We start from the raw sequence: 275,541 nt of genomic DNA on the forward strand, positions 1-275,541 counted from the left end.
ATTTGCTCCGCCCTTTTGCATCAGAGCCAATCAGAGTTCTCCTTCCACACTCGTCAGAGGTTAGCAACCAATAGGAACCTGCCTGCATGGACATTATATAAGCTCACTCCCAGCACCATTTCATTGCAGATTCAGAAGCTGGCTATAGAGTGTGGAGGCTGTTTCTGTGTTCCTGGTTTCCTGTGTCTTTGTTCCTGATTGATTTAGATCATCACCAGCATTGCTATTTAGTGATTCCAGTGGATCTTTTCCAGTATATCAACTGCTTTTTTCAAAGCAATAGACCCAAGAGCTTTTTTCAAAGCTACGTTTTGTGCTGTTTTGTGCTGTTTTTTTCATTTGTGTTACTGTTTGATCCTGCAATCCTCGCTGTTCAGTGATATTTGCTAGAGATTTCAGAACACATTTTGCTGAGCTTTCTAAAAGAGCTTTTCTAAAAGCTAAGTTTTGTTCATCTTGTGTTACTGTTAGATCTTGCAGGTTCGCTGTTCAGTGATATTTGCTAGGCATTCTCAGTTCACATTTTGTTTAGTTTTTCCTAAAGAGCTTTTCTAAAAGCTAAGTTTTGTGTTCAGTTTAGTTAAATTTTGTGTAGTAAGTGTACACACTGTTAGTGTACATTTATTTCATCTAGCTTAGCTTAGTGTGTGTTTAGTGTCTGTGTTTTGTGTTTAAAAAAAAAAAAAAAAAAAAAGTTAGTGTTTGTTTAGTGCCTTTTTTTTTTTTCTTTAATTTTGTAGTCCTTGTCTGGTGTACTACTTTTCTTATAGTTTAGTAGCTGTCTGTGTACGTCTTTGTCTGCGTGCCTGTCTTGTAAAAAATACACAAAAACACATTTTGTTCACATTTTCCCCCCCCAATAAAGTTTACCCCCCCCACACACATATCAGCAATAATGAGCGGCATCCGTGGCCGTGGCAGCAGGGGTAGGGGAGTTACTCCCAGTGCTGGATCGCTGCCAGCACGGGGTACCTCTCGTGCCCCTACTAGTGGTAGAGGATCGGGTGCAAGGGGAGTACGCCTGATCCGGGAGTTCTTCCCATCGGGCAGCCGCCCGATATTGCCATCTCAGGCTCAAGTAGTGGTGGACTACATGGGGCACAGCAGTGCCACTGAGTCGTCGGTCCCGACTCACAGTAGTACCACCATTACACCGGTGCCTGTAGTACCCCCCCCCAGCCCCCAAGAGTCCAGCATCTTACTGTTCGACAGCGACAGTGAGAGGGATATCTTGGGGGAGGCCATGCATCAGGCAGACCTCCAGCTCTGTCCTGATGGTCAGGACCTTTTTGAAGGGATGGATGAGGAGGATGGGATACCTGCTGGCAGTATCCCAGAGACATCCCTTCAAACTGGTGCTGCTGTTTTGGTGCAGGAAACAGCAGCACCTAGTCAGACCCAGGCGTGGGTGAGGGGACAGCGGAGCCAGGCTAGAGGCTCCATGTCAGGTGGTTCCCTCAGACCAACACATTTCAGCCCTTGGTCTGACATCTCTGGGGGCGAAGAGGGTGACCCATCATGGTTGCCATCTGACGCGTCGGCTCACTACGTCAGTGACGACGGGGAAGGTAGGCACCCTGGTGAAACGGTGCGCCAGGTCACCACCAGGGAGACCATCGTCAGGGTCTCCACTGGTGATGGCAGCAGGAGGTGTCAGGAGGAGGAGCAGCAGCAGCAGCAGCAGGCAGCTCCACCTGTGCGCACCGAGTCCCAGCAGGTGCAAGTAAGCGTCACCCCATCTGACAGGAGGGCGGTGCTGAAGTCACCTGTCTGGAATTACTTTACCCTGGTGGCAGACAACCCTACCGTGGCCATCTGCCGGATTTGTAAAGTGAGGGTGAAGAGAGGGAAGTGTTTGGCTCGGGTGGGTACCACAGCCCTGAACCAGCACCTGAGGATAAACCACTGGGCGGTGTATGACGAGATGAAGCGTGGTGGTGGTAGCAGCGCCACCACCACAAGTGAGCAGGGTACAGCAGCCCCTGCCACATCTTCATCTCTTTCCAGCAGGTCATGCCCCCCCGCTCCCTCTAGTAGAGGTACTGGTACCGGCAGCCAGACCTCTACTTCCACAGCACCCTCCACGTCTGTGTCCCGCACTGCCGTCCGGCGCCAGGCGTCGATTTCAGACGCCTTTGACCGCACCACTCCCTTCCCCCCTGGAGACCGACGTGTGCGTTCCCTCAATGGGCTCCTGGCAAGGGTTATTGCCCAACATCTGCTGCCCTTCAACATAGTTGACAGCAACCCCTTCAGGCAGATGTTGGAGCAGGCCCAACCCCAATGGCGTGTCCCCAGCCGCCATTTCTTTGCCAGGACTGGTGTCCCTGCCCTACACCAGCACATTGTGCAGAATGTAACCCTGTCGCTGGATCACGCTGTCAGCGACAGGGTTCATCTGACAATGGATGGCTGGACCAGCAGGCATGGGCAGGGGCGCTACATCAGCTTCACGGCCCATTGGGTTTCCCTCCGAGGCGTCGGTGAGGGATCGGCGGCAACCGATCTTGTGGTGCCGCCCCGGGGTGTCCAGGGGAGAACTGCTGGTCTCCCTCAAGCCACTGTCTCCGCAGCTGCTGAGCCTCCCAGCAAGCGCCCCCGTAGCTACTCAAGTGTGGGGCACGTGCGCTGTCAGGCCGTGCTCCAGCTTGTTAGTTTAGGGGACCGGAGACACACTGGAGAAGAAGTGCTGAAAGCACTTCAGGCTCAGGTCCAGAAGTGGCTGACACCCCGAAGGCTCCAGGCAGGTATGGTTGTCTGCGATAACGGCAGCAACCTACTCGCCGCCCTTAGTGCTGGCAGTCTGACCCACGTGCCCTGTCTGGCACATGTCCTCAACCTGGTGGTGCAGAAGTTCCTGCGCACTTATCCAGGGTTGAGTGACATTGTGGCAAAGGCGCGTAGGATTGCCAGCCACTTCAGGCGCTCCCCAACCGCTACCGCGTCCCTGTCCAAGTTGCAGCGGAAGTACAATCTGCCCCTTCACAGGCTGATTGTGGACAGTGTGACGCGGTGGAACTCCACCCTCCACATGCTGAAGAGGTTGTGGGAGCAGCAAAGGGCGGTGAGGGAGTACCTGATGGAACTAGGCACTGAGAGGGCTTCACCACAACTCCCTTTCATCGCCTGTGCGCAGTGGGGGCAGATAAACCAGGTCTGCCAAGTGTTGTCCTCCTTCGAGCAGGCGACCAAGATGGTCAGCAGTGAGCAAATCGGCCTCAATAGCGTGCTGCCAATAGTGTTCATGCTGGAGAGGACACTAGATCGCCTGCTCGAGGCTGGGGAGAGTGCCTTGGTGGAGCAGGAGGAGTCAGCAATGCTCCACCGAGACCAGGGCCAGGACGAGGAGGAGGAGGAGGAGGATGATGATGAAGAGGAGGAGGAGGTGGTTGCTGGTGTCGTCCCGGAGTCAGGGCCTGGTCAGGAGGGAGAGCCGGTGTTGGGGGCACCGATAGTCCGGGGGTTGGGCATGTCTGAGTTTGACCAGCAGCGCCTCAGGGATGAAGAGTCGCACCTCATTCACCTGGCCAGCATTGAGGAGTCACAGCGGGCTGTGCTCTTCCCCATGGCTGCCCACATGCTGAGATGCCTCAGGAGGGACCCCCGGGTTAAGACCATCAAGACGAGGGATGATTTCTGGATGGCCACCCTTTTGGATCCCAGGTGCAAGGGGAAACTGGAGCAGTTCATCCCAGCCAGCCGGAGGCAGCACCGGATGGAGGAACTGCAGGCAGCCATTGTCAGACGGTTGGAGCAGGCAACTCCCCGGCCTCCAGTTGTCCCCCCTCATCTCACCCAGCAGGTGGCTGCACCCAGCTGCAGCCGAGCAGGGGACCTAATGGAAGAGATGAGGATGTTCTTCCAAACCGAGCGACCCAGTACCAGCACCAGCAGCAGCAGCAGTCACCACCAGCGGCTGGCCCACATGGTGGCAGACTACATGGCGTCCGTCGGTGCTTCTGACAGTATGAGCACCGACGACCCCATGGAGTACTGGGTTGCCAGATTGGACACCTGCCGCGAGCTCGCTCAGTATGCGCTGGAGTTATTGTCTTGCCCCCCCTCCAGCGTACTATCTGAGCGGACATTCAGCGCGGCAGGTGGGGTGGTCACGGACAAGAGGACCCGTCTGTCCACAGACTCCGTGGACAGACTCACATTCATAAAGATGAATGAGTCCTGGATCGGCGGTGACTTTCTGGCACCCGTCGTCGGTTCAGGGCGCTGAAGGGTCCCTTGTCATGCATTCCCTGATAAAGCCCCGGACCTGATGTATTTACAGTGCTGAATATAACTATTTTAACATCAGAGAAAATCAATGTTAATATTTGGTACAGTAGGCTTTCTTTGCAATTACAGCGGTCAAACCTTTCTTGTAGTTTTACACCAGCTTTGCACACACTGGAGGAGGGATTTTGGCCCACTCCTCCACACAGATCTTCTCTACATCAGTCATGTTTCTGGGCTCTCGCTGAGAAACACGGAGTTTGAGCTCCCTCCAAAGATTCTCTATTGGGTTTAGGTCTGGAGACTGGCTAGGCCACGCCAGAACCTTGATATGCTCCTTACAGAGCCAATCCTTGGTTATCCTGGCTGTGTGCTTTGGGTCATTGTCATGTTGGAAGACCCAGCCTCGACCCATCTTCAAAGCTCTAACTCAGGGAAGGAGGTTGTTGCCCAAAATCTCGCAATACATGGCCACGGTCATCCTCTCCTTAATACAGTGCAGTCACCCTGTCCCATGTGCAGAAAAACACCACCAAAGCATGATGCTACCACCCCCATGCTTCACATTAGGGATGGCGTTCTTGGCATGGTACTCATCATTATTCTTCCTCCGAACACGGTTAGTGAAATTATGATCAAAAAGTTATATTATAGTCTCATCTGACCACATGATTTTCTCCCATGACTCCTCTGGATCAGTCAAGACACCTATGTCAGCAGTTATTTCACACCCTATATACTCCTATTCCTACTGCTGTTCATCATGGCACCTCCTGCCCATGTGATATGACTCTGTATCAACTACTACTGTTAATACTACTACTGCTGCTTCTGCTGCTGCTGCTGCCGCCCAGTCAATACACCTATGTCAGCAGTTATTTCACACTCTATATACTCTTATTAAGACTGCTGTACATCATGGCAACTCCTGCCCATGTGATATGACTCTGTATCAACTACTACTGTTAATACTACTACTGCTGCTTCTGCTGCCCAGTCAAGACACCTATGTCAGCAGTTATTTGACACTCTATATACTCCTATTCCTACTGCTGTTCATCATGGCACCTCCTGCCCATGTGATATGACTCTGTATCAACTACTACTGTTAATACTACTACTGCTGCTTCTGCTGCTGCTGCTGCCGCCCAGTCAATACACCTATGTCAGCAGTTATTTCACACTCTATATACTCTTATTAAGACTGCTGTACATCATGGCAACTCCTGCCCATGTGATATGACTCTGTATCAACTACTACTGTTAATACTACTACTGCTGCTTCTGCTGCTGCTGCCCAGTCAAGACACCTATGTCAGCAGTTATTTGACACTCTATATACTCCTATTCCTACTGCTGTTCATCATGGCACCTCCTGCCCATGTGATATGACTCTGTATCAACTACTACTGTTAATACTACTACTGCTGCTTCTGCTGCTGCTGCTGCCCAGTCAAGACACCTATGTCAGCAGTTATTTGACACTCTATATACTCCTATTCCTACTGCTGTTCATCATGGCACCTCCTGCCCATGTGATATGACTCTGTATCAACTACTACTGTTAATACTACTACTGCTGCTTCTGCTGCCCAGTCAAGACACCTATGTCAGCAGTTATTTGACACTCTATATACTCCTATTCCTACTGCTGTTCATCATGGCACCTCCTGCCCATGTGATATGACTCTGTATCAACTACTACTGTTAATACTACTACTGCTGCTTCTGCTGCTGCTGCCGCCCAGTCAATACACCGATGTCAGCAGTTATTTCACACTCTATATACTCCTATTCCTACTGCTGTTCATCATGGCAACTCCTGCCCAAGTGATATGACTCTGTATCAACTACTACTGCTAATACTACTACTGCTGCTGCTGCTGCTCAGTCAAGACAACTATGTCAAAAGTAATTTCCCACTCTATATACTCCTATTACCACTGCTGTTCATCATGGCACCTCCTGCCCAAGTGATATGACTCTGTATCTACTACTACTACTACTGCTGCTGCTGCTCAGTCAAGACACCTATGTAAAAAGTTAATTCCCACTCTATATACTCCTATTACCACTGCTGTTCACTGATACCACTGATAGTTAATTTATCCCTTAACTACCCCCATTTGTGAGGGTCGGGGTTTTCCTTTAAAGTCCCATGCAAATCAATGGAAAATGTATGTTCCCACATAACTTCTGTACGCCTGGAGATATTTCAATAATACCCGCTATACATATTACTTATATGCCAAATAAAAATATATAACAGTTAAATTAACCCTTACCAACACCCTTATATAAAAGATGGGTATATTTATATTACTATGATTTTCCTCCCCAAAAGGTTAAGATAGGAAGACCGGGCAACGCCGGGTATTCAGCTAGTAATAGTATAAAATGTTTTCGGTTATTATTAAGCTAGATGTGTTGATGTTAATGTTGATGTTGATGTGTTAGATGTGAAGTTAGATGTGTTTAAAAAACTAACAATTTCAATAAGAAATGAAACCTTTGCAAAATATAACATTTTTTATTAAAAAAAAAAAAAAAAAAAATTAGGACATTAACTTCTGAAGCTCTGTCACCTCATCCATGTTTTTCGCCAGTTGTTGCGCCAGTTGTTGATTTTGGCGCATCAAAAACAGTATCTGCTGCTCATTTGCCATTACTCTCTGCGTCAGGTTTTTCATGGCAGCTTGTTTCACCTCTAGCTTTTTTAGAACTGTTAGGATATAAGAAAAAAACATTTGGATTTCAAAGACCGTTACGAAAGATTATTTTCAGCCATAAAAATAATAAAGTCTGACTTAAGAGACTCTATGAAAGAGGATCTGGCAGAGGCAATTCTCTTCCTTAGAACTCTACATTGCATTTATTTGCATTTGCTAAGCCTAGAACTACATTTCAAGATTAATATAAACCATTTCTAGGTTTTTCATATTTTTTTTTTGGTTCATTATAGATAAGCTTTGTTTTTGTTCTAAAACAGCCAAATAATGTGGTCTGTATTTTTGAACTGTTAAAGATCATGTTCCTGATGTTTAAGCCTGCTGCTACTATCCAGTCACTTGATTGTTTTCATTGTGTTTGTCTTTTGCTTAAACTGTGCAATACAGTAGACTGTTGGCTTCCCAGCCAGTAGTCCTGTGGTAGTTTGCGTTTCTTTCCCTCAAGGAATCTATAAAATACATTCGCATATTAATACAGAGGAGTCGGAGTCGGGGAGTCGGGGAGTCGGAGTCTGAAGTACATAAAACTGAGGAGTCGGAGTCGAAAAATGTATCTACCGACTCCACAGCCCTGCTTTAAATGCTGTCCATTTTTAGAGCTACATTTTATTGTTGAAATTTTATTAATCTCTGTGCACATATTTACCCTCCTGATTGACGGTATAATTAACCGTCTCATCCTGCTCCTCTTCCTCGTCACCCACTACTCCACCAGAAGTTTCGGGGGGGGGGGGGGGCAGCTCCTCCTCTTGCTCCTCCACAGGAACTGGGGGTGGTGATGTGGATGGCCCTGGCTGCTCCTCCTCATCCCTCTCCTCCTCTTCCACATCCTCCTCCTGCTCCTCCTCTGCGGCCTGTCGCCTTGTGCGCTTGGGGCGCACAGTTGGTAGCGGAGCTCCTATAATAACACAATGTTCATATATTATAAAAATGTTTTCTAATGACGTATGCAAATTCTGTGTACTCTACTGTATTGTATATGAATACAAATTAATTTATATAGACAGTTAACCAATGGGACAATGTTATATTAAAGGGTCTTGTGGGCACTACAGGGGACTGAGCGTGAGCTGGGCTGCCACCATGGTAAAATGAGCTGTTTTTGTCTCCTTTGTTTTGTTCAGACGATCTCATGTTAAAAAAAAGGACTTGATGGAGTACACAGGATTACTATAACAACCCCACGCCTAACACAGGAATTTAGTGGGAATCTATATATATAAAACTCAACGTGTGTGTGCATGTATGTATGTATGTTCCACCATCACGTCCAAACGGCTAAAGATATTTACATGAAACTTGGCACACAGGTTACTTATATGTCAGCCACAAATATAGGATTGGTGGTTTAACCCATACCCACCCCCATTTGCCTTGGTCAGGGTTTTTCTTTAAAGTCCCATTCAACTCTATGGGAAATACATGTTATTTCATAACAGCTGTAGATATTTCGATAACACTTGGTCACATGTTATCTATACGTCCACTTAAAGTATAGGATCGTTAATTTATCCCTTAACTAACCCCATTGGTGAGGGTCGGGCTTTTTGTTTAAAGTCCCATGCAAAGCAATGGGAAAAGTATGTTCCCACATAACTTCTGTGTTCCTGTCTGCTGTCCCATGTTTTTTTCCAACAGTACTATGAATACCTTGGCTGGTGGTGATATATGTTACAACAACATGGCGTCTTGGTTAACAACATCTGACCTTACATTAATTACATATGACCTTACATAACTGTCCCCAAGGGACCCGGGCTGGCTCAACGCGATTGCCACTGCGCTGACAAGCCATTCACCTCTGCAGCTAGGGGTTCGGATCCCGCTCTCGGCTACATGTGAATTGAGTTTGGTGGTCTCAGCTCGGCCCCCGGTGGGTGTGCTATGCGAGGTAAGCCTGCGCTTAGTATGCCCACCTCCCTCCCACAAAAACCACCACACTTACACACGCACTCGCAATTGGGTTAACATGCACGCACTCTGACCATGCGGTCTCTAAAAAGAGAGGCGAAGGACTAACGGGGCTGGTTGAGCGGGCAAATCCTCTCACTCCCTTATAGGGAGTCCCTCTGCCCCGTTGGGCTTCGAAGCGGAGCAGGTAGGACGGTCTGTGTGGGAGGACCCCCTCACACCCGCCATTGCCACCCGGGGCATGGAGAAAGGTGGCAGATTACCTCTGGGGGAGGCCTGCCTACTCCCAACTCCTGCAGTCCGGCTCCTCTCTCGAGTACACGCACAAAATACACTTTAGGGGAAAAAAAACATAACTGTGACCAATAACTTACCAGGATGATATTTATTCCGGATACGCCTGACCCGGTTCATCTGGCGCCTCTTCAGGTCGGACCACTTTTTGAGGATCGCCATGCGAGTGTGTTCTTCGCCTAGTTCCTCAATCAGGGAGCTTATAACTCCCTGTTTTTCTTGCTGCCTCCGCAGCTCATCGTATCCTGTTTCCAGGAACTTCTGCAAGATGAAGAACACAGTATATTGTAATACTTTTGTTGACAGTCTTATGGATATATGACGTAAATGTATGCTATTCAACAATTGGAAGCATTCTCGCCTTATTAATCAATGACAGGGGTAACATGACAGATTTTATATCCTGCCATTTCGGTCGCCACCTTTTTTACATAAATATAGCAGCCATTATCATTTGCATAATTATGAATATATTATTAACAACACAGGATACACGTATAGGGGAGATATGCGTTGCTAACTCTTTTCCCTGTCAGGAGCCTAACGCCCCGGGGGGTCAGAGACGGGACCTTTTCGGAGGACCACTGACGTATGCAACCGTCGCAGTTTTTTGTGATGTCACTCTTTAGGTGTGTGCACATTTTTCCCTGCACCGGGTGGAGTTTTTGGGTTGTGTTTTGCACGCCACAGGCTTTTCAACAGAAAATAACCAGCTGGAGGCAGAATGGTTGCAAAACACTATGGGTTTGTTACCTAACTCTGGGTTTCAAGACCAGTCCACCTCCAGCTGTTGCAAAACTACTACTCCCATCAGCCACGGTCTGTCAGTGCATGCTAAGAATTTTACTTTTGCTGCATCTAGGGTGCCACAGTTTAGAGACCCGTGCATAAAGGCCTGAAAAATGTGGGCCTGCAGAACTTACAATACTAGAAGTGCCAGCATTCCCAGGCATGCTGGAAGTTGTAGTTCTGCAACATCTAAAGGGCAATATGTATTCGAACGTCCTTGGGCCTTGAGGACACTGAAGTCAGGACGTTCGCATACGTCCTATGTCCAAAAAAATGTTAAATTCATTATGCTAAATAACAAGGAAAAGTGCCTAAATACACATTTGCCAACCAGGGTGTCTGCAGCTGTCCAGGCATGCTGGGACTTGTAGTTTTGTAAAAGCAGGAGACACATTTTTTGTGAAATACTAATATCTGAACATATATACTAACTTTTAAACTAGAATAAAATGCAGTTGAAGATGATGAAATAACAGTGGTCAAAATACTTACACAAATCAGCAACTTTTCCTCAGACTTAGTGAAATTGCTTCCAACCATGTTGCTGTGTGATTGCGCTGCGATCATAAGTTGGAAACTGGCAAGGCTCCAGGAAATGGTCGCGTGTTGTTCGCGCGATTGCGCATGCGCGATCGAAAAATCGCAATCGCAATATGTTTTTTGGTTAAAATATCATACATATTCGATTACAGAGTGCTGCTACACCAGTTTTCGAAATATCTGCAATCAATTTCGCATTCGCATTTTGTGAAATTGCGTTAAAATATCTCGAATATTCGATTTCAGAGTGAGCCAATCAGAGCGCTCCTCCAGCATATCTCGAAATTGCGCAAAAAATATCGCATTCGCATGTTGCGATATTTCGATAAAATATCAGGAATATTCTGAGCCAATCAGAGCGCTCCTCCAGCATATCTCGAAATTGCGCAATAAATATCGCATTCGCATGTTGCGATATTTCGATAAAATATCACGAATATTCTGAGCCAATCAGAGCGCTCCTCCAGCATATCTCGAAATTCCGCAATAAATATCGCATTCGCATGTTGCGATATTTCGATAAAATATCACGAATATTCTGAGCCAATCAGAGCGCTCCTCCAGCATATCTCGAAATTCCGCAATAAATATCGCATTCGCATGTTGCGATATTTCTATAAAATATCACGAATATTCTAAGCCAATCAGAGCGCTCCTACCGCAGTTATTAAAAAAATCGCAATTATTTTCGCATTCGCAATAGCGAAAAATCGCAATCAATTAATTTCGATAAAATATCACGAATATTCGAATTTAGCGAATATATCTCGAATATTCGAATATATATTCGAGATATATCGCGAAATCGAATATGGCATATTCTGCTCAACACTACTCCTTAGCATAAGTTGAATTATAATGATTCTGTTGTTAGGTAAATACTGCTGGGAAAGTATCATCCACCTAACATAGTCCTTATATCACATCACATAAAACCTCAGCAAGCACATTTTATGTTTTAATAGTGTTTTTTCTTATTTCTTCCAGGTAGCCCACATTTAAATCACATGACATATCGAGCAGCACAAATTACCTATGCTGTTCTACTCCTGAAGAGCGTTCTGTATTGTCCACTTCTGATTTTCCTTAAGTCCAAAGTCAAACCATAACTTTTCAAAAAGCAGGCGTCAACTACTCAGCTACAGAATAATTGTATTATTTTGTTTTTCAAATTACTAACATGCCTTTACAATGTACTTGTACAATGTACTATGAAATGACATAGTTGACAAACCTGTTACCATTTAAATAAGATAAAGACAATAAAAAAGCTTTTAAACATATTTCTACTATATATGCAATATGAACTGCATATATTATTATAAAAAAACCTAGATCCTACTTAAAGTGACACTAAAGATTCCCGTTTTATTTTTTTTTAAATAACAAACATGTCATACTTACCTCCACTATGCAGTTAGTTTTGCACAGAGTGGCCCCGATCCACCTATTCTGGGGTCCCACCGCGACTCTCGTAGCTCCTTCTTACATTAGATAAACCCCTCTGGGAAGCTCTCTCCCAAGGGGGTTACCTTGCGGGCACACTCCTGTGTCATGCACTCTCCCCCGCTCCCAGCGCCCTCGTCATTGGATCTGATTGACAGCAGTGGGAGCCAATGGCTGCGCTGCTATCAATCTATCCAATCAAAGCCGGGATTTCAAGGAGAGAAGGATGGTGGGGACACGCCCACGGAAATTCGGGGCTCAGGTAAGTAAAACGGGGGGCTGGGGTGCTGGACACTGCAAGGTGTTTTTTCACCTTAATGCATAGGATCCATTATGGTGAAAAAAACACGAAGGTTTACAACCCCTTTAAGATTAAGGCTGGGTTCACACTATTGTGAATTCAATGTGGATTTCCCCGCATCCAATTTGCATGCCAAGAGATTGTGACTGGCTCTCTATGGAGCCGGTTTAGACATCTCTGGAGCGGCTCCAATGCGAATTGTACAGGGGTCCTGTGCGTCTTCTGGTCTGTTTCAGGTCCGAATTCAGCCAAAAATTTGGTCTGAAATCGGGCCTGGAACGGTGAATAGGAACACACTGGATCCCTGCTATGAGCCGCTCCATGCTGCAGTGTAAACTAAGTCTGAGTCATTAAAATATCATATAATACAATTACTTTTAGAAAAAAATAATAAGACTTAATGTAAAACCAGTGTCTGAAAAAATCAACAGCCAGATAAAGAAAAAAGAAAAATGCTCGCAAAATCGTGACGTCATCTACAGAGCTGTAAGAATGGCGACTCTTAATAACATTCTGCCCTTTAAAATACCATTGGCCCTTTTACATTAAATTAATGTAGTTTGAAAAAATAATACATTGAAAAGGACTTACGGTAGTACTAGTGTTAACAATTTGTTTAGCAGCAGTACTCGTCAAGCATTGAATGCAGAAGCAAAACTAAAAAAAAATTATATAAAAAAAAAAGAAAAGAAAACGGAATGTAAATGTTACTTTGGGCAGCTGATTATAAAAAGGATTTCTTTTTTAAGAGGGGTCATGATAAACAACTACATTGGTAACCTCTAGCTCCTTTAGGTAACAACTACTGTGCCCTGGTTCAGCTGAACTCGCACGATTTCACTCCCGCCGGCAGTCCCGATTTCGGCCGCGATTTAAGAGACATCTGTGCAGGTTTCTGCACAGATGTCTATGTAAATCGCGGCCCGAAATCGCAAAAAGTAGTACAAGAACTACTTTTTGAAATCGGTGCAGCGCCGCAGATGCGGTGTTGCACCGATTAGGACGGCGCCATTGCCGACAATTGGCGGCATTTGAGATGCGATTTCACATGTGAAATCGCATCTCAAATCGAATGAAATCGCACCCAGTGTGAACCTGGGCTGTAAATGAGAGAAGGTCATAAATAACTGGTTTGCTTAGTTAGGTTAAAAGGAAACCTTGAGTTGAGTATGTATAAAATTACTCGAGATCCAGATAAAGCTTTATACGGCAAAGGATAATGTAACATCAGTTTTGCATGGAAGCAAAAATAGTTTACCATCAAACTAGGAAGGGGCTCTTTATTATTATTTTTATTATTATTATACAGAATTTATATAGAGCCAACAGTTTGCGTAGTGCTTTACAACATGGGGAAAGACAGTACACTTACAATACAAATCAATACAGGAGTTAGGTGTGGGTAGGGTAGGCTTTTCTGAAGAGAAGGGTTTTCAGGGATCGTCTAAAAATGAATAGAGTAGTTGATAATCGGACAGATTTGGGTAAGGCGTTCCATAGGATTGGAGAGGCTCTGGAAAAGTCCTGGAGGCGAGCATGGGAGGAGATGATGAGGGAGCTAGAGAGCAGGAGATCTTGAGGGGAATGAAGAGAACGAGTAGGTTGGTATTTAGAGACTAGGCTAGTGATGTAGCTGGGGGCTAAGTTGTGGATGGTTTTGTAAGTTGTTGTTAGTATTTTGAATTTAATTTGTTGGGTGAGCGGAAGCCAGTGGAGGGATTGACAGGGAGGAGTAGCAGACACAGAGCGATTGTTAAGGTGAATGAGTCTGGCAGCAGCATTCAAGATGGATTAAAGGGGTGATAGACATATGTAGAGGTAAGCCAATGAGAAGGGAGTTGCAGTAGTCGAGGGGAAAGATGACCAAGGAGTGAATTAAGAGCTTTGTTGTGTCATTGGTTAGAAAGAGGCGTATTTTGGAGATGTTGCGGAGATTGAGGCGGCAAGATTTGGACAGTAGTTGGACGTGGGGCTTAAAGGAGAGTTCAGAGTCCAGGATTACACCTTGGCATGTGGTGATGGGCTTATAGTTGTGCCATTGATTTTAACAGAGAGATCCGGGGAAGGGGCACATGGGGGACGAAGTATTATAAGTTTGGTTTTGGATAGATTGGGCCAGATCCACAGAAGAATTACGCCAGCATAATTTCAAATTTTGCACGTCGTATCTTTGTTTTGTATCTACAAAACAAGATACGACGGCATCTCGGATGGATCCGACCGGCGTACGTCTTAGTATGCCGTCGGATCTTAGATGCAATTTTTCGGCGGCTCCTAGATGGCGTTTCCGTCGGTTTCCGCATTGAGTATGCAAATTAGCTAGTTACGGCGATCCACAAACGTATGTCCGGCTGGCGCAATTTTTTATGTTGTTTGCGTTCAGCTTTTTCCGGCGTACAGTTAAAGCTGCTATATGGTGGCGTACTCAATGTTAAGTATGGCCGTCGTTCCCGCCTCGCATTATGAATTTTTTACGTCATTTGCGTAAGTCGTTTGCGAATAGGGATTTGCGTAGAATGACGTCACCGTCTTAACCATTGGCTTGTTCCGGTTTCATTTCGAGCATGCGCACTGGGATACCCCCACGGACGGCGCATGCCTGGTTAAAAAAAAATGGTGTTTATGTCGGGTCACGACGTATTTACATAAAACACGCCCCCATTACATCCATTTGAATTCCGCGCCATTTTGCCGCCAAAGATACACTACGCCGCAGTAACTTACGGCGCGCATTCTTTGTGGATTTGAAAAAATATATATAAGTTACGGCGGCGTAGTGTATCTTAGATACGCTGCGCCCGGCGGAGAGAAGCGCCGGGGTATGTGGATCTGGCCCATTGAGTTTAAGGAGGTAATGTGACATCCAGACTGATATGTCTGATAGTCTGATAATGCAACATCAGTTTTTCATGGAAGCAAACATTTTTACCTTTAAACTAGGAAGGGGTTCTTTACAGCAAGAGCAGTTAAACTGCAGAATGTAGTGCCTCATTTAGTAATAGCAAAACAGTAAACTGGAAAATGTCTATACCACGGGGAAAAATACACTTACAACAAGGACTACTTTCAGAAAAAGTTGGGCAGATGAATATAGATAATATACCTATCTGAGTAATAAAACGTCATGGTTTGTAATATGCTTTTATTACAAAATTAAAAGAGGGCAAACATAAAACTAGTTTGATATTTGACGCTGTTTTTAATAAACTAACGCATCAATATCTGGTTTGAAGGATGTAGTAGCAATTCTCAATGAATTCTCAAGGTGCTCATCAGGTATTTTGGTTCTAATTTTGCCCTTTGCTTGCTTCATTCTTGAAAATATTTGCACACAAATCTACAGTAGGTGCTGTCAAAAACTGATGCCATGAATAAGGCGTGACTGTGAAGAGTGGGAGATTTTTTGGGAAGATAAAACTTATAAAAGTGACACTGTCAAATTTTTCTTTGGCTGTATGTGTTCACTAAATGTAAATACATTTTTACAAAAGAAAAAAACCCCCATAAAAAATCAACATTTTTAACCACTTGCCGCCTGCCTTATGCAAAATGACGGCGGCAAAGTGGTTTCAATATCCTGATATGACGTCTTCAGGATATTGAGCCTCTGTGCGCCCCACGGCGATCGTTGATGCGGGGTGTCAGTCTGACACCCCGCAACACCGTTCTAGGTAAAGAGTCTCTGACGGAGACTCTTTACCACGTGATCAGCCGTGTCCAATCATGGCTGATCATGATGTAAACAGGAAGAGCCGGTAATCGGCTTTTCCTCACTTGCGTCTGTCAGTCGCGAGTAGAGGAGAGCCGATCGGCTGCTCCTCTGACAGAAGGGGTTTGTGCTGATCCATTATCAGCGCAGCCCCCGAGGATGCCCACACTGGACCACCAGGGATGCCCACCACCAGGTATGCCACCCTAGACCACCAGGGATGCCAATCAGTGCCTCTAATGGATGCCACTGATTGGCAGGCATTATAGTTGGGCACTGATTGGCATCCATCAGTACAATACATTACAGTACATCAGTGCCACCTATCAGTGCCCATCTATGCCCATCCGTGCCACCTATCAGTGCCCACCAATGCCGTCTATCAGTGCCCATCTGCGTCGCCTATCAGTGCCCATCCGTGCCGCCTATCTGTGCCCATCGATGCCGCCTATCGGTGCCCATCCGTGCCATCTATCAGTGTCCATCCGTGCCACCTATCAGTGCCTATCCGTGCTGCATATCAGTGCCACCTATCTGTGCCCATCAGTGCCACATATTAGTGCCCATCATCAGTGCCACCTCATCAGTGGCACCTTATTGGTGCCACCTCATTGGTGCCCATCAGTGCCACCTTATCAGTGCTCGTCTGTGCAGCCCCATAAGTGCCCATCCGTGAAGGAGAAAACTTACTTATTTACAAGGTTTTGTAACTAAAACAAAAACATTTTTTTTCTACATTTTTTTTGCAGAAAAAAAAATCCAAGAGGTGAACAAATACCACCAAAAGAAAGCTCTATTTGTGGGAACAAAATGATAAAAATTTCGTTTGGGTACAGTGTTGCATGACCGCGCAATTATCATTCAAAGTGCAACAGTGCTGAAAGCTGAAAATTGGTCTGGACAGGGAGGTGTATAAGTGCCCGGTATTGAAATGGTTAAAGGGGGGTTCCACCCGCGATTTTTTTTTTAAGTCAGCAGCTACAAACACTGTAGCTGCTGACTTTTAATAAGGACACTTACCTGTCCTACTCGCCCGCGATGTTAGCCCCCAGAGGCTGATCCCTGGATCCTAGCAGCTCTGCTATCCTCAGTAAGGGAAACAGGCAGTGATGCCATGCGGCTTCACTGCCCATTTCCTACTGCGCATGCGCGAGTTCCCAGAAGGCAGCAAGCCCCATTCACCAGAAGACACTGCGACTAGGACGAAGATCCACAGTGGACAATGAAGAGGCAGATTACGGACTTCCGCATAGCAACCGCTATCTCTGGTAAGTATAAAAAAATATAAATTCTACTTTTTGGGGGGGGGGGGGGATTTCTGGAAAAAAATAATTTTCAGGGTGGAACTGCACTTTAAGTAAGTTTATGATTTTGTTTTGGGCCGCATTCATAGCCATCTTGGGACAGATGTTGCTCAGTGGCAACAAGTTGGACACCCCTGGTTTAGATAAAATCTAACAATTAATAGTATGCAGCGTTATATTTAATAAAGAATTGTCTGAAAATATTTTGATTTATGGAAATGGTCTAGCTATCTTTTGGAGCAGTTAATGTGCTTTATTTCTCTTGTCACTGGCCACAACTATCTAGGTTTGCTTTAATTATATATCTTGAAAACTTAAATATAAGAAAATGTAATCTTACATGTATTTTTCGATTTACTGTATTAATTCTGCTTTCTCATGTTTACTTGTTGACTTTGCTAGAAATTCTTACTGCTTTTACTAAAAACATTAAACTGTTCTTTATTTAAATATGTGTATTGTGTTTTTCTTTTGTGTGTGTGTGTGTGTGTGTGTGTGTGTGTGTGTGTGTGTGTGCGTGCATGTGTTATTGTTTTTATTGTTATTAACAGATATGCATTTGGAAGATTATGAACAAGTCCTTGCTAAATTATTCTGATCTCAGATTTATTTTATTGATGTATGCAGTGGTAGTTTTTTTCATCATTTTACAGGGAGCATAGAACTATTTATATATGTTCCTTCTCCCAAAGAAAACTTGATTTTTGCTTGCACATAATTGGATAACTGAAGTCAGCACAACTTCATTCACTAAGGTAAGTGAATTTTCACTCTGCAAAGTGAATTAGGTAAAGCTATTCTTACTACAATCATCAAAGTGGGAAATCAGGTTGCAAATGTTTTCATTTGTGTTCCCTTGCATCTGTTTTGGGTATTTAAAGTTAACACAGCTTTGCCTCATTTAGGAATCTGTTATTTCCCTTTGTAATTCAAACCCACCGTCCGAACTACGTCAAAATTATGTTTAAATATATATATATTAACCCTGCCCTATGCAAACTCCAATATCCTACACACAGCAGCTGGTAAAGTTAACCCCCAAAAAAGTACTTCAATATAGTGAAACAATATTATAAGGTTGTGTTAGGGATATAAGTCCACATATAAACAAAATATGGTCCCCGTATTCCTAGGTGACTCATGAAATTCTTTATGCAGGTAAGTATGGCCACATCCAGGTTTCTATCAAGGCTCTCAATGCGCACAATATACTCTCACAGGTAAGTGAACAAAGTACCTTCAGCATTTCTCATCTCTCCTTGGGTATACAGCAATAATCAGCCCCTTGTTCCTCAGCTCACCACCATAGGGAAGACACTCAAAACAAAAACGCTTCCATAGTGTAATACTGTAACCGTAAGCGGTTTTATTTAAAGGTATTAGACACTGCCTTGATGGGCCAGTATTTGGTGCATTATAAATCCATTAAATCAATCAATCAATCAATCAATATTATACTCATGTTTAAGTGATAAAACAATAGCTCCAGTCCCCCAAAGTAAAATCCTGGGTACTTCCATGTTCCCTGCATCTGTCATAACTTCCGCTAAATGCATTTTGCCATCAAAGACTTCCTCAGGATGTGATCCTGGATAGCATTTTTTTGAATACCCATATTGCCCTTACTTAATGCCCACACTCCACCCTTTCATAATAAACACTAAGCAGCCTCAAAGTTACAAAACAGGCTTTGCACCCCTTTTCCTCACTTCTGGAACCACAAACAAAAAAAGGGGGGGGGGACTTTTTTTAATTGATTGATATATATATATATATATATATATATATATATATATATATATATATATAAAGATAATTACACATATATTACATAGTAGTATCACTAAAAATGATTGTCACAACACCTTGCTTTATTACTCCTCTCAGGCCTCGTACACACGACCGAGTTTCTTGGCAAAAACCAGCAAGAAACTTGCTGGGAGATATTTTTTTGCCGAGGAAACCAGTCGTGTGTACATTTTCGTCTAGGAAACTGTCGAGAAACTCGACGAGCCAAAAAGAGAGCAAGTTCTCTATTTCCTTGACGGGAATGGAGAAACTTGCCCTGTCGAGTTCCTCGACAGCCTAACAAGGAACTTGACAAGGAAAACGATGTGTTTCGCCCGTCGAGTTCCTCGGTCGTGTGTACGAGGCTTCAAGAGCTCTCACAGACCTGGTGCAAGCAGTAGTCTGGCTCTTGCGAGTTGTGCAAATATCACATTGCTTTGTTGGATAGATGTCAAATCAGAGAAGTTGACATTGCTAGCCAGGGTGCCATTGTATGCAGATCACCCCAGGAAACTCCCACATAAAATGCTGAGCCTCCATGATTGGAAAAAATTGAACAAATGAAATAAAAGGGGCAGGCAAGAGACATCAAAACTGGGGAGGAAGAGGCTAGATTTTATTGGGCAGCCTCCAGCATGTTCTATTTGACCTGCATCTTCTACTGCACACTAAGAAACTCAAGGTGTGCAGTAAAAGCTGGAGTTCAGCTTAAAAAAAAAAGTGTTACCTATATCTGTTACTTAGCAATAGAATAATTTTTTGAAGATAGTACTTTAAAATAAGCATTTTCCTTGGTTATATTTTGTTGAGCTTTTATATTGAAATAAAAAGTAGTTCAAATATGAAATCTATACAAAACGAGGCTGTATTAATTCTACAAATAATCATTGGTAAAACAATGAATACATAACATTTAAAACAACGAATATTACAGTAAATTTTTATGTGGCATTGTTTATACGTTATCTCAAAATGTTTTAACAGAAGTGTGTATCAAATAGACCGTTAGACCACAAAATGCTGGTTATGCTTTTTTCTATTCTTTAACCATCTTAATAAAATTCTAATTAATTTATATGAGAAACAGGAAGCAGCAGCATGTTGATAAGATGTGTTCATCAATCTACTGTTACCACAAACACCAGTTTTCCATAAAATGTAAAACACTACAGCGCAAAAAACACAGAATACCTTTGTATGTATAAGCTATAGGCCCTCAACTGTTTACCCAGAGAAATCTGCATTTTCAAAACGTAGACTGTTAAAAAAAAAAAAGATGTTGCTTCTACATAACTCACATAGAAAAGGATCCCTCCTGACTAAGGCTGCTTTCACATTGAGGCGTGCAGCCGCGGTGACGGTATAGCCGCGCTATTTGTAGCGCGGCTATACCGTCGTATTTACTGCGATATTCGGGCGACAGCGGTGAGGTTTTAACCCCGGCTAGTGGCCGAAAAAGGGTTAATACCGCGCTTTCCCATTGATTTCAATGGGAAGGCGCGGTATAGGAGCGGTGAACACACCGCTCCTATACCGCGGTAAAGATGCGGCTAGCAGGACTTTTGGAGCGCTCCTGCTAGCGCACTGCTTCAGTGTGAAAGCCTTAGGGCTTTCACATTGAACACTACAGGGCATGATTTTTCATGCGGTATAGCATGATGTGTTCAGAATAATCACTGTAAAGCAGTCGTAATGACTGACACGGAAAGTCATGTTCATCATAGACATCTGGTTCATATAATTATAGGTGAGTAGGCACATGGCCTACTGGTCTTATTTTGTATTGTATAAATGGGACTTGCAATGCTTTTTGATGTGCTCAACCCTTTATCAGAGAGGTTTCTCCTTGTGCTGGACCTCTGGTCCTTCATTATTTCAGCACATGACTGCTTTCCATTTTTACAGAGCAGGATGAGATGAAAAGACAGTAAAATAGGGGTGAAGCCCTGTACACGCGGCCCAGATTCTCGTCAGTAAAAAAACGTTGTTTTTCCTGACGATATTCCTGGCAAGAATCTCTTGCCGGCCTAGTGTACAGACACACCATTCAAAAGAACCGCCGTTCTTTTGAATGGCATGAGCGCGGTGACGTCATCGACTATGACGAGCATGCGCTCCTCACATTCGATGCTGTCGCCGCCATCTTGCTTCACCCTACCTGTGCCTTGGAAGCTACCGCGCATGCATCAAAGTCATTTCGAACATGCGCGGGTTTCCATGGAGAGGTTAGTATACACACGCTCGGGTTTCTCGGCAGGAAAACACTGCTGAGAATCTCACAACGAGAAAATAGAGAGCAGGTTCTCTATTTTTCTCATCTAGATTCTGAGCATTTTTTTTGCCAAAAAAACTCAAAACCTCGTACACACGCACAGTTTTCTTGCTGGTTCTTGCCGAGAAAACCGTGCGTGTGTACGAGGCTTGAGTGTTGGGGCTTAGTTTACAGGTAAGGTCTCATTAAGTCTTATCTTTAGGTAGGGCTAAGTGATATGTGATCAGGGTTCATTTTAGGAGTTAGGAGCTATGGGGGAGGGTTTAAGTGTTAAAGTGTATGTATAAACTTGCAATGAACTTGGTCTCATTTGGTCTGTTAAAGTGGTTGTAAACCCTGTTACACCACTTTTACCTACAGGTAGGTACTGTGAATATCTCTTAAACTTGCATAGTTTAGGAGATTTTTACTGTATTTGCATGCAAAACATATATAATGATATACTGCGCCAACCTTAAAGACTGTCAGCAGCCAACACAACAATCAGACTAATTGTAAGGGAATGTGTAAAGATAAAGTTTAGAGCTAAGAATGTTTAGGTGGGTAATCCAACCCAAACCTTGAAAAAACAGGTTAGTGAAATCGTGAGGTAATTGAATTTATGTCTCCTGTTAGGGGAAGGTATCATATATAACACACTAAAGTGCATATGAAGATCTCTTGCAATATAATGTCGCAAGAAAATCACTGACAATGAATATCGAAAAAAAAAAAAAATGAATATTATAAGCAAAGTGATCATTTACACCACTGTGTGATCAAATACACAACTAAATGATCATTAATTGTGTATCAAAACTATAAAGTGCCAATATAAATAAAATACAGTCCAGGTATCATTGTAGTGAAAACCAAAAACTATAAAAAATATAGTGATGGTAAACTCAAAGTCCATAAGCAGAAGTCAGTAGTGATGTAAGAAGGATGACACACTGTTGTTACAAATGTCTGTGTTTCCAATGGATGCAATACACAGCAATCATTAACACCCGGAGTGCATTCACCTTTAAGGGATGGGGGAAGAGAAATGGCTACTCTTACCCAAGATTGTGGATCCAACTCACCATACGGTGGTGGATTGACCAGGCTTATAGCCACAGACCATGGAATTGGCACATGGCGCAAATATTTCAATCACCTCCTCTCTGGACAGGCAATGGATCCAAAAAGCCAACAGATCAGGAAAATGGGTGATATTCAGGGTCAATAATAATCCTCAAACTCAAACTGTAACTCCTCCGGATGGTATGATGTTCAAAGCATAAAAAGGAAAAAAAAGTGCCTCCAGCATAAATCCAAAATATTGGGGTTTTATTGAAAAAGTAAAAATATCCAAACAAATTAATTTTTGTTAAAAATAGTTCAATTGAACATTTAAAAAGCGCAGTAAAGGGCAGCTTAGGCCAACGTGTAGACCCTAAAAACAATGCAGCCACCACATCTGAGGATTGGTAAGCTGCAATAAAGTACATGTTTGTTTTCAGGTTAGATGAGCTTTAACCACTTAAGACCCAGACCATTATGCAGTTAAAGGACCTGGCCAGTATTTGCGATTCGGCACTGCGTCGCTTTAACTGACAATTGCGTGGTCGTGCAAAGGTCCCGCGGGCCACGGTCACGGAGCTTCGGACCGGGTCGTGCGCGCGACCCACGGCTGGGCTCTTAAAGGTGATGTACAGGGACGTGCCTGTGTATAGCCGTGCCATTCTGCCGACATATATGTGCAGGAGGCGGTCCTTAAGTGGTTAAGGGCTCATTTTAGGAGATAGTTACGTTTTAGGTGCTTATGAATGAATGACTTGTATAGCGCTACTCATGCGAACTGAATCGCCTCTGGGCGCTTTTTCCAGCCAGTGTCAGCTTGGCTGGTGCGGTCATTTTACCCCGTAGGATCGTGACACGCTTGGGACACACAGTCATACACACAGATATACATATATATACTGGGTCAATTTGGACAAGATCCAATTTACCTACCAGCATGTCTTTGGAGTGTGGGAGGAAACCGGAGTACCCGGAGGAAACCCACACAGGCACAGGGAGAACATGCAAACTCCAGGCAGATGGTGTCGTGGTCGGGATTCGAACCAGCGACCCTTTTGCTGCTAGGCGAAAGTGCTACTCACTACACCACTGTGCTGCCCATTAGGAAGGAGAATATTAAGGGGTCTTTTTATAAATGTTTTCACAAAACATTCTCCCTGAATTCAAACATTTTTCAGATCGACTATGAGTTTGACCTGAATCCAACTTGTTCACATGTCCAGATTTGGCCAGTTTGGGCATACCTCCAACAGCTACTAGGAGTCATTAATTGATTGGAGGTATCGTTTCCAGCTGGAGTGTTTCACATTGTTGGTGGGGATCATAGGTGACATCGTTGAGTACATATGTTCATGACTATATGTATTCAGTGACATCACTCAGGTTCTCAGGCACTGTGCTTACTTTCCTGCACTGGCAGAAAACTGCCATTTGTGATGGGAGTAGTGTAAAGAGGATCATCATGGCACAGATTGTCCTGTTGGCAAGTCATTGAGATTGGTGTTGCATTTATATCATTAAACAATATGACTGACATTGGATTTACATCATAGGTCACTTTTTTTATATTTATTTTTAATAAAGGAATTTTTCTACATTGTCTGTGTTTTTTTTTTTACTATTTAACTTTTTTCATGAATGAATAACAAGGAATTCTAGGTAACTTTTTTTCATTTTCATACGGGGAGAGCTGGATTTCTAGGACCCCATTATATAAAAGGGGGCTTCCAGGTTCTAATAAGTCCCCCCACAGACCCCCACAACCACTGGGCCAGGGATGTGGGGATGAGGTCCTTGTACCAACAACATGGAGATAAGATGCTTTGCAAGGGGGCAGGGCTTGCATCCCCCTCTCACAAGGTACCCTCCCAATGTTGAAATCATGTGATCTGGTTCAGGAAGTGTAATCCACACCCTCCTTCCCTGCCAGCCAGGTAGCATGTCTGCAAGGGGGGGGGGGGCATTTTTAGAAACAGAATAAAGCCAGCTAGGAATTTTCATTTAGGAGCAATAGCTTTTTTTTCTCTAGATACTGAATTACTTTTGCAAGTTTCACAGTTTAAGGAATCCCCCAAGCATGTAATTTAAATTTAAATTGTATTTGTATTGTTGCCTTTTAAATCACTATAAAATACCCACTCCCCGCTGAACAGCAATTTTTTATTTTATTTTTGCATTGGTACATGTCCCCCATGGCAGTGCCCAGCTACCCATGCCTTTTTTTTACCAAAAGCTTGCATATTGGCAAGAAAAAAATGACAAGAAACTTCATAGCTGCCGGCTGCATCTATACTACTGGTTACTTGATAGCTGTCATCTGGAAAGGAAGGGATGTCTAATCCAAACATCTCCCCTTGCTGCTCCCCTTGGGGCCTGATCTCCTCAACATCAGAAACGCTACGCTGCTAAATGAATCTTTGCTGCAGCTCCAGCACTTATGATGTGGAGAAGATTGGGCGCCAGGGGAGCGGGAGGAGGAGAAAATTAGATTAGAATGGTGGTGCCCATCTCAATCCTGAAATAATGGACTCTGTAGAGGACATTTCTGTGATTGGAGCTATCTGACCATGTTTTAGGTCACACACGATATACACAATCAATTTCCAGAGCCAAGGATGGTGGCTTGTCCAGGTAGGTATTAAAGTAAAACTATAGGCAAAACATTTTTTTTTTTTCATTTTAAAGTAAGGGAGGGTTATAACCCCTGTCAGATTTTTTTCATCACCTCCGTCCCTTTCAGAGATTTCCCTTTACTTCCTGTCCCATAGCCAAACAGGACATCTGTGCAAATTAGGGGAATCCCTTGGGGACACCCAGGTCACAAGAACTAGTGTCCCCACTGGAATATATCCCATCTATTACTTTTCTGGGTACAACCCACAATTTGGGATTTTATTTTACTTTCACTTTCAATGATAATCTTAAACAGGACAAACAGAGAGGGTGAATCTCCCTAACAGGGGCACCGACTTCAATAAATTCTGACAGGTTTTCTAATCCCTCTCCACTCTATCCAAAACAAAACAAAAAAGTTTTGCCTTTAGTAATGTTTTAAGGATTGGTCATTACAGATGGAGTAGATTGGTGCCCATTGTAGCCTCTGGAATCCCAAATAGGTTGATGTTGTCCCACCTACTGCAATTTTCTAGGTCATCCAGATGAAGTTGCAAGTTTTTGTTTATGGGATTTGGTCTGCTGCTGTTCAAGGGAGACCACTCTCTGTTCTAACAGAGCACAATTAGTTTGATTTCAGTAAATCTGCTTTCAGAGTAGATTGTATTTGGACTGCAAATGGTTGGTGGGGGTTGGCAGGGAGTGTCAAATGTTGGCTCTCTCTGGAGCCAAAAGTGTTATCTGCAGGGCAGCGTTAGGAGGTTGCTTACCAGACTGAGCAGGAGCTGTACTGCTGGCAGCAACAGATGCTGGAGCTGGCTGCTGCTGAAGAGGGATGAGAAGTATCAACTTGCTCTGGGTTTATTGCGGGGGGAAGGGTCTGTCTGTGCTCCTGGATGTGCTAGAGCACGTGTCCATCATGGTGGTCACTGCAGGAGGCACCAGAGAAGCCGGTCTGTGTATAGCAAAGAAAGTAGCCCAGCTTGCAGTCCATGTGCTCTACTCCTCCATAGCCAAACCACGCTGCTGGCGTCCCTCTCAATGGGGTGCCCCTGAAGCAAGTGCCCACCTTGTAGAGTAGAGTAGAAATCAAAGAAAGGGAATAGGGCGCTTCTGCCAGGTGGGCCAGTATAGTATGGAAGTAAACACACACATTCACACAGCTGGAGATAGCTCTACGGCAGTTCTTTAGAAGAGACCGCTCTAGCAGAAAAAGAGAAAAACAAGGAAGGCGCTTCTAAGTGCAAGTCTATTAGAAAGCACAGGTCAAAAACACTTACAAGAAGTGGATGTGTAATAGGCTCTATATCAAGACATTCCTGGTGGGGCTTCTGGCAATGCATCCCCATCTCCCTATGCCATCCAGCAGCTGTGAGGGAGGATAGGATCGCCTAGTCAAGATGGCCACCACCCTTTCTGGACCTTGGTGGAACACACACCCTGTGTGTGGAATGCATGCGCTGGAAGTAATGTCAGGATAGGGGTGGTGACGCGTTTCAGAGCATGCGCACAAGGTTCCAGGTTTTGAAGAAGAAGCCTTGAGAAAATGCGCTTTTTTTTTATTGAATTTAGGAGCCAATTCGTTTATTTTTCAGCAGCGTGGTCTCAAAGTGTTGTAGTATTTACATTTTTAGTACTTTAGTTCTAGAAGCCAAATATTTATATTTCAGCAGCCTACATTTTCTGTACTTGTTACACATTTTCTTTTTGATATAATTTAATAGATGCTTACTTGATATATCCACTTTATTTCCTGGATGTTTTAGTAGGTATATCATTTGTATCTTTTAACATTTTCTAAGCCATTCAAGATTATTGAAGTTGTGACAAGTTTGTTCTAATTATGATGTTATGTGATGTTCTAGATTTTGTGTTATGTATTCATATTGCATTATCTAGACCTCATTTTTCATTGTTATGACTTTGTTTGTTTTCCTTTTTAATCCCGTTCTTGTAGCCCTGATGAAACTACAATTACAATTATCTTGGTCCCTTTTATAGTGTTTTCGGTGGGTACTGCTTTCTGTATTTCTATGGTTTAAGCTAGGGATGACTGGATCAATTCACTTTGTTTTAGTGGACTGATAAATGCTACTTTGGAATATTTTAAACCAATATTTACCCGGAGGAGGGAGGTACAGTGCATTTTCCATGAATTGTCCATATCTAGTAAGACCTCTGTGTTTAACACATACATAAATCTTTAATTGGGATTTTCTGAACTAGAAGACCACACATAGGAAGTGGTTTACTAATGCTTTTCAAAACACAAACTGTTGACTTTTAGTTGTAGAACAAAAAGAAACCTTTCCAAACACCATGCTGCACCTTTACTTTTTGATCCTGATTCTTTATAAAGCATGTATGTATTTTTAGAACACAGACATATATCTATTTTTATATATGCCATATTTCCTAAATTTTAAACCTATTTATTGTGATCTTTCCTTGCTAGATGGAAACAATGATATTGAGCAAATCCATCCATCTCAAACTAAGGCTGGAGGACAGTTCTTAAAGGTTCGAATTGAATGCAGTGCAAAGGAAGGTTCCAATCTTTTTTGGTATTCCCAGAAACCGAATGAAGCCCTGAAGAGGATTATCTCTGTGGTTGGGGAGAAGACTGTCTTTGATGAGGGGCTTTTACTGGAAAAGTTTTCTGCTCACGTAGTGCAAATCAAAGGCAAAAACAATGTAAAGTATCAACTTGATATAAATAATATCACACATGAAGATGCTGCCAATTACTTTTGCGCAAAAGGAGCTTCGTTAGGAATTTCTCATCAGGTGTTTAGTTCTGGCACCAAACTCATTGTAGCAAGTAAGTACACCTTATCCTTCCTTTCCATGGTGTAAACAGACTAACATTTTGTAAGTACCTGTAGGGTTCATTTACTAAAACTGGAGAGTGCAAAATCTGGTGCAGTTGTGCATGGTAGCCAATCAGCTTCTAACTTCAGCTTGTTCAATTAAGCTTTGACAAAATAAAAACCTGGAATCTGATTGGTTTCTATGCAGAGCTGCACCACATTTTGCCCTCTACAGTTTTAGTAAATTAACCCCTGTATCCTATAGCAATATGGGGCCAGATTCACAGACATTTGCCCTGGCGCAACGTATCAGAGATACGCTACGCCGCCGTATCTTACCTGTCGGAATTTCGAATCCAGGAAGATTTTGCGCCGTAAGTTACGGCGGCGTAGTGTATTTCTCGGCACGTATTTCAAATTGGGCGGGTAGGGGGCGTGATTCATTCAAATGAAGCGCGTCCCCGTACCAATTGAAATGCGCATGCTCCGTTTCTAAATTTCCCGCCGTGCTTTGCGCGAAATGACATCGCACCAACATCATTTTTTGAACATGGACGTGAGTTACGTCCTTTCCTATTCACGGACGACTTGCGCAAAAAAAAAAAGTAAAAAATTTGACGCGGGAACGACGGCCATACTTTAACATGGCAAGTCTATCCATACGCCACGAAATAGCAGCTTTAACTATACGCCGGGAAAAGCCGACTAGCGACGACGTAAGAGAATGCGACGGCCGCGCGTACCTTCGTGGATCGCTGGAAAAAGCTAATTAGCATACCCGACGCGGAAAACGACGTAAACTCCACCCAGCGGGCGCCAAAGTATTGCACCTACAATCCCAAGGCGTACGAAGCCGTACGCCTGTCGTATCGAAGCCAGAAGCCGTCGTATCTTGGTTTGAGGATTCAAACTAAAGATGCGATGCGGCAAATTTGAAAGTACGCCGGAGTATCAGTAGATACGCCGGCGTACTTCTTCTGTGAATCTGGCCCATGGTTTCTATGCCATTAGAATGTCTTACAGCATGGATGCTCAACCTGTGGCCCTCCAGCTTTTGCGGAACTACAAGTCCCATAAGGCATTGCAAGGCTTACAGTTACATGCATGACTTTCAAAGGCTAAGGCATGATGGGACTTGTAGTTCATCAACAGCTGGAGGTTGAGCACCCATGTCTAACAGTCTGGTTACATAGTAGGCGAGGTTAAAAAAAGACACAAGTGCAACCTATGTGTGTGATTATATGTCAGTATTACATTGTATATCTCTGTATGTTGCGGTCGTTCAGGTGCTTATCTAATAGTTTTTCTAAACTATCGATGCTCCCCGCTGAAACCACCGCCTGATAGTTACATAGTAGGTGAGTTGGTTCCACTGTGCAATTATGAAATACTCAGGGTCCAGGTACAACACAGCAGCTGGTATGAAGTGCGGTCCAGCGGGATCAGTGCAGTGCCGATGTACCGGTAATCTTGGCACATCACATCATTCATTTGTTTTGAAACAAACTTTATTGAAACGTCACACAGACATTTCATAGATTGGCTGCCATACTTTTTTGCAGCCTGTACACCAGGCACACTGGAGACAAGGCATTTTGCTTTGCCATGTGGTGGAACTCCACTGGAATAGCCACCCAATGAAGTCCCACTGCATGTGGTGTGAATACACCCTTTGAGTAATTATTGAATCCCAATTCTAACAGACTTGTGTTTTCCATATATAAAAGTATGTTGTTAAGGATTTTAAACTCACATTCACAAAATCTGATTATTTTTTTTATTTTTTTTGCTGTGTTACATTACATATTGTTATTCATAAAATTAGAGTCAGTTCACCTAAAACTGGAAATTTCGAGTTCCTTTAGCAGAAGGATTATTCATTTAAATTAAAAAAATATATATTTTATTTATCATTTGTGAGGTTGTGGGAACTGAAATCGTATGATGGTGAAAGGCCAGTCATTTGATCAGCATTTAAAAGAAAGAATCAAAATACATTCTAGCAATATTACTGCAGGCTTTATTTCTATGGAACCACTATTAAAGCACATTGACCACAGTGGAAGCCTTGGGCGTTCCAATTGTGCCAAAGAGTTATGGATGCTTAATGCTTAAGGTCTTCGCTTGATTAACCCCCTTCTTAACCTTAGTTTATCATAATCAGCCCTAATTTATTCCTTTTTCCTTTTTTTTTTTATTTTCTTACATTTTTTGCACTTAGATTTAAACTTTTTTTATTTTTATTTTGTTTAGTCTTTTTTCATTTTTGTAAATAACTTTGTCATGCCTTGTACCAGAAACTTAAAGTGGTATTAAACCCAAAGAGTTTAATAGATTAAAAGAGTAATATATTGCAGCTTATCAATTATTAGATATGGTGGCTATTTTAGTTTTCTTTTTAGGGTTTTCCCCTCTGCTTTCACCTGCTGATCTGACCAGTAACAACCTTCCTGTATTAGAATGCCCCCGCTCTTAATGAAAGAGCACAGGGGGCACCTCTGAACAGAAACATTTTCAGTTTAGAGCAGTGGTCATCAACCCTGTCCTCAGGGCCCACTAACAGGCCAGGTTTGCAAGATAACTGAAATACATCACAGGTGATATCATATGCTGCTCAGTGATTGCAGTATTCTAGTCTGCATCTCCCCAAGGTTATACATAAAACCTGGCTTGTTAGTGGCCCTGAGGACAGGGTTGATTACCACTGGTTTAGGGAAAGGGTAGCGTTAGATGTACTAGCATGTACTATCAAATTGAAGCCAAACTCCAGCTAATCCCTCAGGCCTCGTACAGACGAGCGGACCTGTCCGATGGAAACGGTCTGCGGACTGTTTTCATCGGACATGTCTGCTAGCAGATTTTGGTCTGATGGTTGTACACACCATCAAACCAAATTCCCCGCAGACAGAATACGCGGTGATGACGCGGCGACATGCGCGAACCCGGAAGTTTAATGCTTTCACGCATGTGTCGAATCACTTTGACGCGATGCGCGGGTTCTCGGGCCAGCGGACATGTCCGATGAGTCGTACTGACCATCGGACATGTCCGGTGGACAGGCTTCCAGCGGACATGTTTCTTAGCATGCTAAGAAACATTTGTCGGCTGGAAACCTGTCCGGTCGGCCGGAAAATTGTCCGGTCGGCCCTACACACTACCGAACATGTCTGCTGAAACTGGTCCGACGGACCAGTTTCAGCGGACATGTTCGGTCGTGTGTACGAGGCCTTATAAGCAGTTACAGCAAACAGTTTTTCCTTTTGGGATAAAGGTTTTGCATAAATAAAAAGCTGACAAATAGAAGCACCCCTGTCAGCGGTAAATGGTTTGTCTCGTCACATTTGCAGAACAGCTTTTTTTTTTTTAAATGATTTACTGTCTGGATCACCAGGGAAAAAATATAGGAAAGAAAGCCTAAAAGAAAACGAATGCAGCCATCACATCTAAGGCCCCATACACACGAGAGAATATATCCGCGGATACGGTCCAGCGGACCGTTTCCACGGATAAATCCTCTCAAAGATTTCCGCAGATTTCTATGCGATGGAGTGTACACACCATCGCATTGAAATCCGCGCGGAAATCCTCTGGCGATGACGTGTCGCGCCGTCGCCGCGATTATGACGCGGCGACGGGCGCGACGCTGTCATATAAGGAATTCCACGCATGCGTCAAATCATTACGACGCGTGCGGGGAATCCCTTTGGACGGATGGATCCGGTGAGTCTGTACAGACGAGCGGATCCATCTGTTGGAATGGATTCCAGCAGATGGATTTGTTGTGCATGTCAGCAAATATCCGATCTGCTGGAATCCATCCCAGAGGAGATTTCTCCGCGGAAACAGATCCGCTGGCGTGTACACACCATAGGATCTATCCGCAGAAACCCATTTGCTGGGATTTATCTGCGGATGGATTCTATCGTGTGTATGGGGCCTAAGAATTGGTAATCTGCACTTTGGTTTTAATACCACCTTAAAGCAGAACTAAAAACTTAGCTCTACTCCAGCGATGGGACCTCTGCAAACTCCCTTGCTGGCAGTGACATCTCTATCCAGTCTTCTAGGTTTTGCATCTTCAGCCAACTTAATTGGCTAGCCCAGGATGACTTAAAGTGTTACTAAACTCACAACAGTAAAAGGAGTCTGTATATGTAGTAAAGCATGCTTGTTATACTCACTGTGGAACCTATGGGTATAATCCTCTGCATTTTGTAAAAATACTGTTTGATCCTGTCTTCTCTGATCCTGCCCTTCTTACACAGTCCCAATGTATCTGCTGATAGAACAGATACTTGGGGGCAAGCTGCACATGCTCAGTTTGGTGTGTATTGCTGGAGTGTGTTTTTTTTTTTCTTGGGAGGATGCATGTTATCAGCACAGGGCCATTAAGCACTGTCCAGACAGAGGGTCAGGGGACCTGCAGGCTCATAGGACAACCAGGGGAGAATGAAATCTCCTTCTACAAGCTTTAACCAGACACTGATAGAAGTCATAAGACTGCTATATACTGCTGATGAGAAAAGGTATTTAGCAGGATATATTTACTACAATGATTGTATTTTCATGTTCTGTGTATTGTGGGAGACCAGATATAATGAATGCAGGGTCCTGGGTTTAGTAACACTAACTCCCATGCATGCACACAGCAATAATTCATCCTGGCACAAGAGCATAATAACAGAAGAGAAATAGTTGGGCAACATTTTTAAAGCAGTTAAATATTTTTACTCAATAAATTGTGTGATAATTTACTAAAAATACCCAATTCTATACAATGAAAATTCCTGTTTACTCATTTCATCCGCACATGATTGGGCATTTGAAGTAATAGTATTTGCTTTTCACATGACTGGATATTTAAAGTAAATATTCACACTGCTCCCAACACTTTTAGTAAATCAGCCTCCCCATGCGTCCTCTATAATAAAAAGCCTTTCTATTAGGAAAGACTTTTTCTAATGTAAAGTTCTACTAATGCCTTGTTTCCACTGAGCGGATTGGTTCGGTACGATACGCTATTTTGGGTGGTTCCATTATGAAAACGGCCCATACAACCGAACCTTCTGGGTCCTGCTTCAGATGTTAGGCCATAGAAAATGGTACAGTTCGGTTAGGGCGGAGCTACAATACATTCCACTGATTGGCGGACACGCTAGGCATTTTTTCTAAACCCTGTATGGCCCCTGACGGCCCGACTTGCAGTGGAAACGTTCACCAGAAGAGGCCGGACCATTCTAATACTTCCAAACGGTAGGGACCTGAACCGTTCCGCTCAGTGGAAACGAGGCATAAGTCTACAGTTTTTTTACTTCTCCCTTGATTCACATTTTCCCAATTAAATCCAATTGAAAAAATGGATGAAAACAGTGGGAATCTTGTGTGAAAATATTTAGAAATAGACCATGTAGTGCCATTACAAACACGATAAATCACACAAAAAAGCACCTTTTTTTTCTCTAGTAACACCGACGTTACATTTAATTTAATTTGTGTATTTAAAAAACAGATAACATCAAATAATATTTGCAAAATAATACTGCTAAAATAAAACTTTGTGTCCTAAAATAATACGGTATAAAGAATTGAAATATTTTTGTGAAAACAATAGTCCCAATAGCTGAAGTGTAAAAAATGTACTGGACCAGAAGGAGAGCACGGGTGCAGGAGCCGAAATGGATGAAGCATCAGTATCTAGCATAATTCACAAATCGGAATAAACATTTAAAAGACTAAAAATGAAAATAAAATTCAGCTTTTTGATCAAAGTACATGGGGCCAGATTCAGGTAGAAGTGCGGCGGCGTAACGTATCGTAGATACGTTACACCGCCGCAAGTTTTCATCGCAAGTGCCTCATTCACAAAGCACTTGCGATGAAAACTACTCCGGAGGCGTGTGCCATTTAAATTAGGCGCGCTCCCGCGTCGGACCGTCTGCGCATGCTCCGTTTCGAAATTCCCACGGAATTTTTTCGAACGGCGACGCGCGTAGCGTAATTCCGTATTCCCGGACGGCTTACGCAAACGACGTGAATTTTTAAATTTCGACGCGGGAACGACGGCCATACTTTATACAGCAATACGATTGCTGTGTAAAGTTAAGGCACCAAAAACGACGACTAACTTTGCGACGGGAAACTAGACTAACGGCGACATAGCGAACGCGAAAATCCGTCGTGGATCGCCGTAACTCCTAATTTGCATACCCGACGCTGGTTTACGACACAAACTCCCCCCAGCAGCGGCCGTGGTACTGCATCCTAAGATCCAACAGTGTAAAACAATTACACCTGTCAGATCTTAGGGATATCTATGCGTAACTGATTCTATGAATCGGTCGCATAGATACTCTGAGAGATACGACGGCGTATCTGAGATACTTAGTCGTATCTCCGCTGTGAATCTGGCCCATAGATACATTGAAATGATAAACATTAGGTTAATTGACTTTCTTTGTATGTTTAAATGAAACCTGTGCTCAGAGAAATACATTGGCTGCCCTGACTGATCTCCCTTTTAAAATGCTAGTTGCCTAAATGTGATACTGATCTACTTGTTCTTATTCTTTCTGAATCCCAGACCCAGGAAAAGTATGCAGATGAAGGGTATGAGGCGGTACAAAAAAGCTTTGATTAAACTAGCTCTGTTTACAAGAAAACTACAAGAAAAGATTGGGCTAGATTCAGGTAGGGGCGCGCATTTTAACGGCGGCGCAGCGTATCGTATTTACGCTACGCCGCCGCAACTTACAGGAGCAAGTGCAGTATTCACAAAGCACTTGCTCCGTAAGTTGCGGCGGCGTAGCATAAATGGGGCCGGCATAAGCTTGCCTAATTCAAATGTGGAAGGGGGGGGCGTGTTTTATGTCAATGTGTGATGACCTGACGTGAGTGACGTTTTTTACGAACGGCGCATGCGCCGTCCATGTACATATCCCAATGTGCATTGCTCCCAAGTACGCCGCAACAACGTATTGGTTTCGACGTGAATGTAAATTACGTCCAGCCCTATTCGCGAACGACTTACGCAAACGACATAAAAAATTCAAAAATCTAAGCGGGAACGACGTCCATACTTAACATTGCGTGCGCCTCATAGAAGCAGGAGCAACGTTACGCCAAAAAAGCCTTACGCAAACAACGTAAAAAACTACCGCCGGACGCACGTACGTTTGTGAATCGGCGTAACTAGGTAATTTGCATACTCTACGCCGAAAACAACGGAAGCGCCCCTAGCGGCCAGCGTAAAAATGCAAACAATTATACGCCGCCGCATTCAAGTTAGGTCAGCGGAGGAAGCCTATTTTTTCGATGTATCTGCCTTGGAGAATCGGCGTAAAGATACGCCGGCGCAGATTTGAAATTACGGCGGCATATCTGGAGATAAGCCACTGTAACTGCTACCTGAATCTAGCCCTTTATCTACATTTACACACCATCACACCACAAAATAGTCCCCCTGCACAGCGATACAGCGCTCCCAATGTTCCGTTCTCTTCTGGAATGTGCCCTGGAAGTCTTCTTTTCAAAGCGTGTCAAGCACCTTCTGCTATTCGCGCTGGATCTCCGCAATGGTTTCAAATCAGTCACCTTTAGGCCCCTTTCACACTGGGGCGGTTTGCAGGCGCTATTGCACTAAAAATAGCGCCTGCAAACTGACCTGAAACAGTGGCTGCTGTCTCTCCAGTGTGAAAGCCTCAGGCTTTCACACTGGAGCGGTGCGCTAGCAGGACCGCTCCAAAAGTCCTGCTAGCGGCATCTTTGGAGTGGTGAATGAGCGGTGTGTTTACCGCTTCTTCCCTTTGAAAGCAATTGGAAACCGCGGCAGAGGTGCATTGCTGGCGGTATTAACCCTTTTTCGACCGCTAGCGGGGGTAAAACCGCACGGCTAGCGTCCGATTACCGTCGCAATTCCGTCGGTAAAGCGCTGCTAAAATACTGCCACTGCACCTCCCGCTCCAGTGTGAAAGGGGCCTTAAGCTGTATCTTCAACTCATTGCAGCATCTTTGTAAACTTGCCGAATCATGTCAAACGTTTCACGCAGAATTTCATGTTTGCTCTTTGTTCCAACTTGCTGTCCATGATGAAATGGCAGACGTGGCAATGCACGTGGTCAGACTAGCACCAGTTGCACAGCTCCCGATGTTCACAGGACGATGTCATCGTCAACACCACTGTGAATCAGAGGGGACAATGTACTGCGGGATATGGGTTTCCTTCCCTCCTTATCAATACTGAGATAAGGTACATGGGCACAGTGAGGCTGAAAATTGGCACCGTGAGGCTGCATATGGGCATTGTTTACCCTCTTTTTCACTTACAGTAGCTGCTGCATTCTCACCCTAGGCTTATACTTGAGTCAATACGGTTTCCCAGTTTTTTGTGGTAAAATTAGGTGCCTTGGCTTATATTCGGGTCGGCGTATATACGGTATGTTAACTGGTGTGTGTAAATGGTAGAATGGGTACTCTTTTTGGTTAAATAGGCCATTCTAGACTTTTATGAACTAATAATCAGTTTAACTGCACCCCCAGGCCCTCAATAGGCTCTTAATGCCGCGTACACACGTTATTTTTTCAGGATTTAAAAAAAATGTCATTTAAAATGATCGTATGTGGGCTTCGAATCATTTTTCGGGTTTTCCCCGAACATGCTGCATTTTTTTAACGACGTTTTAAACAATGTCGTTTTTCGGGTTGTAAAAAATTATCGTGTGTGGGCTAAAACGACGTTAAGAACGCGCGCATGCTCAGAAGCAAGTTATGAGACGGGAGCGCTCGTTCTGGTAAAACTACAGGTAAAACTATCGTTCATAATGGAGTAAGCACATTTATCACACTGTAACAGACAAAAAGGGTAAATCGTCTTTTACTAACACGGAATCAGCTAAAGCAGCCCCAAGGGTGGCGTCATCCGCATGGAACTTCCCCTTTATAGTGCCGTCGTACGTGTTGTACGTCACAGCGCTTTGCTAGAGAATTTTTTTAAACCGATGGTGTGTGGGCAGCGTTGTTTTATTGATGAAGTTGGAAAAACTTCGTTTTTTCTACATGCCGAAAAACCTCGTTTTTTTTCATGCCGAAAAATGATCGTGTGCACGCGGCATTAGGCTAATTAAAAATATTCCTAATCATGAATTTTGGATCTGTTTAAAACACCTTTTTTTTTTTTTTTTGGATGTTGCTGAATGTGTCTATTAAAGTGGAAATTTAGTCAGAAAATTAGGTCCTGCTAGATCACTTCAGGCTGGCTCCTTTTGCACGAATGTAAAACATTAAAAATAAGTGAGAATACGTTTTGTGGACAAGTATCAGTAGTCACAGGCACCTCACCCCAATGATAAGAAAAAATGAGAAGGGGGGGGGGAAAGGGGGTAACCAAAAGGACCCCGGGGCTTTTGAACGGTGCAAATAGATAATCAGACAAAATTTGATTATAAAATTAGAAAATATAATTTATTACACAAATAATTAATATGCCATAAATACGATAAATTTGAAATACATCTCGATTAAATACGTGATATCAAGACGAAGCATTGTTTAAGTCAGCTCTACATGTTTCACTCCGACGAGTTTCTTCAGGAGCTTTCAGACATACAATGCTAAATATCAAAAGAAAAAACAAGACATATAATTAAATGACTGTTGAAAACAATCATTTATATATCAATACATTTTGGTAAATAATGTCAAAAAAGGGAAAAGAAAAATATTGATCATGAATACATCAGTTATTGTAGATAATGCATGCTCAAGGATCTCAACTACATATAAACAGGGGCCAAAAGTAAAAACAATAATATTTACTTACCAAAAAGGTAAAACAGCAAAAGACAGCAGACCATACAGGAAGGAACCAGAGTCCTCAGGGAAAACAGAATAGTTCAGGAGAACCACAGCAGGATTTTAAGCCATTAATAGAATTAATCTGAAAAATCAGGAAAGCACATGTGGAAACACATATGCAAACTACTCTCAGTTGTATTATGCAACAGTGGGTAAAGAGAATATACACTCCAAAAACTTGTTATAATGAACAATATATGTAATATATATACCTGTCAATAGTAAGCAAAAATGCCTGTTGTCAGTAGAAACAGTCTAATGTTTGCCATAGATATGGATTGAAAGAGGATAAAGGGGAAGGAAGACACTCTCACAGCCCCTCAAATAACCTGATCAAAAAGCGGCATCCGCTCTGTTAAGAAAAAAGGGGGAGAAATAAAAAAGTATATTATAAGTAAATAGGGATAGTTCAGTGCCAAAAAATGCACAGAACAAACAAATCCCTAATGCTCACAGTGTGTAAGCACAAAGCCAAAAAGCTTGTAAGGTAAATACCTGATTAGGACAAAGTCCAAAGATGAAAAGGCAGAGCCACCTAGATAGCTGTGCATACAGCAGCCTTTCCTTGCATTAATTAGGTCTGGTCTCAGCTGGAGCGCCTAACACAGCGCTTGGGCTTTAAATCTGCCACCACGGCGATGATTGACCAATCAAAGCGCCGCAGTGCAGACACATGACCTGGGCGTCAGCAGAAGGAAAATAATCCACCCAGCTGACAAGCTCAGCTGATCCCAATGTAGCCAAAAGTAATGACAGCACACATGAGACCAAGGAAAAGGTCTCTGTGGGCGGTCCAAAAGCGATCGGCGCCATTTTGGAGGCTGGAAAGGTTTCCAGTACAAGATAGCTGGAAGGCAAATGGAATAGACAGCGCAGCAGCGCTGAAAAAACACACAAAACTCAAGCTGGGAATGGATGTGCTGGCGTAAATGGTCAAAAAGAAAGGGACATGAGGGGAAACAATAATGAAAGGGGAGTGATAAACCCTCTTAACCCCTGCAGCTCCCTACGTGTCCGTGTGGCTCTCCTGAATCCATCCTGCGCCCAGAGGCATAAGGGAAAAACATTCCTTGGTGTGCCGTCATTATGAATAGAAGTAATACAATGAAAATAAAAATAAATATAAATAATAAAACAGTATGATATATTGTTACTACTTGAAAGTAGAAAAAGCAAGGTGTTTTGACATATAGTGTTCTTAATTAATATTTGTAAATAGCACTCTGTTTTATGAGATCCATGAGCAAGCAGATCCAACAATCATTAAACACAAAGTTTTATTTGGAGAGACAATCCATACATAATTGCATAAGAAGTTACAGTATGATAAACATACAGTGATTATTGCATCTGGGAAAATCCTAAGTGATTTTTGGATTTCAATAAAAAGAAAAAGAAAAAGAAAAACAAAAAACAAAAAACAAAATAAATAAAATGAAAATAAAATAAAATAAAATAAAAATAAAAATAAAATGAAGAAAAAGGAATTAATTGTAATTAATAAGTAGATGAAAAATAAAAATAAAAAGAAAATGAAATTTTATAGAAGATACATATGAGTATCAATATACAATGATGTTAATAAATATTGCTATGAAATCAGAAACATATATATATATGTGATATATGAATTATGAATTTTAACAATAATGATATAATAGAAGTGAAAATGAAAGACAGCCCTATAAGAAAGGCTTGAAGCTCAAAGCTTCATTTAACCCTGGAGCAATCAAAGCGGACAAGGAGTAAATCCACTTTACCTCCCTTTGGAGCAGTATTTTATCATAGTCGCCCCCTCTCTCACCGGGGGTGATTTATTCCAAGGCAGAGAATTTCATTTTATGACTGTTAAATTGGTGGTGAATGCCTGAGTGGCGGCTTATCGGGGTTTCCATCTTTTTCTTAGCAATCAAGGTAACATGGTCCCTGATCCTATGAAAAAATGGACGCTTGGTTTTTCCCACGTAAAAAGCCCCACATTCGCATTGCATCAAATATACTATGCCAATAGATTGGCATGTTACGGAGAAAGTTGGTTTCAATATTTGTCCATTTGGAAGATTCACGGTGGTGGAAGCGTGAATGTAGCAACAAAATGGGCATTTGTGGCATGGTCTAGAGCCCCTGGGTCCACACAGGCGTGTGTTACCTAAGGAAAAATGGCTGCGGACCAGCCGGTCCCGCAGCGATCTAGATTTCCTAAAGGTAATCTGTGGATAGTCCTTTAAATGTCTAGACACAGCTTCATCGCTGAGTAAAAGACACCAATATTTCTGAAGGATGGAACGCACCTTCTGGTGGTGGCCAGAAAAGCGTGTGATCAATCGTATGCCCGGATCGGGTTTGGAAGTTTTTTGGTCATGGAGCAAGGAACTTCTTTTGTTTTGCTTTGCCCTGAGGTATGCCTTTTTAAGGCCCTTTTTGCTATATCCTCTCTCTTGGAATCTGGTTTGCAATAACTTTGCCTCATGCTCAAAGTTAGATTCAGTACTACAATTGCGACGTAGTCGCAAATATTGTCCATAAGGAATATTAGAGATAAGAGATCTCGGATGTGAGCTAGAGGCATGCAAAAGTGCATTGCCTGCCGATGGTTTGCCTGCCTGCCAATGCACTTTTGCATGCCTCTAGCTCACATCCGAGATCTCTTATCTCTAATATTCCTTATGGACAATATTTGCGACTACGTCGCAATTGTAGTACTGAATCTAACTTTGAGCATGAGGCAAAGTTATTGCAAACCAGATTCCAAGAGAGAGGATATAGCAAAAAGGGCCTTAAAAAGGCATACCTCAGGGCAAAGCAAAACAAAAGAAGTTCCTTGCTCCATGACCAAAAAACTTCCAAACCCGATCCGGGCATACGATTGATCACACGCTTTTCTGGCCACCACCAGAAGGTGCGTTCCATCCTTCAGAAATATTGGTGTCTTTTACTCAGCGATGAAGCTGTGTCTAGACATTTAAAGGACTATCCACAGATTACCTTTAGGAAATCTAGATCGCTGCGGGACCGGCTGGTCCGCAGCCATTTTTCCTTAGGTAACACACGCCTGTGTGGACCCAGGGGCTCTAGACCATGCCACAAATGCCCATTTTGTTGCTACATTCACGCTTCCACCACCGTGAATCTTCCAAATGGACAAATATTGAAACCAACTTTCTCCGTAACATGCCAATCTATTGGCATAGTATATTTGATGCAATGCGAATGTGGGGCTTTTTACGTGGGAAAAACCAAGCGTCCATTTTTTCATAGGATCAGGGACCATGTTACCTTGATTGCTAAGAAAAAGATGGAAACCCCGATAAGCCGCCACTCAGGCATTCACCACCAATTTAACAGTCATAAAATGAAATTCTCTGCCTTGGAATACATCACCCCCGGTGAGAGAGGGGGCGACTATGATAAAATACTGCTCCAAAGGGAGGTAAAGTGGATTTACTCCTTGTCCGCTTTGATTGCTCCAGGGTTAAATGAAGCTTTGAGCTTCAAGCCTTTCTTATAGGGCTGTCTTTCATTTTCACTTCTATTATATCATTATTGTTAAAATTCATAATTCATATATCACATATATATATATGTTTCTGATTTCATAGCAATATTTATTAACATCATTGTATATTGATACTCATATGTATCTTCTATAAAATTTCATTTTCTTTTTATTTTTATTTTTCATCTACTTATTAATTACAATTAATTCCTTTTTCTTCATTTTATTTTTATTTTTATTTTATTTTATTTTATTTTCATTTTATTTATTTTGTTTTTTGTTTTTCTTTTTCTTTTTCTTTTTATTGAAATCCAAAAATCACTTAGGATTTTCCCAGATGCAATAATCACTGTATGTTTATCATACTGTAACTTCTTATGCAATTATGTATGGATTGTCTCTCCAAATAAAACTTTGTGTTTAATGATTGTTGGATCTGCTTGCTCATGGATCTCATAAAACAGAGTGCTATTTACAAATATTAATTAAGAACACTATATGTCAAAACACCTTGCTTTTTCTACTTTCAAGTAGTAACAATATATCATACTGTTTTATTATTTATATTTATTTTTATTTTCATTGTATTACTTCTATTCATAATGACGGCACACCAAGGAATGTTTTTCCCTTATGCCTCTGGGCGCAGGATGGATTCAGGAGAGCCACACGGACACGTAGGGAGCTGCAGGGGTTAAGAGGGTTTATCACTCCCCTTTCATTATTGTTTCCCCTCATGTCCCTTTCTTTTTGACCATTTACGCCAGCACATCCATTCCCAGCTTGAGTTTTGTGTGTTTTTTCAGCGCTGCTGCGCTGTCTATTCCATTTGCCTTCCAGCTATCTTGTACTGGAAACCTTTCCAGCCTCCAAAATGGCGCCGATCGTTTTTTGGACCGCCCACAGAGACCTTTTCCTTGGTCTCATGTGTGCTGTCATTACTTTTGGCTACATTGGGATCAGCTGAGCTTGTCAGCTGGGTGGATTATTTTCCTTCTGCTGACGCCCAGGTCATGTGTCTGCACTGCGGCGCTTTGATTGGTCAATCATCGCCGTGGTGGCAGATTTAAAGCCCAAGCGCTGTGTTAGGCGCTCCAGCTGAGACCAGACCTAATTAATGCAAGGAAAGGCTGCTGTATGCACAGCTATCTAGGTGGCTCTGCCTTTTCATCTTTGGACTTTGTCCTAATCAGGTATTTACCTTACAAGCTTTTTGGCTTTGTGCTTACACACTGTGAGCATTAGGGATTTGTTTGTTCTGTGCATTTTTTGGCACTGAACTATCCCTATTTACTTATAATATACTTTTTTATTTCTCCCCCTTTTTTCTTAACAGAGCGGATGCCGCTTTTTGATCAGGTTATTTGAGGGGCTGTGAGAGTGTCTTCCTTCCCCTTTATCCTCTTTCAATCCATATCTATGGCAAACATTAGACTGTTTCTACTGACAACAGGCATTTTTGCTTACTATTGACAGGTATATATATTACATATATTGTTCATTATAACAAGTTTTTGGAGTGTATATTCTCTTTACCCACTGTTGCATAATACAACTGAGAGTAGTTTGCATATGTGTTTCCACATGTGCTTTCCTGATTTTTCAGATTAATTCTATTAATGGCTTAAAATCCTGCTGTGGTTCTCCTGAACTATTCTGTTTTCCCTGAGGACTCTGGTTCCTTCCTGTATGGTCTGCTGTCTTTTGCTGTTTTACCTTTTTGGTAAGTAAATATTATTGTTTTTACTTTTGGCCCCTGTTTATATGTAGTTGAGATCCTTGAGCATGCATTATCTACAATAACTGATGTATTCATGATCAATATTTTTCTTTTCCCTTTTTTGACATTATTTACCAAAATGTATTGATATATAAATGATTGTTTTCAACAGTCATTTAATTATATGTCTTGTTTTTTCTTTTGATATTTAGCATTGTATGTCTGAAAGCTCCTGAAGAAACTCGTCGGAGTGAAACATGTAGAGCTGACTTAAACAATGCTTCGTCTTGATATCACGTATTTAATCGAGATGTATTTCAAATTTATCGTATTTATGGCATATTAATTATTTGTGTAATAAATTATATTTTCTAATTTTATAATCAAATTTTGTCTGATTATCTATTTGCACCGTTCAAAAGCCCCGGGGTCCTTTTGGTTACCCCCTCCCCCCCCCCCCTTCTCATTAAAAATAAGTGCCTATACTATTAAAATTTCAGTCATACACTGTCTCCCCGTACTCTGCACATGCTCAGTTGCTCTTCATTTGTAGGTTCTCTCTCTTTGTACAATTATGAGAGTGCTTGAACTTTGGAAACTTAAAGCCGCGCAGCTGAATCTTGGAACTGGTTTAGTGACCAACTGCTTTATTTGACCTTTTCTAACCAATTAGGTCAACACCTTGTGGTAAGAGGCCATCCATTAGCGCACTTTTGGGGGATCTTCTTGGTGGAGGTGGACATCTTTCACATTGAATTTCCAGCATTGTTTTATTCAGTTCAAACTGACAAGAACACTTATGAATGGAATATATACATTTATTTATTTATATTTCTTTTTTATTCACTTTAAATTGTGCTTATATTCACTTGTATGTCATTGTTGGTTCAGACGGACCATCTTACATTATTAATATTAATACTGTTTAGGTATCACTTACCGTATAGGTATTCACTTATTATTTAGTCCTAGCGCCCCCTCTACATATTTTCATTTGTAGGTACTGCTGACTTTGTAGAGGCCAATGTGCCGACAGCCTTAAAGCGGAATTAAACCCTCCTATCTTTTATAGCCAAGGAAGCTGCTTCTGTTTGATCTGTAACGACCATGGTGCTGCACATGTGATTAGTTATGACATCAGGCATTTGATGGTTTGACACAGTTTGGTTGAGGACACAAGAAAATGTGACAGCAATCCTGGCACCATTTTTTTAAACCGTTTCAGCGATGGGTTTAGTCCCCCTTTACGATTTACTGTTGAAGCTCTGGACTTCTCCTCCCACAAGAAGAAACAGGAGCAATGCTGGAAGCAATTTACAGCACATACTAATTTTGGTAGCATAATTATTAATGTGGAATGTATGTTTCTTGCTAAAGAACGTAATTTTTTACCAAGTTGTTATGGGTAAAGATCCACTTTAAGCACAAAAAGTTGTTTTCTCGTAGCTGAAATTTTCTAAAAATAAATTATTTTCAGATGAGTCACAGTCAGTGAAGCCTCCCACTGCATTCATCTTGAAGCCTTCCAAAGAAGATGTGGACAGAACCGGAGAAGTGATATATGTGTGTTCCCTGCAGAACTTCTTCCCTGATGTGATCACAGTGATCTGGAATGAAGAAGGAAGTGAACAAGAACTGGAGGCGGAGCAGGGGGATGTTATATTTGATGCTACCACTCAGACATATTCTGTCAACAGCTGGATTGTAGTAAAGAAATCAAACCGAAAGAAGAATTTTATATGCCAATACAAGCATGAAGGCATAAACTCTTCTCAATCGTGGGCCAAAGCATCCACAAATAATTTAGGTGAGCATAGCTCATCACCATGGTATAAAGCTGCACCTTTAGGGCTGGACATAAAACATTTCCACAATTACTTTAAATACTTAGCTACCCAGTATATATCACAATTTATATTTAAAAAAAGAAACGTTGCTATAAATTCATATTCATTTTTTGAGGTTTACCCTCCTAGATTACTCTCAAGGGGCCATTTCATTTGTAGCATAGTAAAGTCTTCTATTAACCACTTAAGCCTCGGACCATTTAGTTGCAAAATGACCGGGCCACTTTTTGCGATTCGGCACTGCGTCACAACTGACAATTGTGCGGTCGTGAGACGTGGCTCCCAAACAAAATTTACGTCCTTTTTTCCCACAAATAGAGCTTTCTTTTGGTGGTATTTGATCACCTCTGCGGTTTTTATTTTTTGCGCTATAAACAAAAATAGAGCGATAATAAATATCCCCCAAAAAGATCTAAAAAAAATACGTTACGATACGTTTTCTTCTACATATTTTTGGCAAAAAAAAAAAAATCGCAATAAGTGTTTATTGATTGGTTTGCGCAAAAGTTATATCCTCTACAAAATGGGGGATAGTTTTATAGAAATTGTATTAATATTTTTTTTATTAGTAATGGCGGAGATCTGCGATTTTTATCGTGACTGCGACATTATGGCAGACAACTCAGACACTTTTATGACCATTGTCATTTTTACAGCGAACAGTGCTATAAAAATGCACTGGTTACTGTAAAAAAGCACTGACAGTGAAGGGGTTAACCACTAGGTGGCGCTGTAGGGGTTAAGTGTTCCCTAAGGAGTGATTCTTACTGTAGGGGGGCGTCGCTTGCTGTGACACATCACTGATCGTGTTCCCGGTGACAGGGAACACGTTCAGTGACAGTGTCACTAGGCAGAACGGGGACACTAACATCTCCCCGTTCTATCTATCTGTGAGACGATCGCGGGTATGCCCACGGCAATCAATACCCCGAAACCCGCGGCGCGCTCATGGAGATTGCGGCGGGCACGCCAGCAACAACCGCTTCTTAAAGGGGACTTACAGGTACGTACTTTTGCCTGCCCGTGCCATGCTGCAGATCTATATCTGTGTGCAGCGGGCGGCAAGCGGTTAAAGTAGAACTGCAGAGAAAGAACTGTCCTAATTTCCCAAAATACTGTAATTATTGTCAGCCAGTCATTCTTTTTTTGTTTACAGCGCAAAAAATACACAGGTGGACAAATACAATCAAAAGAAAACTTTATTTATGTGGAAAAAAAGGACATCAATTTTGTTTGGGTACAACGTCGCACAACCACGCAATTGTCAGTTAAAGCGATGCAGTGCCGAATTGAAAAATAAAGGCCTGGTTGGGAAGTGGGTAAACTCAATTGGTACTAAGGGACCCAGAGGCGTGTGTGTGTGTATATACATACTGTATATAAATTTACACACACACAGTATCTCACAAATAATATTTTATTATATCTTTTCATGTGACAACACTGTAGATATAACACTTTGCTACAATGTAAAGTAGCGAGTGTACAGCTTGTATAACGATGTATAACGGTGTACATTTGGTGTCCCCTCAAAATTGCCTCTGGAGTCCTATTCCACTCCTTCATCACGACATCACGGAGCTGGTGGATGTTAGAAATCTTGCGCTCCTCCACCTTCCATTTCAGGATGCCCCATAGTGTTTAGATCTGGAAACATGCTTGGCCAATCCATCACCTTTACCCTCAGTTTCTTTAGCAAAGACAGTGGTCGTCTTGGAGGTGTGTTTGGGGTAGTTATGTTTGAATACTGCCCTGTGGTCCAGTCTCCAAAGGGAGACGATTATGCTTGGCTTCAGTATGTCACAGTACATGTTGGCATTCATGGTTCCCTCAATGAACTGTAGCTCCCCTGTGCCAGCAGCACTCATGCAGCCCCAGACCATGACACTCCCACCACCATGCTTGGCTGTAGGCAAGACACACTTGTCTTTGTACTCACCCTGGTTGACACCCACATACGCTTTACACCATCTTAACCAAATAATGTTATCTTGGTCTCATCAGACCACAGGACATGGTTTCAGTATTTCATGTTCTTAGTCTGCTTGTCTTCAGCAAACTGTTTGCAGGCTTTCTTGTGCATCATCTTTAGAAGAGGCTTCCTTCTGGGATGACAGCCATGCAGACCAATATGATGCAGTGTGCGGCGTATGGTCTGAGCACTGACAGGCTGACCCCCCCACCCCTTCAACCTCTGCAGCAATGCTGGCAGCACTTATACGTCAATTTCCCAGAAAAAACCTGGATATGATCCTGAGTACGTGCACTCAACTTCTTTGGTCGACCATGGCGAGGCCTGTTCTGAATGGAACCTGTCCTATTAAACCCCTGTATGGTCTTGGTCACCACGCTGCAGATCAGTTTCAGTGTCTTGGCAATCTTCTTATAACCTAGGCCATCTTTATGTAGAGCAACAATTATTTTTCTCAGATCCTCAGAGTTCTTCGCCATGAGGTGCCATGTTAAACTTCCAGTGACCAGTATGAGAGAGTGAGAGTGATAACACAAAATTTTTACATACCTGCTCCCCATTCACACCTGAGACCTAGTTACACTAACGAGTCACATGACACCGGGGAGGGAAAATAGCGAATTGGGCCTAATTTGGAAATTTTCACTTCACAGGGGTGTACTCACTTTTGTTGCCAGCAGTTTAGACATTAATGGCTGTGTGTTGAGTTATTTTGAGGGGACAGCAAATTTACACTGTTATACAAGCTGTACACTCACGACTACATTGTAGCAAAGTGTCATATTATATATATATATATATATATATATATATATATATATATATATATATATATATATATATATTTATTTATTAAGAATGGTCCCGATGTTTGAATCTAACGAACCAAACATATGGGGCGTCCGCAGCAAATTGGAGTGCCACGGAGCGCCCAATATTGCACTGTGAGATCACAGTGCAATGACGGCTGCTGATTGGCCAAAGCATCCACACCCCACACTATATAAGGCTGTTTACACAGCAGCTGTATGTAGTGTGATACGTGGAGATGATTGAGAGCACTTGAGGCCAGATATGGCAGGTTGATTAGTGGCATGCAGGCAGTTTAGTGTGTATTTGTGTATATATATATATATATATATTGTACAGGACGCCAGGGTTGGGTCCTGGACGGGTGCTATACAGCACCACTATTTGGGCTATGGTCCCTTTAATAGCGGGAAGAGTGTTCAGGGGGTCACCCAAAGTGGGTGAAGGATTTCAGGTAAGAGTTAATCCAGAGAGGACTGGCTCGCAGTTCTCTCTGTCTTGAAAGAGTAATTTGGGGCCTGGAATTCTGGAGGCAAGTGCTATTTGGGTGGGAAAGAGCCTCCACTCCTAAACACTGAGAGCCAGCACAAGGTGTTAACACTCCCAGAGATTTAAACAGGAAGTGGTGCTGGAGGTGGTGAAGGTGTGTGGAGATTGCACGTGTGAAGACAAGCTGGGAGTCTGATAGCTGCTGTTCAGAATACAGTGAGGACTTTTTGGAAAACAGGGGGCGAAGACCCGTCTACCAACGGACTGTATGTGTTTTGTTTTGACTTATTTTTGGTGCTGAAGATAAGCAGACTTTATTTGATGCTGAAGCTAAGCGGACTTTTCGTTTATAGTTTTCCTTGTGTGCCGAGAAAAGCCTTATTTTTTGTTGACCTATGAATAAAAGCCTTATGTTCAGCTCGAACGGTTTGTGCACTTAATCCCACCGAGCTATAGCCCCCGAATGTTACGATATATATACACATATATATATATATATATATACACACACACAATATATATATATATATATATATATACATACAGTGCAGAGTATATCATACAGTGCATTGAAGTGGTTAAGGGGAACCCTATGACAGAATAAAAAAAACAGCGTGCCCCCCCAAATCCATATCAGACCCTTATATAAGCAATCAGCCTGGCAGGCCAGAAAAGGGAGGGAGACGAGTAAGGCCCCCTCCCAGATCAGCCAGTGGCCGAAGAAAGTGTTGATGGCACCCATGTTGAGGCACTGCCAAAGTGCTTTGCAGGCGCTTTGCCCATTCATTTCCATGGGCAGTGTATACACCGCTCTCGCACCGCCCCAAAGATGCTGCTTGCAGGACTTTTTTTCCCTGTCTTGCAAGCGCACCACCCCAGTGTGAAAGCACTCCAGCTTTCACACTGGGTGGGCTTGAGAGGCGCTTTAAGGCGCTATTTTTAGCGCTAAAAACTTATAAAAAGTGCCCCATTGTGAAAGTAGTCCAATTGTTATTTTTTCCAGATGCATTTAGGCTGATCATGTGGCGATGAGGTCCCTCTTCCTCCTGTGGTGGCCTGCAGAGAGTGGTAAAGGTATAATGACATTCAAAATCCTCAGAGGCCAAAACATTCAAAGAGAAGATCCAATAAATTTCTCTGTGACAAAGCTTCTGGGGGGGGGGGGTGAAATTATGTTGATTTAAACATTTAAAAGAGGATAAGCACAGGAGAGCGGAGTTGGAGCAGAGCTGGAGCATGGAACAGGTAAATATGGTCAGAGAAGAAAGCCATTTAAAAACAAAAAAATTAAAGTTTACAGTTGGACGTCTAATATAACAGTTTTTTATGGCCTGCGAACATTAAATTGTATTCACAATTGCACAAATTGGTTTTGAATGGGTAGTGTTTTGTCTGTAATTATTTCACAAATTAACATTTTCTTTTTCAATTATTTTTCCAGGTGTTGTACTTATCAGACCTTTGAGTTACCGAGCAGCATATCTCAGCTATTGTATATTACTTGTGAAGATCATCCTATATTGGCCTGCCATGTTGTTTTTCAAGTACAAGATGAGACAGTAAATATACAATGCATTAGAGTACAGTCAGCATAAAGTATATGTTACTTGTTGGATCAGTTCCATATATTTGTGGTTATGTATGTACAATGTACTGTAACTTCTACAGTGGTGATAATGTATTCAACTATTGAAAGTATCTCTAAAAGCCAAATCTTTATTTTTCATTTTGGATACCGTACAGAATTATTAAAACCTCAGTTTTATTTTAGCCCATGCGAGTCCTACTGGGGAGATTTATTTTTACTTTATGTTCTGTAACTACAACAGGAAGTGAGAAGAAATTTACCCAAAGTGAAGTTAGTTAACAGTTAGCACTGAAACAACTGTACTGGTTGGAACATTTTCAATTCTATTTCTGTTTTAGCAGCAACCCCACATTTTGGATTTTCCCTAACTTTCAGTCCCAGTGACAGCGATCACCAAAACAAATAGGTTTCTAAACTTATTAAAACAACCCTGCCAGTTGAAAAAGCTGGGAAAAAGGGATATACCTAAATGCTAAAAATTTATTATACGCATACTAACCTTTATGTTGCGTTCATTATAGACTTCCTTTCCCAATTTTATATAGGTGCATTATATTTCCCAGATGTTATTTACCAGACTAAAATCAGTGCAATCACTTGAACAGTATACAGTGAGGGAAAAGCTATTCGATCCCTTGCTGATTTTGTAAGTTTTCCCACTGACAAAAATGATCAGTCTAATATTTTAATGATAGGTTTATTTTAACAGTGAGAGACAGAACAACAACACAAATATCCAGAAAAAGGCATTTCAAAAAAAGATATAAAATTGATTTGCATTTTAATGAATGAAATAAGTATTTGATCCCCTATCAATCAGCTAGATTTCTGGCTTCCAGGTGTCTTCTATACAGGTAACAAGAAGAGATTAGGATCACTCCTTAAAGCAGCGTTTCTCAATTCCTGTCTTGAAGGCGCACCAACAGGTCATGTTCTCAGGACTTCCCTCAGATGAAACGGCTGTGGTAATTACTAAGGCAGTGAAACTGATCAAATCACCTGTGCAAAATAATGGTAAGTCTGAAAACGTGACATGTTGGTGCACCTTGAGGACTGGAATTCAGAAACAATGACTTAAAGGGAGTGCTCCTAATCTCAGCTTGTTATCGGTATAAAAGACACCTGTCCACAGAAGCAATCAATCAGATTCCAATCACTCCACCATTACCAAGACCAAAGAGCTGTCCAAGGATGTTGGGGACAGGATTGTAGCCCTACACAAGGCTGGAATGGGCTAAAAAAACATCACCAAGCAGCATGGTGAGAGGGTGACAACAGTTGGTGCAATTATTCGCAAATGTAAGAAACACAAAATAACTGTCAATCTCCCTCAGTCTGGGGCTCCATGCAAGATCTCGAATCATGGAGTTTCAATGATCATGAGAAAGGTGAGGAATCACCCCATAACTACACAGAAGAATCATGCAAATGATCTCAAGGCAGCTGGGACCATAGTCACCAAGAAAACAATTGGTAACAACACACTACACTGCAAAAGACTGAAATCCTTGCAGTGCCCGCAAGGTCCCCCTGCTTAAGAAAGCACATGTACAGGCCCGTCTAAAGTTTGCTAATGAACATCTGAATGATTCAGAGGAGAACTAGGTGAATGTGTTGTGGTTAGAGAAGACCAAAATCAAGCTCTTTCTCATCAACTCAACGTGCCGTGTTTGGAGGAGCAGGAATCCCCATCCCCACCGTCAAACATGGAGGTGGAAACGTAATGCTTTGGGGCTGTTTTTCTGCTAAGGGGGATAGGGGATGATGGACGGGGCCATGAACCGTCAAATCTTGGGTGAAAACCTCCTTCCCTCAGCCAGGGCATTGAAAAGTGGATGGGTATTTCAGCATGACAATGACCCAAACACACAGCCAAGGCAACAAAGGAGTGGCTCAAGAAGAAGTACATTAAAGGTCCTGGAGTGGCCTAGCCAGTCTCCAGACCTTAATCCTACAGAAAATATGTGGAGGGAGCTGAAAATTTGCGTTACCAAATGTCGGCCTCAAAACCTTAATGACTTGGAGAGGATCTGCCAAGAGGAGTGGGACAAAATCAAAAATCAAAATCAGATGTGTGCAAAACCTGATGGCCAACTACAAGAAACGTCTGACCTCTGATTGCCAACAATGGTTTAGCCACCAAGTACTAAGTCATGTTTTGTGAATGGGTCAAATACTTATTTCACTCAATAAAATGCAAACCAATTTATAACTTTTTTGAAATGTATGGTTCTGGATTTTGTTGTTGTTATTCTGTCTCTCACTGCTAAAATAAACCTAACATTAAAATTATAGACTGATAATTTCAGTGGGCAAATTTACAAAATCAGCAGGGGATCTTATCTTCACTGTATGAACCTTTTTTTCTGGAAGTACGATACATTACAATTGAAAAATAAGGGCTTTTGAAGACTTGTCTGTAAATTAAAAGCATTTTTTTATTAAGCAATAATTAGTGCTCTATGATTTGTGTATATACAAATATTTACAAAGTACCAATAATTACAGATTACCAGTTATCTCACGTAGCATGAACATATACAGTATATTCAAAAGAGACTACAAACAGGGCTTATTCACACCAGTGTGTGGACCATTAGTTCCGAGCATAAAAGATGTACTACTTTCAAAACTCCACAGGGAACAAGGCACTGAAAAAATATAGACTTGTTTACACTGCTGACGTAAATAGTGTCATTAGCCCTAATCTGTTAGGAATCTAGTGCCTATTGGTACACTACACTGGTGTCAAAGAACCCCTAAAGCAAAGCAGTGCCTTTGCAGGGTAAAGCAAAAGGTTCACTTTAATACCCCTCTTCCCAGTACCACTTACATTTCCTTTGGTTTGTTCAGCTGCCAGAAGAGAAGAAAACACCCAGTTATTCTACATATACAAGAGCATTTGATTCACTCCCCTTCCTTTGTTGTGACAACCCAGACACTTGCTTATTGGCCTAGGGCTGTCACATGGGGGAAGGGGAAAGTCCCCAGCTTTGTGTAAGCTCCACATAGAAATGCCAGTCTTATGCCGCGTACACACGATTGTTTTTCATGACGAGAAAAATGCAATTTTTTTAATTGGTCGTGAAAAACGGTCATGTGTAGGCTGCAGAGCATTTGTCCTCGACGAGAAAAATGGGCGTTAAAAATGTAAAAACCTGCTCTATTTTTTCACGTCGCCGTTTTTCACGTTGTAATAAAAACGGGTTGTGTGTACGCTTTAACGAGGGGGAAAAAACGCGCATGCTCAGAAGCAAGTTATGAGACGGGGAAATTAGCATAAGCTGCCCAAAGGGTGGTGCCATTAGAATGGAACTTCCCCTTTATAGTGCCGTCGTACGTGTTTTACGTCACCGCGCTTTGCTCAAGCATTTTTTTTCACAATCGTGTGTATGAAAGGCAGGCTTGAGAAGAATCACGTCGAGAAAAATATAATTTTTTTTTCAATGACATGAATAATGTTCGTGTGCACTGGCATTACACTGGGCTTCCTTCTTTTACTTCTGGTGAAACATACTGACAGGGGAGTACAGGAAAGAGAAGTACCGGTATATGCTGTTGCTGTGGAGGAAGCATTAAGATGACATTGAAATGAATTGAAGCTCAAACCAATAATAATCAAAAACATCACTTGTATGGTAAATGCAGGCTGTGATGCACATGCAGCAAAAGTTAGAAATGCAGTGCATGTACAGTACAGAAACAAAAGGAAAATTTAAAAACATCCCTGTATAGTAATTACATTAAATGGCGTTTGTTAACAAATTTCACAGTTAAAACAAAATTCATCCCTATAGGAGGTAAATAAAAATAATCTGATCCAACAATAAATGTCAGTTAATACACAATACAAAACATATTTTCGTTCTTGCAGAGATCTACTGTAAAAGATCTCCAATTGCAATCTTAGTGGCTGTTCTGCAGACTGCATTTTGGTTTAAACAATGTTGGGATTCCTCCCAAATTTATACATTTCTGACTAATACACAGTAAAAAAAAAAAGAAGAAGAAGTAACTGCCAGAGACTGTGCTGAACTGAAAGCAAATTGATATCTATTCTGCAACTATTAGGAAAGGTTAGTATCATCATTATTTAAAGCGGAAGTAAACCCATCTATTTGATAGTTTAAAAAAACAGTTAACATTCCCGGCATGCCAGAAATGCTAGATGTTGTGCTCTCAACCAAACTGTCAAACCATCCAATGGCTGGTTTCATAACTGATCACATGAGCAGCATCGTGGCAGTTGCAGATTAAACAGAGGCCAAGATGGCAGCTTCCTTGGCTGAAAACAATAGGAGGGTTTACTTCCACTTTAAATGTGAAAACTAAACCTTGAGGGTTGATTTTGCAAAAATGATCCCCCACCTTCGGGAGAAACTGTATATGGCATACACAACATAAGCTTGCATGAAGCATTTGAACCCTTGGGAATACTTTCAACATGGTGAGATGAAATTCCATCTATGGATAATCTCAACACATCATTATCATGCTAGTATCACCATGTCTAAATATACTAGCTCTGAAACTGCAAATATACAATCGGGAGTGGGCAGCCCCAGACCAAAAAAGTCAAGCCTCCAAGGTAAAACATCTGCAGGGGGGATAATTATATATTACATTTATACATTCTTCATAGACCTTTATATTAAAACTATAAACAGATCTATCTCTGAATGCTAAAATATATAACTGTATATACAGAATTAAGACATTGAAGAATAAAATATACATCTTAAATAGGAACCATTTTATGTGCTGTCTTTAAGATTTACATTTTCATAGTAGTAAGAGGAACTTCCTAAATTAAAAAAGATGCTATATACTGTAGGGCAGGGGTCTTCAAACGATGGCCCTCCAGTTGTTCAGGAACTACAATTCCCATCAAATATCCAAGCGGTCTTCAGGGGTCCCAAGAAACAGTGAGAGTGGCATAAACACCCATACCAATTTTATATTTTGCCTGACTATTTTACTTATCTGGTACGCATGTTTTTAAAGGGGATACGCATGTATGTTTTTGGGTAACATTAAATATTATCAAAAACTATATTGCGCTATGTGGATGTTTTCTTCCCTTACATAAACTGCTATTACCTGGAGAGTGAAAAATCTATACGGTGTTCGAGGAAAGGGGTATGCTGTTCCAATCCACCATCTGCCAGTGACATATTATATTGTAACACGGTTTTAAAGTAACCATCTGGTGAGTGCTTTCCCCGAAGGGGACCCCATATCCCCCCACGTGGTGAATCCTGATTGGTGATTGGAGCACATATTATTGATTCTTTTGATCGAGTCATCACACACAGCATACACATCAAACCAGGGGTTTGCAGCGCTACTGCAGGATTTTATACAAGCTCTGTACGGGCGGTTTTTATTTTTCTGCTTTTATACAATTCCCATCATGCCTAGTCATGTCTGTGAATGTCAGAGTTTTACAATGCCTCATGGGATGTTTAGTTCCGCAACAGCTGGAGGGCCGTAGTTTGAGGATCCCTGCTGTAGGGGGTATTTATGAATCCTGGAATACACACATAAATGTACAAAGAGAGGTGCAGCAAACCATACCAAAACACATTCTTTACATTTTGATTGCATTGAGCTTTACAAACGATTAAAAACTGCGCACACATTCAAACAGTTGTAGTATATGGTATAGATGCAATTGGTACATTTAAATAGCTAGTCTACCTAACGCTTGTTTTACCAGGTTGAATTATCAGTTGCATTTCTATCCCCAGTTCAAGGTATATGCTGCAGCTATTACATAAAATGTAACAAGGATAATATAACTACCTCCAGACAAAAGACACAGATTCCAGACTTGTTTTATAAAAGAGTTTTGTACCACAGATTGTACCAAAGACACTAATGATTTTTTTGCTACTAAGGAGTCCTAAGCTAGCAAAAAAACAAAAAACAAAAAAAAAAATCACATGGAACAATGCCATAAATGTTGTTTGCAGGTACATTAAACGCCTTGTGGGTGGGTATTGTGTGCAATCGTTTATATTAAAAAGACATTTAAAAGATAGAAAGTAGGTGTAAAATTCGAGGTCCATTGATGACTTTTTATAACACCAGTCTCTTGTCAGGATTGTTTAATTACAGGGGACTGGTCTTGGAAAAAATATGTAGGCTACCAATTCTGATCTTCATCAGAAAATGTAGGTAGCCTGGTGGTTGTCTGTGGACTGGCTCTTGAGAACTTATGCTATGCACATTTGTTCTGAGTCAGTGATACAAAAAATATTTCATCCACAGGGTCAATTAGCATTTTTAGAAGGCTGGGAAAATACTGCTAGCTTATATTTCTCTTTTGAAACTACAGATGAGGTGAAGAGATAGTGACACTCGAGCCATTAAGGTCTACCCATTACCAAAATATCAGCCTTGGGTAAACCGACTCCTGAAAGGCTAATGCCCTGTACACACGATCGTAATTTCCGATAGGATAAAATATGTTCTATTTCTAAACTCAGACTAAAAAAGTCCGATGGGGCCGATACACGGTCGGAATATCCGATGAAAAAATTCTGTCTGACTTTTTTCATCGGAAATTCCAATCGTGTGTACAAGGCATTACTGTACTTTTGGTCACAAATGCAGGGCTGCGATGGACATCTCTTATGCCGTCGGACCATAAATATAAATGGGCGCGTTTTAAAACTAAAGCGTTTTTCCATCTGCTTTCCCGTGTGTGCCACAGCAGTGCTTACCTCTTCAAATGTTCCGTATGCTAACAGAGGTAATGGGTAACAAACTTTAAAAGAAAGAGGATGGGGATTGTTTTTTTGTTCAGCTATATTGTCCTTGTCTACAGTACTGTCTATAGATACTTGACACTTAGAAGAAGACTTTTTTTGTAAAAAAAACTGCCCACTTAGGCCACGTACACACGGGCGTTCCAAACCGATGAGAATGGTCCGACGGGCTATTTCCATCGGTTCACCGCTGAAGTGGCCTGATGGTCTGATGTGCGTACACACCATCATTCCAAAAACCGATCGGGTCAGAACGCGGTGACGTCAAACACACGACGTGCTGAATAAAACGAAGTTCAATGCTTCCAAGCATGCGTCGACTTGATTCTGAGCATGCGCGGGTTTTGAACCGATGCTTTCTGTACTAACCATCGGTTTGGACCGATCGGGACAGCGGGCCATCGGTTCGATTTTAAAGCATGTTTTAAAATTTTGGACCGAAGGACAACAGATCGATGGGCTATACACACGGTCGGTTTGGACCGATGAAACTGAACTTTGGTCCATTCTCATCGGTTTTGTCCGACCAAGTGTACGCGGCCTAATAGTTCTAGTTGGCAGCATGCAGGCTTTATTTAGCAGCCCTCTTTTTGTGACCCAAAGTTGAATTTTATTTCCTAGGTCAAAAATTTAAAAAGAAACTGAAAACAAACAGAATGCAAAAACATGCATTAGAATACAAATTTCTGCAAATTTTTTAAAAATAAGCAGATTTTGATCCGTTTTTTCGAATGCGATCATTTACACTGATTGTAAGCATTTTGTGAACATTCACTGATGTTTTTAAACCATTCTTAAACATTTCCTGGTCTTCAGAGCACTGATAATTTTTGGTATGGGCTAACCACTTTTGCAGCAGGAATTTCTATTTGGTTTTATTCATAAAATTACACTTGCAGACAATGAACCATAACACACATAGATTAGAAAAATAGACAATTGACAGTGACTTTGAGAGGAGGGCAGGGGAAATCTGAGCTGCAGTAATCGGGGTAAACATAGGCACCTGATGATGTCTAGTACTTTGAGTTGCAGACAATTCATGTTCTTGAAGTTGGCAAATTTCGACTTGGATGGGTGCAGGTGCCCTTGGTCAAGTTTTTTCTCCAAATTGATCAAATAGATAATGCTAGTGGAAAGCAATGGCTAAAATGCCGGGGCTATCAGCTGGCGAAGCTAGCCCTGTGTGAGAATGTAGCAGCTAATGTGACTGTATTGACAGCTAGCGCTCCATAAGACAAACTGAGCCTGTGTCACACTTCGTCTTTCTCACACATTGGCATGGCATCTGCCTCATGCCAACACCTGTTGTCAATACAGTCACATTAACTGCTACGTTCTCATGTAGTGCTGGTTTACCAATAGTTCTGGCAATTTAGCACCCACCACTCTACCAGCATTGCTCTCAAAAACCCAGTCAGGACTGTCTTAGAAAATCATGGGACCCCATAAAGTTTACCCAACAGGATCTCCACTACTGCCCACAGGCCTTGCTGACATGATGGGACCCGATATCAGTACAGTATTACAGGACATGGCTGGGGTGCCTTCACAAGACCCAGCAGACTACAGACTAGGATCATGCCAATCCTTGTGCTTTTCTAGACCTTGCAGATAACAGGCTGGGGTCAGGTCTCCCCAAAACCCAGCAGACTTTAGACTAGAGGCATGCCCATTTCTTAGGCTCCCCTAAACAATGCAGACAAAAATCTAGGGTCACCATTGAGTCCCATTGACTTGCGGATCAGCAGATACCCTAGTGCAGCCCTGGAGCTCCTCCAACAAAATGTCATCCTCCTGGAATCTATTGAACACAGTTCTGCTGACAAGTCTCCACGGGCAATTGCAAACCATTAGCTGGGACATTTCCTGTCTAGTTTGGGTTCTCAGGAGTTAATCTTGCATCTGTTTGGTATGCAGACAGAGGTCCCTGGCCATATATGGCCAGCAGCAGGTCATTTTCTAGCCAAGTGGGTACTGTGTGCTGTGGGTTGGGGCTGTGCAGAGCCAGAGGCTGTGGGGAGCTCCAGGAATTGAGCAACCTACATTAGATGGAGACTTGCTGGAAGAGGCCTTTTGGGGCAATGGGCTTTGCATCGGTTTAGTAAGGGGCCCTCCCAACAGACTATCATTGAAAATTGACAGACATTGTTTATGCAAAGGAACAAGAAGTTGTCTTAAGAGTGAGCAGTCATGCAATTTTGATCCCAAAGCAGTATCCAGTACATGTGTCCCTGGGCCCTGTATCAGTCCTGTCTAGAGGAGATGTGGCACTTGTGGAATCCTATCTTCATACAGCTTATGTGACATAATCCCAACCCACAGGCAGCCCCTGCTGGGTCCAAGCCTCCCTGCGGACTTTATGAGACCCAGGCCCACTTCAGGAGTACTCCCTGTACCCCCCAATCTATGGCCCTGGACTCAGTCACCAGAGGTTTTTTCTTATTTCATAGGGACTGTAAATTGTCCAGTTTTGCTTTAAAAGTACCTAATGCAAAAGAAATTAAATGAGGCCCATGTTTGGACATGTCCAGGTAGGTAATAAAAATACCTTAAGACCCCTTTCACACTGGGGTGGTGAGGGCGTTAGCGGTAAAGCGACATTTAACCCAGAAGTGGTTAAAAAGGGTTAAAAGAGCCCGCGTAGTGCCGTTTTCAAAAGTGCTGCTTTCAAACCGCTTTTAGGGCGCTTTGAAAAGGGGCGCCCATTCTTTTTAAAGGGCAGGGGCAGTGGAGGAGCAGTGTAAACACCGCTCCCACACTGCCCCAAAGATGCTGCTTGCAGGACTTTTTTTCTGTCCTGCAAGTGCACCGCCCCAGTGTGAAAGCACGCAGGCTTTCACACTGGGGCTGCAAAAGAGGTAGTTTACAGGCGCTATTTGTAGCGCAGAAATGCCTGTAAAGCACCTCAATGTGAAAGGGGTCTTAATCACTGACCTGATCAGATCAGTTAGGATCTTGTGCCAAACTGTTACAATCTTGATGAGTATGCTTTAACCCTATTTAGTGTTGGCATCTCAACTCAACTGCTGACCACATGCCCCCGATGACTTCAGTTGTGATGAAACATGTAAGGTGGAGCCTACATACGTGCTGTTGCCACGCTCGTCTTGCTGTGTACACATACTTATCTTCCTCCATGAATGGTCTATTTGTCCTGGATTGATTTTAATTTTGCCGTTTCATATGTGATACACACTTGGATTATTTGGAATTGTAAAGTTTCTGGAGGATATGTGATACCTGATTTATGAGAATGTACCATACTAAGCGCATTTAACTCCATAATGGAGTCCTGCAACTCTGATAACAGTCCATCATACATTGGTGGTGGATCACGTGATGGAATTCGGTCATGCATACTTTTATAACTTTCATTTTTGTATGCTTTCATGAACAATATCCATTTACGATTTATTTTTCTACATTTTTTGGCACTATTTGCTCACTATATTTATGGAATGATTTGATTTATTTTTAATAGCACTGCATAATTTATGTTCTAATTGTATTGCACAGTGCATCCAACTGTTTTTGCTAGCATTTTTTTTTTTTTTCATTTTCTTCTTCCCTTTTTTGTCAGCACGTTTTCCTTCTCACTTGCATTATGAAATACGAGTTATTCAAAAAGGTATTTAAAGCGTTAGTAAAGGATTTTTTTTTTTTTTTTTCATTTAAAATAACAAACATGTTATACTTACCTCCACTGTGCAGTTCGTTTTGCACAGAGTGGCCCCGATCCACATCTTCTGGGGTCCCTCGGCAGCGGTCTCTGGTCCTGCATGGTGGTCCGTAATTGCGGACGCGCTCCCGTGATAAATCGAGCGGCCATAGCTGCTCACTGTATCACTCGGCCCCGCCTCTCCGGATGCCGCGTCACTGGATGTGATTGACAGCAGTGCCAGCTAATGGCTGCGCGGCTCTCAATCCATCCGCTCTAGCCAATCAGCGGCCAGGCTGAGAGGCGAAGAGCTTCTCGGGACCGCGTGGGACTTTCGACGGGTCAGGTAAGTATAACGGGGGCTCGGGAGGGGGGCGGCAGCATCTGATGTTTTTTTACCTTAATGCATAATTTGCATTAAGGTGAAAACATTTTTTTCTTTACAACTTCTTTAAAGGATAAGGTACTACCACCTTCACTCCCAACCGAATGCAGTCAAGACTGGAGAGTACAAAATCTGGAGCAGTTCTGTATAGAAACCAATTAGCTTCCAGTTATTTTTTTGTCAAAGCTTTATTGAGCAAGCTGAAGTTAGAAGCGGATTAACTACCATGCACAGCTGCACCAGATATTGCACTCTCCAGTTTTAGTAAATCAACCCCAGCGAGTCATTTTTCTTTCTCACAGAAAAAGCAATAAAAAAAATCTGTGTATGGCCAGGAATAGTGAGAGAATCATGCTTGAACATTCCTTGGTAGCAGGGGTCAAGTCCTGGGGAAAAAAGTGTGGGAACTCCCACCCAAGATCCACTCCCCCACCCCAAAAAAAAAAAATTATACGCCGATATGCATTATTACTAAACCGCATGTTTTTGTTTTTTTTTCGATCCACTGTACCTTAGTAATCCTTTATGTAACTGGCCGCTTCCTGTATATGGATTCATCGGATATTGTGCGGGTATTCCGTCACTTCCTCGATGCCGCAATGTCTCCTGGGAGCATTTGTCATTGTTCCCAGGAGACATTGCGGAGGTCTTGCCGCAAGTTATCGCGAGATTTAGAAAGAACTTTTTCGCTCGCCCCTGACAGTGACTCGAGCTGGGCATCGCCGTTTAGTGAAGGATTGGCTCGGGTGGCTCGGCTGTTCTAGTCCTGCAAAGGGAACTGCGTTCCTGCTGTGAAAAAAGTGCAGGGACTCCGTTCCCGCGCGTTCCCGCAGGACTTGAGCCCTGCTTGGTAGTGTGTCTAAGCATTAAATCAATAAATAAAAAATTACAAAAATCAAAAGAACTTAGAAAATGTAAATAGGTTTGAGGAACACATGAATAAGTATGTCATAAATACAGCAGCTAGGTAAAGGGAGGTTTACTGAAGGAAGTACTAATGCAAGCTATTCTTTAGCTAGTGGGAAGGCCCTTGTGGACACTGCACTTTTAAAAACTCTGCGAATCACATTTGATAATGTCCAAGCGCAGCAGACACTATACCTACCAAATATTCACATTATGCCAATCTTAACTGAGCTTCACAAGCAGTAAACATATAGACAAAGTAGTATAAAAATCACCATTCCATAGCTGCATGTCACAAAACAATCTGTTTTTAGGTTGGCATGGGAGCCAGCATTATAATAAACACAAAGGCACAGGAATATCAGACAGTAGATACCAGCATAGAGATCGATCTTCGGTTCCAGTGAACTATCTCCTCCAGGACAACAGTGACAGCACAAAGCAGCAAGAGTCATTACAGTGCCAATAATCAAAGTATGCAGCAAAGTTGTCATTGATGAAGATGGCTACCTGCAGCCCATGTTGACTTCAGTGTTCAAGGCGTCAAGCTTAGCAGCCATTTTGCCTTTCAGAACAGCAGCATCTGTGAAGTGTAATCAGCTGCATGACTACATCTCATTTTTATTCATCTGCATATCGCGCTCTGCTAGATGAGCTGATGAAGATTCATCGCTGTTGCCTCTTACCAATTTCATTCGTGCAATAAGAACATATTCCTGAGAGAAAAAAAAGACAACTTATTCATACATGTTTTACATAACAAACAAATATAGCTGTTCACATCACTAAACAATATAATAAAAGTCATATTTTTATATTTTTGAGACAACTTAAAGTGGTTTTTAAACCACTATAATATGATCATGGCATCCTCTCCATTATACAACGCTATGTGCCCCTGTGCTGTGAAAAAAATAAATGCCCATTATACAGTATATCAGAGCGCTCACTTGACTCCTCGGCTCTCTCCTCTTTCCGGCTGACAGCTATAGTAGGCATGGTCGAGCACTGCCGCTGACATCAGCCGGGGAGGTGAGAGATCCGAAGAGTCACGTGAGCGCCGGGAGAAGCTCTGATATACGGTATAATCTGCAACTTTTTTAATACAGCACAGGCACAGGGGCACATAGCGTTATATACCAGAGGGGATGGTATGATCATAGTATAGATTTGATTGCACCAGGAGGGGAGGAGTGTGGCGTGGACAGAGCTGACAGGCAGAGAGGGAGGGGAAGAGAGGACAGCGCAGAGCAGCGGCTGACAGGTATGAAAATTGACCACAGTGTTAGGGCTCAGCAGCCATGATAAATTGTAGTCAGTTTACAGAGGGGAGGGCATAGTCAGTCAGGATCAGCCAAGTTTTTTAGGTGATACAGGGGGCCAAGTTACACATGCTTTGAGGGAGCAGGATCCTCTTATGTTTAAGTCAAACACTTAAGTTTATTCAATAAAAGTGCATCTTGAACTGGTTTGGCTTCAGTACACTGTGTAGGGTTTGCTATAAGTTACATCACGGTAGGCCTTACACACAGAACCTTCTTGTAACAGCAGCATGTACAGCAAGTTATTATTTAGCCTTCGCAACATTTTCTGCAAGCTTCAGGCAGTTTTTTTAAGACTTTAACAATATCTAAAGTCAAAACTTTAGTTATTTCATGTTGGATAGAGTAGGGAATGGTTGAAACACCATTCCATAAGGGTAATTGGCCATTTATGAAATTTCGCTTCATGTCCTGGCATGTGATAGAAAAACTCCTGGCAAGTGTACACATTGGAAGATTTGTCCTCTACTCCTGCTCCGATGACAAGGTTTTTGGATCTTCCCCTACTTTCAGTCCTGGTGACATAGACAGCAATTAAAAACTGCCAGGGCTTCCAACCTATTACCTATTATTCAGCTCCAGTTTTTAGATGTTTAACGCAAATCTGAATGGAAATGTAGGCTGTCACTTTAACCACTTATAAATACATTTGTTTGGTCTCATCACTGAAAATGGTCCAAGCTCTAAAAATTGTGTCGGGGGTATGTAAACTTATGAGCACAACTGTACACCAGGACGATTATACATTAGCTGGAAAAAAAAAAGGAAAAAAAATATTGCATTTGATTTGCTTACTATAAGTTAATAATGCATTTCCACCAACTTTATTAAAAAAGCAACTCAAACACAGCAGAATTTTTTCATTTTGGATAGAACAAGGGAGGGTTATAACACCGGTCAATTTATTTTTGCCATCTGTGTCGCATTGCGGAAATTTACATTCACTTCCTGTCCCAAAACAGGAAGTGAGGAGAAATCCCTGCAAATTAAAGTAATTCCTTGGGGACCCCCAGGTCACCAGAACCAGTGTCCTCGTTGGAAGATTTCCCCTCTACAACCCAGAATTCAGGGTTTTCTTTTACTTTCAATGATAATGGCAAACAGGACAAATAGACAGAGTGAATCTCCTGAATGGGGACACAAACAGCACTTTTCTCGTATCAGTAACACCGATGACTCTCACACTGTACATGGCTCTCTTAGGAGTAGGCATCCAGGCCTTGTTATATACAATCATTCACAACTCATACCCTCACTGCTGCCAAGCTAGCAGTTGGGAGATGATGGAAAACCACACAGCTACCTAATCTACAGTATTCATATTCTCAATGACCATCTCCTGCTGGATTTCTAATATGCTAAAGGCAATCTCACAGATTCTAAATGTAATGACCAATGGGCCTTATTGTTGGAAGACAACAGGAGCTTTCCAGTCTTCTAATTTCACCTTACCCGTCATTCCTGTTTCCACCTCCTCCTTCAGGATCTAAAGCCCCATTATGACTACAATAGTGTGTATATATATATATATATATATATATATATATATCATTTTTTAAGTTCTTAGGGATCTTCACCTTTATTGTTTTGCTACTCTAGATCCAATCTATGATGTATTATGCCAGAAGACGCCACTCATCACGAGGAGGAGCGGGACGTGAGTAGGCCCTGGGCCACACATTTGACTTCCCCCCCCTCTTCCCCACTTATTTCTGCCTACGCGATGCCCATACCGTGGAGGTCCCTGGAAAACCGCCACGTTGTCCCTGGGTGTCCCCCGTTTTCCCCCCCTGATGAACTATGTGATGGCAGTGCGCCCTGGGGGTTCCTGGGTGGATGGTTTCCCCTGTGCCCCCCCCCTCCCTTAGCCTCCCTTTTCCCCACATGCCACGCATCCAGCTGGCGTATGGCGCCAGCTGACTGAACCTGGTAGTGCCCCCTTGACCAGACACGAACTGGGGTTACCACACCCTCTGTAGCCCTCGCAGCGGGAGAGAATCAACAGACTCAGGTGAGGGGACTCCCGGCCGGGACGTTGCCATTGAGACTTTGGGGGTATCCTCCACCCGTTGGCCCGGGCTGTACATGGCAGAAGCTCCGTTAATGGTGTGACTGCTCCCTCGGAGGAGAGCCAACAAGGTCGGGGGCAGGCTGACCGCATGGACTGTGGTGCCTGGTGGGCCGTAGCTTCTGGAGACGCCGGGCTCTGCAATCCGGAGGTATGCAGCTGACATCCCCCGTGGTTTCGGGGTCTTTGATTTTTGCTGTGGGACTTACTTGCTGGCCTGGGACCTGGAGGGCGGGGGGGAGGAAATCCCGAGGGGCCTGAGATGATGAGCTGGGGGGCACCCTCCGTGGGGACCCCCTCACGCTACAGGAATACTTCACTTTGCAGCGGTCCCTCCCAGGGGCACAGGGCATGTTACTGTTAGGGGGCAATTATGATGTACTGTAGAGGAACATGCATACCTACCTTTGGATTTGTAGATTGGTCCCCGGGGGTGGGGATGGCTTGCCGTCTGGATGTTGGGGGGGGGAGGGTACGAGATCTGGGGTGGAGGGACGGGTAGTGTTTGGCACAGAGGGTTGGGGATCTTGAACTCATCACCTTATGGGTAACGGAATGTCCCATTAGCACTTTCTGCACCGTTTGCCTTAACTTGTTTACTGCACTTAAATGTTTTAGTGAATGTCAGTCCTACTGTTATTGATAACTGTAATGTATGATGTCGGTTACAGCTTTGATCGTTTTCACATTATATATTTTGGCCGGGGTTGGGTGGAGAGGGTCGGGGGCTCGCTCTCGGTCTCTGTTTAGCCCACCTTCCCCACTTAGGATTGCACTCGATGCTCGGGGTACCCACGAAGAGTGCCTATAGCTGATTTTGGCTACCTTAGTAATATCTGATTGGTGGCCCCATCTGGAGCCTACCACTTGAATTTCCTTTCCTCTTCCATCTGCTCTTCTTCTTCCTTTTTGCCTGCTACCCAACCTTCCACTTCACACTCCACCTCCCCACTCCAACACCCTCAGGGGTCGCGGAAACGACCCTAAACCCCACCCCGTCCAGCTACTCTGGACCCCCCCTCCCCACCCCCTGCTGCATGAGCATGGACGTCCTTACCGTGATATCGCTTAATGTTAAAGGCCTTAATACGCCCGAAAAACGGCGCATGCTGCTACAGGACATGCGACGCATGGGGGCTGATGTTGTCCTCTTACAAGAAACATACTTTAAAAGAAAGTAGGCTACCGTTTTTGCAAAACAGATTTTACCCTATAGCGCACCATTCTCAGTACTCAGAGGCCAAATCTAGGGGAGTGTCTATCCTAATCTCGGCGAGAGTGCCGTGGACGCCCTTGGATGTCCTGACGGTAAGGGAGGGACGCTTTCTCTTCCTGAAAGGCAGGATAGGAGACAAGACAGTGACATTCGCTAATCTTTACGCCCCCAAATGCCAAACAGGACGTCTTTATTAAGAAGCGTCTGGGACAGCTCGGTCGCTTCACGGAGGGCCAGCTGATAGTGGGGGGTGACCTGAACGTCGCCTTAATCCCGACCGAAGACACGTCCACTGGGACATCAGCCCTGACGCGTGACACTCTCAAACGTATCGACGCCTCCCTGCACAATATGCAACTGGTGGATGCCTGGCGGCTCCTACACCCTGGAGACAGGGATTACACCTTTTTTTCTAAGCCTCACCAGACGTACTTGAGACTCGATTATTTTTTACTACCGCACGGACAACTAGACGCGATCCGGGGGGTCACTATCGGGTCGATTACGTGGTCGGACCACGCCCCGGTCACCCTGAAATATTCAATCTTTGACAAGGCAGGGGATCAGAGGCCAGTATGGAGGCTGAATGAGAGCCTCCTGCAGAATACCGATGTCATGACAGAAGTGGTGAGGGAGTTGGGACACTACTTCTCCACCAATACCACACCTGACAGCGACGTAGGGGTAGTGTGGGAAGCCCATAAGGCGGTGGTCCGTGGACTATTGATTAAACACGGCGCACGCCTTAAAAAGGAACGCACGGCACAACTGAACCTGCTTCTTGATAAACTACAGATATTAGAAACGATGCACAAGGTGACACCGAATAGGCGGACAGGTGCAGAACTCGATGTTGTCCGTGCCCAGATATCGGATCTATTGCACTTTAAGGCCAAAGCGGGACTGCAAACATGCCGGCGCTTCACCTACGAGTCGGGCAATAAATGCGGTAGACTACTGGCCAACACAATACGCGTGCGTCGACTGGCCTCATACGTACCCCCACGTACTATCCCCAAAGGGACAGAAACAATCCAAACCCCAACAAATCGCACGAGAATTTCGCCGGTATTACAGCTCACTTTATAATCTGGCCAAACCCCCCCCTACACGGGAAATGATAAGAGCATATATCTCCGAGTCCTTAATGCCCTCCCTGTCGTCTGAAGCTAGGGAAAGTCTGGAGGACCCCATTACCCTTCCTGAGCTACAGGGTGCACTGAAGAATGCCAAGCCAGGTAAAGCTCCAGGACCCAATGGCCTTACAGTGGCATACTACAGAACACTGTTCCCATCAGTGGGCCAACACTTAGTGAGACTGTTCAATGAGCTAGGCTCGGGGAAGTCCTTTCATATTACCACGCTACAGGCTCAAATCTCTGTGATCCCAAAAGAAGGTAAAAACCCCACTAACTGCGGCAGTTACCGCCCCATATCCCTTCTCAATACAGATCTAAAGCTGTACACCAAAATCTTGGCCTCCAGGCTACAGAGCCACCTCCCCCACTTGATACACAAGGACCAGGTGGGATTTGTACCCACCAGGGAGGCCCGTGACAACACGGTTAAGGTACTCAACCTCCTGCACATTGCCTCCTCCAGTAAGACACCTAGCCTGTTTCTAGGGACCGATGCCAAAAAGGCATTTGACCGGGTTGACTGGCAGTTCATGATGTCCATTATAGAACACGTAGGCATTGGGGGAGAAGATGAGGAACTGGGTAGCGGCGATATACAGGGGACCGACAGCAAGAGTGAGAGTTAACGGGGTGCTGTCGGAAGCTTTCCCCATCACCAACGGGACGAGACAGGGGTGCCCCCTATCGCCCCTGCTCTTTGCACTTTCTCTAGAGCCCTTTTTGTGCCGTATACGCCAGAATCCCGTAATCGCAGGAATACACACCACAGACGCGCAATACAAGGTCTCCGCTTACGCGGATGATCTACTATTCACCCTCACAAACCCAGACACGTCTCTCCCGGCTCTCCTCCGAGAGTTTGAGGCCTATGGTAAGCTATCAAACTTGAAGATCAACATGACAAAGTCGGAGGCAATGGGGGTGGGGATCCCACAACACCAACTTACACGGCTTAGGGAGAGTTTTAGATTCAAATGGACGGAGGTCGCACTAAAATACCTAGGTACGTACATCCCCCCCCTCGCTGTCGCAACTGTATAAGCTGAACTTCCCCCCCTTCTGACAGAGGTCCGGAGGTTGCTGTCACACTGGACAGGGGGCCTCCACTCCTGGCTAGGTAGGTGCAATATACTAAAAATTACTATACTACCGAAATTCTTATACCTCCTCCAGGCTATCCCGATTCATATACCGGAAGAATACTTTCGGCAATTACACTCTGTATTTTCCCACTTCCTATGGGCTGGGAAAAAATCAAGACTCCGTAGGGAGATACTCTCTCTCCCCAAGCTAAATGGCGGCCTTGCGCTACCAGATGTACGAACCTACTACCATGCTGCACACCTTGTCAGGCTAATTGATTGGTGTAGACATAGGCACATTAAGCTCTGGACGCAGGTAGAGCAAAGTCAGTGCAGGACCCCTCTCCGTCGTGCCCCCTGGTGCCACACATCACTCCCCACACATATTACACAACATCCTTTGATAGGGCCGACGGTTAAAATATGTGCGGACCTTTTTGAAAAATCTTCCCTCTCATCACGGACCTCCCTCCTTAGACCTATTATTGGTCACCCCCTTTTTGAACCAGGACTACACGACGGGAAATTTCTCGACCTGGCGAAGGTGGATTTATTCCAGGCATCTCACTTTAGTGCGGGGGGAGGTGGAAATCGGCGGCAGAGCTGATGGACCCTGAAGGCGCATATCGCCTTGATTTCCTGAGAACACAACAACTCGCCACTTCTTGAACAGCCTACCGGCACCTCAGACCGATCAGGTACCGCTGACGACCTTTGAGGACTTATGTATTGACTCTGGGGTACTCCCCCATACTCTGTCCCAGATGTATACATTACTGAACACTCCGCCAGGAGAATATCAGATCCCAGCCCTGGCCCAGTGGGAGGGGGAATTGGGTACGCAATTTTCGGCCAACAAAAAGCAAAATATAGTTTGCTTCACACATAAATCGTCGGTGTGTGCCAGAACGCAAGAAACTAACTATAAAATACTCACACGCTGGATAGGACCCCAGACCTGCTGAGTAAGCTATTTCCTGACACCACGGCCACCTGTTGGAGATGCCAACAGGATAGAGGCACCATGCTGCATATATTTTGGTCATGTCCACGGCTCAGGGGCTTCTGGGGTGAGGTCCGACGGGTCACCCAGCAATTTACGGGAAGTGTTATCCCGGATGACCCGGCTTACTTTCTCCTACACGCTAACGACTTGTCGCCTGGGGTATATAAAAAAAATCGGTGGTGCGTCACCTTTTGGACGCAGCCAAGGCCTGCGTGCCCCTCCTCTGGAAGTCCCCTCACCCGCCGACCGTAGCTATGTGGCTAAACAGGGTGGATGAGATCAGCCGTATGGAGGATCTGGTCCTTTCCAGCCAACAGCGAAGGGAGACATACTCAGACACGTGGCAATTGTATAACATTTTTAGATTTTCGGAAGAGGGACAGAGACTCAGGGAAACGGATGACCACCTACTGACTCAACCGAATGTAGAGGGGTCCCCAGTATCTGGGGCGACTTGATTATCCAGGAATAAAACGGAAACCGGAAACTTTGATACGCCCTTGAGGGCGCTTTCAGGGCTAGCCCTGCTCGTGCAGCTCCCCCCCCCAAAAGCCCCCCCCCCCAGCTATTACCTAACCTCATTCTGCTCTTTTTTCTATCTTTTTTCTTTACTACTCTAATCTCTACTAGAAAACGGAAAATGGGTCGGGAAGCCGGCTCGTGAGGGCCTAGTTAACGGGTTACAAAGACACAGCGGGAAAATACGGTATAGGACTAGTAAGCTGTAGATTGTCTTTGCCTGTATATGTGACTGTACAATTGTATTGTTACTTACCCGATACAGGGTATTGTTGTTTCTAAATGTTGTGATTGTATGATGACGGTCCACACGGACCGGCTTTTTTGGTGATAAAAAATAAATAAAAAAAATCCAATTTAAAAATATGAATAATAATACCCTTCAAATACAGTCTGCCTAAGTGCCATATAAGACCATAAATGTCAGCAACTCTATGCTCCATTTCAAAGTTCTGCTCCACTGCAATATCTGAGCCTCTTAATAGGGCAATGAGGCACACTCTATTTAGAAATGAGTAGGAGGAATTACTGTATATGTGTGTTCATTTTCTAATGTAGCTTTAATAGTTAAAGTGTGTGAGAAATTTACTTATAAGTTGCAGGTTAAGCTAATTTTATCAAATGCAACTTAATTTCATGCGAACATCAGATCATAGCGGGAGCTTTCAGTTTTATCAGACAGTGTTATTTAATAAACATAACAGCAGTTTACCTTGATAATCTTACACCAAAAGCTTTTCACTGTCTTGTTTCTCATCAGCTTCCTCATCAGATTCTGTTAATATAAACAAGGTTAAGTGCAATGACTGCTTTTTAACGTAAAACAATTATGTAACTATCTATACAGAAATATATCCCCCCAGGCAAATATTAAAAATCAAAACCTAAAGCTGGGAATACAGCTCAATGCACAATGAAAGTAAACAAATATATATTAGTCAATATGTATTACTTCAAGCTAGCCACAAGAGGGAGCCATGTCACTAAAATACAGAACCTTCAATACTCCCAACATGTTAAATATGTAAAATCTAAAACAACATTGTTACAGAACCTCTAAAATGCGATTAGCTTGCTGTTTGACAACACTGACAATCACTGCAATTAGTAAGGGATTAAAAAATTAACAAAGTTCCTAAACATAAGTTTTATTTTGCACATAATAGAAGAGCTTACAAAATAAGGGATAAATACTTTGTTGGCATTATTAAAAATATATATATATATATATATATATATATATATATATATATATATATATATATATATATATATATATATTTACAATCAACTATGAACCACCACCCAGGTACAAAAATAACTCATAAGTGCTAATCGCTTATGAAGAAAAAATAAAAACAAACCATCGTTAAGTGGTTTAAAATGAACAACTATATTAAAATCAACTACCGTATACTATATATAATATAATCACTTGACTACTAGTCTGTAATACCCTTCATTGTTTTAGTTTTCTGTGCTGTTGTAAATTCACAGACAATTGCTTGGTCATGCCACTCTGCACCCAAATGTCTTTCATATGCATTTCTTAGACAGAGACAGCTTTATTTGCTGGTATATATTCTAACCACTGGAAGTTTTACTTTTTACTGTACAGTATAATAATAAAAAAAATAAATACAAATCATCTTGGAAAAAAAATAAAAAAATAACTGATGCAATGCATGCTCCCAAACGTGTTTAGTTTAGGACATATATGTATACAGTGCAGTGGTCAAGACTATGTAATCCACAGAACAGCTTGTATACTTCAATAGTCAGGGGGTTATGGTGGTGGCAAATGCCCCTTTTAAAATTGATGGTCAATAGTGTGTGTCCCCTTAAATACTGGTGTTTTAAATGACTGCTGGTTTTCATTGATCTTTTCCCCCATAACAATGGTGTTCAGTGTGCCCCCTGCATGGTCCATATGCTTCTTCTGTACTTCCCTTTTGCTCAGTATGACCCCCCTTCCCCTTGCAGAGCAGAGAGCCGGTGACTGACAGTCACCGGCTCTCTGCAGGCTGGACACCAAGAACTGAGCGATCAGCTGTCTTTGATCGCTCAGTTTTCAGTCTTAGCGGTGGCTGGGGACAGCTGCAGCCATTTTTTTTTTTTTTTTTTAAGCCATACTTCCCTTTTAATTCTGTGCTAGGGAGTTATGAGACTTGTTCAGATTTCAAAGCAGCGATGTGCTATCCACTAATAAACTCAAAACCCTATATAGATTCTGACAGTTGAACAAGTACTTTGCACAGAACAGATTTTTTCTATCAGTACAAATATGACTGAATTTCGGTAACAGCCGATAGGCCTCTACATTACATTTTTCTATCAGGATTGATAAAACAACAGTAATCAGAAAATGTGTAAATACAGTACCTGCAGGAGATTCAGGGGGTGAATAGAATTGTCCATCTGATATTGGTCCAGGTTGCAAAAGAGGAGCTTGTTCACGAACACTTTGTATCATTAAACGTCCTAAAAAAAAAAAATTGAATGTTAAATTGTCATTATAGTGAATACTGGTCATGTCATATATTTTTCTTAGCTTGTGGCTTGCATTGCTGTAATTATTGTGCAATAAAAGTATCATATGTTCACCCAACCATCACCATTGTTTCAGTAAAAAACAGCCATTCCATTCATCTCCCAAAAAAAACTAGATAGAGGCTGTGTATGGCAGGAGCGACTGACAATTAGTACACCCAGCAGATAGTTGACTGGCAGACAAAACCATCTGCATCTACATCCTCACAGACGTAGAGTAGCCAGTTGTCTGCCAGCATTACGAATGAGCCCACCTCGACCTTCTCTTCCCTGAGTCTGCCTGTGAAGATTAGGGGTGTTGAATATAAATCGGATCGATGTATGGCGATCCGGACGTTCGCAATGCTGCAAGTCGGCTGAAACGATTTTTGATGATGTCATCCTTCGCTCTGTGCAGTGCTCTGTCTCTCCGGGAGAAACACAGGGGCAGAGCCTGCATGGTGGATAAAGCCCCCTTCCTTCCCTTAAGCAGAAAGTCAGCTGATGAGCTAACAGCCAGTACAGTGCAGGGGGAGGAGCTCAAGGAGACTCAACATAAAGAAAGGCTTCACTGGAGGCACCAGAAGGGGGAAAACACACAGAGCAGCATGGAGGAGGGGGAATCCACTAATAGCAGGTAAGTGCCAGTGTCACTGATTTTATCCCTCCACTACCATCACCCCACTGCCTCATGTCACCATGCCTCCGATCCCACCATCCCAGTTTGATCCCACCATCCCCACCACGCCTCTGACCCCCACCATGCCTCTGCCACTGGAGAAAAATTTAGTTTTTCTGACTGCTTGAATTTCTTTAACCATGTGAACTTGGCAAGTAATCGTGATGCATCATGATATCGAATCAAATCGAATCGTGGACAAGATAATCGTAATCAAATCGTGAGACCAGTGAAGATGTGCACCCCTAGTGAAGATCGTGCTTCAACACATCCCCTAAGATATGTGGGACGGCAATAGGAACTAGAAGTGCCGCCAGCAGACGAGCACGCTGCTCGTGGATATACGTTTTTTAACATACAGCATTTGTGAGAACCTTTCTTATCATGGTTCTAAGGACTAATAAATATTGTTGTTTAAACATACTACACTATCTGGTATCTTCCATCTCCATTCATACTTCCCCATGTACATGTGACACTCCACTCATGAGAGACCATATAGCACCCTGGTACCGACCACTTGGAGAATAATACCTTGGGGGGCATACAGTGTGTGGAACCCGTCTACCAGCGAAACTCCAGAGAAACAGAGCATTTAATTACTACATGCTGTTGCCTCATTGCCCTCAGGTAAGAGGCCATCTACACTAGTGTGTTCTCTCACGGAAGTGTGCCTGCACAGTAAGGAGAGAAGGCAGCCCCATCACACACCTCCCTTTTCTGGTCCCAGATGCACTCTGCACAAGAAAAGGAACAGACTATTCACGGACTGCTAATTTGCATTTTGCACATTTGAAGTCGCATGTTGTATATATTCTTGGAATTCTGAATCTTTTGCACAATTTAGTAGCATTTTTGCACATGTGAAGTTGCATGTTTTGTTTCTGCATTTGTTTGCACACTGAAGTCGCATGTTCTGCAATTTTTTGGATTGTATTTGCACTTTAGCATTATTGCACATTGCTTTCATATTTGAAGGTTTATACACCTATTTGCTACGTTTAGTATTTGCACTGTTGGCATGCAGTTCGCTGCACGTTTATTTTGCAGTTGCACAAGTCATTCTGTGTTTACATTATTTTGCTATTTGCACAGCTATATTAAGGAAGTACACATACTTCCATCACCGTTATTGTCTAAACAGCGCAGCATCACCCCTCTAATTAACACATCCCCCAAACCTGTAATTTAGAGGATTTGTGCGTCTTCAATTTAGCCCATAAAGCAGCTTGAAAAGGTCCTCTCCCTGTTGTACTTTTTTATTTTGCCATTGGTACATGTCCCCCATAGCTCAGCCAAGTCTCGCAAGAAATATGAATGTATACCAAGATTTACCCCACATAGAATTTAGTGGGGTTTGGGGACACATTTTAAATTATTCAAAATTTTCCAATTCAAAAATGGCTGCGAGTCTAACCCAAGCAGATTTACTAATGCCTGGGCTGTAAAATAGCTATGAATAATATAAACATAAAAATTACAAATACATAAACATACAATATTTTAAGTCAAATATGTTGTTTGTATATGTGGATATCAATTATTAGTGATCAGCCAACTAAGGGCTATTCATACATATTTCGAAGCAGTAACGCAATGGTTTGCTGAAGTGTCACCGATTTTGAATGGCACCCCAATGCATCACCACCGTGTGCTGCAACCCAATGTAGTGCACTATAATACATGGTATCCTGTGTTGTATTTAACAAAAAATAAAGACTGCACTATCTTGACTTGCATCTAGGGGCATTGCTGCACTTTCATTTTAAATGAGCTGTCAAATGCAATGTGCTTCAATGCATAAAAATGTCAGTGGTAGTGCACGATGGTGTCAGTGGGCATTTATCCTCATTGAAGTCTAACACACTGGCGTTACAATGGCAGTACTGTATAATGCATTAGAGTCCTGGCTGATTCACTAGTCTTCAAACTTGGCCCTCCAGTTGTTCAGGAACTGCAATTCCCATCATGCCTAGTCATGTCTGTGAATGTCAGAGTTTTGCAATGCCTCATGGGATGTGTAGTTCCGCAAAAGCTGAAGGGCCATAGTTTGAGGAACCCTTCACTAGATGAAGGGAAGGGAGGGGGGGGGGGGGGTCTGTTTCTGTACCAGTCTGAGTGCTGCTGCAAGGGGGGGGGGGGGGGAACAAGAAAGATACTGATGCTAGTTCTGTGAAAAAATACATGTTCTTAAATAAAATGCATATCTAGATTAAATGGTGCTTTTAGCTCTGCATGGAGATTAATTACCGGCATGCCATCTGCTGCAAATATATTCTAGCTGTCTGGAGAGATATCTCCATCACGTGTCCTACTTTGAAGATTTAAATACAAAATCAGGTCAGTTCTGTATTAAGCAATTCTTTAATTTATTCTACTTTTGCTGTGCTTATTTATTGTACACATAGGGAAAGAACTAAGAATAGTTATTCATTGAAACTGCATAAAAAGAAGTACTGTTCTCACAAGATTTAGATGCCTTTAATTAAAGTATTAACCTCTTCCATACCGGGCAGTTATACACACTTCCATACCAGGCCTATTCTGGCACTTCTCTCCTACATGTACAAATCATAATTTTTTTGCTATAAAATTACGCAGAACCCCCAAACATTATATATGTTTTTTTAGCAGACACCCTAGGGAATAAAACGACGGTCATTGAAACCTTTTATCTTGCACGGTATTTGCGCAATAATTTTTCAAACGCCTTTTTTTGGGAAAAAAATTGTTTCATGAATTAAAAAAATTTAAAAACAGTAAAGTTAGCCCAATTTTTCTGTAAAATATGAAATATGATGTTACACCGAGTAAATAGATACCTAACATGTCACGCTTTAAAATTGCGCACACTCATGGAATGGCGCCAAACTTCGGTACTTAAAAATCTCCATAGGCAACGATTTGAAATTTTTTACAGGTTACCAGTTTAGATTTACAGAGGAGATCTAGTGCTAGAATTGTTGCTGGCACTCTAACGCACGCGGCGATACCTCACATATGTGGTTTAAACGGCGTTTAGATATGTCGGCGGGACTTGCGTGTGCGTTCGCTTCTGCGCGCAAGCTACCGGGGACAGGGGCGTTAAAAAAATAAATTTTTATTTCTTTTTTTTTTTTATATATTTATTTCTTTTTTTACACTTTTTTTTTTAATTTTTTTTTTTTTTTGATCACTTTTATTCCTATTACAAGGAATGTAAACATCCCTTGTAATAGGAATGTGTGTGACAGGTACTCTTTATGGAGAGATGCGGGGTCAATAAGACCCCACATCTCTCCTCCAGGCTGGAAAGCATGAAATCGGTGAAAAAAAATTCACCGATCTCATGCTTGTGGTTGCTTAGCAGCCGCAATCGCGGCTTTGTTTACTTACGGGGACCCGGGCGTGACGTCATCACATCGCGCCCGGGTCCTCCGACGGTCATAGAGATGACTGGTGACCATCTGGTCACCAGTCATCTCTATGCTTCCTGCGAGCGCCGGACGATTCGTTCTCCGGGCCCCCGATGGCACGGGAGAGCCCGGAGAAGCACCGGATGGCGGCGGGAGGGGGGGGGATGTCCCCTCCCGCCGCCTGTAAGAACGATCTAGCGGCGGAACCGCCGCTATGATCGTTCTTACGTTGTGCAGAATCGCCGGCAGTTTAGAAGGATATCTGAATGATGCCTCTTAGCTGCAGGCATCATTCAGATATCCACCCGGAAAGCCCAGGACGTCATATGACGTCCACTCTGAACGGCAGAAGTTCTTTGTGGACGTCATTTTACTATGGGCCGGTAGGGAAGTGGTTAAAACATTTTTTTTTTATTAAAATAAAAAAATATGTTTTACTTACCTGCTCTGTGAGATGGTATTGCACAGAGCTCCCTCTTACCTCCTCTTCTGGTGTCCCCCACATTGTCCACTTCTCCTTCCTTTGGGTGTCCCCTGAGCAAGCCATGTGCTAAAGTGGCATCGGAGAGGGTGCATTCCCGAGTTGGGCTGTGTGCATCCCCCAGACACCACAGTGCTGGCAAGCCATGCCCCTGTTCCCGCCTCACAGGAGTTTGACAGCAACAAGATCCTATGGCTCCTGCTGCTGCCGCCAGTGTCTCCTGTGGGATGAGGAAGAAAAAAAAGAGGAGAGCAGTGCTGTAGCCTGGACAGCGCTGGATTGCCGACGGGGGGGCTTAGAGTTTAGAACCACTTAAAGCGGAGGTTCACCCAAAAATCAACTTTCTGCCATTAGATCCAGCAGACTGCTGACATCTGCAGTATGCTGTTTTTTTTTTGTACTTAACGTTTTATCAGCCATTGTTATCCGGCTCCGAGCGGGGATTCCTTCCGGGTATAGGCATTCCTAAGCCAAGCAGAGTTGATTGACGGGCTGCTAAAGCGTGTCACGCCTTCCGAAAATACCCGAAGTGACACTCGGGTGTTTACGGCGCCTGCGCAGTCAGCTCTACACGGCAGGCGCAGGCGCCGTATAGCGCCGTAAACACCCGAGTGTCACTTTGGGTATTTTCGGAAGGCGTGACGCGCTTTAGCAGCCCGTCAATCAAATCCGCTTGGCTTAGGAACGCCTATTCCCCACAGAAATCCCCGCTAGGAGCCAGATAACAACGGCTGATAAAACGATAAGTACAAAAAAAAAAAAGTACAAAAAAAAAACCAAAAAAAACCAGCATACTGCAGATGTCAGCAGTATGCTGGATCTAATGGCAGAAAGTTGATTTTCGGGTGAACCTCCGCTTTGATTGCAATATTGGAAAAAAAGAAAACAAAGGCAGGGTACATTTAGAAAATACTGCTGGTTATAGTACAGGGAGTGCAGAATTATTAGGCAAATGAGTATTTTGACCACATCATCCTCTTTATGCATGTTGTCTTACTCCAAGCTGTATAGGCTCGAAAGCCTACTACCAATTAAGCATATTAGGTGATGTGCATCTCTGTAATGAGAAGGTGTGTGGTCTAATGACATCAACACCCTATATCAGGTGTGCATAATTATTAGTCAACTTCCTTTCCTTTGGCAAAATGGGTCAAAAGAAGGACTTGACAGGCTCAGAAAAGTCAAAAAAAGTGAGATATCTTGCAGAGGGATGCAGCACTCTTAAAATTGCAAAGCTTCTGAAGCGTGATCATCGAACAATCAAGCGTTTCATTCAAAATAGTCAACAGGGTCGCAAGAAGCGTGTGGAAAAACCAAGGCGCAAAATAACTGCCCATGAACTGAGAAAAGTCAAGGGTGCAGCTGCCAAGATGCCACTTGCCACCAGTTTGGCCATATTTCAGAGCTGCAACATCACTGGAGTGCCCAAAAGCACAAGGTGTGCAATACTCAGACATGGCCAAGGTAAGAAAGGCTGAAAGACGACCACCACTGAACAAGACACACAAGCTGAAACGTCAAGACTGGGCCAAGAAATATCTCAAGACTGATTTTTCTAAGGTTTTATGGACTGATGAAATGAGAGTGAGTCTTGATGGGCCAGATGGATGGGCCCGTGGCTGGATTGGTAAAGGGCAGAGAGCTCCAGTCCGACTCAGACGCCAGCAAGGTGGAGGTGGAGTACTGGTTTGGGCTGGTATTATCAAAGATGAGCTTGTGGGGCCTTTTCGGGTTGAGGATGGAGTCAAGCTCAACTCCCAGTCCTACTGCCAGTTTCTGGAAGACACCTTCTTCAAGCAGTGGTACAGGAAGAAGTCTGCATCCTTCAAGAAAAACATGATTTTCATGCAGGACAATGCTCCAGCACACGCGTCCAAGTACTTCACAGCGTGGCTGGCAAGAAAGGGTATAAAATAAGAAAAACTAATGACATGGCCTCCTTGTTCACCTGATCTGAACCCCATTGAGAACCTGTGGTCCATCATCAAATGTGAGATTTACAAGGAGGGAAAACAGTACACCTCTCTGAACAGTGTCTGGGAGGCTGTGGTTGCTGCTGCACGCAATGTTGATGGTGAACAGATCAAAACACTGACAGAATCCATGGATGGCAGGCTTTTGAGTGTCCTTGCAAAGAAAGGTGGCTATATTGGTCACTGATTTGTTTTTGTTTTGTTTTTGAATGTCAGAAATGTATATTTGTGAATGTTGAGATGTTATATTGGTTTCACTGGTAAAAATAAATAATTGAAATGGGTATATATATTTTTTTTGTTAAGTTGCCTAATAATTATGCACAGTAATAGTCACCTGCACACACAGATATCCCCCTAAAATAGCTAAAACTAAAAACAAACTAAAAACTACTTCCAAAAATATTCAGCTTTGATATTAATGAGTTTTTTGGGTTCATTGAGAACATGGTTGTTGTTCAATAATAAAATTAATCCTCAAAAATACAACTTGCCTAATAATTCTGCACTCCCTGTATATGTAAAGCCAACACTTTTATTTTCTCGATTTAATAAGAGTGGAAAACAGTTAAAACCCCTGTCATTTAATTATATATTTATTTATTTTGGTGCCATCTGTCTGAGAGATTTTTCCTCAACTTGGAGACACAATAGGAAGTGGAATAGGAAGGTAAATATAGTGATATGGCAAAGTTTTGGATTTCCCATCACTTCCAGTTCTGGAGACAATGGTAACCATTACAAATACAGAGGGTGATTTTTCCTAATGGGGACAAATACAACAATAAAAACCTGACATTCACTACTCTATGCAACTCTAGGAAAAGGGTTTTCGATACACATTAATCTTTCCTTTATTAATGTTATTCACGTATGTTATATACCTTCCAGGCTGAACAACAACATTCTTTTATCAACTCACCCAGAGTAAAATGTCCCCCAGCCATGCTGACACTTCGCCAAATGCTTGCAAGATATTACCATTTATATCCAGATTAGGATTATGACATTTTGGATAAAAGAAGCCCATGCATTGCACAGATTCAGCTCATGTTGTAGATGAGGGCAGGGAATCAATCTATGTTATTTGCAAAGCATAGCTGAAAAAAATCCTAAGGGCAAACCGGCAAAACCCAAGAGAATAATATATTTCTATGTTACACACTCACAGTCTGCATTAGCAACAACAAACACAAGGACAAATCTAAAAATGAAGGAAGGTAACCCCCACAATTTAGAGTGGTCTGTTACAAAGGTTGTGAAGGTGAGAATATCTTATGACTTTCTAGATATGGGGGTTGATTTATTAAAACTAGAGAGTGCAAAATCTTTTGCAACGCTGCATAGAAAATAATCAGCTTCCATTTTCTTTCAAAATCTTAATTGAACAAGCTGAAGTTAGAAGCCGATCGGCTACCATGCATGGCTGCACCAGATTTTGCACTCTCAAGTTTTAGTAAAACAACCCCATGGCATTTAAAGCAGAACTGTGGTCTAATCGAACATACATACTGTATGTAATGAAGCATGATCAATTCAATAAGAGTGCAGCTCATTTTAACAAGTAGTGATGGTGCCGCGGCTCAATCAGACAAATATTCCCATTGTTAACCTTTGCGTCATCTCTAATCGCTAGGATTACAACGCAAAGCAGTCATGCAGCCTTGGGATGGGCTTTTATGCTGCCGATTGCTTTTCAATAAACAGTAGATCATGCTTAGCCCTGCCTAATAAACCATGCCTAGCCAACGCAGATTATCGATGGCATTGTGTGATACTTAATACAGGCAGCAGTAAGGAAATAATGTTATAAGGCTGCTTAGTCCCATGATGTCCCGCATGAGCCTCAGGGATGGGCAACAGGAGCCTGCAAGGCCGATAACAAAGTTCATTTTTACATTTTTAATGGGGCAGGGAACGTGAACTTTTAGCAAATAATGACTTATGGTGTCTCCAGCCACTTACATAATTTGACTCCTTCTGACTTTAGTTGCACATTAAAGCAGTTTCTATGCTCTGCTGTGCATCCCTTCAATTCCTGATTTCTCGCCTAGGGGTAGAGATTCCCCTGCTGCCTCCTGGGATGTCCACTACACACAATAAAGGAGGCAACTTTAGTAGGGGCACATGTGCACTGTGAGTTCCTGCCAGGTATTTGAGAAATAACAGAAACATGCAGCATGTCTGCCCATGGGCAAGATCCCCTGTGCACGTGCAGACATGCTGCAGGTCTCTACCAGATCCTATATACCAGAAAGCAGTATGTTGGCACACTTGTGGGGATCCATGCCTCTGAAAAGCCATGCCACAGGTTTTTTCTAGAACCCAAATAGCTCCTAGAGACTTACAGTATGTCTATGTGCTTGTAAAATTTCAAGATGGTGGTGCGTGGGCCTAGTGGTGCAGAGAGGACTCAGCTGCAAGGTAGACAACTCTAGACTCCATGGATTAGGGTTTTTTTTACATACAGGGCCAATTATTACATATCAATTCTGGTTTACTGAATTTATTCAAGCCAGAGGATCAGCATGACCACAAGACAACTAAAAATTTTAGGAATGTGTTCGGCAAAGGTAGCACCTGTATTTCTCTTAGCATGGATTCCCTTCAGGCCTTGTTTAGAGAAAAGAAATGGGCATGATATGCCTCTTTTAGCTACCCATTGCGCAGCCTCTGGTAGACTGAAAATGTACAACACGTTGGCAGCAGTGTTAGGTACGCAATGTTTCCCATTCTTGACTTATCTCCAGTTTCATAACTATTTTTACACCTCTGCGTAGAAATAGAGTTTGTTTAGGTCACCTTTTGCCTTAAAGGGAAACCAGTAGAAAAACACAACTTCCTTGGCATATCCTTGGCTGCAACAATCAAACAGAGAAGGAATGAATAGCTCTCTGATGATCGGTGGAAAAATCGTACTCCACAGTGGTGAGTATATTTAAAGGAGCAGGATGAAAATTCTCAAACAAATTAATTTCTAACGGTTAATGTAGTTTTTGTTTGTGAAAGTCCATTCGCGCCAAAATCAAATGTTAAAACCAAAATAAAATATGAAAGTACATTTGAACAGAATTCGTCAAGTCATTAAATGTACTGAGAAACGGTATGAATTTTCGTACTGTTTGTTAGAAAATCTACTAGTGTTTGCCCGGCCTAACACATAGCAACAGCCAAGCTGTCCAGTAGACTGACATGACCACCCCCAAACACTACTATATTTAACAGCTCTGTTCAGGGAGCAGTCTTTGAGGGAGCATGTCAGACTGAATTACAACCAGGAACACCGGAGAAATCTGCTTTATTATGTCAATGAGTGACAACACTGTGCAAAACAGATTATAGTTGGATTGTAACTGGTTTTCTTAATATAAGGACCGCTTTAAAGCAGGGGAGCTATGTAAAAACAGCACTTGTGTTATGTTTCAGGTGTAGAATGTGGAGCCATTCCTACTGCATGTTTAGATCCACCTTTGGAACTATCAAAAATGTATTCCTACAATTTTCCTTGTGCCCAGGCCAGATGTCAGCAAACCCTCTCTTCCCCAGCCCTAGCTGCACACAAAGTGTGTCACAGGAGAGGAGGAGTGAGAAATCAAATCCTCTGTGAAGGCTACTCAAACATGACAAACCCCCACAACACTGAGCATAGAGAACTGTACTTGAACAGTGTGCCGCAAGCATCTTTGTAAAGTACTCATAAAAAGCTGAACTGGCATATTACAATGTTTTCTAAATTGTGGCCATAATACAAAATCGTCTTTAAAGTGACATTGTTGCAATACACCTTGTTTTATCTCAAGCTACCCTGCAAAAGCAGATTAAGACTACGTAGAGTGTAAGCAACTTCCCTTTTTAACTCAAAAACTTTTTTTTTGCATTCAACATTTTTCCAGGTGTGAAGGATACGTGCTGCTTGCTATGGATATGTCTCTGCACAGGCGTGAAGGACATCTGTGCGTAGCAGCAGTGCAGAGCGGGGAATGTAGACATTTGACGCTTCATTTAACAATATTTCAGCTGCAACAACTCTTCAAAATGGGAAAAACAAGAGTAAAGGCTCGTACACACTACTAGTGTGGATCCCTCATTTCCGGGTCCATATTTGATACCCCACATCAGACTTTGCCCTTTGGAGCGAGACGTGGAATGCACGCCACCCCCCAGGGATCAGCTGACTCACACACACCGTTTACACCTAGTGCCAGGCCAGGCACTATTACATGCGAGTGTAATTGCTATCATTGCTGCTGTTTTTACTTTATTAAAAAAATGACTACACTATGAAATTTGTGTATCCTGTGGAATAATGTTTTACATTCTAGCCCCTTCCTGAGTGGCCATTGGAGTGGATTTATGCCATTAGTGGAACCAATCTGGTGTTCCCAAAGCGTTTTTTGACCGTCCTGTAAAAAGGGGTCAAACAGCTCTGGTGAGAGGCCATCTTCATACTGAGCACTCGTGGTGGAAGATCTAGAAGTTTTATCTCAGAGCATTCCATTTTGTTGTTGGGATTTATTTACTTATGGACTTTATGCTTGCTTATTTTTTCATTAACGTGCACATTTAAGTTTGATGCAGTGTTTTTCTTTGTGCCAGTTTTTCACATGAACATGTATAGCGCCTTATTCTTTACTTTATAATTCTACACAGTTTAGTGGTTTGTTCACTCTAAAGGGGGCAGCTGTTGATTTATATGTTCTTATCCCCAAAAGGCGCCGTTTTTTTGGTATACATTTTCACACTGTCATGAAGAGCCACTGTACTAAATTATCAGATGTTAGTATAGTAATCTCCGCTGCCGTGCTATTATGTTCTGACATCCCCCAGCCAGAACACTCCAGTCATCGCTCTCAGACATTGGCTGAGAACGCTGATCGGGAGCCGGTCGGCAGACCTCCTTTGGTCATGCCCCTTCGACAGACAGGACCAGCTGCAGTGCACATGGGCCGAATGTCGACCAGTTTCTAATGAACCGGCCAAATGCCACCCAACATTTGGCCCATGTGTGGTTTAACGGTCTGCCGGATTGGCAAGTATTGTTGATTGTTGATCTTTTGCAGGCTGGCTTTAGAAAAAGAGTCACTTTAATAAGATTAATTTGGAATATATTTTACACATACAACCTAAGAAAATACTGTTAAGCATCGTACACACGACCGCTGCTGGGAGAGCTTTTTGCCGTGAAAACAGTGCGTGTGTATGCTTTCTCGTCGAAAACTGACGGGAATCCCGACGAGAAAAATAGAGAACATGCTCTCTATTTTCTCGTCAGGATTCTCGGCAGAGTGTTTCCTGCCGAGAAAACCGTTTCGTCAGTATGCTTACCTGTCCCCAGGTAAACCCGCGCATGCTCGATGAGACTTTGACGCATGCGCGGTAGCATACAAGGGTAGGGTGTAGCAAGATGGCGGTGACGGCATTGAATGTGACGAGCGCTGGATCGTCGTAGTCGATGGCGTCACCGTGTTCTTGCCATTCAAAAGAACGGTGGTTCTTTTGAATGGTTGTCTGTATGCACGGCAAGCTTGCCAGGAATCCCGTCAAGAAAACCAATGTTTTTTTCCTGACGGGATTCCCGGCCGTGTGTACAGGGCTTAAGATATATCTTTCAGTAATAAAAAATAACAGTAATGAACAGCCATTCACCTTATAAAACCACAAATCTATCTCATAGCCATCTCATATGCCAAAACAAAATCACTCTATGCTGCAATAAAAAAACAAAACGAAACAAAAAAATTTAAATAATACCACGGAGCTCACCAGGGAAAAATTAAATGCAGGAAGAATACCAGATGCCAACTAAAACCACTTTACTTTAAATAAACCAAGCCCAAAAAAGTAATGTTTAGCCTAGGTTCACACTGCTGCGAATTCAAAATCGCGGTAAAATGCACGATTTTACCGCGATTTCGGCCACAATTTAATGTAAATCGTGGCCCGAAATCGCAAAAAGTAGTACAGGAACTACTTTTTGAAATCGCAGATGCGGCGTCGCACTGATTAGGACAGTGCCATTGCCGACAATTGCCGCCGATTTGAGATGCGATTTGACATGTCAAATCGCATCTCAAATCGTTCCAAATCGTACCCAGTGTGAACCAGGGCTCAAACTTCATGAATATCTGCCGCCTGTCTGTCTTATATCCCATCCATAGTAAGATGAAATTGGCTTTTCACATCATAAATCACCAATTTAATAGTGAGCAGATTCAAAGTATTAGAACTAAAGTCCCAGACCAATTTGTTGCTTTAAATATGATAAAGTGTGATTTCAATAAAAACAATAGTGAGCTGAGTTTACATACTATAGATCACTATTGAAAAAGAAGCTGAATTGCTCAAAGTTCTATTCATAAATCAAAAAACAGTTTTCCAATAGCCATCTATAATTATACTGTGCACAGTGGATTTAATGGAGTCAAGCATTATCACATTTATAAGATGCACACTGGACTAGGACAGTGATGGCAAACCTTGGCACCCAAGATGTTTTGGAACTACATTTCCCATGATGCTCATGCACTCTGCAGTGGAGTTAAATGTAGTTTCAAAACATCTGGGGTGCCAAGGTTCGCCATCACTGGACTAGGACATTAATTCTAAAACTTCAGGTACTCGTATAGTGATTTTAGGTATTCATGACATGCCAATTGTGTACCATGGGATATAAGACTTGGACAGACAAGCAGTTAAGGCTTTAACTTAAACATTATTTGTTTTGATTTATGTGCAACAAAGTGGTTTTAGTATGCATATAGTATTTTCGCTGCATTTCATTTCTTTGGGGGAGTCCGGTGCTGGAATTATTTGTTATAGAGTGATTTTGGCCTCCTAAGCTGCGGAGAGTGTTTAGGTCCTTGAAGGCACATGTGGGTATGTGAACTATATTCTAAACTCAACAAATAATGGCTTACGGTTTTCCATTTCTGCTTCTTGGGGTAAAACTTTAAAATCCAGAAACCATGCTTCTATCCAGGCCAAGATAAAGGACACGATAGGAAGTACATATCCAAAAGCACCTTGATAAAATAACTGGGGAAACAAATAGGCATTCACAACCATTTATTATACAGTATGGTGAAATCAAAGATTTAATTGATTAAGCTGTTAAAATTACCTTAGATAAAATTACTTTTGCTATCAAGAAGGCACAAGTTGTTGCGGTTGTGAACTATAAATAAAAAAAAAAAAAAAAAAAAAAAAAAAATTAAAGCATTGTAACTAAGCAACCAATTCAGTTGTCATTTTTCTAGCACAGGATTTTAAAAGAGAATACATGTTATTCTTTACATTTGACAACACCTTAACCTGCACTTTTAATAATGCAACCATCATATATATATATATATATATATATATATATATACTTTCTTACATAATCTCCCCACTAAACTCCAAGGCCTCTTTTACACAAGCAGCTAAGGACAGTAAAAATAGGCAGCTGAGCCACAGTTTTACTGCGCAGTTGCAAATTAGCACTAGCTATATTATTACACACTACAGCAGCCACAGCACAAATGAACAGGCTGAGCTGCAACTACCATGTGTGCAATGCATTCGGTTTCAGCGCAGTGTTGTGGACTTTTAAGGGTTAAAACCAGGCATTCAAGAGGCTACCACCTCTGGGCTACCTTCTGAATTGCTTTTCAGAGGGGCAGCTGTATAACGGCACCATGTGTATATGAGCCCTAAAAGGGAAACCCGGGGTGGAAATAAACAAGTAGAGTAGAATAGAAAATGGGCACAAGTTTAACCAGTTGGTAAACGTCAGATTAGCATTCTCAGGCACATTTTCCAATGCTATGAGAACATTAGCCTAGGTTATGAATGTAAACTAGAAGCACACACCTATGTGCACTTATAGAGACCATGCCATAGATAAGCATGACTCAAGGTAGTGCCAACACTATGACATCCAACCATAGTAATCACTGGAAGTTGGTTTTACAAACGTTTCTTGCCTGCAGATGGCACTGTGCCTTTCTCTAGAAACCTGCTGTTTACAGAGAAAAATATGCAGTGTTAGAAAGCATCACAGTGGAAAAACCAAACAAAAAAACAAAATACTGCATATACTCGAGTATATTGCCAAGTTTTTCAGCACATTTTTTTTGTGCTGAAAATGCCCCCCTCGAGTCACCTTTTTGCGCCTGATCTCCCGGATTTGGGGACCCGGTACCGGCCGGCTGTAGGTCCCCTGGGCCCCATATAGCCCCACTCTTCCTCTACAAGTGTGCAAAGTTTGTTGTCCGGGGGACCTACGGCCGGGGAGCACCGATTTTTCAAAGTCAGGCACCCCCTCCATAGACTCCCATGTTAAGCGGTAATTTCTCCGGTAACTTTGGGGACCCGGTACCGGCCGGCCGTAGGTCTTGGCACACATATAGTCCCAGTTCTCCTCTACAAGTGTGCAAAGTTTGCTGTCAGGGGGACCTACGGCTGAGCAGCACCGATTTATCAAAGCCGAGCACCCCTTCTATACACTCCCATGTTAAACGCAAGTCTAGTCATGGACACAGTAAGGCGTGGGCACAGTGAGGCATGGGCTTATACTCGAGTCAATACGTTTTCCCAGTTTTTTGTGGTAAAATTAGGTGCCTCGGCTTATATTTGGGTCGGTTTATACGGTAGTAGAAAAAGCTTAATTGTATAGGTTATTGTAAATGTTTTTTTTGCACATTTTTTTCTATTTGTCTAAAACAATTAAATTAATGTGTGTTAGGGACCTTGGGTTGCAAGCTCCTTGAGGGTAGGGACTGATGTGAATGTACAATGTATATGTTGAATCGCTGCATACAAATTTACTGCGCTATACAAGTACCTAAAATAATAATACAAATAAATGGTCTTGACTAAAACAATGGACACCTTTAAAAAATAAAAAAAAACACATCACGCAGGTGTTAGTAAGAAGTTAGAAAATACTTTGAACAACTCAATATATGCAAGTCCAGTATGTGTATTATGTTTTACATTTAGCATAAGACAAATACAAATTTAGTTAATTTACAACATTAAAATAATTGAGAAGAATTAAAAGATACACTTACTGCTACTGCCCACCAGTGGCGTAGTTTGAAAATTGCATATGCCGCAATAAGCACAATGAACCGATAGAATGATAGCAACTATAAAAAAAGAAAACAAACAATTAGCTCAAGGTTAAAAAGTTAAATTTCATCTAATAATAAAGTTTATGTAAATCTAACTCCAAAAATCTCATATAAACCTTAACATATGTAAAGGAATTTCAGAAGTAATTTTTAATGGTTCTAACCATCAGCAATTCTGCCCTGATAAATGAGGTGTACCAGTTGCTGAAGTACATGTGTATACACTTAATGTGGCTGCAAAAAATGGCTGAAAAAGATCAGCAGTGCCAATTTGCAGAAAAGGACGAAAAAGGTAGAGTTTTTTCTTTAAAGTAGTTGTAAAGGCTCAAGGTTTTTTTTTTTTTTTACCTTCATGCATTAAGGTAAAAAATCTTCAGTGTGTAGAAGCTACTCAGCCCCCCCCCCCCTAATACCTACCTGAGCCCCATCTAGATCCAGTGAAGAGAAGCAGCTCTCCCAGGTCTCTGCCTCCTCACTGGCTGAGCCTGCAGCAGGAGCTATTGGCTGTCGCTACTGTTAATCACAAACATTAAGCCAATAAGGAGAGAGTGGGGGCGGGGCCAAGCCACACTCCATGTGTAAATACACACACACAGAGCAGTTGCTATAGGGGCACTCTGAAGGAGGGAGGGGCCAGGAGACCCAAGAAGGGGAGGATCAGGACTGCTTAGTGCAAAACCACTGCACAGAGCAGGTAAGTATAAAATGGTTATTATAAAAAAAATTCATGTATTTGATATTACTTTAAAAATGCCCATTGTTGATACCACAGAAAGCTTTATTAAACGTAATGCCATTTAGTTAGACTTTTCATGTACATTAAGTGGGAACTGTGATTCTCAGCAAGTGCTCATTTTTAAAGGCACCAATACACAATTTACCAAAAAAGGGATTGTATTCATTCTCTGTATTACACACACTTGATGAAACTTATTTTCAGGCAATACTGTATATTCATAAACTGTAATTAGAAATCTGTAAGTGTGCTTTAAACCTGAAATCCAGCCAGATAGCAAACACCACTAACCTAATCTAGTTATGTGTTCGTTATTCTTATCACAAAGCAAGGAAGTTTCACAAGCATCTAGCATAAGAAATTGAAACCGTCAATAACAACAGGTCAGGCATCTCCATGACTAGAACTATATTGATTAAAGCAGAACATTTTTCTGTCCCATTTTCTTTTGCCTCTGATGTTTGGTAGAAAACTGTCCTGCTCTTTATTGAATACCACCCCCCTCATCCTCACCCTCCCTGCCCCTCCGCACGTTCCTTGGAGGACATTACAGGCTGACCAAGTCTCCCAGAAGACCCAGTGACTGTTATAAGGTGGCCACATGCAATCTAAATTTGTCCAGCTGAATCGGCAGAAATTTGATCTGTGGGTGGTCACTTCGACGCCATCTGTTTTTTCAATAGAATATTGTCAAAAAAAGCTAGGCAAAAATGTTCAGCCAAACAGTGTCTGCTTCCAATCAGATGCAAGCAATGTTAAGTTATTCTGAAAGTCAAAAGTCCTGGCTGTCAGAACACAATAGCCAGCAAGCTGTTCAGCGTCAATGGGGGAATTAAATGATTTCTGCAGTTCGGTCCACATGGTTTAACATGTATGGCCAGTTTTAAACAAGCCCCCTGGGCTTTGGGGGTGTCACTCACTGCCGATGTGTCCTAAGTGGTGAATAGACTTTCACAGATCCGTTTCATCTGCATGAGAAAGAGTTACTACAGAGCCCCTATCATGTACACACTGAATCCTAGGACTCAGGAACTGGAGCTAATGCCCGGTACACACGATAATCTGATCATTAGTACAGAGCTTTCGAGAGCCGAGCAGGACAGTTCATCCGATATTATTTGATCGGACACGCTAAAAAATATTTTTGTTTAATCAGTACAACTGTTGTTCGAAAATGCAACAAAAATGCATTACAACACATGACATAATTTCCCGAATTTTTATTCTGTCGTATGCAAATTATTGTGACTTTAGAAAACTAAGATTCGATCCGAGATTAGCATGCAAAAAAAAAAAAAAAAAACTGATCATTCGTCCGATAATATCATTGTGTGTACCGGCATAAGGTTGGCCATACATAACTCACACGCTGAACAAAATAAAAAATAAATACAAATCTGAACCAATTACTCCAGCCACACACTGAGGTGGATGCGGGTATTCCATCCCACTGTGTCAGTGCATTCTGGCAACAGAGGAGTCAGCTGGACTCCTCCGCTGTCAGAATACACTGATCAGCACTGCAACACTGATTGAGCTCAAGTTTTCCAGCATGCCTGCTTGTGAGCAGTCAATTTGTAGATCGCTTACTCTCAAACAAAAGACTCCATAGACAGATCGAACTTTGGCTGGTCCCTGCTTAACCGGCCGAATTTCGATCCATCCATGGCCAGCTTTACAGTGTATTTGAAGTTGTTGCATTGCTCTCTAGCTCATTATGAAATACTTACCTTAGATCGAAGCTGGTGCAGTGGTCCCCGTACACCACTGTGACCGGCGACATGTCTCTCCTGAGTTATTTCTGGGTTCGCAGGCTCCGGTGCTGTGATTGGCCAGAGCCGCAATGACGCTGGTCATGGCACAGCAGCTGAAAAAATGGCACAGGTGACCTGTTTAAGTGCACATGTGCCGATGATGTCGGCACATGCAGATACAGTGAATATCTCCTAAACGGTGCAAGTTTAGGAGATTTTTACGGTACCTACAGGAAAGCCTCATTATAGGCTTACCTGTAGTGAAAAGTGGTGTGTAAAGCCCCATACACACTATCAGTTTCCCTGCAGGTTTTTCTCTTCAGGTTTACCAAAACCATCTAATATGGGGTCAAACCTTAAGAGTTTCAATTCGTATGAAATCAGGCAGACCCTTGCACTACATGGTTTTGGTAAACCTGAAGAGAAAAATCTGCAGGAAAACTGATAGTGTGTATGGGGCTTAAGGGTTTACAACCACTTTAAAGGGCTACTACTAGAGTCTTATACTGTGCAGGTGATCTGGACTGCAAATCCATGTAATAAAGTATCTGGTTTAAGGTCTTCTACTATTCACATTTTGACAAAGCTGTGTGTATTATTTTAAAAAGTACATGGCAATCATGTTTGAGTGAGCTTTAATGCTAGCTACACCTGACTCCTCTCACAAGCCAGTGTAGAGCAGAATGGGGGGAAAAAAACATGAAAACCTATGATACATGTTAAAATAAGAAAGGAAAGCTGTAAAACGGACAAGGAGAATATAAAAAATATAGATTTCTACAGATCATCAGAGTACATGGGGGTCTCAGACCATACTGTGCTGTCTAGCACTGTGCCCAGACTGCAAAACATCATGGACAGATGTAGAATTCCATTAGAACATACAACTGACATATATTTACTTCAACTGTATATTTTAAAGTCTGCCTTGAGTTCAGTTTTAATGGCATATCAGACAGGGCAATAGATTTGTTAAGAAATGGTGTCATTCAAAATGGCCTGGGTGTCAATAATTATGCTAGGTGGTCATTTCACCTAGTATTGTGTAGGATCCATTTTCTGATCATAACAGTACATTTGTTGCAGCATGGATGCAGCAAAGGGCTTGAAACATTCCTTAGGTTCTTTAATATATATATCTTAACCAGTAGCATCACACAGTAGCTCCATTTTTTGTCAGACTTAATTAGGAAAACTTCACCTTCCACCTCATCCCAAAGATGCTCTAATGGCTTGAGACCTGTTGACTGTGGAGAAGATTGGAGTATTCTGAAGTCACTGCCACGTTTGTAGTTTGCACACTAGGCAGATGTTTCCAGAGTGTAAAAGAAAGCACTATGCAGTTGCGGCTTGTGGCTAAAATATTTTGGCCACAGGCTGTAGAAAGTGTAGAAGGCCCCACCTGTCAGACTAAGTTAATAGGTATGTTGGGCTAGACAGACAAGATAAATATACTTCATATCCCTAAAACGTAACAGTCCTTCCTTGTCCCATACATTTAGAATACTGTATAATGCTCATTCAGTCTAGAAGGGCTCTAATAGGGAGGAATACTTGCCTTACTCCATAGCCCAATGGCAGCTCTGATCAGAGTCTTTATTCCTGCTGTGGCATGTGGGTAGGAGACAGCAGCTTTGTAGGACAGCTCATCGAAGCCATGGAGGCAGCACGTTGGACGACGAAGTAAGGGAAGTAATCCTCTCTATAAAGGCCCCTTTCACACTAGGGCGGGAGGTGCGGTGGCGGTAAAGCGCCGCTATTTTTAGTCCCGATTTACCGTCGGAATTGCAGCGGTATTCGGCCGCTAGTGGTGCAGGTTTTACCCCCGCTTTCACACTGGAGAAACAGTAGCCGCTGTTTCAGGTCGGTTTGCAAGCGCTATTTTTAGCGCAATAGCGCCTGAAAACCGCCCCAGTGTGAAAAGGGCCTGATGCCCCGTACACACCATCACTTTATGTGATGAAAAAAAATGACGTTTTTAAAAACGTCACTTTAAATGACCGTGTGTGTGGGGGAAAACGTCGTTTTATGTCTTGTAAAAAACGATCAAAAAAAATTAAAGCATGCTTCAATTTTATGTGTCGTTTTTCAAAACGTCGTTTTTTACTTCACAGAAATTGACCGTGTGTAGCAAAAAACGTCGTTTAAAAAGACGTTTTTACACCCGCGCATGCCCAGAAGCTACTTATGAAGCGAGCTTCAATGGAAAAAGTGGTGAGAACGTAACCTCGCTTTGCTAGAACATTGTGAGAAAAACGATGGTGTGTAGGCAACTTCGTCTTTGAAAATTGAAGTTTCAAAAAGGTCATTTTTTACTTCACAGAAAATGTCGGTTTTTTTCATCACATAAAGTGATGGTGTGTATGCGGCATTAGAGTATTCTATTATTGGCAAATTTTTCTTTTTTTTTTCAGCTGTCTTGAGTTGAGTTTTGAAAAGGGCTTAGTAGATTTGTGTTTGAATGTTGCCACCCTGACACAAAGTAGATTTCCCAACAATTTACAACTATCGTTGGCAGCTGGTTTCACTATGCAATAGTGAAACCCACACACTTTTTTATCACAGTTAAAACACAGTATACAGTACCATGACGGTTTTCATAACGGAGAGAAGCAGCACACGTTTAACACTGCATCATATACGTTTTTATACTACCATTCTAAAGCCTATAAATATACTTACAAATATGTCAAAAAATGAAAAGTAGTAGTCATATTGTAAAACTTCTTTCTTCAAGGCCTCAATAAGATTAGGATTTGCCTAGAAGGGAGAAAATATGGTTTACTCGGCATCCACCCTCAGATAAACTCCACTACCACATACTTTAATATGCATGTTATACATGATAACAATGACATAACAATACACTATTACGAACATGCTTCAGGAATGGATTTTTAGAGCAACAAAACTTTTTTGGTCCAGGTTTTGCAGGTTTTATTTTATGTAAAACGTTACTACAAAGGCCTGTACAAGATCCTTAAAAACCAAATTCCAGCTGGAGCAAAAAATAATAAAGTACTGTATATCTCTATGCTCCAAACTGTTATTTTTAGGTTTGGATAGAATAAGGAAAGTTAAAGCAGAACTATAGTCAAAACTATTTTTTTTGCCATCTGTGTCCCTTAGCAGAGATTTACCTTAAATTTTCTGTCCCATAGCCAAACAGGAAGTAAGAGGAAATCCCTGAAAATTACGGGAATTACTTGGGGACCGCCTTTTTTTTAACTTCAATACTTTTTTTTTTATTGTTTCCATACAAATACAAAGAAAAATTTACAAATCCGTTTTTTTTTCCATACTTGGTGCATTTTATGTGCATACAGGAGATTAATTGCAATCATTAAAAGTGTCCATTCATCCCATTCCCCCCCGTCCCCTCCCTCCCTCCCTCCTATCTTACTTTAAAGTGCATACACGTTTTTAATTCTATTCTTTTCCTTAGATTATTACCCATCCTTCCTTAATTTAAAGTGAGCGACCTATTTTACATAGCCACTGTTCCCATATTGCTTTAAATTTTTTGAGGTTACCCCTTCTAATCCATGTTCCCCTTTCCTTCCCAATTGTGCTATTTATTACATTAAACCATTCCTCTACTGTGGGTGGATTTTGTGCTTGCCATTTTAGTACTATTAGTTTCCTCGCCTGAAACAGGCATCTTATAACTGCTTCTAATGTATCCCTCTGCCCCATTCTCTCCTCAATACATCCTAATAGGCAGATCCTAGCTTCAAGTTCCAAAGTAATACCGAAAGTTGCATTTATAGTGTCCAGAATTCCAACCCAATATCTATGCAACTTTGGGCATTTCCACATCATGTGGATGAGGTCCCCTGTATCTTGGCATCTGGGGACATTTGTCATCCAGCTTCCATCCAAATCCATATAATTTCTTTGGGGTATAATAGACCCTGTGTAGGAGAAATAAATGGGAGACCCGTTGTGACGGGGCTAATGAGACCCTTATCCCTAGTTCCAGTATCCTATCCCATTGGTCATTCGTTAAAGGTCCAATATCCTCCTCCCATCTCTGTTTGTTCCTGCTCAACTTCTCTTTTCCTATTAACTGATCACTGATCTGTCCATATAATTCTGAGATAAGACCTTTCAGAACCCCCGTCTTGATTAGTCTTTGGAGATGCGTGAGCTTTTGCCAGCTTACCGGCTGTAATTTAAATTGGGCTTGTAGTGTGTGTCTCACCTGTAAATAAGTAAAAAACATGGAGTTTGGGATGCTAAATTCACTGCTTAGCTCTGAAAAGAGTTTTAATGTGCAACCTGTATACAATTGTGCCACTCTGGTTATCCCCCGTTTCTCCAATTCTTTTAGTTTCCCCATAGCCAAAATTTCTTTTAAATTATTGTTATCCCATAATGGGGAATATTCTGTTAATCCTTTATAGCCCAAAGCTAATTTTACTGCTTGCCATATTCTCACCACCATCTTTACTGTTGGATTTTTCACCGAGAAGGAGTTGGCCTCTAAGGTCTCTATTACAGATCTATGGGGAGACCATCTTAGTATCATTTTCCCGCTTGCGTTTCCTCCCCCCTCTATACTACACCCCCCCAAATGCTGTAACTGTGCCGCCAAAAAATAACTATAAGGATGTGGAACCGCCAACCCTCCTCTATTTGTTGGCAATTGCAACGTTCGGAGACTGATCCTTGCTTTACCCTTTTTCCAAATTAGGGTCCTAAAGAGGGTCTCTATCTTTTTAAACCATCGGTTGTCAATCCATACTGGGGAGTTGTGGAGTATATAGAGCAATTGTGGCATCCATATCATTTTGATTAAATTACTGCGGCCGGCCACCAATAGTGGCAAATGTCCCCATATATCCGCTTTACGTTTAAAGTTACCCAGAAGTGGCACTAGGTTATTATTTATAAATTGTTCTGGGTTACGTGTTACCACAATGCCTAGATACTCCATATTCTCCCCAATTTTTAATTGAGGGATTCCTATTCCATCCCTATTACTTGCCGGGTCCACTAACAAGAGTGTTGACTTTTCCCAGTTTATCACTAGGCCCGAGAATCGTCCGAACGCTTCTACTATTTGAACTGCAGTTTTAAGGGAGGTTGTGGAGTTACCTAGAAAAAGAGGGATATCGTCCGCATAAAGTGCGACTTTTTCCTCCTCTGCTCCTCTCTGAAACCCCTGTATTTCCTGTCTTGCTCTAATAGCAATCGCCAAAGGCTCAATTGCCAGGGCGAAGAGGAGGGGGGACAATGGACATCCCTGCCTCGTTCCCCTTTCCAGTTCAAACGACTGTGAAACTTCATTATTTATTTTTATTTTGGCCCTTGGGGAATTATACAATAGCTTTATCCATTTAATAAAAGATGGACCAAACCCGAACTTCTCCAAAGCTTGCCAGAGATAGTCCCACTCCAGACTATGGGGACCGCCTTTATTACTTTTCTGGGGACAACCCAAAATTTGGTATTTTCTTTTACTTTTAATCATAATGGTAAACATGACATATAGATAGGGGTAATCGCCTCAATGGGGGTACAGACAGCAATAAGAACTGACAAGCGTTCTAATCCCTCTCCACTCTGTTCAAAACAAAAAAATATATATGCATTTGTTATGCTTTTAGTCTTTAGTTGCAATTCGGCACTGCGTAGTTTTAACTGACAATTGCGCGGTCGTGCACGTGACTTACAAACAAAATTGACGTCCTTTTTTCCCCACAAATAGAGCTTTCTTTTGGTGGTATTTGATCACCTCTGCGGTTTTAATTGTTTGCGCTATAAACAAAAATAGAGCGACAAAATAAAAAAATAAGCAATATTTTTTACTTTTTGCTATAATAAATATCCCCCAAAAATATATAAAAAACTATTTTTTTCCTCAGTTTAGGCCGTTAAGTATTTTTCTACATATTTTTGGTAAAAAAAAAGAAAAAGATTGCAATAAGCGTTTATTGATTGGTTTGCGCAAAAGTTATAGCGTCTACAAAATAGGGGATAGTTTAATGGCATTTTTATAAATATATATTTTTATTTACTAGTAATGGCGGTGATCAGCGATTTTTATTGTGACTGCGACATTATGGCGGACACTTTTGACACTATTTTGGGACCATTGTCATTTATACAGCGATCAGTGCTATAAACATGCACCGATTACTGTGTAAATGACACTGGCAGGGAAGGGGTTAACCACTATGGGGTGAGGAAGGGGTTAAGTGTGTCCTAGGGAGCGATTCTGTGTGGGGACGTGGCTACATGTGACACGACACTGATCGCTGCTCCCGATGACAGGGAGCAGAAGATCACTGTCCTGTCACAAGGCAGAACAGGGAGATCCCCCAGTTCTGTCGCTCCATGACTCGATCACGGGACACCGGCAGTCATTTTGCCGACGTTAACGTGCTTTAGCCGGTTGGCAAGTGGTTAAGAGCCGTAGTCAGGTTTTACGGCTTTCCCGAGCTGTATTTGAAAGATTTCCCATCGGACAGGGAGTGAGGGAATATCTGCAACAGGGAAACAGACAACAGCATACAGAGGTTCTAGCATTCTCTAAGGCTCCTTTCACACTTGTGCGACTTGTGACTGCAAAGTCACATGACTAGTCGTAGCCCATGATTTCCAATGAGTACCATTCATATCTCTGTGACTTGTGACTTCAAGTTGCATCGACTTCAAAGTAGTCCCTGTACTACTTTGGTCCGACTTTGATGTGAGTAGACCTCAAGTTTACACAGGCAGTATCTGAAATCACGGTAAAATCACCTGACTTTGAAGTTGCGATAGTGTGAAAGGGACCTTACTTAAAACATTTTTTTTATTTTTGTCTGTGTTGTTACTAGAGAGTGTCCTCCAATTCCTGTCCTGGGCGCAGCCTTTTTATCAGACAGGAGTTCTAATCTTTCTCCACTGAATTTTTTTAATCTATTGGCGATAGATACACTTTGAAGTCCAGTTTTGAAGTTTTGTTTTGTATACAGTATTCGTTATGCAGTCAGGATACATATGTAATAAGTATGGCATTTTGTATGCGTTTGTGATACAAAACACTATGCTGTCAGTTTTAACACGGAGCACAGCAATCTGTATCTCTACCAGTCTGACACGCCCACTGAACAGTACTCTAATCAACAACGTTCATGCTTCGTATGAGTGTGTGGCTATTTTTCTATCTCAACTATACTGAATAGAAATGGTTAATTACTGCACCAAAAGCCGCATTTTTAAAATTTTGCACTGCTGGGCTACAGTGCCTTGCAAAATAATTCACCCCTCTTGGCATTTTTTTCGTGTTTTGTTGCCTCAAAACCTGGATTGTTTGAGGATTTGCATCATTTAATTAAAAGAACATGCCCACAACTTTGAAGATTTTTTTTTCTTTTATTGTGAAGCAAACAAATGGGACAAAATAACAGAAAAATCAACGTCCCCCCTAAAGTCAATACTTTGTGGAGCCACCTTTTGCGACTATCACAGCTCCAAGTCGCTTTGGCTTTAAGTCTATGAGCTTGCCATATTTTACCACTGGGACGTTTGCCCATTCCTCCTTGCAAAACTGTTCCAGCTTCTTCAAGTTGGATGGTTTGTGCTTATGAACAGCAATTTAAATCTGACCACAGATTTTCTATTGGATTGAGGTCTGGGCTTTGACTAGACCATTCCAACACATTTACATATTTCTCCTTAAACCACTCAAGCCTTGCTTTAGCAGTGTGTTTGGGGTCATTGTCCTGCTGGAAGGTGAACCTCCGTCCTAGCCTCAAATCACACACAGAGTGGTAAAGGTTTTGCTTAAAGAGGAGTTCCACCCAAAAATGGAACTTCCTCTTAACCCACTCCTCTCCCCCTTACATGCCACATTTGGCATGTAATTTTTTTTTGGGGGGGGGGGGGGGGGGGGGAGTCCCTTTTGGCAGCCCCTTCCTGTAGGCGATCGCCTGGGACACGTGACAGGTCCCAGGCGATCGCCTGTCCAATCAAACAGCGCAGCGCCGGGCCGCGCGAGCATGCTCAGTGCCGCTCGCGCATGCGCAGTGGGTGCCCGGCCGTGACGGCGAAAGCCGTCACGGCCGGGTGCCCACAGTGACAATGAAGACTCCAGCCAGGGAGGGGGGGAGAGGAGCAGACCCCCGGCCGGCGCGTCGCTGGAACGCTGGAGCAGGTAAGTGTCAGTTTATTAAAAGCCAGCAGCTACACTTTTTGTAGCTGCTGACTTTTAATAAACTTAAAAAATGGGTGGAAAACCCCTTTAAGAATATCCCTGTATTTAGCACCATTCATCTTTCCATCAACTCTGACCAGTTTCCCAGTCCTGACTGCTGAAAAACATCCCCACAGCATGATGCGGCCACCACCATGTTTCACCATGTGGGATGGTGTTCTTTGGGTGATGTGATGTGTTAGGTTTGCGCTAGACATGGGGTTTTCTTTGATTGCCAAAAAGTTCAATTTTAGTCTGCAGTTTTTTTTCTGCAGTTTCCAGAGCGGCCCGATCCGATCCTGTATTCGCCCAGCCCCGAGGGCGGACTTGACAGAGGCTTGGCTGGCGGAGCGCCACTACTGGTGTCAATGCGAGTGATGTCTTGGGGCATCCCGCCAGAATTTAAAAAAACAGTCACCAGGAGCAGGAGGTGAGCTGTGCAATGAAACAGAGGAGCCCTCGTAGTGGTCTGAGTGTCCTGATAATCCAAAGAGTCAGGGACAGAGTGGCTGCGTGAGTGCGACAGCCCAGCCCAGGCATCCACCACACGAATGGACCAGCACAGTGCAGGCAGGCACACCTTAAGGTAATTAATAGAGGAGGTGATGGAGGCAGAAGGGATGGATCATGGTGGCAGGAGGGATGGATCATGGAGGCAGAAGGGATGGATCATGGAGGATCAAAGAAAAGCAAAGCACTCGTGATGGTCTTGGTGGCTCGGAGGCAATGGCATTACTGTGGGGGGTGAATTGGACAGAGGAGGATATACTACTACAACTACTGTGGGGGGAAGATTGGGCAGAGGATGCTATACTACTACTACTCTACTGTGGGGGGTCAATTGGGCAGAGGAGGATATAATACTACACTACTGTGGGTAGTGAATAATATAATTTAATTGAAAGATTAAAGAGCTTGACTTGTAGTTTTGTTGGCTGTTTTTTTTTTTTTTGAGGTTATCTGAAAGATGGGTTTCAAATGTTTTGACAGGGGCGCAAATTTCAGTGCTTGCCATAGGCACCATTTTCACTAGATACGCCTCTGATGCTACATCTTAGCTGCTTCTACATCAGAGTTTCCTAACTGGTGTTCTGCCGCAATCTACCCAATTGCAGGCAGCTCATGGGTAGATCACATCCTCACGTTTCCTCCGCATGCAGCACGGCATAGGGAATAAAGAGACTCTGCTGTTCCTCAATGTAAACATCCCTTGTAATAGAAAAAAGAGCAGGGCAGGGCCTTAATGTGAGATCTGGGGTCAAAAAGACCTCAGATCTCACATTTACACCTAAAAGCAATAAAAATAAAGTTCTGGGAGGGAGGGGGGCGGAAGTCATATTTGACATCACTCTGGTCCTCCAAGAGTCGAGTGGGGGCCATCTTGCCCTCACTTGACTTCCTACCCATTCATCCCGGGGATCGGATCATTTCCATCAGTACCCACGGCTACGGAATGCAGCGGAGACTACCGTGAAGCTTATCAGAGTTCAAAAACAAGGGGGACGGAGAGCCAAATTACACTCTGCAGAGCTCAGTGATGAGATCTCTGAAAGCCGATTGGCGGGAAGCGAAACCCTCCCCCCCTTCATAAAGCACACATGAACAGAGCTTAAGCTGTCAATCTGCTGGCGGTCCCTCCCCTGTCACCATTTTTCCCTTGGTGTCAGGAAAACTTGTCAGAAGTGACTCATGCTTATAACAAGAGGAATGAAGCAGAAATGACACTTGAGACAAGTATACATCATAGAGGGATGTGCTTTATTCATAGTGAGGTTTACAACCACTTTAACCGATTTAAACTGAAAATTCAGATGGACTTTAAAAGGACACATCAATAAAACAGGAAAGTAACTCACATTTAGTTCTATGATCCACAGCAAAGTGACAAACAAGACATCAAACGTGGCAAAGAGGCAGAAGGTTCTTCTGACATCAGATATACTTTTCTTCCCTGAGCTCTCATAAGATTCAAGCCTGGCCACAAACTCAGCACTGGTAATGGAATGGGCGTCATGCAACGAGCCGCGAGAACCAAAGTGGTCGGTGTCACCTGTCTGCAGGTTCATCTTGAGTGTGATAAGAATGACAACTTCCCTCTCTTCTCATCACTTAAATGGATCTACATCTCTGAAAATAAAATACAAAATCAACTATATTATATGCACTAGAATTTTGTGCAGTAAAACTTTCAAGCACATTCTTAAATCCCACGATTTTAAAACTTGAGACATTTTCTTTTAGTTGTTAGAAGGCTTTTGTCAGTTTTTTTTTTTTGATTGCTGCGACTCCATTTGGAAGGTTCCCTTCACCCCCCTGACCACAGGACAAGAAATAAGGTAAACAAGGGCACAAGTACAGGATGGTACAGACACCAAAACACTTTGCTTATACCTTTCCCCCCATCTACTAAAGATTCCCCTTCTACAAATACCTTTCCCCTATCTACTAAAGATTCCCCATCTGCAATAACCTTCCCACTGTCTACTAGAGATTCCCCATCTGCAATAACCTTCCCCCTGTCTACTAGAGATTCCCCATCTGCAATAAAATATAGCAATAAAAACTGGGAAGGTAGAGAGCAGGCATGGGAAAAAATATGAATGCTCCTTGTCATGTTACAAATCAAAAATGTAAATGTATTTTATTGGGCTTTTGTGTGATAGACCAACACTAAGTGGCACATAATTGTGAAGTGGAAAAAAAAAAATGATAAATGGTTTTAATTTTTTTACAAATAAAACATACTATGCCGTGAAGTACTGAAATCCTGCAGCAGCCACAAGGTCCCCTTGCTCAAGAAAGCACATGTACAGGCCCGTCTAAAGTTTGCCAATGAACATTTGAATGTTTCAGAGGAGAACTGGGTGAAAGTGTTGTGGTTCAAATGAGACCAAAATCGAGCTCTTTGGCATTAACTTAACTGAAAACGTTTATTCAACTACACATGTGTAGGGAGCCTCTCTCTAGGAGACGCCAATCTTCACAACCTACACCCCATCTCCCTGTTCCCATTTTTATACAAACACCTTAAATGTCTGGTCTACAACCAACTGAGGGATAACTTTGATCTCGTTTAGTGGATTTTGCCCTCAACATTCCACAGAAATGGCTCTCCTAAAAACTCACAAACAAAATCTACCAACGGACAAAACCAATGGACACTATTCTATACTCCTAAACCTTTCTGCTGCCTTAGATATGGTTGACTACCCCCTCCTTACTTAAGGGACTCCACACCTTTGGTCTCCGTGACTGTACGCTTTGCTGGTTCTCATACTTCTCAAACCGCACCTTTAGGTTACTTACAATTCTACGTCTCTCTCTCTCCTCTTCCTTTATCTGTCTGGGTTCAACACGGTTCTGTTCTGGGACCTCTACTATTCTCGATCTACAGCTCCTCCCTGGGTCTTCTGATAACCCTTCCATGACTTATAATACCATCTCTACACCCAAATTAATCTCTCTGCCCCTCAGCTCACTCCTTCAGTCTCCACACGAATCACTAATTTACTAACAGGCGTATCAGCTGGATGTCACACCACTTCCTCAAACTTAATCTATCCAAAACTGAGCTCATAATTTTTCCTCCCCGTGTGCCCATTCCCCTGATCTCTCTGTCAAGATTGAAGTCACAACTATCGGCCCGTCTCCACATGCCAAGGTTCTATGTGTAATTCTGGACTCTAAACTATACTTTTGGCCCTACGTCCAATCATTGCCCAAATCTTCCTTCCTCAACCTCTGCAATAGCTCCAAAATACACCCCTATTCTAACCAATGACACCAGAAAGCTCCTAGTTCACTCTCTGGTCAACTCTTGCCTTGACTACTGCAACTTCTTCCTCATTGGCTTACCTTTACATAGACTATTCCCCCTTCAGTCCACTGAATGCTGCTGCCTGTCTCCTCCATCTTACAAACCAATCAGTGTCTGCTACTTTTCTGTCAATCTCTCCACTGGCTTACGCTCACCCAACAAATTAACTATACTTGCCTTGTCTCTCCCATCCTTTAGAACTCCTTACTCTAAGTTGCAGATTATCTCCTACTTGGTTTGCTTTTAGGCAACCCCTAAAAACCCTGCTCTTCAGAGAAGCCTATTCTGCCCACACATAACTGTACTTTATTTTCTCCATCAGCTCATTCCCCACAGCTTTTTGTGTCACATGACCCTCCCTCCTAGATTGTAAGCTCCAACGAGCAGGGCCCTCCGATTCCTCCTGTATTAAATTGTATGGCAATCTTTCTAAAGTTCCAGCTGCCAGCACTTCAATCAGTACCTAACGCCTAGTGATATGCCCTTCGCCTCTCTTAATGCCCAGTTCCCATATGTTACAGTGATCTTCCAGTTTACCACACTAGAAGAACACAGGTCGCCACTAGGACACAGAAAAAGATTGTGTGTCCAATTTACACAGCAACACATTTTATCACGGCACACAGGACGGGATTGTATATCCTGTCCCAATAAATCCAAAGTTGTTATAACATGCTACAGCTTATCCACACGTCAGAACTGCTATCCTTTATGCCATTACAGTGGATAGAAAAAGTCTACACACCCCTGTTAAAATGTCAGGTTTTTGGGATGTAAAATGAAATATGGAGACAAAAGATAAATCATTTGAGAACTTGCTCCACCTTTAATGTGACCTATAAACTGTACAAACAAATATTTTAGGTGGAGGAAAGTGAATAAAAAAAAATAAAATAGTATGGTTGCATAAGTGTGCACACCCGTAAACTAATACTTTGTTGAAGCACCTTTTGATTTTATTACTGCACTCAGTCTTTTTGGGTATGAGTCTATCAGCATGGCACATCTTGACTTGCCAATATTTGCCCTCTCTTCTTTGCAAAAACACACCAAATCTGTCAGAATGCGAGGGAATTTCCTGTGCACAGCCCTCTTCAGATCACCCCACAGATTTTAAATCAGATTCAGGTCTGGGCTCTGGTTGGGCCATGCCAAAACATCTTTGTTGATTTGGATGTATGCTCTGGGTTGTTGTCATGCTGAAAGATGAAGTTCCTCTTCATGTTCCGCTTTCTAGCAGAAGCCTGAAGGTTTTGTGCCAATATTGACTGGTATATGGAACTGTTCATAATTCCTTCTACCTTACATAGTTACATAGTAGGCGAGGCCAAAAATAAGACAAGTCCATTCTATGCATGCGACTATATGTCAGTATTACCTTGTATATCCCTGTATGTTGTGGTCGTTCAGGTGCTAATATAATAGTTTCTTGGAACCATCGATGTCCCCCTCTGAGACCACCACCTGTGGAAGGGAATTCCACATTAATGCCGCTCTTACAGTAAAGAAGCCTCTATGTAGTTTAAAGTTAAACCTCTTTTATTCTAATTTTGAGTGGCCACGTGTCTTATAAAACTCCAATCCGCGAACTAATATCCTTCAGACCCTTTATCAGCTTTGTTGCCCTTCTTTGTACCAACTCCATTTGCAGTACATCCTTTCTGAGGACTGGTGCCCAGAACTGGTCAGCATACTATAGGTGCGGCCTGACCAGAGTCTTGTAGAGCAGGAGAATTATCATTTTGTCTCTGGAGTTATTCCCAATATTTTGCTTGCTTTGTTAGCAGGAGCTTGGCATTGCATGCCATTGCTGAGCCCATCATCTACTAGGACCCCCAGGTCCCTTTGCATCCTAGATTCCCCCAGACTAAGGTCCCTATTCCAGCTGAAGAAAAACAGTCCAAAAACATGATGCTGCCACCACCATGCTTCACTGTGGGTATGGTGTTATTTTGGTGGTATGCAGTGATTTTGCGGCAAACATATCTTTTGGAATTATGAACAAGTTGAACCTTGGTTTCATCAGACCATAACACATTTTCCCACATGCTTTTGGGAGACTTCAGATGAGTTTTTGCAAAATATAGCCAGGCTTGGATGTTTTTCTTATAAGAAAAGGCTTTTCAATCTTGCCACTCTACCCCATAGCCCGGACATATGAAGAATACGGGCGTGTACCGTCACATGTACCACACAGCCAGTACTAGCCAGATATTCCTGTAGCTCCTTTAATGTTGCTGTAAGCCTTTTGGCAGCCTCCCTAACCAGTTTTCTTCTCGTCTTTTCATAAATTTTGGAGGAACGACCAGTTTTTGGTAATGTCACTGTTGTGCCATATTTTTAGCCACTTGATGACCGTCTTCACTGTGTTCCATTGCATATATAATGCCTTGGAAATTCTTTTGTACCCTTGGAAGCTCTTTGTGGACCATGACTTTTGCTGTAGGATGCTACTAAGAAAATGTCAAGAAAGACCTACTAAAACAGCTGAACCTTATTTGGGGTTAATCAGAGGCACTTTAAAATGATGGCAGGTGTGCAAGGACTCCTATTTAACATGAGTTTGAATGTGATTGCTCAATTCTGAACACAGCTACACCCGTTATAAGAGGGTGTGCACACTTATGCAACCACATTATTTTGTTTTTTTTTGTTTTAATCCCTCCCCCTAAAAGATTTCAGTTTGTTTTTCATTTAAACTGTACATGTTATCGGTCACAGGCTTCATGCACACTGGGCTTAAAAAAACGTCTGTTCTCTCGGTAGTAAAAAAAACACTCATATAAAGTATTTTAAAGTATTTAGAAGTCGCACATGCTCAGCATCATATCCAGAGGTTGTCTTTGGCAAATAGACGTATGAGTGCTGCGAGCATTGCTGCAGAGGTTAAAGGGGTGGACAAACAGACTAAGAACATGGAATACTGGAACCATGCCCTGTGGTCTGATGAGACCACGATAAACTTATTTGGTTCAGATGGTGTCAAGCGTGTGGCGGCAACCATACGAGAAGTACAAAGACAAGTGTGTCTTGCCTACAGTCAAGCATGGTGGTGGGAGTGTCATGGTCTGGGGCTGCATGAGAGCTACAGTTCATTGAGGGAACCATGAATACTGAAGCAGAGCATGATCCCCTCCCTTGGGAGACTGGGCCACAGGGCAGTATTCCAACATGATAATGAGACCAAACATACCTCCGAGATGACCACTGCCTTGCTAAAGAAGCAGAGACTAAAGGTGATGGACTGGCCAAGCATGTCTCCAAACCTAAATCCTATTGAGTGTCTGTGGGGCATCCTCAAATGAAAGGTGGAGGAGTGCAAGGTCTCGACCATCCACTAGCTCCATGATGTCGTCATGGAGGAGAGGAAAAGGACTCCAGTGGCAACCTGTGAAGCTCTGGTGAACTTCATGCCCAAGGGGGGCTAAGACAGTGCTGGAAAATAATGGTGGTCACACAAAATATTGACACCTTGGGCCCAATTTGGACATTTTCACTTAGGGGGTGTACTCACTTTTGTTGCCAGCGGTTTAGACATTATTGGCTGTTTGTTGAGTTATTTTGAGGGGACAATAAATGTACACGGTTATACAAGCTGTACACTCGCTACTTTACATTGTAGCAAAGTGTAATAAAGATGTAATAAACTATTTACAAAAATTTGGAGGGGTGTACTAACTTTTGTGAGATCCTGTACATACACACAATGCTGCAATCAAATTGTAATTTACAGTTTTCAATTAAAAAAAAACATATGTACTTAAAATCTCTTGCTTTGAATCTTAGTATCTTAGTTGGGAATTAATTTCAAGGCGGCAATGCTGCTAACCAGAAAAAAAAAAAAGTAGAAAGAAAAAAAGTTCCCTAATGCAATTCTGTAGCTCCAAGTTTTGAGAAATAAGAGACGCAATATTGTCTATGGGGACTACAATACTCACATTGTACAACTGTGTGTCAGCCAGAACAATTCCTCTCACTTCCCTGTGCGACTCTCCATAACTTGTGGAAACAACAGTATTTTTTTATAGATCACATGCTGCTTGGCCAGGCTCCAGACACTTCACTTTCCCCTTGTGATTGTGTTGTAGATAAAGGTTGTATCATCCAACTGAACTGCAATGAGAAGGAAGAAAGAGAAAAACCCCAAGTTGTTTTACATAACTAATAATACTTTTGCTGTTTATTCTAAAGCAAGACAGACAATGGGTAAAGATATGCATGTCAGACGCTTTTAAAGAGGAAAAATATATTTTATAATCTAGCGTAAGGGCCAGTTCACACCAGATGCAGTTCTGTGCGCTTTTTTCTGCACTAAAAATACATGCACAGTGTTTTCCATGTATTTCGATGGCTCTAGTTCACATCATGCAGTCAGTTTCTGGTGCAAAAACTGACCGGAATTGTGTGAACTAGAGCCATTATACAAATACATGGAAAACACTGGTCATGCATTTTGTGGAGAAAAAAAAGTGCACGGAACTGCGTCTGGTGTAACTATCACTTATACAGTTTACAGAATGGATATTATTATGAGCTCAAGTGGTTTCAGCAAAACAAAAAAAAAAGAGAAAAAAAAAAACATGTACCCAATCAAAAAGTGTATTTTTCATATTCCATGTACTCATGTGTGTTCTAAGCCGGCCATAGATGGTGTGATTTTCTTTCCTGTAACCATCGGTTGCAGGAAAGAAAATCACTCAAATTCCCGCTTTAACACACTCAGTGGTGTGAATTGGGGAATCCCTCCCGCAGGGCGATTTTGTTCTCCTGGAGTAGGGGTGCAGGAAGCCGTTCCTGCCAGGAGAACATAGTGATTGTTGCTCGTGGCTATAGCTGCTGGCAAAAATTGCATGCAAAAATCTGGCATGCTGGTTGTACTCTGTGCATAGATGGTTCAAATCTTGGCTGGTCCCTACTGAACGGTCTGAGATTTAAAGTGGTTGTAAACCCTAGCAAAAAAAAAAAAAAAACATCCCTGCAAGACAAAGGCATAATGAGCTAGTATGCATAGCATACACAAGGATGGAAGGACACAAGGATGGAAGAACAATGTCCTCATTAATGTGAAAGGCCAAAACAACCTTTAGGAAGGAACAACGGCTGCGGCCGCAGCACCCCCTTATCCCTGTGGATGACCAAGAAGATCCACGTCTGGAGTGCCCCATTCCAGACACAGACTCTGAAACACATCCGGGTGTAGCGACCACTCTCCTTGGTCTAGCGTTTGGCGACTTAGGTAGTCCGCCTGCCAGTTCTGTAAGCCCGGAATGTACTCGGACGGAACGCTCTGTTCGGCCCACCGGAGGATGTGAGCGACTTCCGCCGCTGCAGCCGAGCTCCTTGTGCCCCCTTGATGATTGACATACGCCACAGCTGTGGCGTTGTCCGACTGAATCCTGAACGGGCGGCCCTATAGTCTCAGAGACCACTTGGAGAGGCACAGCCTGATCGCCCGGAGTTCCAGGCATTGATTGGCAGGCGGGATTCTTCCCGATTCCAGCGCCCCTGGGCTGACTGAACACCCCAGACTCCCCCCCAGCCGGAGAGACTGGCATCCGTTGTGACTATCGTCCAATGGCACGGGAGGAACGACTTCCCGGCCTGAAGCACCGGAGACGTCAGCCACCACACTAGGGAGGACCTGACCAGGTGACTCATCCAGACTTGGCAATCCAAGGACGAAGGGCGCTTGTCCCAACGCGACAGAATTTCTCTCTGTAACACACGAGAGTGAAATTGAGCATACGGAACCGCCTCGAAGGAGGCCACCATGAGGCCCAGAACTCGCATGCAAAAGCGAAGCAACGACCACTTTTGGGTCGCCAACCGCTGCACCGCAGTTTTCTTGTCTGTAGTTTCTCCGTGGGAAGAAAAACTCTTGCCTCCGAGGAATCCAGGACCAACCCCGGGTATTCCAGGCGCTGACACAGTACCAACACCGACTTCTGAACATTTAGCAGCCAACCGAATTCCCGGAGGGTCTGGCAGGTGATAGACACATCTTCCTCTAACTCTGAGCTTGAAGAAGCTCTCAGAAGAAGGTCGTCCAGGTATCCTACAATAGCGATCCCGCACTGCCTCAGCAGGCCCAGAATCGGAGCGAGCACCTTGGTGAAAACCCTTGGCGCCGAAGCCAGGCCGAAAGGGAGGGCCACAAATTGAAAGTGGTCCTCCCCGAACGCAAAGCGCAGAAATCTCTGGTGCTTATGGGGAAATGCAAGTACGCGTCCTTGATATCCAAGGACGCCAGGAAATCCCCTTGATGGAGTGCCGCTACGACAGAGCGAACCGACTCCATCCTGAACTTTTGCACTTTGACAAAATAGTTGAGGGCCTTGAGATCCAAAATTGGACGGACCCCTTCCTTCTTGGGGACTACAAACAGATTGGAGTAAAACCCCCGAAACCGTTCCAGTAAGGGAACCGGCACGATCACCCCCCCTGACCAGCAGATCCTGAACAGCCCCAAACAGGGCCTCCCGACGACCCGGAGGAAGCTGGAGGTTGGAAGGAAAAAAATCTGTTTGGCCGACAAGAGAGAAACTCTATTTTGTACCCCGAGGAAACTACTTTGCAAACCCACCGGTCAGAAAGAAGAGACATCCACCGAGCCGCGAAATTGCAAAGCCGCCCCCCCACCCGAGAGACGGGCGGGGGCAGACCTTCATGCGGAAGCAGGTTTTTCCGCAGGCTTGTTGGGCTTGCGGAACCAGGGGCGCTTCTGCCCTTCACCTGGCGCCTTAGCGCCCTGGGAACGTTTACCTGCAGCACCGGGCGGACAAAAAAAAAATTATTGGGGGGCGGTAAAGGAGGGCCCCTGCCTACGGTGAGGCTCCTTACCCTTATCAGATTGTGGGAGCAGAGAGATCTTACCTCCCGTGGCATCCTTTATGATGTCATCTAAAGACGCCCCAAAAAGTCTTTCACCCTTAAAGGGCAAGTCCACCAAGGCCTTCTTAGAAGACTGGTCCGCAGACCAACACTTCAGCCAGACAAGGCGGCGCAACACCACCGCGTAGGCCAAGGCCCTGGAGAGCAAGGGAAGTGGTATCCAGGGCTGACTCACAGACAAATTTTAGGCCCTGCACCAACTGGTCGGCCAGTGCCACACAGTCCGGAGGGGCTTGATGCTCCTCCAACTCCTGAAGCAACAACTTTGCCCGTTCAGTAAGTGTCTGAGACACTAGAGCCTCGGCCAAGACCAGTCTCACCGCCGACCCCACCACCGTGAACAAGGAGCGGGCCACAGCCTCAGCTCTCCTATCGGCAGGGTCCTTGAAAGCGGGAGCCCCTTCCACAGGTAATGTGGTAGCTTTGTTTAGTCTGGACACAGGGGGGTCCACTGACGGGGGAGAAGTCCATTTTTTCAGGAAATCCTCCTCAAAAAGGATAACGGACCGCAAAGCATTTTGGAACAGAAAAAAACTTTTGCGGCCAATCCAATTCCTTGTACAAAAACTTTTCCAGATAAGGACCACAAGGAAACACTTTTGCAGTGCGGGCCGGCTTGCGGAACCCAAAAGGGACCGGAATCCCTGATGTCTCCGCCGAATCCTCAATTTTCTGAGTATCCCGCACCGCAGTGATAAGAGCTCCCACTAGCGCCCTATCATGCGCCGACCCTGATGCAGTCATTCTCACTGTCCGTGTGGACTAGGCCTGCATCCTCTGACACCTCGGAACCAGGGCCGGGAGCAGTAGCTGGGCCCGATTCTGTGTCAGAGGCATCCCCAGAAGAAGGCGGGGGAGGGGGTGCTTTTTACCCCCCCCTCTGGCCACGCACCGCTTCTATCCTGGCAACAAACGCCTCTAGGACTGCCGTCATAGCATCCACAGAGGCCGCAGGTACAAGGGCACTAAGGGTTAACTCTGGCATGTCTGGGGGAGAAGCATCCGGTTTGGACGCCATGCTGACCCACAATTTTGCCACCCTTGGAATGCAAGGCAAGACCCACAGGCCACCCTTCCAGCCGCAGCAGAGAACAGGGGACCCCCCAGAGGACTTCCCACCTGACCAGGCCTGTACCGCTGCTGTCTCCCCAGAGCGCTGCTCCGTGCTGTACCGCCCCTTAGGAAGTGTGCTGGAGCCGTTTGCGTCGTTATTTCAGCCACTAGAGACAAAAACCCATTCCAAAATGGCTGCCGACATGCAAACAGAGCATGTGGGCTACAAGAAAATGGCCAGGCGATTGTAGGATAAAACACCACACACAGCAGCAAAACACCAGGGACCCCCGGGCAGCCCCCCCCCCGCACCCACGGCAGCAAAACAGCACCCCCGGAAGCAAACACAGCCCCCAGCCACTGGATGGAGCCCCCCAGGCGGACCCCCCACCTCACGGTCGACCCTGCCACCCAGAACGTGGGGAAAGGAGGGAGAGGAAGGCCTGGCACACTGTGACACGGACATAGAGCCCGGTCATATGTGTGCCCTGGAGCGTATAGCTCACCGGCCACCCCTGGAGCAACGGGGCATGTCGTGGATGGCCCAGTGCGTAGCTAAAAGGCCAGCACACGCTCGATGGCCGAACTGGGGGGACTACAAGAATCCAGGATCCAGCCTGTCACCCAGTCGGCAGTTGATTGTAGATCTCAGGATCCAAAAATGCAGGAAAACAAAAAAGAAAAAAGCAAGAGAATTGCAAAAAAATCCCCAGAGCACATGGGCCCAGAGGAGCCATGTCATTCTCCTTTGCTAGGCAGAAAATAACTGAGGCTGCAGAGCAGAGTGGGGGGATGTACCCGGAGGGACCGCCCCCTGGGAGGTACTGTACCGTGTGGAGTGTTTAACACTTAACATGCGGTTTTTCTGCCTAGTCAATCTCCTAGAAAGGAGGATAATACCCTAAGGTCAATATGCTGCTGTGTCCGTCCATGAACGGAAGAGAAAATGTTTTACCTTTACAACCCCTTTAAACTCTCAGTCCCTTGTACGCGCATCACCCTACACCTAAAGAAGCTATTTGTTAGTGCAATCAGGTGTTTTTGCCCTATAGAAGTCAATTGGCGTACCCGGCATGTGACACACACTTTCTGCACGCATTTTGAGGTCTAAAAAACACCACAGGAAACAAATACATGAAATGCTTGTGCATCCCTACATGAATAGGAATTATAAAAAATCTTCACAAATCACGAATCTGCTCAGGTGTGAATAAAGAGCTTGTGTAGACTGGAAGAAGCAGAATGCTTTTAGGTGCAGACCAGTTTAAGAGACTTCTGAGCCTTCGAAGGCACTTCTGGCCTCCATCGGACTCACTTCTGACTTCCAAAACTGCATTTGCATTCCCCATGATTTGTATATGAACAGGACAGAAGCAGTTCAAATACATACAAATGCCTGTTTACACAAGCCCTTTATCACAAGGCTGGATGCAGACAATTCAGCATTTTCTGGCAGGCATCAGTAAAACGTAACCGCAAATGTTTGCATTTCACCTGTGTATTTAGCATTATGCCGGGCTTTGCTGTAAACTCTTTTTCCACTAACTTGGACAATTTCAACCAAATATATGTCACAATCAGTAGATTCGCAGATGTGTGCAGCTACATGTATGTGCAAATCTTGACATTTCCTGGAAAAGCCAAGCCTGTCTTCGCCCTCCTGTGCCACAGGTCTCCCTAGTGGCCATTCACATCAGACCAAAACCATCCTTGGAAGGCAGAAGGGGAGGGGTGTAGAGTAGCATCACTCAAAAATAGTCAAGGTTTACATCAGTGGTGCCCAACCAGTGGCCCGCGGAGCCCTCTGATGTGGCCCACGACCTCCTGCTTTGGGATGGTGGGTTGGCAATCCCAGATCACGCTTTGCAGATCTGCCATCCCAGAGCATGAGTGATGCTAAACGCAGTTTGCCTGGTGCCACAACAGCCGGTGATACCTGAATGGAAGACTTATTAAAGGTAAATTTATTACTAAAATTAGAGTATATATGGGCATATCTGTTCTGCAGTGGTTACTGGGCTGCTTTCAAACTGATCCGCAGGTGCAGCGTGGTGCACCTGTGGGTTACCTGCATTGAGCCATAGACTTCTGTTATTTACCTGTGGGTTTGGTCCAGTTTCGGAAAGGTACCCCACACCTGCAGGATATAATAGAATTCTACGGCAAAGTGCAGATTACCCGCAGGAAAGCCACAGGTGCGTGTGGGTAAACCACAGCACATCAGTGTGAAAACAGCCTTAGGTCCCTTTCACACAATCGGTCCGATCCTCCATTCATCCCTATGGAGCGGCAGATGTAAACGGTCTTGTGTCCCTTCCATCTCGATTGATTGGATCAGAGGGCCCATAAAGTAGAGTGGGCTGTGTCTGGGTTCTCTTTCCATATGCAGAGTGGACACGAGCCTGTCATCCGCTCATTGTGGCCCGCGACTGGTTAATAAGTCGCTTAAGTGGCTCTCGCTCTTCAAAAGGTTGGGCACCCCTGGTTTACATAATACTTTTACATAAGTGCTGCCCATATACCTGGATATACTGATGATTTTTGGAGTGAATTTCACTGAAGCAATGGGTGGATTTACTAATGGCGAATAGGCTGCACTTTGCAGGTGCAGTTGCACTCTTCAAGAGCATTTTCTCCAGAGCTTAGCAAATGAGGGAAAGATGTCCCGATTTCCATCATCCAATCAAGTGCAGGCAAAAATACATATTTTTTTTTAACTTGCATGCAATTGTTGCATAAGATAAGCGAAGCCTCGCCTCATTTAGTGAACTCTGGAGCAAGTACACAATTTGCCCAAGTTAAAATCCATATTTTTTGCTAGAATATTACTTAGTATATATATTATAAAATACAAATGTTTTGGGGGGGGGGGTTCTAACAAACTGATTCTGAACACTTTTTTGTTTTTAATCGGCGCTATTGGCAGCCGGAAGTGACGTAGCTTCCAGGATTTTACATTGAAGAACTGATCGAAGCAGAATCCGGCTTTGTAGGTGTCTCAGCCTAGCCGGCAGACGCGCCGGCTGAAGGCCCGGGAAGAGCGGCGGAAGGCGGAGGGCATCTCCCCTGGTTTAATCCCTTTAAGCCATGAACGCAAATTTGGTGAAGGGGTAAATACATCAACCCCAATATCTTTTCATCAGGTGCTCATATTGAACTATTCACAATTGTGATAGCATTACTTTAAGAGCAAGGACATTACTGAGCTTAAAGCACGGGTCTCAAACTGGTGGCCCTTCAGCTGTTGCGAAACGACAAAAGTCTACGAAAAACTACAAAAGTCCCCCCAAATCCAATCAGTTTTGGGAAGACGTAGCCTTAGGCCCCTTTCACATGAACAGAATGATCAGGTCTGTCTGTCAGGTTTTCAGGCGGGTCCAATCGGATCATCCATTGCTCTCTATGTCCGCTGACACAACTGCCAGGTATCGGACCAGATAAAAACAGACGGATGGAGACCCATTCCACATCAGTCTGGCAGATCAGATTGGATGACAGTTGGATCGAAACAAACAGACAGGTGGTCCATTTCCATCCGACAGCCCATAGAGGACAGCAGGCTGTGTCAGTGTCTGCTCTGCATCAGCAGATTGGACATGGACCTGTCATCCGCCTGTTCAGCTGGGATCAGCAGACATATCCCCTGCTGAGCAGGCAGATCTGCTGGTGGACTTTGTCAGTGTAAAAGGGACTTACTCCAACTGTTTTATTCATTTTCTTTTACAATGTAAACAAAACTAATCTTTGCAGCGTTACATTATAAAACTTAATGTACTGTAAAGGGTTAATATACCCAAGCACTTCACCGGGTAAAATCAGGAGACTATGCAGCCAAGGAACTGGTTTGTGTTACAGAAATAGTACTAAAAACTACAATATACCACCTTAAAGGAAATAGTATTGCAATTTAAACTAAACTAACAGAGCTTACTGCTTGGACTAAATATATTAAATTACTTTCTCAAGTGGTCACTAAACCAAATCTACTTTCTCTACACTTACCTTAATATTTAAATATACCTAGTTCCCATGTATTTGGATATTTCCAGCTTTTGCATACTACCATCATGCCCAGTTTCCACAGGATAGTTTATTAATTATACAATCCACTTTAGAATCAGTACGGAGGTCCGAGTGTCTGGATAAGCCCACTTCGAGACCATTTTTGCCATTAGTGGGTCTTAGACCCCGTTTCACACTGAGGCGCATTGCAGGTGCTATAATGCTAAAAATAGCGGCGCTTTACCGATGACGCACCACCCCAGTGTGAAAGTAGCCTTAGGTGGATGCGAGATATACCAGATCTGATATGGAGGATCGGAGAGATGCGTGTAAGAGTTCGCTCTGCGATCTCTGGCATCCTTGAGCGACCACATGATCCAATTTAAATTGGTACATAGAGCATAAATCACCTCACACAGTTTTAAAAAGATAAATCCGGTTTGCTCTTCTGAGTGTTGGCAGTGTGGAGCAGCTCAGGGGGATTTCGCACACATTTTTTGGACTTGTCCATATATAGCTATTTTTTGGGTGTATGTAGTGGATCTATTGAATTCTATTACTTCTGCTCCTCTACCGGTCTCAATGTTTGTGTGTTTGTTGGGTCTAGTAGAGGCTATTTTTCCTACAGTGTCTGAGCGAATGTTTGCCAACACAACATTATTTTATGCAAGAAAAGCCATTGCTCTGCATTGAAAGAAACCTTGTTCTCTCATGCTTCTATACTGGACAATTGATAATTATCTTCCATTGTAAAGAGACTACTACTACTACTACTACTACTACTACTGATCTTCCTTGTTCAAGTATCTTTGAATTGTGCTCTTTTAACCGCTTGCCGACCAGCCGCCATCATTATACTGCGGCAGGTCGGCACAAACCATCGTAGCTGTACGTTGGTCCTGCTGCAATGCGGGTGTGCCAATGCTTGTGACCAGTGGTCGCGATAACCGTGGGCATGAGAGGCAGGACACACAAATCCCTGTTCTGTGAGGTGAGAGAGATCGTGAGTTCCTAATAGCCAGCAACCACGATCTCTCATCTCCTATAGTCAGTCCCTTCCCCCTACAGTTAGAACACACAGTCAGGGAACACAATTAACCCCTTGATCGCCCCCTAGAGTTAACCCCTTACCTGCCAGTGACATTTACACAGTAAATGGGTGCCAACGGTCCCAAAAACTTATCAAAAAGGTGTGCGACGTGTCCCTGTCCCGAAAAAATAAATAAAAAATAATCGCAGATCACTGCCATTACTTGTAAAAAATTATATTTTTATTATTAATAATATAAATCTATCCCCTATTTTGTAGATGATATAACTCTTGCACAAACGAAATATACACTTATTGCGATTTTTATTACCAAAAATATGTAGAATACATATCGGCCTAAACTGAGGGGAAAAAAAAAAAAACGTTTACCACTTCCATACTGTGGTTTGAACGGCGTTTACATATGTGGGCAGGACTTATGTGTGTGTTCGCTTCTGAGCGCCAGCTACCGGGGACAGGGGCGTTTAAAAAATAAATTATATCATTTTTTTTTCTTTTTTCCCCCATTTAATTTTTTATTTTACCAGATTCCCTCGCGACCCGGATATGACGTTGTATGCGTGTGCGTGACTCCACCTAGGTGGAGTCACGCACACAACGTCCCTTACGGGTCACGAGGGAATCTGGTGGAGTGCAGGCGAAGCCGCGGCCTCGCCTAAAAACTCCTGCCTCCCGCAGCTCCTCAGGACTGGCGCGTTGTCCATAAAAAAAAAGTTTTTTTTTTTTAATTGCATTTTTTTGGGGGGAGAAAATCACCCAGTTCTAGTTTGAATTTTGAATGACACCCCAGTGTTAATAAATGGAAGTAGTAAGCTTGACGGGACACAAAACCCAAGGGCCTGCAGGAGCTTCCTCATTTAAAGTGCAACTGAAAAGGAAAATCTTTTGTTTTTTCCATTTTGGACAGAATTAGAGAGTTAGAACACCTGTCAGTTTTTTGGTAGTTTGTCATCTGTGTCCCATTGGGGAGATTTCCCTTCACTGACTGTTCCATAGCCAAAGCAGGAAGTATGTGGAAAAAACCCTGCAAAAGTGGGGGAAATCCTGGTGTGTCAGCAGAACTAGGGGCAGATCCTCAAAGATCTGCACCGGCGCAGAGTATCTGAGATACGCTACGCCGCCGTAACTTACCTGGCTTTGGTTTGAATCCAGAAAGAATTTGCGCCGTAAGTTACAGCGGCATAGTGTATTTCTCACGGCGTAAGGGCGCGGAATTCAAATGCGGCGAGTAGGGGGCGTGTTTCATTTAAATGAAGTGCGTCCCCGCGCCGAACGAACTGCGCATGCCCCGTCCGTCAAAACTCCCAGGGTGCATTGCTCCAAATGACGTCGCAAGGACGTCACTGTTTTCGCCGTGAACGTAAATGGCGTCCAGCCCCATTCACGGACGACTTACGCAAACGACGTAAAAATTTCAAAATCAGACGTGGGAACGACGGCCATACTTAACATTGAGTACGCCACCAGATAGGCTTTTTCAGGCCTATAGTTAAAGCTGCTATCGGAAACAACATAAAAGAATGCAACGGCCGCTCGTACGTTCGTGGATCGTCGGAAAAAGCTTATTTGCATACTCGATGTGAATTACGACGTGAACGCCACCCAGCGGCCGCCAGAAAATTGCATCTTAGATCCGACGGCGTACTAAGGCATACGCCTGTCGGATCTAACCCAGATGCCGTCGTATCTTGTTTTGAGGATTCAAAACAAAGATACGACGCGGGAATTGTGAAATTACGCCGGCGTATCAGTAGATATCTGCCCCCTAGTGTCTCCATTAGAAAATGTCCCCTTCAGAATATGTGATTTTCTTTCATTTTTGATAAGAACAGTAAAAACCTGGAAAAATAGAGAGGGCGAGTCTCCCTAACGAGCACAGACAGCAGTAAGAACTGACAGGTATTTTAATACTTCTCCACTCTATCCATGTCCTTTAGGACAAATGCATAGATGAAATTGCAGCAGGATTATGAAAATGCACCTAAAAAACATGCATTTTGGTCAAAGAAGATTGGATCTCCTAAATAAACCATCAAATTTGTGCAATATTTACTTAAAAAACGTATAAAACTACACGCATATGCAAGTGTAAACAATATCGATATTACATGCACTAGCATTAGGAGAGTCTGGAACAAGTGATATTACAGTCAACATCAATTGTGTCTCTGTGAAAAACACCTGCAATGCAGAACTCAATACTGCAACAAAGAAATGTCTTTTTGAAGTAACTTTAGAATTATTTAAACATATACAATACAATCAGAAGCAATCTGACACGTGTACTGTATTGTCAATATTATTCATAAGGTTTAAAACATTAATGAGGACAGTCTGTTTAATTATATGGTATGCACTAAGCAATGAGGACGTGCATCTATTCAAGTCCCAAACAGCAATTGGCTCAGACGCACTCTAATGCCGCGTACACACGGTCGTTTTTTGTCTTGTAAAAAAACGTCGTTTTTTTTCCAATGAGAAAAAAATAAGTTTTCAAACTTCATTTTAAAAAACGACGTTGCCTACACACCATCGTTTTTTCAAAATGCTCTAGCAAAGCGCGGTTACGTTCAGCACGTACGGCGGCACTCTGTTCCATTCAAGCTCGCGTCATAACTTGCTTCTGAGCATGCGCGGGTTTAAAAACGTTGTTTTAAACGTCGTTTTAGCCTACACACGGTAATTTTTTATGACACAAAAAACTACGTTTTGAAAAACGACATAAAAAATTTAAGCATGTTCGAATTTTTTTTTTTTTTTTGTCGTTTTTCAGAAGACATAAAACTACGTTTTCCCCACACACGGTCATTTTAAATGACGTTTTTAAAAATGCTTTTTTTCATCCCAAAAAACGACCTGTATGCGGCATCAGGAATAGTTTATGCTAATCAGAAACCATAATTTTCCTAATAATTTCAAAGTGATCTAGGACACCCTGCAGAGGAAACCTGCTCTTTTATATATAGAAAAGTAAAATATATATATATATTTTTTTAACCTGTCCAACCACTTTCCACCCCTAGGACATTTATTCTGGCCTGTTGTACACTGCCCTATATGCAATACATTCCACTCAAAAAACAGATTAGCAGCCTCTCATTTCAGATTTATGGGAACTCTAAGGCCCCTTTCACACTGGGGCAGGCGGTGCGATGGCTAAAAATAGCGGCCCTATACAGTGGGAATTGCAGCGGGATTCGGCCGCTAGCGGTGCGGTATTAACCCCGGCTAGTGGCCGAAAAAAAGGGTAGAGGCGCATTGCGGGTGGTATTACCGTGGTTTCCCATTGTTTTCAATGGGAAGGAGCGGTGAATTACCGGTATACACATCGCTCCAAAGATGCTGCTTGCATGAGATTTTTTTTCTCTCCCACCAGCGCATTGCCTCAGTGTGAAAGCCCTCTGGCTTTTACATTGAAAATGCTGGGCAGGAGTTTTTCAGGCGGTATTTAGGCATTACTTTTAGCGCTAAACCGCCTGAAAAACTCCCCAGTGTGAAAGGGGCCTAAGGTTTTCTGAACAACTAAAATATACATACATAAATTATATATTTTACACACACGTTATATTATATATAAATTATTGCGCACATATAAATTAGGGCTGTGCAAATTAACTTTTAATCGATTAATCTTTAATTTTTTTGATCGATCAAAATCTTTTTGATCGATTCAAATTATTTTGATTGGTACTCACCTCTCCGCCGGCTTCTGGGCCTTCAGGGAGTTCCGTCGGAGATCCAGTAACGTCACAGACACCGGTGGGGCTTGCAGTGTCCATCTGAAGGGCTCCTTTGCTGTGCCTTCATATCTGCATGCCGGCGGGACCTTACTATCTGCCACACGCAAGGGCTGTTACACTTCCCTCTATCACTTCCCTCTATCAACCTGGGATTCTACAACCATCCACTGGGAGTTGTGATAGTCCCCTTCATAGGACATCTACATGCCAACGGACTGATGTTAACCTCTCCTCATCTGGATTCAGCAGTGGTATCGTTGTACACATTTTTATACCAGTATCATACTTAGCTGCATGTTTTTATGACTGTTTTTGGTACCGTTTGGTATTAATCGCACCATTTTTACAGTTTATGTGGCTATATCGACTTTATCTCCAGTGCAATATTTATTTTGTTACCTACTTGAAGACTATAAAAGTTTTAATGCTATTCCCATCGAGTGCTGCCTTTGTGTGTTTTTTGTCTCCTGCTATCCATTTTTCCAGTGGTTGGTAGCTGCACTGGGAATCAGCCTGCAAGGAGATGAGCTAAAAGTAGTTGGATCTGTATGTGCGTTCTAATTAATCGAAATTAGTCGATTAATCGATAAAAAAAGAAAAGATTAATCCAACAGAAACATTTTGATCAGTAACAGCCCTAATATAAATATTACATCTCTGCAACATATGCAGCTTTTCCATATTTAAGCTCCATAATGTTTTTTTACTGAATTCTGACATAGCATACAGAAAAGGCAAACGTACATGCTTACAACCACATGACACGTATAATCATTAAACAGAAGTCACAAGGGAAGTGGCTTTATAGATGGTAAACATACCAGGTATGGCATATAAAAAAAAAAAAAGGAAAAAGAAAAGCTACATCATCGCCACATCATCACAGCATTGACGATCTGGTAGTAAGGGTGAACACATGAAATTACTAGTTGTACACCAACTAATAAAAAAATAAAGATCATGAAGGATTTAGGGGTTGCATAGGAAACTGTATGATATGTAAAATTGATGATGAGGTTTAAAAGGATCATATAGTCGAATCTTCCATGCAAGGATGAACTCCCTTAATTTGCCTATCTCCAAGAGTATTCACTCGTAGTAGAGGGAGAACTGTAATTTACAAACACTTCCAAGCTCAGCTGGAGGGCATATTCAATGGATCAATGAGAGATTTAGGAGGTGGGGACTCAAACAGGACAGTTGTGTTTCAACAAGTGGCAGACATTGTAGCTTTATATTCAGCAGAAATTTGCTAGTGGAACAAAGACTTGAGTAGTTATAAGAATAAAAATAGATAGTAGCAATTTTTTTTCTTTTTTACACACAAACACAATCTAATCCATAATTTTTGTACAAAATAAAAAAAGATGATGTAGTGCAGATTACATAGATACCAAATGTGTCATACCTCAAAACTGCACATTTCCAAAAAGTGGTGAAAAAAATTTATATTTTTAAATAAAAATTTAGTATCAAAATTGATGGGCGACACTTTAAATGCCCTTAAAGCTCTTTAGTTTAGAGCAGGGGTCTCCAAACATTCTATAGAAAGGGACAGTTTAGAGATCACCGATTTAGAGCAAACCACAACTTAGGGATCTAAAATGATTTCTCACGTTTCTGGCGACATATTATATGTGGCACAATTGCTTATTACATACATATGGGCACCAATTTGCTTTTGCAGAGTGATGAAGTTGCTTTTAATTCTTTTAAATTACTTTTATAAAAAAAAAAAAAAGGCTTCTATTTTTTTAACGTTAAATATATATTTTTTTATTTTATTGCCTTTTCAAGGGGGCTAACAAGTTGTATAAAATATGGCCAGCTTAACAAATTATGTTATAGTGTAGAAGTTGTAGGAATTCAGCACAAACAGTAACCGTTGTGAGAGAAATAGTATATCGGCAGCTATACTTCTGCAGTCCTAGCCAGTTCTGACATTTTATTTTTATTTTATTCTAAAAGATTCCTAAATCTATGCTAAACAGCATAGGTGGATGAATCTCCTTCTGCAGCCATTGTATTCTGGCAGTCGGCTGTCAAAACAAACAAGCAGTGCCTGCATCTGACTGATTACATGCACTGTCCAGCTGACCATTTTTCACTCGACTCCATTGATTTTTCAAATAAAAGATACCTGGCAAAGAGGTGGCAACTGAAATTCGCTCAGTGTATTATGGGCAGCTTAAGGTCGGGTTCACAATGGTACAACAAACGCTCCCTCATTGGGAGCTCATGTAGCATAACGTGTGAAAACCAATGTTTCCCTATCAGAGCAGTCTTAACTGGTCCGACACAAGTCGGTCCGACGTTAAAAATGCTCCCTGCACTACTTTGGGCCGACTTTGATCCTATGTCAGCCCATTGAATATCACTGAAGTCAGATCGCTATCTTAACTGACCTGACTTTGTACTCTGAGGATCTTGAAGGGGTCCCCCCAAAATCCATACCAGACCCTTATCAGAGCACGCAACCTGGCAGGTCAGGAAAGGGGGTGGGGACGAGCAAGCGCCCCCTCCTGAACGTACCAGGCCACATGCTCTCAACATGGACCCCTCCCAACCCAAAGCACCTTGTCCCCATGTTGATGAGGACAAGGGCCTCTTGCCGACAACCCTAGCCGTTGGTTGTTGGGGTCTGCAGGTGGGGGGCTTACCGGAATCTGGAAGGCCCCTTAAACAAGGGGGCTCCCAGATTTTGGCCCCCACCCTATGTGAATGAGTATGGGGTATGTTGTACCCCTACCCATTCACCTAAAAAAAAACACATTACACAGGTTTTTAAAGTAATTTTATTTGGCAGCTCTGGGGTCTCTTCCGACTTCTTCTCCCCTCTCTGGCTCTTCTGTCTCCTCCACTTCTTCTCTGCTGATGTCTTCTAGCACTCCCCAGTTTTTCCTCCCTCTGTCCGCTGTCTTCTCCGCTATATTTTTGCTCTTTTGCTGGGTCTTCTCCCTCTGTTCTTCTTCCGATGTTGACTCAACACTCTCTCTTCCCCGCTCTAATGCTGGGTGTGTGGTGTGCCACTAATTACATTGGCATGGGGCAGGGTCACCGGAGGCCTGCCCTTATGACGTCACTGCCCCATGCAGTGATGTCATAAGGGGTGGGACAACCGGGTCACATCACCCAGTGACCCCGCTTCATGCCAATATAAGTAGTGGCATACCACGCACCCAGCATTAGAGGTGGGAGAGAGCGTTGACTCAACATCGAAAGAAGAACAAAGGGAGAAGACCTGGATAGCAGAGAACACAGTGGACAGAGGGAGAAGAACTGGAGAGGGCTAGCAGACATCAGTGGAGAAGACCCGGAGAGAGGAGAAGAACCAGCAGAGGCAGAAGACATCGGTAGAGGAGGGAGAAGTCGTCAGAAGAGATCCAAGAGCTGCCTAATAAAATTACTTTAAAAACCTGTGTAATGTGTTTTATTTTTTACACTTTTTTTGGCCCCCCCACCTCATTCACATCACAGATCCGACAACCAACGGCCAGGGTTGACGGGAAGAGGCCCTTGTCCTCTTCGACAAGGTGCTTTGGGGTGGGGGGTGCAGGGCCCACCCTGCCCCAACTCACACCCACCCATGTCGATGGCATGTGGCCTGGTACGGTTGAGGGGGGGCACGCTCGCTCATTCCCACCCCCATTCCTGACTTGCTGGGCTGCGTGCTCGGATAAGGGTCCGATATGGTTTGTCTGAAAATCAATACCTTATCGAAGGGCCTGGTATGCCTTTTTTTCTTTTTTGGCGTGGAGTTCCCCCTAAAGATTTATACCAGACACATTGCCTGGTATCATCAGTGATCAAAGTTGGATCTCCGTTCATTGAAGTAGGATGCATGTCAGACTTCAAGTCACAGAGCAAAGTCGGATCCAAAGTGGTACGACTGTTGTGTCGTACCAGCTTGAATCTCGCCTCAGAGTGCAGTAGAAATATCATTAATAACTTGCTTTGTCTGTGCTGGAAACTGAGCAATCAGTGGGGAATATATTTTGTGCAAAGAGATAAAGGGATGTCTCATTCCCCCACATGCGTTTCATAGCTCTGGGCTATACGTTCCACAGGGCAGATGGAGAAAGGAGAAACCCAACCAGATTCAAATGAGTGTGGCGACAGGCAGAAGGGGTGGAATAACTGATCAGACAAATTAATGATCTGAATGATAAAAGCAGTAGAAGACACTGACAGTAAGGCACTGTACCTTAGAAAAGGGGAATAGAGAGGAAGGGGGGGGGGGTCATGCCCTCCTGTAAGGCAAAGGCATACTAGCTCATTATAAAATACTTACCTTAGAACAAAGTGCCCGCACTGCCTCCCGGTCACCGCTGAGGGACCCGACATATTCCCTCTGCATCTCTTCTGGGTTTCCCCACGCATCCCCGTTTCAGCAAGATCCAGCAGCATACTCTGGACCTTCAGAGCGCATGTGCTACTGACGTCAGCGGCTACATGCAAGGTGAATATTTCCTAAACCGTACAAGGTTAGGAGATAATAATTTTATCTACAGGTAAGCCCGATTATAGGCTTACCTGTAGGTAAAAATGTGCAGGCGGGGTATACAACTGCTTTAAGGGACAAGCAGGATGAGTGCACATTCATAGCACTGCATAAGTTAATAGCTACTTTTGACTAGGGGAGAGGAGAAGCTGTGGATGGAGCCGGGATGAAATCTGGGGAATAGGTGGAGCCGGGATGGAATCTGGGGAATAGGTGGAGCCGGGATGGAATCTGGGGAATAGGTGGAGCCGGGATGGAATCTGGGGAATAGGTGGAGCCGGGATGGAATCTGGGGAATAGGTGGAGCCGGGATGGAATCTGGGGAATAGGTGGAGCCTGGATGGAATCTGGGGAATAGGTGGAGCCGGGATGGAATCTGGGGAATAGGTGGAGCCGGGATGGAATCTGGGGAATAGGTGGAGCCGGGATGGAATCTGGGGAATAGGTGGAGCCGGGATGGAATCTGGGGAATAGGTGGAGCCGGGATGGAATCTGGGGAATAGGTGGAGCCGGGATGGAATCTGGGGAATAGGTGGAGCCGGGATGGAATCTGGGGAATAGGTGGAGCCGCATGGAATCTGGGGAATAGGTGGAGCCGGGATGGAATCTGGGGGGGGGGGGATGGATTTAGCCATGATAGGATCAGGGGAGTGGATGGAGCCAGGATGGGATCAGGGATTGTGGATGTAGCCAAGATGTGATTGGGGATGGATGGAGCAGGGATGGGATCTTAGAGTTTGAGGCGGGTAGAGGACATGTGCTAGGGCAGTGGTTCTCAACCTTTCTAGTGCCGTGACCCCTTGATAAAATTTCTCAAGTTGTGGGGACCCCTGACAGTAACATTTTCGTAGCATGGGTTGTCAGTCCCCAAGGCAAGACAAGTAATTTGCACCCCTAACCCACGGACATTTAGCGCTCCCCGAGTCCCTTCCATTCGTACAGTATTAAAACCTCATACGGTACATTTCAGGATGTACCACTCTTTGTTCTCCTTTCTTTCTTTTTTATCTCTCTCTATCCTAATTTATTGTTTTTTTTCCCCCATCCATCTCTTTAGCCTTCTTTCTTGTTCTCTTATTTGTTCCCTTTTTGTTTGTTCCTCCCATCTTTTCCTCTCCCTTACATGTATTCTCCCTTTTTTCCTTCTCTGATGCCACGTACACATGATCGGAATTTCCGAAAACAAATGTTCGATGTGAGCTTTTGGTTGGATATTCCGACTGTGTGTAGGCTCCATCGGACATTTGCTGTCGGAATTTCTGACAACAAATGTTTAAGAGCTGGTTCTCAATTTTTCTGATCGCCTGTATACAATTCTGAAACAAAAAAATCCTACGCATGCTTGGAATCAATTTGACGCATGCTAAGAATCATTGAACTTTATTTTTCTCAGCTCATCGTAGTGTTGTACGTCACCGCGTTCTTGATGTTTGGAATTTAAGACAACATTTGTGTGACCATGTGTTTACAACACAAGTTTGAACCAACATTCCGTCGAAAAAAAAAAAAACTACGGTTTTGTTGTCGGAAATTCCGATCGTGTGTACGCGGCATTACTCCTTGGTGGGGGGGGATGGGATGAGTGGTAGTGCTGGGGGTGGGGGGAGAGAGTTCTGATCAGCCAACGTAGGTGCTCTTGATCAAGGTCATCTGCTGATCTGAGAACTGTAGTGGGGACTTTTAATGGAAACCACATGCAGTGTTACTCACCGTGTCTCCGGCTTAACTGTGTCTCCAGCTCCGTGGTGTCTTGTAGCAGTGACACCTATGCCGAAATCAGGAGATAGGGTCTCCTCCAGCCCCTCCCACTTCACATTCCTCACCAGTTAGCTGACCTCTAGTCTCTACCCCCCAGCCATGCCCTGAACTGAATGGGCGGCTGTGAAGAGGCCGAGTGGGCAGCTGCAGGCTCCAGGAACAGCCCAGGATTTGGTGACCCCTGGCAAATAGTCATTCGACGCCCGGAGGGGTCCCGACCCCCAAGTTGAGAACCACTGTGCTAGGGGGTGCTTTGGAAGGGGAGAGGAATTGTGCTGGTGGGGTAAACTTCAAATCTGCCCCCTCCCCTCCTTATAGCACAAGTAATTTCTAACCCAAAACAAACAAAGCACCACCTAGAAAGTATACTCAAACTCTCCTCGCTAAAATGACTCTCCTGGCAGCATAGATGTCTCCCTCCTCAGCAATACCTCGGCCCCAGGCAGGTGCTCTAGCGCGCTGTCCCTCTATCTCCTTCTCGGCCGAGGAGGAGGCAGCTATAGTCCGGTCTGCAGCGAGTGCAGCTGGAGGAGAGAGAGACGACTGCGGCATGTAGGACAGTGTCAGACTCCAGGCACCTCTGTCTCTGCCTCACTTTTCCCAGCCGAGATCTGGAAGGGGAGAAGGGAGCCGCGGAGCTGGTGTCAGACTGCCAGTATCAGCCTGGTGTCACCCGGGTGCGGACTGCACCCCACGTCCCACACAGTGATGCAACTGGTTTTCAGCGCTGTCGCACTTTGAATCACATTTTTTTAAACAGATAAGAGCTTTCTTTTGGTGATATTGGGACATAAATGTCAGGCGTTTTTAAACATACAAAAAACGTATTACTCATTAAGAAAGAGGAAATACTTTTTGAATGAAACAAATATGTATTTTCTTTCAGAGTTGAAAAGAAAACATAAAAGCCAAGGTCACATTGAGAAGAGAATGCATAAATAAGGTGGTAGCCACTTCGCACTTCCTCAAACATGTACAGGTTATTGCTGAGTTAATTACTTGTTCCCAACTTGTGCAATACGTATGATTCGATCAAAGTGCAAACTGTAAAATAATCCAACATTTTTTACCCCATCCACAAGTTCTTGGTGGATGGGGAGGGTTGAAATCACTCCCACTGTGCCATTGAATTCTGACTGTGTGGAGACATCCCCTCTGTCAGGATGCAATGATCAGCACTGCCAGCTGTAGTCTGCGTCATATGCACGTTGAGTACGTGCACGCAACTTCTTTGGTGAACCACGGTGAGGCCTGTTCCGAGTGGAACTTGTCCTGTTAAACTGCTGTATGGTCTTGGCCACTGTGCTGCATCTCAGTTTCAGGGTCTTGGCATTCTTCTTATATAGCCTAGGGCCCTATGCCATCTTCATGTAGAGCAACAATTGTTTTTTTTTTCCAGATCCTCAGAGTTCTTTGCCATGAGGTGCCATGGTGAACTTCCAATGACCAGTAAGAGAGTGAGAGCGATAACACCATATTTCACACATCTGCTCCCCATTCACACCCAAGACCTTGTAACACTAGCGAGTCACATGCCACCGGGGAGGGAAAATGGCTAATTGGGCCCAACTTGGACAGGACATTTTTACTTACAGTAATCACTTTTGTTGCCAGCGGTTTAGACATTAATGGCTGTGTGTTGAGTTATTTTGAGTGGACAGCAAATTTACACTGTTATACAAGTTGTACACTCACTACTTTACATTGTAGCAAAGTGTAATTTCTTCAGTGTTGTCACATGAAAAGATATAATAAAATAATTACAAAAACGTGATGAGTGTACTCACTTGTGAGATACTGTATATATGGGATTCATGTGATCGTCCTGAGTATTGTTGCCAACCATGTCCATCCCTTTACAAATACTATGTACCCATTTTCTGATGGCTACTTCCAGCAGGATAATGCACCATGTCACAAAGCTCAAATCATCTCAAACTGGTTTCTTGAACATGACAATTGCCTAGATTCACAAAGATTGCTGCAACTTTGCCGCGGCGTAGCTTAAGGCATTTAAGCTACGCCACCGTAAGTTAGCGAGGCAAGTACATGATTCACAATGTACTTGCCTGCTATGTTACGGCGGCGTAGCCTAAAGTGGGCGGGCGTAAGGGCGCCCAATTCAAATGTGTGTAAGGGGGCGTGTTTTATGTTAATAAGGCTTGACCTTGCGTTTTTGACATTTTTTTTTTACTGCGCATGCGCCGGGCGCCTACATTTCCCAGTGTGCATTGCGGCCAAGTACGCCGCACGGGCCTATTGATTTTGAATTGGACGTAAACTACGTAAATCCCAAATCACGGACGACTTACGCAAACAACGTAAAAATTTTGAATTTCGATGCGGGAACGGCGGCCATACTTAACATTACTATTCCAACTAGTGCCTAGCTCTAACTTTAGGTGGCCTATCTCGAATGTAAACGGCATAAAAGTACTGCGTCGGCCGGGCGTACGTTCGTGAATCGGCGTATCTACATATTCTACACCGACTGCAATGGAAGCGCCACCTAGCGGCCATCCGAAATATTGCAATCCAAGATAGGACGGCGCAAGCCGTCGTATCTTAGATATGTTTAAGCGTATCTCTGTTTGAGCATACACTTAAACATAAGTCGGCGTAGATTCTGAGTTAGGTCGGCTTATCTACTGATAAGCCGGCCTAACTCTTACTGAATCTACCTAAATTAGTTCACTGTACTTCAATGGCCTCCACATTCACCAGATCTCAATCCAATAGAGCACCTTTGGGATGTGGCGGAACGAAAGATTTGCATAATAGATGTGCAGCCGACAAATCTGCAGCAACTTTATTACATTATCATGCCAATATGGATCAAAATTCCTGAGGAATGCTTCCAACGCCTTGTTGAATTTCTGGCACAAAAAATGAGGGCAGTTCTGAAGGCAAATGTGGGTCCAACCAGGTAACTAGCAAGGTGTAAAGTATAAATTTTATGGGAGATGATAGATAGATATCACACACACACACACACACACACACACAGAGGAATATATATATATATATATATATATATATATATATATATATATATATATATATATATATATATATATATATATATATATATATAAATAAATCAATCTCTCTTTAAACCAAAATCCTTCACTCATAAATCAGCTAATGAGCTAATCCAGTCAACCTATCACCAGTTGTAGTAGGAGTTACAGAAGTCAATGTGGTAATTGACAGCAGTTTTTCCAAGTACCGTATTTATCGGCGTATACCGCGCACTTTTTTGCCCTGAAAATCAGGGCAAAATCGTGGGTGCGCGATATACGCCGATACCCGCACCAAGTTTTGAATACTGCGCCGACATATACAGAGCGCAGTACACTCGGGTATAGTCAGGCAGTCTCGGCTCCTTCCGCGCTCACGTCCTGGACTACAGGACGTCACCGCGGGTAGCCGAGCATTGCCGACAATACACGAGTGTACTGCGCTCTGTATATGTCGGCGCAGTATTCAAACTCGGCGCGGGAAACGAGCGGGGAGGACGCCGCAGAAGGACGCCGGACCAGCCGAAGAGGACACCCGACCCGCCGAAGAGGACACCCGACCCGCCGAAGAGGACACCCGACCCTCCGAAGAGGACACCCGACCCTCCGAAGAGGACACCCGACCCTCCGAAGATGGAAGCCGGACCCGCCGAAGAGGACATCCGACCCGCCGAAGATGGACGCCAGACCCGCCGAAGAGGACACCCGAAGCCGCAGAAGGACGCCGGACCCGACGAGGCCGCCGATGGACGCCACGCAAGACACCAAAACTGTAAGTACTAAAAAAAAAAAATTTCCACAGGATTCAGGGCAACTTTAGGTGTGTGCGGTATACGCGGGAGCGCGTTATACCGCGATAAATACGGTATATGTAAATCAAATTTTACAGGAGAAAAATCAAACAAACAGACTCTCCCATACTATATAAATTTGCTTCATATTCAAAATGTAGACTGCTTTTCAAGCTATTCCAAAATTTAGCAACACATTGATCTCTCTGAGGAACTACCTTGGGTTGATTATATTATCTACATTGGGTTTACACATACAATTTGTGTTGGACCAAAGTAGCTCTCAAGGATGTGTGGCATTAGTGAACTGGACATCTATCAAAATCTACCTAGAGTTGACCATTCACTAGTACATTTTCAAAGGCCCATAAGAACACTTGTATACAAATTACCATCCGTACATTAGAGGACACAATGAATGTCATTCAAAAACACTTTAAAAAAAATTTCACATTTACTTTATGAGTGAATGAACTTCCCCTAATTAAAACATTCGTTGTAAGAAATTATTTCCTTTTAAGAACAACATTTTTCATGCTGCTCATTCGAAAGATCTCATCACTGTGATTAAAAATGAACAGCGCTGGGCTGAGAAAAAAAAAAAAAATATATATATATATATATATATATATATATATATATATATATATATATATATATATATATATATATATATATATATATATATATATATATATATATAATAATAATAATAATAATAATCAGGGCTGTGGAGTCGGAGTCGAAGGAAATTTTGGGTACCTGGAGTCGGAGTCGGCAAACAATGCACCGACTCCGACTCCTACTAAATTTAGATTGGAATAAAAAAAAAAAAGCAAGTTTAAATGTCCCAATTCACAAAAAGTTCTAATTAATGACTTCTCTACTGTAAAAATAAAGACCAATGCATGCAGTGCCTCACGTAACCGCAAAACGAACACGTTAAGTGACCGTGAAGAAGCATGCTTTTCATGTGCTTCACTATATGGCACGCAACGCACAATTAGGAGCTGCAATACTTATACTTTCCATAGTGTTGTGTTCTGCTTTTACAGGGAACGCAGCGTCCATGTGTAACCTAGCCTCTCACTGATAAGGGATTAAATAAATATGTTTTTTTCAGGACTAGAGAGTGAGACACTTGTATAAGTGAAGGGAATGGAGGGCCAATAGTTCAAGACTGAAGCTGTAAACCATTGGAAAAACTGCTGTCATTTAGCTAAGGCTATAAAAACTTGTAAACTCCGATTGTTAGCTTAAACTTTAAACATGACTATGGGATTCTCCTAGGAAAATCATGTTTTAGAATAAATGCCCCTTCCTGGATCCTCCCACTGCTCTATCTTCAGCAGCAGATAAGCACACAAAGAAGAAAGCAGCAGCCCTGTAAACTGTGCAATACAGTAGACTGTTGGCTTCCCAGCCAGTAGTCCTGTGGTAGGTTGCGTTTCTTTCCCTCAAGGAATGTATAAAATACATTTGCATATTAATACATCGGAGTCGGAGTCGGGGAGTCGGAAGTACATAAAACTGAGGAGTCGGAGTCGGAACATTTATCTACCGACTCCACAGCCCTGATAATAATAGTGTGCACCAGGTTACATTACATATGCCCTCATTTTTTTTTTAAGATCTGAATACAATAGTAAAGAATAAAGGGCCAGATTCACAGAAGAGATACGATGGCGTATTTCCTGATACGCCGTCGTATCTCTGTGATCCGCCCGTCCTAACTATGCGGCTGATTCATAGAATCAGGTTACGCATAGATAGCCCTAAGATCCGACAGGTGTAATTGACTTACACCGTCGGATCTTAGGATGCAATTCTAGGCCAGCCGCTAGGTGGCGATTCCATTGCGGTCGGCGTAGAATATGCAAATGACTAGTTACGGTGATCCACGAAGATCCGGGCGTTCGTCGCAATCTCGTACGTGTCGCTAGTCGGTTTTTCCCATCGCAAAGTTACACCTGCTTTAACATGGCTTATCTTTAGAACAGCCATGTTAAAGTATGGCCGTCGTTCCTGCGTCGAATTTCGAATTATTTTTTTTTTGCGTAAGACGTCCGAGAATACGAAACGCCGTAACGCACGTCGACGTTCAAAACAAACGTTGGGGCGCCGTAATTTCGCGCAAAGTACGTCAGGAAATTTTAACACAAAGCATGCGCAGAACGTTCGGCGCGGGAACGCCCCATTTGAATTAGGCGGGCTTGCGCCGAGCGGATTTACGTTACACCGCCGCAAGTTTACAGGTAAGAGCTTTGTGAATCAGGCACTTACGCTGTAAACCTGCGGGGAGCAACGTAATTGTACCCGAATCTGGCCCAAAGTTCTGTCAAACTGCCATGACTTTGCTTTTGAATGGATAGTGAACCCAGCAAAAATGTATTTAGTAGGGGGGCGTGGCTGGCCGTGCATGGAGAGAGACGTGCTGTGGGAAAGCTCTGCCAGGCCCGAACACATCCAACGCCATCCTGTGCGAGCATTCGCTGACTGACCCTACTAATCTCTCTGCCCTGACTCCTGGGTCTCCCCTGAACAGTTCCCTGCCCGAGGTATCTATCTAGGGAGCTGGATCGCTCTGCCAGGCGAAGCACAGCCAAAGCCATCCACTGCTGAGCCGCCGCCATCTTGAGGCCTGTGGAGCCTGGGGACTCTCCGAGCTCCGGTGCTGCGATCGCGGCGAAAATAGGAGCGGCGACCACCTCTGGACCTATCCGCAGCTGTGCCCCAGGAAAGGGGATATTTTGGGACTGATTTCGGGCGCGGCGATCGGGGATCCTCCGGCTGTCCGCAAATTTAGACCGCGGCTTGGGCCTACTCGCGGCGGCCATCTTGTGTATCCGGGCCTCCAAAGATTGGCTGTTTCTGCCCTCAATCTCGGGCCCATCGCCAGATACTTGCCCACAACCAATTCGGGTACACCCAGCTTGCCACCCGGAGCAGTTAGATCCCTACCGGCCCTCTGAAAGTGTCCGCAGGCTTTGGTGAGTTCAAGCGGCCATCTTGGTACACCCCAGAGGCTTCTTCTTTCTCTCCCCTTGAACTGCACCTCCATTCCTCACTGGGGACACCCTGACATGCTAACATAATGCACCGGCAGAGGGGGAAGACCGGAATGGCCGCATAAGAGCGATGCTCCGGAAAAAACGGGGATACAACATCTAATAGTAGCCTGATCGGCGGCGATCACAACCCACCTCCCCGGCGTTACCATCCCACTGACCATCCAGAAGATGACGAACAAACGCAAGGGCTCCCAGCGGCCTCAGAAGCTGACAGAATACTTTACGTGGGAGCAAAGACAGAACGGCGCCGAGTCTCCCGGACCATCTGCTGCCAGCACTCCACAGACGAACCAACCTAAAAGTAAGACAACTAAACGAAACTCCCCATCGGCTAGAAAGCAATCTCCTGTCCCTTCCTCCGCGTCGGGGAGCCCGGAGAAGACGCGGCCTAAGCTGGACGGCACGGTTCCTACTCCAGAGGTTAGTGCGGGTTTAGACTCTGGGGATGACACCAGGGAACTCCCTGACTCCATCGACCGCTTCCCTACCACGAATCAGCCTGTGCTGGACACCACACTGAAGGACATGTTGGTGTCCCTTAGAACCTCGCTGCATGGTGACATGATGTCCTGTATGCGCAGATTTGGCAAGGAGCTACATAATGTGTCAGCCAGGGTGGACCACGTGGAAACAAAAATGGGGGAGTACGCTGACACCATCAATAGCTTGGTGGATGCACATGACGCCAGGGATGAGGAGATGGAAGCGGTAAGGGCCAAGATCGCAGACATCGAAGACCGCGCAAGGAGGAACAACCTTAAAATACGGGGGATCCCCGAAACAGTCCCACAACCAGACTTGCTAGATCATGTCACTGGCATAATAACCTCCATTTTACCTGGCGTATCGGCTTTGGATGTCACCATGGACAGGATCCATAGATTGCCTAAGCCTTCCCATCTACCCGACAATGTACCCCGCAATGTTATTCTACGCCTCCACTTCTACCATGTTAAGGAGCGCTTAATGAGAGCAGCCCGCAACAAGGATCTTGTCCCTGAACAACATAGGGACCTGCAGTTTTTTGCGGACTTGTCACAGTACACACTGCAGAAGAGGCGCAACTTAAACACCATCTCAAAAGCCCTGCGCAACCACAACATTGCTTACAAGTGGGGATTCCCTACTAAACTTATCATCACGAATAAGGGAAAGGATTTCGTTGTTGACTCCCTCTCCAAAGGATTGGATCTACTTAAATCTTGGCTCATCATCCCCGAGGAAGATCCAAGGGGCTTAACCAAGGGAGACCCGTCACGGGTAGGCAACGACTGGCAACTTGTTAACCCGAAAAACGCCCGATCACACCGCTAAACCGCCCGCTGAACAGTGCTACTAAGCTACTTAATCCACAGCTGTACCCCTGTTTAAGGAGTAAATTATCGAACTAGACTTTTTTCCCCCCGTTCTGAGTTAGCGTTTTTATACGCTACACCCAGGTCATTATGACCTACCCCATCCCCTTGCAATCTTTTTTGTTTGTTTTACTTCAACTTTCTCTTCTCCTTTATTTCTCCACCTGGAGCCGCTTCTTCGTAGCTGGAGCCACCACGATACTTCAAACAGTCGGAGACCTACCACCTCTGAGAATGTGCCACTTGTTAGAGGACCCTCTCCACCGCACACCAGCACCGCAAACTGTAAGTGATGTATCTACCTTTTATTCTGCACCGCTTTTCACTCACGAATACACATGCCTGTTACATTCTTGACTATCAACACTAAAGGTTTAAATCACCCAGTGAAGAGAAAATCTATGTGGAATGAGGCTATCCACCATAAGGGAGATGTACTGTGTGCACAAGAGACCCACTTTCACAAACAGAAAATGCCCTCATGTATCCACCCTAAATTTCCATACATTTTTACAGCAAGTTCATCGGCTAAAAAGGGTGGAGTACTTACTGCAATTAGAGACACAGTGGCATTCTCTAAACACAATGAATTGGCCGACCCCTTGGGCCGGTATCACATTTTAGTATGTGATATTGCCTCTACTACGTACACCATAGTCAATGTCTATGCCCCCAATAACCATCAGATCCGATTCCTTCACCAAGTCCTTAGGAAGGCTAAGAAAATTCAGAAGGGCTATCTCCTTCTCTGCGGAGATTTCAATCTTCCCCCTGACCCACTAATGGACTCAACATCTGGTACAACCCGGCATCGCCATTCGCTACAACCACTCCTTCATACCCAGGAACTTTACGATGCTTGGAGGTGTCTCAATGGATCAGAAAGGGACTTTTCCTTTTTTTCATCAAGTCACCGAATTTACACGAGACTGGATCTTTTCGTTACAGACAAATGGCTGCTGCCCAAAATCACTGCATCCAAAATCAACGACATCACTTGGTCAGACCATGCCTCGGTGACGCTGTCGGTTGCTGACTCGCCAGGCGTGAATTCATGCTTCGTCTGGCGGTCCAACTCGAGGCTGATCCAGGATGGTACCACCAAAGCTCAGCTGCAGGAAGAATTGTCTAATTTTTTCTCTAGTAATGTCAATTCTGTTGCCAATCCTATGACTCTTTGGAATGCCCACAAGGCATATATGAGGGGGGTACTTATAAAAATGGGGGCGGGGGTCAGGAGAAGGAGGAGACAGCAAATACAAGACCTGGTCACCAAAATTCACACCTTGGAAACCCAAAACAAAAAAGACACCTCTCAATTATTATCTGCTCAATTATCACAACTCAGATATGATTTGCGACTAGTACTACTCGACAATTTCGATTTAGCAACTAGGCGCCTTAAGATGACATATTATGTCAGCGGTAACAAAGCTGGGAAGCTATTAGCTATCAGATACAAAACTAAAATTCCCTACATTTTACATCCTACCACAAAAGAAAAGCTATATCATCCGCGAGCTATTGCGGAGGCATTCAGCTGTTACTATAATTCTCTTTATAATTTAAAGGAGGATCAAACCACGATTCAACCCACCGAGTCCATGATATCTAACTTCCTGGACAAGGTCAGTCTCCCCCAAGTCACGCCATCCCAGCTGGATGAACTTAATACGCCCTTCTCAGTCCCGGAGATTATTAAAGCGATTGACTCCTTACCTATCAATAAATCTCCCGGTCCTGATGGGTTCACAGGGGAGTACTTTAAAACCTTCAAATTTGATCTCGCTCCCTTTCTATCTGATGTTTTCAACAATGATGTCTCCTCCTCTTCCTTCCCTGCTGAGATGCTACGTGCTCTTATTGTGGCACTTCCAAAACCTGGGAAAGATCCAACTACGCCACAGAACTTCAGACCGATTTCTTTGCTAAACAACGATCTGAAGCTCTATGCCAGACTCATCGCAAATAGGTTGGTTGATATACTACCGACTCTGATCCATATGGATCAATCAGGGTTCACAAAGGGTAGGCAGACGGCAGACGCGACAAGACGTTTAATCAATATAATTCACGCAGCAAATGTGACCAAAACGCCTTCTCTGCTCCTAGCCTTGGATGCAGAGAAGGCGTTTGATAGGATTCACTGGGATTACTTGGCGAAGGTCCTTACCAAGTTTGGTTTCACGTGTGAGATCCACTCTGCAATAATGGCGCTTTATACCAATCCCTCAGCTCAGGTATATATTTCCGGCATGCTATCTTCCCCCTTTAATATCACCAATGGGACACGTCAAGGGTGCCCCCTTTCCCCACTCATTTTTAACTTGCTCATGGAACCTTTGGCCTCGTACATCCGCTCGCATCCCAAGATCAAGGGGTTCAGGAGCAAGGATTCGATACACACTATAAGCCTCTTCGCGGATGACATCATCCTCATGCTTACAGATGTAGAATCCTCCCTAACCTTAGTCCAAGAGACGCTAAACTTATTCTCCTCAGTGTCCTACTATAAGGTTAATGACGCTAAGTCCTACGTATTGGGAATGGGGGTTCCACCTACGCTTAAACAATCCCTAATTGAAAGGTTCCCGTATGTCTGGAGAGACGCAGGAATCTCTTATCTCGGTATAACTCTTACCCCTAAACCTTCTGAGCTAGCTAGAGAAAACTATTACCCCCTGCTACAGTCAATTCCATCTAAATTAAACAATCTAGCAAAGTTTGAACTCTCCTGGTCAGGTCGCCTTGCGGCTTTTAAGATGCAAATTCTCCCCCAAATCATTTACATTTTCAGGACTCTGCCCATCCCGGTCCCTGCCTCCTTTTTTTCCTCTTTACAATCCTCGATTAATAAGTTCTTATGGGGGGGCAAGCGGGCTCGATGCGCATTTAGCCGGTTAATAAAACATAGGTCAGTGGGGGGGATTGGCCATACGCATATTAAAGATTACCATTCAGCTTCTATCCTTGCCCAGTTAAAAGGATGGTTCCCCTCCTCAAATCCTAGTATTTGGTCGGTACTGGAAAGCCACCGGGTCCCGGGGGAAGTTCTCTATGATTACTTACTTTCCAGTGTATTCCTACCCCACCCATCTCCAGCGATGAGCCCAACTATCCGAGGATCTATTGAGGCTTGGAAGTCTCTGGTATTACATCCGTCCCCTGATCAACGATCCTCACCCCTAATGATTCCTCTATCAGCTCTATCACTGTTCATCCCTAATATCTCACTTGCTAAATGGGATCCTGGGGGTAAGCTAACGGTAGCAGACTTATACGTAGGGCCCGCCCTCAAGACCTTCAGATCCCTCCAACTAGAATTATCCCTACCTTCGACTGACTATTACACGTACCTGCAGATTAGTCATTTCCTGAAAGGCTTCAAAGAGACTTGTATTTCGCTTCCGTGGCAGGTCCACCAATACTATCTCTCTAAATCACCAAAAGTAAAGGGCATCTCGCTATTTTACTCTATACTACAAAATAAAAATGTGTTTCAGAAATCTCTCCCTATGAGAGCATGGGAAAGGGACTTCGATAAGGTTTATTTGGAAGAACAGTGGACAACGGCTCTCAGGGTCACATACTCATCCACTAGGAGTGCCAATCTGTGGGAGCTGTTTCAAAAGTTCCTACTTCGTTGGTACCTCACACCCTACCGTATATCGAAGTTTGCCCCTGGGGCTTCCCCCCTATGCTGGAGAATGTGCGGGAACACTGGCACACTGCACCATCTACTGTGGGCGTGTCCCAAAATTACCCAGTACTGGAATCAGGTGTTTCAGCTGATCAATCGAGTGTTGGGCCTGCCTCTGTGCCAGGAACCAGGGATGGCACTGCTCTCCCTGGGAATGGACTCGGTACCCCACAGCTCACGAATCCTACTATCCCATATACTGCTAGCGGCCAGGTTGGTTGTGGTCCGGCACTGGAAAGACCTGTTGCCTCCGGGCCTGACCGAAACGATACAAACAATCCACACCCACGGCACCTACGAACAAATGTTTGATTATGGCTTAGGCGGCAGATCTGGAACTCGGAAATGTTGGGAACCTTGGAATAGATGGTATCATTCCTAATGCCTGTGTTCTCATTGGTGGTCTCCGACTGCAATGCAATGTTAGACTGCAATGTTAGACTGTATTGTTAGAATATAATATTTGATTTGCTGGTCCTGATATGGCTCCATCCTCTTCTTCTTCCTCTCTCTCACCCTACTTTTCATTCTCAACCCTTTCCCACCTTTCTCTCTACTCTTCGTTTTCTCTCTACTTACATCTATCTCTTTTTCAGTTCCACTTAAACTTACATTTATAGGTTATGTTGGTCGACTGTCGACCACTGTTACAAGACATTTGCTAAAGATGAGTTCTGTCTTCACCTGCGCAGTGATAAGTAGGTACCAGGGGTTTGAATGTTTGCAGTCCACTTTTCATTATTGCTACGACATTGTTCCCTACTGATGGAATCTTACCCCATAAGTTTGCACTAAAGATATGTTTATTTGGTTGTAATACTCGACACCTACCTCATTGTGATGTGGATTGTTCAAATGTCTGAAATATGTTATGATTCCTGTTATGACCTTAATAAAAAAACTATTGAAATTAAAAATGTATTTAGTATGTCTTAGCAGAAGCACAAGTCTACCATTTAGCTGATGCCAAATTACTAGCTTAAAAAAAAAAAAAAAAAAAAGCATTGGCCCAAAAAGACCAACATGGTATCTTATGTACTATACTCCTAATACCAACACTTCCCATCTCTGTCGTTTCCTTTTTTAGGAGACTCAGTGAAGACAAACTGCTGACTGATTAATACGTTCCCATGACAGTTTTAGCAGTTTGGCTCTGCACGTATGTAAAGAATAAAAAGGAGCCTCTAAAGTGGTCATAAACATCATTTGAACACTAGCACTAGACCTATGCACTTTGTCAGCTGACTGCTTCTCTGTGTAATCTTTTTATGGTAGGGTTTAATGGAGATAAAGATGTTGTCTCAGACTTAACAGGAGCAAAAAATATTTATTCTTTAACTGCTTGCCAACCAGCCGCAGTTATACGGCGGCAGGTCGGCACGGCTGCGCGAGATCACGTAGCTATACGTGATCTCATGGATCAGCCAATAGGCACGCGTCCCCCGCTCGCCCCTGGTCCCGACGCGCATGCCCAGCGGGCGCGATCACTGCCGGGCACCCGCGATCGCTCGTTACAGAGCGAGAACCGGGAGCTGTGTGTCAGGGAGAGAAATGCCTGATCGTCTGTTCATACAATGTATGAACAGCGATCAGTCATTTCTGCAAGTCAGTCCCACTCCCCCTACAGTTAGAACACACACAGGAAACATAATTAACCCCTTACTCGCCCCCTAGTGTTAACCCCTTCCCTGCCAGTGGCATTTTTATAGTAATCAATGCATTTTTATAGCACCGATTGCTATAAAAATGCCAATGGTTCCAAAAATATGTCAAAAGTGTCCGCCATAAGGTCACATTACCGATAAAAATCGCTGATCGCCGCCATTACTAGTAAAAAAAAAAATTAATAAAAATGCCATAAAACTATCCCCTATTTTGTAGACGCTATAACTTTTGCGCAAACCAATCAATAAACGCGTATTGCAATTTATTTTACGATGTAGAAGAATACGTATCGGCCTAAACTGAGGAAAAAAAAAATAGTTTTTTTATATATTTTTGGGGATATTTATTACGGCAAAAAGTAAAAAATATTCTTTTTTTTTTCAAAATTTACGCTCTATTTTTGTTTATAGCGCAAAAAATAAAAACCGCAGAGGTGATCAAATACCACCAAAAGAAAGCTCTATTTGTGAAAAAAAAAGGACGCCAATTTTGTTTGGGAGCCACGTCGCACGTCCGCGCAATTGTCAGTTAAAGCGACGCAGTGCCGAATCGCAAAAAGTGGCCCGGTCATTGACCAGCAATATGGTCTGGGGCTGAAGTGGTTAAAGATTTGGACAAAAACACCAGGTTGAGTAGGTAGATAGACAGTATGAGTATAAGCCGACCCGAGTATAAGCCAAGGTACCTAATTTTACCCCCAAAAAATTGGAAAACTTATTGACTCGAGTATAAGCCTAGGGTGAGAATGCAACAACTACTGTAAGTGGAAAAGAGGGTCAACAATGCCCATTTGCACGCCTCACTGTGCCCATTGCAACCTCACTGTGCCCATGTCAGTGTACCTGAAATTCTTGACAGGCTGCGGGCGTCCATTCATGGTTTAAAATTTGCGGTCTCCTCTTGGCCCCGTTTTGTGATAGGCGTTTCCCAGCAGCCTATCACGGATGTCTTCTCATCCTCTGACTCAGTTTCCCAGCAGACACTGGGTTCAGTGTTCCGCCAATCACGGGTGTCTTTTCATCCTCGACAAGAGAACGTCTGTGATAGGCGGAACACTGAACACAGTGTCTGCTGGGAAACTCCTATAATGGATGGGACCAGGGGGAAGCCGCGACTTTTAAACAATGGATGCTCGTAGCCCTTTAGGTACACTGACTCGAGTATAAGCAGAGGGGTGTATTTTTAGCCCTAAAAAAAGGGCTGAAAAACTTGGCTTATACTCGAGTATATACGGTATATATTTTACATTCACATCAATCCCATCAGGCTCACATTCATACATATACTAGGACCAATTTAGACAGACAATTAACCCACCAGCAAGTTTTTCCCACCAGCAAGAGTGTCGGAGGAAACTGGAGTACCCGGAGGAAACCCATGCAGGCACATAGAGCACATGCAAGCTCCAGGCAGGTTGCGCCGTGGTTTGAATTTCAACCGACAACCCTAGTGCTGCCAGGTGTAGGTGCCAACCGCTAAGGCTAAGCCAATGTGCTGCCCATTTTTGAATGCACGCAAGACACGTTTGCAAAATCTGTCCGAGACAGTTTTCCTCCCTGTACCCTAAAAAGAGAATGGGTCTTAAAGCGGTTGTAAACCTGCATATACATTTTTTTTTATTTTTTTTTTAACCCTGCAAGGCAAAAGCCAGAATGAGCTAGTATGCACCGCATATTAGCTCATTATGAAATACTTACCTCGGAACGAGGTAGGGAACTTACCTGGTCCACGCCGAGCCGAGCGTGTCTTCCGGGTATCGCCGCTCCAGCGCTGTGATTGGCTGGAGCGGCGATGACGTCACTCCCGCGCATGTGCGCGGGAGATTTCAATCCGGCATGGGTCGGCGGGGCCGGCCCTTTAGCCGAGGATCCCCCCTGCGCATGCGCCGCTGCAATCATTGCGAGGGGAATATCTCCTAAACCGTACAGGTTTAGGAGACATTCTTTATACCTACAGGTAAGCCTATAATAAGGAAAAAATTTGGGTTTACAACCACTTTAATAAGCTCCACTTTTACATTTGGTGATTCAAGCACAATCTGATTTTGGTGCACGAGTCGCAGTCAAAACCAAAAAAAGGGTTGCAAATGTTTCATAAATTTGGCACAACACATTAACAAGAATGATTAATGCCAGAAAAATGGATAAGCAGTTTGTCATGAAAATTATCTACATGACAAACTGCTTATCCATTGGGAAAGTAGGCATACAATTACTTTTAGCTCCCATTCACACTTGAATGTAGAGCATGTAGGCAATTTTTATGTGCTTTTTAATTTGTTTTTTGTGCGTTTTTAAGTGTGAACGGTTGTACAGGAGCTTTTTTTATTTTTTTATTTTTTTTGCCCCCATATACTTTTTTTACGAGAGTGCCTGAAAAAACGTATTTAAACACATGTTATGAAGTCAATAGGCTTAAAAATGCACTATTCTGTTCACGTACCCTTTGGAGTTTCAGGCATTGAGATACAGGTATAAACAGGGCCAAGGATAAATCCAAGGGAAAACAAGCTTACTTACCGACCAGTTAGCAGACAACCAAATGAACCTGTAACAGTTAAAAAACAGGGGTTTTGTCTGCACGCATTTGCGAATGCGTGCATAAGCCACAGATCCTCACCACGGCACCCTGGTATCTGTGATCCTAACGCTAACTTTTAAGTGTCTCCACAACTTTGAGCTTTAAAATGCTCAGCTGTGAATGCGGGCTGTTTATTTTAGAAGGTGTTTATGCACAAATACTAGAAATTCTTGATTTTCCCATTTCCCTGGACCAATCCTTTGCCCGTACGCTGACCTTGTCTCTGCCTGCGCTTGAATGGACTATGTTCATGCTAAACACTAATCCCAGACATTTTCTTGTGGACAACAACACTCACAGGAACGCTTTTGTTCTCCTCCCTTCTGGCCAGTAACAAGGCATCCCTGTGTGCAGCCACATACCAGTAGGCTAGGCTCTCTTGGCTTACATGAACTGGGACTGCCATAGGTAGAGATACACCAAGCTATATTTCCTGACCACTCGTATAGAGGGGACCATTATAGTACATTGTTTTTTTTATACAAATTGATTGATTTGTGCGATACACAATATGCAAATGTCTGGTACACAATTAGTCCAGGAACTGAAAGTCTCACACGTGGTATCGCCATACTCAGAAGGGGTATCAGAATGTATTTGAGTTGTAGTCCTAAGTATGCCCATGCTGTATGCAAGAAATATTTTATTAAAAATTGCCAAAAAAATACATTTTCATTTCGCCTTTTCCAAACATTTGTGGCAAAATATAAAATCTTCAAAAAGACTCGCCATAACTCTTAGAAAATACATTGGGGTGTTTGCTTTCTTAAAACGTGGTCATTTTATGGGTGTGTCCACGTTCTGGTAATCGACAGTCTCCAAAATGTGATAGGTAGTCAGGAAATTAAATGCGCAATTTATGCCCCAGGAAAGCCTAAAGGTGCTCCTTGGATTTTGGGCCCTTCTATGTGGCTAGGATCTGTAAAAGTCTCACACGTCCTGTCTCTATACTCAGGTGGCAGGGGACTGCCAAAAGAAGAAGTAAGGGACCACGCTATGCAATAGCGTTACAGTAAGTATAACTTTAAAAAATACGTGCCGACTTATGAACCATCTTACGCCTATCTTGGACCGAATGGTGTGTGGACGTTTGGGCTCTACCCATGACCTCTCCATTTATCCCCCCATTTTTTTTTTTATCCCCACCACTACTTTTTCCTTTCTCTCCGGTTTAATTGGTCAAGCGAGGACCAATGTAATTATGTATATATTATAGGGCTCTGTTCTATCAGTTTTGTGATGCAGTCTGTGGTCTTCTCTTTGTTCTCTGGGTCGGTGTTTCTCAACCCTGTCCTCAAATAACCCCAACAAGCCATGTTTTGGGAAATTGGGAATGGCTGTCCAAAATACCAAGCCATTGACGGATTCAAAGCACCTGCGCAAGATAAAGGAAAACCTGCAAACATGGCCTGTTGGGGGTACTTTAGGACATGTTTGAGAACCACTGCTCTGGGTGATCTAGTTGTTTACCCCCCCCCCCCCCAATACTCGCTTTTCAAAAGGATCATTTATTTAGTCATGTTCATATCTGTCTTTCATATAATCTTTCCTCAATTATAATATTTCCAAGTCCTACTGTTTGCTTATTACAAAACAAACAATAATGTAAATTCAGGTGCTGATGTATAGTGCAGTTTACTCTTCTGCAGCCAGGTGACATCGCTATATAAATCTCGGCCTTGTTAAAAGTTTAACTAATGTCATTTATCTGTGTTAATTTCCACATTAAATTAATCATCAAAGATCTATAAATCTAGGCCAGTGATAAAGTGAAGTTTTTTCTCCAATGGCTGCAATTGAACAATGTGGTTACAGACACAACCATATCTAAACTCCCCTGGGATAATATGTACTGTATTTTTTATATGCCATGATGCCCCTGTGTTGACACCAGTGCTGTGGAGTCGAAGTCAGAGGAGATTTTGGGTACCTGGAGTCGGCAAACAGTGCACCGACTCCGACTCCTGCTAAATTTAGATTGGAATTAAAAAAGCAAGTTTAAATGTCCCAATTCACAAAAAGTTATAATTAATGACTTCTCTACTGTAAGAATAAAGACCAATGCATGCAGTGCCTCACGTAACCGCAAAACAAACACGTTAAGTGACCGTGAAGAAGCATGCTTTTCATGTGCTTCACTATATGGCACGCAACGCACAATTAGGAGTGGCAAATACTTATACTTTCCATAGTGTTGTGTTCTGCTGTTACAGGGAACACAGCGCCCATGGGTAACCTAGCCTCTCACTGATAAGGGATTAAGTAAATATGTTTTTTACAGGACTAGAGACACTTGTATAAGTGAAGGGAATGGAGGGTCAATAGTTCAAGACTGAAGCTGTAAACCATTGGAAAAACTGCTGTCATTCAGCTAAGGCAGGGATATGCAATTAGCGGACCTCCAGCTGTTGTAAAACTACAAGTCCCAACATCCCTCTGCCTCTGGGTGTCATGCTTGTGGCTGTCAGAATCTTGCAATGCCTCATGGGACTTGTGTGAAGGATATGCTTGAGTTTAATTCTCCCTGCTTGTTTAATGCTGTGTGTGTGTGTTAGAGGGAAGGTGATTTCAGGTGTGACTCACTCCTCTGCTAACAGGCTGATTGAAAGGTTAATGACCCTTCCTCAGCCAGTCCTATTTCAAAGGGTAATTGATCTAGTGTGTTGTGTGAAGGAGACCTGTGTTTACTGTTTACTGTGATTAGAAGGGGCTCATGTTAATTATTCTGATTGCTTCATTGTGGTAATTATCTCTTCTATATGCGGGGCCAGGCTGTCTAGATAATGTATTCTGTTAAAACTAGTAATTACCTTCACTGATGTCATTATTTAAAGAAATGTCTTCAGGGTCGACTGCGAAGTGTCTGCCTATAATCTGTATGGGAGCCCCCCACTGTGTGAGGGGGCGGAGATTGTCATTGTAACAGTTTTGTAAATTACATATAAGCTGTGTGTTGTACCATTAAAGCTGTCTTGTTCCAGCAGTAAGCGTGACCCATGTGTGGCTTATTGGGTGATTCCAGGAATATTCCTCCTCGTGGAATATTGGGTGATTTTCTTTATGGGGAGAAGGGAATGCTTGACGGGGATATTCTAATACCGTCACAACTTGTAGTTCTGCAACAGCTGGAGGTCCGCTAATTGCATATCCCTAAGCTAAGGCTATAAAAACTTCTGTGGTAATGACATGTTTGTTGCCTTTCTTTCCTTCAAGGAATGTATAAAATACATTTGCATATTAATACAGAGGAGTCGGAAGTAAAGAAAACTGACGAGTCGGAACATTTATCTACCGACTCCACAGCCCTGGTTGACAACTGTAACGAAATGACCCGTGATACCCAGAGACTTTGGAAGGATGAGGGGTACTCCTGTGCCAGCGTCATTATTAACTCTTATGTCTAGGGTCACCTTATGTCCGATAGGGCCATAGGGTGACAGAAATTATATCCTAAATTACAGGACAGGGGACATTACTGATAGCTCATATTGCAGGAGATTGCAAAGTGTTGGTTTATTCTATGACTCATCTCTCTGTGTAGACTGTTGACATGTTAAATGAGGCTGGCTCTTGGAAGGCCTTTCATTGTGTGATAACACTGTTTAAAGCCTATTGATGATTAGGTGTGAATACCTTTCTGTCGGAGACGGACCGTCTGTCTAAAGTTGTGGATTAAGAAGAAATCATTGTGTGATGGTGTTTTGTTTGAATTCTGTTAATGAAGGAATGTGACTTCTCAGGTGCAGGTGAATCACTTATTGTCGGAGACGTAACGTCTGGGGGATAATTAACTCCTCTATGTAATTGTCTAAAGTAATGTGATTGAAGCTCATCGTGTGATGTATGGGTGGGGTGGGGTTTTGTTCCTGTGACCTGTTGTACTGCATATAAGCAAGCTAAGAAACCATTAAAAGTTAGTTCATACATTTTGAAGCAGAGAATAGAGCGGTCAGTCTCATTTTCTGGGGAATGGATATGGATCGTGCCTGCTGGGTTGTCTGTGTGTCAGATAAGCTGTCGTGGGTTGATGGAAGGTCGTAAACGGTGGTGACCGTTACAACACCCTATTTTAAGTCACCCTTGATATACATATAATAATGCCTTGTATAACATGGGAATGTGAACAGGGGAGGACACCTTAACAAAGACTACTGAAGCCAGGGATTACAATTTAGATAACTGCAGGCACATTCAAAAGAAAAGGAACTGAACTCTGAAGCCGTGACACGCAAAAAGAAATAAATGAGAGCAAAAAGGATTGGTTGCCAGCATTACCTGTGGTCTTTGGAAAACTGATATTTTTCTCCATATTGTAGATAGAGACAAAGTTCTGCTTTCTCATTTTGAAGCCTCCAGCAAGAACAGTGAGTGACGCAATAATGTAATCCAAACCAAACTCCATAATTCTTGAGACAAGCATTCACAGGCAGCAAAGCTGTACACCTCACACTAGAGGTATAAGGCTGTAGGGTACAGTAGTGCATAGGCATGCCATTTTCACATACCAAGAGAAGTGTACTGTAGTGTTTCAGAAGTATTTTAAGACAAAAGCTGAACCTTTCACCATGGAGTGAGCAGGGTTATATGTATACACCAACGGGCACTCCCTGCAAAGCTTTGCCAGTGTCTAATCACCTTAAAGTGGAACTTTAAGTAGTTTTTTTCTGCCAGTAAATACCTTATACAGCCCACTTCCCGTTTCTTGTCTGATCATTAGCCTAGGGCTTATGACATCATGCACAGCTATCTCTCACTCTTGTTAGAGTTTTACAGGAAGAGAGGGGGGGTGAGTCAAAGGGCCAATGAGAGCTGGAGGTGTGCCTCTGTGTGTCTGTGTAAATACAGGAAGTGAACAGGTAGCAGTTTCAGCTGCCCACAGTTAAAATGGTTGCAGCCAGACTCAGTGGAGGGAGATTTCTGCAGCATATTTGGCAAGTACAGAATCACACTATATATAAAATATGCAAAGTGGTTGGATTGAAGCTTCAGAATGGCAAAGTTGTTTTTATTACAACTTAAGTGAGCAGACTGCAGTTCTTCTTTAGGGTTGCTACATATAACCCATGCTCTAAGAATAATATTCCTGTGTCCTGTACAATTAAGATAAAAATGCTGACTTTAGATATAAGTTACCTAAACTTTTTTTTTTTTTTTTTTTTTTTTTTAAGTACATCCCCCCTCTACCTGCTTTACATATACTTTATGTTACTTCTTTTGCAGGTGTTTGGCAGACAAAGGTGTGGCCAGTTGGAGAACATAGAACACAACTGGGAAAATCTGTTGTCACAACCACCACTCCCCAAAAAAACTGTGGTGCATGGACCAATGATGTGGAAATAGTGGCAAAACATCATTTTTATTTGTTCAGTGAATTGTATGTATTGAGATCCATTGCAAAATACAGGAATTTATGTAGGAAGCCAAGTCACACTGTAAACATAGCACAGAAGTTTGGTTTTAGAATAAAAATAAAAAAAACACACACACACACACACTACAAGTTGAAGTGATGTAGACTGACAAAATAGATATTTCCTTTAAAAAAAAAAAAAAGTTATGCTAATGATTGAATGCTATAATTATTACCTTTTACAGATGGAAAGTTGAATTAAATTTATCTTAAAGTACAAATCCAGGAGCTCTCTCTATTGTTATCCATGTTCCCAGACAGTCTTTTAGTTAGTATGTAAGGAATACAGCGCATCAAAAATGGCGGATCCGTGTCCACGATCCCCGGAAGTCAAGTCTGGGCGGTCCTATCGACACTGAATGCACATAAGTAGTGGCGAGTCAGCACGCCGCTCGTGCCCCTGGAAGATGTCATCTTACTGACGAAACGGCGTAGGGAGGAACGGCGTGCTGACGTCATCACTGTTTGCCCGCGACTATCCGGAAGGAACGAGCGGATTATACAAGCCGGCCGGCTTTACATTTTAACACACGCCAATGTACTACTTTGGACATGCGAGTGCATAATTTTGTTTTACAAATAAATCGTTTTGTTAGCAGTACTACTCTATGTTTGCCCTTCTTGTCTTCACTCCTGGGTTCAACGCATGAGTGCGTTCTGGCCAAGGATTATCCATTTTTTCCATCTGGTGTGGAGGAACCTAGCTGGGGAACGGAGGTTATCTATCAGATACAGTGCTACATGTGATTTATTATTTGGTGTTCGGTAAGCAGAATATTTACTTGAGGTGGAGGTGCTTCAACCAGCTATCTTACACTTGCTGTGGATTTTCTCTCCAACACAACTCGGGTGCTTTCATGAAGATTATTTAACGTCCAATTACATCTTAGCTGACTACAGCTATATGGACTATTATTTATTTCTGTGCACTATTTCACTTTTGTATTCGTTGCACATTTAAGCACTTTGTTTACTGCAGTGTGTATCATGTTTACCTTGTCATGTTGGTATTGACTTACATACACACACCATACTAGCAGCGCAGAATTTATTCCTTTTAGGCCCCATTCACACCTAGGCGTTTTTACGCCTGAAGCGCACTGCTCACAAACGCCAGAGGGGAGAATTAACATTATTCCCTATGGTGACTGTTCACACCTGAACGCTTGAACGCCCAAACGCCTGTCGCGCGAAGCTCAAACAAGTCCCGGACCTTTTTTTGTCGCGCGTATTGTGCGGTTTGGGCGTATTTGAGCGTTTTTTTCCCCATAGAAAGTAATGGGAAACGCGCGAATTGAGCGTATCGCGCGACAACGGGCGTTTGCTATGGGCGTTTCGTCGCTTTAATAAATAGAACTTGTCCCCCATGCAGAAGATTAAAAAAATCTACCAACATAGCAACAAGTGATGAAAAGATGATCATTTTTCCTATTGGCTAAAATAAAAAACGCCGAAGTACAAAAACGTCACGCGATGCTGTATGCAAACGCGCAAATACGCGCGAAAAAACGCCCAAAAAAAACGACCGACGCTCAGGTGTGAATGCAGCCTTACAGTCTTTTAGTTAGGCCTCATTTATATGGAAGGTTTGGAGGCACAAAATTTGCTGCAGCATGAAAATCCCATTTTTCCTGTGTATGGGGAGAAACAGGTGGCGCATACATCTGACCATAGAAGTAAATGATTGAACGCAGTCATACTTGGCTAAACACCAATGCTTTATAGCATGGGTGCTCAACCTGAGACCCTTCAGCTGTTGCACATGTAGACATTGATGCCCAAAAGTATTCACATTTACCCTGGATTTTTATGCTACAATGCTGTGTTTGCTTTGCATGCAAGTATACAGCATGAATTTGAGATAACCCTGCAATCAAGGTATGTGGGCGATTTAAAAAAAATATAACACTGGGGGAAGTTTCTCCAACACATCTTGATGTTCCCAATAACATAGCAAATCTTCACTTTATGAGTTCAGTTCCACTTAAACATAAAGCCAAAGAATATTACTCCCCAATAGTAAAAAAGACATCAATAAAAAACATAAAAGGAGGTTCTATAGCCAAAACAAAATGTAGTTTGGCTAGAGTATTACTTTAAAATATGGCATGCGAATGTGTTACACTGCTAGCAAACGTGTTTTTTTTCCCCCATAAAACCTCCATATATAAAACCGTGAAGAGCACTCACACTGAATAAAGATGTAAGTTCACATACTTGACATATTTGCTTACACTACTTGAAGCATAAAGAATATTTGTCTGCTGCTAAAACTTTCATATCTACAGTATCTGGGAAACAAGACCAAAAAAACACAAGCTCAAATATAATATAACCCTATAGCCTTATTTTTTCTTCTGACGGTGTGATCTTTCCCCACATTCCCAACACTTATGTTTTCCTTGAGAACATACAATTATCTTTAGAAGAATTACATTGGGAATGACCTTCCACACATTGGGACCTTGCATTGCAAACACGTATCTACTGATAAGAGAAGTGAATCCAACATATGCATTTGATCCCCAAGGAAAACCCATTATCGCACAGGTAAGCCTAGTGGTATATAATGGGACTACACATGCATATACCGTATATACTCGTGTATAAGCCGACCCGAGTATAAGCCGAGGCACCTAATTTGACCACAAAAAACATATTGACTCGAGTATAAGCCTAGAGTGAGAATGCAGCAACTACTGTAAGCAGAAAAGAGGGTCAACAATGCCCATTTGTATGCCTCACTGTGCCCATTTGCACGCCTCACTGTGGCCAACCTCACTGTGCCCATTACAACCTCACTGTGCCCATCGTAACCTCACTGTGCCCATCGCAACGTACCTAAAATACTTGACAGGCTGCACTGCGTGCATCCATTTTTTTAAACTTGCGGCTAACTCCTGGTCCCGTCCCGCTCCATGATAGGCGTTTGACACTGTGTTCAGTGTTCCGCCAATCACGGACGTTCTTTCATCCTCGGACAAGAGAAGGTCCGTGATAGGTGGAACACTGAACACAGTGTCAAATGCCTATCACAGAACAGGATGGGACCAGGAGGAAGCCGCGAGTGTTAAAAAATGGACGTCAAAGGTACACTGACTCGAGTATAAGCCGAGGGGGGTATTTTCAGCCCTAAAAAACTCGGCTTATACTCAAGTATATATGGTACATTTTACTTGTATGGTCAGCAACCCAATAATATACTGTTATTCCAATTATGTTTTTTAACAAAAAAAAAAATGTTATATTTAATAAATCAATTACAACAAATAGGCGGTTGATCAATAAAATTACTGGGCCAGATTCAGGTAGAATTCCGGCGGCGTAACATATTGCATTTACGTTACACCGCCGCAAGTTTTACGGGCAAGTGCTTGATTCACAAAGCACTTGCCTGTAAACTTGCGGCGGCGTAGCGTAAATCCGTCCGGCGCAAGCCCGCCTAATTCAAATGGGGCGTGGATCATTTAAATAAGGCGCGTTCCCACGCCGAACGTACTGCGCATGTTCCGTTTTGAAATTTCCCGCCGTGCTTTGCGCGAAATTACGTCGCACTGACGTGATTTTTTGAACGTCGACGTGAGCTACGTCCTTTCCTATTCACGAACGACTTATGAAAAAAAAAAAATTAAAAATTTGACGCCGGAACGACGGCCATACTTTAACATGGCACGTCTAAATATAAGCCAAGAAATAGCAGCTTTAACTATACGCCGGGAAAAGCCGACTAGCGACGACGTAAGAGAATGCGATGACCGCGCGTACCTTCGTGGATCGCCGTAAACAGCTAATTAGCATACCCGACGAGGAAAACGACGCAAACTCCACCCAGCGGGCGCCGAAGTATTACACCTTTGATCCGAAGGCGTACGAAGCCGTACGCCTGTCGGATCGAAGCCAAAAGCCGTCGTATCTTGGTTTGAGGATTCAAACTAAAGATACGACGCGGCAAATTTGAAAATACGACGGAGTATCAGTAGATACTCCGGCGTATTTCTTCTGTGAATCTGGCCCACTATTTTTTTTGTTATTAAAAAAGGAAACAAGCGATCCTGTATACAAAATTAAATTGAACTGGACAAAAACATTTTCTTTGTTGCATTAAGGTATTTTTACCCTTAAAAATAAAAATGTATTTATCCGTCTCTTTAAAAGTATTAAAAGCGGTAGTAAAATTCTGCTTTGTGATTTTTACCTACAGGTAGGCCTATAATAAGGCTTACCAGTTGCGCGTTTCAGTTTGGAAACAGACCAAAGGGCCGACACATATAACCACAGCAGTCAACACTAGACACAATTTTAATCACGATTACTATTCAAATCACTATTTTTATATTTTAAATGATTTAATTGTAAAATAAAAACAAGAATTTATTTATTTATTTATTTATTTATTTTCACATAAAAAGAATACACAATGGCCACCAGTGGCCTTTTTGGAAGTGGGACGGGGTTTTTTTTTTTTCTCCCCCTCTCTTTCCTTTCTCCTTTTTTCCCGGGGCATAGAGGGACACAGTTGGAGAACACATGACTAAGTACTGAAGTAGAAGGAATGGACGGTGTAGGGACAGAGCAGGCACACTCCACTGTAGCTAGGGGTGAAGTGGAAGAGGGGAAGTCAACTATAATCTATTTGTTTTCTACTCTTCTTCTTCAAAACATTTTTTTTTGTCTTAGGGGGTTAAAGCGGGGGTTCACCCTATTAAAAAAAAAAAAAAAAAAAAAAAAAAATTTATTATACCATTACATTCGGCATCGTAGCGCGAGCTACAGTATGCCGGTCTTACATTTTTTATCCCCGTACTCACTGTGCTATGGATCATTGAAGATTCCGGGGAATGGGCGTTCCTATGGTGAGAGAAGGTGATTGACGGCCGGCCCTGGCACGTCACGCTCCTCCGGAAATAGCCGAAATAGGCTTGGCTCTTCACGGCGCCTGCGCATAGCCTGTGCGCAGGCGCCGTGAAGAGCCGAGACCTACTCCGGCTGTCTTCGGGGAGCGTGACGTGCCAGAGCCGGCCGTCAATCATCCTCCCTCTCCATAGGCACGCCCATTCCCCGCGGGAGTCAGAATCTTCAATGATCGATAGCACAGTGAGTACGGGGATTAAAAATTTAAGACCGGCATACCGTAGCTCGCGCTACGATGCCGAATGTAATGGTATAATGATGTTGAGGAGGGTGAACCACCGCTTTAAGAATAACCGATTAGCGTGTGATAGGACAATGTTGTCTAGTTTTCTTTCCTGCAATGTTTGTGTCTATCATGTAAACAATTGAACATAAGAAAGTACAATGTTGTATGGAATGTTGTTAACAATAATTGAAACAAAATAAAACTTGATTATAAAAAAAAAAATGAATATCTCCTAAACAGGTATCGTTTAGGAGATACTACACTGGATGCAGCCAGTGACGTCTTCGGTGCATATGCTCTGAAGGTCCAGCATCCCGCGGCGGACATGGAGACCACCCTGCCAAAACCAAGTCTGCGAACCCGGAAGGAATAATTAATACGTGCTATTTTATATCAAATATGTATTTGTCCTTTCAGTGCTTCTAATATTACCTAGTTTATCCTACCAGTTCCTTGCCATTTGTAAACTGACCAAGCTGAGCACAGAAGCCGTTCTGTGCTAGCGTGGTCAGGTTGCATGCTGCGTCATCCCGTTCAGAGATACAGCTAAGCTGTGCAACCACCTAGCCTGCCTGTATCTTCCATGGTCTGTGTAAATAAAGCCATGCCCCTGCCCATCTCTCCTACCTTGGACAGTGGCTTCTCCAACCAGCTGTTCCCCAGCCTCTATGTGAATGCTCCATAAGTAAATGCCCGCCCACAGGTCCATGAATCACTCAAGATGGAAGAACAGTCACGTGACCTCAACTTTACCAGCTGGGAAAAGAAATATAGACAAGGAGGAATTAATAAAATAAAAACATATTTAAAGGGTTAGTTCACCTTTACCAAAAGACTGCCTATGCAGACAAGGGGCATCTGTAGATATTGTTATAGCTATAGGTGTAGGCCTTTTACTTACCTCCTGAAGCCTAACTGAAATTCTCCCCGGACATCTCTAGAATGTTGCTAACTGAGGCCTAACCAACAGTGGCCAGTAATGATTAGGCCTCTCTTAGCAACAACCTGGGAGTATTCCAGTTAGGCTTCAGGAGGTACATAAATAGCCTACACCTATAGCAAGGGCATTATTCAACTTTAGTCAGAGCTGCACCATTTTGTTTTTATCTACAGACAACCCTTACCTGCATAGTAATTATTTTTATTGGTAATGGTGAACTAACTCTAACTATTTAAAAAAAAGTATATACTGTAGAATAAATGAACTTCTCAACTACTTTAAAATAGTGTTTAAAAAGCATTTGCATTGGTACTAGTGCAAATGCTCCGATACTAAAACTGATACCTTCAGTCTCTGCTCACATATGTGCAGGCTATTTTGCAGTACAATTTCAAAGCCTGGTCCGATGCGATTTGGTTCAGGTGAGATCCCAATGTGTATTGTAGTTTATGAGATTAGAAATTGCTCCTGAACCAGACTGAAATCACAGGACTCTTTTTCAAATCACGCTGTGGCTGGCCCACACATATGTAAACAGGTTGTAAAAACTCTGAAGTGCACATAAAAAAATGATGTGAAACTGATGTCTCTGCAAGTGAAATCTGTGCTGTTTTTCCATCAGTTTTGTATCATGTAAGCTGTTAACAAGCCTTAAAAAGCTGTCACATGACAGTTAAAATAGGTTTTAGGAAATTGGTATCGGTGAGTACATGAACAAAGTATCGGTACATGGTTTTAAAAAAAAAAAAATGGTATGCGTGCATCCCTACTTTAAAACGATTGATTGAGGCCACCTTAAAGTGGAAGTCCATGCAAATACTAAAATCCCTGCATCTATAGAAACCACTGATCTAACACTAACCTATCTAGCCCTGTAAAGAAAAAATTAGTACACACACCTTTTTTGAAGCCGCTCCACCCCGATCGAATCCCACGCTAAGCTGTCAGCCACGGCTTCACTGTAGAGGCGGGTGCAGAGGACACAGACAACAACGGAAGCCCCATAGTTAGTCTATGGGTGACGTCACTTCCCATTCATTTCACAGCCGGCTGTGTCCTCAGCAGAGCTTCCGCCGCCGTAGCACAGCTCGGTACGGGTTAAAAAAAAAAAGGGTGGTATGTATACTGTTTTTCTACTATACAGGGCTAGATAGGTTAGTGTTAGATCGGCGGTGTCTATAGATGCAGGGATTTTAGTTTTTGCATGGACTTCCACGTTAATGTATTGTCCCATTCCCTGCCTGCATATTCACTAATGCTGGAACAATTTCTCCCTTATTCCTAAAGGCTCCTGGGAAATGCGTACCACGGGTCTCAAAAGGCAGCAGTTTCAACAAAGTAGTCTAAAGAAGGAAGATGGACCTGTTGGCACGTCATCAATGAACCAACTTTCTGAACAAGGAACAGACAGCCAGGCTCCCAAGGTTTATAAAAAAAATAAAAATAAAAAAAGGCGGCGGTGAGGAACCCAATTCCAATCTTCCAAATGAAACAAATGTTACAAAAAGTCTGCTATGTTACAGCTGATCTCTGCTACAAGAGACTGTCACATTACAAGAGACTAAATTGTTACCAGAGACTGCCGATACAAGAAGGTGTCATGAAAGAGCTAGGCCAAAAAGCAGTTCAATTACCAGGAGCGTATACTCATGCCTCGTGCACACGATCGGGTTTCCCGGCGAACCGGCTCGGCAGCTTATTCCCCCTGCACACGGCCAGTTTTCCTATCAGGAAAACTGCCATGGGAGCTTTGGCCGGGAATCCCGGCCATGTGTATGCTCCACTGCTGTGTTTCCCATATGAAAACTGCCGGGAAAAATACAGCTGGGAATCACGGCAGGAAAAAAAAAAAAAAAAGAAGAGAACATGTTCTCATTTTTTTCCAGCGATTTTCCTGTCGGGAAAACTGCCATGGAGCATACACACGGACAGTTTTCCCGGCCAAAAGCTGTCACGGCAGTTTACCCGACGGGAAAACTGGTCGTGTGTACGAGGTATTAGAATTTCTTGGTTTTAGTTTGCTTCATTGTTCTTTTAAATCTGCCCAACAGTCATATCAACTTACTAGCTCAGCATTGCTCTGTTAGTCCATAGATAAGCATTCTTATGTTGCATGCATGCCTTTGAACTGAGCTGACACCCCAGCACCATTTATAAGACTGGGAAACAAACTGTCTGCTAGCCAAAATATTTTGATCAAGAGATCCTTCAGCCAGTAATACAGTAAATGTCTGTACTAGAAAGGCATGCAAGCTAATACACACCAATATCAACTGCATGAAATAAAAAAGCTACTTCTAGGCATCAAAAAGCACTACCCTAAATAACCACAAAAACAACAAAGTATTCAAAACTTTTTGAATCAGCAGCAGTTTAGAACCAATATATTCCCAAAGGATGAAAGTTATAAAAACAAATATATTTATATAATATTTTATACGTACACAACCACCTTGTTAGGGGAACATTGATGAACGAAGGTAAAAAATGTATCTAAAGCTAAAAAATGTTTTAGTTTTGGCTAGAGTGGGGAACGATTAGAACTCCTGCCAGGGTTCACTGCTGTTGGAGGTTTTGTAGTTTAGATTTCTTCACCCTGTGTTTTGCACAGAGCAGCCCTGATTCTCCTATGCCGGGGTTCCCCACAGGCGTTTGCCGGGGTTCCCCACAGGCGTTTCTGGCTCCTCCTGCCTTCAGAGTTTCCTATAGAAAGTCGCAAAGTATAATATAGAGAGCCCCTATAGCAAGCCACAGAGTATAATGGAATGCCCGCTGTAGCAAGGTAAAAAAATAAATAAAAAGGGATACCAAGGACTACATGTCCCATGAGGATCTGCTTCTCACACATTGACAAGCTCTCAGGCACTTACTGACATGTATTAAATGGTGTGCTGAGCTGTATGTGTGTTGTCCTGTATTTCCTGATATGTAAAATAATGCATTCTGTATGCAGGCCAACTAATTAATTATGAAAATAGTTGATAACTATTTTTATAATGGATTTTTGTTGATTAGGTTGTTTTTAGGGCTGAAACAACCAGAACCCCCCAAAACTCTGCACATAGCGCCCCTCCAACTCTGTACGTAGTTCACCCCCCACTGAACTCTGTGCGTATCGCATCCCCCCGGAAATCTGTACTATATACGTATAGTGTGGGAAAAGGATATTTGATCCCCTGCTGATTTTGCACGTTTGCCCACTGACAAAGAAATGATCAGTCTATAATTTAACAGTGAGACAGAAGAACAAAACAAAAAAAGAAATCCAGAAAAAACGCATTTCAAAAAAGTTATAAAATGGATTTGCATTTTAATGAGTGAAATAAGTATTTAACCCCTTCGCAAAACATGATTTACTACTTGGTGGCAAAACACTTGTTGGCAATCAAGGGTTGCCGACAACCCTTGTAGTTGGCCACCGGGTTTGCACACATCTCGGGAGGGATTTTGTCCCACTGCTCTTTAGAAATCCTCTCCAAGTCATTAAGGTTGAGGCCGACGAACTCGGACCTTCAGCTCCCTCTACATATTTTCTATGGGATTGAGGCTGGGTTCACACTACTACACTACTTTCATCCTACTTTGCTCTGCTACATCGGTCCTACATTTATCCTACATTGGTCCTACATCCATCCTACTTTCATGAACAGGATACTACTTTGGTCCGACTTCAATGATATTCAATGGGCCTGAAGTAGGATCAATGTAGGACCAAAAGTAGTACAGGGAGCATTTTCAAAGTCGGACCGACTTGTGTAGGACGCTACAAGACGCTCTCATAGGGAAACATTGAACACAGAGCAAAGTAGGATGAAAGTAGTGTAGTAGTGTGAACCCAGCCTAAGGTCTGGAGACTGTCTAGGCCACTCCAGGACCTTAATGTGCTTCTTCTTGAGCCACGCCTTTGTTGCCTTGCCCGTGTGTTTTGGGTCGTTGTCATGCCGGAATACCCATCCCCAACCCATTTTCAATGCCCTGGCAGAGGGAAGGAGGTTCTCATCCAAGATTTGACAGTACATGGCCCCATCCATTATCCCTTTGAAGTTGTCCTGTACCCTTAGCAGAAAAACACCCCCGAAACAATGTTTTCACCTCTGTGTTTCACGGTGGGAAAGATGTTCTTGGGGTCATAGGCAGCATTCCTGCTCCTCCAAACATGGAGTGTTGAGTTGATGCCAAAAAGCTCAATTTTGGTCTCATCTGACCACAACCCTTTCACCCAGTTCTCCTCTGAATCAGTCCGATGTTCATTAGTAAACTTCAGACGGGCCTGTACATGTGCTTTCTTGAGCAGGGGGACCTTGCGGGCACTGCAGGATTATAGTCCTCCACGGGGTAATGTGTTACCAATTGTTTTCTTGGTAACTATGGTCCCAGCTGCCTTGAGATCACGACAAGATTCTCCTGTGTAGTTCTGGGACAATTCCTTACCATTCTCATGATCATTGAAACTCCATGAGGTGAGATCTTGCATGGAGCCCCAGACCGAGGGAGATTGACAGTTATTTTGTGCTTCTTTCATTTGCATTTGTTTCTTTCAATAATCGCACCAACTGTTTTCACCCTCTCACCAAACTGCTTGGCGATGGTCGTGTAGCCCATCCCAGCTCTGTGTAGGTCTACAACCTTGTAACCTGACATTCTTGAACAGCTCTTTGGTCTTGACCATGGTGGAGAGATTGGAATCTGAATGATTGCTTCTGTGGACAGGTGTCTTTTTTACAGGTAACAAGCTGAGATTAGGAGCACTCCCTTTAAGAGAGTGCTCCTAATCTCAGCTCTTTACCTGTATAGAAGACACCTGGGAGCCAGAAATCTTGCTTGTTGATAGGGAATCAAATACGTATTTCACTCAATAAAATGAAAATCAATTTACCATATATACTCAAGTATAAGCCAAGTTTTTAGCCCTTTTTTTTAGGGCTGAAAATACCCCCCTCGGGTTATACTCGAGTCAGTGTACCTGCATTCTTGACAGGCGTCCATTTTTTTTAAAAGTCGCTGCTTCCTGAGAGGACCGCCGTGATAGGCGGAAAACAGTGTCAAATGCCTATCACATCAGTCCTCTCATCCTCGGACAGTTTCCCAGCAGACACTGTGTTCAGTGTTCCGCCTATGACGGACGTCCTCTTGTCCGAGGATGAAAGAAGGTCCGTGATTGGCGGAACACTAAACACAGTGTCTGCTAGGAAACTGAGCCCGAGGATGAAAGAAGGTCCATGATAGGCGGAACACAGTGTCAAATGCCCATCACGGAACGCCAGGAGGAAGCCGCGACTTTTAAAAAATGGACGCCTGTCAAGAATTCAGGTACTCGGGCACAGTGAGACTGCAATGGGCACAGTCAGGTATGGCACAGTGAGACTGCAATGGGCACAGTGAGTTATGGCACAGTGAGACTGCAAAGGGCACAGTGAGGCGTGCAAATGGCCACTGTTGACCCTCTTTTCCACTTACAGTAGCTGCTGCATTCTCACCCTAGGCTTATACTCGAGTCAATAAGTTTTCCCACATTTTTTGTGGTAAAATTAGGTCCTCGGCTTATATAGTAACTTTTTTGGAATACATTTTTCAGGATATTGTTGTTGTTATTCTGTCTCACTGTTAAAATAAACCTACCATTAAAATGATAGACTGTTCTTCATTTCTTTGTCAGTAGGCAAATTAAAAAAATCATCAGGGGATCAAATACTTCCCCCCCCCCCCCCCCTCATTGTATCTCACTCCTGAACCCTGCACTCTGTATGTTGCACACTCTTAAATTCTGCACTCTGTATATAGTGCACCCATGAACTCTGCATTCAAAGGGCCGATACAACCAGCCCTTTGAGGGCAACCACACTGCTGATGCGGCCCACAATGAAATTGAGTTTTACCCCCCTGCTCTAGAAGATGTGTTCCTCTATGTTGGACATATGGTGCCAAGAGAAGGGATCAAGTTATATTACTGATAATCTGGGTCAGAGGTTTTCTAGTTGGGTAAGCTTTCAAGCCTATATAAGCTTGACTCCCTTTGCTACTGGTTAAATGGAATTGTACTGCTTTTCTTGTAGTCTTCATTAAATCTACAAGCAAAATTATTTTATAAACCTGCATTCAGGGATCAAAAGTAAAGCTAACCGTGTAGGCTTTAAAGTAAAAGACCCGAATGGCCTAGTATGTTGTTTTTTTCTTATTTTTTCATTGCTGGCAATTCTTTTTTTTTTCACATTGAGCTGTCAGTGGGGAACACCACTGACAGCTGACGACTCATTGGTTGCTGAGTCCTTAACAAACGGCTATTCACAGTTTGTTATGGAGGGGGAAAAAATGCAAACCGCACACGCAAAAACCCAAAACTTGCAATTTTGGTGTGGATCCATTGAAGTCTATTGCACACAAAACACAATCTGCTGTGGGAAAAAAAGTCCCTGATCCTTTCCAAAAACACAGTGGCTGAAAAACACATAGATGTTAACATATCCCATAGGAAACCATGTAAATGAACTGTAGTGCATTTCTGCAAAATGCAATAAAAACACATAGAATGCATGTGAACCTAGCCCAAGTGTAATTTCTGCTGCTTTGTTCCTCTATCAGAATGAATCACTTCTGACAATTTTTCCGGACACCAAGAAAATAATAATAATGACAGGGGAGGGACCTCCAGCTGATTGACAGCCTCAGCTCTGTTCATGTGTGCTGTGTGAAGAGGGGGGATGTCCCTTCCCTCCAATCAGCTGTCAGAGCTCTCCTCACTGTGCTCTACAGAGTGTAACTTTAGCTTTTCCCCCCCCCCCCCCCCTGTTTTCTGACAGCTCAGTCAAGTTTTATGAACTCTGCACTTTAAAAAGGATATAGAGAAGACTGCAGATAGGAGATACAACTGATGTAGGAGGCATGGTTTCATCTCTGTGTATCATCTGAGGCCTGTCACTTCACTAGGTATATGTAAGGGTTTACATCCACTTTAAGAAATGGAATGAAGATCAACTTTATTAAGCATAGCTATAGCTATACATAAGCTATACATACACCATTACATACAGTCAGTGGTGAGCTCAGGCGAGTTTGGATCCTAAACTAAAACCACCTTTTAGGTCAGGGATATGCAATTATCGGACCTCCAGCTGTTGCAGAACTACAAGTCCCATCATGCATAGCAAGACTCTGACAGCCACAAGCATGACACCCAGAGGCAGAGGCATGATGGGACTTGTAGTTTTGCAGCAGCTGGAGGTCCGCTAATTGCATATCCCTGTTTTAGGTGAATCAAATCGTATACACCTATGAACGTAGGATAGTTACAAGGACAACATCACAAGTGTTGCATCATTTATTTTAATTGATGACAAGAAACCTTGTAAGTTGATCAAAATTCCTATGTTGTGTCTGACCACCATTAGCTGCAGGCAGACCAGTCTACTGGCATTTACGATGGTGACAGCAGTCAGCAGGGAAGACCATATAAATTATTAATAGGGAAAAGGGTAAGTCACTCCAGAGTAGGGAGTATATAGGGATAAGTTCAGGCATGCTCAGATCCTAGTCCGATCCGGCCAGGAAGCTGTCACTGTACTGGGCCAATCACCTGCACCCAGGGCATTCCCCACTGCTACCTGTATACAAAAGGATGTGTATATCTTCAGGGAATGCTCAGCCGCTTATGATTGGCCCAGTACAGTGACAGCTTCTTGGCGGGATTGGACGAAGATCTGATCATATCTGAACTCATCCCTATATACTCCCTACTCTGGAGGTTGCCACCTCATCCCTTTAATCCAGGACACATATTAATTACACAAGTTCTGAGGCTGATTTAATGCAGATAAGGCACCAAGTGAGTTTTAATTACCCCCTTAAAGTGGTTGTACACCCTGTACAGATTAAGGCTTACCTGTAGGTGCAGGAAATATCTCCTAAACCTTCACGGTTTAGGAGATATTTACAAGAGACGAGCGTCAGTGTCTATGGCTCACTTTAGAAACGGCGATTGTGACGTTTCTAAAGGAAGGTCATGCTGTGACTGGCAGCTCCCGCGCGCATGCACGGAAGTGACGTCACACGACTCCGGCCAATCACAGAGCCGGAGTTTGCAGCCCCCCGGAAGAAAAAGGGGTGAAGAATAGGGATGAGCTTCCTCGTGTTCGCACACTCCACGTGCAGAGCCCGCCAGGAAGTTGGCACTGCACTGCGCCAATCACAGGCAGTGAGACATTTCCTGATCCCTGCAGCAATGCATCGGGACAATGTCTCCCTGCCGGTTATTAGCGCAGCGCTGTGCCGACTTTCTGGAGGGCTCTGCACGTGGAGTGTGCGAACACGCCGGAGCTCATCCCTAGTGAAGAATGGACGCTTCCTGCAACAGGGGACAGTGGTGAGAAGGCACGTCTTCGGTTTCAGGTAAGTGACATATAATGGGCTACTATGCGATGCATAGTAGCCCATTATGTAAGAAAAGAAATGGCTAGACATCCAGGAATTCCGATATGCTGTGATAACACCAAAGACGCCAACACGAGGTCACGTAGACGCAATTCACACAAACATCTTGTGCTTAATCATGATTAAGCACAAGATGTTTGTGTGAAACGCGTCTACGTGACCTCGTGTTGGCGTCTTTGGTGTTATCACTTTGAACAATAAAAGGCAATCGGAATTTCCTAGATGTGCAGCCATTTCTTTTCTTACAAGTTTACCACAGAGACGGGCCGGGGGTGACTTTTCAGTTCAGGTTATCATCATACCTGAAGCTCGTTTTTCTTTGTATTGTAGCCCATTATGCTTTACCTTTACAGGGAAATAAAGAGGAAGTAAAACCCATCAGGGTTTACTTCCTCTTTTATCAGCCACAGAACCTGTGTAATTAATGTGTGTCCTGGATTAAAGGGATGATGTGGCAACCCTACTTTTCCCTATAAATAATTGATGTGGTCTTCCCCACCGACCGCTGTCACCATCAGAGATGGCAGTAGACTTGTCTGCCCGCAGCGAATGGTGGTCAGACACAATGTAAGAATTTTTCAAATTGACGCGTTATCAATAAAAAATAAAAATAAATGCACTGCTCGTTATATTGATCCCAGTGATTATTGATCATTTATAGGTGTATACGATCTATGAAACCTGTTCCCCCTAATCAATTCTCTGGCACACAGACATCTGTTGGTAAAAATCAATACATTCCGCCAATCAATGCCAAGGTGGAGATCAAGGAGTTCTCTTAATGATCTAATACTAATTTGATCAGCTAGTCACCTCCAATGATCAATACCTGTGTGATGAGCAGAAGACAACAGAGCAGACTGTCCCACCCACAGTGACCCTGTACATTGCTCCACCTTTATCACACCCTATAATCAGCTGTATACACAATACATTGCTATGTCCCTGGTGTTTGCTGGATCATCCCCCTGTCTGTCCAGCACAGGCTCCCCCCGTTGTTTTCTTCCTGCTCTATCCGGCCCCGTAACACACACGGCCCACCATGTCCCTGGGGTGACCTCCCCTCCCCCTCCGCCCCATACCTGTGTCCTGCAGACGTGTGACAGCCTCCTGAGCACCGCTGTGTCCGGGCGGCCTGAACTCCCTCCTTCTGCTAGAAGACAACACAGTGCAGGGTGGGAGAGCTGCCTGGAATCCGGCTATGACATGTGCCTGGCATCCTCCGCCTCCTTCTAGACGTGCCTTCTCTCCAGCAGCCACCAGGGGGAGCAAGTCACTACGTAGATAGAGACTACGTCAGTGCTGGCAGCTGTTGATGTTTTCATAACTCCTGAGTGGTTATCCTGGGATTGTATTCACCACATGTCCTCCCCAAACACAAAACAAAGGACTAAATACATAAATAAATAGACAACCAGAATGTGTGCAAAAGGTATATCATGGCTAATTTATACATTAATGTGTTTTTATAACAACATAATTATACTATAATAATACGATATAATATAATTTAATATATTTATATATACATACACATTATATATATATATATATATATATATATATATATATATATATATATATATATATATATATATATATATATATATATATATATATATATATATATTAGTGCTGTCAAACGATTACAATTTTTAATCGCGATTAATCGCATTAATGTCATAGTTAACTCACGATTAATCTATCTAATTTATGACGAATTTCCCCACAAATATCGCACAATTCTGCAAGTGATTATAATTTATGATCGCTGTTTTCTAGCTGATCTAAAACCATTTTTGACATAAAGGGACACTTTTGGACAATCTACAGTTTTCAGGCAGAAAGAATAGTTTTTATTTTATAAAAGTACATGTAGGGCACTGGGCAGACCACTAGGGACAAGGGGGTGTGTATTTTTTACATACAGTACTGTAATCTATAAGATTACAGTATACTGTGTGTATTGTGTTTGTTTACTTTTTTGAATTTGGCGCCGTTCTCCGTCCCCGTGCGTCGTAACGTCGCAGGGAACGGAGATCGGCGGCACACAGACACTGTGAATCGAGCAAGGAGGACCCGCCAAGCAAGGAGGACCCGCTCGATCACACAGCGGGGTGGCATCGCTGGATCCAGGGACAAGGTGAGTAACTTGCCTGTGAATCCAGCGAGAAGGTAAGCCGCGCCGCGCCGCTGCACACTCTGCACGTCCACCCCGAGCCCCCCCCGCGTTAATCGCGCGACAAAAATATTGACGGCGTTAACATGGGTTTGCGTTAACGCCGTTAATATCGCGTTTAACGCACAGCCCTAATATATATATACATACACATACACACACACACACATATATATATATATATATATATATATATATATATATATATATATATATATATATATATATATATATATATATATATATATATATATATTTTCACATACCTCCCAACCGTCCCCGATATTAAAGGGACTGTCCCCGATTTGGAGCTATGTCCCTCATTCCTCCTCATTTTTCCCTCATGTTGGTCTGATCTATATAAATGTATATAAAATGCACTTTTTAGCTATCAAAAAGTGTTTCCCGGTGCAAAACCTTTCATCTGATTTGTAAATTGCTGCATTTGTAAATTCTAAAAGCCAATATAAAGGAATAGTAGTGGTAAAAAAAAAAAAAACACTTGTGGGTTTAACAAATCTTGTTTTTTTTTTTACAATTCTCCTTTAAGGAGCATGGCAAGGGGTGTGTCCTATGCCTGGATACTTTTGTTGATAGGTGTCCCTCATTCCCATTTCAAAAAGTTGGAAGGTGTGTATTCGGTGCATCCGGAAAGTATTCACAGCGCTTCACTTTATCCACATTTTGTTATGTTACAGCCTTATTCCAAAATGTATTAAATTCATTATTTTCCTCAAAATTCTACAAACTATCCCCATAATGACAATGTGAAATAATTTTGCTTAAAATCTTTGCAATTTAAAAAAAAAAAAAAAGAAATCACATGTACATAAGTATTCACAGCCTTTGTTTAATGCTTTGTTGAAGCACCTTTGGCACCAATTTAAAGCCTCAAGTTTTTTTTTTGAGTATGGTGCTACAAGCTTGGCACGCCTAATTTTGGGCAGTTTCTCCCATTGTTTGCAGGACCTCTTAAGCTCCATCAGGTTTGATGGGGAGTATCGGTGCACAGCCATTTTCAGATCTCTCCAGAGATGTTAAATCTGGTTCAAGCCTGAGCTCTGGCTGGGCCATGCAACGACATTCTCAGAGTTGTCCCGTAGCCACTTCTTTGTTATCTTGGCTGTGTGCTTAGGGTCATTGTCCTGTTGGAAGATGAACCTTCTCCCCAGTCTGAGGTCCAGAGCGCTCTGGAGCAGGTTTTCATCAAGGATGTCTCAGTACATAGCTGCATTCATCTTTCCCTCGATCCTGACTAGTCTCCCAGTTCCTGCCACTGAAAAACTTCCCCACAGCTTTATGCAGCCACCACCATGCTTCACTATAAGGATGGTGTTGGTTACAATATAGGCCACATGCACGCTGTACTGTACCCCAAAGGACACCAGGGAGAAAAAGCAGCTGGAAAATTGTTTTAAAAGCCACATTTCTGCCTGCATGTTTATGCGCGTTGCAGTTAATGCATTCTGTTGGCCAGAATATTATTATTATTTAAAAGGTACTTATATAGTGCCGTCAATTTACGCAACGCTTTTACATATACATTGTACATTCCAGGGCTGGACTCGGACAAAATTGTGGCCCTGGACTTCATCCAGACCGGCCCAGGGCACAACACATCAGGGCACGGTACAGAGCTCAGCACATCAGGGCACAGCACATCAAGGTACAGGGCACAGCACATCAGAGTACAGCACATCAGGGTACACAGACCAGCACATCAGGGCACGGGGCACATCAGGGCACAGGGCACATCAGGGCACAACACGTATAGGGCACATCACATCAGGGTACAGGGCACAGCACATCAGGGCCCATCACAGCACATCAGGGCACACCACATTGAGGCACAGCACATCAGGGCACGGGGGACATCAGGGCACATAGCACATGAGGGCATAGGGCCCATAGCACATGAGGACACGGGCCACATAGCACATCAGGGAACATAGCACATCAGGGCAAAGAGCAGATAGCACATCAGGGCACGGGGCACATAGCACATCAGGACACATAGCACATCAGGGCACGGGGCACATACCACATCAGGACAGGGGGCACATAGCACATCAGGGAACATAGCACATCAGGGCACGGGGCACATAGAACATCAGGGCACAGGGCACATCAGGGCACATAGCTCAGGGCACATGGCACATCAGGGCATATAGCACATCAGGGCACAGAGCACAGGGCACAGGGCACATCAGCACATATGGCACAGGGCACACCAGGACACGGGGCACAGGGCACATGAGGGTACATAGTACATCAGGGCACAGGGCACATCAGGACACGGGGCACAAGGCACATCAGGACACAGGGCACATAGCACATCAGGGCACATCAGGACACGGGGCACAGGGCACATCTGGACACAGGGCACATAGTACATCAGGGCACATGGCACATCAGGGCACATTGTTTTCCAGCCAGCATGCAGAGTAGCGCAGGAAGCGTGTGTAATAAGTTCTCTCTCATGTCACGCTGCGGCTGCTCCCCGCCCCCCCGGCAGCCCCTCCTCTCTTCTCGTCCATCCCGATGATGTCACAAGCAAATGGGGATGGGTGAGAAGAGAGGAGGGGCCGCCGGGTGGCGGGGAGCAGCCGCAGCTTGACATGAGAGAGAACTTATTACACACGCTTCCTTCGCTACTCTGCATGCTGGCTAAATCTCGATCTACCCATCAGGCTCCAGCAGTCGGCGATTGACGGGTAGATTGCCACGGATCTCCGACCGGCCCACTGAGCCATCGGCCCACCGATGGTATCTCCCGGTAATCCCGATGACCAGTCCATTCCCAGTACATTCACATCAGTCCCTACCCTCAAGGAGCTTACAATCTAAGGTTCCTAACTCACATTCAAATACTAAGGCCAATTTAGACAGAAGCCAATTAACCTACCAGCGTGTCTTTAATTTATTATGGCCATTAGAATGTATTGCAGCACAGTCACAGACATGCATAAATGGACAAGTTAATGCGTGTGTGTGTGTTTTTTTTTTCAGCCCAAACACCCCTTTTCAAAAAGCGCAAGTGATGTTTTTCTTTTCTGCTTCTAAATGATCTTTCCTGTAAATGTCTGTAAATGTCAGTGTGCATGGACATTGGACACATGGAGGAGTTTTTGTAAAATAGGCATTTTTGGGCTGCAGTGTGCATGAGGCCTAAAACAAAGTTTTTTTCTGCTTCTCACATGTTCAGTTTTTCACAACTGCTATAACAAAGTTGTCTGTGGTCTAAATTTATAACTGATAACTTTCTGGCCCCTATACACTTCCTCTTATTTTAGACTATAATGCAGCAGTATAGAGGCTGTCTTTCCTTATGCTGCATACACACAATTCATTTTTCGGCATGAAAAAAACAATGTTTTTCGTCATGTAGAAAAAAACGTAGTTTTTTCCAACTTCATCATTAAAACGACATTGCCCACACACGATCGTTTTAAAAAAATGCTCTAGCAAAGCACAGTGACGCACAACACATACGACAGGCACTATAAAGGGAAAGTTCCATGCGGATGACGCCACCCTTGGGGCTGCTATAGCCGATTTCCTGTTAGAAAAGATGATTAGCGCTTTTCTGTCTGTTACAGTGTGATGAATGTGCTTACTCCATTACGAATGGTAGTTTTACCAGAACGAGGGCTCCCGTCTCATAACTTGCTTCTGAGCATGCGCGGGTTTTTAACGTCGTTTTAGCCCACACACGATCATTTTTTACAACCCGAAAAACGACTTAGTTTAAAACGTCGTTAAAAAATGCAGCATGTTCCAAAAAAAAAAATTGGCGTTTTTCAGAACCCGAAAAATGATGTTAAGCCCACACACGATCATTTTAAATGACATTTTTTAAAAACTTATTTTTTTTCATGCCGAAAAATGATCGTGTGTACGCGGCCTTAGGCCAGCCACCGTTGGGTATTCTCACAAAATGACAGCAATAGGGATTAGCTCAGATCCCAGTAAACCCACCTCAGTGTTTCTGCCATGGAAGTTGTCACCAGTTCTAGGCCAATCATAAAGCCTCGTTCACACCACATGTGCATGAAAACTGATGGGAAAACCATGCAGATTTCACTTGCAGAGACATCAGTTTACATCATATTTTATGCACACTGACATCAGTTTTTGCTTGTCAGTTATGTGCCCTATTCACACCAATGTTGATGTCATGTCTGCTTTTTCCCATGCAGAAAACTGCATACACGTTGCAGATTCCTGCACAGACAAATCTGCATGTGATACAAGTGTTGTAAACAGGGTACATAGAGAACAATATTTTTTTTTATTTTTTATTTTTTTTTGTGCCCTTGTAGAATGCATGCAGAAAAACTGACATCTCTGCACCATGGTGTGAATGATCCCTAAGTGGCGAAGGTATTCCCCATCTCACAGCTATACATATACTGTACATGGCACCTGATTGGTCCAGTACAGTGACAGCTTCCTGGTGGGCTTGTTCAGGGGGATTTGGACTAAGATCTTAAAAAGCCCAAACTCCTCCCTAGTCAGCAGGAAACCCTGATTTATTTTTGTCAATGCATTTTTTTTTTTTTTGTCAGTCATTTCCTCGTAGCACAAACAAGTTCATACAGAGTACAGTGGCCCAGGCAGTGTCAGTGATACTAAAATAAGGAACAATTGTTTGTGTTAGTGGTTGTAAAATAAGGAACTGTTGATGTCAGTATCAGTAAAATGAGCACCAATCATTGGGGTCAGAGGTAGTAGAGTGATGTCTCGTACACATGACCAGTTTTGGGAAGCACTGCGGTGGAGCATACACATGGCCGGGATTCCCGGCTAAAGCGCTCACCGCAGTTTTCCCGACGGGAAAACCTCTGGTGTGCACACGGGGGAAAGTGACCGAGCAGGTTCTCAGTTTTCCCACCGGGATTCCCGGCGGACTTCTTAGCGCCAGTAATCCCGATTGCTGCTGTCAATGGTACTAAATACACCAATTGTTGATTTTAGTGGTACTAAAGTTGGTGTCCGTGGGATAAAATGAGCCTAGATTATTGCTATCAGTGGCAAAATAAGAGCCAATTAACAGTGTCAGTGGAATAAAGTGAGCCCCAAATCATTTGTGTCAGTGGAGTTAAAAAAGCACCAAATCACTGGTGTCAGCAGAAATAAATAGGTTCCTAAAGCTGGTGTCGTGGGACCCAACATGGTCCCGGAACCAGGAACACTGCGTGGCACGCGCGCACCGGCCAGGTAGGCCATCACGCCGGGGGGCCGTGATGTGGTCACCCTAAAGGTGGGTGCCACACTGGACGAAGAAGACCCAGAACCAATGGCGTCTGCCTCATAAATACCCCTCCCCAGTGAGGACAAACACTCCTGATTGGCTGCTGGGAAACAGCACCCAAACCTTGACTCCACTGCTGCCACCTGCAGCACCGGGGCTGGAAGAACACCCCGGTACAACAGAAAAAGCCCACAGCACAGCCAAGCGGAGACAGAGACCTTGTTTTGCACTTAACAATCTGGATCAAAGTTTAACTACACTCTGGTCTACCCCTTAAATTTAAGTAGCACCAGTACCATAAAATACACATGCGCTACAAGAGCATGATCCAATTTGCTACAGAAGGGGAAAAAATTCCTTCCTGATACCCCGAGAGGCAATCAGATTTTCCCTGGATCAACTTTACCTAAAAATGTTAGTACCCAGTTATATTATGTACATTTAGGAAAGTATGCAGGCCTTTCTTAAATCAATCTACTGAGCTTGTAAAACAACAGACCCAAATAATTAAGACAACATTGGCTGCTTGAGGCCGAACGTATGTCACTAATTAGGTCAGGGGAAAAGGGAAGGGGATTTTGGTGGGGACTTTTCACGGCACTGGTTGGAAACGGTATGATAAAAAGTAACAATGTTTATTTAACATAAAACAAGTATCATAAAACAACATTTAGGGACAGTCCCCACATTGCACATCAGAAAGCCATAAACAAACTGTGTCTGAATGTAAGGAGTCGATGACCTTGACCGGTTTCGCGGTAGTTTACCGCTTCTTCAGGAGGAGATTTTCTACAAGATATGCATAAAACATATAAATATACAAGCAAATTATACAATAAATGTAAACATTATGTAGAAAAATCCAAGCAGCACGCTATATAATGGAGCAGAGAACTCACCCAGACTGGTCATATGATCAAGCTCGGAGCCCGGTTAAAGCCTTCTTTGGCGCATGGAGGGGGGGTTTTAGAGGGGAAAAAAAAGAGGAGACAAGGGGGATAGCAGTCAAATATGGTGTGGATGGATGGGTGGGAGGGAGGGGGGGGAAGGGGGAGAATTAGACTGGAAGGAAGGAAAAGAAAGAAGGAGATGAATAGTGTGAAAGTGTGACGAAGAGGAAAAAAGGGGGGGAAAGTATGAAGGACAAGGGGGGGGAGGAAGGGGGAAAAAGGGAAAGAGGTGGGTAAAGGAAATCGGGGGGGGGGAAGGTCAAGGAATGGGTAGTATAAATCAAGAAAGGTGGGGGGGGAGGGAAAGGGAAAGGTGAGAGGAAAGGGGCGGGGAGTGTCAGTGATAGAGTGATGGGGGGGGTTGGGGGGGGGTTGTTTGGTTGTGAATTAGCAAGGAAAAACCGATCACCAAACAAACAATAAGGAGACCCGAATGGGTCCTTACCCATTCGGGTCTCCTTATTGTTTGTTTGGTGATCGTTTTTTTCTTATCCCTGGTTCTCCTGGATACCCCCTTCACTTCCCCAGACACCCCACTTTCCATTTTCACTCCGGTTATTTTGTATGTATTCACAACCACTACCCATCACTTCACAACCGCTCCTTTTCCTTCCCTCCCCTCCCCCCCCCCTTTTTTTCCTAACGTATTATCCTACCCCTTTCTCTCCCCTCTCTCTCCCCCCCTTTTTTCCATTTTTCCCCTCCCACACCTCTTACACCTATCCTTGCTAATTCACAACCAAACAACCCCCCCCATCACTCTATCACTGACACTCCCCGCCCCTTTCCTCTCACCTTTCCCTCCCCCCCCCCCACCTTTCTTGATTTATACTACCCATTCCTTGACCTTCCCCCCCCCCCCGATTTCCTTTCCCCACCTCTTTCCCTTTTTTCCCCCTTCCTCCCCCCCCTTGTCCTTCATACTTCCCCCCCTTTTTTCCTCTTCGTCACACTTTCACACTATTCATCTCCTTCCTTCTTTTCCTTCCTTCCAGTCTAATTCTCCCCCTTCCCCCCCTCCCTCCCACCCATCCATCCACACCATATTTGACTGCTATCCCCCTTGTCTCCTCTTTTTTTTCCCCTCTAAAACCCCCCCTTTCCCCCCCCCTCCCTCACCCTTCCCCTTCCCTTATTCCCCTCACTTCCTGTCACTTAGATACACTACCCCTATGCACCCACTGGTGACCCTTATCTCATTAATTAAACTGATCATTCTTTTGCATATACTTTATCAATCTTATCCCTCACTTCAATAGAGCCCGTCCTAAATAAAAATCCCCCTCCATGCGCCAAAGAAGGCTTTAACCGGGCTCCGAGCTTGATCATATGACCAGTCTGGGTGAGTTCTCTGCTCCATTATATAGCGTGCTGCTTGGATTTTTCTACATAATGTTTACATTTATTGTATAATTTGCTTGTATATTTATATGTTTTATGCATATCTTGTAGAAAATCTCCTCCTGAAGAAGCGGTAAACTACCGCGAAACCGGTCGAGGTCATCGACTCCTTTCATTCAGACACAGTTTGTTTATGGCTTTCTGATGTGCAATGTGGGGACTGTCCCTAAATGTTGTTTTATGAAACTTGTTTTATGTTAAATAAACATTGTTACTTTTTATCATATCGTTTCCAACCAGTGCCGTGAAAAGTCCCCACCAAAATCCCCTTCCCTTTTCCCCTGACCTAATTAGTGACATACGTTCGGCCTCAAGCAGCCAATGTTGTCTTAATTATTTGGGTCTGTTGTTTTACATACTAAATGGGATGTAGGCACCTGTTCACCTTGTATACTTTTATTTTAAAAGAGGCCATACTCACCCTTTTCTTCAATCTACTGAGCTTGTCAGAACCACCTCTGGAGGGAGTCTGTTTCACATTTTCACAGCTCTTACTGTGAAGAAACATTTCCGTATTTGGAGATGAAATCTTTTTTCCTCTAGACAGAGTGCCTCCTTGTTTTTTGTGTTGACCGTAAAGTGAATAACTCAACACCAAGTTCACTATATGGACCCCTTATATATTTGTACATGTTGATGTCCCCCCTTATTCTCCTCCTCTCGAAAGAGAATACATTCAGTTCCTCTAATCTTCCCTCATAGCTGAGCTCCCCCATGCCTCTTATCAGTTTGGTTGCCCTTCTCTGCACTTTCTCCAGTTCCCCGATATCCTTTTTGAGAACTGGTGCCCAAAACTGAAATGCATATTCCAGATGAGGTCTTACTAATGATTTGTACAGGGGCAAAATTATATCTCTCTCTCTCTGGAGTCTATACCTCTGTTAATACAAGAAAGGACTTTGCTCGCTTTGGAAACCGCAGCATGGCATTGCATGCCATTATTGAGCTTATGATCTACCAACACCTCCAGATCTTTCTCCGCTACGGATCCCCCCAGTTGTACTCCCCCTAGTATGTATGATGCATGTGTAGCGGGGTCATTCTGCCAGAGTCCAGTGGCAGGTCTTTCCCCGCTGGAACTTTACCTACGCCTGTAAATATGTTGGATACATTTACACAAGTTATGCATTACGGGACTACAAGTAGCAGGAGATATGGACTCCATTGACTCGTAGGAGAAATGGACTACATTTCCCGCAATGCTTTGCCCTCCAGGAGGATGTGACGTTTAGCTCGGACCATTGAGGGAGGTTACTTAAGGGAGGGGAGTGGCGCTCTTTCGCTGTCTCGGGACCGGCCTTCTCTCCTGTGCGGAGCTGCAAGCGGAGACACCTGTGCGTCTAGGCCAGAAGCCTGGGCCTAGATTTGCTGAGAGACCAGCCATCCAGACGGAAGCAAGATCCCACGCCAGTGTTCCCGGAGTTGAAGAGGCAGCCCAGCTGACAACTGTAGCAGTGGAACGCTCTCGTCTGGGACCCTGTGTGCCGTGGAACAGCAGCTCATCCTGAACCCCGAGGAGAAATCGGGCGGTTCGGCCCGTTGGGTGAGAAAGCACTTGCTCGGCTTCTAAATCCCTAGTCATAGACATCCTGTGTGTTATTTCCTTTTCTTAACCGCTACCTGTGGATTACAATTTAACGTGCACCTACCGGCCGCTACGAAACATTGACTACTTAGAGCGACTGCTCGTTAGGGGCGCTCGCAAATATAATCTGACTTTAAATTTAGGCGAATGGTACCATTCTTAGGTTCAGAATATCTTACTAATCTACTTTAATTGCTGATTCTTGCAAGGGCCCTTGCGAATCAGGTCGAGTTATTGCTGATTGGTTGCGTTGTGTTAAACTCCTATGACTGTTATTTCAGAGTTTCTTACAGTAAACTTACCCCTTCTATTTCCAAGTTTATTCACTGTGTGGAGTATGTTTTTTTTTCTTGCTCAAAGGGGTCGTACCATTTCAGTAAGTAATTTACTGTCATTTGTTATTGCATATTTTGGTTCAGCTATTGTGACTCCAGCCCAGCAGGGGTCACCATACCTCATTACCAAACTTCTGATGTGTCAAGGGAGGGTTCAAGCTATTTAAACAGGGGTGAGTTGAGCCAAAGAGAGTAGATCCCAAATCAATCAGCGGCTCATTCGGGGGTAGCGCTACACGTGGGGGCTCGTCCGGGATTTATACTTCTCAAGTCACCTATTATTCCCTAAGACTGAACCTTACCCTTATCATTAGCAATCATGGATAAAGCTGCTGCAGCCGAGTGGTGTAAGGCTGCATTCACATCTGAGCGACAGCCGCGATCGCGTGTAGCCGCGAGTACAAAACTTTCACTTTTTTTTTTTTTCTCTCAAAGTCTTCCCATTGCTGTCAATGGGAAAACGCCTATGTTGCCTGAAAAAAAGGGTCCGGGACTTTTTTTTCAGGCGACAGGCGTTCGGCGTCTATGAGATGTGAACCATCTCCATAGACAGCAATGGGAATTCTCCCCTCGAGCGACAGAAGCGTCCGGCGTCAGGCGTTTTGTCGCTCAGGTGTGAATGGGGTCTAAAGCCTAAAGTATCCAGTTAAAGCAAGACTTAGTGGTTGAGGTACAGGGAGAAGTTTGGGACAAGAAACAAACATGCACTGTCCTAGAAGCCCTTTCCCAGGGCTGGAATTTTTGGGCGATTCAAGTAGAGGTGGACAAGACTAACCCACACACCTATGCCTTATGTGAATGGCGAACTAAAGTCCCAGATTTCCTGAAAGTACCTAGTGTAAAGACCACCAACGGCAAAGAACTTTTCTTGATACACCCTGAACAAACGCTGGATGATTCTTCCTCCTCTGGGATGACTCCCTCCACCTCTTCTGGCACAAGGAGCGGCCAAGATCCCCTTCAAAGATCTCAACCCGGATCTATGTGCCGTTTTGGGAGAAATTGTGGCCCAATGTAAGAAGGATTCCACAGACTGTATAATTTCAGGATATAGGAAACTCAGGGCTTTATCAGGAAGACACCCTGTGCCCTCTTCAGAAGATGGGTTCGAGGAATGGATGGATCAAGCCACCCAAGCTTTGGAAGTATGGGAATCCCAGAGAACAACCAGACACAGAGAATAATGGAGAGTCTCAGGGGGCCAGCATTAGAAGCCATACGTAATCTTAAGCTCAGCAAAACCAATTGTACCACTCAGGATTACTTGGATGTCCTACAGAGTGTGTTTGGGAGATTTGAAGACATCAGTGAACTCCGCTGTCAATTGGAGCACTGTTTTCAAAAGAAGGGAGAAAAACTATCTGACTTTGTTAGTCACCTGGACAAAATCCTGCATCGGATGCTGTTGAAGAAAGGGATAAAGCCACAAGATGTGGACGAAACCCGCTTTCAACAAGTGATTAGAGGAGCCCAACCCATAGACCCAATTGTTCTCCTATTAAGGACCCAAAAGGGAAGTGGAGTGTTGAAGTATCCTGACCTGATCCGGGTCATTCAACAGGAAGAGGATCTTTTGGACCAAAAGAACAAATACCAAGCCACGGACGTTTCCGCCCGGGGGCGTATAGTGGCCACCGAGGATAGTGACCCTCGGGTCGAGCTCTTAGAGGCGAAAGTGTCCCAAATGACAGAGGTAATCGCTGTCTTGTCGGGTCAAACAGAGTTCTCCCCGTACCAATCTAGAAGAGAGAGAGAAGAGAAGCCTACCTACAACCTTCACAACTCACAGAACAAACAAAAGAAACCTAATACCTGTTTCAACTGTGGAGGGATAGGACACTTCAAAGAAGTTTGCCCCAGTCTGGTAAACACTTACCAACCAACCTCCCAACCGGCGGAAAACTTCAGAGGGCCCCGGTGAGAGAGCCAACCAGGGACCCACCTACTACAACTGACTTTAATGTGAGACACAAGAAACGACCAAGGGAAAAAACCCCTCCCAGAGCGCCCCTCAATTCACGCCCAAGTGACCAGGAAAGGCCTAAAAGAGGCGCTCACAAAGAGAGAGTGAGAGTCCGGGTTACCATGGAGAAAGAGAAAACCACGCTTCGAAAATTCCCTGAGAATCTAGTGGGGCCCTCCCCTTTAGTGCCTATTCAAGTGGAAGGAGTCTACACCAGCACCCTCTTGGATACTGGGGCACAAGTAACTCTTTTATACCGAGACTTCTACGATCGGTATCTCTCTCACCTGCCTTTACTGAAGTTAGACGAACTGGAGATATGGGGCATTGGGACTCAAAGCTTCCCTTCCCTTACAGGCTCCGCCGAGACGTTTGATACCTTGGCTATAGTCTGCCCTCGGCCCCCAGGGGCCCACAAGAGCTCCCTTATCATAGGGACAAACACAGCTTTGGTCCGGAGACTCCTGACTCCACTGACCGGAAGGGAAGGGGTCTCAATTCAAAGAGTCCACCCGATGCTAAGGAGGGTGTTCCACCAGCTGGTGATGGAGAGAAATGCACACGAAGGAGTAGGAAGGATCTGGCGGATAGGGAAGTCCATAAGAACCCTACAGCCTGGAGAAGTGACCTGCCTCCGGGCCTCAGTAAAGCTCACCTGGTCCCAGTCAGGCCCATTTCTCATCCTTGAACCTGACCCAGCTGGATCCTCGGAGGGATTGGAGATGATACCCAAGGTGGTTCCACTGAAAGTATTGGATAAAAATCATGGGTGGGTGTCCATAAACATCTGGAACTCCACCCCAACCCTGTGAAGATGCCGGCCAGGGTACTATTGGGTCGAGTGCATCAGGCCATCCCTGTTGACTCTTCGGATCTGGGGGGCGACGAAAATACAGGAGGACCAAAGAAGGACCCCCAGCCTGATGGTGCTGAACTTTCACCAGAATGGAAGGAGAGGATGGAGGCCCAACTGGGTAGATGGCAGAAGATCTTCTCCAAGACAGAATTTGATGTTGGATGTGCCAAGAGCGCCACTCACCGAATTCAACTAAGAGAAGACAAAACTTTTAGGGAGCGAGTCCGAAGAGTCCCCCTAACAGATCTAGAAGACCTCAGAGAACAACTTGCGAAGTTGAAGAGGGCTGGAACCATCCGAGAATCCAGGAGTCCCTATGCTTCCCCCATAGTAGTAGTGAGAAAGAAAAATGGCTCCCTGAGGCTGTGTATTGACTATAGAACTCTCAACAAAAGAACCATTCCTGACCAGTACACCACCCCTCGGATTGAGGATGCGCTACAGAGTCTGTCAGGGGCTAAGTGGTTCAGTGTTATGTACTTGAAGAGTGGTTATTACCAAATCCCCATGCACCCAGAAGACAGAGAGAAAACGGCTTTCATCACCCCAGTGGGGTTCTTCGAGTTCAATCGTATGCCTCAGGGACTATCGGGCGCTCCGGCCACTTTTCAGAGATTGATGGAGAGAACTGTGGATGACATGAATCTGATAGAAGTGTTGGTGTACCTGGATGATGTCATTGTATTCGGAAAAACGCTGGAAGAACATGAAAAGAGATTGGAAAAGGTGCTGAAGCGGCTACATTTATTTATTTATTTATTTATTTATTAAAATGCTTATAAAACACAGCGCAGTCTTACACACGTGCCTCGATGCGCTGGCGGGATAAAAACAGAACAGAAAAGGGGCAAAAACTACATCGACCAAACAAGTGACAATAAAACAATAACAATCAGCGAATAAAAAATATAAAACATACAAAGCTAAATATATAAAATGTTTGAGCTATCAGAATACTTAAAATTTAAGTCACCCCGAAAGCCTGGATATATAGCCATGTTTTTAACAATCTCCTAAACTTTAGGAGATCATTTTCCAGTCTTATATGAAGGGGCAAGGAGTTCCAGAACTGAGCTCCTTGAACTTCCAGGGTCCTCCCACCACATTTGTTTTTAGCAAATTTGGGGATGTTCAACAAAGCCAAATTCTCAGACCGCAGCGATCTAGTAGGCACATGTCTGATGAATTTTTCTCTGAGATAGCCCGGTCCAAAACCATGGATGGCCTTATGCACAAGACACCCCGTCTTAAACTGAGCCCGTTGTGCCACGGGCAGCCAGTGTAAGGCTTGTAGGGATGGAGTGATGTGATCGTACCGGCCCACGCCCGTGAGTAACCTGGCAGCCGCATTCTGCACCAGCTGAAGCTTGTGCAAGATGTTCTTAGACACACCCATATACAGGGCATTGCAATAATCAAGTCGGCTACCAACCATTGCATTGACCATAGAGATTTTGTCAGAGTCCTCGATAAAGCGAAACGTAGATCTCAGGAGTCTCAAGTGGAAGTGGCATACACTTACCACATGATTCACCTGGCTACGCAATGCCAACTTAGAATCAAGGATAACCCCCAGGTCCCTGACTTTAGAGACTGGTACCGGACTCGGTTTAAAGGAGTCTGGCCAGTCGGGCATCTTACTAGGGCAATCATGGTTACTGAAGATCATAGTTTCAGTTTTGGAGCCATTAAGCTTGAGGTAATTGGCTCCCATCCAGGTTCTAATCTCCTCCAAACAAGAGGCAAGATCAACCTGCCTCTCGTTGGTCCTGGGGAGGCGGAAGTATATCTGGGTGTCGTCTGCGTAGACGTGGAAGAGAAGGTTATGGCGGCGTATGATGTACAACAATGGTCTCATGTAGATAACATGACGAAGGCTTTAAATTGTTCCGGGAAAAGTGCCAGTTTTATCAATTCTCTGTTCACTACTTGGGACAGATAGTCTCTGCAGAAGGGATATCCACAGATCCAGAGAAATTGGAGGCAGTTACCTCCTGGCCTAAACCCACCAATGTAACAGAGCTACGGTCATTCTTGGGATTCTGCTCCTACTACAGGAGGCTTGTTGAAGAATTCACAAAAATTGCTAAACCCCTTAATGAACTATTGAAGACAGAGGAAGAAGATAACCCTCCAGAATCTACAAAGTTAACAAAACTCCACGCGGGCCCTCGAAAGTCCAAAGAGTCTATTTGTGACCAATGGACCCCTGAATGTGAAGAGGCCTTTGTCCAACTTAAAAAGAACTTGACAACCGCCCCTGTTCTAGCCTATGCAGATACATCAAAACCTTATGAGTTACATGTGGATGCCAGTAGAGAGGGGCTGGGGGGAGTGTTTTATCAAGAACACAGCGGTTGCCTACGCCCAGTGGCCTATGTGAGTAGGAGTTTAACCCCATCTGAGAAGAATTACCCTACTCATAAACTTGAATTTCTGGCATTAAAATGGGCTGTTGTAGATAAACTGAGAAACTATCTGTATGGAGCCGAATTCGAGGTGAAAACTGACAACAACCCACTAACCTATCTGTTCACCACAGCCAAGCTGGATGCAATGGGACATTGATGGCTGGCAGCCCTCTCAAGCTTTAATTTCGGTCTGAAGTACCACCCCGGAGTGGGAAACAAAGATGCAGATGCTCTCTCCCGGAGGCTACATGGTCCAAAAGCCCTGGAGAAAGAATGGACCCAAATATCTTCCGAAGGAGTAAGGGCACTGTGCCAGGGAACTGAGCTGCAGACGAAGGGAGGGTCCCGAGCTGAAGAGATAGGAATCCTGACGACAGGAGTGCCTAAATACTATTGTGATATAGCTCAATTAAAAAAAGTGATCTACCACAACTAACCAAGAAGGAACTGAGGCATGACCAGAAGGAAGATCCTCTGGGTAAATTGGTTTTAGGGGCTTTAGAGAAACAGGATCCGAGGACGATCCTGACCAGTTCTTCATGAGGAGCACGGCTGATGCATAAAGAATGGAGCAAATTGCAGCTCCATCAAGGGGTGGTCTACCGAAGGGGCCCCTCTGATGGCCCCGAAGACAGATGGCAGATGTTCCTACACAGTAAACATCGGGAGGTTGTACTAACTGCGTTGTACGAACAGCATGGCCATCTGGGCCCCGAAAGGACTTTTCAGTTGGTCAGAGACAGGTTCTACTGGCCCGGCATGAGGGCTGATGTTGAGGGATATTGCCATTCTTGCATCCGGTGTATCCAACGTAAGACTCTGCCTCGGCAAGCTGCCCCATTGGGCCACCTTCAAAGTCAGGGCCCGCTGGAGCTAGTGTGTATCGATTTCCTTTGTGTGGAGCCTGATATGAGTGGGATAGGAAATGTCCTAGTGGAAACTGACCACTTCACCAGGTATGCCCAAGCATACCCAACTAAAGACCAAAAAGCCTCCACAGTAGCCAAGGTCTTGGTGGAAACGTTTTTTGTCCATTATGGACTGCCCCAACGAATCCACTCTGATCAAGGGAGAGACTTTGAGAACAAGCTAGTACAAAAACTGTTGGGCCTCCTGAAAATGGATAAAACCAGGACTACCCACTATCACCCTCAAGGGGATGCCCAACCCGAATGCTTTAACAGGACTCTTTTGAACATGTTGGGGACATTGAACTCAGAGGAAAAGCAACATTGGAGCAAACACATTTCGGCCATTGTACACGCATACAACTGTACCACAAGTGACACAACTGGATATTCCCCATACCGGTTGATGTTTGGGCGAGAAGCTCGACTGCCTGTTGACCTGGCTTTTGGATTGTCCTTAGACCATACTTCTGCAGCCTCTCACAAAGGCTATGTGGATCGTTTGAGAAGGAGCTTGAAGTTGGCCTACAAGAAGGCACATGTTAGTTCTGAACAACAGGAACAGAGGAATAAGAGGAACTTTGATTTGAAGGTTCGAGTTCAGGATCTACAGCCAGGAGATTGAGTTTTACTGAGAAACCTGGGTGTTCCAGGGAAACACAAACTGGCTGACCGCTGGAAGTCTCAGCCCTATATCGTATGTAAGAAACTACCTGACCTTCCCGTGTACCAGGTCAGACCTGAAGGGAGTGTGGGCCCTCTAAAGACCTGGCACAGGAATCATTTACTGCCTCTCACTGAAGCTGTTAGACTACCCTCGGTCTCTGACCCCCTGGATCCACCTTCTACATCCAGATCCTATGGGCCAGTTACTAGGTCTCAAATAGTACATCCAGAATCTGATGGTGAGGAGTCCAAAGATGAATGGATAGGGTCAGAGTGGTTATGGTCCTCTCAACATTCAGAACACTTCGTTCCTGCCCTCATCTGAAGCGACCAGTGGTGGGGCACTTCCGCCAAAGGCCCCTGAATTCATACCTCAGAGTGTACTTGATGAAGGACAATAAGAAGACATTGATCTGTATTCTACAGAAGGCTTTATGGAGGCCTCCAGCCCACCTAATGTAGATCCCAATGACTCAGAGGATATGGAATCTGTTGTGTCAGACACAGAAGATGATGCCGCTCCCCAGGACCTGGAAATAGATCCAGCACTTCCTAACTCCACAAGACCGGAAGAACCCAGAGAAAAGAGAGTAATTCATCCCCCAAAGAGACTGACTTATAGCCAATTAGGAGTGTGTTCAGAAGAGACTATTTTCACCTCAAAAAGATCTGATGCTTTAAATGACCCTCCAGTTGCCAATTTAGTGGAGGTCAACCCCTGCTCACCCCTGGCACATCTGAATTCAATACCCTTGTGTTGGCTAATAGTGGACTGGGTTGCTTGCCCATACCCGATGAGTGGTGGGAGGATCCCCTGTCCACTCTGTGTCAGTTGATGAATTGCTTTGCTCTGAGTAATGCCTTGCATGTCCTAACAACCTTTTTTTTTTCTCTGCTTGTATCTTGAAAAGTATGTATCAGGTTAACATTCAGGGGTGGGGTGTAGTGGCGCTTGCAAATAACTAAAATATAATAAAAAATATAATAACAATTCCTGTTGATAAAATATTTCTCCAAAGATAATAAGAACAGATCCAAATAACTGATGGGTAAATCCGCCACCTGCTGTGGGTCTAAATATGTTCCACTCTAAATATGTCCAAGAATACCACCCAACATTAATAAAAAAATGTGGAGGGTACTAAGAGTGGAATAATAATAAATACCTGATCAGGTAAACAGACGTGCCAAACTCAGCACAATGTTAATAAAAAACATATATTCACCATAAAAAAATTCAGATAATAATGGCAATAATAAATAATAAATAAATACAATAAAATAAGTGAAAATCCATAAAGGTGCTTCATCCATTAAAAGTGCATAGTGCAATACTCTGTGAAATAATAGTGAATTAATATCCCCAAAAAATTATAAATTATGTAGACAGATTCCTGAAAATAAAATGATCAATAACATGCACAGGTGGGCATGAAAACAATCTTTCTGCAGTGAAAGTGTCCCAAATGATCCACCAAGGAATCAAACACAATCCAGTGTAGTAATGAACGTGTCCAGTGCACAAACGTGCAAAAAATGAATAATAAATATTGGTCCAAAATAATCAATCAATAATTGTTCTTAAGTGCATAAGTGCTCCAAAAGATCCATAAATAATAACTTTAGTGCTTGATGATGAGCATGCATACGTGCTTGTAGATACAAACGCCAGGCTTCCCACAGTGTATAGCAGATTGTTTGTGCCAGCCCCTTACCTTAAGAAGGCTTGTAATTAAGCCTATAAGAAATGCTGCTTAGTGCAAGTCCCACAGCCAGCCTGCTGATCCAATCCCATATACGAAGGCTCACGGGGTTAAACGATGTCACTCAAACAAAGAATAAGGGAAGCCTCCATAGCATAAAATCATTTGTGATTTATTAGTAAAAAAACAAGTAAACACTCAGGCCCCGTACACACGACAGAGGAACTCGACGTGCTTGGCACGTCGAGTTCCTCGTCGAGTTTTGGGATGAAGCCGCCGAGGAGCTCGGCGGGCCGCCTTCTCCCATAGAACAACGAGAAAATAGAGAACATGTTCTCTATTTTCTCGTCGAGCTCCTCGGCGGCTCCATCGATCCAAAACTGTACAGACGACAGTGTTTCTCGGCAGAATCCGGGTTTTGACCGAGTTTCTCTGTGAATTCTGGCGAGAAACTCTGTCGTGTGTACGGGGCCTCACAGACAGCTCTGAAACTTCAGCGTGTGTAACAACATGTGTCTCTGCTCTGTGGCCGCGAGCAGATGACATCACCAGCAACCCTCCTTCTTCCTCACGCGTATCGTGACAGCCAAACGTCACTTAATCATTGTCACCTATGACCTTAACATACAACCAGAGCTTTAGATTAAAGCATATTCATGTGTTAGAATTCCCAGTCAAAGTCCAGACCTATATCCAATTGAGAATCTGTGGCAAGACTTAAAAATTGCTGTTCACAGTCACTCTCCATCAAATCTGACAGCGCTTGAGCTATTTTGAAAAGAAGAATGGGCAGAAATTTCACTCTAGATGTGCAAAGCTGGTAGAGAAATCCCTCAAAAGACTTGCAGCTGTAATTACAGAGAAAGGTGGTTCTACAAAGTATTGACTTAGGAGGGTTGAATATAAATGCACGCCACACTTCACATATTCACGTTGGAGGCCCTACGGTACACTAAATCTAACAAGCGGTTTCCCACGTATGTCCTCATGCAGAAGATTTGGAACAAGGTCAGGATGGTCCAGGGGGTGGCAGGGTTTACTAAATACAGCCCCATTTGGGATAATCAATACTACCTGGAAATAGCTAAAATACCTTATGGTCTGAAGTGGAAACAGTATGGGGTGTCCCTTATGACTCACAGTATGGAGTGTCCCTCATGACTCCAGGAGCTCAGCCCTGACTTTCGGCTACCGGCCTCCATGCACTTTTTAATTACCTGCAGCTTAGACATGCTTTTGATGCACAGAGGGAGGCAGATGTTTGGTCCATGGACTCGGCACCAGTCTTCAACTATTTGTTTGAGGTAACAACCTATAAAGGGATTTATATCCAGTTGTTACACCATGCTGTTAAATCTCTTCCTACCGGGCGCCCCTCTGAAAGCGGTGTCTCTGTGGGAACAGGATGTGGGTGCGTTTGAGGATGAGCAGGCGGTCCCCATGTGCTCCCTGAACGTGGCGCATAGACTTTCACAGCTCTACATACTCCTAAGGGTACATTACACACCAGCCAGACTAGCATGCATGGGACTGGATGTGGATCCCACCTGCACCAGGTGCTGTAGGGATCACAGCGATCTTATCCACCTGCTTTGGCGTTGCCCAAAGCTCCACTTGTACTGGACAAAGGTCATTGACACTATTAACGGTGCTTTTCAGGTTCAGATACCTTTGGAGCCCAAGACTTGACTACTGGGGATAGCTGACTGCCTCCTAGTGGAGGATATCCCTAGGCAGGCTATTGGTAGAGCCTTATTTCAGGCTCGCTTGATGATCTTGAGGCACTAGAAAGACACTGAACCACCCACGGTGCAGGAGTGGATCACGCAGATGGGGGTTACACTGTGGTTGGAAAAAGTTGTATATCAACGAAGAGGGACCAGCTCTAAATATGATAAACTGTAGGCCCCGTGGCTGAATGTCCCGGGTCTGGCCCCGATAGATCCTGTGTATGATCGTTTTTTTAGGCTTGTGCGGGGTGGGTGCATTTATACATTGTGATATGCTGCCCACTTGCTAGAGTATGTTGATGTGTGGTCGGGATAGGGGGTGTTGGCATGTACTGGAAAACTGTGAACTGTCCACTTGGGGGAGGGAATGGTTATTCTACATTTAAGTATCCATATGTGTGCTGCGCCACACCGACTGTGTTTAATGCTTATGCTCTGGAGTTCTTTGTATGTTCTTTTACTTTTGTTCAATAAAAACCTTTGACTGAGGGAAAAAAAAAAATGTAGGGTGCTGGAACGTACCACAAATACCGATTGATCCTGCCAGTGAAGTCCACCCAATACAGCTTCCTGTGATGATGTGGCAATGGCGTTGAAATATATAAATACAATTGGTGATCACTATTATAAAAACTAAATATACTCTTAGGGCTCTTTCACAGTTTTGGGATGAAGCCGCCGAGGAGCTCGGCGGGCCGCCTTCTCCCATAGAACAACGAGAAAATAGAGAACATGTTCTCTATTTTCTCGTCGAGCTCCTCGGCGGCTCCATCGATCCAAAACTGTACAGACGACAGTGTTTCTCGGCAGAATCCGGGTTTTGACCGAGTTTCTCTGTGAATTCTGGCGAGAAACTCTGTCGTGTGTACGGGGCCTCACAGACAGCTCTGAAACTTCAGCGTGTGTAACAACATGTGTCTCTGCTCTGTGGCCGCGAGCAGATGACATCACCAGCAACCCTCCTTCTTCCTCACGCGTATCGTGACAGCCAAACGTCACTTAATCATCGTCACCTATGACCTTAACATACAACCAGAGCTTTAGATTAAAGCATATTCATGTGTTAGAATTCCCAGTCAAAGTCCAGACCTATATCCAATTGAGAATCTGTGGCAAGACTTAAAAATTGCTGTTCACAGTCACTCTCCATCAAATCTGACAGCGCTTGAGCTATTTTGAAAAGAAGAATGGGCAGAAATTTCACTCTAGATGTGCAAAGCTGGTAGAGAAATCCCTCAAAAGACTTGCAGCTGTAATTACAGAGAAAGGTGGTTCTACAAAGTATTGACTTAGGAGGGTTGGATATAAATGCACGCCACACTTCACATATTCACGTTGGAGGCCCTACGGTACACTAAATCTAACAAGCGGTTTCCCACGTATGTCCTCATGCAGAAGATTTGGAACAAGGTCAGGATGGTCCAGGGGGTGGCAGGGTTTACTAAATACAGCCCCATTTGGGATAATCAATACTACCTGGAAATAGCTAAAATACCTTATGGTCTGAAGTGGAAACAGTATGGGGTGTCCCTTATGACTCACAGTATGGAGTGTCCCTCATGACTCCAGGAGCTCAGCCCTGACTTTCGGCTACCGGCCTCCATGCACTTCACATATTCACGTTGGACAATTTTGGATTGTGACCTTAAGGGCCCTTTCAGACGTACGGACAAACGGTCCGTTTATTACAAGTCCATTTACGGACTTGTAATGTATCCCTATAGGATTTCAGACGTTAGCGGATGATGCATCCGCTAACGTCTGCAACCATCCGCGTCCTCAAAGATCCGCTTTTGCGGACGGAAGAAAACCCTATTTTTCTTCCGTCCGGCGGAACGGATCGGATGGATACGGACACACGGTCCGTATTCATCCGATTTCCCCATAGGGGAGAGCAGAGGAGAGACAGGGTGGTCTCTGCACTGTGTGCGGGGACCGCCCTGTCCGCCGACAGCTCAGCGGGGATTAACAGAGGAATCCCCGCTGAGCCAAACGGGCTAACGGAGCGGATCAATACGGATCCGCTCCGTGTGAAAGAGCCCTAAGAGTATATTTAGTTTTTATAATAGTGATCACCTCTTCAAGATGTCCACCATCTCCGCCATCTCTACAAAGAATATATTTGAGGCCTTATATCTCCTCCTGAATCGGGACGTTTCTGGCTCCGAGCTTTCCTCCTAGTTAGTGCTATTACACACCTGCTGAGTCTCCACCATGTTCCTCTCCCACTGCGATGAAAGAGAAGGGGCGGGGAATATACTAGAAAGAACGTCAGGGGCGGGCGACGTGTGCGTAATTTCACACATGTGCAGTGTATATAAAGCTTACAAAAACATACTTGGGGCAGGGGCGTCACTAGGGGGTGGCTATTGGGGCTATAGCCCTGAATCTGGGGCTTATAACCCAGAGTCTCTTGCCGCAGGGTCCCCGCCTAACCAGCTGCGGCGGACGAGTGGGCTGCACGAGAGAGGCGGGTGAGAGGAGAGAAGCAAGCGGGTGGACGAGCAGAGATGACATCATTTCTCTCCACCCACTCCACATCACTGCTCTTCTGCCCTCACAGCCGGGCCTCTTTACTGTTGGAGCATGGTGCGGCGGGGAGCAGAGAGATGACATCATCCCTCACTGCCCGTCACACATCAGCGCTCTTCTGCCCTTTATAGTGTGGGCCTCTTCAATGTCGGAGATGCGGTGGGGAGCAGCAAAATTACATCATCTCTCACTGCCCCCCTCCCGGATCACCGCTCTGCTGCCCTCACTAAATGGACTAGTGCTGCCAGCCTGCCACCAATGCAGCGACAATACCCATTTGGTTTGCAAGTGACAATCCACATCTGGTGCCAGGCAACATGGCAAGTCACAACCCACATCTGGTGGCAGGTGATGTGGCAAGTGACAATCTACATCAGGTTTCAAGTGACGTGGCAAGTGACAATCCACATCATGTGGCAGGTGATGTGGCAAGTGACAATCCACATCAGGTGGCAGGTGATGTGGCAAGTGACCATCTGCAAATTGTGTCAGGTGACGTGGCAAGTCACAACCCACATCTGGTGGCAGGTGACGTGGCAAGTGACAATCTGCAAATGGTGGCAGGGGACATGGCAAGTGACAATCTGCATAGGGTGGCAGGGGACGTGACAAGTGACCATATGCAAATGGTGGCAGGTGACGTGACAAGTGACAACCCACATCAGGTGGCAGGTGATGTAGCAAGTGAAAATCTACATCAGGTGGCAGGTGACCTGACAAATGACCATCTGCAAATGGTGGCAGGTGACGTGGGAAGTGACCATCTGCAAATGGTGGCAGGTGACATGGCAAGTGACAATCCGCAAATGGTGGCAAGTGACGTGGCAAGTGACAATCCGCATCAGGTAGCAGGTGACGTGGCAAGTGACAATCCACATCAGGTGGCAGGTGACGTGGCAAGTGACAATCCACATCAGGTGGCAGGTGACGTGGCAAGTGACAATCCACATCAGGTGGCAGGTGACCTGGCAAATGACCATCTGCAAATGGTGGCAGGTGATGTGGCAAGTGACAATCCACATCAGGTGGCAAGTGACAATCCACATCATTTGGCAGGTGATGTGGCAAGTGACCATCTGCATCAGGTGGCAGGTGACGTGGCAAGTGACAATCTGCATCAGGTGGCAGGTGACGTGGCAAGTGACAATCTGCATCAGGTGGCAGGTGACGTGGCAAGTGACAATCTGCATCAGGTGGCAGGTGACGTGGCAAGTGACAATCTGCATCAGGTGGCAGGTGATGTGTCAAGTGACAATCCGCATCAGGTGGCATGTGACCTGGCAAATGACCATCTGCAAATCGTGGCAGGTGATGTGTCAAGTGACAATTCGCATCAGGTGGCAGGTGACGTGGGAAGTGACCATCTGCAAATGGTGGCAGGTGACATAGCAATCCACATCAGGTGGCAAGTGACAAGGCAAGTGACAATCCACATAAGGTGGCAGGTGACAATCAACATCAGGTGGCAGATGACCATCTGCAAATGGTGGCAGGTGACGTGGCAAGAGACCATCTGCATCAGGTGGCAGGTGACATGGCAAGTGACAATCTGCAAATGGTGGCAGGGGACGTGGCAAATGACAATCCGCATCGGATGGCAGGTGACGTGGCAAGTGACCATCTGCAAATGGTGGCAGGTGACGTGGAAAGTCACAACCCACATCAGGTGGCAGGTGACGTGGCAAGTGACAATCCACATCAGGTGGCAGGTGACCTGGCAAGTGACAATCCACATCAGGTGGCAGGTGACCTGGCAAGTGATCATCTGCAAATGGTGGCAGGTGACAGGGCAAGTGACAATATGCAAATGTTGGCAGGTAACTTGGCAAGTGACAATTCACATCAGGTGGCAGGTGATGTGGCAAGTGACCATCTGCAAATGGTGGCAGGTGACACGCCCAGAGCTCCCACTGATTCTGCATTATGGTAAATTGAACCACTTCATTATATATATTATAATGCAACAATAGAAACAATGCGCTTCAATCACCCTGACACCATATTAACCATGGTGCCATGATGATTGAAGCACCAACACCAACCATTGCCCGCAAAAAATTGCTTACCACTGGTGTACCACCCCCCGGACCTGCTGCAAAAAGGTTGGTGACCTCTACTATGGGCTCTAGCTCCAGATCTTTTGCAGACCTAGCAACGCCCCTGCTTGGGGGGGGGGGGGGTCACACCCTAAAAAATACTATACATCCAAGATGGTGCTGCTATATGACCAAAGACAATACAAAACAGATTATATCGCACACATACAAAAATTACATTTATCCTGCAAGGCTAGTTAAAAACACCTGAACATATTCAAAAATATGGGGGTTTGGTCCCACTCTATGGTCATATAGTGCTAAGCCCACTTACTGCGACAAAGTACCCCGAATTAGTTGGTCCTAACCTAGTAATCAAATTAAAGAACCTGTGTCTCCACCATAGGAGATAAACTCCTCTATATGTGAGAACTGAAGCGATTCCTCCTATGCACTGGCGGCCACTAATAAGAGGTAATGAGGAGGGGGAGGGGTGCTCCAGCCCAAGAAATCTGGTCAGGGTCTATACAACATACAAAAACATACTTGGGGGGGGCACACCCTAAAAAATGCTTTACATCCAAGATGGTGCTGCTATAATCCCGCGTACACACGGTCGTTTTTTGTGATGAAATAAAACGACGTTTTTTTTATCATGAAACAAAACAAAGTTTTTCAAATTTCATTTTAAAAAACGACGTTGCCTACACACCATAATTTTTTCAAAATGCTCTAGCAAAGCGTGGTTACGTACAACACGTACGACGGCACTCTGTTCCATTCAAGCTTGCGTCATAACTTGCTTCTGAGCATGCGCGGGTTTAAAAACGTCGTTTTACCCACACACTATAATTTTTTATGACACAAGAAACAACATTTTGAAAAACGACAGAAAAAATTGAAGCATGTTCGATTATTTTTTTGGCATTTTTCAGAAGACATAAAACAATGTTTTCCCCACACACGGTCATTTTAAATGACGTTTTTAAAAATGTCGTTTTTTTTTCATCACAAAAAACGACCGTGTGTACGCGGCATAAGACCAAAGACAATACAAAACAGATTACAGCGCACACATGTAAAAATGACATTTATCCTGCAAGGCTAGTTAAAAACACCTGAACATATAAAAATACATTTATAAATATTAAATATGTATATAAAAAATATATATTTCTGTATATATAAAGCTAACACGCATGTGTCGTGCTGAATGCGAGACCGAAGGGAATATTAAAACTTGGGGCATCAGTGACCTATACTGCTTTTAGATTGAGGCCTATATTGGGATAAGATTAGGAGAGTTTAGACTGACATTAGTGTTTTTGTCTTGTGTTTTGTCTTGCAGCAAATATGAAACAATTCAAAGACCCTGAATTCATGGGCAGGTTCATAGACAGGTACAGGGAGCTGAACAATTTATGGGATGTTAAAAACCCTTTATACACAAATAAACCAGCCAGGAAGGCAATGCTGGAGAATCTGCTGGAATTAGTGAAGACGCAGGTCCCCGACGCAGACATCAACTTTGTGAAAAAGAAAATTGGTAGCTTAAGACGTACCTATAGGAGGGAGCGTAGAAAGGTCCTGGAATCCCAAACATCAGAAGCAGCAGCAGAGGATGTGTATGTACCCAGTCTATAGTACTACAGCAGAATGCGGTTCCTGGGAGACCAGATTGAAGCCAGGGAATCACTTTCCGCACTTCCCTCCACCCCAGCTGAGGCTTCCGAGGACCAATCTGGGCCTTCCATCCTGGAAGAAGTGGAGGAGCCCAGCTGGATCCAGGTATAGTATTTTTCTACATATTTATTGTCCTAAAATTATTGTTAACTAGATGTTATTATTGAAAACAAATTAATGATTTAACAAAAAGAGTTTTAAATATAAATAGAGAATAGTGGCCAAAAATAAATATAAAGAGTATTCACGTGCTACTGTGGAACAGCTGAATGATAGCTGTGAAGGTGTTAAGTATGAATCAACTGCTACAAAACACTGGCCCAGATTCAAAAAGCAATTGCGCCTGCGTAACCATAGTTACGCAGCGCAATTGCTTACTTGCCCCGGCGTAACGAGTTCTCCTGATTCAGAGAGCTCGTTACGCCGACTGCAGCCTAAGGCCCCGTACACACGATAGAATCCATCCGCAGATAAATCCCAGCAAATGGGTTTCTGCGGATAGATCCTATGGTGTGTACACGCCAGCGGATCTGTTTCCGCGCAGAAATCTCCTCTGGGATGGATTCCAGCAGATCGGATATTTGCTGACATGCACAACAAATCCATCTGCTGGAATCCATTCCAACGGATGGATCCGCTCGTCTGTACAGACTCACCGGATCCATCCGTCCAAAGGGATTCCCCGCACGCGTCGTAATGATTTGACGCATGCGTGGAATTCCATATATGACAGCGTCGCGCCCGTCGCCGCGTCATAATCGCGGCGACGGCGCGACACGTCATCGCCAGAGGATTTCCGCGCGGATTTCAATGCGATGGTGTGTACACTCCATCGCATAGAAATCTGCGGAAATCTTTGAGAGGATTTATCCGTGGAAACGGTCCGCTGGACCGTATCCGCGGATAAATTCTCTCGTGTGTATGGGGCCTAAGATATGCGTGGCATAAGGCTCTTATGCCCTCATATCTTAGGCTGCATTCTTACGTTGGCCGCTAGGTGGCGTTCCCGTTGTGGTCAGCGTATAGTATGCAAATTGCATACTAACGCCGATTCACAACGTTACGCGAGCCCTGCGTACGCAGTTTACATCGTTTGCGTACTTCGGGTTTCGCGAAAAGGCTGCACATGCTAAAAGCAGGGGCAGCCAATGCTAAGGATACCCGTCGTTCCCGCGTCGCGAGGTTTGAAATGTACGTAGTTTGCGTAAGTGAATCGTGAATGGCGCTGGACACCATTCACGTTCACTTTGAAGCAAATGACGTCCTTGCGACGTCATTTACCGCAATGCACGTCGGGAAAGTTTCCCGACGGAGCATGCGCTCTACGCTCGGTGCGGGAACGCGCCTAATTTAAATGATTGCCGCCCCCTATGGGATCATTTACATTAGGCGCCCTTACGCAGGGCATTTTTGAAGAGCGCCCACACAAATTACGTGGCTACTGCTTCATGAATGAAGCGTAGCGCAAATAATTTGTGTAGGCACAGGGTAAAAAGGGTACACTGCGCCTCCGTAAGGAGCGCGCAGCTGTACCTGAATCTACCCCACTGAAAGGTAAAATCAAGACCTGAGTGTGTATGAATATAAAAAGTAGTGCTGAGCTGTTGATAAAATGATATGCAAAAGTATAAAAACACACAAGCATAAAAGCAATGAGTATAAAAACGCACAAGCATAAAAGCAGTGACCAAAAATGATTGGGACAAGGATGAAAACTTCTGGGGTCAGAATGAGAGTCTTTTCTATTTATTAACATTCAATTTGCAACAGTCATGAGCTGAAAATTGTGTGTGATTGATGAACCAAAAACTAAAACTATGTCCCTTTTTTATACACAGGAAGACTTCAGCCAGGATGAGGATCTGGAAAGTGGCAGGCATGAGGTGGCAGGGGGAAGTTTCAGCCAGGAGGTGGCCGGGCCCAGTGGCCTGACCCAATCTCAGGCGCCTCCACTCCGCCTTTCAACAAAAAGGCCCAGGAAAGGGAATAACGTGGATGAGGCAGCACGTGCCCTCATTCGGGATGCTCATGCGATCCTGAGAGAACCCCCCAGCATTCAATAGAGCTATGCCTGCATAGTAGCAGCGAAAATGCAGCAAATGGAGGAGGGCCAACGCCTCTTCTGTGAGAACATCATTTTACAGACCCTAAATAAGGGGTTGATGGGCCAACTGACAGAAAATACACAACTTTCTGAGTTTGTCCATCCTCCACCTCCTGCCACAACTCTACGAGCAAAGCCACAGTGTGAAGGGAAGGCTGTAAAGAAGACAAGAAAGTGATCGCCTGGGTTCAGTCTGGTCTGACAGAAAACGCAGGCTGTTGTAGTACCACAGACTGGGGACATATTTGTCATCTGCTGCTGTTCCTGATCTCTCGGAGTCCTGGACCAGATTTTGCTCCCTATTATATGGACTTCTCAAGCTACCAATTTTTTTTCCAAAGAGTTGATGTCTGCCCTAGGGTCCAAAGGCTTCACAAATTCCAGCAGTTTCTTTAGCATTGCTTTCCTCTTTATTTTGTTATTATGAGCCAGAATAAATGGATATTTTTTTCTGAAAATACTTGCCTATGTGTTTTTCTTCAAAAAGGACAGTTTGTGAGTAGGCAGGTACATTTCAAAAATACAATGTCAAATTAACATGGGACACCAACCAACCTCCTTGAGGTTAAAAAATACATAATATTATAATGTTGTTGTGGTAACTTGACACCCAAAAATAAAATAAAAATATGGATGTAGCATTACCCACCTAGGGGTGAATGATGCGTATTGCAAGTAAAAGGAATGTCGGCAACAGGTGCTCTTTGCTGTGCTCTTTATTACCCAGGCGGGTAAAAACAATAAACTTGTGGCGAGGAAAGTAAAGTTGAAGGAGAAAGGAGAACAGCAGATTCAGGCGTGATAATAGGGAAACAAACAGTCCTGCTCCCAAGCGTAACACTTCTCTGCGCCACTCCTGCCTGAGTGGGTTTAGTGTACCCGGACAGGCCTCTCTCACTGACCTGGCAGCCGGAGTATCACTCGAACATTTGTAGGATAAAGTCCCTGCCACAGACCCTCCTTGGTGAACTTGAACTTGGGGAAAAGTCTCTGCCACAGACCTTCCTTGGTGAACTTTAGGGAGACACCTCTGCCACAGGCCCTCTCTGATTTGTAGTTACGGAGGCAATCCTCCTTAGATGAATTACGCCTGGATCTCCTTCAACTTGTCGCTCAGGTACCGACTGACAGGTGATCAATCCTTCAGTGTCAGGCTACCTTGATCCCTGGGGGTTTGTCGAGGCCCTTTTGGATCGCCAGCCTCTCAATGGTGCTCCTCAGACGAACTCCTCACCGAACCGCAATACAGCTTGGGATCCTCAAAGTTGGGAACCCAGTCACTCACTGGGTTCCCGTCGCTGCTCAGATTCTCCGGGTCAACATGGTCCCGGAACCAGGAACACCGCGTGGCACGCAAGCCTGGCCAGGTAGGCCATAACGCCGGGGCGCAGTGATGTGGTCACCCTAAAGTCACCTTCGAAGAAGAAGACCCAGGACCAATGGCGTCTGCCTCAAAAATTTTCCTCCCCAGCATGCACAGCGAGGCCAAACCCTCCTGATTGGCTGCTGGGAAAGAGCACCCAAACCTTGACTCCACTGCTGCCACCTGCAGCACCGGGGTTGGAAGAACACCACAGCGCAACAGAATAGCCTACAGCACAGCCAAGCTGAGACAGAGACCCTGTTTTGCACTTAACAATTTGGATCAGAGTTTAACTACACTCTGATCTCCCTATAAATTTAATTAGCACCGGTACTATAAAGTACGCAGGCGCTACATGGAGATCACTAGAATTTTTTTTTTTAATAATCAAAAAAACAAGAGATCTTGATTAAAAAATAAATAAATGAAAAAGATTATTATAAAAAATAATTCTAAACTTCTTTAAAAAAAATAAAGATTATTGATGAGATCATGAGAAATAATAAAGAAATAAGTTTGTCTGAACTGTGTGAATATTAGCAGCAAAACAACTTAAAGTGGATGTAAACCCCAACAAAAAAAACATTTATTTTTTTTGATGTCACAATGTAGAGAATAAGATTTCCTATCATCTGTGCCCAGCCTTGCCACACAGAGTTAATCCAGCTCTGAGCAATCCACTTTTATTGTTCAGTGAAAATTAACAGACTTCCAGATTTTGATAAGTAATGTAATTCTGGGGAGGTGTATACGAATGGGGAGGAAAGAGGATTTGTTAGTAGAAAAACAAACATTTATTTTTTTAGTTTGATGGCTTTTATCCTGAAGGCACTAAGGCCCAGATTCACGTAGAATCGCAGCGGCGTAATGTATCGTAGATACGTTACACCGCCGCAAGTTTTCATCGCAAGTGCCTGATTCACAAAGCACTTGCGAGAAAACTTACGCTGGCGGCCTCCGGCGTAAGCCCGCGCAATTCAAAGGGGCGTGTGCCTTATAAATTAGGCGCGCTCCCGCGCCGGACCTACTGCGCATGCTCCGTTTTGAAATTCCCGCCGTGCTTTGCGCGAAGTGACGTAATTTTTTCGAACGGCGACGTGCGTAGCGTACTTCCGTATTCCCGGACGTCTTACGCAAGAAGGAAAAAATTTAAAATTTCGACGCGGGAACGACGGCCATACTTTATACAGCACATACGTGTGCTGTGTAAAGTTAGGGCACCTAAAACGACGACTAACTTTGCGACGGGAAACTAGACTGCTAAAAAGCCTAGGCTTATATCATCATGCACAGCTCTTGTGAGAGTTTGCCAGGAAGAGAGGGGGGGGGTGAGTCATAAAAGGACCAATGAGAGCTGCAGGGCTTCAGCGCTGGAGGTGTGCTTCTGTGAAAATCCAGGAAGGGAACAGGCAGTAGCTTCAGCTGCCCACAGTTAAAATGGCTGCAGCCAGACTCAGTGGAGGGAGATTTCTGCAGCATATTTGACAAGTACAGAATCACAGTATATATAAAATAATATGCAACGTGGTTGAAGGGAAGATTCAGAATGGCAAAGTTTTTTTATTACAAATTATGTGAGCAGACTGTAGTTCCTCTTTAATTTGGCCATATACTATTAGCGTGTTATTGTTTAGCCAGCAAACAAACAAGGAGCTGTGAAGTTGGCACCCCATGTTTGTAAAACCTAGGTTTGGTTTCTGAGATATTAAACTACAATTTAATGCAAGCCCCACCCACTTTGCACCCCATGTTGCTGAATTTTAAAAACAAACGTGCCATTCGTTTGTGCCACGTTCGTGCTGATTTTTGCAGCAAAAAAACCCCAAAAAAACATTTATGCCGGTTCGGTTTCTGAGATATTAAACATTCAATTAGATGCAAGCCCCGCCTACTTTGCACCCCATGTTGCTGAATTTAAAAAACAAATGCGGACATTTTACCTTATAGAAAGAAATGGAAATACTGCACTGTCAAGATGATTCCAAACAAATACTAATTCTGCAACTTAAAATGTGAGATACACACAAAATTAACATAAATAAGAAAAAACAAGCTGCGCAAATATCATGAGTGTCGACCACTGAGTGGACAATCAATGATGGAGAAGATCTCCAAAGAGAATGTAGAACCCAATCTAAGGCCCCATACACACGATAGAATCCATCCGCTGAAAAATCCCAGCGAATGGGTTTCAGCGGATAGATCCTATGGTGTGTACACTCCAGCGGATCTGTTTCCGCGGATATTTATCCCCTGGGATGGATTTCCAGCAGATAAATATTTGATGACATGCTATCAAATCTATCTGCTGGAATCCATCCCAACGGATTGATCCGCTGGTCTGTACAGACTCACCGGATCCATCCGTCCGAAGGGATCCCCCGCATGCGTCGTAATGATTCGACGCATGCGTGGAATTCCTTATATGACAGCGTCACGCACGTCGCCGCATCATAATCACGGCGACGGCGCGACACGTCATCGCCAGAGGATTTCGGCGCGGATTTCAATGCGATGGTGAGTACACTCCATCGCATGGAAATCCGCACAAATCCTCGAGAGGATTTATCCGCGGAAACGGTCCGCTGGACCATATTCGCGGATAAATCCTCTCGTGTGTATGGGGCCTTAGTGAAATTCAATGAAAAATTAGTCCTCAAATATAAAATTGAGTCTCTGTGACAAAAATAAATGAAAAGTGATTCAAAGAGTGATCGTCTCTCTCAAGATGTGCTGCTCCTCTAGAGGAAACAAATGGTGTCAAAAACACCACGAAAGGTGACCAGATAGTAAAGAGGATCTTCCACCACAGTGATTATCAGCTTCTTACCAGATGAGAAGATCCCAATTAGAGATCTTCTATGAGCCTGTGGCTATGAACCCAGCCTAAAGGTTTGTCTGGCAAGGATGTCTTCACCCCAAATCTCTCGGATTCTCTGCCGCTCAGGACGATGTTGATCACACCCAAACAAGAGGAAAGGAAAAAAGGGCGCACATAGCGTAATCCAATAATAAATTTAATAAAATATGAAAATTAAAAACACACTCACATTTGAGTAGATATAAAATCGCGTATAAAAGTTCTGTAGCCGGCCGGCTAACACAGCCCGTTCACTCCGGGACTCAGTGTAACGCATTGGCGTCAGCACGCCGCTTTACCCTACGTTGTTTCGTCTTCGTAGACTTCGTCCTGGGGCCACAGCATTTCCTTCAGCATTTCACCTACATTCAAAGGATGAACTTCTAAGGACCCCGGGGTCCTGAATGTAGGTTGGACAATTTCTTGGTCCTCATGGAACACTGAAGAGACTTCGGATTTGAGCTGAGCATAGGGATGAGGATCACCCGGTCTTGGGAGAAAGTCAGGGATTTTTCTTAATTTGTAAAACTAGCGTTCAGAAGACTGAAAAGCACTAATCGTCTCTCACCAAACTTTTACTAACACGAGGATCAGCAAAAGCAGCCCAAAGGGTGGCGCCGTTTGAATGGAACTTCCCCTTTATAGTCCCATCGTACGTGGTGTAAGTCACCACGCGTTTTTCTTTTTGCGGCACAAACAAATGGTTTGTTTTTAAAATTCAGCAATGTGGGGTGCAAAGTGGGTGGGTCTTGCATTAAATTGAATGTTTAATATCTAATTAACCGAACCGGCACAAATGGTTTTTTTTTTGCGGCACAAACCAGCACAAACGAATGGTGCATTTGTTTTTAAAATTCAGCAACATGGGGTGCAAAGTGGGCAGGTCTTGCATTAAATTTAATGTTTAATATCTCAGAAACCGAACCGGCACAAACGCTCATTTTTGCAGCACAAACAAAATGGTATATTTGTATTTAGGTTTTACAAACATAGGGTGCCAACTTCACACAGCTAAACAAGGTGAATGAAAAAAAAATCTATTTGTCCTGGTTACCATTATTACCAATAGTGACAAGAAAATCCAACATTTTTGGTTGTCCCCAGAACAATGATAGAGGGGGCATACTAAAGATTCCCTTACTTTAGTCTTGTTTAGGCTATGGGACAGAAAGTAAAAGGAAATCTCCCCAATAGGTCAAAGATGGCAAAATAAATGCAGGGGCTAAAATCCTCACTTTCTCTGTCCAAAATAGAAAAAAAAAGTTTTGATTTTTATTTGTAAATCTAATAAAAATAAATGTTTGTACGATAACTAGTTGAACTATTAATATAATAACCAAGCAGAAATGTGAACACTAGATGTCACTGTTGGCCTTAACATCAATCACACCTAGTAATTTTATTACAGAAAGCTGCATTTTTATTATAGAAGTTGTACTATGACATTGCTATATATATAGATAGATAGATAGATAGATAGATAGATAGATAGATAGATAGATAGATAGATAGATAGATAGATAGATAGATAGATAGATAGAGATATATATGTTTTTTTTTTTTTATTATTTTCTTGTTTTTTTAACTCAACAAAGCAATAAAATGGATAAACCACACGACTAGTTGTTTTAATAAACTGTAACAAATTGAACTATTTGTGAACACAATGCTACACAATATACAATAATGTTGTCATAAGGAGGTGAAGAGAGCACCACATCCCTATAGTGATAAGAAAACAATGTTACATAAGCCAATTAAATGACAGCAAATAGCATTTTTATGTATAACCTCTATTACTTTTGTAACACATATTTTCTAACTTGAATTTTATGAGTTGTTTTTGCATCTCCAAGGAGGAAGAGCATATATAATATGTGAACAGACCAAGCCATCATGGATCTGCTCCTGTGTTTGGTGTGATCAGAATGAAATGGATACAAAGAAGAACTGTCTGGATCACAAGGCATTGTAGAGTAAAAAAACCTGTAAGGCAAAAGGCATAATGAGCTAGATGCACCGCATACTAGCTCATTATGAAATACTTACCTTAGAACGAGGCATCGCAGGTGATCCCGGTCCATGCCAAGGGAGCGGACATTTTCCCTCGACATGTCTTCCGGGTATCGCGGCTCCGGCGCTGTGAGTGGCCGAAGCCACGATGTCGTCACTCCCGCGAATGCGTGAGAGACTTCTTTCCGGGAAACTCAGAAACGCATGCGCTGCTAAAGTCAGAGGCTCATTGCAAGGGGAACATTCTTTTTACCTACAGTTAAGCTTTATTATAAGCTTTTTTGTAGGTAAAAGTAAAAAATAATGTATACAACTGCTTTAACCCTCTTGGGCATGAAGTTCACCAGAGCTTCACAGGTTGCCACTGGAGTCTTCTTCCACTTCTCCATGATGATATAACTGAGCTGGTGGATGTTAGCGACCTTGCGCTCCTCCACTTCCGTTTGAGGATGCCCTACAGATGCTTAATAGGGTTTAGGTCTGGAGACATGCTTGGCCAGTCCATCACCTTTACACTCAGCTTCTTTTAGCAAGACAGTGGGGGTCTTGGAGGTGTGTTTGGGGTTGTTATCATGTTGGAATACTGCCCTGCGGCCCAATCTCCAGAGGCAGGGGATCATGCTCTGCTTCATGATGTCACAGTACATGTTGGCATTCATGGTTCCCTCAATGAACTGTAGCTCCTCAGTGCCGGCAGCACTCGTGCAGCCCCAGACCATGACACTCCCACCACCATGCTTGACTGTAGGCAGGACACACTTGTCTCTGTACTCTTCACCTGCTTGACACCCTCTGAACCAAATAAGTTTATCTTGGTCTCATCAGACCACAGGACATGGTTCCAGTAATCCATGTCCTTAGTCTGCTTGTCCTTAGCAAACTATTTGCAGGCTTTCTTGTGCATCATCTTTAGAAGAGGCTTCCCTCTGGGATGACAGCCATGCAGGCCAATTTGATGCAGTGTGTGGCGTATGGTCTGAGCACTGACAGGCTGACCCCCACCCCTTCAACCAATGCTGGCAGCACTTATACATCTATTTCCCAAAGACAACCTCTGGATATGACGCTGAGCATGTGCACTCAACTTCTTTTGTCGACCGTGGCGAGGCCTGTCTGAGTGGATCCTGTCCTGGTAAACCGCTGTATGGTCTTGGCCACCATGCTGCAGCTCGGTTTCAGGGTCTTGGCAATCTTCTTATAGCCTAGGCCATCTTTATGTAGAGCAACAATATTTTTTTTCAGATCCATAGAGAGTTCTTTGCTATGTTGAAATTCCAGTGACCAGTATGAGAGAGTGAGAGCGATAACACCAAATTTTACACACCTGCACCCCATTCACCCCTGAAACCTTGTTACACTATTGAGTCACATGACATGGGAGGGAAAATTACTAATTGGGCCCAATTTGGACATTTACACTTAGGGGTGTACTCACTTTTGTTGCCAGCACTTTAGACATTAATGGCTGTGTGTTGAGTTATTTTGAGGGGGCAGCAAATTGACACTGTTATACAAGCTGTACACTCACTACTTTACATTGTATCAAAGTGTCATTTCTTCAGTGTTATATGAAAAGATACAATAAAATATTTACAAAAATGTGAGGGGTGTACTCACCTTTGTGAGATACTGTGTATATATACTGTATATATACACTGAGGGCCAGATTCACGTACAGCGGGCACAATTTTACGTAACCGGTTTACGTTACACCGCCGCAATTTTTCCGATTTAGTGCCCGATCCACAAAGCACTTACCTGGAAATTTGCGGCGGTGTATCGTAAACAGGTACGGCGCAAGGCGGTCCAATTCAAATGGGGCGGGTACCATTTAAATTGGGCGCGCTCCCGCGCCGGACGTACTGCGCATGCTCCCGTCGCAAATTTCCCGACGTGCTTTGCGCGAAATTACGACGCGCCGACGTTTTGTGAATCGCGACGTGAAAAAAGATTTACGCCGGGAAAAATAAAAGATTTAAAAAAAATTCAAAAGCGACGCGGGAAAGACAGGCATACTTTAACATGGTGAAGTACTTTTACACCATGTTAAAGGTGCACTATCTTTGCGACGGAAATCTAACACTCGCGACAACGTAACGACGGGAGAAAACTTCGTGGATCGCCGTAACTCCTAATTTGCATACCCGACACTGGTTTACAAAGCGAACTCCCCCCAGCGGCGGCCGCGGTACTGCATCCTAAGATCCGACAGTGTAAAACTATTACACCTGTCGGATCTTAGGGATATCTATGCGTAACTGATTCTATGAATCAGTCGCATAGACAGAAACAGGGATACGACGGCGTATCAGGAGAAACGCCGTCGTATCCCTTTTGTGAATCTGGCCCTATATTACCAAAAGTATTGGGACGCCTGCCTTTACATGCACATAAACTTTAACCACTTAAGCCCCAAGCCTGTTTTTCAGACTCGTTGTTTACACGTTAAAAACAATTATTTTTGCTAGAAAATAACGTAGAACCCCCAAACATTATATATTGTTTTTTTTTTTAACACCCGAGAAAATAAAATGGTGGTCGTTGCAATACTTTTTGTCACACCGTATTTGCGCAGCGGTCTTACAAGCACACTTTTTTTGGAAAAATTCAACATTTATCCTTAAAAGTGTCCAAAGGCAACATTTAAAAAATTCTACAGGTTGCATATTTTAAGTTAAAGAGGCGATCTAGGGCTAGAATTATTGCTCTCACTCTAACGATTGCATGTATGGTTTGAACACCGTTTTCATATGCGGACGCTACTCATTATCGTTTACATCACCGCCGCCTGAAGAGATGGATATCTCGGTTGTGGCAGCTGCTGCTGCCTTTACCGAGATATCCCTCTTCAAAAAGAGGATGTATATAGTCGTGCGGCAGGGCTTAAGTGGTTAATGACATCCCAGTCTTAGTCCGTAGGGTTCAATATTGAGTTGGCTCACCCTATAACAGCTTCAACTTATCAGGGAAGACTGTCCACAAGGTTTAAGAGTGTGTCTATGGTAATGTTCCTGGCTCACAGTCTCAGCTCTAATTCATCCCAAAGGTGTTCTTGGGGTTGAGGTCAGGACTCTGTATAGGCCAGTCAAGTTCCTCCACACTAAAAAACTCGCTCACCCAAGTCTTTATGGACCTTGTTTGTGCATTGGCGCAAAGTCATGTTGTAACAGGAAAGGGACATCCCCAAACTTTTCCCACAAAGTTGGGTGAATGAAATTGTCCAAAATATCTTGGTATGCTGACGCCTAAGGCCCCATACACACGAGAGAATTTATCCGCGGATACGGTCCAGTGGACCGTTTCCACGGATAAATCCTCTCAAAGATTTCCGCAGATTTCGATGCGATGGAGTGTACACACCATCGCATTGAAATCCGCGCGGAAATCCTCTGGCGATGACGTGTCGCGCCGTCGCCGCGATTATGACGCGGCGACGGCGCGACGCTGTCATATAAGGAATTCCACGCATGCGTCAAATCATTACGACGCGTGCGGGGAATCCCTTTGGACGGATGGATCCGGTAAGTCTGTACAGACGAGCGGATCCATCCGTTGGAATGGATTCCAGCAGATGGATTTGTTGTGCAGCACAGCAAATATCCGATCTGCTGGAATCCATCCCAGAGGAGATTTCTCCGCGGAAACAGATCCGCTGGCGTGTACACACCATAGAATCTATCCGCAGAAACCCATTTGCTGGGATTTATCTGCGGATGGATTCTATCGTGTGTATGGGGCCTTAAGAGGGGCCAATCCAAACCCCTGAAAAATAATAATTTATTTATGGACTTTCAAAGAAGATATCACTTGTACTTGATTGGCGACATCTGGTGGCGGTGAATGGACATTGCACATATACCCTGTATCTATTTTACTGTTCAATGTATGATTTATATGAGATGTTTATATTACATGTTTTTAGTTGAGAGCGTGGTATAAAAATTACTATTGTTATTTTCTTTTCCTGATAGCAGAAGAACCGATCAGCAGACATAAATGACACTTAATTGAGAAACACTAGAGGGATATGCTTTGTTCATATTTCATGCCTAATGCAGCGTATACACGATAGGTTAAACCGATGAGAATGGTCTGATGGACAGTTTTCATCGATCAAAACCGATCGTGTGTGGGCGCCATCGGTTAAAAAAAAGCTAATTGCTTTAAATTTAACCAATGGATTCCTAACCGATAGATCAAAACCGATCGTTAGTAGGCACAACCATCGGTTAAAAATCCACGCATGCTCAGAACCAAGTCGACGCATGCTTGGAAGCATTGAACTTCGTTTTTTTCAGCACGTCGTTGTGTTTTACATCACCGTGTTCTGACACGATCCTTTTTTTAACCGATGGTGTGTAGACACGACGGACCATCAGTCAGCTTCATCGGTTAACCGATGAAAACGGTCCATCGGTCCGTTCTCATCGGATGGACTGATCGTGTGTACGCGGCATGAGGTTTACAACCACTTAAAAACTAACTTTTTATGCACAGCTTGCCTTTAATGTAAACAAATCTCGGAAAATCCAGGAAGAAACATGAACTGGGCTTCATAATGCCCACAGCTATGATGGAAACGGCCACAAGATCCCTGAGATGATATCAGGTACGTTTTTGAAACTGTTTATGTATCGATCGTGCTTTATTAATGTTTTAATGAATATTCATAATAATGTAATTGAGATTGCAAAAAATAAAAATAAACAATTTTATGCCAGGAACCTTGTTTTAACCACTTCCATACCAGGCACTTACGCACCTTCCCGCCCAAGCCAATTTTCAGCTTTCAGCGCTGTCGCACTTTGAATGACAATTGCGCGGTCATGCTACACTGTACCCAAATTTTTTTTTATCATTTTGTTACCACAAATAGAGCTTTCTTTTGGTGGTATTTGATCACCTCTGTGATTTTTATAAATAAAGTTTTTGTTTTTTTCTGTTAATTTTTTGGTAAATAAGTATGTTTTCTTTTTCAATTATGGGCAACGATGAGGTGGCTCTGATGGGCACCAATGAGGTGGCACTGATGGGCACAGATGAGGTGGCACTGATGGACACTGATAGGCGGCACTGATGGACACTGATAGGCGGCACTGGTATTCATCACTGATGGGCACTCATAGGCAGCACTGATGGGCACTCATAGGCGGCACTGATAGGCACTCATAGGTGGCACTGATGGGCACTTATAGGTGGCACTGATAGGCACTTATGGGTGGCACTGATGGGTACTTATGGGTGGCACTGAGGGATACATATGGGTGGCACTGATGGTTGGCACAGATGGGAACTGATAGGTGGGCACTGGGCATGGATGGGCACTGAGAGGTGGCACTGATGGACACTGAGGGGTGGCACTGGTGGACACTGAGGGGTGGCACTGATGGACACTGAGGGGTGGCACTTGTTTATTTACTATTTTGCCAATCAGTGCCTGTTGCCAGTCAGTGCCCATTTGAAGGCACTGATTGGCATCTATTGGGCCTATTTTTTTACATGTGGATGGCCATGGGGGATGAACATGTTGCCCCCTTCCCTAGTGGTCCTGGCCACTTCCCTGTGGTTTAGTGTGGGCATCCGTGGGGGGGCTGCGCTGAAAAACAATCGGCGCGAACCCCCCCTGTCAACGGCTCTTCCTGTTTACATCGTGATCAGCAGTGGTTGGACTTGGTTGATCACATGGTAAAGAGCCTCCGCCGGAGGCTCTTTACCGAGATCGGAGATGCAGGGTGTCAGACTGACACGGGCGAGCGCCGGCATGTTATCCTGCTGGACGTCCAGTCAGACGTCCAGTCAGGATTTCACAAACACTTCCTGGACTTTAATTGTCTATTGACTGGGCGGGAAGTGGTTAACCACTTCCATACAGGGCAATTTCACCCCTTCCTGCCCAGACCAATTTTCAGCTTTCAGCGCTGTCACACTTTGAATGACAATTGCGCAGTCATACAACACTGCACCCAAGTACATTTTTTATAATTTTTTACCCACAAATAGAGCTTTCTTTTGGTGGTATTCGATTTTTTGCGCTATAGACAAAAGAAAAGGGACAAGTTTATTTTTAAATGTTTGCTATAATAAATATCCTTTTTTTTTAAAACATTTTTTTTCCTCAGTTTAGGCTGATACATATTCTTCTACATATTTTTGGTAAAAAAAATCGCAGTAATCGTATATTGATTGGTTTGCGCAAAAGTTATATAGCTGGATTCACGTAGATGAGCCTAACGTTAGGCAGGTGTAGCGTATCTCATATACGCTACGGCGCCGTAAGTTAAAGAGGCAAGTGCTGTATTCACAAAGCACTTGCGTCCTAAGTTACGGCCGCGTAGCGTAAATGTGCCGGCCTAAGCGCGCCTAATTCAAATTGTGAAGAGGTGGGCGTGTTTTATGCTAATAAATCGTGACCTGACATGATTGACGTTTTGAACGAACGGCGCCTGCGCCGTCCGTGGACATATCTCAGTGCGCATGCTCCAAATTACGCCGCAAAGACTTATTGGTTTCAACGTGATAGTAAATTACGCCCAGCCCCATTCACGGACGACTTACGCAAACAACGTAAAAATGTAAAAATTCGACGTGGTTCCGACGTCCATACTTAACATTGGCTGCGCCATCTTTTTGGTGGAATAACTTTAGGCCTGAAAACGCCTTACGTAAACGGCGTATCTTTACTGCGACGGGCAAGCGTACGTTCGTGAATAGGCTTATCTCGCTGATTTACACATTCTAGGCATAAATCAGCGTACACGCCCCTAGCGGCCGGCGTAAATAGACAGCTAAGATACGACGGCGCCAGCGGTCGTATCTTAGCTAGATTTAAGTGTATCTCAATTTGAGAATACACTTAAATATACGACGGCGCAGATTCTGAGTTACGACGGCGTATCTACTGATACGCCGGCGTAACTCTTCCTGAATCTGGCTAATAGGGTCTACAAAATAGGGGATAGATTTATAGCATTTTTATTATTATTTTTTTTTTTTACTAGTAATGGCGGCGATCAGCGATTTTTATCGTGATTGCGATATTGCGGCGGACACATCGGACACTTTTGACACATTTTGGGACTATTCACATTTATACAGCGATCCCTGCTATAGTTTGGCGTTTAAGTAATACCCTTTATTGGTTAGCTTGAGTTATTAAAGATGCAAGTTTTCAAGATAACTCACATCCCTTAATCAGCATTTGTCTGTGAAAATAAGGTTCCTAATCCTGGTGCGCTAGCACTCAATTGAACCTCACATCTATTATCTGTATAAATGCAAACAGCTATTACCCAGAAGACGGAATTTTTGTTATGCAAATTGTGCAACTCTCTTCAGCATTAATAATTCCATTCACAGGTTGGTGAACCAAGATTTTTTAACACTGCAATCTGAAAGATTGTCTGCAGATACTTTTTCTAAGGCCCCATACACACAATAGAATCCATCCGCTGAAAAATCCCAGCGAATGGGTTTCAGCAGATAGATCCTATGGTGTGTACACTCCAGCGGATCTATTTCCGCGGATATTTATCCCCTGGGATGGATTCCAGCAGATAAATATTTGCTGACATGCTAAACAAATCTATCCGCTGGAATCCGCTGGTCTGTATAGACTCACCGGATCCATCCGTCCGAAGGGATCCCCCGCATGCGTCGTAATGATTCGACGCATGCGTGGAATTCCTTATATGACAGCGTCGCGCACGTCGCCGCGTCATAATCGCGGCGACGGCGCGACACGTCATCGCCAGAGGATTTCGGCGCGGATTTCAATGCGATGGTGAGTACACTCCATCGCATGGAAATCCGCACAAATCCTTGAGAGGATTTATCCGCGGAAACGGACCGTATTCGCGGATAAATCCTCTCGTGTGTATGGGGCCTAAGTCTAATATCATGGCTATGCATTTGAGATAAATGGTTGAACACGTGCAAATACTGTATATTTTTTATGTGCATGCTCATTTTTCTTTGAAAATAAATCTTGAAAAATGCCCATAACCGAAAAATGGAATAAACGGAGAAGCTCAACATCTCAAACTTTGTGTTTTTTAAATGGCCATTCAATAGCCTGGAATGATCATTGTAATACTTAGGTTATTATCGCAAACACTAGACAAAAGAACCAGCCCAGAAGACATGAAAACAATCTACAGCTGAGAATTTCACATCTGGATATTACAGCTGCCAATTTGATTTGGGAAGGGGATGCAGTCTGCTTTTGAGGTTCAACCGAGGAAGAGGTGGAGTTCACCATGCATAGTCTATACCACAAATATCACAAAGTATCCAAAATCTCATCCATGCCAACATACACTGATGTGAATTTACAGTAATGAACACTGATATGTGATGAGCACTACAGAAAATAGACCTAGAAGATAATAACAGGGTCAGCACTGCAGTAACTTGTAAAAAAAAGTTTACTTTTAAAATATAGTGTACAATTATAAGTACGGTATATAAAAATGATCAGATATTGTAAGAAATCTAGTTTATATTTAGAGAGGACACAATAGCAGAGCAAATGTAAAAGAATTTGTTTCACTTTAAAGGACTTCTAATTTGCATTAGACCAGGATGTTGCAAGCATTTTTTTTTCTATTATTCCATTTTCCATTATTCAAAGTTTTTATTTGTTTTCAGGGATTTCAAATATTTTGATCAAACAAATATTCATGAATAGAAGCTACTGGGGTTTAAACATGTAAACATGTAGCAGTACATTAACCTCCCTGGCGGTATGATTCTTTCTGGTTTTAGGCACTGAAAGCGGTACAATTATTTTGCATGAAAATTTGGCGTTTTATATTGTAGGCCTGTAATTCTTAGGCCCCATACACACGAGAGGATCCATCCGCTGAAAAATCTCAGCGGATCGGTTTCAGCGGATAGATCCCTTGGTGTGTACGTTCCAGCGGATATTTATCCGCGGATATTTCCGATTTCCAGCAGATAAAAATTTGTAGACATGCTAACAAATCTATCTGCTGGAATCGGCTCCAGCGGATCGATCCGGTGGTCTGTACAGACTCACCGGATCGATCCGTCCGAACCCATCCCTCGCATGCGTCGTAATGATTCGACGCATGCATGGATATCCTTATATGACAGCGTCGCGCACGTCGCCGCGTCATCATCGCGGCGACAACGCGACATGTCACCGCAATGGGAATTCGGCGCGGATTTTGATCCGATGGTGTGTACACTCCATCGGATAAAAATCCTCAGAGGATTTATCCGCGGATACGGTCCGGCGGACCGTATCCGCGGATCAATCCTATCGTGTGTACCAGGCCTTAGGAATAACTCACTTAAATCTGTCCAAACAAGAGTCTAGTAGACATCAACGGTATGATAAAGTTTGAAAAACAAAATCATAAATTATAATATAATAAATAACTATAAATAATTATAAAAAATAATAATGTAATTATAATAAAAATGATTCAATAATGTAATCAAATAGAAAACACTGAAATTTGCTCTTTTGCAGAATTGTCGCTGTCATTACTTATTTTTTTATGATGAGTTTCCCCACAAATCGCTATCGCACAATTCTGCAAGTGATTCTAATTTATTATCGCTGTTTTCTAGCTGCTCTAAAATCACTTTTGACATAAAGGGACACTTTTGGTTGCTATGGACAATCTACAGTTTGCAGGCAGAAAGAACAGTTTTTATTTTATAAAAGTACATGCAGGACACTGGGCAGACCACTGGGGACAAGGGGGGGTGTGTATTTTTTACATACAGTACTGTAATCTATAAGATTACAGTATACTGTATGTAATGTGTTTATTTCCTTTTTTGAATTTGGCGCCGTTCCCCGCCCCCGTGCGTCGTAACGTCGCAGGGAACGGAGATCGGCGGCACACAGGCACTGTGTGAATCGAGCGAGGACGCCGCTCGCTCACACAGCCGGGATGCATCGCAGGATCCAGGGACAATGTAAGTAACTTGTGCCTGTGGATTCTGTGAGGCGGCCCTGAGTCTGGCTTGGGGATACCGCTTTTGGTATTGAAATCTTACCCCGAGCCAGACTCAGGAATACCGCCAAGGGGGTTAACAATAATGTTGAGTCAATACACTAGAAGCTTTGCAAATGCCAATGAAGGACATATTTCTTTTTTAGTTAATTATACTATCAGGATTTTTTATAAGAGGTGATATTATTTACACTTTTTTAATATAATATTTTGAGTCCAGTTTTCCGGATTTCAGAAAAACATGGAGAATGTATAGGGCTAGATTTATATAGCCCGCCGTAAGTTTGTGCGGGCGTAGCGTATCTCAGATACGCTACGCTGCTGTAACTTAGTGAGGCTGGGGCTGGATTCACAAAGAACCTGCGCCCTAAGTTACGGCGACGTAGCATAAATCTGCCGGCGTAAGCGCGCGGAATTCAAATTGAGAAGAGATGGGCGTGTTCTATGTAAATAAAACATGACCCCACGTAAATGACGTCTCTAACGAACGGCGCATGCGCCGTCTGTGAACGTATCCCAGTGCGCATGCTCCTAATCACGTCGCAAATAGTCAATGCTTTCGACGTGAATGTAATTTACGCAAAGCCCTATTCGCGAACGACTTACGCAAACGACGTAAAAACGTAAAATTTGACGCTGTCCCGACGTCCATACTTAACATTGGCTATGCCTCATATAGCAAGAGTAACGTTACGCTGGAAAAAGCCTTACGCAAACGACGTAAAAAAATCCGCCGGGCGCACGTACGTTTCTGAATCTGCGTATTTAGCTCATTTGCATATTCTACGCTGAAATCGACGGAAGCGCCACCTAGCGGCCAGTGTAAATATGCAACCTAAGATACGACGGTGTAGGAGACTTACGCCGCTCGTATCTTAGCCTAATTTAGGCGTATCTGGTTTCCAGAATACGCTTAAATTTACGACGGCGTAGATTCAGAGTTACGCCGGCGTAACTCTCTATGAATCTAGCCAATAGTGTTTTTTTACAGTGCCTAAAAAAAAAGTATTCATATCAATTGAAAGTGTCCACATTTTGTCATGTTACAACCAAAAACATAAATGTATTTTATTTATGGACCAACACACAGTGGTACACAATTATGAAGTGGAAGAAAAATGATAAATGTTTTTCAAAATGATTTACAAATAAATATCTGAAAAAATGTGGCGTGTATTTGTATTCAGCCCCCTTTACTTGGATAACCCTAACTAATATTTAGTGGAACCAATTGTCTGCAGAATATTCTGCTACATGTTTAAATCCCAGTTAGCATCTATTCATGAACATTTGTTTGATCAAAATGTTTGAAATCCCTGAAAACAAATGAAAACTTTGAATAATGGAATAAAAAAGAAAAAGGTGGAGTCCACCTGTGTGTAATTTAATCTCAGTATAAATACAGCTGTTCTGTGAAGACCTAAGCGGTTTGTTAGAGAACCTTATTGAACAAACAGCATCATGAGGGCCAAGGAACACATCAGACAGGTCAGGGATAAAGTTGTGGAGAAGTTTAAAGCAGGGTTAGGCTATAAAAAAGTATCCAAAGCTTTGAACATCTCACGGAGCACTGTTCAACCCATCATCTGAGTATGGCACAACTGAAAACCTACCAAGACATGGCCAGCCAACTAAACTGACAATCCAGGCAAGGAGCGCATTAATAAGGGAAGCAGCCAAGAGGACCATGGTAACTTTGGAGGAGCTGCAGAGATCCAAAGCTCAGGTGGGAGAATCTGTCTCCAGGACGACTATTATCCACAAATCTGGCCTTTATGGAAGAGTGGCAAGAAGAAAGCCATTGTTGAAAGGAAGCCGTAAGAAGTCCCATTTGCAGTTTGCGAGAAGCAATGTGGGGGACACAGCAAACATGTGGAAAAGGTGCTCTGGTCAGATGAGATCAAAATGTAACTTTTTGGCCTAAAAGTAAAATGCTAGGTGTGGTGGAAAACTAACACTGCACATCACCCTGAACACACCATCCCCACTGTGAAACATGGTGATGGTAGCATCATGTTGCGGGAATGTTTTTCTTTAGCAGGGGCAGGGAAGCTGGTCAGAATTGATTGGAAGATGGATGGAGCCAAATAAAGGGCAATCATAGAAGAAAACCTGTTAGGCCCCATACACACGGGAGGATTTATCCGCGGATACGGTCCAGCGGACCGTTTCCGCGGATAAATCCTCTCGAGGATTTCAGCAGATTTTAATGCGATGGAGTGTACTCACCATCGCATTGAAATCCGCGCCGAAATCCTCTGGCGATGACGTGTCGCGCCGTCGCCGCGATTATGACGCGGCGACGTGCGCGACGCTGTCATATAAGGAATTCCACGCATGCGTCAAATCATTACGACGCATGCGGGGGATCCCTTCGGACGGATGGATCCGGTGAGTCTATACAGACCAGCGGATCCATCCGTTGGGATGGATTCCAGCAGATGGATTTGTTTGGCATGTCAGCAAATATTCAATCTGCTGGAATCCATCCCAGGGGAGAAATATCCGCGGAAACAGATCCGCTGGAGTGTACACACCATAGGATCTATCCGCTGAAACCCATTTGCTGGGATTTTTCAGCAGATGGATTCTATCGTGTGTACGGGGCCTTAGAGTCTGAAAAAGACCTGGGGCAGAGGTTCACCTTCCAGCAGGACAATGACTCTAAACATATAGCCAGAGCTACAGCGGAATGGATTAGATCAAAGCAAATTTGTGTATTAGAATGGTCTGTTTTGGATCGGAACAAACTGTCCGGTTTTTGGTATCTGCTTCCTGGCCAAATCTGAAGTGAATAATTGCGTGCATGCATGCAAAAAGTAAACTCACTGACAAGAAAACTGCAGTGTGTAATTACTTCCTCTTTTTTTATTTCAAGCTCGGTTTATATATGGTTAAGAACATGAATATTCAACATGATCATGAATATGTAATATTAGTCTTGTGACGTTCTGATTTGTAAGCTATTAACTATTTCATGTTAGGATGGTTCGAGGGTGAAGCAACAATGCTATTTATACATTTAGGGCCAGATTCACGTACCTGCGCCGCGGCGTAACGTATCCCGTTTACGTTACTCCGCCGCAAGTTTTCAGCGTAAGTGCTTGATTCACAAAGCACTTGCGTGAAAACTAGCGGCGGCGTAGCGTAAAGCCGTCCGGCGCAAGCCCGCCTAATTCAAATGGGGCGTGTACATTAAAATTAGGCGCGTTCCCGCGCCGGACGTACTGCGCATGCTCCGTTTTGAAATTTCCCGCCGTACTTTGCTCAAAATGACGTCGCCCCGACGTCATTTTTTTGAATGGCGACGTGCGTAACGTACTTTCGTATTCCCGGACGACTTCCGCAAAGAAAAAAAAATTGAAATTCGAAGCGGGAACGACGGCCATACTTTAACATGGGCTGTCTATTGTTACACCACCTCAATAGCAGCCGTAACTTTGCGACGCAAAAAGCCGACTAGCGACGACGTAACGAACGCGCGTACCTTCGTGGATCGCCGTAAACAGCTAATTAGCATACCCGACGCGGAAAACTACGCGATCTCCACCAAACGGCGGCCGAAGTATTGCATCGTAAGATCCGAAGGCGTACGAAGGCGTACGCCTGTCAGATCTTAGCCAAATCCCGTCGTATCTTGTTTGTGAATTACAAATTAAGATACGACACAGCAAATTTGAAAGTACGCCGGAGTATCAGCAGATACTCCGGCGTACTTATTCTGTGAATCTGGCCCTTAGTTCGTCTGATGTCTGTCTGGTTTTTCTGCGGTTCGTTTTCCTAACGGGACTTTCTTCCATCTAATTCCAGCCTAGTTGCAGACTGATGATTTCCCGATTTTCTGCAGACCATATGACATATGAGCAAGGGTTGTATATAGTAATTATGAATTATGATTATGTATAATTATTCCTATAGCAATCAATAACATATATGCATATAAGGCATATAGGATATATATAAGATATAGAGCATGTGTTTGCGCATTGAAATAGGCATTTCATTATCTTACTTTGACCATTTTCATCATATCCACTACAGATCCCCCCTTGAAATGTCTATTTTAATCTATTTTAATCTGTCCCTATTTTAATCCAAGATTCCCCACCCCAGGGCGCGGAGTCTAAGGTCCAGCAGGTGTTCCCCAGAGCCTCTAGTAGTGAGGATGGCTTTCACTGCAACTGAACCCAGGTCGCGGCCCCTGGGTTCCCTACCCTATCTGTTCCTGTTGTCCTGTCTATTCATGATGTGAGACTGGGAATGTCTGTAGTGGAATGTGTGGTTCTTCGTACTCATCTTCCTCGTGCCCTATGTCTTGGTTCACGAATGTGGGGATACCTTGTTCTACTGCTTACTCTATACATTTCTTCAGATAAGGGAGTATGCAACAAATTACCAGAGAGAGGAGAAATAGGACGATTAATATAGTTACTCCTATTTGGGTTAAAATTCTCTGCCACCCGTTCATCCAACTGAAGTATTGGTCCCATGGATCTGTGACGCCTGAATTATTCTTTAGTTCAACTGACAGATTCTTCAACTTTTTAAGAGCTACAGTGACTTGGCCATTCGGACCGGTGTTGTCTGGAATATAGGTACAGCAAGTGGTGCTGGTCATTTTGTCTATCATAGTACAAACCCCTCCTTTCTCTGCAAATATCATATCCAGAGCCATCTGGTTCTGGAAAGTAATTTGAGAGTCGGCCCCCAACTGTTCGGCTATTCCCTGGAATGCATCTCTCGTGTAGTTGACAAACCTTTGCTGATTGTAATATATATAATTTATCCAATCTTCATTTTTGCTAACAGTTATTATGGGGATTAGGGCCTCTAAACCTGCTTTTACCTGGTCACGGGCCTTGAATTCATCAGGGACCCCCCTTGGGACTCCGATGGCATCTAAATACACATGAGGGTCAAAACAGTCAAAGTCCAGACCTAAATCCAATTTAGAATCTGTGGCAAGACTTGAAAATTGCTCTTCACAGATGCTCTCCATCCAATCTGATAGAGCTTGAGCTTTTTTGCAAAGAAGAATGGGCAAAAATGTCACTCTCTAGATGTGCAAAGCTGGGAGAGACATCCCCAAAAAGACTTGCAGCTGTAATTGCAGCGAAAGGTGGTTCTACAAAGTATTGACTCAGAGGTGCTGAATACAAATACACGCCGCACATTTTCCGATATTTATTCGTAAAAAAATTGAAAATCATTTGTCATTCTCCTTCCACCACACCATTATGTGCCACTTTGCATTGGTCTATCACATAAAATTCCAATGAAATACATTTACGTTTTTGGTTGTAACATGACAAAATGTCGAAAATTTCAAGGAATATGAATACTCTTTCAAGGCACTGTATACATTTTGTTTGGTTATGCTTCTATTGTAGTGAGGATTAAAGACAGATATTTTTTCTTTTTTATTCAGGTAAATATGAAATGATGCATAAATATTGTATATTCTCATTTTCAAACTGTAGGTGGAGCTTTGGGCTCTTTTTTTCAATTAGTTTCTCTTAACTGCTTGCCGACCACGCCATGTACATTTACGTCGGCAGAATGGCACGGCTGCGCAAAGTAACGTATATTTACCTATATATTTTGCCTGCCGCAAGCTCTGTAATCATGCCTGCGGGACCCACAGACTCGATGTCCACCAGTGTCCCGCGATCGTGTCACGGAGCTGCAGACCGGGGAGAGGCCAGTGTAAACAAGGCATCTCCCTGTTCTGCCTAGTTACAGGACACTGATCGTCTGTTCCCTCTCATCGGGAGCAGTAATCAGTGTCATGTCACAGTAAGCCCCACCCCCACACAGTTAGAATCACTCCCTAGGACACACTTAACCCCTTCCTAGCCCCCTAGTGGTTAACCCCTTTCCTGCCAGTCACATTTATACCGTAACATTTTTATAGCACTGGCGCTGTATAAATGTGAATGGTCCCAAAATGGCGTAAAAAATTGCTGATCACCGCCACTACTAGTAAAAAAAAAATATTAATAAAAATGCCATAAAACAATCCCCTATTTTGTAGACACTATAACTTTTGCGCAAACCAATCAATAAACGCTTATTGTGATTTTTTTTACCAAAAATATGTAGAAGAATACGTAATTTTTTTTTTTTTTTAATCTGGATATTTCTTATAGCAAAAAGTACAAAATAAGTACACAATATTGCTTTTTTTTTTAAATTGTCACTCTATTTTTGTTAATAGCGCAAAAAAATAAAAACCGCAGAGGTGATCAAATACCACCAAAAGAAAGCTCTATTTGTGGGAAAAAAGGACGTCAATTTTGTTTGGGAGGCACGTCGTACAACCACGCAATTGTCAGTTAAAGCGATGCAGTGCCGAATTGCAAAAAGGGGCCTGGTCCTTTAGCAACAAAATGGTCTGGGGCTTAAGTGGTTAAAGGACAGAGGAGAGTGTAATGAGGGTAGAAAGTCAGAATTATGAGTAAGATACAATAGGGGCTTATTGGGAGATTGGAGATTTGCCAAATATTTACCCACATGTTTGCAATGTAAATTTAGTAATAGAATTGGATAGGTCACTACTCTTGCAGCCAGCCCACCCAGCTTACCCATAAGGGGGTCTCATAGGCAGCAGGGCATTTAGGTATTATTCATGGTATTATTTTCAGTTTGAGCGATTTGGGTAACATATAAATATTTTGAAAGGTGTAGCACTTTGGCCTCCATTCTGTTGTTATCCCAGCTATCCTTTCAGGTAAAAACCTGTTTACTGAGCTCAGTAGCGCTAACTGAAATTTACAGAAAACAACTGTACACGTTGCAGCATTCTTTTGCGTTGACTGCCTACCTAATAATATGTATAGTTTATGGTTTCAGTTAGGCACAGAGAGTTTGAAAGTAAACAGATCCTGTTGTGCTTTCTTTAGAAAATCCAAAATGGTCTCTGAATTCAGCATCAAGAGGGCACCCCTACCCCATTAAATATTTGTAAAACAAAAATGTTATATGAATAGTAAAAAATGTATATAAAACATTGGTTTAAAAAAATGGTGTAAAAACCATTATAATTTCCCTTTATAATTGTCATTTTAATATTGTTAATGATCCCTTTGTTGAATTTCAGCATCCAAGAGCTTGACAGTGAATGTAAATCTCTACTAGACATATCTTACAGCTGTGTGTATTCTGTATTATAATGCAATCACAAATATCTTGGGACCTCAACTCAAGATTAGTCTCTCACTCTGTATGTTTGATGTTATGTGATATTGTAATTAGGCACTGGCATGAATTTTATGATACTCTTAAACCGTGTACACACAGTCAGAAATTCCGATGGAAAAAGTCCGATGGGAGCTTTTCATAGAATATTCTGACCGTGTGTTTGCCCCATCTGACTTTTTCCATCTGAATTTCCGAAGGACTTAGATAGAGAGCAGGTTCTCTATTTTTCCGTTGGAAATTCCGACTAAGTTTTGCCCAGGCAAAAGTCTGACCGTGTGTACGCGGCATTAGAACTATGAGTTTATTGATAAATAAAGAACTAAAAAGAAAAGTAAGTTTCAACATATCTGCAATGTTTTCTGTTGGATAGTTAGCTTAAAGGGTCACTAAAGGAATTTTTTTTTTTTTTAGCTAAATAGCTTCCTTTACCTTACTGCAGTCCTGGTTTCATGTCCTCATTGCTCGTTTTTGCTCTGATGTTGCTGTAATACTACTCTGTTCTGGACACTTCCTGGTTGTCTGGCTCCTTATGAAAAAAGTCATGGGAGAGTTTAGTTTAGTTTTCCTAGCCATGACTCTCTATGGCACTGTCCAGCACAGAGGCATAAAATAACATGCAAAGACTAAACTAGTTTCAGTTTCGTTTCGTTATAATTGCATCTAGGAGGCACATTATATAATAGATTTTTATCTATTTTTAATCGTTTTTTAACTACATTCTACGGCGGCAGGTCGGCTCTCCTGGGCGAGAGCCTGTAGCTCTACGTCGGCTCTTTTAGCGGCCACCAGGGGCTCGTCCGTGACTCCCGTGCGGCTGCCCGGCAGGCGCGATCACCGCCGGGCACCTGCGATTGCTCGTTACAGAGCGGGGACCGGGAGCTGTGTGTGTAAACACACAGCTCCCGGTCCTGTCAGGGGGGGAAATGCTGATCTTCTGTTCATACAATGTATGAACAGAAGATCAGTGTTTCCCCTAGTGAGGCCACACCCCCCCCACAGTAAGAACACACCCAGGGAACATACTTAACCCCTTCCCCGCCCCCTAGTGTTAACCCCTTCACTGCCAGTGGCATTTTTATAGTAATCCAATGCATTTTTATAGCACTGATCGCTATAAAAATGCCAATGGTCCCAAAAATGTGTCAAAAGTGTCCGCCATAATGTCGCAGTACCGAAAAAAATCGCTGATCGCCGCCATTACTAGTAAAATAAATATATTAATAAAAATGCCATAAAAATACCCCCTATTTTGTAAACGCTATAACTTTTGTGCAAACCAATCAATAAACGCTTATAAGAATACGTCTCGGCCTAAACTGAGGAAAAAAATGTTTTTTTATATATTTTTGGGGGATATTTATTACAGCAAAATGTAAAAAATATTTATTTTTTTCAAAATTGTCGCTCTATTTTTGTTTATAGCGCAAAAAATAAAAACCGCAGAGGTGATCAAATACCACCAAAAGAAAGCTCTATTTGTGGGGAAAAAAGGACGCCAATTTTGTTTGGGAGCCACGTCGCACGACCGCGCAATTGTCAGTTAAAGCGACGCAGTCCCGAATCGCAAAAAGTGCTCTGGTCTTTTGGCAGCAATATGGTCCGGGGGTTAAGTGGTTAAAGCAATCAGTTAACTATTATGTCTCTATACCCTGTAAACAGTCATTTCAGCAAAAAAAAAAATTCCTTTAGTGATCCTTTAATGATAAGTGACAAAGAGTTGGGGAATTCAGCACCTTGAATTGACAGAACTATTATATTACAATTCATAAGAATTTCTGTGTCAAACACGGTGGACCCCTTTACAAATTCACTAAGAAGAGGAAGCTTTTAAAGTTTTATAATAAGAAAACACTAAATTGAAAGTGTATTTCCAAATCTGAAGCCAAATTGGGATAACACCTGCTTTATATTTAAAACATGTTCCTATTAACATGGCATTACTTAAAAAAAATACATTTGCTGCTTACATTTTTAAGTGTTTTTTTACTATCTTAAAAATCCTTACATGCTTTGTAATGTTTAGGAGGGGACTATAGAGTATTGCTTAACATTATTAACCATATGTACTGTGATTTCATCTCTTCATTAGCAGCTAGATTTGATTCATGCATAATATATTAATGAGGGAAAGCTCAGGCCCCGTACACACGGCCGAGGAACTCGACGTGCCAAGCCCATCGAGTTCCTCGTCGAGTTCCTTGTTGAACTTGTCGAGAAGCTCGACAGGCTTGCTTTGCGTACACACGTAACAGACCAAAATTTGGTCGTTCTCCGGCGCGGTGACGCTCACGACGTATGACGCGACTATAAAGGGGAGGTTTGATTTTGTTGGCGCCACCCTTGGGGCTCCTTTTGCTGATTCCGTGTTTACGCGTGTTAGTAAAAGTTTGGTGAGTGACGATTCGTGCTTTTCAGTCTTTGTGCTTTCAGATTGATCTCTGCCGTTCAGTTTGTGCTTGTGGGGGTCGTATCTAGGCAATCGGGACGTGCGGTCAGGTCGTATTGTTTTACATTGCGGTCCTGTCCCCGCGTTTTTCATTGTCAGGGTCGTTCTTCATAGGTCTTGCTGTTCTTCACTGCGGTCTGTTTAGTGCAATTCTGATTTGTCGTTCGTTCCTAGCCTTGTAGCCATGTTGCAGGCACCTAGTCGTCGCCGACTTCGTGCTCAGCATCTTATGTGTGTAGGTCTGTTTGTTTATGACCTAGACGATGAGGAGTTCATGAACAGGAGGAGGACGCGTTCATGGACCAAGAATTGGTTGCTCCGTAGGAACCAATTCTCTCACATGCCTTTGCTGCGGGAGCTTCAGGAAAATAATCCTGTTGATTACAGGAATTTCCTGAGGATGTCTGATCCCGTCTTTCAGCACCTGTTGGCTTTGGTGTCCCCCTATATTACCAGGCAGGACACCGTTATGCGGGAAGCCATCAGTGCTGAGCAGAGGCTAGTTGCCACCCTCCGTTATCTGGCAACTGGAAGAAGCCTTCAGGACTTAAAGTTCTCGACAGGCATCTCCCCCCAGGCTCTGGGCCTCATCATTCCTGACACCTGCTCTGCCATCATCCAGGTTCTGCAGGAGGAATATATGAGGGTAAGTTTGGTCCTTTAATATCACATTTTATGTCTATAATGTATGCTAATGTCTTGTAGTTATCTCCTCCTTCCCTAATTACCATGTCTGGAATATGCTGTGAATGTTCCCTTTGCCCCCATGCATGCTGTAAACTTTATTGATGCCCCTTTTTTGGCCTACATGCATATTTCCCATCACGTACCTCCCCAGCATGCTATCCTGGGCCCCAACCTACCTAGTCTAGTCACTTCCCAATGTATTGTGTTATATCCATTGTAATGTCCTCCCCCCTCCCCTCCAAAATGTGTTGTAAAGTCTATGTTCACCAATAATCATAATTATATTATTTTTGTACTCCCAAACTCATCTAGCCCTCCCCTCCAAAATGTGTTGTAAAGTCTATGTTCACCAATAACTGGGAGAACTAAAAACGCACTGCATCTAGATGGATTTAGAATACTGGTGCTATTTTGCACAATACCACATAACCCCTCTAGATGGCGCACAGAACACTATGGACCCATTGCACAGCATATTAAAAATGTCAGAGTTTTAAACAAATTCAACATGTCCAAATAAGAATTCAAAGATACATTTCAGGTATTTTAAGCAGCGAGCAGATACATGTATGTATTGATTTATGATTGGAGACAGTTTGCACAGCCATAATGTGTTTAATATGTGAGCTTTGGTAACTGGGACAGAGGCTGTCACATGATCCGATTGCCCCTCCCACAGGCTGATAAACAGACCTATATAATAGATGTCTGTTGCGTGTGCTGGATACGCTTCCTGAAGACGGTTTAACTGAAACGTGACGTCGAGGCGGTATCCGAGCGCGCACGCATAGCCACGCACTTCCGGTCTCACTGGTTGATGGACAACTAGCGGTGGAACGCACGCTAGTGGACCAGGACGCGGCCATCTCTTATCTTGTCTTACTATCCCCACCACCTACAGCCTCAGTGCCGGGAACGGGCACCAGCAACAGTAAGAGGCCATTTGGCATTGTAATTTTAACTTTTGTATATTAAATGGTTTTACACTATGGTGGTATCTCTTCTCCTTTCTTGGTACACCATTTGCTGCAATCGCTGACATTGGAATCCAATGAGACCCTGCTGATCCTCATTTAAAACAAGCCTGATTGACCATATTTTAAGTAATCTGGTCAACACCGTGTGGTAAGGAGCCATCCATTATTATTCTGGTGACCTATAGGTGAAGGCGGATCACTTCTTTCTCGCACTTTGGCTATTTTGAAGATTCACAAGCACTTTAGCATTTGCACTTTTCCCTGCGATTTGGGATTGGATTATTTGCATTTTGCACCTGGACTTGATACAACACTGGATCCATTTTGCACTTAACTATTTATTTGCTGGACATTCTTTTACATTTTTTTTTTTTTTTTTTTTTTTTTATTTATTTTTTTTCCACGGCATTTGGCACTATTGTACTTATAGAGTTTAGACTATAATCTGTTTGGTCTTTCACATAGATTTGGGCACACAGTTACACTGTGTACTACTCAAACGCACATTGTGACACGCATCCACTATTTTGATATAGCGCCCCTCACCTCACTACACAATATATGCAAGTCAGTCACCTGATTTTATTTGGGAGCAGCTTCACTCAGTTAGTCACTTGATTTATCAAGTATATAATTTAGTGTAATTCATTTGGCGCAAGATTTATTTTTCCTGTACACTATTGAGCCACTGGGTGGCTTCCTTTCTACGCAGCCATGGATGTTTTTAATTTTATGCAGAGTCGCCAAACCAACATAGAGGAAATATTCCAACAACAACCCAGCCCCAATGTGGACCTGGACAGGAGCTTTAAACAGCTCCAGTTCAACATGGAAAAGCAGATCAGGGCATGGTGGGATATAGCATCCTTTGAGATGTATATTCTCAAAAACCAGACACCTAGGAGGCTGAGGTGGGATGTTTACCCCAATGATGGTTTGGAAGATCTCACACTAGCAGATGAATGGTTCCAATTTTTTAATGCTTGCGAGCAAAAACTCTTACAATTAATGATCAGGAGACGTAAGGCTAAAAAATGTTATCACAGAAGCCCATATCACTGATCTCAAAACATCTATGGGACCCTTTATGGGATCCAAAGAGTACTTGGAGAGGGCTCAAACCCTCCAAAGTCACCTGACCAAATATGATGGGAATATAAAAAACAAAAAATTAAAAAAGTACCACAGGGATACCAAAGACTACCAGGACTCCAAGGTATACAAATGGCAGATCAAATCTGACCCTATTGGCTCCAAAGATTCCTCCATAGATAGAGACATCGAAGTACACAATTTAGTTACCTTAGCCGCTAACAAATTCAAAACCCAGTCCTCTACCCCCAAAAAAACGAAAAAAACATCACAAGGGCCTCAACAGCAGGGAGGGAGGGGACCCCCACCCCAGCCCCCATACAATAGTGGGTACCATCCAGGACCTCCTAATAATTATCAACCTGCTCCATATATGGCACCCAATCACAACCGGTTTGTACCCTTGGACAATCGCCCAATGGATTACAACTATTCCAACTATTATCAGGGTCCCCAACAGTATGCCCAGAGACCCCCTAGAGGCAAATCCAGGGGCAACCATAGAGGCAAACAGGGACAACAACACCCTGGACAACAGCCAGGGGGGGAATGGAGGGGCTGGAACGAGCCCTACAAGATTCCCACCAATTCATCCCAGCCCCCGAAAATAAACGCAGAACCAGAGGCAAAAGAGGGGGAACCGGGAAGAAAAAGAGCCAGGGACAACTAGGGGAAGGCATTTTCAATTTGGCGGGGGTAGACCTTTCTCAGGCAGAATTAACAGTCCTGTCACAGGGTCTAAAATTCGCCCCCAACAAATGCCTGGATAAATTTGAGGCCTTCATAGATGTGGAAAAATTCGTGAGAAAATTAAACATTAAAAAACATTTTTCAAAACAAACCACATATGAACCCCAAACAGAAAATACAGGATTCCAACACAGCGGGTTAAGAAACAGTTCGGTATTCAATCCACAAAAAGGGACTCACCATCATGTGGAAGTCTTCAAAAGTATGGTGCAAGGGAAAATCCAAGATTTGGAAATTAAACGCACCACTCATAGTAACAAATTGGTGATGGAGGGAATTAAAGCATTGGAACAGAATAAAAACATAGTAGTACGCCCAGCAGACAAAGGCGGAGGGGTAGTCATACTCAAGAGGGCGGACTATTATGGAGAGATCGACCGTCTTCTGAGTGCTACTGACACCTATTTACCACTCTCGGGAGATCCGCTGGGTAAACTTAAATTAGAACTTTCACTATGGGTGGAAGATGGGAAGGTGCAATCCATCCTAACGGAAAAAGAAGCACACTATCTAGTGCCCAAAGTACCTCGCACACCTGTCCTTTACATTGTGCCTAAGATACACAAAAACAAGACCCATCCACCAGGAAGACCCATCATCAGTGGGATAGGATCACTCTATTCCAGAGTGGGAGAATATTTGGATTTCTTTCTCCAACCCCTAGTTGTACAGGGGAAAGCCTATCTCAAGGATAGCAAAGAACTCATAAAATCGTTAGCATCCATCACAGTTTCAGAGGAAACGTGGTTGGTAACTGTAGACGTAGAGTCGCTTTACACCAACATCCGGCAAGCAGACGCAATTCTGGCAGTAAAGGAGGCCTTGGAAGAAAAATCTTCATTACCCCAGGCCCAAATTGGATATTTGGTGAAGGGTCTTAAAATAGCTATGGGAAACAACTACTTCTGGGCCCAGGGAGACTTCTACAAGCAAATCAAAGGAGTCGCAATGGGCGCCAGGTATGCCCCCAGTGTAGCTAATCTGGTACTTAACAGATGGGAGGAAGAGACCATTTTTAAGGACAATGTTACATCGCTTATATATTACCGAAGGTATATAGACGATATTTTACTATTCTGGGAAGGTCCCCAAGCATCATTGGAACAATTTTTATCCAAAATGAATACCAACAACTACGGTCTCAGTTTCACAGCAGAGTCCAGTAAGACTTCCAGCCATTTTTTGGACCTTACGCTAACGAAAAAGGGCAGCCGGGTCCACACAAAAACGTATTTTAAACCAACGGACCGCAACGGATTCGTGCCTATTTCAAGTTGCCATCACCCAAAATGGCTGGGTGCAATACCAAAAGGGCAATACATGAGGATCCGTCAAAACTGCGATGATGTTGCTGATTTTGAACTACAAGCCGCAATATTAACTGAGAAGTTTATAGAAAAAGGTTATACCCAAAATGCATTGTGGAAAACGCAGCAAGAAGTCTTGGCAATGGATAGGGAGTCCCTCTTGGAAACTAGAGTGAGACCCCCCAGAAAAGAAGATGTACCTTTTATATCAGGTTACCACAGGCAATATAGAAGTGTGGAGAAAATTGTCAAAGAGTTTTGGCCTATACTTTTAAAAGACATGGATTTGGTCAAAATCCTGCCGAAACATCCCACCTTTATCTATAAGAAAGCACCAGGCCTGAGAAATATGGTAGCCACCAATGTCCCAGATCCTCCAGAAAAGCCATACACTTTCCTGGACGGATCCAGCTTCCACTACTGCACCCGCTGCAGATCCTGTAAGAAAACAAAAAGGCAAGGAAAAAAGATCAGTAAGTTCACGTCCAGTGTAACTGGACAAGAATTCACTATCAAACCATTGATAACATGCCATTCCAAATTTGTAACGTACGTCCTAGAATGTCCGTGCACTCTGCAATACGTGGGCCGGACTACCCGCGAACTTAAAGTCAGAATAAACGAACACGTGGCCAATATAATTAAAGGGTACCCAGAACACAGCGTGTCTAAGCATTTTGACTTGTACCACAACAGGGACCCGAGTCTGTTAAAATTCTATGGAATTGATAGGATTACCAAACATTGGCGTGGTACTGACCTTACTAAGGCAGTATCTCAGAACGAGACTCAATGGATACATCGTCTAAGGACTATGCGACCACTAGGGCTCAATATAGAGCTCGACCTTAATTGTTTTTTAACTGATGCGTGAATGGCAGACCTATGGGGTGAGCAAACAAACAGTTTAGTGCATCATTCCATACACACACCCAGAGGATTTTGGGAGATCCCCACTCCAAGGGGCTGGGCAGTTTGCACATCACCCATCGGCCAACCCATCTTGAATTGGGCTCACACAAAACAAAAGGGTAGAGGGAAAACATACATTCCTTGCACCACCCGAGCCTTGGAGTGTAGAATTTTGATTGTTTTACAACTAAAGTTACATACACACTCCTTGTACTACTCGAGTTGGATTGTATAATTTTTATTATTTTTTATTATTTTTTTATTATTTTATAACCTATTTTAACTAATTTACAGGCTACGCAAATGGCACACATATTAAATAATAATATAACTGGGAGAACTAAAAACGCACTGCATCTAGATGGATTTAGAATACTGGTGCTATTTTGCACAATACCACATAACCCCTCTAGATGGCGCACAGAACACTATGGACCCATTGCACAGCATATTAAAAATGCCAGAGTTTTAAACAAATTCAACATGTCCAAATAAGAATTCAAAGATACATTTCAGGTATTTTAAGCAGCGAGCAGATACATGTATGTATTGATTTATGATTGGAGACAGTTTGCACAGCCATAATGTGTCTAATATGTGAGCTTTGGTAACTGGGACAGAGGCTGTCACATGATCCGATTGCCCCTCCCACAGGCTGATAAACAGACCTATATAATAGATGTCTGTTGCGTGTGCTGGATACGCTTCCTGAAGACGGTTTAACTGAAACGTGACGTCGAGGCGGTATCCGAGCGCGCACGCATAGCCACACACTTCCGGTCTCACTGGTTGATGGACAACTAGCGGTGGAACGCACGCTAGTGGACCAGGACGCGGCCATCTCTTATCTTGTCTTACTATCCCCACCACCTACAGCCTCAGTGCCGGGAACGGGCACCAGCAACAGTAAGAGGCCATTTGGCATTGTAATTTTAACTTTTGTATATTAAATGGTTTTACACTATGGTGGTATCTCTTCTCCTTTCTTGGTACACCATTTGCTGCAATCGCTGACATTGGAATCCAATGAGACCCTGCTGATCCTCATTTAAAACAAGCCTGATTGACCATATTTTAAGTAATCTGGTCAACACCGTGTGGTAAGGAGCCATCCATTATTATTCTGGTGACCTATAGGTGAAGGCGGATCACTTCTTTCTCGCACTTTGGCTATTTTGAAGATTCACAAGCACTTTAGCATTTGCACTTTTCCCTGCGATTTGGGATTGGATTATTTGCATTTTGCACCTGGACTTGATACAACACTGGATCCATTTTGCACTTAACTATTTATTTGCTGGACATTCTTTTATATTTTTTTTTTTTTCCACGGCATTTGGCACTATTGTACTTATAGAGTTTAGACTATAATCTGTTTGGTCTTTCACATAGATTTGGGCACACAGTTACACTGTGTACTACTCAAACGCACATTGTGACACGCATCCACTATTTTGATATAGCGCCCCTCACCTCACTACACAATATATGCAAGTCAGTCACCTGATTTTATTTGGGAGCAGCTTCACTCAGTTAGTCACTTGATTTATCAAGTATATAATTTAGTGTAATTCATTTGGCGCGAGATTTTTTTTTCCTGTACACCAATAATCCTAATTATATTATTTTTGTACTCCCAAACTCATCTAGCCCTCCCCTCCAAAATGTGTTGTAAAGTCTATGTTCACCAATAATCATAATTATATTATTTTTGTACTCCCAAACTCATCTAGCCCTCCCCTCCAAAATGTGTTGTAAAGTCTATGTTCACCAATAATCATAATTATGTTATTTTTGTACTCCCAAACTCATCTAGCCCTCCCCTCCAAAATGTGTTGTAAAGTCTATGTTCACCAATAATCATAATTATATTATTTTTGTACTCCCAAACTCATCTAGCCCTCCCCTCCAAAATGTGTTGTAAAGTCTATGTTCACCAATAATCATAATTATATTATTTTTGTACTCCCAAACTCATCTAGCCCTCCCCCAAACTTGGGCACTGGCCCATCAGAGGGGGTGTTTAATGTGTTAATTGTCTAAATATATTTAGATATAATATGCTAGTTCACAGAAATGTTATAATGCTTATAATGTCTTTGTCTAATCTGCTTGCAAGGTTATGTGGCTAATTTTTTGCATTTTTTCTTCCCCAGCTTCCGTCCACACCACAGGAGTGGCAGTCTGTGGCTTTGGACTTCCAGACCCGATGGAACTTCCCCAACTGCGGGGGAGCCATCGACGGGAAGCACGTCCGCATCGTGCCTCCACCCCGTTCGGGATCCCAGTTCTTTAACTATAAGGGGTTCAACAGTATTGTGCTGATGGCGGTGGTGTCAGCACAGTATGAATTCCTTTTTGTGGATGTCGGGATGAACGGACGGATATCGGATGGGGGAGCCTTCAGGCAGACGGAGTTTGCGCTTCGCCTTCAGGATGATGATCTGTCATTGCCACCGGATGACCAGAATGTAGAAGGCCTGCCATTTGTTTTCCTGGCTGATGAAGCGTTTGCCCTGGGACCCCATCTTATGAGGCCATACCCTCAGCGCACCCTCACCCCAGAGAGGAGTGTCTTTAATTTCCGGCTGGGCCGAGCACGCAGAGTGGTTGAGAACGCTTTCGGCATCATGGCCAGCCGGTTCCGCCTTTTCCTCACCTCTCTCCACATGGCGGAATATAAGTGGAATACAATTATTTTTGCATGCTGCATTCTCCATAATTTTTTGCGGAGACAATCTCCAAATTATATGGCCCTGGTTGGGCCCGAGGCACAACTTTTGGCTCCATCACAAACTTTGGCGGGCCTTGAAGCTGGCCACACAGGACTGCCCCCCCAGAGTGCCCGTGAAGTGCGGGACAAATACATGGACTATTTCATGGGTAGGGGGGCAATACCATCTCAAGCCAATTTGCCATAATTTAATCTTTCCCAAAAATAAATCCTAATATTTTTTCTAAACTTGTTATGTCTTGCTTGTGTTGCTTGGAGTTGTTTACTAAGTGTAACTAAGTGTATTTTCATTATCAACTAGCAAACATTTCCCAGGTGATCCCCAAACCAAACACATAGAAAATTTAACGTATTTTAGGAAAAACACCACACACTTTTTTGAGGTTCAAAAGCTCTTTATTTTCATAATTTTGTTTTTTGGTTTGTTTTCCCAAATACCCTCCAAAAATGTTTTTTTTTTTTTTTATCATACAATATACAATCATTTTTGTTATTTTGTTGGTCTTTTTTATCATACAATATACAATCATTTTTCTCATTTTTTTGGTCTTTTTTATCATACAATATACAATCATTTTTCTCATTTTTTTGTTCTTTTTTTTAATACAATATACAATCATTTTTGTTATTTTGTTGGTCTTTTTTATCATACAATATACAATCATTTTTGTTATTTTTTTGGTCTTTTTTATCATACAATATATAATCATTGTTCTCATTTTTTTGGTCTTTTTTATCTGAATAAACATTGAAATCTGTTTTTTTTTGTTTTTTTTTTAATTAACCTCTTGACCACTGCCCCATGTCAAAAAGACGTCCTCTTTTTAAAGTTGAATATCTCGATAACGGCAGCAGCTGCTGCCACAACCGAGATATTCATCTTTTCAGGGGGCGGTGGTGTACACGATAACGGTGGTCTCCGCGGCGGATTCGCCGCGAGATCGCCGTTATCTGTGGCGGGAGAGGGCCCCCCCCCCTCCCGCCGCTTACCGGAGCCGTCGGTAGCGGCGGAGGGGATCGGATGTGTCCGGCAGCTGAGCGGGGACGGGACTGAAGGAGAAATCTCCTTCACCCATCCTCATAGCTCTGCTGGGCGGAAGTGACGTCAAAACGTCAGTCCCGCCCAGCCTCTTAAAGAAACATTTTTTTTTTTGTCATTTGAAAAAATGACTTTGTTTTTTTTTTTTTTTTTTTTTTTGCATTTAAGTCTAATTATGAGATCTGAGGTCTTTTTGACCCCAGATCTCATATTTAAGAGGACCTGTCATGCTTTTTTCTATTACAAGGGATGTTTACATTCCTTGTAATAGGAATAAAAGTGATCAATTTTTTTTTTTTTTTTTTTTCAGTGTAAAAAATTATAAAACTAAATAAAAATAAATAAGAAAACCAAAAAAAAATTTAAAGCGCCCCGTCCCGACGAGCTCGCGCGTAGAAGCAAACGCATACGCGAGTAGCGCCCGCATATGAAAACGGTATTCAAACCACACAAGTGAGGTATCGCCGCGATCGTTAGAGTGAGAGCAATAATTCTAGCCCTAGACCTACTCTGCAACTCAAAAAATGCAACCTGTAGAATTTTTTAAACGTCGCCTATCGAGATTTTTAAGGGTAAAAGTTTGACGCCATGCCACGAGCGGGCGCAATTTTTAAGCGTGACATGTTGGGTATCATTTTACTCGGCGTAACATTATCTTTCACAATATATAAAAAAATTGGGCAAAATGTATTGTTGTCTTATTTTTTAATTCAAAAAAGTGATTTTTATCCAAAAAAAGTGCGCTTGTAAGACCGCTGCGCAAATACGGTGTGACAAAAAGTATTGCAATGACTGCCATTTTATTCCCTAGGATGTCTGCTAAAAAAAATATATAATGTTTGGGGGTTCCGATTAATTTTCTAGCAAAAAAATTGTGATTTTCACATGAAGGAGAGAAGTGCCAGAATTCACCTGGTGGGCAAGTGGTTAAAGAAACATTGAAATCTTGTTTTTTTATTTTTTTGTTGTTTTTTTAATTAAAGAAACATTAAAATCTGTTTTTTTTATTTTTTTGTTGTTTTTTTAATTAAAGAAACATTGAAATCAGTTTTTTTTTATTTTTTTGTTGTTTTTTTAATTAAAGAAACATTAAAATCTGGTTTTTAAATTTTTTTTTTTTTTTTTTATGATTAAGATTAACTACTAAAAAATCAGTTTTTTATTGGTTTCATATACTTATTTTTTAACATTCAGACTCTCCACAAAACATCGATTACATTTTTTAATTTATTTTCCACCCTCCTTGTTCTTTCTTTTATTTTTCTGTTGGCCAGATGAATCTCCTCCACCTCTTCTCTGCAGGCCCAGATTTCAGAGATAACCATCTGGACAGTATGCCTGTCCAAGTCCAAGCCACCACCTGCTCCTGAAATGTGGGACAAAACCATTTTTTAAAATTAGGCAGGCCTACATCTACATTACCTGAAGCTGGGTTAGTTATATGTTACTTTACCTGATGTGGTGGCAGGCTGCGCATCATCACCATCCCTCGGGGGTGTGGCTTGCTGGACTTCTTGCTCCTGTGTCGAAGCTTCATGACGCCCTACGAGAATGAAGAAAATGGAAACAGGATTTTTATAGCTTATAGGCCTGAAAGAGGAATATGATTCACTTTATACAATTTCTGGGACTATTGATGTTTTGAAAAACCCCTCAGGGCAAAACACAGGATTGAAGGCATTCACAAAGATCATGACAATTCTTGTACCTTTGGTCTACTTTTAAACATGTAAGCCAACCAAGTATACACTGGATCACCTCACCTCTGTGTGAACCCCAAAATGGGTTATTAAAGGGGACAACAATTATGCAAATGAGTCCACATGTGTCACCGACTGCTGAGCAGACTCTCCTTTTACTGTATATATTTTAATTTAACAATAATTTTAATTTTTTAATAGCACATCTACATAATTTTCAATATTGATCTCACCCCAATTTTTGGGAAATGTCATAATTTTGATGATTTTAAACACAATATTTTGTCGTTCCGAATGTACGTCCACTTTGACGACAAATTCTTGTGCAGAAAAACATAATACAGTACAACCTGAAATTAAAAACACATGGCGCGGAACAAATATTAAAAAATATATAAAAAACTTACTTCTTCTAATCACTCTCCTGATCCTCTTCATTTGTTCCGGCTCCCGTTTTTTGAGGTCACACCACCTTTTTCGGATCTGCTCCTTCGATCTTTTCACCCCAAATTTCCGATGGAGACTCCTCCTCACCTTCTCCATTATTTGGGCCTTGACCTTATTCGGGTACTTGTATGGCCCATGCCTCCCATCATAGTCCTCTGCTTTGAAGATGAGGACCATCTCAACCATTTCCTCAAAGGTCATGTTGGTGGCCTTAAATCTTATTCTCCTTGTCATCCCTCGTCCCGCCTGGCCTGGCTCCTGTCTTGCTGCCATATTCTCCAACATGTGCTCCCAACAAAAAAAAGATTGAAAAGGGGCGGGGAAAATACGACACCATGAACGTCAGGGGCGGGGAGACGTGCGTAAAGTCACACATGCGCGTGTATAAAGGGCTACCACGTGAGTAAAAGGGGCGTTCACAGTTTGTGGAAGACGGCGGAGATAACGATCGGGTCAAAGACCGGTATGTAACTACATTTTACATGTTATTCTTGATTGAATGATTTTGTGGGCTACATCTTATGTTCATAAACTAAAACATAGCTAGTTCGAAATTTGAAGGTAATGGTCCGCTATAGTGCCGTCGTACGTAACCAACGCTTTGCTTATGCATTTTGATCCAACTACTGTTGTGTGGGCAATCTCGGTTCTCAGGATGTCTTCTAAAAAAAAGTCGGTTTAAACATGATGCAAATGGTCGCTTTTATGTCTTGACCAAACTAGATGGGAGTGCTTTTCTCTAACGTTTCATACACAAATGAGGATGAGATCTGGCTTATTAGTTCTACACAACTGGTCATCTGTTTCCTAGGAACTGACCCAACATGATCTGCTGCCAATTCCTCCTTGTCGTTTTCGCGACGGAAGATAAGGGGCGGGGGGAAACATCTATTTTTTTAAGCATGGGCGGATGTCGTGTGCGGAGTGTATATAAGGCTCGAACACACGTAGCGTCCATACGACCGGGTTGCGTAAGAAAGACGTTTGAACGACAAGCGTGTAGGTATGCTTCGAACTTGGGACAGCAGTGGCATATTCAGGAAAGACAGACATTTAAAGGAGCAATAACCCCAAATTGTTTGGGGCAGAAATAACTAACTTTACATTATATCAGTCTGGATTTCATGTCCTCATTGTCCCTTTTTGCTTTTAAGCAGCTGTAATCCTTTGCATAAATCCTCACTTCCTGGTTCTCTGGCTCCCTCTAAAATTTATCATGGGAGCTTGTCACTGTGGTCTAAGCTGTGTGTCTAAAAATCCACCGAAACAATGCTAAATATTTTTGAATTTAAAATATGCCCTGGATTTCTTTGTTTTTGTTCTGTGTGTCTCTTTACTTCACAGAAACATTAAATCATTTTAAAAGCAAAAGTGAAACTAGAGGCACATTATATGTATGCACTTGTATGTCTCTAGACACTGTAAACAGTCATTTCATCAAAAAAAGATTTATCCATTAGTGACCCTTTAAGGGCTAGCTGGTGAGAAAGAGTAATTAACTTTATAGACTGTGTATTGACATTATTTATTTCTCCTTGGTTTTGGACAGGAAAAGATGAACCTGTTTAACAGACCTGATTTTTTGGACATTTTTATTGACCGGTGGAAAGAACTTCGAGTTCTGTGGGCCACCAAAGACCCCATATCACGCAACAGAGACTTGCGCAAAACCGCACTGGAGAGCCTGCTCCCACTTGTGCGGAGACAGGTGGGGTTTGATGTGACGAGTGACCAGTTGGAGGTCAAAATTGGGACCTTGAGAGGCACCTACAGGAAGGCACGCAACAAGGTCTTGGCTTCGATGAGGTCTGGAGCTGGAGCAGGGCGGGTATTTAAACCCAAGTTGTGGTACTATAGCAAACTGAGCTTCCTGGATGACCACCTGGAGGTAAGGGAGTCACTTTCGAGCCTTGCCCCCAGAAGGAACAGAAGGTCCAGCCTTCCCTCCAGCCTTCCCTCCAGTCAACCTGCTGCTCCCTCTGCAGATGAACCCTCTCAGCAGCCTTCCATCCTGGATGAAGATCCGGATTTGCCCAGCTGGAGCCAGGTATATAGTACTTTCAATGTGCAAATGTGTGGTGTTTAAATGTTGTTAAAGAGATGTAAATTAAGATGTTAAAGGTAAAAAAAAGGTAGAGCTAAAAGTGTTATACAGAACATTTGTCAGTATTGGCCAGGAATTATTTTTGTGTGATTCACCATAAAACATGGGTCACTGTAAGAATGTAAAATTAATAACTAATATTCTTATAGCTTCAAGGGCGTATCTGAATGAAGATCATTCATAGTCAGGTTGATTTGAAAATAACGTGTGAGTTTATTGTCACACAGGTGGCATCACAAACACAATGAAAAATAGTATAAAGTTCAGTTTAGCGTAGATGAAAATATCTGGAATTGGATCGATAGTATTGTAGCAAGCTTATAAAAGCATGTGAGCAGCATCAGGCATGTTGTCTTCTGAGATTTTCCAAAGTGATGCCGGAAGAAACAGGAAATGACGTTTGACTTCTGGCTTCAGCTGTTCTCCTAGTCAATATGTCAGTATGTCAGTGTTGTCTTTCAAAGAGGGTGTGAATGAGTGTGTCTTAGTTTAAGTTAGTATCAGTGTGTCATGTAAGTGTCTGGTGCAAATGTGTCCAGCCTTCTTTAAAGCAAAGCTTAAATATATGTTACAAGTGAACGTCATGACCTCATACGGCCCAGGCTTAGGCCCTTGTATGGCAAATATTAATATCTGCTAGGTTCAGCAATATGAAGATCTTAGCACAGAGTCGTATGGAGTTTGATTGACAGGCACACATGTGACACTCTATACTTAGAGTAGTGTGCTTGATGATGCAATGTCATAGAACATATATTATCAGCTATAAAGCTATAACTTCATTAAGTAACTATATACCAATACATACTAGTATAAATACGATTTTACTAAACTAGCTTAACAATAGATATGAACTAGTATATTATTGATATCACTACGTAAATACAGATCTATTCTGAATCTATTTTTGTCAACCTACACCAGGATTCCTTATATGTCATTCTCAAATTGGCTATCCGTAATGCTCAGTTTTGGATAGAAGAATTATGTCATATCAATTGATCAAGGTCATTCATTCATACCTAATTATTATGATTAATCATAAATCAAAATATGTTTTGCAAGCTTGCCATGAATTGCCGAATTATGAATTTGGAATAATATTCTAACAATCCCCCCTGAATTATGATTAATCATACTAAATCATTTAATACACACATACATACATTCATATCTCATTTTCTCCACCTTGTATCAAACGATTGGACACGATATTCCTCAGAACTGAAGCAACTAGAAATTTTCCTTTTCCTAAATGCTTTTCTCTTTACTTTTAACTCTTCTTAGATCTATCTAATCAAAATCTTACCAGAAATAATGGTATAGATTTTAAAAATGTATAACATAATGATGACTAATATCAATAATTATTAATATTAATAATAATAATAATAATGAAAATTATTATTATTAAAATAAGTAAATAATGCAATAATATATTTCCATATATGTGCTCAAATAATATTTTAGCTCTTTGGAAATATACTTTATACTCTAAAACTTTCATAACTTTCCATAGTTCTATTAATGATATCTTTCTTAAGTTATGAACAAAAAATGTTCTATTAACTAGAATGAGTGTGCTAACATTCAATATGTGAATAAATAAAAATAAATAAAAATAATAATCCTAACTTCATGTGAACATTAATATCATAATAATTGGATAATCAAAAAATGTATATGTATATGTGGACAAATGTTTCAGTCCTAAATTGTTTATCTATAGTAGATAGATAATGTTCCTTCCGATTAATGTTTCTTCGTGAAATGTCTTTAAAATTTCTTCAAGTTCCGTTAGGTTAGAAAAACCTTGATGAATAAGATAAAATAGTTCATAAATATGAAATATAAATCTTTTGTCAAATATTCTTCCAAAAAGGATCTCTTCTTTAACTTTGAATTTCTCTTTGCTCTTTATAGAAGTTTGTTATCCTCCATATTTGTTTGATTGTAGATGCCATATCTGTAAAAGAGAGGCAGTATCATTACTCAGGAATAAAATATTTATATTAATTCTTGTACATTTTCATATTTTTTCAACAAATATTAAAACATTATGAGACAATAACTTTGTGAATTTGCTAAAACTATATGTGAAATACTATCTCATATTTTATTCAAAGAGATTTTCTGTGTGACTATGTACTTCTATGTACCTCTATGTACTTCTATGTACTTCCTTATCCTGTCTAAAAATTACCTAAATTATAACATATATGTACTGTGAAGTTTAGATATGTCAGGACGCAATATTTCATTTTTCGGTCATGATACAAATTCTATTTCTAACGAACAAAGTTAGATTTCATATCACCCCAGAGATGACAATGGACTATGCCTTTGTTCTCACCTCTAAACGATTAGAAATATGCGTAACTGTATTCTGTGTTGGAGTTCTTACTTTAGTGTCAGAGTGTTCTGCAAGTACTTCAATGCATTTCTCAGCTCTTACGCTGGAAATCTGAGATAAAGACTTCTCAGCTACAGCTGTATAAACATGTGCTGGTGTAAATTTCTGTTGATGTCTTTCGTTCCCATCTATCTGAATGTGTATTTGTAATAAAGCTCTGAACCATAAAGGATATATTTTCTTAATTTCACTAAAATTACCTTCCTCAAAAATACCTTTTAATGAACAGTCAGGTGTCCATACAATGGTTTTGTTTGATTTTACTATGCTCTCTGTAACTTTAATTGCATAGTAAACACTTAGAAGTTGCTTCACACCTGGCTCAAAAGTTTTTTCCAAAAATGATAAAACTCTGGAGAAATAGGCAATTATTTTCTCCTTACCTTCCTGTAACTGAAACAATGTTACTGAGATGGCATTCTCAGATACATGAGTTTTCAAAACAAACGATGTTTCAGGACAAACCTCTATTGTACTTAATGCTGGAGCATTCTGCAAATCTTTTTTCAACACTTCAAAAGCATTTTTCTCATTTTGACCCCACTGGTCAACTATATTACCTTTATTCCTTAAAAGATTATATAGTGGATTAACTTTTTCTGCGAAACAATGTACAAACTCTTTGCAATAATTTATTTTATGCAAAAATTTATGCAATGCCTTGTAGGTTGTTGGTGTTGGGATAACAGTAATATCCCTAACTGTTTCTTTCAACAATTGTCTCTTTCCTTGACTAATTTGCATGTGAAGGAATTTCACTTGACTTTTCATCAGCTGAACTTTTGTTGTGTTTAATTTTAAACCTTCAGCTTGTAACATCATAAACAATTCAGACAAAAGAGCCATATGTTCATCGATATTCTGAGTACTCAGCAAAATCGTATCCACGTGCTGACAAATGCAATCTGGCCTAGAAAATTTAGAAAGTATTGTTGCTATAGTTTCATGAACTATACCATCACCAATACCTAGATCAGGTATTAATCGAGTGAACGTATAAGTCTCTTTTCTGAATGTGAACGCAAGTTTGTATTGACAACTTTTAGTTAAAGGAATGGAAAAATGGCTACCAGCGATTTCTAGTACAGAAAACACTTTGTTCTCAACATTCAAATGTAATTTTATGTTAGATTTATCAGGAAGAACTGGGCTATTTGTGATTTGTTTATCCAATGTTCTTACGTCAACTGATAAAGAATATGAATTATCAATATTTTTGATAGGCCAAATACAGTTATTTACCACTGATTTAGCTTTCTTTACAATTCCAAGTTGTACAAATTCTTGAATAATATCAGAAAGTGGACCAATTGATTCTGGTGGTAACTCACTCTGATCAAGAGGTTCTGGATCCTTCCCTTCAATATTTAATTCGGCACTTTTCAAAGTTCCAAAGTCATTTTTGAACTTTGACCACAAACTTGGAAAAGATTGTACCACTTCCTTTAAAGCACAATTTTCATCAATATCAGGCCACTTTTGTTCTGTAGACATATTGGTAACAGAACCAACATCACTGTATACAGAGGGATCAATCAGCACTGATTTGAGCCTAGATGGATCTTTCCAAATACTTTTATTAGCCAAATCAATCACCCACTTTTGTTTATTGATTACATCAATGCCAAGTATATTCTCTGCTTCGTGACAGACCCAAATGTTAATATTAGTTTTCACTAATCCAGGTACTTCAAATGTTACATTGAATACCTGTCTAGCAATGGAATTACCTGTATTATTAAAACCCACTATATTACACATAGGAGAATTTGGTTTCACAGGTATGTTTTCTTTGATAAGGGTAATCTCAGATCCACTGTCTAAGAGACAATTAATATGTTTACCATTTATCAAACATTGTAAATATGGTCTCCCATTCTCGTCCAAAATAATTGGTGCTACATATTGTAATGGCAGAGAAATTGAATCCGGGTGTGATTCTATTTTTGGCAATGGCAATAAACCTTCTCTTTCTGTGACAGCTCCTTTTGCCATATTGTCTGAACTACTGTGAACAGTCAAATTACTGATCTGTTTGACTTCAGTGTCATAAGGCAATTCAGTCAAAATGTTATCTTGACATGAAAAATCAGGTTGCACAAAAGCTGATTTTTCATACTCCATATCTTTAGTTCTTATTTGTAAGTCACTCTTAAACTTAAAGCAATGTTTTTTCATATGGCCAAATCCATGACAGTAAAAACACATCATGGGGTCGTCTCCTTGACTCACTTGACTGCACCTGTCCTTGTCATTCCTGCTAAGACCTGTCGTTTCTGACACGTCTGTAGCCTGACTATTTTTGTCACATTGAATAATAGAAACCTCGTGTGCGAGACTGCTTTGATTCAATTGTCTCCTAATTTTGTCAATGAAACTTACTATAGCATTTAAATTTTGACGTTCCTGTACTATGGCCACTGAAGTTGGGTCAAGGTATTTAAATTTTTTTATGAAAGCCATTTTTAAACCTGGGTCAGTTTCATCATCTACTCCAAATATCATTTCATAAACCTTGCAAAATCTTGTTTTAAACCAAAATGGATCTTCTTCTGCAGTAGTCTGTAATAGGTCTAGCATTTCTATGGTCGGTTTTTGTTCACCGGTCATACATAGCAATAATAGTCGCAATCTATCTGTGGCGTCATTTTGACCTTCATCATCACTAACAAGTGAATGGATTCGTTTAGCAAAATTAACAGGAATCCACAACTGAAAAATGTAATTGCGTTGATCGTTTGAAAGATTAAAACGATCTGCAAACATTTCAAATAAATCCCAATTAGAAAATACAGTAGCCTCAACGTCATAAATAGGAAAGTCTTTTAGAACCTTCATCAGCTGATCATGAATTTGCAATTTAAGTTTTGCAGTCCTACATAATAAGTTTTTATGCTTCATTTCCATTTCATCAGTAGCATCAACATTCTCTATTTCCGAACTTTCCGGAAAATAAGATTGTAGCTTTGACTTGGTTTCAACCTTTTTGTCATCTGTATTTATTACAGCAATCTGTCTACTGTCATTTTGCAACTCTGGCAAAATAATTTTTTTAGATTTCTCTATTTGTTCCTCAAGATTCTCTATGTAATTACACAAAATCTCACAGTTCGAACAACTGAGAGCATCCTGGGACACATTTTTATGTATTCCTGTGTTCTGTACATTATTTGTCTCTGTCAGGTTTAGTGTACACACATTTTTGGCAGGTAAAATATTAATAATCATCTTATTAAATATTCTTACCAATTTCAATACATTACTTATTTTCTTACGTAATTTATTCACAGTAAACCTGGATTTGTCTATCTGGACATTGGAATTTAAGCATTCTTGGTACATATACAACCACAAGTGACTGTCATTTGGATAAAAACACACATCTTTAAATTCTAGCTTACTATCTCTAGCTATTTCATCTATAAAATTCATAATTTTTTTTTTTTTTTTTTTACTCACCGTTATTAGAAGGATTTCTCGTCATCAACCGGCTGTTACTGGACTGTTGTCCACATCTGACGCGACACAAACGCCTCTTGCTTGATAGGTTCTGAACCGTCTTTTTTCTCGAGACTTGAATATTCGCAAAGACTGCGCCAATCTCTCCCCCCCTCATCAAGGGTCGAGATTTCCGTAAAAATAGAGATAAGACAGTACTTTCTTTGGCTCGCCACTGTAAGAATGTAAAATTAATAACTAATATTCTTATAGCTTCAAGGGCGTATCTGAATGAAGATCATTCATAGTCAGGTTGATTTGAAAATAACGTGTGAGTTTATTGTCACACAGGTGGCATCACAAACACAATGAAAAATAGTATAAAGTTCAGTTTAGCGTAGATGAAAATATCTGGAATTGGATCGATAGTATTGTAGCAAGCTTATAAAAGCATGTGAGCAGCATCAGGCATGTTGTCTTCTGAGATTTTCCAAAGTGATGCCGGAAGAAACAGGAAATGACGTTTGACTTCTGGCTTCAGCTGTTCTCCTAGTCAATATGTCAGTATGTCAGTGTTGTCTTTCAAAGAGGGTGTGAATGAGTGTGTCTTAGTTTAAGTTAGTATCAGTGTGTCATGTAAGTGTCTGGTGCAAATGTGTCCAGCCTTCTTTAAAGCAAAGCTTAAATATATGTTACAAGTGAACGTCATGACCTCATACGGCCCAGGCTTAGGCCCTTGTATGGCAAATATTAATATCTGCTAGGTTCAGCAATATGAAGATCTTAGCACAGAGTCGTATGGAGTTTGATTGACAGGCACACATGTGACACTCTATACTTAGAGTAGTGTGCTTGATGATGCAATGTCATAGAACATATATTATCAGCTATAAAGCTATAACTTCATTAAGTAACTATATACCAATACATACTAGTATAAATACGATTTTACTAAACTAGCTTAACAATAGATATGAACTAGTATATTATTGATATCACTACGTAAATACAGATCTATTCTGAATCTATTTTTGTCAACCTACACCAGGATTCCTTATATGTCATTCTCAAATTGGCTATCCGTAATGCTCAGTTTTGGATAGAAGAATTATGTCATATCAATTGATCAAGGTCATTCATTCATACCTAATTATTATGATTAATCATAAATCAAAATATGTTTTGCAAGCTTGCCATGAATTGCCGAATTATGAATTTGGAATAATATTCTAACAGTCACAATGATTGGCTTAGCTAAGTCGTGACTAAAAAATATGCAACAGTCAGGAGCTGAAAAATGAGTATTATTTTTAAAAAAGAAAGTAAAACTGTACTTTTTTTCCATACACAGGACGAGACCAGGCAGCAGGAGGATCGGGAAAATGCCAGGCAGGAGGAGGGCAGGGTGAGTGGCTTGGAGGAGGCTGCAGGCCCAAGTATCTTGGACGTGTTGGCAGGCCCAAGTGGCTTGAACGTGGTGGCAGGCCCAAGTGGGTTGGATGAGGTGGCTGGGCGAAGTACCAGATGTCAGGTGTCTCCTCTTCGCCTGCGTCCGAGAAGGCAGGTGAGGGATACAAGGGTGCGTGACGCCTCACTAGCCCTCATTCGGGACGCCCATGCAACCCTTCAACAGCCTCCCACTGCTCAGGAGGGATTTGTGACGGTGGTTTTGGCCAAAATGGCCGAAATGACAGTAGACCAGCGCCTCCTCTTTGAGGGACTCCTCATCACCCTCGCAAATCAGGGGGTGAGGGGTCTTCTCACGGAGGACACTGTCATTTGCCGCCATCCCCATCCTCACACACCACATAACTCCCAACCTCCCCCACCTTCTTCTTCTCCTGCTCCTTCTCAACCTCCCCCACCTTCTTCTTCTCATGCTCCTTCTCAACCTCCCCCACCTTCTTCTTCTCCTGCTCCTTCTCAACCTCCCCCACCTTCTTCTTCTCATGCTCCTTCTCAAGCTCCCCCACCTTCTTCTTCTCATGCTCCATCTCAACATTCTTCTTCCTCTTCTTCTCCTGCTCCTTCTGAACATTCTTCTTCCTCTTCTTCTCCTGCTCCTTCTGAACATTCTTCTTCCTCTTCTTCTCCTGCTCCTTCTCAACATTCTTCTTCCTCTTCTTCTCCTGCTCCTTCTCAACATTCTTCTTCCTCTTCTTCTTCTTCTACTACTCCTCCTCCTTCTACTGCTCCTCCTCCTTCTACTTCTCCTTCTACTACTCCTCCTCCTTCTACTCCTCCTCCTTCTACTGCTCCTTCTACTACTCCTCCTCCTTCTACTCCTCCTCCTTCTACTACTCCTCCTCCTTCTAATGCTCCACCTCCTTCTACTACTCCTCCTCCTTCTACTCCTCCTCCTTCTACTCCTCCTTCTACTACTCCTCCTCCTTCTAATGCTCCACCTCCTTCTACTACTCCTCCTCCTTCTACTGCTCCACCTCCTTCTCCTCCACCTCCTCCTCCACCACCGTCGTCTACTCATCCTCCACCACCTTCGTCTACTCCTCCTCCTGGCATGAGTACTACCCCTGTGGCACCACCTCCAGCCAGGCAGAAGAGGAAGGCTGCTGAGAAGGCTGCAGAGAAGGTCAAAGAGCAGGCTGCAGGGAAGCCACCAAGGAAGGCCTTGAAGAAATCAAGAAAGTGACTCCCTTACTTCCATGTGGTGTACCAGAGTTCAGGCTGCTATAGTACCACAACCTGGTGACATCTGCCTGCCCTGCTCCAGTTTGTGACCTCGGGGAGTCCAAGACCTTGATGCGTTCCTTCCTGAATGAACCTCTCAAGTCCCCATTTTGGCCTCCAACTGCTCACCAGTCACATCAGGCCACACCTGGCTGTGCACAAATGGCAGCAAGCTCTCCAGTGCTGACTTTTGCATACTTAATTTATTTTTATAACCAAAATAAATGGTAAATTTTTATTTTACAGTTCATACTTGTCCTTGTATTTTTTTGATTTACAATTTTGCTTGTGAGAAGGCAGGTTATGTTTAAAAAAAAATTGGATATAAGGTGTAATTTGAAAGGGACAGATGAGATAAGACAAAGCAATAAGGTTTCTATGGGGAGAACTTGACATTACAAAAAATAAAATGATTTGCATTTTTGAGAACTAAAAAATTAAGGTGAATATTAAGAGCAGGATTTAAAACACAGGACCAAAATAAGCTGAGAATATTTAAAAAAAATAATATTGAGATCAGTAAGAAAAAGGTTCCACCAAATTTTAAGGAACTCTGTGTGAATATCCTAAAAAAAGAAAAAAAGAATATTGCTGTTTTGTGCCCTTACAAAAAATTGTGTAAAGCGCTGCAAATAAACGATGAAATAATGTTGGAAGCGACACGAATGTGCTATCTCCATTCCAAACGCTAGTTTTACCTATGTTGTTCTCCAGTGTCTAAGTTTTTGACAGGTTTCTTAGCATACACACGACCGAGTTTCTCGTTGAAAAAACAGCCCGATGAAGAACTCGTCGAGCCAAAATCCACTCCCATCGAGAAAATAGAGAACCTGCTCTCTATTTGCTCGACGAGTTCCTCGGCGGCTCCATTGGGCCGAAAGTGTACACACGACAGAGTTTCTCGACAGAATCCGGCTCTTCACCGAGATTCTCGACGAATTCTGCCGAGAAACTCTGTCGTGTGTACGAGGCCTCAGTCTGTGCGTGGACAAAGAAACTGTGGGTGCACCAGATTTACTAAAACTGGTGCACTCAGAATTTGGTGCAGCTGTGCATGGTAGCCACTACATAGTTACTACATAGTTAACTAGTAAAGGGATTAGAAGACCCCTTAACTAGAACACTCCACTTTGCAATAAAAATTGTTAAAAAAAACAAGGCAAACTCTTAAACCTTCTTTTCTCTTTATAGTTCTATACAGCCATATATAAGGATTTAATTTTAACAGATCTTTTATTAGAAAATACTTTTGTAAGCCAGTGAAAATGCTGCTGCCTGCCTTTCCACTCCAGTGTTGCTTGCATAGATGAGTAAAAGCTTTATCCCAATCACAAGCAGGGCTGGTGCAAGGAATTTTTGACACCTTAGGCCAGTGGTTCTCAACCTGGGGTCGGGACCCCCTCGGGGGTCAAATGATGATTTTCCAGGGGTCACCAAAACCTGGGCTGTTCCTGAAGCCAGCACCTCTCTCCCAGCCTTTTTGCGTCTGCCCAGCTGGGCTGTTCCTGGAGTCCACTCAGCCTCTTTGCAGCCGCCCATTCAGTTCATGGCATGGCTGGGGGGCAGAGACTAGAGGTCCACTGACTGGTGAGGATTATGAGGTGGGAGGGGTTGGAGGGGACCCCATCTCCTGATTTCTGCATAGGTGTCACTGCTATGAGAAACCACAAAGTCGGAGACAGTGGGTAACACTACCTGTGATTCTAGTTGCCATTAAAAGGCCCCACTACAGTTCTCGGATCAGCAGATGACCTTGATCAAGAGCACCTAAGGGTGATCAAAACAACCCCCAAGCATTGCCACTCATCCCACCCCCCACCCCCCCCCCCACCAAGGAGTAAGAAAAGGAATACAAATAGAGAATACATGGAAGGGAGAGGAAAAGAGGGGAGGAAGAAAGAAAAAGGGAGAGAAAGAATAAGAGAAAAAAAAAGATGGCTAGAGAGAGATGGGGGAAAGACAAGAAATTTGGATAGTGAGAGATACAAGGGAAAGAAAGGAGAACAAAGAGATAGAGTGGTACATCCTAAAATGTACCATATGAGGTTTTAATACTGTATGAGTGGAGGGGCTCAGGACCGCTAAATTTCCATGGGTTAGGGGCGCAAATTACTTGTCTTGCCTTGGGCGCTGACAACCCAGGCTACGAAAATAATTTTACTGTTAGGGGTCCCCACAACTTGGGAAATTTTATCAAGGGGTCACGGCACTAAAAGGTTGAGAACCACTGCCTTAGGCAATACCTAATTTTGCTGCCCCCCATTGGCTCCACCCCTGTCTCCAGCCTTTGCTCTGCCCATGTATACCCCACTTTTTGAATGAAGCGCCCATCAAATGCGGCCCACCAGGGTCCATCAAATCCAGCCTCACCAGCACCCATCAAATGAAGCCTACCAGTGCCCATCAATGAATGTTTGCTTGCTTCCATTCATTTGGAAGTCAGGACGCAGACACAGTTCTCGGCCGCCGCTCCGCCACCGATCCGCCGCTGACACTATGTGCGAACAGAGCGGATCAGGTATCTTACACCGTCGTATCTTAGGCTGCATTTTCAGGCTGGCCGCTAGGTGACGCTTCCGTATGTTTACGCAAGAAATATGCTAATTAGGTAGATATGGTGATTCAGAAACGTACGTTCGGCCGGCGCAATCTTTTACGACGTTTACGTTAGGCTTTTTTCGGCATATGAGATGATCAAATACCACCAAACGAAAGCTCTATTTGTGGTAAAAAAAGGACGTCAATTTTGTTTGGGTGCAACGTCGCACTACCACGCAGTTGTCAGTTAAAGCGACGCAGTGCCGAATTGCAAAACGTGCTCTGGTCGGGAAGGGGGTAAATTATTTTCCGGGGCTGAAGTGGTTAAACTTACACATTACTTAGAACGTTTGCATATAACATAAAAACTATATCGGATGCTAGGTCCACTTTAATGAAGTGTTTTCAATGCTACTAACTGGAAATCTTAGTTTTTCTCCCGACTCTCTGCAAATTCTATAAATTGTAGTGCTTGAAAATCCACATAGGTCACCAGTTTGTGAGATGCCGCAACAACCACATTTCCCATATTGTAATGTTTACTGACCCTCATGTCTTTGTTGTGTGCTTTATGTGCCGTATTTCATCGTTGGCACAGGTTTCAATATTTACCATTTGGATATTGTAAATTGATGAGAAAGCTACTGAGGTTTTGAGTTTTGACGCATGTACTGTCAGCTTTGTTTTCCCACTCATGGCTTAGGTGTACTAATGTATTTTTTTTCCATGGGTAGATTTTCCTATTTTATCAATGGAAATCAGTTTTAACCAGGATGAAGAAGAAACTAAGCAAAAAAAAAATAAAATCATTTGTTTACCTTGTGGAATTCTGAAACAAATGTCAAGTTCACCGCAATAATAAATCACATGTTTTCTCAGCCATTACTGTAATAAATGTGGTATCTGGGGTTAGAGAAGTCCTTTATAAGCCTTGTCTACATACACAGACTTTGTAGTCATGTTTGCCAAGTGTATCTTTCACAGAAACCAAAATAAAATGTCATGTTGTAGACTCAGTGTCTGATTATGGTGCTTGTTCCAATGATCAAATACGAAAGATGTTTTTTCCATTCGATGAACAATATCAGATTGTGAAACCATAATTATTTCCACTCATACAGGAAAGGCCCATAGTCTACCAAGAATATAAATTAACACCATATTATGTTTTAAAGGCGTAAAATCAATACAGTTTGTCAAAACTTTTTCTACCTTGTGCATTGCTGTGGCATGCGCGTTTTCTCCTCCCTTGTGGTAATTTGACAGCCCGCTCATATTAAAGGGGTTGTAAAGGTTCATGTTTTTTCACCTTAATGCATTAATGCGCAGGCTTCTCGACCGGTCTTTTCGGCTCTTCTCGGCTCATTCATTGGATGATTGATAGCAGCGCAGCCATTGGCTCCCGCTGCTGTCAATCAAATCAATGACGCCGTGTGCCGGGGGGCGGAGCTGAGTGATGAATAGACAAAAACATTTCATGAAGTCACATGTGTTGGTGGTGTAGCGCTTGGTTACTTCCAAGTACTAGTGCTATTGAAAGTTAGAGGGTGATCAGAGTATTAGTAGACTCTCATTCAAATTGTTATGTTCAAAACAAGGTCTCTGTCTTAGCTTGGCTGTGCTGTGGGCTCTTTCTGTTGTACTGGGGTGTTCTTCCCACACCAGTGCAGTAGATGGCAGCAGTGGAGTCAAGGTTTGGGTGCTTTTCCCCAGCAGCCAATCAGGAGGGTTGAGCTTCGCTGTGCATGCTGGGGGAGGGTATTTATGGGGCAGACGCCATTAGCTCTGGGTCTTCTTCCAGTGTGGCACCCACCTTTAGGGTGACCACTTCACGGCCGCCCGGCGTTATGGCCTACCTGGCCGGGGCGTGTATGCCACTCGGTGTTCCTTGTTTTCATTTGAGCAGCGGTGGGGACCCAGTGATCGACTGGGTTCCCATTCTTGAAGATCCCAAGCGGTATAGCTGTTTGGTGGGGAGTCCATCTGCGGAGAGCCAATGAGAGGCTGGCGATCCAAAAGGATTACGACAAACCACGGGGGATCATGGTAGCCGGACACTGAAGGATTAATCACTTGTCAGTCGGTACCTGAGCGACTATAAGAAGGAGATCCAGCGCAATTCTTCAAGGAGGGTCGTCTCCATAATTGTAATCAGTGAGGGCCTGTGGCAGAGGTTTCTCCCTGAGTCCATTCCAGGAGGGTCTGTGGCAGAGACTTTTTCCCAGAAAAAGGTTTGAGTTATACTCATATACTATATACTCATATACTGGCTGCCAGGTCAGTGAGAGAGGCCTGTCCGGGTGCGCTAAGCCCACTCAGGCAGGAGTGGTGCGGAAAGTGTTACATATGGGAGCAGGACTGTTCCAAATACTACGCCTGAATCTGCTGTTCTCCTTCTTCCTTCAACTCTATCCTTTCATCAGCAGTTTATTGTTTTTACCTGGCTGGGTAATAAAGAGCACAGCAAAAGACACCTGTTGCCGACATTCCTTTACTACTGCTATATGCACCATGCGCCCCTGGGAGTTCGGAGAGCCACGAGGTAAATGTGCCACCCAAAACAAACCAGCAGCTCCTCCGGGGGTAGTGCTACAGCCACATAATGCGTACAGGTTGAGCCTGGCGGCGGGAGCTTTCACTGGATTACTTGAGATGCTGGACTTTATTATATGCTTGTTTTTTACCTAATACATGTGAGTGCATTTTATGAAGTGGGTTCTGTGTGGTGTGTTGAGCCTAATAACCTAGGTCAGGGGTGTCCAAACTTTTTTCAAAGAGGGCCAGATTTGATGAAGTGAACATGCGTGAGGGCCGACTATGGCTAAAATGTCATATATTCTATATGGATGGTGTTTTATCTATGCTTGTTTTTTTACTTTTATAAATAAAATTTGAAAACCCTTAATACTGTTACTGTATTTCTACTTTATCAATTGGACACCGTTTAAAGCCCCAGGGTTTGTCACTCTTTTTTGCCTTTCTCCCTGAATCTCTTTTTAAGGGATGTAGTGTTCGGATTTGAGTGACTATGCCCTAACTCTATAAATCACGGATTATTATTATTGCGATTTGCCATAGTATGTGTATTGATGATTAAAAGCTGGTTATAGTACTGTATATTTTCAAGTGTATATATTACACTGTGAGTAATCGCTAGAGGACCCAAGTCCATACTACCAAGCTGCCCATCCAGCTAGGCTATTGGAATGGTGTGCCCCTCACCCAGGCAAACAATGGGTATGTTTAAAGCAAGATAATACACCCTTCCATCTATGGAGTCTCTCTTATGCCGCGTACACACGACCGTTTTTAATGTCAAGCCTGCCTTGCATACACACGATCGTGAAAAAAAAAATGCTCGAGCAAAGCGCGGTGACACGGTGACACACTATAAAGGGGAAGTTCCATTCAGATGGCGCCACCCTTTGGGCTGCTTTTGCTGATTTTGTGTTAGTAAAAGTTTGGTGAGACGATTCGAGCATTTCAGTCTGTTACAGCGCGACAAATTTGCTATCTCCATTACAAACGATAGTTTTACCAGAGGGAGTGCTCCCGTCTCATAACTTGCTTCTGAGCATGCACTTTTTTTCCCTTTGTTAAAGCCTACACACGACCATTTTCATAATGTGAAAAACGACGAGAAAAAATAGAGCAGGTTCTAAATTTTTAATGGCCATTTTTCACGTCGAGAAAAATGCTCTGGAGCCTACACACAATCGTTTTTAATGACCAATTTAAAAAATTACATTTTTCACGTCATGAAAAATGGTCGTGTGTACGCGGCATTAGAGTTTTGATCAAATAACCTTGGAGATCAGGCACCACTTGTTGATAGGTCCTGCATATTTAACTACACGCAAGCTCCTTACATTTTCTTCAATCCCATCTCCCATACATTAGGATCTCCATTCTCCAGCATTGCTACTGGGCTACTCTGACATCCAATTTCTCAAGTTAGCTAGAACAAGTTTCTATACAGCCCTACATTTTACCTTGGACCCTTTCATATGACCATTTCTTGTCATATGAAGAACTCAGGACCAAATTTGGTTTGGAATTTGATGACCTGCCGCTGCTTTAACACTTTCTTCATCCTAATTGAAACATTAATTATTTTTCTGTCTGCTCACCTCCTTTGAGAAATTTTACCTGGAATCATCTTCACACACTCATATGCTTTCTCACACATTCTATTCTATAAGAGATGGATAACCAATCACCAATCCATTTCTCCAGTCCTGGGAAAGAGATCTCAACTGGATGTTTTCACAGAAACAAGTTGACAGGATTCTCTTTCTAGCCCAAAGATTCCCCTTCCAAAACAATATTTAAGACTATATCTGACTATAAACTTCTTACCAGATGGTATATGACTCTGGACCACCTATGTAAGATAGACTTCCAATGTCCCCCTGTTTGTTTGAAGTGTAAAATATACACAGACACCTGGATATATCTTGGGAATACCCATTTCTTGCTCCCTTATGTGACTCAGGGATGTACACTTGTCACAAACTGGTGGATGTACAGCTGAGGAAAGACCCCCTTTTGTTCTTACTGAAAGTAATCCCCTTTCTTTCTATATAAAAACTTTCTGTTGATTCATTTAGTTAACTCTGAAAAGGTATGTATTCCTGCACTGGGGAAGCAAACCTGCCCAACTATGCTAGAGCATTGGTTCTCGCATGTCAAGGAGACCATGCATATGGAAAACCTAACAGTAGACATGTGTAATTCCTTTCGTAACATCGAAATTGCATAATTTTTGGCTGAATTCGGACCTGAAACGGACCAAAAGATGCACAGGTCCCCTGTGTAAATTCGCACTGGAGCTGCAGCGGAGATATGTGAAACGGCTCTATAGAGAGCCAGTCAAAATCTCCTACTATTGCCAATCCCTGCATTCAATTCGCAATAGTTTGAACTTTGAGCCTGAGTGTTGCTGCCTTAGAGCGATAATGTGCCGTTTTGTACTGTGTAGTGAGCCTGTCACTGGAAATAACAAGGCCAAGTTACTAAGGTAATTGAGAATCTTCATACAATAAGTTTTGTGGGTATAAAAGTTCAATCATCCAATCAACTAAATCAAGCTGTTTACGTATTTAATTTGCACATGATTTGGTTTTCAAAATGAACAGGAATTTGCTTTTAACATGATTGGATCATTTTTAGTGAGGTTTTGCTCAATTTATTGAGTAAAGATTCTCAACCTTATTAGTAAATCAGGCTTAAAGCGGTCATACAGGACTGGACTGCTGGACTGGCAGAATTTTGATCCATGTGTAGGCAGGCTGGTTGTGCCGAAGTCGATCTACTGATCGACTTTTGTACAACCAGCCTGTCAGGTTTTCCCCAAACGATCAGTGCCGCTGGCTATAGCTGGCAACACCAATTAGTGTGTTCTGAAGGCAGGGAAGCCTCTCCGCTGTCAGAACACAGTATCACAACAGAAGTGATTCTCCCGTCCACATCAAAGTGTTTTTTTTTTTCTCTTCATTCAACCAACTGGCTTAAGAAAACAAAAATTATTAATGCATGGATAGCTTAAATCCGTCTTTTATAGTTCCCTGGCCATGAGGGTGCAGCTTGCTTCTGTGTGAAATGCATTTTTGCACTCTATACAGAACAAATTGTGATTCCTCCCAGTTCGATTATCATGGGCAGCACAGTGGTCTAGGAATCTTTAGCTAGTTTTAGGGATTCTATGGCTTGTTAAAGTTCAGGTCTCAGTAACCAGCATAGGCTAGATCCAGGTTAAAAATATGATGGCCACTTCTGGTAGCCAGAGGTCCAGATGCATGTCAGATTAGAAACTATTGGGGAGGGACTAAAGCAGAGTAGATAGGCTGACTCTGAGTTCCACTGCCACACCACACTTTCTTTGTGTGAGGAGCCACATTCCAAGCTGGTTGGACAAAAGTTGGAGCATCAGCCCATCACTGGTGATTATATCTTCAGGTCTCTGATTCAAAGATGGATTCTGCATTGTGACCATCCTCAGGGGCCCCTGCAACTGAACTTTGCTGCAACATTTATCAGGAGCTTTCTCAATTATTTTTATATACCTGGATATATGTGTATAATTCCACCAGGACTTCTATAGGCACTTTGCTGATAGTACATGTTTATACTTTAGATGTATGTACTATTTTATAATCTTTTCTTAAAGCGGAGTTCCACTCAAAAGTGGAACTACCTCTAATCTGTCTCCTCCCCCCTCTGGTGCAACATTTGGCACCTTTCAGGGGGGAACAGGTATCAGTTTTTGACAGGTACCGTTCCCCACTTCCGGGAGACGGGGGCCCCGGCTCTGTCTCTGTCTCTCCACTCCTGCCTCCGCCGTCGGACCAATTAGAAAGTGAGGAGCACGTTGCATATTCACACAGTAGGGAACTGGCTTTAAAGACAAAATGCCTAATTGCTGGGTTCCCTTGACAGGAATGGCAGGGGCTGCATCTAACAGCCGATCCGAAGATTGGCTGGGGTGCCAACATCGTGTGCTCCCTGGACAGGTAAGTGTCCATATATTAAAAGTCAGCAGCTGCAGTATTTGTAGCTGCTGACTTGTAATTTTTCATGTGGGAGGCTGGACCTCCTCTTTAAATAAAATTTTACTATATCCTTACTGGTATGCATCTATATACTTATTGTAGCACTAACCCCTGAAGGAGCTGCTGGTTTGATTTGGGTGGCACATTACCTCTGTATCTCCGCCGTCTAGGGTACTGGATGAGAGCTGCAGTAAAGTCAATGTTGACACAACAGATGTCTTTTCTGTGCTTTTATTACCCAGCCGGGTAAAAACGATAAGTAGTAGGAGGGTGAAGGGATAGCAAAAATAGGAAACAGCACATTCAGGTGTAACTGGATATGGAAAACAGTCCTACTTCCAATGACAACTTTACTTCGCCACTCCAGCCAGAGTGGGTATAGTGCATCTGGACAGGCCTCTCTCATCAGCCTGGCAGTCAGAGTGTCACTCGGATGGATAGGATTAAATCTCTGCCACAGACCCTCCTGAAGATTAGAGACAATTGTGGTCCAAAATCCTTCTTGACTGGATTTAGCACCCGGTTCTCCTTCACATAGCTTTTGGTTTAATCAGCAACTGATAGGCGACCCACGTCCAGCCTCTCAGAACCAAAGTGTCCTCCGATGAATAGACAGGCCTCTCCTTAAACACCAGCCTCATGCTCGGTATCTCCCGGATCAGGTTCCCTTATCAGTCAGCTTCCTCCAATTGGATGGACAGCCAAGGACCACTTGGCGAAATAGGAACCCAGTCGACTCACTGGATCCGCAATCTAGATGAATGCGCTCCGGACCGGAAAACTGCGACACACACACACCCGGGCCAGAAAGGCCACACACGGGGGTGGTGGGACAACTGCCCAGCTCAAGGATGGGAACACAGTGACCCCAAACCAATGGCGTCTGCCCTTTAAATATACTTTCCCAGCATGCACAGAAAGGCGATCAACCCTCCTGATTGGCTGCCGGGAAGAGATATCCAATTACACTTGAACCCACTGCTGCCACCTATCCTCCTGGGGTGGAACTCGGTACCACAGACAACGACCGTATGCACAAACAGTACAGCCAAACTGAAGCAGAGGCCCCAAATTTAACCAAATAAACAGGTTCAGAACCAACTACCTCTCTGAACTCCCTCTAAATTTACAATAACACCGGCTCTGAAAATAGCCAGACGCTACACTGTATTTACTGTTTTATGCTGGTTGCAGTACTTCCTCTGCTCCTCTTTGATTAGATTACTGGTTCATTTCCCGGGTAGGGAATTTAATTCTTATTGTATTTTGAATAGCATAGTGAGATTTTAAACAACAATCAGGATCATCATTTTCTGTGGGGCCAATCCCCTTTGGAAGTTTACCCACTATCATATCTTGTGGGTGTGGTGCACTGTCTGAAAACACACCAAAACTCCTTCATTCAGGAGTTTTGGTGCTCTTTCAGAAAGAACGCCAAACCTGCAGAATATAATTGAAGTCTATGGCTTAGTGAAGCTAACCCACAGGAAAGCCACAGATGCATTGTGCAGCACCCATGGATCATTAAAAGTTGTTAAACCGTTTATAAGTGCTAATAATGCCCATTGTAAAAGCTATTATGCCCATTATATGTGTTGTTTAATGCACCTTCTTTTTCTCTTGCAGCTGCTGTTGGCATCATTCTCCAGGCTGCTAGAAGGGATTAAAGGCTGAGTGCACTTGATATCACTTCGCCTGGGACAGGAACCGTCTCTACAGAAGAGGCCTCCGCTCCCTTCTGCTCCCTCCACTGCCAGCACTGACTCACTGCACTCTTAAACCCTGGGATGGCGGGTCGAAAAAGCCCAGATTGGGATCAATGGGTTGCTGACTGACCCCAGGCATGTGCTTCCCTAGCTTGATGTCACAAGCCACATCAGAGGACTCCACACATAGGCATGTACAGCCTATTGCATTAGGGTGTGCACGACAAGGCCCAAACACATGTGTGTATATATATATATATATACATACACACACATGCACTCTTATAAATAAATGTGAACAAACATTTTAAAAATGAATAAAAACATTTTTTAACACTTATCAATGTTAAAAAATAAAAATAAAACACTTTATATTTATTAAAACATTTAATTGTTTACACTAGTGGTAGAGGGGCAGTAAAACTCTGTGGTTGAAAGGAAATATTATGCTAACTGGAATTTCCCTCTTGAAGTAAAGCGATCCAATATTTGCCTTCAGGTTAATATTCAAATCATATTTAATATACAGTTGTGCTTGGCAACCCAAAAAAGTATGAATGTGCAATTAGCAGCCACATTTACCAGAGAATGACTTACTAATCCTCAAAATGTATTCCCTGCAGGAGATGTGATGATATTTACACTGGATATGTACTTATACCCTCTAATTAGGCCCTTGTAAGGCTATTACTACAATAGGATGCCATTAAGTTAACATGGCTGTACTATGGGTAGCAGTGGCGCCTGGTGCTAAAAACATTTGTGCGGGGCACAAACAAAGTAAAAAAAAATGAAAAAAAAACCATCATTTGCAGCCATTGTGCCATCAAATGCAGCCACTGTGCCCATCAAACACTGCCACTGTGCCCTCAAACACTGCCACTGTGCCCATCAAACACTGCCACTGTGCCATCAAACACTGCCACTGTGCCCATCAAATTCTGACACTGTGCCATCAAAAGCTGACACTGTGCCATCAAACGCTGCCACTGTGCCATCAAATGCAGCCACTGTGTCATCAAACGCAGCCACTGTGCCATGAAATGCTGCCACTGGGCCATTAAATGCTGTGACTGTGCCCATCAAATGCTGCCATTGTGCCCATAAAAATGCTGCCACTGTGCCAATCAAATGCTGCGACTGTGCCAATCAAACACTGATAGTATGCCCATCAAATTCTGCCACTGTGCCAAATGCTGCCAGTGTGAGTGTGCCCCCCCGCCTGCTCGCCATCTGCCCGACACTTATCCTGTCTTGTGGGGCAGCAGGTAATCCTTGACATATCCTGGACTTCAGGTACAGAACATTGCATAGTGACTGGGAACCAAAGAGCATGTTGTTTTATATTCATGTGATGAGAAAAACATCCCTGACATGTGAACAGTGATACACAGTGATACACTCTTCTTACTAGCTTCATACAACAAATTATAGAATTTAGAGGATAGATTAAAAGCACTACACTACCCTCTCTCCCTGCCTGCTGCAGTCTGTGCCCCCAACGCCCCCCTTACCAGTGACATTTCCTAAGTCCCGATGCATCCTCCTCACCTCAGGTTGTTGTGTTGTCAGCACTACAGGAAGCTGGGAGGCGGGGCATTCGGAGGCGGAGTAGGAAGGAAAAAGCTACCTCCTCCTCCTCTGCCTGGGATGGTCCTGGCAAATATTTTTCTCGAGCAAAGGGGTTAATCCAGCCCTGTCACTACCTCTATAGTTGTGGCTATAGCATCACTGACAGCAGGCAGCGGAGTGATACTCAGCTGTCAGGGATGCAGTAGCCAGAACTATAGAAGTAGCATCGTAAAATGCGGCCGCTTGCCTGCTCACTCTGCGTTCAGTGGCTGCACTCACAGGAGTTATACAGCCAAATAAAAACCACTCGCATAGTGCAGCGTTCCCATTGTTTATCAGCAGAGGTGCCAGAATGGAGATCCTGCCAGTAAAAAGCCCTGGAGTGTGCCTGGACATTAGGGTGTGCCCAGGCACATCCGACACAACCCGTGCGCACACCTATGGCTCCACATACCCCTGACCTAACTTTAAAGGTGACTGGACACAAAAGGGCCCCCGGTTCCTCACAGTTATCCAAAAAATTGTATTAAGCTTACATACCAGTCTGGCACCCTTTGGGCTCCTTCTGTTAATCTCATGTTAGTAGAAGTTTGGTGAGAGACAATTCACGCTTTTCAGTCTTCGTGCTTTTCAGACTGTTCCCGCTGTTCAGTTTGTGCTTGTGGGTTCGTATCTGTTTTTCAGTGAGTGTAGTCAGTTTGTATTTGTTTTTCAGTGTGTTCTTGTCTGCTCGTTTCTGATTTTCAGCTCGTTCTTCATAGGCCTTTCTGTTCTTCAGTGCGTTCTGTTTCGGACTATATTAACCACTTCCATACCGGCCACTTACGCCCCTTCCTGCCCAAGCCAATTTTCAGCTTTCAGCACTGTCGCACTTTGAATGACAATTGCGCGGTCGTGCTACACTGTACCCAAACAATTTTTTTATAATTTTGTTCCCACAAATAGAGCTTTCTTTTGGTGGTATTTGATCACCTCTGCGGTTTTTATTTTTTGCGCTATAAACAAAAGAATAGTGACAATTTAAAAAAAAACCACTATTTTTTACTTTTTTATTTAATAAATATCACAATTTTTTTTAAAAAAAACGTTTTTTTTCCCTCAGTTTAGGCCGATATGTATTCTTCTACATATTTTTGGTAAAAAAAAATCGCAATGATCATATATTAATTGGTTTGCACAAAAGTTATAGCGTTTACATAATAGCTGATAGATTTATGGCATTTTTATTTTATTAATTTTTTTACTAGTATTGGCGGCGATTTGCGATTTTTTTACTGTCACCGTGACATTGCGGCGAACACATCGGACACTTTTGACACGTTTTTGGCGCCATTCACATTTATACAGCGATTAATGCGATAAATATGCACTAATTACTGTATAAATGTGACTGGCATTCAAGGGGTTAACACTAGGGGGTGAGGGAGGGGTTAATATGTATACCTAAATTGTGTTCTAACTGTGGGGGAAGGGGGGTGACTGGGGGAGGTGACCGATCTATGTCCCTATGTACAAGGGACACAGATCGGTCTCCTCTCTCCCTGACAGGACGTGGAGCTCTGTGTTTACACACAGAGCTCCACGTCTTGTCCCTGTAGCCGCCGATTCCGGGTGCCTGGCTGACATCGCGACCGCCAGGCACGCACATCGGCATCTCGGGGACGCGCCGCGCGCGCGCGCGCCGCCGCCGGCTCGCTCGCGCGCCCCCCAGTGGCCGCAAGAATACAGGACGTCAATTGACGTCCTGTTGAATTTTCAGAGTCACCGTGGAGCCGTCATTTGACGATGGCCCTGTGCTCTAGTGGCTAAGGTAAGTTTTCTTCTATAACATCACATTCTATGTATTTAATGTTTGCTAATGTATTGTATTTATTTCATCATTCCCTAATTACCATGATTATAATATGCTGTGAATGTCCTCTTTGTCCCCATGCATGCTGTAAGCTTTTAATGCTCGTTTTTTGGCCTACATGCATACTTGCCTTCACTAACCTCTCCAGCATGCTATCCTGGGCCCCTACACACCTAACCTAGTCACTTAACAATGTATTTTGGCAGCTCCATTGTAGTGCTTTACCCTAAACACCCCCTAAAATGTGTACAAATGTTATTGTTGTCCTTAAATTCAGGCAGAGTGCCAGGGGCTTTTTTTGGGGTCCCAAAATCATCTAGAACCCCCCTAAAATGTTTACAATAGGCCATCAGAGGGGGGTGAGGAATCTAATAAGTAGACCTTATATTTTTGTCTTTAAATACTCCTTAAAATAAATGTTATACTGATGTTAGCCAAGAATATTTGTGTCTAATCTGCTTGCAATGTTATGTGCAAAAGTAAAAAAAAAATTCTTGTTTGACTCCACAGTTTCCTACAACGCCACAGGAATGGCAGACTGTGGCTTCGCAACTTGCCAAGTGGTGGGACTTTCCCAACTGCGGAGGGGCAATTGATGGAAAACATGTCCACATTGTCCCACCACCCCATTCAGGATCATACTATTTTAACTATAAGGGGTTTCATAGTATCGTGTTGATGGCGGTGGTGTCGGCGACATACTGTATACGTTTTTATATGTGGACGTGGGGAAGAATGCACCCACATACAAGTCTGAAACATCCATTGTGGGATTTTGATCAGTGGCAAGGTGAGCTGGTGGTGCTTTTGGAAACAAACTGTGATATTTGTATACCTTCCCTGATCCTCTGTTACAGGGGGTCACGGAGTTTCGGTAAGCGGTGACTCTTTCCATTGTCGGTGGATCTCAGGCCCCTTACACACGACCGAGTTTCTCGGCAGAATTCAGCCAGAAACTCGGTCGGAGCTGGATTCTGCCGAGAAACTCGTCGTGTGTACACTTTTCAGCGAAGAAGCCGACGAGGAACTCGTCGGGCCGAAAAGAGAACATGTTCTCTTTTTCCTCGTTGTTCAATGAGGAAAGTCGGCCCGCCGAGCTCCTCGGCGGCTTCCACACTGAACTCGCCGAGGAACTCGATGTGTTTGGCACGTCGAGTTCCTCGGACGTGTGTACGGGGCCTGACTGTTACACAATTTTTCACCAGCTTGAAGATTTTGGTCCATGGACAGATCACAAACAATGTGCACGGGTGGACTGTCATTCAATATAAGATCATTTCATTTATACCTTGTATTGGACACTTTATGAATTTCATTTATGATACTTTATGCATTTATTTACTCACATGAATTTATTTATTGGATACTCACTGTTATTTTCTATGTAATCACGTATGCCTTAGGTTTGTTGTGTTTCACATCACTTTATTATATGGCGTGCATCAGAGCTTCACCCATTTGCTCTTAGGTAGCGCAATTCTATACATTTTCCCATTACTTTCCACTGTACCAGTGTTATACAGGAGAGTCGCTGCCTCCCCATTTGTATTTGCAGACTAGCAGAGGTTCTGCAAGTGTACCACACTTTTTAGCGCAGTTTCTTTCCTATTTTCTTCCAAATTATGTGGCCTTAGTTGGTTCTGAGGCCGGACTTCATAAAAAATACTCTGACGTCCCTGGAAGCTGGCCGCCCTGACTTGTCCCCCAAAGCACCCGTGAATTACTGAATCTTTTAGAAAATATATATTTTTTTTGATCTGATAAAATCTTGAATTTTTTTATTTCTTTTACCTGTCTCCTAGGTTCTCCTAATGCACTTGTAGTGCCAAGTGTTTTTTCCTTTAATAAATAATCCCCGGTGTCACTTTAAACACCAACTTAATACAAAAACTGGTATCGAGCATTGAAAGAAGAAGCCACACATTGTTGAGTATAAAACCTTTTACTCCGTGCACATTAACACGTGCGTTTTAAAAAAAGTTAACACCAAAAAAAATCTTTGTTTAATAACTTTTGACAATTTTTTTTTTAAACAGGCATGTTTCAAACCATAACATATACAATTCTGGAGCTTCCAAAGTTCAACATAGAAAAACTGAAGGCAATATCAGACAAGATGTGTTGATCTTGTCTTCATCATATGGGGTGATGTCACCCCTGTAAAAGACACATTTTGAAGATGTGACACAAATTGTGAGTCAAAATGGGGGTTTCCCTCTGATCCCATGCCTAATGTTAACATGTGCTATCTCCCATCATGGGGGATCAATGGACGTGTTTTGGGGGTGCAACCCTTTCCTCTCACCTACTTGAGTTGCGAGGAAGGGGTTGCACCCACAAAATGTGTACATTGAGATCCCCTGATGGCAGATAGCAAATGTTGACACACTGTGTGCATCTTCAAAAAATGTATTTTAAAATGGTTTAAAAAAATTGGGAACAAATTTTTTTTTGGGTGATTTAGATTCTGCCTAAAGCATTAATTATGTTCTTAATTTTTTGTTCAACATCATTGATCTTTTGCTTGATCAGGTCTAAATCCTGATTGCACACCATTATGTCCTGGATGAGGATTTGTGCACTTGCACTGGTGAAATTAGATTCTTCATCCACATCACCTAAAATTAAAAAAAAAACACCATGTATTATAAATATGCAGGCAAGCATCTATTACCTGAAGCTGTGGTGACAGACACCGACCTATTGTGGTCACTATTTTGCCCACTTCTTCCACCTCTCCTCCCTTCACATCTTCAGGTTCTGGTGTGCTGAGATCCCCTTCAAGTTTGCATTTAATTTTAGTTACAAACACAACTAGACAACAATGTACTAAACTTATTTTTATACAAATAGGCATGACCAAATGTAGTTAACGATGTTTACAACGACTGATTACTGTGCCCATGAACCTGAATATTGCCATTTCAAACTGTCCAATAGTAAAGAAAAGCACATAGAGCAACATGCAAGTAATAATAATAATAGGAACACAGGACAAATACTTACTTTTTAGAAGCAGTTTCCTGTTCCTTCTGTAATGATCATGCTCCCTCAATTTCAGGTCTGATCAGCATTTCCTCAATTGCTCCTTGGTTCGTTGTACCCCAAAATTCCTGTGCAGACTTCTCACAACTTTAGTCATGATCTTGGCCTTTCTCACATTTGGGTTGGGGTACGGCCCATACTTCCCATCAAAGTGGCCCCTCTTCAAGATGTCCACCACCCACCAAACAACTTATTTGAGGCCTTATATCTTCTCCTGGATCGGGACATTTCTGGCTCCAGGCTTTCCTCCTTGTTACTGCTATTAACACGCACCTGCTGTGTCTCTGCCATGTTCCTCTCCCACTGCGACAAAAGATAAGGGGCGTGGAATATACTAGAAAGAACGTCAGGGGCAGGTGACACGGGCAGAGTTTAACGCATTCGCAGTTTATATAAAGCTAAACCGGAAGCGCCGATCGCTGTAATGAAGGTAAAGTTTAAACTTGGGGCATCAGTGGCCTATACTGATTCTAGATTGAGGCCTACCTTGGGATAAGATTAGGAGAGTTTAGCCTGAAATTTGTGTTTTTGTCTTGTGTTTTGTCTTGCAGAAAATATGAAACCGTTCAAAGACCCTGATTTCATGGGACAGTTCATAGACAGGTACAAGAGCAATTTGTGGGAGATTAAAAACCCCTTATACGGAAATAAACCAGCTTGGAAGGCAGCGCTGGAGAAACTGCTGAAATTTGTGAAGACGCAGGTCCCCGACGCAGACATCGACTTTTTGGAAAATAAAATTGGTAGCTTGAGAAGCACGTATAGGAAGGAGCGTAATAAGGTCCTGGCTTCCCAAACATCAGGAGCAGCAGCAGGAGATTGTGTATGTACCCAGTCTGTGGTACTACAACAGAATGCGATTTATGGACGACCAGACTGAAGTCAGGGAATCACGTTCCACACCTCCTTCCACCTTTCCCTCCACCCTTCCCTCAACCCCAACTGAGGCTTCCGAGGACCAACCTGGGTCCTCCATCCAGGAAGAAGTCGAGGAGCCCAGTTGGAGCCAGGTATAGTATTTTTCTACATATTTATTGTCCTACAATTATTAATGTTAACCACTTCCCTACCGCCTCATTGTGAAATGACGGCGGCAGGAACCCCTCCTCGATCCGGGTGGACGTCATATGACGTCCTGCGTTCCCGGCGATCTAGGGCGCGCCGCCGGCGGCGACGCTCGTGACCCGGCGCGGGTGCCCGGCGGCCGCGATTGCCGCCGGGTGCCCGCGATTGTCGGTAATCGCGGCAGGAGTGTGGATCTGTGTGTGTAAACACTCATGTCAGCGGTGAGGAGACCAATGTGTGTTCCCAGTACAGAGGGAAAAAATCGCAAATCGCCGCCAATACTAGTAAAAAAATGTATAAAATAAAAATGCCATAAATCTATCACCTATTTTTTAGACGCTATAACTTTTGCGCAAACCAATCAATATATGATTATTGCGATTTTTTTTTACCAAAAATATGTAGAAGAATACGTATCGGCCTAAACTGATATTTATTAAATAAAAAAGTAAAAATTATTGTGTTTTTTTTTAAATTGTCGCTCTTCTTTTGTTTATAGCGCAAAAAATAAAAACCGCAGAGGTGATCAAATACCACCAAAAGAAAGCTCTATTTGTGGGAACAAAATGATAAAAAAATTGTTTGGGTACAGTGTAGCACGACCGCGCAATTGTCATTCAAAGTATGACAGTGCTGAAAGCTGAAAATTGGCTTGGGCAGGAAGGTGCGTAAGTGCCTGGTATGGAAGCGGTTAACTAGATGTTATTATTGATAACAAATTAATGATTTAACAAAAAGTGTTTTACATATCAATAGACAGTAGTGGCCAAAAATGATTGGGACAAGAATGAAAAATGCTGGGGTCAGAATGAGAGACTTTTCTATTTACTAACATTCAATTTGCAACAGTCATGAGCTGAAAATTGTGTGTGATTAATGAACCAAAAACTAAAACTATATCCTTTTTTATACACAGGAAGACCTCAGCCAGGACACGGTTCTGGAATGTGGCAGCCAGGAGGAGACGGGGGTAAGTGACAGCCAGGAGGTGGCCGGGCCCAGTAGCCTTACACAATCTCATTAGGGAGGCTAATGCAGCCCTAAAACCCCCCTTCCGGGTTCTGAAGAGTCCTATGGCTGCTATGTAGCTGCTAAATTGCAGAAAATGGAGGAGGGCCTCATCTGTGAGGACATTATTTTTCAGGCCCTTCATAAGGGGTTGAGGGGCCAACTGAGGTTAAAAAATACAAGATAATGTTTTTTTTTTTCAAAGTGAATTTATTTAAAGGTAAAAACAAAAGCATTTACAGAAATCATGAACAGTAGTATTACAGTGAGAAAAACTTGTAAAGCTACAGTATACTGTTACATAGAAAATTTTGTCACTTCAACATGAGTTTTTACATGTGGAGAAATATGAGCCCGATATGAAGTTCTATGCCTATACCCGAATGCTTGCGGGTAGTGCCTTGAGGGAGTATCTAGCATGCCATCGGTTATAACCATGTTATGTTGGTACTGTATAGAAATTCATTGGGCATGGAAAATGGTCGTAGTGTGAGGTCATTTGGGAATGAGTTCTGACAATGGTTGGAGGGAGATAGCTGTGCATTAGTATTATGGCTGGCTTCTGAGTCAGGAGGTTGGAGTGTGTGTGGAGTGAATTTGTTATGTGGGTGAGTGGGTATGTAACAAGAGTACCTGAAGGGGGTCTGGAAGGGTAGGACGAAGGGGAGAGGGGGCGGGTAAGGAAGGGAAGGGGAGGGTGAGGAAAGTAGGGGAGAGAGGCAGAGGGGGAAGGGGAAAGGCATAGGGGGAGAGAGGCCATCTCTAACTTCCCTCCCCAGATTTAAGTTGGGTGAGAGGGCTCTGGTTAGGCATCAGCTGTATTGTAGAGGGTGGTGGTCTTGAAAGGGGCAGGGATGTCAGGAAGAAGCTTGGGGTACAGCGGGCGTGATTTGCAATGTGTTTTAAACAGAGCTTAGCGCAACGTGGTTATCCGTTTACCTGGGCAAATTTTGTATGTTTATGAATACAGGTGTCGTCTGGTAGTGCATCCAGCAGGCCCATTTTTTACTGAATTTCGTTGGGGTGTCCCGTGCAATGTGTATAAGTTTCTCCATTTTGGCTACTCTGCCAATTCTAGCAAACCATTCTTTGAGTGTGGGAATCTGTGTTGAACGGGGATGCACTGCTTAGCTGCGTTGATCATGTGCATTTCCAGAGATTTATGGTAGGAGTTATGTTGTAAAGGAATATGGTGGAGTAGGAATTGGGCTGGGGAAAATTCTAAATCATAGGAGGTAACCTGGGATGTGATGTGGCATACTTCTATGCAAAATGTTTGTAGGGGGGTGCAGGACCACCAGATATGAAGTAGAGTGCCCTTGTCATGGAGGCACCTCCAACAAATTTCTTTCAGAGAGTTGTTCTTGTAGTGATATTCCTTTTTAGCGCAAGATCACCTTTGTCTTTTCACCTCCAACAAATGTCTGGTGTAGCAGAGTTAAATTTCTTCAAAAGGGTTGGCGTACGGTACCATCTGGATTGGATTTTATATCCATTTTCCTGAAGAGTAGCATTAGCTGGTCCTTTGTGAATGTTTAGGAATATTTGTTCCCAGTCCTCTGTTGAGAGTGAGATGGATAGGTCTTTCTCCCAATTTTTGCAGGCTATGCTCTCTTTGGCCTGTAGATCTGTAAAGAGGAGGGTGTGCGTGACAGAGATTAGGTGTGATTGAGGTGTCTTCTGGATGCATATCCCTTCGAAGGGTATAAGCTGTCCTGAGCATTGAGAAGTTTTGTCTAGGGTTTTAGGTAGTGCGCAAGTAGCAGGTAGCAGGTATGTCCAGGGAGGGATAGAAGGCTTTTCTAGCCGGGTGGAGAATTGGGATGATATTATTGAAAGGGCATCCATTTCTTAGCCGACCAAACGCAATTCCAAAACAAACCTCCAAGGCCAGGAGGACCTCAACAACCCACCAAAGGAGAACCCGGCCGTGGCTGGCGGTGCGGAAAGAGAGGGAGATGCCAAAACAAACCTAACAAACAAAAAAACAAAAACAAAAACAAAAAAAAAGGACAAAAAAAATGAACCCCCCCTACTCTAATCTGATATCCCTGGAGAGAAAAAGGGGAGGAGATATTATACCTCCCCTCCTCCCCAAGGGTATCTCAAAGCAAATGCTTTAGACACTCTCTGTCCCCACCCCCAATGAGTGTTGGCCTAATAGGGGGAAAAAAATTGGCCTTGTGGTACCGATCTACAGAACCCCTCCCCTGCCTAGCCATACTGCCCCCCACCCCCAATCCCCTATGAACTAATTCCCCTAGGGCACACACTCCCCAAACAAGCGCCCCACCCCCACCCCTTGCTCGTTTGCTGAGTTGTTATCCTGTGTACCAAACCTCTCCACCCCCCCACACTCCCCTACCCCTATGAACCCCATCCCACGCATCACGATATCCACCTAAACCTGGCTCTCTCCCCCCCATCTCCCCTAATGTAAAAAGAAGAGGAAACGTGGGGGGTAAACGGTCAGGACATAACAAGAGAGAGATCACAAAATAATACAAGGATATACAAATCCAAGGACAAATAGCATCAACCAAAAAGCAAAATGCACGAAAGAAAAAAATAGCACTTGATAGCGGTTATTCCTCCACCCCCCCCCCCCTTGAGGGTCCAAAAAGAAAAAGAAAAAGGAAGGTGCCCAAAACTCCAAACAAATTCTTCTTCTAATCGCCCTCCTTCCTTTTCCAAAAATGTAGGACTGCTTAAAGTCTGTCATTCTAGGATTTAGCTGCATCCAGTCTGGCACCACAAACGGTTCGGTTTCCAAAAATACAAAAAGATCAGAAAGATCCGCTTCTAGAATGTAACCAGAATGAGGACGGGCCTTTCCTAATAAACACCGATATGGGGAATCTCCACCTGTATGTCCCTCCCCAGACCTTCACCCGTTCCAGACAAAGTAATGCTCTACGCTGGAGAGTGGCACTTGATAAGTCAGGTAGGATCTTCAACTGTGCCCCGTGGAATTCTATTGACCCAGTCTCCCATGACTTCCGTAGGATTGCCTCCCTATGTGCAAAGTAATGTAAACGACATATCACATCTTGGGGGGCGTCCATTATCTTTCGGTTTGGGGCCCAGAGCCCTGTGTATTCTGTCTAGGGTTGTCCCGATACCACTTTTTTAGGACTGAGTACAAGTACCGATACTTTTTTTCAAGTAGTCGCCGATACCGAATACCGATACTTTTTTTTAATGTGTCCCCAAATGCAGCCATGTCTCCCCACAAATGCAGCCATGTCCCCCCACAGATGCAGCCATGTCCCCCCCCATATCCAGCCATGTCCCCCCCCATATCCAGCCATGTCCCCCCCCATATCCAGCCATGTCCCCCCATTATCCAGCCATGTGTCTCCCCCCCATCCAGCCATGTGTCTCCCCCCCATCCAGCCATGTGTCTCCCCCCCATCCAGCCATGTGTCTCCCCCCCATCCAGCCATCTGTCTCCCCCCCATCCAGCCATCTGTCTCCCCCCACCCAGCCATCTGTCTCCCCCCATCCAGCCATGTGTCTCCCCCCCATCCAGCCATGTGTCTCCCCCCCATCCAGCCATGTGTCTCCCCCCCCATCCAGCCATCTGTCTCCCCCCCATCCAGCCATCTGTCTCCCCCCCATCCAGCCATCTGTCTCCCCCCCATCCAGCCATCTGTCTCCCCCATCCAGCCATGTGTCTCCCCCCCATCCAGCCATGTGTCTCCCCCCCATCCAGCCTTGTGTCTCCCCCCCATCCAGCCATCTGTCTCCCCCCCATCCAGCCATCTGTCTCCCCCCCATCCAGCCATCTGTCTCCCCCCCATCCAGCCATCTGTCTCCCCCCCATCCAGCCATCTGTCTCCCCCCATCCAGCCATCTGTCTCCCCCCCATCCAGCCATGTGTCTCCCCCCATCCAGCCATCTGTCTCCCCCCATCCAGCCATCTGTCTCCCCCCATCCAGCCATCTGTTTCCCCCCATCCAGCCATCTGTCTCCCCCCATCCAGCCATGTGTCTCCCCCCCCCATCCAGCCATGTGTCTCCCCCCCATCCAGCCATGTGTCTCCCCCCCATCCAGCCATGTGTCTCCCCCCCATCCAGCCATGTGTCTCCCCCCATCCAGCCATGTGCTTCCCCCTATCCAGCCATGTGTCTCCCCCCATCCAGCCATGTGTCTCCCCCCCATCCAGCCTTGTGTCTCCCCCCTATCCAGCCATGTGTCTCCCCCCCATCCAGCCATGTGTCTCCCCCCCATCCAGCCTTGTGTCTCCCCCCTATCCAGCCATGTGTCTCCCCCCCCATCCAGCCATGTGCCTCCCCCCCCATCCATCCTTGTGTCTCCCCCCTATCCAGCCATGTGTCTCCCCCCCATCCAGCCATGTGTCTCCCCCCCATCCAGCCATGTGTCTCCCCCCATCCAGCCATGTGTCTCCCCCCTATCCAGCCATGTGTCTCCCCCCCATCCAGCCATGTGTCTCCCCCCCATCCAGCCTTGTGTCTCCCCCCTATCCAGCCATGTGTCTCCCCCCCATCCATCCATGTGTCTCCCCCCCATCCAGCCATGTGTCTCCCCCCCATCCATGTGTCTCCCCCCCATCCAGCCTTGTGTCTCCCCCATATCCAGCCATGTGTCTCCCCCCCCATCCAGCCATGTGTCTCCCCCCCCATCCAGCCATGTTTCCCCCCCATATGCAGCCATGGCCTGCTTACCTGCTACCGCCGACTGTGTACAGTACTACGGCCAGGAACATTACAGCTTTGAATAGCTTTGTAATGATTGGAGCCGCGCTGCGTGTATAGACACTCCCCCTCGCTCGGGATTGGACAGTTCACCCGAGCAAGGGGGAGTGTCTATGCGCGGCGCCAATCATTACAGCTATTCAAAGCTGTAATGTTCCCGCCCGTATTACACAGTCGGCGGTAGCGGGGATGCGGCGTAACGGCAGCGGATCGCGGCGGTGGTTTGCGGCTCCGGTGGCGGCGGTCGGCGGCGGCGGTGGCGGGGGGTTTAAGTATTCTATTTGTGTATCGGGGCGGGGTATCGGCGTCTGAGTACCGCCGAAAAAACTCGGAATCGGTCCCGATACCGATACTAGTATCGGTATCGGGACAACCCTAATTCTGTCCATCTCATAATTTAATGACGTGGTGTCTTTCCAAATTTTTTGCAGTATACACTTTACCGTGTCTTGAAGGTCTTCCTGTTCAGCCGGTTCTGGGATGTTTGCGGCGGCTCCTGTCCTGGAGATCCTCCAGCTGCAGCTGCAGGGAGACTGAGACATCCATCTGCATATGCCTCTCTTTTTCCAATATCCCCACACGCTGCTCCAGGGCCTTTAAACCGCTCTCCCCCTCTGCTGCGCGGGCCTCTAAGCCCTGTATTTCATTTCTAACCGTCTCCAGATCCCTGGAGTGCGCCTCCTCCACCTTTGCAATCAAGTCAGTTATATCAGACCTGGTGGGGAGCGCCTGAATTAGGGCTTTCAAGACCTCCATCTCACTTTTTAACTCTCCTGCTTCCCGTGGGGGGGACCCCGCTAAAATAGCCGACATACGGGGGCTCTGCGGGGTGGTCTGGAGAGCCTCCACATCTGCTCTCACAGACATTTGAGTTTGGGCTATTATCACACACAAATTTCCACCAGAGTGTCCCCCTACCCCCAGCAGCCTGCTCCTACCTTCAGAGAGCCGCCCCCCCCCCCTGAATGGTAGCAAAGTACCGCTGGATCTCCGGTTGTTCAGCAGGTCTGGATGCTTGTGTTTGAGCCAAGGCTGCCTTGCGTGAGGTACGGCTCTCCTGCTGTCTCCACGAGCACATACCTCATTACCTCTGCTCCTTAAACTGTGGCACATACAAGTGCCAGCCGCGCTCCTCCGGTTCTCGTCTGGCTGTTCGTTCCCCTCAGGGTTTGCTCACTTCCGTGCCACAAAAGCTGCAGCTCTCCACAGCGAGTCGGCAGGGAATCCAGCAGCACAGCGCCACTCAAATCATTCACGCCTGGAGCTTCGGAGGACGGCGGGAGCTCACCAGACTACCCCCTCACCCGGCCATGCACAAGCCACACCCTCACTGTGTGAGTTTTGATGTGTCCGGGTGTCGTTATGGGTGAAGTAATTGGTTAGACATTCGCAGATCTTTTGTTCCATTGTTTTATCTGTCAGGATGGTTGGGTCTAGTCTCCATATGCGAGTATGAGTGAGTTTGTCAGGGAAGGTGAGTGTAACCGAGATGGGGTGGTGGTCAGAGAACGTCATTGGTTCTATAGTCGCCGCTGTCAGAGTTGGGAGATCCTGTTTTGTGAGGAAGAAATAGTCAAGGCACGAGTAATTCTTGTGGGGAGTGGAGAAAAATGTGAAGTCTTTATTTTTCGGGTGAAGAGTGCGCCAGGTATCGTGGAGTAATAGGTCTTGGAGACATCGTTTGATTTGTCTAATCGCTCTATATGGTATGTGGGATTTACCTGAAGAGGTCTCTAGAAGGGGGTCTAAGGGGACATTAAGGTCTCCCCCTAGGATCAGGATCCCTTCCTGGAATTCGGCTAGCAGTCGTGTAATGGTACGGAAGAAGGGGACCTGAGATGAGTTGGGGCTGTAAATGTTTGCAAGGGTGATTGGTTTGTTCCTGAAGGTGCCCTTAAGGAAGACATATCTGCCCTGGTCGTCAATTAGGGTATTTGAAATTTGGATGGGTAATTTGTTGCATAGGAGTATGGAGATCCTTTAACTTTTGAGATTGGGGAAGGGGCATGAAAACTATGAGGGAAGCAGCGGCTTGTAAGTTTAGGAATTTTCTCAGGCATAGAGTATGTGCTTCTTTATGGAAGGGGGGGCAACTATCCGGTTAGAGGCTGGGGTGTGTAGTTTCTGGTAAGATACAGGGATTGCGTTGAGATTCTGTCCCCCGCAGTGCTATTTTTCGAAGGGCTAGAGATAAAAGAGGATGCTGTATGAGTGTCATCATGATGGCTTTGGGGTCAAAGATCATCAGTGCACTAATCCGCTGTGCAGGACCATGGTGGGTATCATATGTATCTTAAAGTTTGTGGGTATGATCAGTTGTCATGAGTAGTGGGGTACAGAACATGAAGAGAAAGCCTCTGTGCCATGTGGAGAGAGGAGGTATATTGCTTTTACCTGTCTAGGTGATACGAGCCCTGCGGTGCACTGGAGAGGCTGTGGGGCTGCCATTTCGAGGTGTTCCTGGGGCCTTTGGTGAAGAGTGGGGGGGATAGGATGAGAGCGGCGACGTCTGATGCTGAAATTGCCCGCTTCATCAATACCTTCCATGGATATAGCTCTCGTGGTTGAAGGCAGGCGGAAGTCGCTATACAAGTCTGGCAGGTCGACTAGCGGGATATCTAGAGATGAGCAAAAATGTTCTAGATCTTCCGGCACTTTAAGGTTCGCTGTTCGGCCTTGATGTGACACTGACAGGCAGAAGGGGAACTTCCAACGGTATATTATCGATCTGGCTCTCAGAATATCCAGTAAAAGCCGTAGTTCCCGCCTGTGCTGTAATGTGATGTTAGATATGTCTTGATATATCTTTACCACTGTCGCACGGAAAGACAGTTGGTTGCGGCTCCTAACTTTGCGGAGGATTTCTTCTTTTAATGAAAAGTCTATGTGACAACACACTATCTCTCTGGGGGGGTCTGTGTCTCTCCCCCTCGGGCGTAATGCTCTGTGGATTTATTCAAAGGTAATCAGGGTATCCGAGGGCCTCTCCAGCAGGTTATTAAAAATGTTAGCGACTGTCAGGGAAAGATGGCTTGGGTCAATTGATTCTGGGACTCCTCTTACCCTGAGATTGCCACGCCTCCCACGATTGTCCAGGTCTTCCATGTGACGGTTAATCTCCCTCAGATGGACCTTGTGGGACTCTGTTATTTGCTGTACATGGCACAGGGAGACATCATGGTGGGCTTGCGTGATCTCCACTTCTTCCACCCTCAGTACTATAGTTTGCATATCAGACCTCATGTCTGATATGGCGGCCATTAACATGTTTTTTATGCCACGCTCTAGGCTTACTGCAGGTGGTGATCTTCTCCCTGTCTCTGCTCCGGTCAAGCTACGAGATCCGGAGCGTTGTGGGCAGCTACTCGGGGAGCGGGACTCACGCGAGGAGGCGGCTTGCTACGCCTGCATCCTGTCTCTAGACCGCAATCGTAAGATCTCTGGGATTTACCTGCTCAATTGTGTGTGATGACCCCATGGAGAACGGGAACGTGTCGCGGAGACACTGCAGGATTTTCTCACCATTTCAGGGAAGTCGGGTGGCTGCTTAGCTGATGGTGCAGGAGCAGGAAATCCGGACTCACATGTCCAACATGGAACGGAACCAGACCATGCCGCCACAAGATAATAACTTTGTTGTGGTAACTTGACACGAAAAAAAAATATGGAGATCACTAGAAAATAATGTTAAAATAATCAAAAAAACAGGAGATACTGATTAAAATAAAAAAGGAAAAATTGTGACTATAAAAAATTATTCTAAACATTATTATGGAGATCTGGCTTAAAAAAATAAATAAAGATTATTCATGAGATCACGAGAAATAATAAAGAAATAAGTTTGTCTGAACTCTGTGTGAATATCAGCAGCAAAAACAACTTGATTATTCTAGCATTATAAAGAACAAAAGAATGTGCTGCATTAAAAGATCCCAGAATTTGCAGCGTGACAAATGTGCTATCTCCATTACGAGCGCTAGTTTTACCAGATCGAGCGTTTCCTTCTCATACTTGATTCTGAGTATGCGCTTTTTTTGGGCATCGGAATTGCATACAGACGATCGGATAGGAATTTTTTCCGTCGGAAAATTTCAGAACCAGCTCTCAATCTTTTGTTGCCAGAAATTCCGACAGCAAAAGTCAAGTGGACCATACACACGGTCGGAATTTCCATCAAAAAGCTCACATCGGACTTTTCTTGTCGGAATTTCCGATCATGTGTACGCGGCATAACACTGTTCTGGGGACAACCTGAAATTAGATTTTTTTTTTCTTTCACTTCGATGGTAACAGTAAGCAGGACAAATAGAAAGGGTCTCTCTCCATGCGATTTTAAGGCCCTGCCATTTATCAAACTGAAATTCAGATTCACTGCCTGCCAATTTTCACATGTCACTTTCTTAATGTATAGGACAAGACCATATTTAAAACTCTTGCTTTTGTTAGTGGACCCATAAATCCCCTCTTTGGAAACCCAGCATTTCCTTCTGCCCTATTCCTATAAAAAAAATAAAAAAATTGATCCAGCACCAATTGACCCAGATCTTCGGATAAGAATATCTAGCATCTTTCAGACCATTCTAATTTAGTCCTCCCCCAACTCCAATGGCTCTATCTTCTCAATTGGCTCTACTCAAAATTCTTCTTCTTCAAGACTCCCCTCCAACCCATGTCATCTCCTTAACATCTGCTATTCTTTTATCATATACACATCCCTCACTGATGAAATATACAGACCTATGGTCAGCAAAATTGGACATGTCCTTTTCACTAGTAGATTGAGACAAATCCTTTTCTTTGACACCATGACTATCTCTAGTAGGGCTCAGGAAACCAGCTTTAATATTCTCACTCACTGGTAGAGATGCCTTGTAAATCCTGCAATGATAAACTCAACTTATAAAAAAAGAGATTAACCATCAATTAGACATTAAACACATATATATTAGGAGATAAAGTAGGTGGATGGGACACATTACCTTTCCTACTCGATATAGGTATCCAGTCTGGTGTAGGTTTGGTTTTTATCAAATCATAATTTCATTCAGTTCAATAATACATTGTCAGATTCTAAAACTGAAATCTGGAAATATCGTCATCTGGAAATATTGACATAGTTTGAAAAACTGGTATTGATGGAGTGTTGGTTAAAGTATAATAAAACACCTCAGCATGCCTACATACATCACATCCCTCGGCTCTTTTACTTGGGTTGGGTTGGCTCATCAATACCCACAAAAGTTGCTGCAATTGGCAGTTGTAGCTCTCGATTTCCATGGGAACTGCTTCATTTTTCTTTTCATGAAAACAATATTTTAAAATTATTAAGTGTAGTGTCACTTGGTTAAAAGGGATTTCGTTCAATCTTGAGTCCCCAACTGAGTTTTCCCCCTCTTTCACTGACACCACCAAACACGCTCACACTGCTACTGATTCTGAACAGACAATGTAATTTTGTGAACCAAGCAAGATGTTTATAAAGAAGGCAAGGCTTTGAAAACAATTTAACATTACACTTTGATGAGCAAAACACAAACAAAATTTACTTAAGGGAGTTGTAAAGGAAAAAAATGTTTTGGCTAAAATTAATGTCTGCAAGGTAGACAGATAGAATAGTATAATGATTCTGTTAAAAAACGAGTAAATACCTATTAAATTTCTTCATCTATATTACCTCCAGCGTTCTAGTTTCTGTTCTCTCATTCACTTCCTGGTTTGCGGTGCTCGTTCATGTAAGAACTACATTTCCCAGTATGCATTGCGGCACGCCCAGTAATTCACACCTCCTTAAAGTCTCTAACACGTAGAGAGCGTCCTGCCGCACAGATGTAGTTCCCAGGAGGGGGCGAGCACGTCACTGACCACCGCAGTAAAGCCTCCCTACACTGTGGTGAGTTACAATCAGACAAGCAGGAAGTGAACAGAACAGAGAAGAAATAGAGCAACTTCTGAGCAAAAACGAACAATGAGAAAGTAAAAAGAGGAATGTCTGCAGGTAAAGGATGCTTATTATGAAAAAAAAAAAAATGTTTCCTTTACAACCCCTTTAAGCAGTATTCTATACTGTAAGCATTTAACTTCAATGGTAATTTTAGTAAACCTGAGCTTGGTATATAACATGACCTATTTTACTTTAATTAGTCCTAAGATCAGAGAGATATAAATGTTCAGCCCTTGCACTGGTTATTAAAAAAGTTCCTCCCTGAGAACATAAGCAGAGAAATAATAATGGAACTAAATTTCAAGGACGTCCTGAGCCAAGGACTAAGGTTTACTGTTGCAACATTAACCAAGGAGTGAAACATACACATATTATTGGCCAAACGTTGGAGTTCTTTTGATGGTGCACTTTGAAGTCATTAGTGTCCTTCACTTCTGTGAAACTGTTAGCAAGTCGAAAAATATAAACAAGAAAGTTGCATCAACTACAGAGTTCCCCATTAATGACTTCCTGGTCAGTGTTGCAGTTAGTGATATTAAAGATATGGATTTAATCTGATGATAAGATATATCTACCAGAACTACTGGAATCTCTGAATTATTGTATCCCAGGTGGTAATAACCTTTCTGATGTAGCACCCTGATGTTTAGGCAGGGTTGCTATTAAATTTAGTTGCCAGGCGATAGTTGCCTTGGCCAATTGTTAGGCGATTAATTGATTTCCACCTAATTTTAGAATTGCTGCACCTCTCTCTTCTGTCACTAGGTGGCCTGGTAGCTGGTGACAGTGGATAAGACAAGGGCATATTATGGATGAATGGGGTATCTCAGCCAACGGGCAGGGATTTTCTTGAGTCCCTTGGCCTGCTGGGAGAACCTATTTATTTGGGTGGAGTCAGGTGATCAGGGTTCTGTGCCACCTGGATGGCTGTCTGGGTGGACATGTGTCATATTACCCTGGGCTGCTAGGCCAGCAACCCTTTCCCGGGGACATCTGGCTGCTAGGCTGTCTGAGGGCCTATCCAGAAGCAGGATAGCAGTGTAGGGTTGGGACTGCAGGCTTGTAGTCCAACCAGAGGTAACGATACTGCCGGCCAGGGAACCAGTCATGGTCAGAGGTAGAGGGGAAGCTGTCGCCACAAGGGGACAATCCACCTTGTTACCGGAGACCACTGTGAGTAAACTGAGGCCAGTACCAGAGCAGACTTCTCGTCAACCAGGGACGGTGAAGAGCTGTGAAAACATAAGCAAGTGCCAAGTCAGGGACCCAGCGGAACAGCAGAGGTGATGCTTTTGGAGCATCAGTGAGTGCCTAGCCAGGTAATAGGGATGAGCCGAATACCCCCTGGTTCGGTTCGCAGCAGAATATTCGAACAGGCAAAAAATTTGTTCGAACACGCAAACACTGTTAAAGTCTATGGGACATAAATGTGAAAAATCATAGGTGCTAATTTTAAAGGTTAATATGCAAGTTATTTTCATACAAAGTGTTTGGGGATCTGGGTCCTGCCCCAGGGGACATGTATCTATGCAAACAAAAAGTTTTAAAAACTCAAGTTTTTTCGGGAGCAGTGATTTTAATCATGCTTAAAGTGAAACAATTTTCCAGTGTTTAGAACAGTCCCTGCACAAAATGACATTTCTAAAGGAAAAAAAGCAATGAATTGTCGGGCTCCTGGAATACAGACAAAAAATCATTGAATAAAACGGCATGGGTTCCCCCCCAGTCCATTGCCAGGCCCTTAGGATCTGGTATGAATATTAAGGGGAACCCCGAACCAAAATGAAAAAAAAAAAAGCGTGGGGTCCCCCCAAATTCCATACCAGACCCTCCGGGTCTGGTATGGATATTAAGGGGAACCCTGCGCCAATTAAAAAAAAAATGGTGTAGGGGCCCTTCAGGTCTGGTATGGATTTTAAGGGGAACACTGCACCAAAATAAAAAAAATACTGTGGGATTCCCCCCAAAAATCTGTACCAGACCATTATCCGAACATGCAACCTGGCAAGCTGCAGGAAAAGAAGGGGATGAATCGTATCAGGCCACATGCCCTCAACATGGGGAGGATGTCAGGTTGCATACTCGGATAAGGGTCTGGTATGGATTTTTGGGGGGAACCCCGCACCATTTTTTTTTTGGCACGGGGTTCCCCTTAAAATCCATACCAGACCTGAAGGGCCTGGTATGGAATTTGCATTTTTTTGATTCAGGGTTACCCTTAATATTGATACTAAACCCAAAGGGCCTGGTAATGGACTGCAGGGAATCCATGCCATTTTTTTCAATTACTTTTATCTGTATTGCTGTGACCCAGCAAATTATTATAGCCGCGAGTAGTTTTAAATGGTTTTGTTTTCATTTATAAATGTAATTTTGTGCAGGCACTGTTCTAAACACGGGAAAAATGTGCCACTTTACAGGCATACTATAGACACCCCCCAGGTACGAAATTTAAAGGAATATTTCATTTTTATTGTTTCACTTTAAGCATTATTAAAATCACTGCTCCCGAAAAACTTTTTATGACAATACCATGCATATACAGTAAGTATTTAAAATGAGCACTTTTGATTTTTCATGTTAGTGTCCCATAGACTTTAACAGGGTTCCCCGGCTTTAGAATTTTCCCCAAACTTAGCATATTGTTCAGTGTTCGCCAGAACACCCGAACAACCAAAGTTCGGCCCGAATTTATGCTCGGGCGGAACTATTCGCCATCCCTACCAGGGACCTAGCATGTTTGCAGGGGTGACGCTTGAAGAGTATTTGTGAGTGCCAAGCCAGGGATCCAGCAGGGAAACAAGGGTGACGCTTATGGAAGATTCTGAGTGCTAATAGTGGAAGAGCTCAGGGGATCCAGTGCCTTTTGGATCTGAAATCTAGTGAGAGAGATTGGGAGCTCATTGAGTGAGGAAACACAGTGTGTGAATATGGGGTAAGCGAATAACTGTTCAAGTTGCAAATAGTTGGATACAATTACAGTTAGTTTATAAGACTGTTGCCAGAGGAGATACCTATACCTATACAGAAGTGGAGTCTGGCTGGAGGCCTAGCTGTCTGCATACCTATAGAATTATCGGAGTCTGCCAATTAACATTGCATCTACCTAAGGGTGTCCTGACCCTAACCCTCTCTCCCACAGTTCTGTTTAAGAGACAATAAACCTCTTTTTGCATTCTAAAAGTGGCTGGCGCCCACCCATTCATCTTGTGTTATGCCCACTATGCCTTGTAACTCACTCTACACAGAAGGATGTTAGCTGTCCCTAACTGTGGAGGTCACCGTTGGGCTTCAGGGGCCCCGGGACTTTGCTACACTTGTAATGGGAGTGTGCACTGAGTTCCTCTCTCTACATTCCCTGCATGTCCTTTGTGTCAAACAGTATAGATTCCTAGCAGGAAAACATCTGTATGGGGGGTGGATACTTCCCTGGACTCTGAGTTATCTATTGTGTGGGTGAACAGGTAGACAGTTCAGCAAACATGTTTGGTTCTTACCCACCCACCCACATCTGTCGGTCAGCAGTCTGGCAGCGACCTCCAGTATAATGGCTCTGAATGACCTCTGCAGGCCCTAGTGTCTGTCTTCTCAGCTACGCATGCTGCAAGGCTTCTCCCGTGGGTCATCACACAGGTGACACAGCGTTCCCACTTCCTTTACACAGCAGTGTTGTCACTTCACCACTAGGTCTCTCTCTCTCCTCTTGGCAGCACCCAGTCAGCCTCCTCTCATGCTCTCACTTCCAGTCTTCTCCAGCACTTCCCCCTCTCCCGCTTCCTGTGGACGTGCTTTCCTTTTTTAAAAGACTCCTCCCCTCTTAGTAGTACTTGGGTAATGTAGTCCAGCTTTACCAAAAGTACTTGAAGGTTTCTTCCAGTGGCATACAAATCCCATAACTGTTTGTGAGAGCTTCCTGTGATCTGAAATGACTCAGTCCTAACACATGCCATCTTGTGACAATTTTTGAACACCTGTAACAGTCCCAGGTGTTTCATAAACTAAATCTCAATCTAAATGAATGGTGCTTGTTTTCCACTCATACATGTAGTGGCATCTACTGTTTGTGTTTAAACGTTTTACTGTTGAGTTAATAGACCCCAGTAATGATTATTGGAAGCTGGAAAATCTCTATGAAAAGTGAGGTTGAGAGCACAATGGTCACACTTGTGTGTCAGTGGCAGAATCTTAGACTGTCGTCATCACATTTTGGTGGTAGTGTTGGGATGTAAGATGTGAAACCTCTTGAGGTTCACATATTTTTGTGACAAACACTGCACCTTAAATGCAAATGTCGGAATAAGCAACAAATATCCGAAGTGAGAATTTTGCAGTTGGACGTAGGTCTTTTCCAATGCAGAAAATACATGGAAAAGTGTGAACTGGTTCTAAAGCATGAAGCAAACATTAAAGGAACTACACAACATGTACAAAGACCCTGAAGTCATGTATACAATGCTTGAGTTTGCACTTTTTTGACCATGGAAAATCCCTCAGCAGACACACGTCTACCAGCTGCTGTGGAAAGAAAGTAATGTTTCAGGAAGCATCTTACATAAATATTTTCATTGGAGAGGATGCTAGCCTTTTTTTTTTTTTTGATAATTTGACTGGCCTGCTGAGAAAACTGATATATACAATATTCCTTTCTGTTCGAAACAAGATAACTTCCATAGTGTCATGCTGCAACCTAAAATGTGTGTTGCCTGCGGACTGTGGCAGAGTAAATTACTTGCCTACAATTTTGTCTCATTGCTACAGTAACTTTTTTTCAAGGTTTGTATGGGCACAAGCTGTATTTTTCCTAACTCACAGGTGTCTACAGCATCTTTTCTTTTACTATGATGATATGTTTCTGCTGTAGGCAGGTTTCCTGTCAGCTCCCTACAGTCACATCTGTAAGAGTGAAGCAGCTTCCCACAGGTCCTTAGGGCATTATCATTTTGCTAAAAGTTGCTCCTGAATAGAGAGCATAAGGTGGAAAAAAGATAGAAATAACAAAACTCTTTTGGTTTATTGGAGAAACTGTTCTTGGAAAAGGGGAACAAGGCAATAAATGATACGTATGAGTTTCCAAAGTCTGAATATATAATCTGTATCTGTGGGAGATACGTTGAATGTCCTTTTTTCACTCTACGAACGCTTCTTCAAACTGCAGATTTCTGTGGATATCTTAAACAATGTCGTACAAATTTTTTGAAATATTATAAAATAGGACTCGACAAGCACATATAAGCTGACTGGCATTATCTTCTGTAGGGTGCTTATTTTTGATCAGACTCAATTCAAATATTGTGTTGGTGCTTGAATATAACAATAATTACTACAACGGCTTAGTAACGTTTTGGTGAGTTACAGATGTGAGCTGAAAAGCAACTTTTAGTGCCAGCCGATAAAGACCACAAAGTTCTGTTTGGGAGATTTTAATAAATTGAGACAATGATGTCAATGTTTACCAAAAAAATATAGCCTACATTTTATTCAGAACAAATGAGGAAATATGGTTTTAGATGGTGGTGATAGGTTAATAAAGGACTGTTTCATCACTTGCCAAATAATTACAACTTGTTGGTGCCCCAGATTGTTCTGGCTACTCCCCTCCAAATTAGTCTAGAATATAAACGAATCACTTCCGATCATTCGGTATGTCGTTACGTTATTTCAGATGTTTCAAACATTAACAAAAGGCCCAAAGTATCGCATTTTGTCACCCA

The 275,541-nt window shown here is 43.3% G+C and overlaps 1 protein-coding gene, 3 long non-coding RNA genes and 1 gene segment (V, D, J or C); 2 read left to right on the forward strand and 3 right to left on the reverse strand.

Moving 5' to 3' along the window:
* Positions 1-20,730: 20,730 nt before the first annotated feature.
* Positions 20,731-27,823, forward strand: LOC120941125. The segment is given in 2 exon segments: positions 20,731-20,785; positions 27,423-27,823. Coding segments are annotated over 2 exon segments (456 nt in total).
* A 9,845-nt stretch (positions 27,824-37,668) lies between these two features.
* Positions 37,669-38,409, reverse strand: LOC120939590. Of its 3 annotated transcripts, none has more exons than XR_005749284.1 (3): positions 38,122-38,345; positions 37,839-37,978; positions 37,669-37,708 (listed from the first exon to the last, which is right to left on the reverse strand). It is a non-coding gene; the product is annotated as an uncharacterized LOC120939590 (long non-coding RNA). The 3 variants fall into 3 exon arrangements; XR_005749286.1 differs by lacking the exon at positions 37,669-37,708 and adding an exon at positions 37,723-37,749 and having other exon boundaries at positions 38,122-38,346; XR_005749285.1 differs by lacking the exon at positions 37,669-37,708 and having other exon boundaries at positions 37,964-37,978; positions 38,122-38,409.
* Positions 38,410-41,891: 3,482 nt separating this feature from the next.
* On the forward strand, positions 41,892-42,768 carry LOC120939592. 3 transcript variants are annotated; one of them, XR_005749289.1, is made up of 3 exons: positions 42,089-42,315; positions 42,459-42,598; positions 42,688-42,714. It is a non-coding gene; the product is annotated as an uncharacterized LOC120939592 (long non-coding RNA). The 3 variants fall into 3 exon arrangements; XR_005749287.1 differs by lacking the exon at positions 42,688-42,714 and adding an exon at positions 42,729-42,768 and having other exon boundaries at positions 42,090-42,315; XR_005749288.1 differs by lacking the exon at positions 42,688-42,714 and having other exon boundaries at positions 41,892-42,315; positions 42,459-42,473.
* Positions 42,769-61,262: 18,494 nt separating this feature from the next.
* Positions 61,263-189,537, reverse strand: STARD3NL (STARD3 N-terminal like). 3 transcript variants are annotated; one of them, XM_040353206.1, is made up of 11 exons: positions 162,462-162,625; positions 106,229-106,403; positions 103,669-103,754; positions 100,330-100,600; positions 92,971-93,048; positions 87,736-87,813; positions 85,803-85,856; positions 85,600-85,717; positions 72,008-72,106; positions 70,338-70,400; positions 61,263-61,989 (listed from the first exon to the last, which is right to left on the reverse strand). In XM_040353206.1, the coding sequence occupies exons 4-10, from the start codon at positions 100,537-100,539 to the stop codon at positions 70,348-70,350; spliced, it is 690 nt and encodes a 229-aa protein (XP_040209140.1). In that variant the 5' UTR covers positions 100,540-100,600; positions 103,669-103,754; positions 106,229-106,403; positions 162,462-162,625; the 3' UTR covers positions 61,263-61,989; positions 70,338-70,347. The 3 variants fall into 3 exon arrangements, with proteins under 3 accessions (XP_040209140.1, XP_040209141.1, XP_040209139.1); XM_040353207.1 differs by lacking the exons at positions 103,669-103,754; positions 162,462-162,625 and adding an exon at positions 189,451-189,537; XM_040353205.1 differs by lacking the exon at positions 103,669-103,754 and having other exon boundaries at positions 162,462-162,624.
* Positions 189,538-231,914: 42,377 nt separating this feature from the next.
* Positions 231,915-238,309, reverse strand: LOC120940385. Its single transcript, XR_005749424.1, has 2 exons — positions 237,168-238,309; positions 231,915-233,261 (listed from the first exon to the last, which is right to left on the reverse strand). It is a non-coding gene; the product is annotated as an uncharacterized LOC120940385 (long non-coding RNA).
* Between the last annotated feature and the right edge of the window lie 37,232 nt (positions 238,310-275,541).

This window comes from Rana temporaria, chromosome 5 (genome assembly GCF_905171775.1).
Source record: "Rana temporaria chromosome 5, aRanTem1.1, whole genome shotgun sequence".
In the NCBI taxonomy this organism is placed as follows: Eukaryota; Metazoa; Chordata; class Amphibia; order Anura; family Ranidae; genus Rana; species Rana temporaria.

Coding starts and splice junctions, on each gene's coding strand:
- STARD3NL (XM_040353207.1), bottom strand. CDS start 100,539: ATGAACCTGCAGACAGGTGACACCGACCACTTTGGTTCTCGCGGCTCG. Junction 85,857..87,735: donor GCCACTGGTGGGCAGTAGCA/GTAAGTGTATCT, acceptor TTTTATTTATAG/TTCACAACCGCAACAACTTG. Junction 70,401..72,007: donor ACCCCCTGAATCTCCTGCAG/GTACTGTATTTA, acceptor TTATATTAACAG/AATCTGATGAGGAAGCTGAT.